This window comes from Hemitrygon akajei, chromosome 11 (assembly GCF_048418815.1).
Source record: "Hemitrygon akajei chromosome 11, sHemAka1.3, whole genome shotgun sequence".
NCBI classification, from domain to species: domain Eukaryota; kingdom Metazoa; phylum Chordata; class Chondrichthyes; order Myliobatiformes; family Dasyatidae; genus Hemitrygon; species Hemitrygon akajei.
The window spans coordinates 5,618,856-5,857,714 of NC_133134.1; the positions used below are offsets into that span (position 1 = coordinate 5,618,856).

At 42.3% G+C, this 238,859-nt stretch overlaps 4 protein-coding genes across 5 annotated transcripts; 2 read left to right on the forward strand and 2 right to left on the reverse strand.

The window, feature by feature from the left end:
- Positions 1-212: 212 nt before the first annotated feature.
- snu13b (SNU13 homolog, small nuclear ribonucleoprotein b (U4/U6.U5)) lies at positions 213-10,930 on the reverse strand. Its single transcript, XM_073060123.1, has 3 exons — positions 10,772-10,930; positions 5,508-5,628; positions 213-631 (listed from the first exon to the last, which is right to left on the reverse strand). The coding sequence occupies exons 1-3, from the start codon at positions 10,772-10,774 to the stop codon at positions 369-371; spliced, it is 387 nt and encodes a 128-aa protein (XP_072916224.1). The 5' UTR covers positions 10,775-10,930; the 3' UTR covers positions 213-368.
- A 66-nt stretch (positions 10,931-10,996) lies between these two features.
- Positions 10,997-74,915, reverse strand: LOC140736321 (PDZ domain-containing protein 9-like). Its single transcript, XM_073062326.1, has 4 exons — positions 74,800-74,915; positions 64,927-65,120; positions 57,901-58,066; positions 10,997-11,038 (listed from the first exon to the last, which is right to left on the reverse strand). The coding sequence occupies exons 1-4, from the start codon at positions 74,913-74,915 to the stop codon at positions 11,011-11,013; spliced, it is 504 nt and encodes a 167-aa protein (XP_072918427.1). The 3' UTR covers positions 10,997-11,010.
- On the forward strand, positions 12,701-36,881 carry uqcrc2b (ubiquinol-cytochrome c reductase core protein 2b). The gene is made up of 14 exons (XM_073060122.1): positions 12,701-12,834; positions 17,737-17,820; positions 20,515-20,664; positions 21,316-21,380; positions 23,009-23,065; positions 23,868-23,992; positions 25,322-25,419; positions 25,509-25,566; positions 27,409-27,504; positions 29,110-29,309; positions 29,412-29,492; positions 30,550-30,626; positions 33,055-33,208; positions 36,723-36,881. The coding sequence occupies exons 1-14, from the start codon at positions 12,793-12,795 to the stop codon at positions 36,804-36,806; spliced, it is 1,371 nt and encodes a 456-aa protein (XP_072916223.1). The 5' UTR covers positions 12,701-12,792; the 3' UTR covers positions 36,807-36,881.
- Positions 74,916-76,488: 1,573 nt separating the features above from the next.
- Positions 76,489-223,857, forward strand: LOC140735269 (uncharacterized protein C16orf52 homolog B). 2 transcript variants are annotated; one of them, XM_073060125.1, is made up of 4 exons: positions 76,489-76,895; positions 194,074-194,286; positions 215,320-215,362; positions 220,680-220,786. In XM_073060125.1, exons 1-4 carry the CDS (start codon positions 76,790-76,792, stop codon positions 220,765-220,767), a joined length of 450 nt encoding a protein of 149 aa, XP_072916226.1. In that variant the 5' UTR covers positions 76,489-76,789; the 3' UTR covers positions 220,768-220,786. The 2 variants fall into 2 exon arrangements, with proteins under 2 accessions (XP_072916226.1, XP_072916225.1); XM_073060124.1 differs by lacking the exon at positions 215,320-215,362 and having other exon boundaries at positions 220,680-223,857.
- Positions 223,858-238,859: the final 15,002 nt, after the last annotated feature.

A 238,859-nucleotide genomic window follows, 5' to 3' on the forward strand; every position in this document is an offset into this window, starting at 1 on the left:
CTCCACTTAACTATTGGGAACTAATGCAACTTTACAGTACTGTAGTGATGATGCTAGTGATTTAATTTGTTCTCCATTTCATTTAAATTCATAATTCATTACTCAGTTAAAGTTCCTTTTTTAATTCCTTTTTAACCATTGCCATGAAAATTGAGTTAATAGGTCTCAATTGGGCCAAAATGTACTGGTCACAAATTAACTAGAACGCACTGTTTTTGAAAGACGATTACAAGTCTTCTGATGAGTACTTTATTTAAGAAAACAAAAGAACATAAAAAATGCATACATTATCTCAGCACTACAATCTAGAGCAGTTTAGAGGCAGACACCACAATCAGTTCAGCTTTGAATACCCCACTTTCAGCAATTCACACCAGGAGTCGTTCCACAGCTTGTTGCACAGACTGAATCTGAGGCTTCAGCTGTGAGCCTTCCTTTATGGTGACTGAAGATGCGATGACGGGCCGACACACTCCGCAAGCTCGCCCCAAAGCCTGCTTGGACCTTACAAAAACGTAAGGCACGTTCTTGTCTTCACAGAGAAGAGGTAAATGAAGGATAATCTCCAGGGGCTCAGCATCCGCCGCCATCACAATAAACTCAGCGATTCCTCTGTTCAGTGTCTTGGTGGCTGCAAAGAAAATGAATCCGTTGCATGCTGGTAAGGGCAGCTCTTCATGTGTGATCTCTGCCCCCCCCCCCACCCCATGCTAACTTCCCCAGTAGCCCATCTCTTCTATCATTGAGTTCACTGATTCCTCCCCTCTCCAGAATCTGCATCCAAATGGGACACAGATTGCACACACCACCCTGTCCCATCTCCCACTGTGGGAGGCACAGCTGCCACACCAAAGTGTCCACTCCCTAGAGAACAGAACCAGAACACCCACCTGACCCACTGACATGGTTCAGACCTATTTGGTTAAATCACCTGCAGTCCACAAACCCCTTGCTTTAGCTTATAGATATTAAGATTGAAATACTTGAGCATATAGTCATTAAGAAAGAGGATGTGCTGGAGCTTTCGGAAAGCATCAAATTGAATAAGTCACCAGGACTGGATGAGACATATCCCAGGCTCCTATGGGAGGCGAGGATCTTTGCATCAGGAGAGATTCCAGAGGATTGGAGGGTTGCATATGTTGTTCCCTTATTCAAGAAAGGGAGTAGAGATAGCCCAGGAAATTATAGACCAGTGAGTCTTACTTCCATGGCTGGTAAGTTGATGGAAAAGATCCTGACAGGCAGGATTTATGAACATTTGGAGAGGCATAATATGATTAGGAATAGTCAGCATGGCTTTGTCAAAGGCAGGTCGTGCCTTATGAGCCTGATTGAATTTTTTGAGGATGTGACTAAACACATTGAAGGTAGAGCAGTAGAGGTAGTGTATATGGATTTCAGCAAGGCATTTGATAGTTATCCCATGCAAGGCTTATTGAGAAAATAAGGAGGCATGGGATCCAAGGGGACATTGCTTTGTGGATCCAGAACTGGCTTGCCCGCAGAAGGCAAAGAGTGGTTGTAGATGGGTTATATTCTGCATGGAGGCTGGTGAACAGTGGAGTGCCTCAGGGATCTGCTCTGCGACCCTTACTCTTCATGATATTTATAAATGTCCTGGATGAGGAAGTGGAGGGATAGGTTAGTAAGTTTGCTGATGACAAAGGTTGGAGGTGTTGTGGATAGTGTGGAGGGTTGTCAGAGGTTACAGTGGGACATTGATAGGATGCAAAACTGGGCTGAGAAGTGGCAGATGGAGTTCAACCCAGTTAAGTGTGAAGTGGTTCATTTTGGTAGGTCAAATATGATGGCAGAATATAGTATTTTTTAAGACAGTAATGGTAAGATTCTTGGCAGTGTAGAGGATCAGAGGGATCTTGGGGTCCGAGTCCACAGGACGCTCAAAGCAGCTACGCAGGTTGACTCTGTGGTTAAGAAGGTGTACGGTGTATTGGCCTTCATCAATTGTGGAATTGAATTTAGGAGCCGAGAGGTAATATTGCAGCTATATAGGACCCTGGTCAGACCCCACTTGGAGTACTGTGCTCAGTTCTGGTTGTCTCACTACAGAAAGGATGTGGAAACCATAGAAAGGGTGTACAGGAGATTTCTAAGGATGTTGCCTGGATTGGGGAGCATGCCTTATGAGAATAGGTTGAGTGAACTCTGCCTTTTCTCCTTGGAGCGACCGAGGATGAGAGATGATCTGATAGATGTATATATGATGATGAGAGGCATTGATCGTGTGGATAGTCAGAGGCTTTTTCCCAGGGCTGAAATGGTTGCCACAAGAGGACACAGGTTTAAGGTGCTGGGGAGTAGGTTCAGAGGAGATGGTGACATTTGTGAGCTGCCCTCAGCACAATCTTTGCTAATTTGATTTGACAATCTATTTCACAGTACATTTCCATGTATTGTACATATGAAAAGTAAAGCTTATCTTTATCTGAGCAAATGTTAAAAGATGTCTTCAGAGACACGAGAGGCTGCAAGGTGCAGGAATCTGGAGCAAAAACAGACAGGTGATGATCTGAGTTACAGGGACAGGACTTTATTCCCTGGAGCGTAGGAGAATGAGGGGAGATTTGATAGAGTTAGACAAAATTATAAAGGGTATTGTTAGGATAAATGCAAGCAGGCATTTTCCACTGAGGCTGGGTGAGACATCTAGAGGTCATGGGTTAAGAGTGAAAGATGAATATTTAAGAGGAACCCAAGGGGGAATTTCTTCACTCAGAAGATGGTGCGTGTAATGAGCTGCCAGATGTTGTGCATGCAGGTTCAATCTCAACATTTCTTTATTTAAGCATACTGGAAGTACAGGGATGGGAGGGGTATGGAGGGCTTTGGTCGATGGGGCTATTTAGAGTTACAGTTTAGCGTGCCCGTGCCTGTTTCTGTTCTGTACTGCTCTATTACTCCAAGCCTCTAGGGGGCACCACGGTGGTGCAGTGGTTAGCACAAAACGATTACAGCTCAGGTTCCCAGAGTTCAATTCCAACATCGTCTGTAGGAGTTTGGACGTTCTTCCCACTGAGTGCGTGAACTTCCTCCCACACTCCAAAACATGCATGGGTTAGCAGGTTAACTGGTTATTGTAAATTGTCCTGTGATTAGGCTAGGGTTATAGGTTGCTGTGTGGTGCACTCTTGGAGCAGAAGGGCCTGTTCCATGCTGTATCCGTATCCAGGCAGCATCCTTGCGGAAAATGACAGTCAACATTTCCAGTGGAGCCCCTTTATTGGCACCCAGACATCTTTACCTGTGTTAAACCCATTTTCCCTCCCAATTACCATTAAACACTGTAGAGAGTAACACCTTAAACTCAGTGGACACTTGCCTCCCCTCCAATCGTAGGGGAACAGCAATGGCAGGTATTCTTGGGAATAATGCACAAGGTGCAAAATCAGTTCATCCCCCGGAGAAGGAAGGATTCAAAGGGGGGAAAGGGGTCACAGTGGTTGACAAAGGAAGTCAGAGATTGCATAGCATTAAAAAAAAAGGAAATATGACAGAGCTAAGGTGAGTGGGAGGACAAATGATTGGGAAGTGTTTAAGGAACAACAGAACTTAACTAAAAAGACAATACGGGGAGAAAAAATGAGGTACGAACGCAAGCTAGCCAGGAATATAAAGGAAGATAGCAAAAGCTTTTTTTAGGTATGTGAAGAGAAAGAAGATAGTTAAGAACAACGTTGGGCCCTTGAAGAATGAATTGGGTGAAATTGTTATGGGAAACAGAGAAATGGCAGAAGAATTTAATGAGTACTTTAGATCTGTTTTCACGAAGGAAGACACAAGCAATCTCCCAGATGTATGGATGGGCCAAGGACATAGGGTAATAGAGGAAATGAAACAGATTGACATTCGGAAGGAAACGGTGATGAGAAGACTGATGGGACTGAAGGCTGACAAATCCCCAGGTCCAGATGGTCTGCACCCTAGGGTACTAAAGGAGGTGGCCCTGGAAATTGCGGATGCATTGGTAATCATTTTCCAATGTTCCTTAGATTCAGGATCAGTCCCTGAGGATTGGAGAATGGCTAATGTTATCCCACTTTTTAAGAAAGGAGGGAGGGAGAAAACAGAGAACTATCGACCTGTCAGCCTGACATCGGTGGTGGGAAAGATGCTAGAGTCCATTATTAAGGATGAAATAGTGGCATATCTAGATAACAGTGATAGGATTGGGCCAAGCCAGCATGGATTTACCAAGGGTAAATCATGCTTGACTAATCTGTTGGGAGTTTTTCGAGGATGTAACCAGGAAGTTAGATGGGGGAGATCCAGTGGATGTAGTGTACCTCGATTTTCAGAAGGCATTTGATAAGGTCCCACATAGGAGATTGGTGGGTAAAATCAAAGCTCAGGGCATCGGCGGGAAGGCATTGACATGGATAGAAAACTGGTTGGCAGATAGAAAGCAAAGGGTAGCGGTGAATGGGTGTTTCTCGGAATGGCAGGTGGTGACTAGTGGGGTGCCACAGGGCTCGGTATTGGGACCACAGCTGTTTACCATTTACGTTAACGATTTGGATGAAGGCATAGAAAATAACATCAGCAAATTTGCTGATGATACTAAGCTGGGTGGCAGTGTGACATGTGATGAGGATGTTAGGAGAATTCAGGGTGACTTGGATAGGCTGGGTGAGTGGGCAGATACTTGGCAGATGGCGTTTAATGTGAATAAGTGTGAGGTTATCCACTTTGGGAGTAAGAACAGGAAGGCAGATTATTATCTGAATGGTGTAGAGTTGGGTAAGGGAGAAATACAAAGAGATCTCGGAGTCCTTGTTCATCAGTCACTGAAGGTGAATGAGCAAGTGCAGCAGGCAGTGAAGAAGGCTAACAGAATGTTGGCCTTTATTACAAAGGGAATTGAGTACAAGAGCAAGGAAATCCTCTTGCATTTGTACAGAGCCCTGGTGAGACCACACCTGGAGTATTGTGTACAGTTTTGGTCTCCAGGGTTAAGGAAGGACATCCTGGCTGTAGAGGAAGTGCAGCGTAGATTCACGAGGTTAATTCCTGGGATGTCTGGACTGTCTTACGCAGAGAGGTTAGAGAGACTGGGCTTGTACACGCTGGAATTAAGGAGATTGAGAGGGGATCTGATTGAAACATATAAGATTATTAAGGGATTGGACAAGATAGAGGCAGGAAATATGGCTGGGAGAGTTCAGTACCAGAGGGCATGGTTTGAGAATAAGGGGTAGGTCATTTAGGACAGAGTTAAGGAAAAACTTCTTCTCCCAGAGAGTTGTGGGGGTCTGGAATGCACTGCCTCGGAAGGTAGTGGAGGCCAATTCTCTGGATGCTTTCAAGAAGGAGCTAGATAGGTATCTTATGGATAGGGGAATCAAGGGATATGGGGACAAGGCAGGAACTGGGTATTGATAGTAATTGATCAGCCATGATCTCAAAATGGCGGTGCAGGCTCGAAGGGCCGAATGGTCTACTTCTGCACCTATTGTCTAATATCACACTCCGGAAAGCAAAAGTACCTTCATTGGCTCCCTTGCGAAGCTGCTTGTAGTTAGTTGCTTGCTGAACAAGATCTAAGATGGTCTTTGTCAGCTGAGCGTCAGCGAGGGGGTAGGCCTTTGGGTTGACGTCCTGTTCTGTCTGCAATAAAGAGAACAGTTTGTATTTGGAAAGCCCAGCATTTAATCATCCTCACAAAAAGGTATTTTAAAAATTTATAACATGACAATTCCATTGGACAGAACCAAGCTAAACTCCATATAACCCCATCCTTAAAATCACAGCAGGTTTTCAAGATTCAAGATTGTTCATCGCGACTTCCGGTAAGATGGCGATTGCTTAGCTGCTCCGAACTTTTGTTCCGTTACTGTCGCTACCTTTGCACTAAATGTCTCCATTTTATAAAGCTTAGATAGGAATTATTTCGGTATCTCTTACTTGCCTGTGAATATATCTAACCTACAATGTCTAGCAAGAGTTCTAAATCCGGGAGAAAAGAAACTACGACTTCGTTGGGCGCTTGCAAATCTCCGAGACGAAATCTTAAAGGAAATTAAAACCGCTTTCAAACAGCTAGAAGACAAACTGGATCGGATCAACGATAAAGTGGACAAACATGCTGAACACTTATCTCGCATCGATTCGACTTCTGAAGCTTTAGAAAGTCGGGTTCGATACTTGGAGACTCTCTGTTCCAGCTTAGAGGAAAAATCTAATAAACTTCTTTCCAAAATGGTGGACCTCAAAAATCGCAGCAGACGCTACAACATCAGAATTCTGGGATTACCAGAGGCAACTGAGAAGGGGTCAACCGTGAAGTTTTTCGCCGAGTTTCTCTGTGAGATATTCGGGAAGGATCTGCTTCCAAACCCGCCCGAGCTCGAACGGGCACACAGAGTTAATGTACCTCCCGGAATTCTGGGCACCCGTCCGCGACCAGTAATCTTGTGTTTCCATCAATACCAGGTAAAACACAGTCTGATTGTGGAGGCACGTCGCAGAGGCTCTTTTTCTTTCCAGGATACAACCATTCGCTTTGTGGAAGATTTTGCACCCCAGACTTTAAAGATGCGCACTGAGTATAAAGGCGTAATGAAAGTGCTTTTTGATCGTGGTTTCAAACCTTCCTTTCGTAATCTTGCTGACCTAAGAATCAAGTTTAATACCGGGGAATTCAAGTGGTTCAAATCAGCGAGGGAAGCCGAAGCGTTTGTGGCAAGTCTTCCGGCTATCCAGTCATCTTCGGAATCTGATCGGACTTCCTAAAATGGTGGATAAGTACTCCTTGTAGTAAAATTACTTTCTCTGGACTCGGAATTCACTTGAATCACTCAGACATTATTCACTGAAACTCTAAAGGCTGTTGACAATCTCTCCCGGGATTTGGTGTGTGTGTAATCTATTTTCACCTCTGTATAACTTTACCTACAGAGTTCTACAACTAAATCTAACTTGTTTTGGAGGTTTGAAGTCTTTAGTGAAGGCCTCCCTGTTTGTCGGTTCACAGTTCAACTGCTGATTTATTTTTCCTCTGTTTTAAATACTTATTTATTTTATCTTTTTCTTTTCTTCACCCCCTTTTTTTTCCATTCTCTGAATGTTTTTTTCTCCCTTCTCGGTAAACGGTTGATAAATACTCGTCTTGAATTTACAATTTTCCCCTTCCTCTTTTTTTTTCCTTCTTACCTTTTTTTCCCTTTCTCTTACTTTATCCTTCTATAATATTTCGCGGGTAGATTAGTTTTGGTTTTCTTCCGATTTTCTCTGTATTAAGTTGTATATCTTGGCAGAAGGTGTTCTAATCTGTAGTTATGTTTCCTAGTGCATAAACTAGTTACTGTTTGTTATAGCATTTATACGGAACTGCTGTCAATGACACAGATCTGGAAGTTGTATTTGGGTTAATTTCTTTGGTAGAGCTAGCTACTTGTTTTGGTAGCCGTCTAGTTTTGGGTTGTGTGAGTGGGGTGGATTTTCCAGTTCCAACATTTCTTTATTATTTAGGACATGTTTATATTTTGACCTTACGAATCTATGTTTACATCTCTGCTCCCAGACTGCTATTGTACCGCTTGATTTTTTATATGCCTGCTGCCTTTTATGCATTAGTAATTGATAATGGCTAGTGCACTTAAATTTGTGAGCTGGAATGTAAAGGGACTGAACCACCCTGTTAAAAGGAGGAAGGTATTCTCACATATTAAACAACTCAAAGCTGACATTGCTTTCCTCCAAGAAACTCATATTCGTTCATTATTCAGTTCTCAATTCGGATTTAAAGTTCCATAAGATCTGGGGGCCTTTTATCGAGTACTTTCATAACCTTCCTCTTGACTAGGGTTTTTTTTTCTTTTCGGTCCCTTGCTTTCAGCTCCCTTTCTTTTCTGGTAGTAGGCATTATTATCCTCTGTTGCTAAGCGTATTCACAGTCTGGGAGTTTGACTGTCCGGACTTATACTCTCTATATTGTGTGGTGGTTGGTCTTAAATCGTTTTTTTTTCTTGTGTTGTGGGGTTTGGGGAGGACACTAAGCTCACTTGTCTTTAATTTAGGTGCTTTTTTGTTAAATTCTCTTCCTCTGTAGCATATTGATATTGTATGCTTAACCTTGCTCTGTATTAATGCTCCTCATTGGGATTTGGGGTTTTTAATTTTGTAAAATGTTTTGAAAAACTAATTAAAAAATATTAAAAAAAAGATTGTTCATCGCCATTCTTCAGTACACGTGTAGAAGAGAATGAAATGAACATTGTCTTCACAGCAGCGATTATTCAGAATTGGATTTGGTTTTCAGTAACAGAAAATGATCCACAATTGAGTAAACTGACTGACAGCCTGCTGTGGAAATACCAATGCCCCCGAACAGAAAATCCTCAGAAGTAGTGGACATAGCCCAGTCCATTACGGGTAAAGTCCTCCCCACCACTGAGCACATCTACATGGAGCGATGTGTCAGGGCAGCAGAATCCATCACCAGGGACCCCCACCACCACCCGGGTCGAACTCCCTTCTTGCTGCTGCCATCAGGAACGTGGTACAAGAGCCTCAGGACCCACACCACCAGGTTCAAGAACAGTTATTACCTCTCAACCACCTTGAACCAAAGGGGATAACTTCACTTAACCTCACTTGCCTTCACTGAAATGCTCCCACAACCAACGGACTCACTGTCAAGCACTCGTCATCTCAAGTTGTTGATATTACTTATTATTTTCTTTCTTTTTGTATTCACACAGTTGTTTTCTGCACTCTGGTTGAGCACCAAGTTGGGCGTTCTTTCATCGATTGTTACGCTATTGATTTATTGAGCTCGCTCACAAGGAAATGAATCTTCGATTTTAGAGCTATTTATGCAATGAGTGAATGAAGTTGTGTGCCAAGTGAAACCCAGGAAGGATTGTCATAGTGAACTCTGTAGGACAGAGGGACCTGCGGGCAGTGGGCTGTAGGTAGACGGTTTTGGGGGCACTGGCCTTCCTCAGTGATTACCGGAGTTGCAGCTGTACTAGGTGATTTATTGACAGTTAGCATCCCTTTTCCAAGATGGAAATGTAATACTAGCAGGCAATTTTAAAGTGAGTGGAGGTAGATTTAAGAGACTTGGGCACATAAATGATAGAAAAATGGAGGGCTACGTGAGAGGGAAGGGTTAGATTAATCTTAGATTATGTGAAAAGATCGGCACAATACTGTACTGTTATATTCTATGTTGGTGAAGTCTGGGAAATTGTGTTCAGCTTTGCAATAGTAAAGATGATACTGAACTGGAAAGAGTGCAGAAAAGATTAACAAATATTGCCAGAACGTGGGGGACTGAATTATAGGACAGGACATTTTCTTTTGACTTTTATAGAGTATAAAAAAGATATAGTATGATTGCATTGGGTTGGCAAATCAAGAACATGAGAGGGAACTTCCTTTTCTTCACACTAAGTAAATGCATTACTAAAGTACGTATATGTCAACCTATGCTACTTTGAGATTCATTTTCTTGCTGGCATTCACAGTAAATAGATAAATACACCAGAGAATCTACGAAAAACTGCACGACAGACGACCAGTGTAGAAAAGACAAACTGTGCAAATACATAAGTAATAATAAATAAAAAACAATAAATATAAAACAAGAGAGGAAGAGTTCTTGAAAGTATGTCAATAGGTTGTGGAAATAGTTCAGTGTCGGGGTGAGTTATCTCCTCTGGTTCAAAAGCCTGTATTGACTGGCTGCATTACAGCCTGGTATGGAAACACAAATACCCTTGAATGGAAATTAGAGGATGCGGCCCAGTACATCACGGGTAAAGCCTTTTCCGCCACTGAGCACATCTACACTAAGCATTGTTGCAGGAAAACAGCATCTATCACCAGAGACCCCCTCCCCCCCTCAGGACACGCTCTTTTCTCGCAGCTGCCATCAGGAAGGAGGTACAGGATCCTGAGGACTCTCACCACCAGGTTCACTCAGTTATTACCCCTCAACCGTCAGCCCGCTGAACCAGTGGGGCTAACTTCACTTGCCCCACAACCTATGGACTCACTTTCAAGGACTCTTCGACTCAGGCTCTTGACATTTATTATTTTCTTTCTCTTTTGTATTTGCAGAGTTTGTTGTCTTTTGAACACTGGTTGTCTGCCCTGTTGGTGTGGTCTTTCATGAAATCTATTATGGTTATTGGATTTATTGAGTATGCCCACGAGAAAATGAATCTCAGGGTATGTACTTTGAACTTCTGTTGGTTGAGGGGTTCCTGAACCTGGTAATATTAATAAGAAAAGTTTATAAGTCTTGAAGCAAACGGATCTTGGACGGCATGGAACAATTGGGCCGAAGGGCCTGTTTCCAGGTTATGAACATACAAGGATGTCACAGCGTGAGCAAGGAGCATCTGCAGGAGGGGCTGCTGCCGTGGGTGGTGGGTTTCGAGGAGGGAAGAGTTTTGCTTCCCCTCCAAGTTGCCACGTGACTGATCTCACTCCCCCACGGACCGGGTAGGGACAACACACCACCCCGCACGCGCGCCTCCGGCCCGACCTGACAGGGACAATTCCTCCGAACCGAACTGACCCGACCCGCAAGGGACAACTCCTCCAGCACAACGCCCCCCCGCCCAAGCCCGAGCAAACCCGGTAGAGTCAGACACTCCCCACTCCATCCCAGGCCGCTGAGGAGGTGCCGGTGCCGGCCCCGGTCGCGGCCGCCCCAACACGCGGCTGCGTCACCGCGAGCCTGCGGCCCTTGATGGCCCCGATTCCCGTGCCCGCCTCAAGGCCTGCTCCCGCTCACCATTGTCTTAGCGATTCGATTCGCTCTGCTGTTATCGCTGCCACCGGATTCCCCACCGTCCCCTCAGCTGGTGCTTCACGGAGGACAAGAGCTGCTCCGCTTCTGATCACGGCCACTGTCCGTCAACGATAGGCACTTCGCATAAGAGGTCACTTCCTGTACGTGAGTGGGCGGCGAGCCACAGCGCCCCCTCCGCTCGGCGGAATCCATTACAGGCAAAGGCTGGTTTATCGGCATGTTCAAGATTGTTCAATGTCATTTCCAGTCCTCAGGTGGAAAAGAGAGCGAAATAATTGTTACTCCGGATCCGATACAGCACAAAACAAACGCAGTCAGATAAAGAACACCAATATAATTAAAAACAATAAATACACAAGATAGCTGATTGTATGCACAAGTACGGTTCTAACTTGTCCAACCTCTCCTCAAAATTCAGTCCTCAAGTTCTGGCATCATCCTTGCCAATCTTTTCTGCACTCTTTCCAGTTTAATGACACCTTTCCTATAGCAGAGCCTAACTGAACGCATCTCAGCAGTGCCTAGTACAACCACATTGTGACCTCCCAACTTTTGTACTCAGTACCCTGACAAATGAAGGTCAGAATTGCCAAAACCCTTCTTTGACTATTTATTCCCCTCCATCAATGATGCCTGATCTCTGAGTTCCTCCAGTATTTTGTATGTTTTGCTCTGGATTTCCTGTATCTGCAAAATCTTCTGTGTTTACCACCATGTCTAGCTAGGACTCCACTCTTAGGGAACCATGTACCTGAAACTCCAAGGCCCATCTGTCTACAACGTTCCATGTCTACAACATGGTGCTGAACATCTTGAAAATAAATCTTGCTGGAAATGTTCAGTAAATGCAACCGCAATAGCAAAGGGAGAAACAAGCTGGTGTTTCAGTCCACCGAGATTTCACTCCACACCTGTCATGTGACATCTAAAGGTCCTATTGTGAACTGATTTCTGCTTTAATGAAACTTTACGGATATAGTGGAGAGGAAATAAGAGTTGATCATTATTCAACAATATAATGGCTGATCTACCTTAAGCTTTATTTTGCAGTCTTATCTGCAAATTAATGCTCAGAAATGTATTGATCTGTTTTGTATGAATTCTGGGACTCTGCAGCCATGTGGAATAGGATTTACCAATATTTACACAATTTGAGTCTTAAGTAGTTCCCACACTCATCCTATGAGACTGCAAGCTCAAATTTTATTGTATATTGCGTCTACCTCAACAAATCTCTGAATAATTAGTATGTCCCATTGCTCTAGTCTTTGGATGATAACTAAGGTGACTTCTGACAAGATATTTGCACCCTGGAGATTCTCCCATGGATTTGCCCTAACCTGATCAGCATTCCCTTTCTGCTCTATATAAATGATTTACTCTCGAACAACTGGTTCCATAAAATTTGTGAAGGATAGTGTGTGTGTGTGTGTGTGTGTGTGTGTGTGTGTGTGTGTGTGTGTGTGTGTGTGTGTGTGTGTGTGTGTGTGTGTGTGTGTGTGTGTGGCAATCCCAAGTTCAGGAGCAGTTATTAACCCCAACCATTAATTTCCTGAACCAGTGGGGATAACTTCACTGAACTGCTCCAACAACCTATGGATTCACTTTCAAGTACTCTTCATCTCATATACTCTATACGTTTTGATCATTTATTTATTTATTATTGCTATTACTTTTTTTTTTCTTTTGTATTTGCAGTTTATTGTCTTTTGCATACTGGCTGTCCGCCTGTGATACGGTTTTTCCACTGATTCTATTATGGTGCTTTGGATTTGTTGAGTATGCAAGCAATAAAATGAATTATAGGGTTGTATATGGTGACATATAAGTACTTAGACAATAGATTTACTTTATACTTTGAACATTTTGTGTGTGTCTTAGCGAGATCGACTGCCATACTGTGCGCGTCTTAGAGGATCACGGCCGCCATACTGTGTGTGTCTTGGAGGATCACGGCCGCCATACTGTGTGTGTCCCGAGCACCAGTGGGCGACACAGGGACGATGATGTCGGTGAGGGTGAATTCTGCGCTCACAAACCTCGCCGTAAGTGAACCTTTGTCAGTCTCTCCTCCCGTGGGCAAGTCACTGTTTGAACAGCCGTGTGGCCTGGGATCTGTGTGGTGCGGCGAGCTAAGAATGAAGCGGTGACCCTGGGCGCTGCGGCCTAGGTCGGTGTCCGCCGGCCTCAGTCTCCCGGGCTCTGAGTCTCAGCATCCCGCCATCGGGGCTCCATCCGCGACTCGGAATTCTTCATTCTGCTGTTAAACACAGCGGAAACCTGGCTGCCGGAGGCTCGGTGTACGGGATGGGCTTGGGCCGCTGGGTGAAGGTCACCGGGCGGCCGGCGGAGCCCAGATCCGTTTGGTGCTTGGGCCGGCTAGGCAGCGGTACCGGCACCCGTCTCGCAGAGGCCGGTACCGCCCGAACCGCCCGGAGTCTGTGAGATTGCAAGGGTTAATGCCGTTCCAGCACCCGGCTTCTTGGGGGAAGGATACCCAAGGTCCTTGATGCGTGAGGAGGTGTAACAGCAATTTCTAATCATTCCATGACTGCTTATGGCCTCCACTCTCACCTGCATACACTGAGACACAAGAGACTGCAGATACTGTAAGGTGATAAGGATATAAGAGCAGAGTTAGGCCATTCGGGCCATCGAGTCTGTCTGACCTTTTTTTAAACGTCATTCTCCCGCCTTCCTCTTTTACCAATGGGGAACCTGTCGATCTCTGGACCCACAAAAAATGGTCTCCCTAGTTTTCCATGGCAATGAATTTCACAGATTCACCATCCTATGGCTGAAAAATTTCCCCATCTCAAGTTTTGAAACAATATGGAGAACTAACTGTGTCCTGAACCCTTAATGGTGAGGCCAGGCACAAGCTGGGTGCCCACTCTCCCCAGCACCCTCACTCCTGCTGTCGTGTCCCTGTGGTCACCCACTTTGATCTCACTGACCACTTCCACACAAACATGCCTGTCTGTGAGCTCCTTGACAGGTTGAGGCTCAACATAAATTAGAGAAAGAACCTCTCATATTACTCAAAAGAAGGATACCAGAAGTATTTTAAGTGTAAAAGAGAGGTGATAATATGCTGGAAAGGTAGTAATGGGGAACAGAGAAATGGGGCACAAACCAAATCAGTATTTTGTGTCAGTCTTCACTGTGGAAGACACTGACAGAATGGCAGAAATGCAAAAGTGTAGGGGACAGAGATGTGTGTTGTTGCTGTGATTAAGGAGAAGGTGCTTGGGAAGCCAAGAAGGCTGAGAAGGTAGAAAAATCACCTGAACCCTGATACCCCAGGGTTCTGAACAAGGTAGCTGAAGAGATTGTGGAGGCATCAGTAATGATCCTACCAGAATCACTAGATTCTGGAGTGGTTCCAAAGGGCTGGACAATTGCAAATGTTAGTCCACTCTTTAAGAAAGGAGCGAGGCATAGAACAGGAAATTATTAGGCCGGTTAGCCTGACTTCAGTGGTGGGGAAGATGTTGGAGCCTATTATTAAGGATGAGGTTTTGGGGTGCTTGGAGGTGGTTGATTAAATGGGCTAAAGTCAGCATTTCCTTAAAGGAAAATATTGCCAGACAAATCTGTTGGAATTCTTTGAGGAAATAAGGAACATATTTGATAGGCCGAATGGTCTAATTCTGCTCCTGTGTTTTATGGTCTGCTTGGGCAGTCTCCAGCCTGACAGCATGAGCACTGTACTTTTGATAACCACCACTCCATTACTGTTTTCCATCAGATCCACATGGCCCGCTTCAGTCTCTCTCTTTCGCCTGCTCATCATCCTCTCTCCCCCTCCCCCACTCTCTCTCCCTTCCCTCCCCTCTCCCTCCCTCCCCTCTTTTCCCTGGCTATCTCCCAGTCCAGATGAAGGCTATTTACCTGAAACTTTGACTGTTAATTTCTCTCCGGAGGTGCTGCCTGACCTGTTGAATTCCTCCAGCATTTTGTGTGTTGCTTGTGATCTGAAATGTCAAGCCAGCTCTCTTCCTTCACAGATGCTTCCTGACCCACTGTGTTCTTCTGACAGTCCTGATTAACGGCCCCTTAACTGTCTTTACTGTGTGTGTCCCTCAGTAGATGCTGCCTGACCCACTGTGTTCCTCTAGCACCCTTGTGTGTTACTCAACATGTAAAAGATATTTGGAGAAGTATTTGACGGCTCTGGACCTGTACTCAGTGGAGTTTAGAAGAATGAAGGGGGTTCTCATTGAAACCCATGAATGTTGAAAGGCCTGGATAGAGTGGATGTGGAGAGGATGTTTTCGATATGGGGGAGTCTAGAACCAGAGGGCACAGCCTCAGAATAGAGGGACGTCCATTTAGAGCAGAGATGAGGAGGATGGTGGTGAATTCATTGCCACAGGTGATGGCAGAGGCCAAGTGATTGTATATGTTTAAGGCAAAAGTTGATAGGTTCTTGATTAGTCAGGGCATTAAATATTATGGGGAGAGGGCAGGCGAATGGAGAGGGAAAATAAATCAGCCAACATTGAATGCAGAACAGACTTGATGGGCTGGATGGTCTAATTCTGCTCTTGCATGTTATGTCTTGCATGGATAGGAGAATTCAGAGGGATATGGGCCAAATGCGGGTGAATGCAAATATTTTGGTGGCTATCACATTCAGCCAGTTGGACTGAATAGCCTGTTTGCATGCTGTATTGCTCTGTGAGCCGGATGTGCATCAGGCCTGGCACGGACACTGTGGGCTGAAGGGGCTGTTCTTGCACTCCATAGTTTTATTCAGCTGAAAATCTGTTTATCCAAGGGATAAGGAATTGTACTGGCTGACACAGTGTACAATTGCACAGCAGTGACCAAACTGTTCAAGATACTCAGCAGGTTGACCAGCATCTGTGTGGCTGAGGAAGTAGAGGGGAGCAGTAAAGAATTACCAAAGATTTGGGTTGAAATCTTCCAGTAGGATCAAGGGTCAACTTTATTTGTTGTTTACACTTCCATGGATTAGGAAGTTACTATGTTGTGTTGGCAGGACAAGCAACAATAAAACAACATTCAACAGACTAGGGCAGACAGGAAGGCTTTATAACTGGTCAACAATGGTCCAATGAGCCATGCCACCCGGCCTGATCCCAGGTCACTTTTCAATGACCTACTAACCTGTACAGCTTTGGAACGTGGGCGGAAACTGGAGCACCCGTAGGAACCTCATGCAGTCATGGGGGGGGGGGGGGGGGAATGTACAGACTTCTTACAGACAGTCTTGGAATTGAACTCCAAACTCTGGAACGGCCCAAGCTGTAATAGCATCCCACTCACTAATGCGTTACTGTGGTGCCTCTTCTTGAGACACTGCAGTCCTTGAGGAGGGGTATGTTTACAGTGGTGGGGAGTGGTTATAATTTACCTCAATGGCCCTTAAGGTTGTTATAATTGGGGGTGGTAATGAGGACAGGCCTCTATTAAATGCTCTCAATGTGCATCTCAAATAACCTCTGACAGCTAAGTCCAGCTCCGGGCCTTCACGTGTGGCTTAGCTATTAGGTCTGGTGAAGGGGCAATGTTCCTACTGAAGGGGCAAAGGCAGGCTACTGGCATCTTAAAACCAGTTGATTTGGGCAGATGGCATTCTTCAGCTGTGACGGGCAACTCACTCTGATCTCAAACCTCCACTGCCTTGCAGCTATATCCATTCACGGGGAAGGCTTCAGGAGTAAACCCCGAGGGAAAAATTCGGAGTTGGAGACTCTAAGGCAGCCCTATGTTGAGTTCAATGCTGACTGGCAACTCCTGTGATGCTGTTGGTGCCAAACTGTATCGGTCTCTGCCATTTCTTTGGATTCATCAGCTGTGTGGAGAGGGGGAGCCTGTTACATGGACAACAGCTCGCTCTCCATATCGTACTGCCCGGGCTTGTGTATCATGTGATCAGCTGGGACACAACATCCATGGTTGACCCCAACCAGCGAAGAGGCTCAATTGGTTTGGGCTCCTTGGCAGATTTTGTTTGATCTCATTCTTGCAAAGTATTTTGGGATGTTATGGATATTTTATAGAGGTGATTGTGTAATCAAGTGTTTAAAATCACCAAGGGCACAGATAGGGTGAAAGGATTCAGACTTTTCCGTGGGGAATCAGAATCAGGTTTATTAGCACTGATATGTCTCATGAAATTTGTTTTGTGGCTGCAGTACAGTGCAATACTTCAAATTACTAAATTATAATATGAATATATAAAATATAAGTAGTGCAAAAAGAGAAGAAAATAGTGAGGTAGTATTTATGGCCTGTTCAAAACTCTGATGGCAAAGAGGGGTAAAGCATTCCTCACAGGATTGGAAAAGGCTGTAGAGGGTTGGAAACTCAGCCAGCTCCATCATGAGCACGAGTCTTCCCAGCATCAAGCACATCTTCAAAATGCAGTGCATCAAGAAGGCGGCATCCATCATCAAGGACACTCCCCCCCCGTCACCCAGGACATGCCCTCTTCTCATTGCTACCATCTGGGAGTAGGCGCAGGAGCCTGAAGACACACACTCAATGCTTCGTACACTCTGCCATTAGATTTCTGAACAGTTCATGAATACCATCTCACTACTTCGCTCTCTTTTTGCACTACTAGTTTATTTTTTATATATTTCTTATTGTAATATATAAATATTTTTGTGTATTGCATTGTACTTCTGCTGCAAAACAAAATTCATGACTTGTCAGTGTGAAAAAAACAGATTCTGATTCTGATGTTCAACTTTGATCTAAGTGGATTGCAGGTCAGACTTGAAGGGCTGAATGGCCTCTTCCTCTTTCTGTTTCCTTTGCTTTCCTAATATTCTCATCCATTTTACCCTCTAATCTCTCTCCTCCAGCAATTTTTGTTTCTTCTGTAAGGTGGTGTTGATCATTCCAGTTGGATGGCTTGCCGTTTGAGAATGCTTCTTTCCACACTGATTCTTGTGAATCTTCAATTTCAGACCAAGAGGTTCTATTCCCTGAAATCTGCAGTCAAGAGTGAGCATGCAGCGGCCGCAGAGAAGCTCCCACCCCAGGTGCCTCAGGTCAGTCAACATCCATCACAACGTATAGTCCAGTAGTGTGATTTCACCAACATTTTGAGGGAGGTGTAGAGACTGTGCCCTCTCCAAGACTGGAGGATCATCCGGGGGTTAAAGGACTGTGAATGTGGGTAGCTGCGAGGGAGGGGAGAACAGATTTTGTTCTTGTTTTGTTGCTTCAGTCCTGAAGAAGGGTCTTGGCCCAGATGGTCGACAGATTATTCATTTTCATTGACACTGTCTGACCTGCTGAGTTCCTCCTGCATTTTGTGTGCATTGCTCTGGATCTCCAGACATTACTGTTTGTGTCTTGTTGCTTGTTGTGTTCTGTGTGAGCGTGCTGTGTTGGTGCCAGAGTATTGGGCTGCCCCCAGCACATCGTTGAGTGTGGTGGTTGTTGACAGAAACAACACATTTGGATGTACGCGTGATAAAGTTGGATCTTTCAGAGGCTGATGTCCGTGGGTAGTGTGCCACACACCTCTGAGGTTGCTCTCACCTCCACTTGCACTGTGATACAGTGTTAGTGTTTGCACAAACTCTTGTTTTTATTGCGTTTTGGGGCTTTGATGTTTTTCTTTGAAGGGCTCCATGGTACTGTTCCTTTGTTTTGTGGCTGTGTGTGGAGAAGACGAATCTCGGGGTTGCACACTGCAAGCATACTTTGGGAATAACTGTACTTTGAATCATTCAACAATCTTTGTGTGGGTGAATGCTCCCACCTTTTTAATTACAACAGACAAGATCTTAACATCACATTGTTAGCTTTATTTATCATATGCACTTGGAAATGTGCAGTGAAATACGTTGTTTAGGTCACTGCCCAATACAGTCTGAGGCTGTGCTGGGGGCGGCCTGCAAGTGTCACCAGTGCAGAATGCCTACAAAGTCCAACCCTAACCGGTACACCTTTGAAATGTGAGAGGAAACTGGACCGGACAAAGTAGGGTTAGTAGGTTAATTGGTCACATAGTTGAAATTGGGTGGCCTGAGTTCATTGGGCCGGAAGAGCCTGTAACTGTGCTGTATCTCTAAATAAAAAAGATCCCACAAACATTGGTGATTGGTCCATCTTGGGAGGTAAATGCTAGTTGGCACTGGAAGCCTCTCTGCTCTTGTTTGTCTTGGTAGACAGGGATACAGTGTAATCTGTAAGGTGGCACCCCCCCCCCCCCCCCTCAGCTTTACAGGATTGTGCCAGTGCTGTTGTGTGGGCCTCAGATACCTGGAGCTGGGTATTTATTTCACCCCACCCCTGGCATCCGGGATTCCTCTGAACAACCACCTGAGTCTCAACATGGACAAGATAAAAGAGTCGATTGTGGATTTCAGGAAGGCTCAGGTTGACCACTCTCCATTGTATATCAATGGCTTTGCCATGGAGAGAGTGAAGAGCACAAAGTTCCTTGGTGTGCACGTAACAGACAATCTAACCTGGACTCACAACACCTCATTAGAAACAGAGAAGAGACGACACAAGAGATTAAGGCATGCAAGGCTCCCCACTCCCATTCTAACAACTTTCTACAGGAGCACCATGAAGAGTGTCTTGTCTGGCTGCATCTGTACAGAAACTGCGAGGCATTGGACTGCAAAACCCTACAGAAGATAGTAAAAATCACTGAGAGAATCACCGGGCTCTCTTCCCCACCCCATTTGTGACATTTACCAGGAGCATTGTAGGCAAAAGGCCTGAAGCATTGTTGAGGATCCCACAGTCTCATTGAGCCACTGCTGTCCAGAAAGAGGTACATATAGAAGCATCAGGAGCAGGACTGCCAGACTGGGTAACAACTCCTTCCCTCAGGCTGTGAGACTAATGAATACCCTGTCACCACCAAGGTCTCGTCACTAGGACAGAGAGCTTACCTGTGCTACACACTACACGCATTTTGAATTATATTTTATTAACTTGTTTGTGGTAAAATTCTGTTTGATGTGCTGTGTGTAATATATGTTTTGTGGGTGCACCGTGGCCCGGAGGAAGGTTGTACAGTCAATGAACTTGAACTCTCTGATTTGGGTGTCAGGTGATCTCCTGGTGGCCTCTGCCTACCAGACACCTCTGTCACATATTGGCTGTTACTTGACCACCAAACAAACGGTGTAACCAAATTGGGACAACGGGAAATACAGTTGTTTCTCAAGAAACAAGTCAGGGTTTAGCATTCGAATCTGAATCAGGTTTATTATCACTGGCATTCCGTATGATATGGAGTTTGGCGGCAGCACCACAGTGCAAGACATAAAGGATAATAGAAATGACAATAAGAAAATATACAGTATATAAAATCTAAAAGATTGTGCAAAAGAGGGCAAAAGATACTGAGGTAGTGCTTATGGATTCATTGTCAATTCAAAGGGAAGATGCTGTTCCTGAAACATTGAGAGTGGGTCTTCAGGCTTATGAGAGGAGAGCATATCTTGGGTGATGGGAGTCCTTCATTATGGATGCTGCCTTCTTGTGGCATTGCTTTTTAACAATATCCTCAATGCTGGGGAGGCTAGTGCCCATTGCAGAGCTGGTTGAGTTTACAATCCTCTGCAGCTTTTTCCGATCCTGTGCAGTGACCCTCTCCATACCAGACAGTGATGCAAACAGTTAGAATGCTCTCCACGGTACATCTGTAGAAATTTGCTAGTCTTTGATGACATGGAGAATAATGCCTTTATATTAATTTATTTCCTCTATTGTAGGTGTCCAAATTGCGAAATGGATTGGTGATAGCCTCCCTGGAGAATTACTCTCCAGCCTCTAAGATTGGAGTATTTATAAAAGCGGGCAGTAGATATGAGAGATCCGGGAACTTGGGCATCACTCATGCTCTCCGACTGGCAGCCAACTTGGTGAGTAAAATTCAACAGAAAAGCCAGTTGATCGGAAATTTATATAAAGCTGTTTCACAATGACTTTCATCTTATTCATTTTAATTAATGGGACATTAACTAGGCTTGTAAAAGTTTGAGTTTTATTAAAGACCATAAGATAAAAGAACCCATTGAGTCTACTCCGCCATGATTGAATTTTTTTTCTCAACTGCACTCTTGTAACCCTTAACTCCTAATCAATCAAGAAGCTATCAATTTCTGTTTTAAGTATACCTTCCGCAGCCATCTGTGGCAATGAATTCCACGGATTCTCCACCCTCTAGCTAAAGAAATTCCTCCTCATCTCTTTTCTAAAGCAACGTCTTGGAATTCTGAGGCTGCAACCTGTTGTACTATTGGAAACATCTTCTCCATATGCGATTCCCCCCCTCATTCTTTAAAACTCCAGCAAGTACAAGCTCAGAGCTATCAAACACTTACACTATCATACATTAACACTGTCATTCCCGGAATCATTCTTGTAAGTGTCCTCTGGACACTCTCCAACACCAGCATGTCCTTTTTTTGATAGGGGCCCAAATCAGTTCTCAATACCTCTTTTTTGAAAAGTTCAGAGCTTCCCTTGAAATTAACTGCAATCACTTATGCAAAACCTGTTTTGATCAACAGACCACCAAGGGAGTATCGTCGTTCAGAATAACCCGTGGCATTGAAGGAATTGGGGGCAGTCTGAGGTAAATTTATTTAATCAGTGCAAGTTTTCTGTACTCGCCAGTAAATCAGTGTTGGGGGCTGTTTCTAGCGCAGTAGAAAGGCACACCATGTAGTTCGACCTCTGAATACAAGTGTCGACTTGATGCAGAAGGTGGTTGGTGGCTTTGTGTTCTATTTCAGAAAGTTCCAGATTTCACTACTCTACCACCAGAGGTATGGTTTTTCAGACACACTGCTAATCTAAAGCTCTTGTCTTCCTGTATGGTTCAAGATGATGCCAGGCTGTGGTCTCTGTTGAGAATTTGACTCAGGCTTGGTTGTGTTTTATTTTGGTTCAGAGGGACAAATTTGGGGATGGAGAAGGGAGTTTAGATTAGATTCAACTTTATTGTCATTGTGCCGAGTACAGATACAAAGCCAATGAAATGCAGTTAGCATCTCACCAGAAGAGCAAAAGAATAGTGTTACTTATAAAATAACTGTGAATAAAAAGTAAGTGCTACAGCACACAAATATAAAAGTACTGAGACAGTACAATATGGATGCAATACTGCTTAGCGCTGTGATGTGAGATTCAGCAGGGTCACAGCCTCAGGGAAGAAGCTCTTCCTGTGCCTGCTGGTGCGGGAGCGGAGGCTCCTGTAGTGCCTACTGGGTTGGAGGAGAGTAAAAAGTTCATGGTTAGGGTGAGATGCATCCTTGATAATGCGAATCACCCTGTCCAGGCAGCGTTTATGGTAGATGTTCTCAATGGCGGACAATTGGGTGCCGATAATCCGCTGGGCAGTTTTCACCACCAGCTGGAGTGCTTTGCGGTCCGATATGGGACAATTGCCATACCACACTGAGATGCAGTTGGTGAGTATGCTCTCAATGGTACAGCAGTAAAAGTCCGTCAGTATCCTAGGTTAGAGGTGAGCTTTCTTGATGCTCCGTAGGAAATAAAGGTGCTATTATGCCTTTTTGATCAGGATGGAGGAGTTCAGGTTAGGGTTTAGAGACAGAAGTGGTGGAGTTGGAGTCTAGGCCTCCTCTCTGTGTTTGAAATTGAGCAACGTGGACATGGACTTGTGACAAAGGATGTCTGTGGATGTCATTGAGAACAAAGGCTGATGGTCCCCTGGTCAGCGGGTATTGGGGTCAGAGGTCTGTGAGGGCAGGACATACGAGGGTCGGTGATCTCCTCCTTCCAAGTATGCGAGTTGGTGAACCCTGAGTTCGAGGCCTGGAGTTCGCAGTCCTGACATTGGCCACTCCTGGGCTTGATAACAAAGACTGAAGCAGGAATCAGGTCAAGGCCGAATGGATGAAGCCATGAGTCTGCAAATGCACTGGGGAACTTGGGCAAGTCTTAGGTTATGTTAATGAATGCAAACAACACATTTTGCTTTACCCTAACCCGTACGTGTTTAGATTGTGAGAGGAGAGCCATGTGGTCACAAGGAAAACGTATAAACTCCCTCCAGACAGAGGTGGAAATTAACCATGTGTGCTGTAAAGTGGTATGCTAACCGCTGTGGTACGCTGCTACCTGTGAGATGGGTTGATTGAAGCCAGGAACATCCAAGCTTGTGTTCGTAGAAACAGCACTGCACTACAGCTGACTACACTGCATCCACGAATGACAGACTCTTCCTGCTCTTTTCAGTGTGACGTCGACCAGGGAAAACATGACCTACACAGTGGAGTGTATGCATGACTATGTGTGAGTATTGGACCACTGCAGTCCTCCTGAAGGTTGGGAAAGTATGCAAACTGTTGATTGTTGGAAATATAATGGCAGGAGGGAACCACTAACTCTATTCCACCTTTCTTTATGGTTAGTAAGACCATAAGATATTGGAGCAGAATTAGGCCATTCAGCCCATCAAGTCTGCTCTGCCATTCCATCATGGATGATCTATTTTCCCTCTTAACCCCATTTTCCTGCCTTCTCCCTGTAACCTTTGACACCCTGACTAATTAAGAATGTATCAACCTCCATCTTAAGTACACTTTGCCTCCACAGCCGTCTGTGGCAATGAATTCCACAGATTCACCACCCTCTGGCTAAAGAAATTCCCCCACATCTCTGTTCTAAAGGGATGTCCTTCTATTATGAGGCTGTGCCCTCTGGTCCTAGACTCCCCCACTATAGGATACATCCTCTCCATATCCACTCTGTTGAGGTCTTCCTGTGCCTTAACCCCTTCTCTTACTCTGTCTCTATATTCTTTTATATTCTATCAGGCAAAAATCTTTAGATCTCAGATTTGGAACTGTTAGTTGGGCTAGTGTCCAGTTTTAACCTTTGTTGCTAGACTACCATTACTTTAATAGGGTGGATTATACTGTGTTGATTTTCCGCTCATTTGTGGACACCATTTGTATGAATCATCTTTTAACTCCTGCATGTGTTTCTAGTTTAATAATTTTATCTTTGCTCTTGTTCTGGTAAACCTGAGGTGCTTCACCATGTTAAATGCAATTGTCCAGGTTTTCTAACCTTTGATTTTCTTCGCCTTCAGTGACACAGTAATGGAGTATCTGATCAACGTTACCACTGCCCAGGAATTCAGGCCATGGGAACTGAAGGAACTCCATCCAAAGCTGGAACTTGACAAGGCCGTTGCCTATCAGAACCCTCAGACAGGTGAGGTTTGATAGGACAGATAACAAAACCATTTTGTAATGTGATCTTCAAAAGGCTGCATCATTGAGGAGTACTCTGAAATTTATCAGTCATTGGTGAAGCCACATGGATTACTGTGTATGGGTTTGGTCCCCCTGTTTTGGGAAAAAAGTGGTTAAACTGTAAAGAGTACAGAAATATATTACGAAGATGTTGCCAGGACTAGAGGGACGAAGTTATTGGGAGAGGTTGGCCATGCTGTGTCTTTTTCCCTTGAAACATAGGAGAATGAGGGGCAACCTTATAGAAATTGCTTTGTGGATCCAGAACTGGCTTGCCCACAGAAGGCAAAGAGTGGTTGTAGATGGATCATGTTCTGCACAGAGGTCGGTCACCAGTGGGATGCCTCGGGGATCTGTTCTGGGACCCTTACTCTTCGTGATTTTTATAAATGACCTGAATGAGAAAGTGGAGGAATGGGTTAGTAAATTTGCTGATGATATAAAGGTTGGGGGTGTTGTGGATAGTGTGGAGGGCTGTAAGAGATTACAGCGGGACATTGATAGGATGCAAAACTGGGCTGAAGGGTGGCAGATGGAGTTCAACCCAGATAAGTGTGAGGTGATTCATTTTGGTAGGTCAAATATGATGGCAGAATATAGCATTAATGGCAAGACTCAAGGTAGTGTGGAGGATCAGAGGGACCTTGGGGTCCAAGTGCATAAGACACTCAAAGCTGCTATGCAGGTTGACTCTATGGTTAAGAAAGCATATGGAGTATTGGCCTTTATCAATCGTGGGATTGAGTTTAAGAGCCGAGAAGTAATGTCACAGCTATATAGGACCCTGGTCATACCCCACTTGGAGTACTGTGCTCAGTTTTGGTTGCCTCACTACAGGAAGGATGTGAAAACCATAGAAAGAGGCCTGGATAAGGTAAATGGTAACATTCTTTTCCCCAGGATTCGTTCATTACGTGCCGTGTTGTATGACGTGGGCGATCATAGTCTTTACCATGGCTGTGATTGTTCTTGGCATATTCTTCTACAGAAGTGGTTTGCTATTGCCTCCTCCTGGGCATTGTCTTTACAAGATGGGTGACCCCAGCCATTACAATACTCTTCAGAATCTCTGCCTGGCATCAGTGGTCATATAACCAGGACTTGTATTATGCACCAGCTGCTCATATGACCATCCATCACCTGCGCCCCGGACTTCACATGATCCTGATCAGGGGGCTAAGCAGGTGCGACACCTTGCCCAAAGGGTATTGATGATGGCTGGGGTCACCTGTCACCCAGCCTACGGTTGGATTGTGGAAAGCAAATGTTATTTTTGTTATGATTGTAGGTGTTCTGGAGAACCTGCATGCTGCTGCTTATCGTAATGCCTTGAGTAATCCCCTCTACTGTCCGTCTTTCATGGTGGGTCAGCACACAACAGAACAGGTAAGAATGAAAGGCTCTCCACAAGAATACCTCAAGGGATAGATGTGGAGGATTGTTCCTAATGTGCCTGTGTGCTCTTCTCTACATAGCTGCACCAATTTGTACAAAGTAATTTCACAACAGGAAGGATGGCTCTTGTTGGGCTGGGTAAGTGTCACATTCTATTTATTTATTTAGAGATACAGCATGGAACAGCCCCTTCTTGCCCAATGATCCACACTGCCCAGCAATCCCCCCCCCCCCCCCCCGATTTAACACAATAACTTACAATGCCTAATTAACCTACTAAATTGGGCGGGACTCCAAGTAGAGGTCATGGGCTAAAAGTGAAAAGTGTAAGGAGAACATGAGGGGAAGCTTCTTCACTCAGAGGGTCATGAGAGTGTGGAATGAGCTGCCAGGGCAAGTGCTGCATGTGAGCTCGATTTCAATGTTTAAGGGAAGTTTGGACAAGTACCTGGATGGGAGGGGTATGGAGGGCCAAGGTCTGGTTGCAGGTCAATGGGACCTGGAAGATTAATGGCTCAGTACGGACTAGATGGGCCAAAGGGCTTGTTTCTGTGTTGTACTTTTTTCTGGCTCTGTGAACTGTTACGTCTTTACAATGTGGGAAGAAATTGAAATACCTGGAGGAAATCCACACACTCACAGGATGGATGTACAAACTTTTTACAGACTACGTCAGAATTGAACTCCGAACTATGAAACGCCCAAAGCTGTAATAGCATCGCGCTGACTGCCACGCTACCACTCAAACAGATTTAAACACTTTTGGTTGTCGTGTGCAATTTGTCAAAAAGAACCATGTCTCTCTCCATACGGGCAGCCTGACCTGCTGAAGGTCCTTCAGCATGTTGTGTGTGGACTCAGTGTGATGTATGTTTTGTGTAGGATACCGTCACAGTGAAGAAGAAATGTCACATGGTATTCTTATTCTAAAGAGTTCAATGTGGAAGTTATGTACACACAGCACTGGAAAGACTCAGCAGGTCAGGCAGCAGCAATGGAGAGGAACATATGGGTGTTTTAGGTTGAGATTTTTCATCAGGACTGGGGAAAGGGAGGGGAGACAGTTGGTATTAAAAGGTGGGAGAGCAAGTGGTGGCAGGTGATAAGGTGGATCTAGTTGAAAGTGGGGGGAGTAGAAACTGTGAGTTGTTAGGTGGAAGTGACTAAGAGAGGAATCTGATAGGACAGTGGACCATGGGGAGAAAAGAAAGGAGGTGGGGAGGGAAACCATTGGGAGGAATGTGTGGGTGATTGGGGCCAACAGAGGAAGAGAGGTGAGTGGTTGAACCTACCAACGTAGATAATTTTTATGTTTAGCCAATAGATTCTCATGTGAAGCACTGACCTTTCTGAATGAAGGGAGAGCATTTGCAATTGTTTAGTTTTCTGGTACTTTATCTGTGGTTAAAAATGTAAAAGGTCTGTCAGAGACCCAGCAATCTCTTCCTTGCTTCTTTTAATGAGCTGGGATAGATTCTATCTGGTTCTGGATATTTGTCTGTTCTCGTGTGCTCCATTAATTCCTCCTCCCTGATATTATCATGTTCCAGATATCAGCAGTACCTTTTCCTAATTCTCCAGCCTCTGTGACCTATTCCCTGGTGAAATCCCTAATTTCTTTAGCCAGACAGTGGTAAAATCTGTGGGATTTATTGCCACAGACAGCTATGGAGGACAAGTCATTGGGTATATTTAAAGGGGAGGTTGATAGGTTCTTGATTAATCAAGCTGTTAAAGGTTACGGGGAGGAGGCAGGAGAGTGGGGTTGTGAGGGATAATAAATCAGCCATGATAGAATGGTGGAGAATATTTGATGGGTCAAATGGCCTAATTCTGCTCTTATGTCTTAAGGTCTTACCTGCAAGGACTATTAAGGGCCTGGTTGGTGGTGAGGGAGGAGGTTGAAGTTGCGTTCCAGGTTCTTAGTGCCCTAGGATTTGTGTCTAGTACATTAATGCTGTTGCTTCCCTGTACCCACAGGTGTAAGCCACGAGGTATTGAAGCAGGTGGGTGAGCACTATTTCAACATGAGGAGCGGTATCGGCACACCAGGCACTGCCACCAAGTTTCGTGGAGGTGAGCTTTGTGATCGGTGTACACAGGTAACTTCGTATTTACAGTAGCAGAACGAAAAGCTGATGAAGGCAAACAACCAGATTTGGGACCTTAACTGTGTCCTTTGTCAACATCTGATCAGCTTTCTTTCTCCAGGAAGCAGAGTTAGTGCCAGGTCCAAGAACACCAGAATCAAATGCAGGAATATGGCTCAAAGCCCAGAGCCCCAACATAGGCTGATCTCAGCCTTGACGTTGTATTCCCTTGAACACTCCTCTCTTTGCGACCCACGGGAGCATTAGAGCTTCTCTTGTAATATGAGCACTTGCCTGTTCCACATTGTTCTGCTTTAACCACAGGGTTCCTTTAGGAGAAACTAACTCCTTTCCCTCTCCTCATGAAAGTGATGTAAATGCCAGGTCTGCATTTCTGGAAAACCCTCCTTAAAAATATTTTTGTCTATGTGTGTGTGTGTGTGTCTCTGTGTCTCTGTGTCAGTCTCTCTTTCTGTCTCAGTCATTCTCTCTCTGTCTTTCTGTCTGTTTCTCCCTCCCCGTCTGCCCATATCTGTCTGTCTGTCTCTCTCCATATATCTTCCTGTGGCCCCATGTCAGTTTCTGCTAATATTCCCTTGAACCAGCTTGAGATATTTTGCTGCTGTATAGGTGCGATATAAATGCAAGTTCTTCTGCTAATGAGTTCCTCAGTTTTTAATTATGTCACAACTAATTTAATTGTAATCAATCTAGTAGAGCCTGAATCAACTCCACACTCTAAATGGGTCAAGTAAGACAGTAATAAAATTAGTTAAGAGTGGAATTTCCATCTACTTATCCTGACAATATTAATGTATGTTCTTACGAAAAGAACTCTGAAAAGAACTCATTTATATATATTTATAATTTATAGTATTTGTATGTTTTGCACTGTAATGCTGCCACAAAACAACATATTTCATGTCAGTGATAATAAATCTGATTCTGTCTTGAATTACCTTTGGTCAAAGTACAGAAAGTTGCCGAAAAAGGGTCAGTAAATTCATAAAGGATACCACCCACCCTGCTCATGGACTGTTTGTCCCACTCCCATCAGGGAGAAGGCTACGTAGCAACCACACCAGGACCACCAGACTCAAAAACAGTTCCTTTCCTCAAGCAGCAAGGCTGATCAACACCTCCATCTGCTAACCCACCTCTCCACACCCCCAACCACCACTACTTCATCATTTCCTGTCGGTCACCTAATGTACAGACACTCCTGTGCTTAGCTTCACTTTATGGACATACAATCAAACCGTGTGTATAGGCTATCCTGTTTAGTTACATTTATTGTGATTTTTGTGCTGCATCAGGTTCAGAGTAACAATTATTTTGTTCTTCTTTGCACTTGCATACTGGAAATGACATTAAACAATCTTCAATTTTAAACAGTTTTGTAGTGTGGCAGATTAAATGAGGAAAAACTTATGTTTACAATAATGAGTTTAATGTTGTTTTTATAATCTATAAAGATACATCACAACTATTTATTAAAATATGAATCATTATATTTGTAAAAGATGGACATGTGACTGGTGAAGATCACTCTTCATACCTATGCTAATATTTTAAACTTGTGTGTCTCCAGGTGAAGTCCGTGAGGAGAACAGTGATTCTCTGGTTCATGCTGCTGTGGTGGCCGAGAGTGTACCTGCGGGCTCACCTGAGGCCCTCTCATTCGGGGTCTTACAACAGGTTCTTGCTGCTGGCCCTTATGTTAAATGGGGCAGTAACACATCCAACAAGTTGTACCAGGCGATTCTAAAGAAAAATACAGGGCCATTCGATGTAAGTTTGGCTTCTATACTAAAAGATTTCTCTCTTTGAGTTTTTATTTAAATTTGTATGTAGTAAGACTGACTTTGCCCTACAATATATTCCCATGAACAGGTTTCAGCATTCAATGCTGGCTACTCTGACTCTGGGCTGTTTGGTATCTACACCATCTCACAGTCTGCTTCTGCAAGTGACGTATGTATATTCCGTGGTGGAGTATAGAACATTACAGTACAGTACAGTCAAAAGTAAATTTATCCGAGTACATATATGTCACCCTGAAATTCATTTTTTGTGACCATTCACAGTAAACATAAAGGAAGAAAAAAACAAGCAAAATAATAATAAGTAAGCAATAAATATCGAGAACATAAGATTAAGGGTCTTTGAAAGTGAGGCCATAGGTTGTTGGAACAGTTCACTGTTGGGGCAAGTGAAGTTGAGTGAGGTTATCTTCCAGATACGATAGGGTCTTTTAAGAGACTCCTGGATAGATACATGGAGCTTAAAAAAAAGAGGGCTATGAGTAATTTCTAAATTAAGTACAAATTTGGCACAGCATTGTGGGTCGAAGGACCTGTCTTGTGCTGTAGGTTTTCTATGTTTCTAGGTTCAAGAGCCTGATGGTTGAGGAGTAATAACTGTTCCTGAACCTGATGGTGTAGGACTTGAGGCTCCTATACCTCCTTTCTGATGGCAGCAGCAAGAAGAGAGCGTGGTCTGGCTGGTGGATGCTTGATGAAGGATGCTCACACCGCCAGGTTCAAGAGCGTTTATTACCTTACAACCATCGAGCTCCTGAACCAAAAAGGATAACTTTACTCACCTCAACTCTGAACTGTTCCCACAACCTATGGACTTACTTTCAAGGACTCTTCATCTCACGTTCTTGGTATTTATTTGTTTATTGATTGATTCATTCATTCGTTTATTTTTTATTTGCATAGTGTGCCTTCTTTTGCACATTGGCTGCTTATCAGTCTTTATTTCTGTGTAGTTTTTCATAGATTCTATCGTATTTCTTTACTTTTCTGTAAATGCCTATATGAAAATGAATCTCAGGATAGCATGTAGTGACGTGTACATATTTCAATAATAAATTTACTTTGAACTTGGTATTTTCAATCTTCTAATCTAATCAAGTATGCAAATCAGAAATTGGGTAAATCAAGGCGGAATTTCATTTTGTAATTATCACTAAAAATTGTTTTTGGTCTTTTTTATTGTAAAATGTGTGAACTTTGAATTCCAGGTGATCAAGACTGCATTGGCTGAAGTCAAGAACATGGCTGAAGGCAATATCACCGAGGATGACCTGGCGCGTGCTAAGTAAGCCTAGTAACTTCACCATCTACTTACTTCAATTGTAAGGAAGGCAAATGGCTTCATTTCAAGAAGACTAGAATATAAAAGCAAGAATGTAGTGCGGAGGCTTTATAAGGCAACGGTCAGACTGCACTGAGTATTGTGACCAGTTTTAGAACAGCACAGGAACACAATGTGGCCCACAATGTTATGCCAGACTGAATAATTTAAACGGACATTTTAGGCCCTAGAAAGGATGTGCCGGCATTGGAGAGGGTCACGAGAATGATCCTGGGAATGAAAGTGTTTACGTACGAGGAGCATTTGATGGCTCTGAGTCTATACTTGGTGGAGTTTAGAAGAATGAGGGGGGGATCTCATTGAAACCTACTGAATATTATAAGGCTTACATAGATTGGACATGCAGAAGATTTTTCCAGTAGTGGGAGAGTCTAGGACCAGAGGGCACAGCCTCAAATTAGAAAATGTTCCCTTAGAATAGAGATGAGGAGGAATTTCTTTAGCCAGAGTGATGAATCTGTGGAATTCATTATCACAGACTGCTGTGGAGGCTAAGTCATTGGATATATTTAAAGCAGAAGTTGATAGGTTCTTGCTTAGTCAAGGCGTCAAAGGTTACGGGGAGAAGGAAGGAGAATGGGGTTGCAAGGGATAATAAATCAGCCATCATGGGATGGCAGAACAGACTAAAGGGCCAAACGGCCAACTTCTGCCTGTGTCCATAAGACCATAAGGAACAGAATTACGCCATTCAGCCTATCCTGTCTGCTCCACCATTCCATCATGTTTGATTTATTTTCCCTCTCAACCTCGTTCCTCTGCCTTCTCCCCCCACCCTTTGATGCCCTCACTAATCAAGAATGTATCAACCTCCACTTTAACTATACCCAATGATTTGGCCTCCACAGCCAAATATTATGGTCCTATTCTGGCCTTCAGCTATTAGAGCCTTTCAAAGAGGGTAAAGTAAAACTCTTTGTAAAGTTCAACAACTTATCCTTTACAGTAGCTTTAAGACTTTGGTGCCAAGACTGCTCATTCTTGACTGCTGGGTGTGAGCACACAGAATGGGTTGATTAAGTTACATTAGACAACACTGAGGATAAATCCTATGGTATGAGCCAGAAATGAAAAAAAAACAGGAAATGTTGGGAATAGTCAACACAAGGGAGAAACAGTTGGTGTTTCAGTTTGGAGATCTCTCGGCAGATGTGTTTATTCTGGAGAACAATCAGTGTCTGTACCCATAAGAATTAATAAATTGGGAAAGGAAGAAAGATCCAGTGTACAGGATGTTCAGGTCACCAATTTGTAGGCTATTCGGCCCAACATTCCTTTACAGGCTCTTTCCGTGAGGCTATGCAGTTTTGTTTTCCTTTGTAATTGTTGGGGTAGAATAACATAGTTAACTGGCTGGGCCTAAAATCTTGATGCAGAGTTTGTATCCTCCTCTATGTGCTGCCCTTCAGTGTTCGCTCGGTGAAAGACTTGCCAGATTGTGTTTGTCTGCGTCTGCACTCGTGCATGAGGAGGAACTGCTGCGTGCTTGTTCTTGCAGGAACATGTCTCCAGGACAATATCCCATGCATCATCGATCTACAGGCCAGGCCACCCAGTGATTTGGGCTATATTTTGTTTCTGTAACTGTGTTTTTCTGCTGTAATAACTATATGTGCCTCGTGCTGTGTTTTGCACCTTGTCCCCAGAATACTATTTCATTTGGCTGTATTCATGTGTATAGTTGAATGACGATTAAACTTGAACCTGAACTTGACTAGCTGGGAATTTCTATTCAGATACATTATTAAATCTGGAGAAGAGATAGTATTGGCTGTCATATCCATCACGTAATTCCCATGGGTTAATCAGTGCAGGAAGTCTGCAGTTCTTCAGCAGGCTGGCCTGTGTATTAGTATTGGTGTATTATTGGAACTTGTACTGAGAAATATTGAAAAAATTTGTGTGTCGTCCGGCAGGTCATTCCATACATAAGTACGGTGAGGCAGTGAAAAGAGAATGTAGGATAGAGTGTTACAGCTACAGAGAAAATAGATGAAGTACAAAGGCCACTGTGAGGTAGGTTAGAAGATCAGGGGCTCATCTTTCAGTCTGTTTGAGGTCTGTCAGGGGGATACAAGCTGTTCTTCAGTTTGGTGTTTTGTGCTTTCAACCCTTTGTATCTTCTCTGACAGAAAGAGGGACTAAGAAGAAAGAACGACCAGGGTTGGAGAGGTCCTTGTGTATGCTGGCTGTTTTCCCAGGGCAGAAGGATGTTAGATGGGCAGAATGGCCTAATTCTGCTTCTGTGTGACATGGTATTTTCTGTGACTGCCAGCCCACCTGCTGGGGAAGATGCAGTGTGACTTTCTGGCACCAGAACTGAAATTCTTCACTGTGACCTCTAACTGAAGGACACTGGTTTGCTTTGCAGAAGCCAGCTCAAAGCCAAGTGCCTGATGGCCGTTGAGACATCAGACGGGCTGCTGGATGAGATCGGCTCTCAGGCCCTGCTGACCGGCACATGCGTGCCCACCCCGGATCTGGTTCAGCGGGTCGACTCTGTGACCGTTACAGATGTGGTGAACGTAAGTAACTGAGTCGTAGTTGGTATCATTCAGATGTGATTTCAGGCCTTTGCGTCTTCTGTGAATGAGAGAGGGGACTAAGAAGCTAGCAGGATGGGAGAGGTCCTGATCATTGAGTCATCCCTGGGTTTCAGTGCTGTTCATTGCATTTAAATGGTGAAACAGACTGCTGGCCAGTACCGTGGTGCGTGTGTGTGCGTGTGTGGTTGCACTGTGTAAGGACTGAGGGGGCCTCTGTCTTTGCCCAGACCCTCTGTGTAGTGGATTGAGCATGGGGACTGAAGTCCTGCCAAAGGCACAGCCAAAATATTTCACTAAATCTTTGGGATGTTTGGATGATAGGGTCTCATAGCATACTGTTTGCTGCAGTGCTTTATAGTGTCAGTAATCACCGTCACTGCCTGCAGAGTTTGTACTTTCTGTGACTTGGATTTTTCCGGATACTCCGGTTTGCTCCCACGCTCCATATTCGTACCGGTTAGAGTTAGGAAGTTGAGGGCATGTGATGTTGGACCCAGAAGCACTGGCAACTCATGTGAACTGCCTCCAGCACATTGTTGGACTGAGTTGGTCATTGATACAAACAGTACTTTTTACTGCAGGTTTCAAAGTACATGTGGCTAATAAAGCTAATCTTAAAGTACAGAGTATTATTCTGTAAAAGCAGAAAGAGCAGCTGAGAACGGGAACAACAGGGTTAACATTGAAGATCAAACAGTACAGCACAGGAACAGGCCCTTTGGCCCACAGTGTTGTACTGAACCAATTACTGATTAAATAGCCAACTAATCTCTTCCGTCTGCACAATGTCATTTTCCTCACATTCATGTGCCTATCTAAACGTCTCTTAAAAGTCCCTAATAGATCTCTTAATTTAGTTTAGAGATACAATATGATAACTTTCCCTTCCGGGCCGTCGAGCCCATGGTGCCCAATTTCACCATGTGATCAATTAATCTAACCCATACCAAAGCACTTGGATGAAACCCAAGAGTCATGGAAAGAATGTACAAACTCCTTACAGACAGTGGCGAGAAATGAATCCCAGGCACCCACTACTGTCCGTTTAATTAAAAACTTGCCCCTTGCATCTCATTTGAGATTACTTCCAGTCCCAGAGTTCAAGGGACTAAATGTCCTTTTGATGATGTTGGGTTGGGCCCAGTGATATTGGAGCAGCCACATTGTACAACTGTTGGCAGCTGTGACCCTCTTGTCTATGAGTCACAATCACCCAGAGTGATTATCAGGGTTTTTGGCTTCACCCTGTACCGTGAGGATGTGAGGTCTCTCTGGGTTGTGTCTGCTGGTGGTGTGATTCTCAGACAGGTTGTGATCAGCTTCCCTACACTGCACGGGTGGTCAGGAAATGAGTTCAAAGTTCGGTAAATTTGTTATCAAAGTACGTACAGTGGTGCTACAAAGTTTGTGAGCCCTCAAATTTTCTCAATTTCTGCATAAATATGACCTAAAATGTGATCAGATCTTCATGCAAGTCCTAAAACTAGATAAAGAGAACCCAATTAAATAAATAACACAAAAACATTATACTTGCTCCTTTACTTTTTGAGAAAAATGATCCAATATTGCATGTATTTGTTAGGAAAAGTATGTGAACCTCTGGGGTAATGCCTTCTACAAATCAGATGAGATTGGAGGTGTGGTTTGTAGAGGTGCCCTGCCCTATAAAAAAGATACACAAGGTCAGGTTACCGACAAAGCCTACTCTGCTCTGCTCTTTTTGTGTCCCATGCTTTGATCTAAACAGCTTTCAGAGGACTGTAAACACAAAATACACTGCAGATGCTGGGGTCAAAGCAACAGGCACAACACACTGGAGGAACTCAGCAGGTCGGGCAGCATCTGTTGAAACAAACAGTCAACGTTTCAGGCCGAGACCCTTCGTCAGGGGGTCTTGGCCTGAAACATTGTTCGTTTCCACAGATGCTGCCCAACTGCTGAGTTCCTCCAGCGTGTTGCTTTCAGAGGACCTTAGAAGAATTGTAGAGATGCTTGAAGCTGGAAAAGGCTACAAAAGCATTTCTAAAGACCTGAGTGTTCATCAGTCCACGGGAAGAGAAATTGTCTACAAATGGAGGAAACTCAGTACAGTTGCTACTCTCCCTAGGAGTGAGCATTCTGCAAAGATCACACCAAGAGCACAACGTTCAGTGCTGAAGGAGGTGAAAAAGAACCCAAGGGTAGCAGCAAAGGACCTGCAGAAATCTCTAGAACTTGGTATTATCTCTGTTCATGTGTCCACTATAAAAAAAAAGCACTGAACTAGAATGGCATTCATGGAAGGACACCATGGAGGAAACCATTGCTCTCAAAAAAAACCACTGCTGAATGTCTCAAGTTTGCAAAAGACCACATGGATGTTCTACAATGCTTCTGGGACAATGTTCTGTGGACAAATGAGACAAAAGTTGAACTTTTTGGCAGAAATGCACACCGCTGTGTTTGGAGGAAAAAGGGCGCTGTACATCAGCACCAAAATCTTACCACAACTGTGAAGCATGGTGGAAGAAACATCATGGTTTGGGGCTGCTTTTCTGCCTCAGGGCCTGGATGGCTTGCAATCATTGAAGGAACAATGAATACAAAGTTGTATCAAGTTATTTTACGGAGAATGTCAGGGTATCAGTCTGTCACCTGAAGCTTAATATAAGTTGGGTAATGCAACAAGACAAAAGTACATCAACAACAGAATGGTTTGAAAAGAAGAACATTTGTGTTTTGGAATTGCCGAGTCAAAATCCTGACCTGAATCTTATAGAAATGTTGTGGAAGGATCTGAAGCAAGCAGTTTATGCAAGGAAGCCTACCAATAGCCCAGATTTGAAGTAGTTTTGAAAAGAGGAATGGTCTAAAATTCCTCCAAGCTGATGTGCAGTACTGATCAACAGTTACTGGAAACGTTTGGTTGAAGTTATTACTAAACAAAGGGATCACACCAGTTACTGAAAGCAAAGGTTCACATTTTTTTCCAACAAATATCTGTAATATTGGATCATTTTTCTCAATAAATAAATGAACATGTATAATGTTTTTTGTTTTTAATTGGGTTCTCTTTACCTAGTTTTAGGACTTGCATGAAGATATGGTCACAGTTCATTGTTGGGATCAGTGAAGTTATCCCCTCTGGTTCAAGAGCCTGATGGTTGAGGGGAAAGTAATTCTTTCTGAACCTGTGAGGTAGGACCTGAGGTTCAGAGTATGGTCTGGATGGTGGGGGACCTTGATGATAGATGCTACCTTCCTACAACAGCACTGGCTGGACATGGGGTAACTGGGCATGTGGGAGCCAAGGTACAATTAATCACTGACCTTTCCAATAGCAATTTGCATTTATGCAGATTGTTAGCCAGTAAAACCAGTTGGGACAGACATCTAGAAATCAGAGTTGATAGTTGCTGCAACTTTTTAAGAATCTGGTTTTGGAGATGGCAGACAGCCTCAGGAGTTAGAGCAACCTCCTGCTTCCTAACACAAACATTGTTCTGTTTTGCAGGCTGCAAAGAAATTTGTATCTGGTAAGAAGTCGATGGCTGCCAGCGGAAATCTGGCCAACACACCGTTTGTTGATGAATTGTAAACTTTTTCCGTCACCTGTCCAACCTGGCCAAGTGGTATTGGCACATTCACTAATAAAATATAGATTATTGTCCCAGTCAGCAGTGTCAGTGTCATTTATTCATGTGTGGTGCATTACTGGAGGACAAATATCCAACATGGAAGTCTGGAGAAACATGATGTATCTCACATCTTTTACTCCACTGCTGCCCAGTTTTATATTGGCACATTGTGAGCTGCTTTCAGTGGTTACATGTAGTTCTTTTTGTAGAAGAGTGCTGCCTTAAACTGGTCCCTGGTCCTACAGGCAGCTGAAAGGGGTGAAGAACATCTTGTGACAGGGTTGTAAAAAGAGCATTTGGTACATTTGACTTCACAAATCAAAGTACTGAGTACAGGAGTGGGGATGTGATATTGGAATTGTATAAGACATTGGTGAGGCCTAATTTAGAATTTTGTGTGCAGTTCTGATCACCTACCGGAAAGATATCAGTAAGACTGAAAGAGTGCAGATAAAATTTACAGGGATGTTTCCAGGACTTGAGGACCTGAGTTATAGGGAAGGATAAAATAGGTTAGGACTTTATTCCCTGGAATATAGGAGGAGGAGGAGAGATTTGATAGAGGTATACAAAATTATCAGGGGTATAGATAGGATAAATATAAGTGGGCTTTTCCATTGAGGTTAAGAGTAGAAGAAGAAATGTTCAAGGGGAACAGAAGGGAACTTCCTACTTGAATGTGGAACAAGCTGCCAGCAGAAGTGGTGGATGCAGGTTCTATTTCAATGTTTTTGAGAGAAATTTGGAGAGGTACATGGATGGGAGGGGTAAAGAGGTCTATGGTCCAGTTGCAGGTCAATGGGACTAGGCAGATCAATAGTCAGCACTGACTAGATGGTCTGAAGGGCCTTTTTCTAGTGTACTATGGCTACTTGCTTGGTATGACTGGGTGCAGTTAGGAACAATGAGCTCAAAAACTGGCAAGTCAGTGGGCAAGAGTCTTAAGACCACAAGACAAAGGAGCAGAATCGGGCCATTCAGTCCATCAAGTCTGCTCCGCCATTCCATCATGGCTGATCCTGGATCCCACTCAACTCTATACACCTGCCTTCTCACCACAACCTTTGATGCCCTGACAGATCAGGAAACTATCACTTTTCGCTTTAAATGTACCCACGGTCTTGCTTCCACAGCTATCTGTGGCAGAGCATTCCACAGATTCACTATTCTTGGGTTAAAAAGAATCCATCCTTTCCTCTGTTCTGAAGAATTGCCCCTCAATTTTGAGATGCCCCACCTTAGGAAACATTCTCTCCACATCCACCCTATCTAGTCCTTTCAACAATTGGTAGGTTTCAATGAGATTATCCCACATTCTTCCAAATTCCAGTGAGTACAGGCCCAAAGCTGCCAAATGCTCATATGTTAACCCCTTCATTCCTGGAATCATCCTTGTGAACCTCCTCTGGACTCTCCAATGACAACACATCCTTTCTGAGATAATTGCACCACAACCAAAACTGCTGACAAATCTCAAGTGCAGCTCAGCCAATATCTTACAAAGCCTCAGCATTATCTCCTTGCTTTTATATTCTATTCCCCTTGAAATGAATGCCAACGTTGCATATGCCTTTTTTTACCACAGACTCAATCTGTAAATTAACCTTCAAGGAGTCTTGCACGAGGACTCCTAAGTCCCTCTGCAATTCTGGTGTTTGAAATTTGCTCCCCATTTAGATAATAGTCTGCAATATTGTTCCGTTTACCGTTACTATATTCCATCTGCCATTGTTCTGCCATTTCTTCCAATTTGTCTTAAGTCCTGCAATTGCATTGCTTTCTCTACCACCTACCCCTCCACCTATTTCCATATCATCTGCATACTGCCTTTTTTACACGGTGAGTGCGTGAAATGAGATGCCAGTGATGGTGGTGGAGGCGGATACGATAGGGTCTTTTAAGACTCCTGGACAGGTACATTGAGCTCAGAAAAATAGAGGGCTATGGGTAACCCTAAGTAATTTCTAAGGTAAGGACATGCTCGGCACAGCTTTGTGGGCCGAAGGGCTTGTATTGTGCTGTAGGTTTTCTATGTTTCTATGCCTCAAAGCCATCAATTCCATTATCTAAAGCATTGACAAACAATATGAAAAGTCCCAATACTGACCCCTGAGGCCACTGGCAGCCAACCAGAAAAGCCCCCTTTATTTCCACTCGCTGCCTCCTGCCTGTCAGCCATTCCTCTATCCGTGTAGTATCCTGCTTTAAATTATTCACTAGTTTTTCCCCATATTTCATCTTTTCCCTTCTTGTGGCTTTTTTAGTTGCCTTTTGTTGGATTTTAATAACTTCCCAATCGTCCAACTTCCCACTCACTTTCAGTACATTATAAGAGAAAAGGCTGTGTGAGCTTAGAGGCTTTCTACTTGGAGTGAAGAGGACTGAGATAGAGATGTACAAGATGATGAGGGGCATAGATCAAGAGGAGAGCCAAAGACGGGAAAGCCAGGGTGGAAATAGCTAAAACAATGGGGCATAATTTTAAGGTAACTGGATGAAATTTTAAGGTGATGTCAGAGGTTGGTTTTTTACACAGTGAGTGCATGGAACACCTTGCCAGGGGTGGTGGCAGTGCCAGATACATTAGGGGCATTTAAGAGACTCTTGGGCGCATGAATAAAAGCAAAATGGTGGGCTATGTGGGGGTGACGAAGTGTTCGATTGATGTTTAGAGTAGGTTAAAAGGTCAACACGTTACAGCTATTTTTGGGATTATTCCATCAGAAACAGGATATATTCCTGCCTCCGCTCAGTGGATGATAGCCTTTTCAACTTTATTGGCTAGGAAAGCCAGTTTACTTAAATGGAAGGACCCTAACACTCCTACCGCCTTTTACTGGCTTTCCATCATGTCCTGTTTAAGTCAGACATTGGATATATCCTTTAAATTTGAAGAAATCTGGCGACCTTTTATTCAATATTTTCATATGATCTGATTTTTGTACTGATTCTCTTCCAGCTATTTTTTAATAACCTTGGATTTGATCAGAGAGTCTCTTTTCTCTTGGTTTTTCTCTCAGGATGGACTGCCCAGTCCCTTTTTTTCTGTTTAGAATAGTGTTTTCTTTTTCTCTTTTATATAAAAGAAAATAATAATAGTCCTTCCTTTCTTCATAACTTGATAGAGGAGAATTATACATTCTATATCAAGTTTATACTTGGTAGATCAACACTATGTGTGATTCTGACATTGTTTATTTTACCTTCTGTATGTACTGCTATTGACATATATCTCAGAGATATTCTCCTGTTTATATACACTTTTTTTAAAAATCAATAAAAAGATTGAAAGAGAAAGGAAGAAGGTCAACATGACAGTGGGCTGAAAGGCCTGTACTGAGCTGTAGTGTTCTATGTGAAATATACAGGCAGTGCCAAACATCATTAGGAGATTCCTTGGAAACAAGAAACTAGTAAATGTTGGATGATTAACAAACCTTAAAATTTCAATCTATGCCCTGGGTTCATTCCAAAGGGACAATGAATTTATTTTGCCCACTTTGACTCTTGGACCATAGTGTGCACAGCTTTTACTGCTGCAGGAAGGCTATAGAAAAAATGTATAAATGTGACACCAGAACAGTTGGAGAAGCCTAAAAAAAGAGATTTTTTTAAACTGCTGATGGGTAACACACACAAAATGCTGGAGGAAATCAGCAGGTCAGGCAATATCTATAGAAGTGAATCAGCAGTCAATGTTTCGGGCCAAAACCCTTTGTCAGGACTGGAAAGGAAGGGGGAAGAAGCCAGTATGAAAAGGTAGAGGGAAGGGAAGGAGGACAAGCCTGAAGGTGATAGGTGAAGCCAGGTGGGTGGGATGAAGTGAGAAGTTGGGAGGTGACAGGTGGAAAAGACAAACGGCTGTAAAAGCAGGAATGTGATAGGAGAGGAGAGTGGACCATGGGAGAAAGGGAAGGAAGGGGGCACCAGTGGGGAGTGGTGTTGGGCAGGTGAGGAGAGGAGGTAAGAAGCCAGAGTTGGGAATAGACATTAGGTTGGAGGCTACCTGGATAGAATATGAGGTACTTCTCCACCCTGAGAGTGGCCTCCAACCAAATCATTAAGAGTGGAAAATGTCCAGAACTTGAGGTTATAGTCACTAAGGGCCTGACCGTATGTGTGGGTGGTGGGAAGGGGCATATTTTGCCGCTGTCTCGTCATTGCTTGTATGTTGGCTGTGTGCTGTTCTGCTGAACATTGTGGACATCAGAATGTGTGGTGACACTTGCGGGCTGCCCCCAGCACATCTTTGGCTTGTGTTGGCTATTAACACATGTAAATGCAATATGTAAATTTGAATCTGAACCTCTATCTACCTCTGCTTTAAATATGCCTAATGACTTGGCCTCCATTATGGATTCTAGTCTTCTCCACAACACTCATTCTCATGTCTTTATCACTAAACGACTGGATTCTGCTGCTAGAGACATATGGAATAGGGTTTGTAAATTGTGGGAATGCAATGTTGCTGCTGAAATATGGTGACACTTGCAGGCTACCCGCAGCACATCCTTATGATGTGTTGGTTGTTAACTCAAATGATGCACATCACTGTATATTTCAAAGTACATGCGATAAATAAATCTGAATCTAAGTTTGCTCTGACTGATGAAGCTCAATGTGGTCTTCGGCCCACTCCTCCTCCTGTATCTTTTTCTGTTCCCCCACTCTCCCACTGATCATAGAAGCATTGAGTACTGGAGATCCTCTGTTGGTTGGGGTCGACCATGGATGCTGAGTCCTAGCTGTCTACATTGTATACAATAGCCAGGACAGTACGACAAGGGGACCAATCTTTTGCCATGCAGCAGGCTCCCCCCCCCCCCCCCCCCCCACACACAACCGATGAATCTAAAAGAATGGCAGAGACTAATACAGTTTGGCATTAGCAAGAGTTGCCAGTCAGCATTGAACTCAATGTAGGACTGTCCTAGGGACTCCAGCTCCAGATTTTTCATCAGGGTTTCCCCCGAAGCCTTTCCCATGAGTGGGTATAGCCGCAAGGCAGCAGAATTTTGAGATCGGCGTTTGCCTTCTCTCAGCTGAGCTGCCAACCACAGCTGCTGAGCTCCATCTGCCCAGAGTGACTGGTTTTAAGGTGCCAGTAACCCACCTTTGCCCCTTCTCCTGTAAGTAGAAACAGTTCCGTTGGGTTTAGTAGCTAAGCCACACGTGAATGCCAGGAGATGAATTTGATTGTCAGAGGTTATTTGAGACACCCTACGTTGGGAGCATTTAATAAGTAGTGGGAGCTTATTCCCCACTACCCTTCCCCCCACCTATGATAACCTATCCTCTGCTAACCCCACTGTCCCCCAGCTATAACAACCTCATAGCGCTGAAAGAGCTGGAAAGAGGCCTGGCAATATGGAGAGAAATGCTTAATTTCAGAAACTTTACCTCAGGACTGCATGTCAAAGCTGCCCTTTATGACAGGCGGAATCTATCTCAAGTGATAAATAAATCTAACCTAAAGAGTGTAAAGGGGAATTCTTTGCTCGGAGAGGGCTTCTGGTGTAGAATCCTCTCAGACTGAATGAAGCAATTGAGATTTGAGTGGAAGCTGGTTCTGTACCCAGGAGGAAACAGGAATAAGGTGGTGTTGGATGAAGATGTACCTGGAGGGGTTTTCTGCTGTGAGTTCAGTGGTTCAGTGCAGCACTCTGCAGGAGACCCCTCGGGTATACAGAGGTCACCTTTGGGATACAGCAGCGAGGATTCCGTGCTAGATGATGTGGGGGAGTCAGTGGAGCAGCCACTCTGCTCTTCTTCCTTGCCTGGTGGGGTTTCTGCTGTGCTGGGCACAGCAGGGGCTGGCTCGTCCACAGTCTTCTCACGCTGGGTGGTGGCTGGGACAAGGGCCAGGTCTGAGGTCTGGAACTGCTTTATCCACGGCAAGTCTACAGACGATGAGGAGGATGAGGTGGAGCTCATGGCATCTGACCAGAGAACATGGGGTGATGTGGCCTCTTCTTTGCTGTCCTCCTCGTGGCTATCCTCAAACTCGCGATGGAGCATGATGTCACATCCAATGTGGGAACCAATGAGCAGTACGCTCCTGTTCTTCTCTGAGCTATGCCACATTCTGGAAATGGGTGGGATGGAGGTGCCAGGATTATGCCAAAATAAGGACAGGGGCCTAAAGTTGTTGAACCTTACCCTAAAAGTTTGATCATTATCACCATCATTGTTATCACTGCTGCTCGATAAGCCAGACTCTCCTTCTTCGCTGCTGAAGTGAAAACAAGACAGAAAGAGAGATATGTCTTTAGAAAGAACCTTTCCTCAACAAATGCATTTATCCAGTCAATTATGGAGTCACCGTCGCAGGAAACACAGCAGCTAAATCTTTCAAAAGAAACACCTTGGGGGCAGCATGGAAGTATGGCGGTTAGCATAACATTATTACCATAAAACCATTAGATATCGGAGCAGAATTAGGCCACTTGACCCATCAAGTCTGCTCCACCATTCCACCATTGCTGATTTATTATCCCTCTCAACCCAGTTCTCCTCCCTTCTTTCCATAACCTCTGAAGCCCCTACTAATGAGGAATGTAACAACCCCTGCTTTAAGTATGCCCAATGACTTGGCTTCCACCTCCACTCTGTCTAGGCTTTTCAATATCTGATCAATTTCAATGAGATTCCAACACCTCCCCCCCCCCCCCCCCCCAACCAACCCATTCTTCTTACAGTGCCTGCCGGGTTCAATTAGCAGATACTTAGATATTTAGCCAGGTAATTCAATATGCAGGTATTATGTATTCAGTCCTAAGCACAACAGCTACTGCAGATGCTGGAGATAAAGGAAAACACTCACAGTGCTGGAAGAACTCAGCAGGTCAGCAGCACCTATCATGAATAACAGTAATAATAGTCAATGTTTTGGGCCGAGACCCTTTGTCACGACTGGAAACAAAGGGGGACAGAAGCTTGAATAAAAAGGCGGGGAAAGGGAGGTGTTGTGTATTTAATATTTGAGTAATATTGCAAATATGTATTGTTTAATTATGCATTCTTTGTTAGTTTACTTAATTCATTATGGGTAATAGGTAAGAAGTACATTCTGTGAATGGCATACACCACATCATAAGTGCACATCTCACTAAAGCAAAAATGAAGCAGACACGTTTTAACAGTGGTGATGAGTAAGTTTTAAAATGAGCCTGAGATGACTGCATGCCTATTGTAGTACAGCACATGTTTTCTTCTGAGGAGCAAGAGATGTTTGAGTTTTTAAAAAAACACAGCATGTGTTTCTTCAGAAGTGGGCAGAAATGATCGAGTTAAAAAGGCAGAAAATAGATGTAATTCATGGTATCAGGTAATAATTATAATAAATTTTCTAAAAAAACAGAAATGGCTGGCTACATCGGAAAGGTAGATGCATTTGATTGCACAACAGATAACTGGGTGATGTATACTGAGTAAACTGAGCAGTATTTTGAAGCAAATGAGATAGCCAATGAACAGTGAGTGCCAGTTCTGCTGACTGCATTGGGTGGAAAAGCATACAATTTGCTCAGAAGTTTGACTGCTCCAACCAAGCCAATCAGAATGAGCTTTGCTGATATTGTGAAATAAATGCAGGAATGTTTAGATCTGAAATCATTGTTGATTGCAGAACGGTTTAGGTTTTATAAACAGAATCATAAGTATATGTAGCTGAATTGAAGAAATTGTCTGAGCATTGTCAGTTCAGTGATGGGCTTAATGATAGATAGATAGATAGATACTTTATTCATCCCCATGGGGAAATTCAACTTTTTTCCAATGTCCCATACACTTGTTGTAGCAAAACTAATTACATACAATACTTAACTCAGTAAAAAATATGATATGCATCTAGATCACTATCTCAAAAAGCATTAATAATAGCTTTTAAAAAGTTCTTAAGTCCTGGCGGTAGAATTGTAAAGCCTAATGGCATTGGGGAGTATTGACCTCTTCATCCTGTCTGAGGAGCATTGCATCGATAGTAACCTGTCGCTGAAACTGCTTCTCTGTCTCTGGATGGTGCTATGTAGAGGATGTTCAGAGTTTTCCATAATTGACCGTAGCCTACTCAGCGCCCTTCGCTCAGCTACCGATGTTAAACTCTCCAGTACTTTGCCCACGACAGAGCCCGCCTTCCTTACCAGCTTATTAAGACGTGAGGCGTCCCTCTTCTTAATGCTTCCTCCCCAACACGCCACCACAAAGAAGAGGGCGCTCTCCACAACTGACCTATAGAACATCTTCAGCATCTCACTACAGACATTGAATGACGCCAACCTTCTAAGGAAGTACAGTCGACTCTGTGCCTTCCTGCACAAGGCATCTGTGTTGGCAGTCCAGTCTAGCTTCTCGTCTAACTGTACTCCCAGATACTTGTAGGTCTTAACCTGCTCCACACATTCTCCATTAATGATCACTGGCTCCATATGAGGCCTACATCTCCTAAAGTCCACCACCATCTCCTTGGTCTTGGTGATATTGAGACGCAGGTAGTTTGAGTTGCACCATATCACAAAGTCCTGTATCAGTTTCCTATACTCCTCCTCCTGTCCATTCCTGACACACTCCACTATGGCCGTGTCATCAGCGAACTTCTGCACATGGCAGGACTCCGAGTTATATTGGAAGTCTGATGTGTACAGGGTGAACAGGACCGGAGAGAGTACGGTTCCCTGCGGCGCTCCTGTGCTGCTGACCACCGTGTCAGACCTACAGTCTCCCAACCGCACATATTGAGGTCTATCTGTCAAGTAGTCCACTATCCAATCCACCATGTGAGAGTCTACTCCCATCTCCGTTAGTTTGTGCCTTAAGATCTTGGGCTGGATGGTGTTAAAGGCACTAGAGAAGTCAAGGAATGTAATCCTCACAGCACAACTGACCCCATCTAGGTGAGAGAGTGATTTGTGCAGCAAATACGTGATAGCATCCTCCACTCCCACCTTCTCCTTATACGCAAACTGAAGAGGATCCTGGGCGTGCCTGGTTTGTGGCCTCAGATTCTGTATTATCAGCCGCTCCATGGTCTTCATCACGTGCGACGTCAAGGCAACAGGTCTGAAGTCATTCAACTCCTTTGGTTGTGGTTTCTTCGGTACCGGGACAATACAGGATGTTTTCCACTGTCTGGGTACTCTTCTCTGCTCCAGGCTCATGTTGAAGATGCACTAGGAGATCATTTAGTTGGTGTAATATTACAAGAAAGCATTCAAAAACAGCTCCTAACTGAAGCACAATTTACAGTTAAAAGAGCAGTTGAAATTGCTGGAACAATGGAAACAGCAGACAGAGACGCAATTGAGTTACAGACATGAATGAAAGCGAGCATGAACAAAATTACAATGTCTAAACAGAAACTGGCCTGGCCAAACAAATTGTTACCGTGTGGCAGGGGCTCACATACCCCAGACCAATGCAGATTTAAAAGCAAAACTTACAGAAAGTACAACAAAGTAGGATACATACAAAGAGCATGTCAGACAGACAAAACAAATGAAAAAGATAAAAAGTCAAGTTGCCAGTTTTAAAAAGAGTTCTAATCTACATGCTGTTGATGAAAGTTATGATAGTGATGAGAGTGACACAGGACCGAGTAGCTTTGAGATTTACAATGTGAAAACTAACAATAGACAAATAAGTGTGTGTGCAATAGACAAGTAATATGGCTTACACCAGAAATGAACAGCAAATTAATTAAGATGGAATGGGACACTGGCTCAGCTGTTTCAGTCATTCAAAAAAATGAGTTTGATCAGTATTTCAAAGATATTAAACTGAAGCCTGCAGATATTCAACTAAGAACTTATCCTGAATAGATAACTCCTCTCGGAATGACATTTGTAACAGCAAGCCCCATTGCATTTGTATGTGGTAAAAACAGGAGGGCCCACATTGTGGTAACAATGCATGAGAGAGGAGCTTCCCAGGTGGATTGGGGGAGGATACTGGCGTGGATGACGGCAGAACAGAGATGCCTGAAGTTTCTGGAAATAGGACACAAGGCACAGGATAGATACATCCTACAGAAGAAGTTGTTCTCAAATGGCAGGGGTAGGAAACCATGGCTGACAAGGGAAGTTAAGGACTACATAAAAATCAAGAAAAGGGCATATAATATCACAAAAGTGAGTGGGAAGTTGGATGATTGGGAAGCTTTTAAAATCCAACAAAAGGCAACTAAATAAGCTATAAGAAGGGAAAAGATGAATTATGAGGGCAAACTAGCCAATAATATAAAGCAAGATACACAAAGTTTTTTCAGTTATATAAAGAGTAAAAGGGAGGTGGGAGTTGATATTGGACCATTGGAAAATGATGCTGGTGAGGTAGTAATGGGGGACAAAGAACTGGCAGATGGGTATTTTGCAACTGTCTTCACTCTGGAAGACACCAGAGGTCCATGAGTGCCATTGCTATTACAATGAAAAAAGTGCTGGGCAAATTCAAAGGTCTTAAGGGCGATGTCACCTGGGCCAGATGGACTACATCCCAGAGTTCCAAGAGAGGTTGCTGAAGAGATAACAGATGCATTTGTCATGATCTTTAAAACATCACTTGATTCTGGCATGGTCCTAAAGGACTGGAATGTTGCAAATATCTCTCCACTCTTTAAGAAGGGAGGAAGGCAAAAGAAATGAAATTTTAGGCCAGTTAGCATGACCTCAGTGGTTGGGAAAGTGTTGGAGTCTATTATTAATTATGAGGTTTCAGGAGACTAATGATAATATAAGTCAGCATGGTTTCTGTAAAGGGAAATCTTGCCTGACAAATCTGTTAGAGTTCTTCAAGGAAGTAACAAACAGGATGGACAAAGGAGAAGCCGTGGATGTCATTTACATAGATTTTCAGAAGGCGTTTGATAAGGTGCTACACATGAGGCTGCTTAAAAGGATAAAATCCTATGATATTACGCTCTATGATAGTACACTCTTAAAGATAAGTCCAAAAAAGTAGCAAGAATCTTTTGGTGTAGGTAAAAATAAGTTAAATAAGGGTGATCATAGGTTAAAAAAGTAAAGGTTATGGAGTGAATCTGAAACAGTGCTCACTCCATGAACGTCTCCTGGTGACGATGAGGAAGTAAAGTACAGGAGACCCCAGGGGATGTACCTCTCGTAAACAGGTTCACCCTCTTGGAAGCTGTCAGGACAGAAGATACTGCCAGTCTGACAGGCGGACAGGTCTGCGAGCCAAAAATTGGTGCAGAAGCAGAGCCGAGGAGTCAGACATCAGGAAGAGCCGTGGTAGTAGGGGACTCCATAGTAAGAGGTACGGAAAGGGGTTTCTGCGGCAACAGGCGAGATTTAAGGATAGTGTGTTGCCTCCCTGGTGCTAGGATCCAGGACATCACGGACCGATTGCAGGGAATCCTCAAGGGTGAAGGTGAACAGCCGGAAGTGGTAGTGCATGTCGGCACAAATGACATCGGGAAGAAGAGGAAGGACATTCCGCAGCGGGACTTCAGAGAACTCGGAAGAAGGCTGAAAAGCAGGACTTCCAGGGTGGTTATCTCTGGTTTGCTTCCAGTTCCTCGTGCTGGAGAGGGCAGGAACAGGGAGATAATGGATCTGAATGTGTGGCTGAGGAACTGGTGCAGGAAGCAAGGATTTACATTCTTGGACCACTGGGATCTGTTTTGAGGTAGGGATGAATTGTACAAAAGGGACGGGTTGCACCTTAATAGGTGGGGGACCAGCATTCTGGCAGACAGGTTTGCCACTGCAACACGGATGTGTTTAAACTAAGTAGTGGGGGGGAGGGGATGAACTGGAAATATAAGGATGGAGTTAAAGGGAAAGTGAAAATAAGAAAAGTTAAAAAGGACAACAGAATCAATAGAGTAGAAAGCTCAAGAAGAGATCATACAGTATGGCCAAGTGAAATAGGAATTGATATGAAAGGAGAGGGGAGTACCGAATTAAAAGTATTATATATGAATGCACAAAGTATAAGGAATAAAGTAGATGAGCTTGAGGCTCAGTTGGAAATTGGCAAGTACGATGTTGTGGGAACAACAGAGACATGGCTTCAAGCGGACAGGGCCTGGGAAATGAATATTCAAGGATATACATCTTATCGAAAGGACAGACTGACTGGCAGAGGGGGTGGAGTGGCTCTGTTGGTGAGGAATTATATTCAGCCCCTTGTGAGGGGGGACATAGAATCAGGGGATGTAGAGTCAGTATGGATAGAACTGAGAAATTCTAAGGGTAGAAGGTCCCTAATGGGAGTTATCTACAGGCTGCCAAACAGCAGTCTGAATGTAGGGTGTAAGTTGAATGAAGAGTTAAAATTGGCATGTCGCAAAGGTAATGATACAGTTGTCATGGGGGATTTCAACATGCAGGTAGACTGGGAGAATCAGAATGGTACTGGACCCCAAGAAAGGGAGTTTGTGGAGTGCCTCCGAGATGGATTCTTAGAACAGCTTGTACTGGAGCCTACCAGGGAGAAGGCAATTCTAGATTTAGTGTTGTGCAATGAACCAGATTTGATCAGGGACCTCGAGGTAAAGGAACCATTAGGAGATAATGACCATAATATGATATGTTTTAACCTACAATTTGAGAAGGAGAAGGGAAAATCGGATGTGTCAGTATTACAGTTGAACAAAGGGAACTATGGAGCTAAGAGGGAGGAGCTGGCCAAAGTTCAATGGAACAATACCCTAGCAGGGAAGACAGTGGAACAACAATGGCAGGTATTTCTGGGAATAATGCAAAAGGTGCAGGATCGGTTCATTCCAAAGAGGAAGAAAGATCCTAAGGGGAGTAAGGGGCAGCCGTGGCTGACGAGGGAAATAAAGGGCAGTATAAAAATAAAAGAGAAGAAGTATAACATAGCAAAGATGAGTGGGAAACCGGAGGAATGGGAAGCTTTTAAAGAGCAACAGAAGATAACAAAAAAGGCAATACGCCAAGAAAAAATGAGGTACGAAGGTAAACTAGCCAAGAATATAAAGGAGGATAGTAAAAGCTTCTTTAGGTATGTAAATAGCAAAAAAATAGTTAAGACCAAAATTGGGCCATTGAAGACAGAAACGGGTGAATTTATTATGGGGAACAAGGAAATGGCAGATGAGTTGAACAGGTACTTTGGATCTGTCTTCACTAGGGAAGACACAAACAATCTCCCAGATGTAATAGTGGCCAAAGGAACTAGGGTAAAGGATGAACTGAAGGAAATTTATATTAGGCAAGAAACGGTGTTGGATAGACTGTTGAGTCTGAAGGCTGATAAGTCCCTGGGACCTGATGGTCTGCATCCCAGGGTACTTAAAGAGGTGGCTCTAGAAATTGTGGACGCATTGGTATCATTTTCCAATGTTCTATAGATTCAGGCACAGTTCCTGCTGATTGGAGGGTGGCTAATGTTGTCCCACTTTTCAAGAAAGGAGGGAGAGAGAAAACAGGGAATTATAGACCAGTTAGCCTGACGTCAGTGGTGGGAAAGATGTTGGAGTGAATTATAAAAGAGGAAATTACGACACATTTGGATAGCAGTAGAAGGATCAGTCCGAGTCAGCATGGATTTATGAAGGGAAAATCATGCTTGACTAACTATGAAAATGGACAAGGGAGAGCCAGTGGATGTAGTGTACCTGGACTTCCAGAAAGCTTTTGATAAAGTCCCACATAGGAGGTTAGTGGGCAAAATTAGGGCACATGGTATTGGGGGTAGAGTACTGACATGGATTGAAAATTGGCTGGCTGACAGGAAACGAAGAGTAGCGATTAACGGGTCCCTTTCGGAATGGCAGGCTGTGACCAGTGGGGTACCGCAAGGTTCGGTGCTGGGACCGCAGCTGTTTACGATATACATTAATGATTTAGATGAAGGGATTAACAGTAACATTAGCAAATTTGCCAATGACACAAAGCTGGGTGGCAGTGTGAAATGTCAGGAGGATGTTATGAGAATGCAGGGTGACTTGGACAGGTTGGGTGAGTGGGCAGATGCATGGCAGATGCAGTTTAATGTGGATAAATGTGAGGTTATCCACTTTGGTGGCAAGAACAGGAAGGTAGATTACTATCTAAATGGAGTCAAGTTAGGAAAAGGGGAAGTACAATGAGATCTAGGTGTTCTTGTACATCAGTCAATGAAAGCAAGCATGCAGGTACAGCAGGCAGTGAAGAAAGCTAATGGCATGCTGGCCTTTATAACAAGAGGAATTGAGTATAGGAGTAAAGAGGTCCTTCTGCAGCTGTACAGGGCCCTGGTGAGACCCCACCTGGAGTATTGTGTGAAGTTTTGGTCTCCAAATTTAAGGAAGGACATTCTTGCTATTGAGGGAGTGCAGCATAGGTTCACAAGGTTAATTTCCGGAATGGTGGGACTGTCATATGTTGAAAGATTGGAGCGACTGGGCTTGTATACACTGGAATTTAGAAGGATGAGAGGGGATCTGATTGAAACATATAAGGTTATTAAGGGATTGGACACGCTGGAGGCAGGAAGCATGTTCCCGCTGATGGGTGAGTCCAGAACTAGAGGCCACAGTTTAAGAATAAGGGGTAGGCCATTTAGAACAGAGATACGGAAAAAAATTTTCACCCAGAGAGTGGTGGATATGTGGAATGCTCTGCCCCAGAAGGCAGTGGAGGCCAAGTCTCTGGATGCATTCAAGAGAGAGTTAGATAGAGCTCTTATAGATAGCGGGGTCAAGGGATATGGGGAGAGGGGAGGAACGGGGTACTGATTGTGTATGATCAGCCATGATCACAGTGAATAGCGGTGCTGGCTAGAAGGGCCGAATGGCCTACTCCTGCACCTACTGTCTATTGTCTATTGAATAGAATATAAAAGCAAGGAGATAATGCAAAGACTTTATAAAACACTAGTAAGACCACATTTGAGGTATTGCCAATAGTTTTGAGCCCTTTAGCTCAGCTAGGATGTGTTGTCATTGGAGAGAGTCCAGAGGAGGTTCACGAGGATGATTCCAGGAATAAATAGATTAACATATGAAGAGCATTTGGCAGCTTTGGGCCTGTACTCACTGGAATTTAGAAGAATGTGTGGGGATCTCATTGAAACCTGAATGCTGAAAGGACTAGATAAGGTGGATGTGGAGAGGATGTTTCCTATGGTGGGGGTTTCCAGAACTGGAGGGCTCAGCCTCAAAAAAGCAGGGTGACCTTTTAGAACAGAGGTAAGGAGGAATTCTTTTAGCCAGAGAGAAGTGAATCTGTGGCATGTTCTGCCACAGACTGTGGTGGAGGCCAAGTCAGTGGGTATTTTTAAGGCAGAAGTTGATGGTTTCCTGATTGGTCATGGCATCAGAGGATATGGCAGGAAGGTGGGTGCATGGGGTTGAGTGAGATCCAGGATGAAATGGCGGAGCAGACTTGATGGGCTGAATGGCCTAATTTGCTCCTATGTCTATGGTTTTATGGACATGAGTGGCTGAGACAACTACAACTTGATTGGAGATCCATCCACCATTTGCATGCCGCATTCCCTGCTATAGAGTCAACTGAAGGTGAATTAAGAAAGGCACTGGATGATGCCACAGCAGTGTTCAAGGATGGCACTGAAAAGCTCAAAACATATCAAGGGTAAAATAGTGTTAAATGAAAATATCACATCAAAATTTTACAAAGCCCATCAGATTCCTCATACCATCCATGATAAAGTAGCCAGTGAGTTAGATTGCATGGAAGCTGAATTCTTTCCAAAGTTGAATAGAGCTCATGGGCAACGCCAGTGGTCCCAGCAGCCAAGAAGAATGGTCTATCAGGATCTGTGGTGATTTTAAGGTCACCATTAACCCAGTGCTGAAAGTAGATCAATACCCTCTACTGAGGAAAGAAGAGGGTATCTTTGCAATCCTTTTCAGTGGGAAGCACTTCAGCAAAGTGGACTACTGTGCTCCACCCACTTGAACTCATTATTATAGATCAGGAAGAAATGGCAGCGGATGAAGCAGAGTGAGGTGGCTTTCAAAGAGGTAAAGGAAATGGTGATGTCAGACACTGTACTCACACATTATGATCTACATTGTTCAATGAAGTTGGTCTGTGATGCAGTCATGTGATATGTTATGAGTGATGGAAGTGGACACCCCATAGCCTTTGCATCACATTCCCTTACCACTGCAGAGAACAATTATACACAGATTGAATGAGAGGCCTTGAGTCCGGTTTGGGTGTAAAACATTTCTGACCATCAATTACAAATGTCCATTTTCAGTTCACAGAAGGGTGTTCCACTAACAACAGCAGTACAAGTGCAGAAGTGGGCTCTGCTCCTTCGAGGACACAATTACAAGATTGAATTCAAGAGGATGACTAATCACAGAAATGCTGGCGGATTGTCCTGTTTACTCTTCTAAAATGAAATACTTAAAAAAATTTACAAAGATGACATTCCTCTTGACATATTCTCCCTATTGCAAAACAAAAGTCTTGATAATCTTGGAGACTCCACACTGTCTCAGTTCCACATGGCAACCCAAACTGGCTGGAATGTGCAGCAGAAATTCCAGTTCCTCCATTTTTACCAGCACTGAGATAAACATGCCCTTCATGGGGGTTGCCTTACGTGGGGATTTAGAGTTGTGCGATCTAAGCTGAAAGCTAAAGTGTTGGGAGAGCTACATGCTGGTCGTCTAGGTGTGGACAAAATGAAAGCGTTGGCTCAAAGCTTTGTCTGGTGGCCTGGGATAGATCAGCAGATAGAGCAGTTTGCCATGCACAGTTTGGGATGCCAACATGTCCAGAAGATGCCAAGAACAGCAGTTCTCCATCCCTGGGAATGATCTGCATTGCCCTATCAGAGGATTCATATGGAAATTCCTTGGTAGTAGTAAATGCAGCTACAAAATGGCCAGAAGTGTTCCTAATAGACTCTGTTACAGCTTCACACATTGTTTATGTATTGAGAAGCCTGTTCTCAAGGGCTGATGTTCCAGAACACTTAGTAACAGTGGACCACTATTTGTTGTAGGACTTCCATTTATTCCTGAAAATGAATGAAATAAGACATATTACACCTGCACCCTACCACCCAGCTACAAATGGCTTGGCAGCAAGGTATGTTCCGTGTCTAAAGAACGCACTGTGAACAATGTCAGCAGAACACACTACACTGACATTGAAACAGAAGCTCGCTATTTTCCTACATACATATTGCAATGCATCACACTCTACAACCAACAACTCACCAGCTGTGCAGATACTGGGTTGTTCCTTGTGGTCACACTTGGATCTCCTCAAACCCAGTCTCAAAAGGGGTATGCAAGATAAAACAGCTGAGTCAAATTGAGGGCTCCTCAAACAAGGAGGTTTGATGTTTCACTCCTTGACAAGCAGTCAAGGTGAGGGACTACAGAGGTAATAAAAAGTGGGTACTTGAAAGATTAAGGGCAGAACTGGACCATTCTCCTACACAGTGCAGATTGTGTCTGATGTCATTTGGAGATGACACATCAATCTATTGATGAAAGCAGAGTCAGTTGTTAGAGAAGAAAGGTGTCCAGGAAGGAGTAAGGAGGGTTAGTTAGTGAAGCTAGGGCATAGGCTGCTGACAGCAGTTTGTCAGAGTGCTCTGTCCTGGGCCAGTCTTTCAAGCTGTCCCAGGCTTCTTCTAGGTGAAGATCCTTCCTCTCCCAGGGATGAGGCCCTAGGAGTTTCTGTAGCTCTGGATTTTTATGAGATGGGGCTCCATGCCTAACCCTCCTCCATTTGCATTTGGGCCTGGGACTATCCATGGCGGATTGATGAAGGGGGGCGGGGAGAAATGACTGGAAATCAGAGAAATCAGTAGCTGTGTTCTTTCCACACTCTTGTGCAGGTCAGAATGCTGGTGCGTGACAGAGAATGACCTTGCTATGGTGTCGTCATTTCACACCATAAGCCTCTGGAAGATCATCCGTATTTTCTGGCCAAGAAAGATCTCCAACTACGCCCTACTCCTTCAGTGTTATTAAGAGGACATGGCCACAATCATCATGAGCAAACATTCGATATGGATTGGACATGTGATGGGAAGAGAGGCCAGCTCCATCATCAAGACAGCACTTCATTGGACTGCTGAATGGCAGAGGAAGCACAAGAGACTAAAGGCAACTTGGTGCCGTACAGTACAGCCAGAAATGAGGACCCTGAAACACACCTGAGACACAATAGAGAAGATGGCAAAGGACAAACAGAGATGGAGGACCTTCATTGCTGCCCCAACCACCAGCAGCATTACGGGCAGTAAGTAAGAGAAATCAATGTTCATGGTATCAGGTTGTTAGCTACCCAGATGGAAGACGAGATGTTGCTCCTCCAACCTGAGTTTGGCCTCATGGTTGTAATAGAAGAGGTGATGCACCATCAATAACTCTCGGAGACGGGAGGCGAACGATAGGCTTTTAGTAGCTGCAAGAGACCACGATTAGCAGCAAGAGACCACCACACAACATCCTGGAGACTGAGGGAGGAGCAGTGCCTCCAATCGCCTTTATACAGGGGTCTGTGGGAGGAGTCACAGGAGCAGTCAGCAGAGGGGTGTGTCCAGACAGGTATATGTAGTTCACCACAGGAGGATGCATTCCTAGTGTGGGCAAATGGAATTAGTGTAGCAGGTTGAAAAAGCCAGCATGAATGTGGTGGGTCTAAGGGCCTGTGTCCGTGCTGTACTGGGGAGTCTCTTCCTGTGTCTCCTAACTGTGAGTGTTTAGTGCATCACTGGCATCAGCCTACCCACCATCAAGGATGTATATGCAGAAAGGTGCCAGAAAAGGGCCAGTAACATTATAAAGGATCCCACCCACTCACCCAGCTCACAGACTGTTTGTCCCACTCCCATGAGGATGGAGGCTATAGCATTCACGCCAGGACCACCAGACTCAAAAACAGTTACTTTCCCCAAGCAGTAAGGCTGATCAACATGTCTGTCCACTAACCCATCCCTCCCCACCCCCAACCACCACTACTTTACTATTTCCTGTCAGTTACCTATGCACAGACACCCCTGTTCCTAGTGTTACTTTATGGACATATGATCAATCCCTGTATATAAGCTATCTTATGTGTTTACAGTTTATTTACTTGAATTTAAAAAAAAAATATTGTGTTCTTTATCTTACTGTGTTTTGTTTTGCTGCATCGGGTTCAGAGTAACAATTATTTCATCCTCTTTTACACTTGTGTACTGGAAATTACATTAAACACTCTTGAATCTTGAAACTTGAGGACTGAAGTTCAAAATTTCACTCTGATCTCTCCTTGCTCACTCTGTAGTGGTTCTGGATGATTGCACTCATGTGCAATTTAATAAATTAGGGGAGGCACATATAAACAGTTGTGGTCAGTAAACATAAACACAAAAAATTCTGCAGACACTGAAGGCCCGCTTTAGTTTTCAACCTGCTCTGGATCTTTTTATCTCTAACTGCCGACGAGACAGCAAAGATCTCAAATTCAGCACTCCTCTTCCTCTTCGAACCTCACCCCCTCTGAACACGCTGCCCTCCATTCTCTCTGCACCAATTGCAATCCTCCCCTCTCACCTGAATCTATCCATTGCCTGCTGGACTATGGACAAACATATTCACGTCATTCTACAGATGCACAGCAGAGCATCCTAGCAAGCTGCATCACTGCATGGTACAGAAACTGTACTGCGGCAGACAAGGAGGCTCTGTAATGTGTACCAGAAACTGCCCAACGCATCATTGGCACCAGCCTACCCACCATCAATAACATCTATTCAGAAAGGCCAGTAACATCATGAAGGATCCCACCCACCCTGCTCATGGACTGTTTGTCCCACTCCCGTCAGGGTGGAGGCTATGTAGCGTCCACCCCAAAACCAGCAGACTCCAAAACAGTTACTTTCCTCAACCAGTAAGGCTGATCAACACTTCAACCCATTAACCCATCCCATCACATCCCCAACCACCACCACTTTATCATTTCCTGTCAGTCACCTTACATACAGACACACCTGTGCCTACTGTCACTTTATGGACACATAATCACTCTCTGCACATAAGCTAGCTTGTGTATTTCTATTTATTGTGTTTTTATTAGGGTGGTCTTTATCTTATTGTGTTTTTTGTGGGCTGCATCAGGTCTGGAGTAACAATTATTTCATTCTCCTTTACACTTGCATACTGGATATGACATTAAACAATTCTGAATTTTGAATCCATCTCTGCCTTTCCCATCATCTTATACCATCTATGTCCCCTCTTAATTCCAGTCCTGATGAAGTGTCTTGACCTGAAACACCGACTGTCCCATTTCTCTCCGGAGATGCTGCCTGACTTGCTGAGTTCCTCCAGTGTTTTGTGTGTTGCCCCACTCCGTTTCCTCTGCAATCTTTGTCTCGCATGATGATTGTTAGATAAAGCAATTATTTAATGCACTTCCAGTTTGTGGCACTGGGGCTCAAATGCTGGGAGTGAGACCACCATCAAACCCTCTGTATTAATCATCTAGCTCCAAAATCTGGGCCTCTGTATCTCCCTCTGTCACAGGATCCTTGACTTCCTCATTGGGAGACTGCAGAGAGAGCATACTGGAAATAACACAGATGTACCATGAGCATTCTGACAGGTTGTATCACTGATATGGAGGGGCCACTGCACAGGAGCAGAAAAAGTGCGATGCTTAAAAAGGCAGCATCCATCATTAAGGACCAGGTCTGCCAGGACATACCTTATTCTCATTGCGACCATCAGGGAGGAGGTACAAAAGCCTAAAGGCACACACTCAGTGTTTTAGGAACAGCTTCTTCTCCTCCACCATCCGATTTCTGAACGGACAATGAACACTACCTCACTATTTTTTTTCCTTTTCTTTCAACGCTCTTTTTGCACTACTTACATTATTTAATTATATATATATAGTAATTTGTAGTTTTTGTTTTATTATTATGTATTGCAATATACTGCTGCTGCAAAACAACAAATTTCATGAAATACGCCAGTGATATTAAAACTGATTCTGATCTCCTGACTGGAGGTCAGAGTGCTACCCATAAAACCATTGCCTAGAGGAATCTCTTTTGCCTTCTCCACATAATTAGTAACATCTAACGTCAGTTTTCCAGCAGTACCTGTCAGCTCCTGCCTCGGATTTCCAGTTGTCTGGGATCTCCTTGTAATTCCTGTACACGACCACTTGCAATTGAGTTCCGATTGGAATTTTTCCCACCAGCTGACGTAGTTCACGCAGTTTGTGACCCAGCACGTTCGTGTTACCGATTTTAACCAAGATGTCCCCTGTCAATGGAAAAACACAGGAGTCAGGCTGACTGACAGCAACCTGATCATGGCCAGCTCTGTTTATGCAAGTGTCACTCAACGTTTTAAGAACAGCTTCTACCCCCCGCTGTCAGATTTCTGAACAGTCCATGAACCACTAACACTGCTTTTTCCCCATAACCTTTGATGTCCTTACTAATCCAGAGCCCCTGAGGATTATAAAGAAGCCAGAAACAAACTCAAGAAGGAAATTAGAAAGGCCAGAAGGGCCATTGACAGGAGACATCTTGGTTAAAGTCCTTGGCAAGTAGGATTAAAGAGAATCTTAAGGCATTTTATACATACATCAGGAGCAAGAGAATAACTAGGGAGCAGGTAGGAGCACTCACAGATAAAGGGGGGAACATCTGCTTAGATGTGGAGGATGTGGGTGAGGTCCTTAATGAGTACATTAACATCAGTATTTACCAAGGAGAAGGACATGGAGGATAAGGAGATCAGTGCTGAGAGTATTGATATGCTAGGGCATTTCGAGGTAAAGGAGGAGGTAGTGTTGGGTCTTTTAAAGAGTATTAAGCTGGATAAGTTTCCAGGACCTGATGGCTTAATTAGGCAGAGCCACCATGGCTTTGTGTGGGGCAAGTTGTGTCTCACTATCTTGATTGAGTATTTTGATGAGGTGATGAGGGTGATTGATGAAGGTAGAGCTTTGGATATTGTCTACTATAATTTTAGTTAGGCATTTGACAAGTTCCCTCATGGGAGGCTCATTCAAAAGATTGGGATGCACAGGATCAATGGTGAATTGGCTGAATTCAGAACTGGCTTGTCCACAGAAGATAGAAGATAGTAGTTGAAGGAACTTATTTGAGCTGGAGGTCTGTGATTCGCGGTGTTCTGCAAGGATCAATACTAGGACTTCTGCTGTTTGTAATGTATATAATTTCTTGAATAAAAACGTAGATGAGTGGGTTAGTAAGTTTGCTGAGCATACAGAGATTGCTGGTTTACATAGAAGACCGGCAAAGAATACAATGGGATATAGATCAGTTTCATATATAGGCAGAGAAATGGCAGATGGAGTTTAACCCAACCAAATGTGAAGTGTTGCACCTTGGTTGGTCAAATACAAAGAGACAGTATGCTGTTAAGGGCAAGACCCTTAATTGTGATGATGAACAGAGGGATCACTAGGTCCAAGTTCACAGCTCCCTGAAAGTGACTATGGGGATGATAGGATGGTTAAGAAGGCATGTAGCATGCTTGCTTTTATTAGTCAAGGCATTGAGTTCAAAAGTCAGGAAGTTACATTGCAGCTTTATATAACTCTGGCTAGACCACATGTGGAGTATTACACACAGTTCTGGCCGCCCCATTACAGGAAGGATGCCGAGACTTCAGGGAGGGTGCTAAAGAGGTTTACCAGGATGCTGCCTTGACGAGAAGCATAAATGGAGTAGACAGACAGTATCTTTTTCCAAGCATTGAAATCTTTAATACCAGAGGGCATGTGTTTAAGGTGTGAAGGGGTAATTTCGAAGGAGATGTCGGGCAAGTTTTTTTTACACGGAGAGTGGTGGGTGCCTGGAATGTGCTGCCTGGGGCAGTGGTAGAGGCAGTTACATTAGGGACTTCTAAGAGCTGTTTAGATAGACACATGAATGTTGGGAAAGTGGAAGAATATGGACATTGTGTAGACAGAAGGGATTAGTTTATTTGGCCATTTGATTATTAATTTATTTGGTTCAGCACAACAATGTGGGCCGAAGGGCCTGCTCCTGTGCTGTAATGTTCCATAAGTGCCTGTCAAAATCCACTTTAAATATACCCAATGCCCTCTGGTCCTAGACTCTCTCACTGCTGGCAACACCTCCATTCTGTCTAAGCCTTTCAATATTCCATAAGTTTCATTGAGATCCCCCCCCCCCCCCCATTCTTTTAAACTCCAGCGAGTACAGGCCCAGAGTCATCAGACACTCCTCATACATTTTAATTTCCAGGATAATTCTTGCAAACCTCCTCTGGACCCTCTCCAATGCCAGCACATTTTTTCTTAGATAAGGGGCTTAAAACTGCTCACAATACTCCAAGTGTAGTCTGATCAATGCCTTGCTTTCATATTCTAGTCCCCTTATAGACCTGATGCAGCCAAATGGATTCATATAAATGGGCAAACAGGCTGGCATGGTCACAGTGGGCCGAAAGGCCTGTTTCTGTGAATATTTAGGAGTAACTAACCAATGGTAAGATTTTCATCTCACAGGAGCCGGGTAATGTTCAAGAGTGAATATAACCATCTGTCCTTGAGTGTTAAGCACAGCCATCGCTGAGTCCCAGCATCAACAGCTTAGGGAGGGGCAGTGCGGAGAGCAAAAGAGGGCTTCACATTGACCAGAATCTCAACTGCACCAGTAGGTCTAAAGATGGATAACTGGTAGAGCACCACAGTAGCATCACGGTTAGCTCGATGCTATTACAGCTTGGGACATTGGAGTTCAGAGTTCAATTTTGGTGCCATCTGTAATAAGTTTGTACGTCCTTCCTGTAAGCATGAGGGTTCCCTCTGGATGCTCCAGTTAGTAGGTTAATTGTTGATTGTAAATCATCCTATGGTTAGCCTAAGGTTAGATAGATTGCTGGGTGATGCAACTCATTGGGCTGGAGGGTCCTGTTCCATTCTACATCTCTAAATAAATAAACGCTGAGGTCATCTCCTGATGTCCCAGAGCACCTACCTTGCCTACAAGTGGCAGGTCAGGTATGTGATGAATAACTCTCCACCAGCCAGAGATGTTGAAAGGTGTTAGTACAGGGTATTTAGGAATCATTAAATGTCACATTAAAGTTGTATCATCATCATCAGCAATCACTCGTGGTTGAGTACGATTCTTCTCCTGTTCGTTGAGCTGGTCACTTGTGGGTCTGGGGATGACTGAAGAGGCCAGTCCGTGATCCACAAGTCCTATTGCAGTGTTGGCAGTGTAGGTCATTGAGGTGGTGGTGGATGTAGCTGGTTGGACCTTTCCCAGTCTGTCCTTACATAGAAACTGCTTAGTCTCAGCGGCAGCTTGGAGGTATTCTTCGAGCTGTGCAAACCGTCATAGACAGTCCTTCTCCAGCTTTCCCTATCCAGTGCTAATTTCTCCCATCCATTCAGGTTGATGTGGCACTTCCTCAGCTGGGTCCTGATATTGTCCTCGAACTGCTTTTTCTGCCCTCACAAGTACATTTTGCATCCTTGAGTTGGCTGAACAGGAGTTGTTTAGGGAGGCGGGAGTCAGGCATACTGATGATGTGGCCAACCCACATCATGTATAAGATGTTGGTGAGACCAAACTTGGAATATTGTATTTTGTTCTGATCACCTACCTACAGGAAATATATCAATAAGATTGAAAGAGTGCAGAGAAAATTTACAAGAATGTTTCCACGTGTTGAGGGCCTGAGTTATAGGGAAAGGTTTAGCAGATTATGTCTTTATTCCCTGGAGTGTAGGAGAATGAGGGGAGATTTGATAGAGGAATACAAAATTATGAAGGGTATAGATAGGGTGAACGCAAGCAGGCTTTTTACACTGAGGTTGGGTGAGTCTACAACTACAGGTCATAGGTTAAGAGTGAAAGATGAAACGTTTAAGAGAAACTTTTTCACTCAGAGGGTGGTGCAAGTGTGGAATGAGCTGCCAGCAACGTGGTGGATGCAGGTTTGACGGCAACATTCAAGAGAAGTTTGAATAAGGTACATGGATGGGAGTGCTGTGGTCCAGGTGTGGGTCAATGGGGCTAGACAGAATAAAAATTGGGCATGGGACTGGAAGTGTTCAAGGGCCTGTTTCTACGCTGTTGTGTTCTGTGGTTAACAAGCTACTTGAAATGCAAGTATTATTATCTGCCTTTCAGTAAGAGGAATGGAGTACAGAAGGAAGTAAAAAAAATCTATTTCAAGTTGAGGATTGTTACAGTGTTTCAACCTGAAACACTAACACTGCTTCTCTCTCCACATGCTGCCTGGCCTGCTGAGTATTTCGAACATTCTCTGCTTTTATATCAAAATCCTTGGAATATATATTTTCCTGATCACAGATATTATTGGTGTAATTTGTGTGACAAAAAAATCTTCCGATCTTTTATAACGAATCTCCCCTTTGAATTGAAATAATTAGAGCTCCCTGTTTTTTTTTAAATTTTAACAGCAATTTACATTTTCAATTATACATGCATGGCAGGTATTAGCATAAGTAAATCATATTATCAGAACTAGCACATTAATTTTGCCCACTGTTAAAGATAGATCTTGGGACATTAAATACGAAGCTAAATATAGCAAAATAATAATTTCAATTTATTCCAACCTGGTTAGTAAGTTTCTTGTTCCACAGGGAATGAATATGATTGCTAGCCTTCCAGAAATCAGCGCAATCCCACTGCAGACTCACTCAGAGCAGTTCTCTCATCGATCAGAGTCACCCAGCTTACAAATAGGCTCTTCAGCCCTGCACCTAAACTGACCATCAAGCACCGATTTACACTGATCCCACCTCATTCTTCCCACCTTCTCATTTACTCCCCCTTTGTTCTTCCACTTACCCACACATTCTAAGAGCTAACCCCCCCCCCCCCAATGGAATTCGGATTGCTAACTCCATGTGGACAGCACCCAAGACAAGGATTCAACTTCTTGAGCACTGTCATTTGAAGATGTCCTCAGTTTTGGGGAGGGATGTGCGTCTGATGGAGCTGGATGAGTTTGCAACCCTCTGCAGCCTCCATACCAGGTTGTAGGAATTTGCAAGAGCTGTTTGGTGACATACCAAATCTCCTCAAACTAATTCTGACCATTCAGAGATGAGGCAACTTTTTTCCCTCTTGGGTGGGGGGGGGGCATGATATTTTTAGAACATTTCTTTAAAGGACAAAATCTTTGAGTATTTTGAAGACAGATACCCGATAAACAATGGAAAATAAGAAATGTCACAGAGAATTTTTTTTGTGTTTTGTTAAAGAAAGTAACATATTAGGTAATAGACCACTTTTCCAATAAAAACTGGTGCATGACAGAGAAAGACCTTGCCAAGTTGTCATCAATCCACACCATTAGCCTTGGAAGGTCCTCCATATTTTCGAGCCAAGGAAGATCTCTAACCATGCCCTGCTCTTTCAGTGTTATCAAGAGGACATGGCCACAATCATGAGAAAATGTTGGAGGTGGATTGGACATCTGATGAAAAGAGAGGCCAACCCTATCATCAAGACAGCACTTCATTGGATCCCTGAATGGCAGAGGAAACACAGGAGACCAAAGACAACTTGACACCAAACCGCAGAGGCAGAAATGAGGAATCTGTACTACAAAGGGCAAAATAGAGAAAATGGCTAAGAACAGACAGAGATGGAGGACCTTGATTGCTGCCCTAAATGCCAGCGGCACAACAGGGGAATAGAGTAATTGAGGGAAAGGGAAGAATTTTGTTCACTAGAAGGAGAAATCAATATTCATACTATCAAGTTGGAGACTGCCCAGACAGAGTGTAATGTGTTGCTCATCCATCCTGAGGATGGCCTCATCTAGGCACAAGAGGAGGCCACAGACAGACGTATTGGAATGGGAATGGGAACCAGAATTAAAATGTTTGGCCACTAAGTTCCGCTTGTGGTGGAAGGAGCAGAGATTGGGAGTACTGGCACAATAGATGATCCCAACAGATTTGCTGGTGAACTGTTGTCTCACCTGGAAGGACTGTTTGGGACCCTGAACGAGGTGAGGGAGGAGGTGTATGGGTATAGTAGCTGAAGCACTTGGGCCACTTTGAGGATAAGTGCCTGGAGGGAAATTATTGGGGTGGGACAAATGGACAAGGAAATCACGGAGGGAGCTATCCCTGTGGAAAGCCGAGGGAGAGGGAGGTAAAGGTAATATGTTTAGAGGTAGGGTCTCTTTGGAGATAGCAGAAGTTGTGGGAGGATAATTTGCTGAATGTGGAGGCTGATGGGGTGGTATGTAAGGACAAGAGGGACTCTATCATTACTACGATGGCGGGATGATGGGATGAGTGCAGCTATAAGGGAAATAGAGGAGATGCAGATGAAGGCAGCATCAATAGTAGAGTGAGGGAAACCCCATTCTTTAAAGAAGGAGGGTAACTCTGATGTCCTGAAATGGAAAGCCACATCCTGAGAACAGATGTGGTGAAGAAACTGAGAAAAGGGAAAAGTATTTTTACAGGAGATAGAGTGGCAAGATGTAGAGTCGAGTTATCTATGGGGATCAGTAGGTTTATAAAAGATGTCGGTTGACTGTTCATCTCCAGAGATGGAGACAAGAGGGAAAGGCATCCTTCTGTCACCCTCACTCTGTTTCAGAAACGGCTTCCTCCCCTCCGCCATCAGATTTCAGAATGGACCATGAACCCATGAACACTACCTCACTATTTTGTTTCTCTTTCTCTTTTTTTTGCTCTACTTTTGCCATACTTACTTAATTTAACTTTATACATAGTTATTTTGTAATTTATATAATTCTTATTATGTATTGTAAAGTACTGCTGCCGCAAAAAAACAAATTTCACAACATACAGTGAAATTAAACCTGATTCTGATTCAAATTGCAAACATGAGGAAATCTGCAGATGCTGGAAATTCAAACAACACACACAAAATGCTGGTGGAACACAGCAGACCAGGCAGCATCTATAAGGAGAAGCACTGTCGACATTTTGGGCCGAGACCCTTCATCAGGACTTGGCCCGAAATGTCGACAGTGCTTCTCCTTATAGATGCTGCCTGGCCTGCTGAGTTCCACCAGCATTTTGTGACTGATTCAAATTGCTGTAATGTGGGCTAGTCTGTGTGATTATTGGACAATGTAAATAAATACTGTACCTGGTTTCAGGTTTGACTCTGAGTCTCCAGGACCACTCTCAATAACTCTCAAGATCTGTAGAAAGGATCCATTTTCGATTAGCACCAGACCCAGCCCTTTAGTTCCCCTCTTAATGAACGTTTTATAGCTGCTACCCAAGTTATGGTCTGGATTCTCTTTCACATCTGTCACTGGATCTGCAAAACACAACAGTCTTGTTTAAACCCTGGGTTTGGACCCCTTGGTTAATGGGGTGGGTCCACAGCACAATAAAGGTTGGGAACTACTGGTTTACAGTGAGAGGGGAAGGGTTTAAAAGGGACCTGAGGGGGTAACTTCTTCATGCAGAGGGTGGGTATATGGAACAAGCTTTCTGAATAAGTGGTAGAGGCATGTGTCATAACAACATGTAAAAGACAGGTACATATTGTAGATAGGAAAAACTTAGAGTGATATAAGACCATAAGATGTAGGAGCAGAATGAGGCCATTTGGCGCATCAAGTCTGCTCTGCCATCATGGCTGATCCATTTCCCCTCTCAGCCCCAATCTCCTGCCTTCTCCCCGTATCCCTTCATGCCCTGCCCAATTAAGAATCTATCAACCTCTGCCATAAATATACATAAAGACTTGGCCTCCACAACTGTTTGTGGCAAAGAATTCCACAGATTCACCACTCTTTGGCTAAAGAAATTCCTCCTCATCTCCATTTTTAAAGGATGCCCCTCTATTCTAAGGTGTATCCTCTAGTACTTTATAAAGTTTCAACATTACATCCTTGCTTTTATATTCCGATCCTCTTAGGCTAACATTGTATTTGCCTTCCTTACCACAGACTCAACCTGCAAATTAACATTTAAGGAATCCTGCACAAGGACTCCCAAGTCCCTTTGCACCTCAGTATTTTTGTATTTTCTTTCCATTTAGAAATTTCATCTTTTCTACCAAAGTGCATGACCAGACACTTCCTGACACTGTATTCCATCTGCTGTTTCTTTGCCCATTCTCCTAATTTAAGTCCTTCTGTAGCCTCTCTACTTCCTCAAAACTACCTGCCCCTCCACCTATCTTCATATCATCTGCAAACTTTGCAACAAAGCCATCACTTCCCTCATCCAAATCATTGACAGATAATGTAAAAAGAATTAGTCCCAACACCACCGGCAGTCAGTCAGAAAAGGCTTTCTTTATTCCCACTCTTTGCCTCCTGCCAATCAGCCACTGCTTTATCCATGCTAGAATCTTTCCTGTAATACCAAAGACTTGTAGCTTGTTAAGGAGCCTCTTGTGTGGCACCTTGTCAAAGGCCTTCTGAAAATCCAAGTACACAACATCAACCGATTTTCCAACAGATTTGTCAGGCAAGATTTTCCTTTAAGGATACCATGATGACTATGGCCTAATTTATCATGTACCCTGAGATCTCACCCTTAATAATTGACTCCAACATTCCAGAAGCTAGGGATTCTTGAAAGATCATTACTATTGCCTCCACAATCTCTTAGCCACCTCTTTCAGAACCCTGGGGAATACACCATCCGGTCCAGGTGACTTATCTACCTTCAGACCTTTCAGTTTCCTAAGAATCTTCTCTCTAAGTATGGTAACTTCACACATTTCATGACCCCTTACATCTGGAACTTCCACCATTCTGCTAGTGTCTTCTGCAGTGAAGAATGATGCAAAATACTTAAACAGTTTATCCACTATTTCCTTGTCCCCCATTACTACCTCTCGAGCATTATTTTCCAGCAGTCTGATATCCACTCTTGCCTCTCTTTATGTATCTAAATAAACTTCTGGTATCCTCATTAATATTATTGGCTAGCTTACTTTCGTATTGCATCTTTACCTTCTTAATGACTTTAGTTATCTTCTATTGGTTTTAAAAGCTTCCCACTCCTCTAGTTTCCCACTAATTTTTGTTCTATTATATGCCCTCTCTTTGGCTTTTATGTTGGTTTTGATTTCTCTTGCTAGCCACGGTTGTGTCATATGGGCCAAATGGACTAGTTTAGATGGACATTTTGGTCAGCATGGACTAGTTAGGCCGAAGATAATTTTTGACTGTATAACTTTATGAATATATGAAGAAATTTCAATGGTAAGAGTGTCTTGTAGATATTTTGGTGAGTAATGGATAAACTAAATGATTACAACAGTCCGGGAGGGTCCATAAGACATAGGAGCAGACTTCAGCCATTCTGCCTGTCGAGTCTGCTATGCCTTTCCATCATGGTTGATTTATTATCCCTCTCAGTCCCATTCACCTGCCTTCTCCCTGAAACAGTTAACACCCTGTTTAATAAAAAACCTATCATTCTCTGTTTTAAATATTCCCAATGACTTGGCCTCCACAGCCATCTGTGGCAATGAATTTCACAGATTCATTGCTCTCTGACTGAAGAAATTTCCCCTCAGCTCTGTTCTGAAGGGGTGTTCTTCTATTCTGAGGCTGTGTCTGCTGGTCCTAGACTCTCTCACTATTGGAAATTTCCTCTCCATATCCACTCTATCTATGATTTTCAAGATTAATAGGTGTCAATGAGATCCCCTCTCATTCTTCTGAACTCTGATGAGTACAGACCCAGAGTTATTAAACACTCTTCATATGTTAACCCTTTCATTCCCAGGATAATCCCTGTTCCCCACTTACACTGAGACTACCCCGCTGAGCCTTCCCCAGGCCCTGTAACTGCCCATGGGCACTGACTGCCTTGGTGCACAGTTGACAGTAATGGGAAACTCCTTCTGTCCTCCCTCTGGTCTCACCTCTCTCTGGCCGTACATTCCAGTCCCTGCGTTCCATAGGTTGTGGAGGTGAAGACAGGCTTTGCAATCTGTTGGTACGCAAGGGAGCCGGCTCCCTGCCTGCTGGGGGGACTCATTCAAATTACAATCCCCAGATCTCCCGGGGCAACGGAGAGTGGGTGGCTGAGGATTCTGGAATGTTACAGATGTCAAGGGAAGAGGGCGTTATAACCCCATTGTTTATTGCTTTTTAACTCTCTGGTTGCTGAGATTCACTGCTGCACTCCATAGAAAGAACTTATTTTAGTGCTGCATTTAAATTAATGTTAATTCCAACACGTTGGTCCAGGTTGAAGGAGCAACACCTCATATTCCACCTGGGTAGCTTTCAACCTGAATGTTCTGGTTCTTATCCTCTGGGAACCCTTTTTTTCTCCCCACTTACCCAACACCTCCCTCTGGTTTCCCTTACTTCATGGACCACTGCCCTCTCATCAGATTCTTTCTTTTTTCATCTCTTTACCTCTCCCAACTTCTAATTTCAAACCTCCGTTCCCTCACTCACCCACCCTCCCCCTCACCTGGTCTCATCACAGAATGACAGGTCCTCTAGCTGTAGCAGGACAGATCACAAAGCACTTAGGACGGCTCAGCACATCATTTGGACTCAACTACTGGACCTGGAGTGTCCTATTGTGGGGGAGTCAAGGACCAGAGTGCACAGTCTCAGAATACAAAAATGTCCCTATAGAACAGTGTTATGGAGGAATTGCTTTAGCCAGTAGGTGGTGAATCTGTGGAATTCATTGCAACAGATGGCTGTGGAGGTCAAGAGACTTGGAGGCCAAGCAGAGGTTGATGGTTCTTGATTAGTAAGGAATCAAAGATTATGGGGAGAAGGCAGGAGAGTGGGGTTGAGTGGAATAATAAATCAGCCATGATGGAATGGTGGAGCAGACTCAATGGGCCAAAAGGCCTAAAACTGCTCCTATATCTTATGGCCTTATCAGTTGTCTCAGCTCTCTGTGTTCACTTCAGAGTCATTGGTAAAATCTCTTCTGAAAATGTGCAGGGCTTTGATATAGAGGCTTTTGTTCCAGGTCAATGTAGTTTTGATCTTTGTATTTATATTGGAGTCAATACAGGTTGACCAGCTAGTGTTGCTGTAAACCCAATAGCAGATCCTTTTCTCTCTCATAAACACCAGAGATTCTGCAGATACTGGAAATCCAGAGCAACACACACAAAATGCTGGAGGAACTCAGCAGATCAGGTAGCATCTATGGAGAGGAATAAACAGTCAAGGCATCAGGCTGAGACCCTTCATTCAGCCTCTCTCTCTCTCCCTCTCCATCTCTGTCTCTCTCATCCCCTCCACTCTTCCTCCTCCCTGCTTGATCTCCTTCCTTCTCTACCTTATCTCTTCCCCGTCTCGCCTCTTTCCCTACATCTTTCTCCATCTGCATCCCCTCCGTTTCTCTCCCCCACCATCTTTTTACTTTTCTCCTCTTGAATATTCTTGTCCTTACCTTCATCTCTCCCTCTCATCCTAGAATGCTCCTTTCTTCCCTTTTCTCTCATTAAGCACCTTTTTGCTACATCCTAGAACAAACAACAAATAACTCAGAGTGGATCAATTATAATTATGTTTATTTTACTTGCTAGACCATCACTGTACAAGTGCCATTGACAGCTTCTGAAAAACAGATAGCATAGTCACTCCTTTATACACAAGTGCAGCTACCCATGCCTCACTTCAAGCAAAGGGTGCATTCTGTCCTTCTACTTAATCAGTGTATTTAGTATTCTTTCAGTAAAGCATCTGCTGGTCTGCAGTTTTTCAAGGACTCAGGTTCCATCAGCATAATGTTGCATGAACATTACTAGCAGAGCACTCTGGTACAATACAGACTCCATTTTGCTACAGACAAAAAATGTCATTTTGTACAAGTACACTTCTACAATCTCTCAGCTTCAAGGTAGGGACCTGTGAGAAAGTAACGTTCAGTTATTATTAATTGAGAAACTATTAAGAGTTTCCTTTAAGCCTTTTCATATGGAAGGGGTAGCATTAAATACCTGATGGCTCTGAGAGGTCTACAGAAAGTGGTGGATACAGCCTTGTGCATTATTGACATAGCTCTCCCCACCATTCAGGACATCTACAAGGAGTGCTGCCACAAGAAAGAAGCATCCATACTCGAGGTCCCCATCATCCAGGCCATGCTCTCTTCTCACTAGTACTATCAAGCAGGAGGTACAGGAATCTTAGGTTCCACACCACCAAGTTCAGAAACATTATTATCCAACCATCAGGCTCCTGAACCGCCATGGATGACTTCACTCATCTCAACTATGAACTGATTCCACAACCTGCAGACTCACTTTTCAGGACTCTACAATTGATGTTCTCAGTATTATTTATTTTTTTTATTTTCACATTAGTTGTTTCTCAGTTGTTTATGTATTTTTGTTCTTAGCATCTATCATATTTCTTTATTTTCCTGTATATGCCTGCAAGAAAATGAATCTCAAGGCAGTATATACTGGCATATACATACTTTGACAATAAATTTACTTTTCTAGTTGTGAGCTGTAATGATTTTTCAATTACTTATTTTTTAGATTCTGGCCTTTATTGACAAGGCTAGCTTTTATCACCGAACCCTGCCTTGAGGAGGTGGGGGTGAGTCACCTGCTTGTCTACTGCACTCCTTTAGTGAAGCTGCTCCCACAGTGCTGTGTAAGGCAATTCCAGGAATTAGATTCAGTGAGGTCTTTAAATTCACTACTGCGATTTCCTCGTGTTTGCTCTTTAAATTCACTACTGCGAAGCCTCTGCCAGTGATGCCTACACTGAAGAAGTTTAAATCTTCTCTTCGATGGGAGTTCAGTGAAACCCACTCTCGCTGCTCCCCATCTATAATTCCTTCGGCCCTTCAACTTTTCGCATTTCGCATTTCCCCCTCCCCCCACTACTTTCAAATCTCTTACTATCTTTCCTTTCAGTTAGTCCTGACGAAGGGTCTCGGCCTGAAACGTCGACAGCGCTTCTCCCTATAGATGCTGCTTGGCCTGCTGTGTTCCACCAGCATTTTGTGTGTGTTGAAGGAGTGTTGATGTATTTCCAATATGTGCAATTTAGAGGAGAACCTGCAGGGGGCGATATTCCCATATACAGTACCTGAAAACTTTGCTCTTCTGGCTGGTTTGAGGGTTTGAAAGTTGGCGTCAGAATAGCTCAGACAAACAAATGCAGTGTATTTTGTAGCTGGTTCACACTACAGCCACTATGCACAACTGAGAAAATGAATTCATGTTTAGGTTGGGGTTTGGGATCCTAGTCAAGCAGCCTGCTTTCTGGATATCTTGTACTATCCTGAAATATCACAGTCCTGATGAAGAATCTTGCCTTGAAACATCAGTTTGTGTGTGTTACTCTGGATTTCCAGCACCTGCAAAATCTCTTGTGTTTCTGGATAGCTTTGAGCTGCACTCATCCGGGTTGTTGCCAACATGCTTCTCAGAATTGGATTTATTATCACTGGCACATATCATGAAATTTGTTATTTTGCAGCAGCAGTACAGTGCAATACATAAAGAATTACTATAAGAATATATCAAAAATAAAAAGAGCAAAATATTGAGGTGGTGTTTGTGGTTTTACGGACCATTCAGAAATCTGATGTCGGAGGGAATGAAGCTGTTCCAAATGTAACACTTACCCAACATGCTGGTATATGTCTAGGGGAAAAGGAGATCCAGCCACTCACCAACCCCACCTCTCGTACATGCAGGTGCTGTGAGAATCAAGTTTATGTCGTGCGTACACACACAGTATCAAACTCACACCAGATACCATTATGAAATACACTTTAAAGATTTTACTAAAACTAAAAGAGTACTATGCAATACAGTATAAATGAAAGAAAAGAAAAAGAAAAAAGATGCCAACTTATCAAAGTTCAGTCAATTTAGTGCACATCGTTGGAGCTCAACCATCGAACCATTCGACCCCTCGTCACTTTCCTCCGACCTCCACGTCCTCGCACCTGGGACCACCCGGGTGGTTGACCGAGCAGTGCAGCGCACGTCCACCTTCCTCGGCGTCTTCTTCCCGACTCCCCTGAAAAAAACCGCGAAAACCCCCAAGCTCCCAACCTCACAAGACAAAATAACATTCCCCATTGGTTAACAAATGAATACAATCCCCATATCAGCAAGTCTAAAGCTAAACAACTGTGAGAGAAAACACTTATCAGACAAAGAAGCATTCCTACTCTTAACAAACCAAAGAAGCCATTTTGAGTAACATAGACAGGACATTGTACATTCTCCCCCCACCAGCAAATGTCATGCCGTCATGACATTACCAGAGTTCCCCAAAGCTTCTTGCAACACCCAAAACCCAACCCAGGTGCAGAAAGCAGCGACATAACTACCCAGAGCAGTAGAAATCACACTTGGTTCTCCTGGCACCACAAATGTCAACCGCTCCGGGGGGCGCCTACTTCTCTGAGATCTCCGTACCCCTTCTGCCGACCTCACTGGGCTCCCTTTTCACCTGCGAACCCTCTGCCTCGGACACCCCAGGTCTACCTGTCAGACCCTCACCCCCTCCCTCACGGGGTTCCCCCCTCACCTGAGAACCCTCTGGCTCACGCTCGGGTTCCACCCTCTCTCCCCCCCAATGCTGGCTGCCTCTCCATCTGACCATCAACACCTTCCCTCCTCCCACCCAACTCAGTATGGGAAGGGCCAGGAGCCTCCTCTTCTGGTACTGGAGCGCCAGCGAATGGGAACAGGGGCCACTCATCTGAGTTGTCATCTCCCGAATCGGTATCCATTCTCGGGTTAAGGACCCATCCCCGCTCTTCAGCAGCGGCCTCTTCCCTCGCTCCGCGCCCTCGCAGAGTTCTTGTACTAGGCACAACCTCCCACTCTGGCTCCTTGTCCACCTGCACTGCTTGACCCAGGGGCAGCAGGTGATTCTGATGGAGTACTTTGATAGGCCCATTCCCATCCTCAGGTTTCACCCGGTAAACTGGTAGATTCGGCACCTGGCTCTCTATTACATAGGGGCTGGCCGCCCATTGATCTGCCAACTTGTGCTTACCAGGGAGTCCCAAATTCCGTAAAAGGACCCGGTCGCCCGGCAATAATTGGGCAAACTTCACCTTTTGGTCATATCTCATCTTATTCCTCTGATTTTGTTTGGTAGCCGCTGCCTCGGCCAACTCGTACGCCCTCTGTAACTCCCTCTTCATGTCGGACACATACTTTAGATAGGGCTTCCCGGGTAAGTCACCCACTTCAGCCCCAAAACACAAGTCAATGGGCAACCTTGCTTCCTGCCCAAACATCAGATAATAAGGCGAGTACCCTGTAGCATCATTGCGAGTACAATTGTAACAGTGAACCAATTGTCCAATATGACAACTCCACTTACTTTTCTGCTCAATCTCCAGCGTCCCGAGCATGTCCAACAGGGTCCTGTTGAACCTCTCTGGCTGAGGATCACCCTGTGGGTGATAAGGGGTAGTCCTGGATTTCTCAACCCCAAGCATAGTCAGTAATTCATGGATAATCCGGCTCTCAAAGTCCCACCCCTGGTCACTATGGATTCGCCTGGGAAGGCCATAATGAACAAAATACTTCTCCCATAACACCTTTGCCACTGTCGTCGCCTTCTGATCCTTAGTGGGAAATGCCTGAGCATAACGAGTGTAATGATCAATGATAACTAAGACATTCGCAGTGTTGCTGGTGTCAGGCTCGATCAACAGAAAATCCAGAGGTCCCGCACTCTGCAAGTGCGACAGTGGTGAAGGTGTACACTGTACATTGTACACAAAAACATTCAGCGTGTATCTTCAAACTCCTGTACCTCTTCTCTGATGGTAGCAATGAGAAGGAGGCCTGGATAGTGAGGGTCCTTGATGACAGATGTCACCTACTTGAGATATGGCCTTTTGAAGATGTCCTCAATGCTGGGGAAGTTAGTACCCATGATGGAGCTGGCTGAATTTACAACTTTCTGCAGTGTTCTCTGTTCCTGTGCAATGGCCCCTCCTGTACTAGAAAATGTACAGACAAAATGCTCTCCACAATATATCTGCTATGTGTCTTTTAGATGGTGCAAAGGCTTTGTCCATCAGGAGATAGGTCAGTTACTACAGGACATTAAGCCTCTAACCTCCTCTTGTAGCTCTGGTATATACATAAGTGACTAGTTCAGTTTGATGTCTGGTCAATGGTGTCTCTTAGGGTATTGAGGATGATAGAATGTCGAGCAGTTTGTAAAACTCTCTCTCATTAGCGATGATCACTAGCGATGTGTGAAGACTGTAAGAAATAGGAACAGAATTAAGCCATTTGGTCCATTGAATCTGCTCTGCCATTCCATCACAGCTTCTTTATTTTCCCTCTCAACCTCCATTCTCCTACCTTCTCCCCATAACCTTTGATGCCCTTACTAATCGAGAACCTTTCAGCTTCTGCTTCAAATATACCTAATGACTTTGCCACTACATGCTGATTGTGTCAATGAATTTCATAGGTTCATCCCTCTCTGACTAAAGAAATTCCTTATCATCTCTCTTCTAAGTGGATGTCCTTCTCTTCTGAGGTTGTCTCCTCCAGTCCTAGACTCTCCCTATTGGAAATCTTCTCCACGTCCACTCTATCTTGACCTTTCAATATTCAATAGGTTTCAATGAGATCCCCCTCATTCTTTTAAACTTTATTGAGTACAGGCCTAGAGCCATTCAATGGTCTTCATACATTAACCCTTTCATTTCTGGAATAATTCTCATGAACCTCTTCTGGACCCTCTGTCATCTCAGTACATTCTCGTTTAGATAAGGCCCCAAAACTACTCACAATAGTCCAAGTGCGGTCTGCCTAAGGCCTTATAAATTGTAAAGATATTTGTGATTTATTAATCCATGGCAGAATGTTGAATCCAGACCTTGCTTTGTGCAGTCAGGATCTGCTTCCTTTGCTGAGTTGTGACTGGAATTGAACATTGTGTGATCTTCAGCAAGCATCCCCATTTCTGACCTGATACTGTTGTGAGTGTTCATATCTTCATGCCCACTGAGTCCTGGAATTATACTGCTCAGAGCCCACCACTGCACTCACCTATACTTATCCGCATTTGGTCCATAGCCTTCCGTGCACTGATGACTGAAAAACTTGTCTGGGTGTTTCTTATATATTGTGAGAGTATCTGCCTCCACCACCTCTTCAGGCAGCATGTTCCAGCTTGCAGCCACTCTGAATGTGAAAAAAAATCCTCCCTCAGATCCCTGCTATGCTCAGTGCATCAGGGGAACCAGCCCCCACTACACCCCTCGTCGCCTCAGTAAAGCAGCCAACATAACCAAAGACCTCACCCAACCTGGACATTTTCTCTTCTCCCCACTCCCATTGGGCAGAAGATAAAAAAAGCCTGAAATGGTCCTATAAGACAATAAGGTGGACTCCTGACCTCACAATCTACCTAAATATGATCTTGCACTTTATTGTCTGTCTGCACTGCACTCTCTCTGTAACTGACACTTTATTCTGCATTCTGTTATTGTTTTACCTTGTTCTACCTTAATGCACTGTGTAATGATCTGATCTGTGTGGTGTGCAAGACAAGCTTTTCACTGTATCTCCGTACATGTGACAAGAATAAACCAATTTCAATTCCATGTTAAACCTATGCTCTCTTGTCATATAGACAGACTGACATACTTTATTGATCCCGAGGGAAATTGGGTTTGTTACAGCCGCACCAACCAAGAATAGTGAAGAAATATAGCAATATAAAACCATAAATAATTAAATAATAATAAGTTAATCATGCCGAGTGGAAATAAGTCCAGGACCAGCCTATTGGCTCAGGGTGTCTGACACTCCGAGGGAGGAGTTGTAAAGTTTGATGGCCACAGGCAGGAATGACTTCCTATGACGCTCAGTGTTACATCTCGGTGGAATGAGTCTCTGGCTGAATGTACTCCTGTGCCTAACCAGTACATTGTGGAGTGGATGGGAGTCATTGTCCAAGATGGCATGCAAGTTGGACAGCATCCTCTTTTCAGACACCACCGTCAGAGTCCAGTTCAACCTCCACAACATCACTGGCCTTACGAATGAGTTTATTGATTCTGTTGGTGTCTGCTACCCTCAGCCTGCTGCAATCCCAATGTGAGAGTATCTGCCAATATACAATCCCAATGTGGAAGAAGAAGGTGCAGGAGCCTCAGGACTCACACCACCAGGTTCAGGAACAGTTGTCAACCCTCAACATCAGGCTCCAAAACCAAAGAGGAAAATTTCACTCACCTCACACTGAACTGTTCCCACAATCTATGGACTCACTTTCAATGATTCTTCATCTCATGCTCTTGATATTTATTGCTTGCTTATTTATTTATTTATTCTTTTTGTATTTGCACAGTTTATTGTCTTTTGCACAGGTTGGTGCACTCTTTCATGGATTCTATTATGGATTTATTGAATATGGTGACGTATATGGATTTTGATAATAAATTTACTCTGAACCTTTTGAACCTATGTATCTTACATGTGAGAATAAATCAGTTTAATTTTTATATTTTTAAAATTCCCTTTGAGTTACCTGACTGATTTGAAGCTCAACGGATGAGAGGGAGGCCGGTACGGCCAATCACCGGCCGCGCCTATCCGTGGGATCTTGCTGTGCGCCGCCTCGCGGGTTTCGGGCGACGAGACAGGTGGCAGCTGCCGCGTAGGAGGGCGAGCACGTGCCGCCCGCCCTCGAGCGCGCGCGCCCCGCTCCCGGCCTGGTCAGACCGCGCCGCGACGGCGCGCACGCAACCGCTGCGGTTGCCGCCCGCCGAGCGAATGGCCGCCGTGCGTGAGTGAGGCGCTGCCGGGCCCGAGCGGCTGATACGCGGATCGGTGTCGCCTCTTTCCTCCCTCCCCTTCCGTAGCACAGATGGAGACCGGCAACTAAAGGCAGAGGCAATCGAGCGAGTCTCCCCCGCAGGCGCCGCCGACGGCCGAGCCCGGGGGTCGGCTGAGGCGATGCTCCGCGGCATGGGCCGGGCGGTCGGCAGCCGCCGCTCTTTGGCTGCGGAGTGAAGGCGGTCGCCCTCCCGCCATGGATAAGCTGACCATAATCTCAGGATGCCTCTTCCTGGCCGCCGACATCTTCGCCATTGCCAGCCTGGCCAACCCGGACTGGATCAATACCGGGGAGTCCGCAGGTTGGTGCAGTTAACTTCCCCCCCCCCCCTCCCGGCAGGGTTCATGTCCCCTCATCCCCCTCCTTCCGGCAGAGTTTACGTCCCATCACCCACCCCTCACTCCGACAGTTCACGTCCCCTCATTCCTTCTCTCCCTCCGGTAGTTCACATCCTCTAATCCCTTCGCTCCCTCCGGCAGTTCATGTATCCTCATCCGCCCTCCGGCAGGGCTATGTCCCCTCAACCCTCTCACACCCCTCATCCCTCCCTTTGGCAGTTCATGTCCCATCACTCCAGCTACCCCCTTCTCCTTTCCTTCCTCCCATACCTCATCTGCTCTCCCACTCTTCAGACTCTCCCATCGTCCCTCCTTCTTCTCTTCCTGTACCCACTCTGGCTGCCCAATTTCCCCAACAACCTCAACCCTCTCCATTCTCTCCCTCTCCTGCCCCCTCCACTGCTGTACACCCCTCAGCCAGTTCCCTCCTGCCTGTGGGCATCACCCTCGTCCCCTTTCTTTTACTCCCTGACCACCCTTCTGTGTTCCCCAATCCCTCCATCATCTGTTCGAACACTACCAGTTTATTTCCCCCATGTGCCTGATTTGGGAATTGTATGTTGAGGTGATCAGTGCAAATTATTGTTCCAGAAATGTATTTTGTTTGTTGAAAGCTCTGAAGGTGGGTGATTTCCAACATTTTGGGTAGAAAATTGAAGGAAATTCTGCTGTTGTTTACGAATTGGCAAGAAACATTCGCTGGCTGGTGACAGGGCGATGTAGAGTCGTTTGGTTTCAAATGTTCTGATGCCTGCTCCAATTTCAGGTTGAAAAAAGGTATTGCTTTTGGAGTGATGCATTGCCTATTTGTGCAGTGTAGCTGTTCAGAATATATCTGACAACAGTTTCATTGTTTGCATTTTAAAGTCCATCTTGTCACACCTACAGATGAGCACCTCTATTGATGTGTTGTAAAATATTTCTTCTCGTATAAAAGGAAGCTTTGTAGTCGATTACAGTTAAAGATGTGTTAGCTACCACAAGTTAAAATCAATGTGCTTTGTTTGCTGAATTTTTAAAATATCGCAATATGTCGTAGTCTGAAGGAAGGCAGGAGCAATTTAATTAGGTTTTCGGTGTGACTGGGATGTAATCTTACACTTGGAAGGAACCCCACCAAGTCCAAATACTGCAAAATCTGCTGGATATATTTGATACTTGTGAATAGTTTTACCAAGTATTTGAAAGGTCAGTGCATTTGTGATTCGAAGGATGAAATGCTAGCGTTGCTTCCTGTCTCCTGAGGATTTGGCAGTTAAATTGTTGGTAAATTTATTTGAGGAACTAGAATTAACAGTAACTTAGAACAGATGGTGGCCACTGATCTGCAATTCTGTGGCCTTTGGTTCAAATAGGCCCAAGATCTTGTGGCAGCTCCATGTCTGCGGACTTGCTCATTACCTGCTCTGGTCTGAGCAAAATTTGTTTGGCATCTAGTCTTTCTGTGTTCATTTATTTACAGCAGTGTGTTAGTGTCGGCATTCTTGAGTCCAAATACTGATGTCTAAATTCCAGAAGCTTAAGCACATAATAGAACATAGAACAGTACAACATGGTACTACAGGCCCTTCAGCCCACAGTGTTGTGCTATCCCTTGGGACTGACTATTGAGATTCCTGATTACATTCTAATTGCTGTTAACCATTTTTGTAGATGTTTAAGTGATGCATTTTAATGTAATTTAAAATATTGCATATTTTTTTACAAGTAAATTTCAATAAACCTATGTAAAACTTTAAAAACATACGCTATGGATTTATTGAATTTGTTTAAATTCATCAGTTTCATGAAGTGTCACTTGTTTTATTAAGTTCAGTTTTCTGGCTACTGTGGTTCAGGTTGGAGATGTACTGAATCTACAAGTATACAAATAAACTTGAGATCACCAGCAAACACTCTCTCTCGGTTATTTGTATGCATCTACAGGACATCGCCGGGTAACACAAGAGCTCGGTTTTTAATATAAGTTGGAAAATACACAGAAATCACTCGATATGCCAACTGTACTCTATAGTATTGTGGTGAATGGCATCAAAACCACAGAACACTGATAAGAATGAACAATTACTAGAAGGAGAGAGAGAAAAAAAAGTAGCTGTTCGTACAAACAAATGTATGTACATGTCAGACTTTGAAATGTTTAAATTTAAAATGATTGTAATTCTGCTTATCCTGGTAATTTCCTCTGTTAGATATGCATGAAAAATTAAGGATCCCCATAAGGCTAAGTACATTTCTGATTGCTGCCCTTTGATTTATTACTAGTCACTGTAATGGGTCATGTGATCTCAGAATTCAAATTCACCTAGCATGAGCATGAAGACCTTAATTTTTAAGTGTGCAACATGGTGGTATGAAAAGAAGGGTGAGGTTTTTAGGTCCCTGTTGAAGGATCTCAGCCCGAAACATCGACTGTTTACTCTTTTCCTTTGATGTTGCCTGGCCAGCTGAGTTCCTCCAACATTTTGTGTTTGTTGGAGGTTTTTGTGCTTTTGTGTTCATCCATCTGCATTGATCAAGGGCTGGGATTTCCAACCTTTTTTGTGCCATGGACTCCTCCTGTTATGAGGGGTCAGTAGACTCCGGGTTGGGAACTCTTGATCTAGATTTTTTTAGTGTTTTCCATGTTTATTCCAGTTTTCCAGTATCTACCTTTTTTTTTTGCTTTTCAATTTCTGTAGAAACTTGGATTTTTCTCCCCAGAGAGCTCTGATTAAAATGTTCAAGGTTAAGATTATAGGTACTTGTTTGGCGAGAGTATTGAGGAATATGAAACAATGGAGTGAAAGTCTCGATCATTGACTGGGAAGACAGTTGCAAGTAGTGATTAGTTGCCTCATGCAATGAAATTGATGAGGAATTATGTAATTCTTTCTGAGATGTCTTTCTATAACAGTGTAAGCAGATATCTGTGCAATGTGGCAAATATGTCTTGAGCTAGTCTCTTTTTTTTTCCAATTTCCCTTTGCCTCCACAGATGCTGCTCATGCTTTGTTCCTCCAGAAGTTTGTTTTTGACTGCAGATTCCAGAATTGCAGTCAATCGCATTTTTAGTAATTTTTTTTCACATCACCTAAATGCTTGAGGATGTCACTATCATACATTTTTTAACTTAAATGTCCCTGTTTCATGCAGACGTGCCACTTGTTCAAAGTAAACAGTCAACGTTTCAGGCTGAGACCACCTTCAGTCCTGAAGAAAGGTCTCAGTCCAAAATGTTGACTGTTTGCTCCTGACTTGCTGAGTTCCTCCAGCATTTTGTGTGTGTTGTTTTGGATTTCCAGCATCTGCCGAATTTCTTGTGTTTAGTACCTTTTGGGCAGTGCTGTATAAGTACCCTTGTATGTAACACAGCAATGTCATGTTAGCTGTGCTCCTCTGGATTTTCAGAGCTAAGCACTAAAACAAAAGGCTTATTCAATATCTATTTGAAGTATCCTGTTTGTTATTGTGTGGCTCATGGTGATGCAAAGCCATTAATTGTGGGAGCGGCAGGAATTTTAATTAGTAGTATTGTGTACCAACATAACGATCATTGACTTTCTGAGCTTGTTACAAATCTAAGTAGAGAGATTAGTTTTATTTGTCATATGTACATCGAAACGTATGGTGAAATGCTTTGTTGTCAGCGATCAACACTGTTCAAAGATGTAGTTGTGGGGCAGCCCGCAAGTGTCGCCATGCTTCTGGCGCCAACAAGACTGACCTACAATTTACTAACCCTGACCTATATGTCTTTGGAATGTGGGAGGAAACTCACGTGGTCACAAGGCGAATGTTTAAAATGTTTACCAGCAGTGGCAGGAATCAAACCCTGATGGCTGCTAAAGCATATGTATGCAAATTTTAAGCTAATTGAGGATGTTGAGCATCTCTGGTCCATCCACCAATAGTGGAATTTCCTTGTGGCCAATCATTTTAATTCCAATCCCCATTTACGTTCTGACATGTCCTTCTCTTTTGCCACAATGAGGCCACTCAGAGTGGAGAAGCAACACCTCCCATTTTGTCTAGGTAGCCTCCAACCTGATGGCAAGAATATCAATTTCTCCTCCTGGTTTAAAAAAAATCCCTCCCCGTTCTCTCTTCTATTTCCCACACTGGCCTCTTATCTCTTCTCCTCATCTGCCTATCACCTCCCCATGGTGCTGCTCCTTCTTCCCTTCCTCCCATGGTCCACTCTTCTCTCCTCTTAATTCCTCTTTCTCCAGCACCTTTATTTTTCCTATTTTCCTGGCTTCACCTATCACCTTCTAGCTAATCCTCCTTCCCCTCCCCTTCTCTTTTTATTCTATGTCTTCCCCCTTCCTTTCCAGTCCTAATGAAGGGTCTTGGCCTGAAAAGTCAACTGTTTATTCATTTCTGTAGATGCTGCCTGACCTGCTGAGTTCCTCCAGCATCGTGTGTGTTGCTCTGGATTTTATTGTACTGACACTCATAATTTACTAATAATGTAACAGCTGTTTCGTGTTTATCCTCTTTATCTGAATCCTTATTCTCGAGAAGTACAAATTACAGCCAACAAAACAATAGTTTTGTTTTGAGTTAAATCTTCAATCAGTTTTATGCCATGTTTTTCGCCCAGTGGTATTTGTGTCTTCCGATTTCCATTGGTTTTGTTTTCCTTTGTGCTTTTCAGCATCCTTGTGTGTGTAATGTGTTCCTACTTTGTTGTAATATAGTGTTTTCTAACAGCACACCCAGTGATCTCTAATATGCTAAGAGTCATCATGTTTTCTAACAAATTGTATTCCAGTGTCAGATGTAAACTGCACTTCACTTCAGATTTTTAAAATTCAGTCTCCCTTTTAATTTCTGGAGACTGAATTGGCAATTTGGTAATATTTGACTAATTGCAAAATCATTCTGCATGTAATAAACACGAGATTGTGCAGATGCTGGAAATCCAAAGAAAAACACATGAAATGCTGGAGGAACTCAGAAGATCAGTCAGCTCCTATGAAAATGAATAAACAGTCGATGCTTTAGGCCGAGACCCTTTAACAGGACTGGGTGATCTCGGCCTGAAATGAGATGAATTTGGGAGGTACATTGACCCTGGTTCAAGGTGACCTTTCTGTGAAGCTGCCTGACTTCTCTTTAGGTTTTTGCCATGATGAATGATTGATACTGATGTAATTGGGGATCTGAGACCTGAACTAGACCATCCCATTGTCACTCTTGATCCCTTGATTGAGGATGTCCTCCTTCACAGATTTTTTTGAGTTTTTGATGTAATTCATGAATTCATTCCTTTAACTACAAACTTAACCTGCCACATCCAAAGATATTTCCTTACAGATTAACTGCCATCTGGCAACAGGTTGTTCAACCCATTTCTTTCCCTTTTCTCTTCCCTGTTTGCTAGAACTAACAGTTAGCTGTTATGGAGCTGAGAGCTGAATCCATACATTGCTGGTTCTGGAGGAAGGTGGATGTTTCATGTTCACTTTACTGCAGTCAATTTTTAACTATCAATTAGATGTTTGTTTTGATCTAATTTAGATTAATCTCTGTATAATACACCAAATTATATTCAGTAGAACACCAGGATTTTATTTATTTATTTAGAGATACAGCACGGTACCAGGGCGCCTTGGTTTACTGAGCTTCTGCAGCCTGATTGCACCCATGTGACCAATTAACCTACTATGTTGGAATGTAGGAGGAAACTGGAGCCCCCGGAGGAAACCCGCGCAGTCACAGGGAGAATGTGCAAACTCCTTTCAGACAGAGGCAGAACTGAACTAGGGTTGCTAACACTCATGCTGCTACACAACTTTGCCACCCTAAACTACCATGGTGTCTGAATCTTTAAGATGATTAAGTCTGCACAATTTCTCCATGACCTTGGATAAAGTGAATCAAATGTTATTTTGTTGTCCCTTATTTTAATGCTTCTGAAGGACTAGATGTGAATTCCATTGAGTCATGTGGCAAATTGAAAAGAGATTTCAGCTGCATGGTTTAAAAATTGGGGCTGAGCGGAAAATTGGATCAGCCATGATGAAATGGCGGAGCAGATTCAAGGGCCAAATGACCTAATTCTGCTCCGATATCTTATGGTTGTAGAACTGAAGTACATTGTGAAAGATTTTGGAAGAGAATCCAATACCTTCCCATTTCCACTGACTGGAAACTGAAATTGATATTTATGAGCAGTGGAATGATTTGAAAAATTCATCCACTAGTCACCTCTGATCTCCCAGGCTTTCAAACAATAAAAACAACTGAGGAATTATTTCAAGGCAGAGCATTGCTCAATAACTTGCCCCCCCCCCACACCTGTGTGATATGAGGTGAAGTTTTTCCTCATTATTCACTTATCACCAATAATAAAAAATCTCAAGGCCATTTTTGCCTTTCCATCCATGTTCAGATTCGTATGTTAATATTTAAAAAAAATCTTTGGACTAATTGTGAGGAAGCAGAACACTTTCATGTTGGTGAGCAGTGGTCTTTTTCCTCCAAAGTGGTGTGCATTTCTGCAAAAAGTTCAACTTTTGTCTCATCTGTCCACAGAAGATCGTCTCAGAAATGTTGTGGAACATCCAGATGTCTTTTACAAACTTGAGACCCACAGCCATGATTTTTTTTTTTGGAGAGCATTAGTTTCCTCTGGTGTCCTTCCATGAGCACCATTTTTCTTGCAGTGGACACATGGACAGAGACTTTAGTAAGTTTTAGAAATTTCTTCAGGTCATTTGGTGTAACCCTTAGGTTCTTTTTCACCGTCAAGTGACAGTACTGAGTTTCCTCCATTTGCAGACATTTTCTTTTACTGTGGACTGATGAACACTTGAGTCTTTAGAAATGCTTTTGTAGCCTTTTCCAGCTTCATGCATCTCTACAGTTCTTCTAAGGTCCTCTAGAAGTTGTTCTGATCGCGGCATGGTAGACAAGTACAATTGCTTGTGTTATTAGTATAGGCAGATTGTGTTTGTCAATTATTGTGACAGATGTGAGGAAGCAGACCACTTCCTTGGGTCCTTAGTGATGAATGCTGCCTTCTTGAGGTACTGCCTCTTGAAGGTATCCTCATTATGGAGATTTGTGCTTGCGATGGAGCTGGATCAGTCTGCAATCAACCCTCTGCATGCTCTGGTGATCTTGAACATTGCAGTCTCCATACCAGGCGGTGATGCAACCAGTCAGAATGCTCTTGACCTTTCATCTTTCGAATTTTTTAATGAGTATTTTGGTAACATACTAAATTTCAAACTCTTAATGAAGCAGAGCCGGTGTAGTCTTGCTTCACTTGGACATAGAGCCAGCTGCCCTGACTTTCAGTTTGATTATATTTTCCCACAGTAGTGAATGTGGAAAAGGTTACTTTTCATCTAAAATACTATTGGAGAACTTTTTGTTCATTTTTATTAGAGCAGAGTTGTACAAAAGAGTACAAATTGTGCCTTTGGAAATTCATTGTCAGAATTCAGTATTGAAATAGAAAATTAGTTTTATTACTTGCGGGATCACTGCTTTTTAGGAAAAGAACCAGCCGCTGATTTCAGGATTTGAATTATGTCAGAGAAAAGAAATGCATCTTTGTACTGTTTTTTGGTTTAAAGTTCCTAATTACTGACTGCATGCCTGTTTGCATAAATCATGGATTTGGGCAATTTGTAGGGATCCTAATTTGTAATATAGCTAAATAGCAGTGTCTGTCCCAGAATGGGGTTTCAGTTCACAGAAAGATGTGTGCTTCATCTGGCTGGTTATGTTGGAATCGTGATTTATTTCCCTTTCATACTCTTGTGCCCAATTTGCCGACTTCCTACTAATTCTCTCTGCTGCATAAAATAAAATCTCAGCCATTATCATTTATCACTGTTGCCAACTGGATCCTCAGTATGAAAGCACCTATCCCAAGGGAACAGTGCTTGTGCTTTTCTTGCATGTTAGTAGTATCCGTAAAAATTAATGAGCTGTGTTTATGAAAGTAGGGCTCAGTGATGCTGCTTTGCGGAGTTGGCAATGTGATGGTCATTCTGAGAGATTTGAGGGGTTCCAGGTACAATGTGATGGTGCCACAGTCTCTTTTGCACTCCTGAAAGCCTGGAATTGCACATCTAGATCTTCTGTCTTTGTTAACAAGAACACCTAGTGAGATTGTGACGTGGGTAACTGCACAGTCTGTTCCAATGCAATCAAGTATAAATGGTTTGGCTATCTCGGCTTCATTTATTTAGAAATATAGTGCGGAACAGGCCCTTCTGGCCCAATGAGCCATGCCCTCCAGCAACCCACCCATTCATTAGCCTAATCACAGGACTCTTTACAATGACCAATTCACATATTAACCGTTGTGTCTTTGGAATGTGGGAGGACGCCGGAGCACCTGGAGGAAATCCACATTCGTGGAGAGAACTCCATACAGACATCAATACGAAATGAGCCCAGGTCTCTGACGCTGTAAAGTGTAATGATAACCACTACGCTACTGTGCTGCCAACTGTTTCCTCCTGTGTCAGATGTCTTTAACACTTGTTCTGAGTGTTGTGCTTTTCTTTAATTCTCTATGGAAAAATATGAAACACTGTCAAGCCTCCATAGTATTGTATGGTGCTTTGGCTAATCTGGGGCATGAAGATGTTCAGATTCTCTATGGTACCCACTGGGTTTCTCGGTTTCTACAGAAGCCTTGTTATTTTGTTTTATACCTAGATCCAGTACCTGTAGCATTAGGTTTTCCCTACTCCTGACTGTAGTGATATTTTGAGCCTAGTTTAAGAAGGATATTCCTGTACAGCTCTACACACACACACTCGACTGTAAATACATTGCAGACCACTTAAGAGTGATTTTAACATTACCGGTAATTTCCAGATGTATTGGAGCTTCAGGTTATTCCAGAAAGCTTTCTTATTAATTAGGGTTTTAGTGATCTTGCTTTTCTGACCAGTCAATTTCATCAAAAAGTAAAAGATGGCATTACTTGTTAAAGCTGGGGCTTGGAACTGTCCATAACAGAATTGTGGTGACATAGATTACTGCTACAGTACTGTGATAAACTCTTAGATGCATGCAGTTACAAGAAAAAGTTTGTAAACCCTTTGCAGTTACCTGGTTTTCTGTGTTTATTACTTACAAAATGTGGTCTAATCTTCATCTAAGTCACAATAAGAGACAAATGCAACCTGCCAAAGCTAATAACACACAAACAATTGTATTTTTCATGTCTTTATTGAACACATTGTTTAATCATTTGCAGTCCAGGCAATGTGTGAACTGTTGTATTTAACAACTAGTAGAACCTCCTTTGCCTTTAGCAGCAATAACCTCCACCAAGCATTTCCTGTAGCTGCTGATAAGACTTGCACAACAGTGAGGAGGTATTTTAGACCATTCCTTCATACAAAAATCTTTCTGTTCACCAATATTTCTGGGATACCTTGCATGAACAGCACTTTTTAGGTCACACCCAAGCATCTCAATTGGGTGAAGGTCTAGACTCTGACTTGGCCATTCCAAAACATGAATTTTCTTCTTTTTAAACCATTCTGTTGTTGATTTACTCATAGTTCAGTTCATTGTCTTGTTGCATCACCCAACTTCTATTAAGCTTTTGGAGACGGGACATTCTCCTTCAAACATTTCTTGATAGAATTTTGAATTCATTGTTCCCTCAATGACTGCAAGCTGTCCAGGTCCTGGGGCAGCAAAGCAACCCCAAACCGTGATGCTCCTTCCACTATGCTTCATGGTTGGGATGAGGTGTTGGTGAGCAGTGGTCTTTTTCTTCCAAACAAAGTGGTGTGCATTTCTGCAAAAAGTTCAACTTTTGTCTCATCTGTCCACAGAACATCGTCTCAGAAATGTTGTGGAACATCCAGGTGGTCTTTTACAAACTCACATCCAGGTGGTCTTTTACAAACCCACAGCCATATCCTCTGGTGTCCTTTCATGAGCACCATTTTTCGATGTTTTTCTAACAGTGGACACATGGACAGAGACTTTAAGTTTTAGAAATTTTTTCAGGTCATTTGGTGTAACCCTTGGGTTCTTGGTGTGATCTTTGCAGGATGGCCACTCCTTAGAGTAACGACAGTACTGAGTTTCCTCCATTTGCAGACATTTTCTTTTACTGTGGACTGATGAACACTGGAGTCTTTAGAAATGCTTTTGTAGCCTTTTCCAGCTTCATGCATCTCTACAGTTCTTCTAAGGTCCTCTAGAAGTTGTTTTGATCACGGCATGGTAGACAAGTACAATTGCTTGTGTTATTAGTATAGGCAGATTGTGTTTGCCGATTATTTTGACATGAAAAATCAGACTACATTTTTTGAGTAATTAATAATGCAGAAAACCAGGTAATTGCAAAGGGGTCACAAACTTTATCTTGCAACTGTGTATATAGTGAGGGGGCCGAAGAAATACTGATTTGGAAATTTAATGGAAGAAGCTGTTCCTGAAACATTGAGTGTGTGTCTTCAGACTCCTGTACCATTACCTTGGTGGTAGCAGTGAGAAGAGGGCATGAGCCTGGGCGATGGGGGTCCTTAATGATGGATGCTGACATTTTGAGGCATCACCTTTTGAAGGTGTCCTGGATGCTGGGAAGAGTAGTACCCATGATGGAGCTGGCTGAGTTTACAACTTTCTACAGCTTTTTGCAATCCTGTGTAGTGGCTCCTCCATTCTAGACAGTGATGCAACCAGTCAGAATGCTCTCCATGGTAAATCTGTAGAAATTCCTCTCTGCATGAAACAGCTGGCCATTCTCCTCTGACTTCTCATTAACAAGGTATTTTCACCTACAGACCTGCCGTTCACTGGATGTTTTTTGTTTGCCACATCATTCTCTGTAAACTCTAGAGACTTGTGTGAAAATCCCAGGAGTTCAGCAGTTTCAGAAATTTCAAACCACCATAGCTGGCACCAATAATCATTCTACAGATAAAATCGCTTAGATCACATTTCTTCCGCATTTGATGTTTGGTCTGAACAATAACTGAATCTCCTGACCATGTCTGCATACTTTTATGTATTAGCTGGTTAGATATTTGCATTAAAGAGCATATATACCTAATAAAGTGGCCACCGAGTGTAAGTTCCTGTGAATGGCAAAATTCTAGTGTTGCTGGTTGTGTTTTAATTGTTTAGTTGTGGTTTTCATTAAAATAAAGTCTGTTTGAGTAAAGCATATCCGCAATCTGCTGAGTGCTAGCTCAGAGGCATTCAAGTGTGGTGACCAAGCAAGTTACAAGAGGGCCAATTTCCAGAAAGCCATATCATGGATGAAATGACTATTCTGGACTAAACTCAAATCAAAGAAGGATACTCAACTGCAGTGATGGAGCTTGAATACTGTCATCTCTTACAAAGTGAAATCAAATGACATAAGTAACATCAGGTCTTTGCTTGAAGATGAGCTCAATGCCTTCTAAGCTCGCTTCAAGCAGGCTTCAATTATACCTGTCCTAAGAAGAACATGGTAATCTGCCTCAATTACTATCATCTAGTAGCACTTGAATCTACAGTGATGAAATGTTTAGAGAGGTTGATGAAACGTATCAACTCCTGCCTGAAAAGTGACTTGGAATTGCTTCAATTTGCCTACCGTCGCAACAGGTCCAAAACAGATGCTATTTCATTGGCTCTTCACTCAATCCTGGAACATCTGGACATTCTGAAGTCTATACATCTGAATGCTCTTCATCAACTACAGTTCAGCATTCAGTACTATCATCCCCTCAAAACTAATCAATAAGCTTGAAGACCTTGGCCTCAATACTTCCTTGTGCAATAGGACCCTCCATTTCCTCACTTGCAGACCCCAGTCAGTTCAGATTGGCAACAACATCTCCTCCACAATCTCCATCAGCATATGGGTACCACAAGGCTGTGCACTTAGGACGATAGCTAAGCACAGCTCCAATGCTATATGGAAGTTTGCTGACAACACTGACACTGATCAAATCAAAGGTAGTGACGAATTAGCATTTAGTAGTGAGATTGAAAATGTGGCTGAATGGTGCCACATTATTTATTGTTATTTCCTTCTCCTATCTTCTATTTGCACTTTTTTTTTTGTCTTTTGCACACTGGTTGCCTGTACTGATTGTGCGGACAGTAACCAAGGAATTTAAGGTTCCTCAACCTCTCCACCTCTGAATCCCCAATGAGGATTGGCTCATGGATCTCCTGTTTCCTCCTCCTGAAGTCAATATTTAGCCATCAGGCTCTTGATCAAGAGGAGATAACTTTACTCAACATCACTTGTCCTATCATTGACTGTTCCCACAACCTATGGATTCACTTTCAAGGACTCTATCTTATGGTCTCTATTTATTGCGTGTTTGTTATTATTATTTCTTTATGTATTTTGTGCATTTTGTCTTTTGTACACTAGTTGTCCATCTAGTTAGTGTGGTCTTTTATTGATTCTATTATGGTTATTGGATTTATTGAGTATGCCTGAAGGAAAATGTATCTCAAGGTTGTATGTGGTGGGGTATCTATGTCTATAGCTCATACAGGCTGAATAGGTTAGGACTTTATTCCCTGGTGCGTAGGAGAATGAGGGGAGATTTGATAGAGATAAACAAAATTATGAGGGCTATAAATAGGGTAAATGTAGGCTTTTTCAACTGAGGGTGGGACTAGAATGAGGTCATGGGTTAAGGGTGAAAGGGGAACAGGAAGGGGAACATCTTTAATCAGAGGGTGGTGAGAGTGTGGAACAAGCTGCCAGTGGAAGTGGTGAATACAGGCTTGATTTCAACATTCAAGAGAAATGAAGATAGGTACATGGATGGGAAGGGTATGGAGGGCTATGGTGCAGGTCGGTGAGACTAGGCAGATTAATAGTTTGGCAGAGACTAGATGGACCAAAGGCCCTGTACTGTGCTGTAGTATATTATGTTGTATAACTTGAGAATTGTTTTTAACTCTCCCATTACATTTCATAACTATTTCAATGTGAATGTAGGAGAGTTAAAACGACTGGGGGTTGAGATGCTGAGAGATCAACACTGGCCCGAGCCATATTCATTTAACAAGTAGTAACAAATGTAAGACTGATGCCCTTATCAAGTTGCTGTTAGTGCGATACTGGCGTGGAGAAAGGGGATTTAATTGACATAAATGTCCTAGGATTCATTAAATGAAGTTTCCTGTCCTTTTACTGCACAGTACATCTGTAGCAGCAAATTATATGTCAGTCTTAGGGTTTTGGGTTGGAAGTTGACAGGCTAATTATGACATTAAGTACTTCATATTCCTATTCCTAGCACAGTGGAGAAAGGTGTTCTACTTAGATCTCAAAGAAAACAAAAGGAAGCATGAAGCTACTTCTACTTCCAGAAGAAGTGGTAGAGGCAGGTTCAATATTGTTATTCAAAATAAAATTGGATAGGTATATGAAAAAGAATGGAGGGTTATGGGCTGACTGCAGGTCGGTGGGACTAGGTGAGAGTAAGCGTTCGGCATGGACTAGAAGGACCAAAATGGCCTGCTGTAATTGTTATATAACAACTAAGGTATGATCTCCGTAGCCTGGTGTCGTTTACATTTGGCATGTTCCTCATTCCGTTGTTTCCAGCTCTTGCGGAGGCATTAAGTTTAGATGTTTTCTCTGCCTCCTGTAATTTTAGAACATAGAACAGTACAGGCCCTTATGTTGACCTTTGATCTACTCCAAAATCAAATTAACCATTTCTTTCCACATAACTCCTCTCCTTTCTTTCATCTATGCGCCTATCTAAGAGTCTTGAATGTCTGTAGTATATCTGCCTCTGCCACTACCCCTGGCAGTCTGTTCCATGCACTCACCACTCTGTGTAAAAACAAACTTTTCTCCAATCACCTTAAAGATATGCACCCTTTTATTAGCTATTTCTGCTTGAGGGAAAAGGTGCTGGCTATCCACTTTGTCTCTTATCATCTTATACACATAGTTAATTTTAGAGGTCTTTCTTCCAGAGGAAGGATACATGTGCTACAGAAAAATGCAGCAAAGATCATTCAGGCTGGTTCCTGGATGGCAGGGTTCTCATGAAAACGTGACACGGATGAATTCCTCCATCTGTGGGTATTAGGAAATAATTCAGTTTTATAGTACTGCAGTAGTATTCGCTGTGTTCTAATTTGTTCTGTATTTCATTTAAATACACTTTGTTATTCAATTTGTCTTTTTCATACCCTTTTTAACTATTTCCATGAAACTTTGACTAATTGGGGCAGCCGCTTTATAGGGCCAAAATGTACTAGTCGTGATGTGTCTAAGTGAACCTGATTCTGCTATATAGGGGGAATGTCAGAGGTAGTTTTTAAAAAAATAAATAATGTTGAGTACACCTGCCAGGGGTGGTGATAGAGGCAGCTTCATTTAGGGGCATTTAAAAAAAAAAAATCCAGATGGGTACATGAATGATAAAATAGTGTTATGTAGGAGTAGGTTAAAAAGGTCAGCACAACATTGAGGGCTGAAGGCCCTGTACTAAATTGTAATGTTCTCTGTTCCTCCTGCTTCCAGCATCTGCCATCTTCGGACATTTCCCTTGTCTGAGAAAACTAGAACAATATCAAAATATTTGGATATTTTGGATTGGGGTTAAAACCTGAGGACAGAGGGTCTTTTGGATATCTGTATCCAAGAGAGCTGTTGAGGCTCAGCTATTCAAGGTGGCATGATAGGTTTTCGATGTTAAAGAAATCTAGGAAGGATAGGATAGGAAGAAGGTGTTAAGGTGGACGGTCAACCATGTTGAATGGCCTACATCCATTCCTTTTATTCCTGCATGTGATATAAAAACCCCATAGACAGGTATGTAAATTAGTTGCTTGTTACAAATCCACTCAGGGTTTTGTGCTTTTTCTCCATTTAGATGTATATAGGGGTTCAGATGCACAAATCCAACAAGATAAATTTTTCTATTAGACCATATGACATGAGAGCAGAATTAGGCCATTTGGCTCATTGAGTCTGCTCATGGCTGATCCTTTTTTTCTATCTTGTCCTCAACCCCATTTTCCAGCCTTCTCCCCATAACTTTTGATGCCATGTCCAATCAAGAATCCATCAATACACCCAACAACCTGGCCTCCACAGCTGCATGTGGCAACAAATTCCACAAATTCACCACTCTTTGGCTAAAGAAATTTCTCTGCATCTCTGTTTTGAAAGGGTGCCCCTTTTTCATGAAGCTTGCCCTCTTGTCCTAGACTCTCCCACCATGGAAAACATCCTTTCCACATTTACTCTGTCTAGGCCTTTCAACATTCAAAAGGTTTCAATGAGATCCCCCCTCATCCTTCTGAATTCCAGTGAGTATAGACCCAGAGCCATCAAACGTTCCTCGTATGATAACCCTTCCATTCCAGGCATCATCCTTGTGAACCTCCTCTGGACCGTCTCCAATGCCAGCACATCTTTTCTAAGATGAGGGGCCCAAAACTGTTCGCAATACTCAAGGTGAGGCCTCACCAGTGCCTTATAAAGTGTCAGCATCACATCCTTGCTCTTGTATTCTAGATCTCTTGAAATGAATGCTAATATTGCATTTGCCTTTCTCACCACTGACTCAACCTGCAAGTTAGCCTTTAGGATATTCTGCACAAGGACTCCCAAGTCCCCCTGCATCTCAGATTCCTGGATTTTCTCCCCATTTAGAAAATAGTCTACACATTTATTTCTATTACCAAGGTGCATGACCATGCATTTTCCAACATTGTATTTCATTTGCCACTTTCTTGCCCATTCTCCTAATCTGTCCAAGTCCTTCTGCAGCCTACCTGTTTCCTCAACACTAGCTGCCCCTCCACCAATTTTCATATCATCTGCAAACTTAGCAACAAAGCCATCTATTCTATCATCTAAATCATTTATTTACAGCATAAAAAGAAGTGTTCCCAATACCGACCCCTGTGGAACACCACTGGTCACTGGCAGCCAACCAGAAAAGGATCCTTTTATTCGTACTCACTATCTCCTACCAATCAGCCAATGCTCTAACCATGTTAGTAACTTTCCTGTAATACCTTGGGCTGTTATCTTGGTAAGCAGCCTCATGTGTGGCACATTGTCAGAGGCCTTCTGAAAGTCCAAATATACAACATTCACTGCATCCCATTTATCTATCCGACTTGTAAACTTCTCAAAGAATTCCAACAGGTTCGTCAGGCAAGATTTTCCCTGAATGTAACTGTGCTGACTTTGTACTATCTTGTCCTGTGTCGCCAAGTACTCCATCACCTTAGCCTTAACAATTGACTCTTAACCTCTTCCCGATCACTGAGGTCAGGTAAACTGGTCTATAATTTCCTTTCTGCTGCCTTCCTCCTTTCTTAGAGTGAAGTGACATTTGCAATCTTCCAGTCCTCTGGCACCATGCCAGAGTCCAATGATTTCTGAAAGATTTCTAATGCCACCATAATCTCTAAAGAATCTCTTTCAGAATCCTAGGGTGCAGTTCCTCTGGTCCGGGTGAGTAATGTACCTTTTAGGTCTTTAAGTTTTTTGAGCACCTTCTCTCTTGTAACAGTAACTGCACCCACTTCTCTTCCTTCACACACTATAACATCAGGGATACTGCTAGTGTCTTCCACAGTGAAGACTGATGCAAAATACTCATTTAATTCATCAGCCATCTCTTTGCTATTATTTCTCCTGCCTCATTTTCTAGCAGTTCTATATCCACTCTCATTTCTTTTATTTTTAACATACTTGAAAAATCTTCTACTATCCACTTTGTTATTATTTGCTCGCTTGCTTCCATATTTCATCTTTTCCCTTCTAATGATGCTTTTTAGTTGCTCTCTGAAGGTTTTTGAAAACTTCCCAATCCTCTTTCTTTCCACTAATTTTTGCGTTGTTGTATGCTGTTTCGTTTGCTTTTACAATAGCTTTGACTTCCCTTGTCAGCTGCAGTTGTAATGTTTTATCATTTAAGTGTTTCTTCATTTTTGGAATACCTATGTCTTGCACCTTCCTCATTTTCCCAGGAGCTCACATCATTGCTGCTCTGCTGACATTCCTGCCAGCCGCTCCTTCCAATTTACTTTGGCCAACTCCTCTCTCATACCATTGTAATTTCCTTTACTCCACTGAAATACTGCTACATCAGACTTTACTCTTGCCCTATCAGATTCCAAGTTGAACTCAATCATATTGTGATCACTGGTTCCTAAGAGTTCTTTTATCTTAAGCTCCCTAATCGCCTCTGGTTCATTACATAACACCTAATCCAGTATAGCTGATTCCCTAGCAGTTCAACAAACTGCTCTAAAAAGCCATCTCTTAGGCATTCAACAACTCACTCTCTTGAGATCCATTACCAACCTGATTTTCCCAATCGACCTGCATGTTAAAATCTCCCATGACTATCATAACATTGCCCTTTTGACTTGCTTTTTCTATTTCCTGTTATAACCTGTGGTTCACCACCCAGCTACTGTTGGGAGGCCTATATATAACTGCCATCAATGTCCTTTTACCTTTGCAGTTTAAATCAACCCACAAGGATTCAACATCTTCCAATCCTATGTCACATCTTTCTACTGATTTGATGCCATTCTTTACCAGCAGAGTCATACCACCCCCACCCCCCCACCTACCTTGAACATTCAGTTCCTAACTACAGTTATCCTTCAGCCACGATTCAGTGATGGCCACAACATCATACCTGCCAATCTGTAATATTGCAACAAAATCATCCACCTTATTTCTTATACTACGTGCATTTGGATACAGCACCTTGAATACTGTATTTGCTATTCTTTCTGATTCTGCATCCCTAATGATTCTGCAGCTAAGTCCCATCACTTGCCTGCCCTTCCTGACAGTCTGACTACACACTATCTTTACTTTTTACCATCTGTCCTTTCCTGAGTCCCTTCACTCCGGTTCCCACCACCCTGCTGAGTTAGTTTAAACTCTCCCCAAAAGCTGTAACAAACCTGCCCATGAGAATATTGCTCCCCCTTGGGTTCAGGTGCAACCCGTCACTTTTGAACAGGTCATATCTCACCCAGAAGAGATCCCAGTTATCTAATATTCTTCTCCTTTCATGATTGGCAGCACTCTATAAGGAGTTTGTATGTTCTTCCTGTTGACTACATGGCTTTCCTCTGTGTGTTCCTGTTTTCTCACACATTCAAAGAGTTATGAATTAGGGTTAGTAAGTTGTGGGCATGCAGTATTGGTGCCAGAAGTGTGGTGACACTTGCGTGTAGGCTGCCCCGGCATAACCTCGGACTGTGTTGGTTGTTGCACTTCACAAATGATGCACTTCACTATCTTTCAATGTATATGTGACAAATAAGGCTAATTTTTTTCTTTTGGAAGAATAAATAGGTGTCTGGAGTTAATTTAATAAACTAGTCTCCTAATCTGTCTATACAATGTCATTTTATTGGATTTCCTGAACTTTGACATGTTGTAGGTGGATCTGACCAGAATTGCAGTCCACAAAATCCTCAACTGTCTGAAATGTTGCTTATTGTATAGTGAATAAGAATAAGGAACCTTGGTTCTCAAGGGATATTACAGCTCTGATAAAGGAGAGAGATGTATGACATGTATAGGAAACGGAGCAAATAAAGTGCTTGAGGAGTATAAAAAGTGCAAAAAAATACTTAAGAAAGAAATCAGGAGGGCTAAAAGAAGACATGAGGTAGCTTTGGCACTCAAGCTGAAGGAAAATCCAAAGAGCTTCTACAGGTATATTAAGAGCAAAACGATAAAATTGGTCCTCTTGAAGATCAGCGTGGTTGGCTATGTATGGAACCAAAAGAAATGGGGGAGATCTTAAATGGGTTTTTTGCATCTGTATTTACTAAGGAAACTGGCATGGAGTCAATGGAAATAAGGCAAACAGATAGTGAGGTCATGGAACCTATACAGATTAAAGAGGAGGAGGTGCTTGCTATCTTCAGGCAAATCAGAGTAGATAAATCCCCAAGACCTGACAGGGTATTCCCTCGAACCTTGAAGGAGACCAGTGTTGAAATTGCAGGGGCCCTGGCAGATATATTTAAAATGTCGATATCTATGGGTGAGGTGCCGGAAGATTGGAGGATAGCTCATGTTGTTCCATTGTTTAAAAAAGGCTCTAAAAGTAATCTGGGAAATTATAGGCTGGTAAATTTGAAGTCGGTAGTAGGTAAATTATTGGAAGGAGTACTAAGGGATAGGATCTACAAGTATTTGGATAGACAAAGACTTATTAGGGAGAATCAACATGGCTTTGTGCGTGGTAGGTCATGTTTACAAATCTGTTAGTGTTTTTCGAGGAGTTTACCAGGAAAGTGGATGAAGGGAAGGCAGTGGATGTTGTCTACATGGACTTCAGTAAAGCCTTTGACAAGGTCCCACATGGGAGGTTAGTTAGGAAGATTCAGTCACTAGGTATACATGGTGAGGTAGTAAATTGGATTAGACATTGGCTCAATGGGAGAAGTCAGAGAGTGGTAGTGGAGGATTGCTTCTCTGAGTGGAGGCCTGTGACTAGTGGTGTGCCACAGGGATCAATGCTGGGTCCGTTGTTATTTGTTACCTATATCAATGATCTGGATGATAATGTGTAATGTGGTAAATTGGATCAGCAAATTTGCTGATGATACAAAGATTGGAGGTGTACTGGATAGTGAGGAAGGTTTTCAAAGCTTGTAGAGGGATTTGGACCAGCTGAAAAATGTGTGAGGTTTTGCACTTTGGAAGGACAAACCAAGGTAGAACATATAAGGTAAATGGTAGGGCATGAGGAGTGCAGTAGGATAAAAGTATCTGGGAATACAGATACAAAATTCCCTAAAAGTGTCACAAGAGCTTTTGTTACATTGGCCTTTATAAATCAAAGTATTGAGTATAAGAGTTGAAATGTTATGGTGAGGTTGTATAAGGCATTGGTAAGGCCGAATTTGGAGTGTTGTGTGCAGTTGTGGTCACCAAATTACAGGAAGGATATTAATAAGGTTGAAAGAGTGCAGAGAAGGTTTACAAGGATGTTGCCGGGACTTGAGAAACTGAGTTACTGAGAAAGGTTGAATAGGTTAGGACTTATTCCCTGGAGCATAGAAGAATGAGTGGAGATTTGATAGAGGAATATAAAATTATGATGAGTATAGATAGAGTAAATGCAAGCAGGCTTTTCCCACTGAGGCTAGGGGAGAAAAAACCCAGAGGACATGGGTTAAGGGTGAAGGGGAAAAAGTTTAAAGGGAACATTAGAGGAGGCTTCTTCACACAGTGGTGGGAGTGTGGAATGAGCTGCCAGATGAAGTGGTAAATGCAGGCTTATTTTTAATATTTAAGAAAAACTTGACAGGTACATGGATGATAGGGGTATGGAGGGATATGGTCCAGGTGCAGGTCAGTGGGACTAGGCAGAAAAATGGTTCGGCACAGCCAAGAAGGGCCAAAAGGCCTGTTTCTGTGCTGTAATGTTCTGTGGTTCTATAGTATACATACTGATCACGAAATTATGGCATTTTAAATTAGAGGTGTAGAGTTTATTTATTTATGATACAAAAGGTTTTTCAGATTTTGTGAACATTAGTAACTTTAGTAAATAATGTTTTGATCAGCAGTCAAAGTTTCGATATGTAGATCAATATGGGAGTGCACACTGGAATGATAAACCTACCTGTATTGTGGTTTTAGACACCATTCTGTGGAAGTATGATGTTAAAACCATAATCAAAATAGATACATCATTCTGATTTAAAACCCAACCAGTTTTGTAGTCAGAGGCTGCCATCCAAACAGTTGACCTACTTGCAGAGTCTTCACATTGGGCAAAGTATCAACATCAAAGATAGTTATTAAATGCTGCCTACAGCCATTTCACCATTATTTCATCTGAAGTATAATCCACGTGATTTGCAGTGGTACTGGGAGATGGCTTTGGAACTGTACTTCAGAGCTTGCTGTTGGTCAATTAGAGCCTCAACTCAAGGCTCAGCCTCATTACTGTATACTGAATGGTTTCACATTCATTTTGGAGCAGAGTTACTGTGGTGAAAAATCATCAGAAATGCCATCAATTCCTCTTGCAGCAAGAGGACAAGAGGAATCGAGGCAGGTCCTGTAAGAGGTTCAAAGACTGTGTGAAAGCTAGCATTACATATGCTGAACTTGTACCAAAATGGCTGGAAAGAGTGCAGAACTGGAGTGGCTGGTGAGCCTTGGTTAGAACCGTTCACAACAAACTGGAGGAGAGATGCCAAACAGTACTAATCGTTGCTCAACATGAAAGCTGAAGCAGTGGCTCCACTTCCAGATCCAGCACAGTTTTCATACAGGTTGAGTACCCCTTCTCCAAAATCCAAAAACCTCCAAAGTACAACATTTTTTTGAGTGCTGTCATGGTGTCACAAATGGAAAATTCCACAAGACACTGGGAAGGTTCCCAGACAATGAGCAAGTCTCTGTGCATCACACAGTTCTGAGAGATGACCTCGCATGTGTAATAAACACTCTATGAAAAATAGAAAAACACTGCAGAAAGAGAAAAATGAAGATCTCAATTGTTTACTGAAAGTTGATTTATCAGTGTCAGAGTGAACGTGTGCAGCTTACGGTAGGCTGATCATGAAACAAGCAAAGATCTATCACGACAAACTGAAAATTGAAGATAGTTGTGAATATTCAGTAGCTAGTTGCAGAAATTTAAGAAAAGATACAGTATTAATTTTAAGATTTAAACATTTTTAAAGATAAAGCGTCTGCTGATCACAGAGCAGCAGAGAAACTCATTGAGTTTGCAAAGATCGTTGCAATTTAACACTGGAACAAGTCTACAATGCTGATTGATTTAATACCTTACATAAAATCTAAAATAAAGTCAAATACAGATGCAGTGTACTGTACCCTGTTAATCAAACACTGTATCGTAGGTAGAGACTGAAAGCCTGCTATTGTTCAACAGCTGGTTCAGGTATTCTCCCGCTGCTGCTGTGCTGCACACATTAGATTTTCATTATATTAATGGTATGTCATCATTTTTACTGTTACGTATATATGTGTGATGGGCAAGTATAAGACAAAGACGAATAAATTTGATCTCATTATGTATTCCAAAATCTGAAAGACTTCAGGCCCCAAGCATTTTAGATAAGGGCTACTCAACCTTTAGTATTGGAAGTCCCTCTGTGTTACGCCAGGCAGTTATGATCTCCCAGTAGAGACAACAGAAGAGTTAAGTTTATTGTCCTGTGCCCAAGTGCATGTGTGCACAGATGCAACGAAAAACTTGCTTGCAGCAGCATTGCAGGTACAGAGAATCAGACAAGCAGCATTCACAAAAAAAACAAATTATATATATTAGACCAAAAAAAAGCAAAACCCATTTTAGAACAGCGTGGTCATAGTGTTACTAAACTTTAGTGATTAAGGCTGTGTTGGTTGTTTCAAGAACCAGATGTTTGAAAAGAAGTAGCTATTCTTGAATCTCGTGGTGTGGGACTTCAGATGTCCATATCTTGTCCGCAATGGGAGTTGTTGGAAGGTAGCTGGATATTGACCTGACGAAGGGTCTCGGCCCGAAACATTGAATGCTGCCCAACCTGCTGAGTTCATCCAGCTTGTTTGTACGTGTTTAGCTGGATATTGAGGTGTTCGGATGTTGCCTTCTTGAGGTAGTGCCTCCTGTACATAAGAGCATAAGATATAGGAGCAGGAGTTGGCCATCTGGCCGCCATTCAATAAGATCATGGCTGATTTGATCATGGACTTACCTCCACCTACCTGCCTTTCCCCCATAACCCTTCATTTCCATACTGTGCAAAAATCTATCCAACCTTGTCTTAAATATATTTACTGAGGTAGCCTCCACTGATTCATTGGGCAGAGAATTCCACAGATTCACCACTCGCTGGGAAAAGCAGTACCTCCTCATCTCTGTCCTAAATCTACAACCCCATATCTTCAGTCTGTGTCCCCTAGTTCTAGTCTCGCCTACCAGTGGAAACAGTTTTTTTGCCTCTGTCTTATCAATCCCTTTCATAATTTTATGTTTTTCTATAAGATCTCATCTCATTCTTCTGAATTCCAGTGAGTACAGTCCCATGACACTCGATCTCTCCTCATAGTTAAACCCCCTCATCTCTGGAATCAACTTGGTGAACCTCCTCTGCATTGCCTCCAAAGCTAGTATATCCTTCCTCAAGTAAGGAGACCAGAACTGCACGCAATACTTCAGATGTGGCCTCATAGTACCCTGTACAATTGCAACATAACCACCCTGTTCTTAAATTTAATCCCTTTAGGAATGAAGGACAACATTCCATTTCCCTTCTTGATAGCCTGTTGCATCAACAAACCAACCTTTTGCAATTCATGCACAAGCACTCCCAAGACCCTCTGCACAGCAGCATACTACGATCTTTTGCCATTTAAATATTAATGTGATCTTCCATTTTTCCTTCCAAAGTGGATGACCTTGCATTTACCAACATTGTACTCCATCTGCCAGACCCTTGCCCACTCACTTAACCTATCTATATCTCTCTGCAGACTCTCCATATCCAATTTAGTGTAATCAGTAAACTTAGATATACCACACTCAGTCCCCTCTTCTGGATTGTCAATGTACGTTGTGAATTGTTGCAGGCCCAGCACCAACCCTTGCGGCACATCGATCACTGCTAATTGCCAACCAGAAAAACACCCATGTGTCCCAACTCTCTGCTTTCTATTGGTTAATCAATCCTCTATCCATGCTGATACATCACCCCCAGCTCTATGCATCCTTATGGATAAACCTTTTATGTGGCACCTTATCAAACGCCACATAAAAGATTTGGAAATCCAAGTAAATAACGTCGAATTGTTCCCCTCTATTCCCCGCTTGTTATATCCTCCAAGAACTCCAGTGAGTTTGTCAAATGGGACCTGTCTTTGCTGAATCCACGCTGCGTCTACCTGATGGATTCATTTCTTTCCAGATGCCTTGCTATTTCTTCTTTCATGATAGCTTCAAGCATTTTCCCAACTACAGATGTTAAACCAACTGGCCTACAGTTATCTACCTTTTGCCTACAACCTTTTTGAACAGTGATGTAACATTCGCCTTCTTCCAATCTGCCAGGACTTGGCCAGAGTCCAGAGAATTTTGGTAAATTATCACTAAAGCCTCTGCTATAACCTCTGCCATTTTTTTTCAGTACCCTGGGATACATTCCATCGGGACTAAGGGACTTGTCTATCTTTAGGCCCACAGGTTTGTTCAGTACTACCTCTTTAGTGATAGCTACTGTAGATACTACAGACAGTGGGGAGAGTTGTGCACATGATGGATTGGGCATTAGCTGCAGGCGTTCAGTAGTTGAACTCAGTGTGCAAATGGACAAAGTGCTGTATGTATCCCATTCTACTATTGTAAACTTCTTTCAATCTACCCGGATGCAAAGACACCACGTACTATGGTGAAAGTAACTTTAACTCTTTATTAGCAAGTTACTCGAGAGAACCCTCCTTTATCACTCTCTCTCGGAGGCTGCTTCGAGGATCTCTCCCTCCTGAAGCAAATACAGTTCTTTTTATATAATGTAGTCACGTACACAGATACATGTGGGTTCACCCCGTTATTTTCTGTACAGATGAGTATTGTTAACTTTATCAGTCATAAATTGTTTGTATAACAGTTTTAATTGCTACTATGCCTGGATACAGACAGGCACAGGCTTACCATCCAAAGCCTCCTGCTCTTGAAAATAGCCGCTCCTTTTTATGCTTATCTTGCAGGTGCCATAAGGAATACAAGGCAAAATAGGTTTTTCACAGCAATTAATCAAGCAATGATACAAGTTACTCTAAGCAAAACTGAAGTTAAGCACAGATTGCATACCAAGGATGATGTCACCCGCTCAGCTTGTCTTATGAGAAAGCATTTGTGCGTCTGTACTCTTTTTCTCAAGCTCAGCTTATCTTATGAGAAAGCATTTGGGATTCTTAGCTTTTCTCAAGCTCTTAGCTGCTATGACCCTTACAAAAAAAATAGCCAAGGTCACAAGCGGCCTACGAGATGCTAACTTAATATTACATTCCCTCCTTTTATCATTCTATGATAATACATTCAGATTGGGGCCGAAAATGAATTTCTTAGCTCATACAGACACAACGTGCAACACGTATTAATACAAACTAATAACATACATATAGCAATAAGAGCGATCATGATTGTAATAAGCCCATGTAGCAAATAGGAACCCCAGCAACCTCCTAGTAGCCAACCTAACTACTGATCCCCTGATTTTGGACCTTGCCTGAAATCATCCAATTGTTTCTTGATAGACTGAATAGTGTGTGTTATATGATTCGTCTGCGATGTGGGTGATACACTTGTCCCCTACTAAGGCACATACGCCTCCTTGCTGAGCCAACTGGTAGTCTACAGCATACCGGGTCTGTTGAGCACACAGTCGCAACTCTGCCAGCTCTTTATTTATGGCCTCCAGTCCTTCCATAGTACTGTTTCCCAGCACAGTCAGCCCACAAATAAGGTAGTTCCGATTTTTTGCGGCTATGGTCCCTGCCGAACCCCCTAGAGAGAGAGAGAGAGAGAGAGAGTACTCAGAAACCCATAGCCTAAAGAGGAGCCCAGTGTGAACGGATCCTTCCAGTCCGCACAGAACTCCTTACTTACTGACCGGGCCACGAGTCTTCGTCGGACAGGGGACTGTGACTGGCCCAATTGTTCCCAACACAAACAAGGCTGGCAGAATGGATGTGGCAGTGGTAAAATTCCCATTAAGAAGGAAAACAGACCCCTCCTTAGCCCGGTAGCATTTTATGGTAGACTTCCCTGCTCCCGTCATCTGTTTTTTGTGCCAGTTACTGATTCCTGCATATGGATTAAAATCTGAAGTGTGATATGGGTATATCAGGGAACCTGTAGTAACATGTGTCCTGTTACACTTCCCACAGACCCTCTGTGGTCCCATGGTCATATTAACACACTGTTGTTCTGTACATGTGCAACTATGCCATCCTCCTTGTATTCTGCATCTACGGCATATGCAATGAGTGATTGCATGAGAGAGATTGTTAGGAACTAGACCTATTACACGGCCCCAGCCTTCTCCTCCAAAACAGTAGGGGTAACTCTGTGGGTCAGAACAGTTAGCCTTTGTTCTTTTAACGGGAGTTGGGTCTTGGGGATTTCCTCCTATCATTGTATACAAGTTCTACACATTGCCCTATTGTCCCCTACCAGAACCTGCCTCTCCTTCCTATGCAGGGGACGTCTGAGGTATCAATGGTGTACAGACTCTTAGGGTTCCATCTCGGGGTGGCTACAAACAGGGCTTCTACTGATTTGACAAGTGGATAACATACAGTACGATTACCATGCAGCTGCATATGGGTTTTATAGAACAGATTTTCCTCTAGAGCGGTCACCATAAAGGCGGCGGCAATGATAAAGTCCAAGTCCAACAATAATCATTTCTCTTCCGGCGGCCATCGCTTGGAATCACTCAGGTGAACCCAACGGTCGTGACCTTGTACCTTTACTGCCATGGGTGTCTGGAGAAGTATCTGGAGGAGTCCCTTCCACTAAGGTCCAAGCTTGGGGTGCTCCCAGTCCCTTATCAGTACCGCGTCTCCAATCTTTAAGTCAGGCCACTCTGCTTCCAGTCCTCTTTGTGGCATGAACGCCTCCTGTACCTGTGAATGAAGAAACTTTAAAGAGGATATTAATTGTCTGAAATACCTTTGTAACTTGTCCCCCACAATGTTGAGATCAACTTGGGTGGGGGGGTTGGGTATTGGCATCCCATGGGGTTCTTCCCGGGCACCCATAAACGACCTCAGTGGCTGACACCCCAGTAGTCGAATGGGGAGTGCTCCTCATGTCGTACAGCGCCAATGGGAGAACCTTTAGCCAATTTAGTCCAGTTTCAGACATCAGTTTGGCCAATTTGTTTTTCAAGGTGCCGTTAGCTCTTTCCACTATGCCCACCGCCCTGTGGTGTCAGGTACAGTGGAACTTATGCTCGATATGCAGCACCTCACACAACTCCTTATTTATCCTTCCTACAAAGTGAGGACCATTATCTGAGTTTATCTGTCGGGGTACCCCAAATGTTGGTATAATCTCAGTGAGTAACAGTCTCACTCCCGTTGAGGGTTCGTTGTTGGTGGTTGGATAGGCTTCAATCCATCTACTGAACACATCTACAACTGTTAAACAATACTTATAACATTGTACACGTGGTAATTCAATAAAATCAAGCTGGATGCATTCAAATGGATCACCTGGCAAGGGGGTTTTTCCTGAGGCGCACTTTACCCCTTTTCCCGCATTCATTTTTTTGACATATTAAACATGACCATATTTTTTTGTGTGCCGCCTCGTTCAACCTCGGGTGCCACCAGGTGCGTAGCAAAATGTTACTCATTCCCTCCTTGCCAAGGTGCGTATCAGTATGTTAGCAGTCAATGAGCATTGGTAATAAAGCATCAGGTATACACACTTGGCCGACTGGTGTAAGCCAGAGGCCTGCTGACGCAGAGTGCGAGCACTCATGCGTTTCCATAATTGTTTTTCTGAGTCAAGAACACTCACCCGGATTTGATGCACAGCGATCATGTCTGGGATGTTGTTGTATTCGGCTTGCAGGCCAAGACCAATTTCTCAGCCGTGGAGACAATGTTAATGGCTGTTTGTGCCGCTAATTTGGCTTCCCCGTCTGCCCGGTTGTTGCCCTGGGTGACTGCAGAGGAATTGGAGAGGTGTGCTGAGCACTTAACAATGGCCAATTGTTTTGGGAGCAGGATAGCTACTGTAGATACTACAGACAGTGGGGAGAGTTGTGCCCATGATGGATTGTGCATTAGCTGCAGATGTTCAGTAGTTGAACTCTGTGTGCAAACGGGCAAAGTGCTGTATATATCCCATTCTACCATTAGGGTGGTCTCAGAACCATGGTTGAAATATTTTATAAAGATAAACTCAGATTATGCAGAAAGTAATTTTTCTGTGATCAGAGCAACATACAGGGAGTTTTTTTCCCAGTTTAAATTGTCTGGAATGTAGTTGAGTACTAATAGCAAGCCTTAAGCAGTGAATAAAGTCATGTAATTGATTTGTTGGGTAGTTATAGAAAATGTGCATATTGGGTTAGTAGCCAGGAAACAAAATGACAGTATATTGTTGCACCACACCAGTAGCTGAGACTGATTCTGCACAGTCAGTAATGAGGTGTTGTGCAATGCTTTTAATGTTAATACATTGGGATTGAATGTTGGAAAATGACTGAAGCATAGGAACAAAGAAGACCATTCAGAATCTGAGCTTGTTCCATCACTGAATTAGGTCATGTTTGATCTGTATCTCGGATCCATGTATTTGCTTTTGTTTCATGCTCCTTGATTCATTTGCCAAAAGTTTCTTTATTGAAGGTTTCAGTTGACGCACAGTGTCCATGTATTTTGGGAGCTGGAACTCCAGCTGGTCACGCCAGCCTCTAACTGCTCCTTAACCACAGGGCACCTCACTGAAATAGATCTTACTGGGCTTTGTTTCCACCTGCCCTAGTACAGTCATAGCATCTTCACTCAGTCTGCCTTTGCTTTCTTGCACTGTGGAGTCCACAGTCCTTCCGTGTAAAGATTGCATTAACTGCTATGCTACCGTGCACAGGACACTCCAAAACAGTCTTCTGCTTGTGTTCTTGCCAAACCTTTGTACTATTTCAATGTCTTTTTGTTCTCCAGTCTTTTTTCATTACGACCAATATGCTACTGACCTCCTGAACCCGAAACTATACCTGCATGTTTGCTTTCTGTATCTTCTGAGCCAGCACATTAAGATTATACAGTTATTCTCACTTTAAAAAGTGAAGGAATTGTTTAGACATTTTTGAATGTCTATATTTCTAGTTTTAATACATTTTTATAAGCTTTGTGTAATTTCTTTTGAGACAAGCCCATTGAATCTGGTAGTACAGTGAAAAATGTGTTTAGATGGTTTAAATACAATTTATCAGTTGCCTTACTGACTGATTATGTTTCTCAGTATTGTTTTTGAAGTCTGGTTTTGATCAAGGTTAGTGTGAAAATTCCATTTTACAGCAGGCTCTTTTGAAATTCAGCGGTTGATAAATATTTTAACATATATTTCTTCTAGAGGATATCCCTTTTAAATTATTTACTGTTTTTATATTGCACCGCGTACTTTGTGTATGAAGGACAGGAACCTTGACTTCCCTGGTATCTCATTGAAGATTGTTTAATGTCTTTTTGAGTACACAGATGTAAAGGAGAACAAAATAATTGTTAATGCTGATCTAATGCAGCACCAAAAAACATGGGTGGCACAGTAGCATAGTGGTTAGCACAATGCTTTACAGCACCAGCAACCTGGGTTCAATTCCCACTGCTATCTTTAAGGAGTTTGTATGTTTTCCCTGTGACCATGTGGGTTTCTTTCCTGTGTGCTCCAGTGTCCACCCACAGACCAAAGACATACAGGTTGTAGGTTAATTGGTCATTGTAAATTGTCCTGTGATTAAGCAAGGGTTGAATTGGTGTTTGCTGCGTAGCGTGGCTCGAAGGGCTGTTAGAGCTTGTTCTACGATGTATCTGAATAAACAAATGAAGGACATAATAAAAAATCACAATAAAGATAAATACATAAGATAGCTTATATTGATTATATGGGCATAAAATGACACTAGGCTTTTAATCTTTGCTGGAATTTTGGATATTCAGGCTTGCTGTGGATGGTACTTAAGCTGTAAACATCAACTGTTGAAGTATTTTCGTGATTATCCATCTCTGTGGTATTGCCTTTGGAATAGAAAATTGCAGCTGCTCTGATCTTGAGCCACATGTGATTATACTGTGAACTGATAGTAATGGAACCACAACACTTTGCTGTTTGCTTTCCAGCCACAACAATTCTGTTGGATTATAATGTATAATTGTTATTTTCTTTGTAGTTTAGCTTTCTTGTGCTTGTTTGTATTCTTATATAATTACCTATGTATAATTGTTCAGTCTTCTCTATTTTTCTGAAAGCTTCTTGGGTAGTGTATTATTTGAATAGGGACTATCTGATTGGTTAACTGAATGGTATTCATTGCTGTTAATCAATTGGTATAAGAAAACGAAACCACATTGCCCTGGATTCTTCTTTGCCCACTATTGCTTTCTCATGCTATTACCTGTGCTCTCACTACTCTCCTTTTTCAATGCCTTTATTCTCTGAGTGCTTAATAAATGACTGTGAAGTAACAGGTTTTATGCCTCATTCTTGGCTTCTGACGAATCTCTGATCAGAAACATCAGCAACCAACGGTTCTGAGGTTGAGGCTTAAAGGTACCTGACATTTGAATATTGATTGGTCCATGACAATTTGACTGTGCTTTGTGGCATGTTCCCCTATGGTGTTAAGGGAAATTAAATATTTCGGACATAGCAATTTGTAATAGTCCGGGAAGCACTGTCTGAGAAGGTGGTGGAGGTAGTTTCAATGGGATTATCAACAGGACATCAAGTGTATGGTTAAAAAGGGGGAAAAACTGATGCCGCTCGAATAATATAACATCATATGCAATCTGTGATTTCCTGTCTCCAACCCATAACCTTCCTTAAAAATCAATCTTGGAAGTTTTAAAACTGACCCAAATGACAAGTACAGACAGAATCCAGTTGACGATAAGGTTCTGTTCCTGTGAACCTAGAACATTACAGCACATTACAGGCCATTTGGCCCAATGTGTTGTGCTGACCATTTAAGCTATTCCAAGATTAATCCAAACCTTCCCATGTTGCTGTCCATTTTTCTGTCTTCCACATGCCTAAGAATTTCTTAAATATCCCTAATAATTCTGGTTGTACCACCTCCTCTGGTAGGAAATTTCAAGCACCCACCACTCTGCTTAAAATTAACTCTACCTCTGACATTCTCCTGCCAAGTTTTCCTCCAGTCGCCTTAAAATTTTGTCCCTTAGTATTCGCTATTTCTGCCCTGGGTAAAGGTCTCTGGCTATCCATTCAATTTATGCCTCTTATCATCTTAGACCATAAGATAGAGGAGCAGAATTAGGCCATTTGGCCCATCTAGTCTGCTCCATCATTTCATCATGGCTGTTCCAATTTTCGTCTCAGCTCAATCTTCTGCTTTCTCCCTGTATCCCTTCATGCCTGACCAATCAAGAATCTTATCAACCTCTGTCTTAAGTATACATGTAAACTTGGCCTCCACAGCTGCCTGTGGCAAAGAATTCCACAGATTCACCACTCTGTGCACTTCTAAACAGCTTTGATAGTTGTACCAAAGAGTCAGCATAGGGACTATCGCATATCCTGTGTGTGTATGCTACTGTGATGGATGAAGGAGGATGTGAAATGTACAACCCCTTGCAGGAGTGAAGGCTCCTCAGAGGTCAGGGCACTGCACAACTTGAGCAATCAGCAAGCGGTTAAAAATTGGTGCAGCTGAAATTCATATGGCCATCAGTGTATTTTGTAATGTCTTAACGATTATTTAATGCATCTTGGCAATTCAGTTTGGCACTTAGTGGTCAGATATTATATGAAAGTTTCTTCCTTAAGGCAGTTCATCATGTGGATGCTTTAAGCTCCCAGTTTTAAATGCAAATTGGAGCACGGCACTGGGTGTTATTTTAATCACATCCAGTGAAATGCATCAATAATTATTTCCATTCAATGGGGCATTTATTAAAAGTTAAATTTTAAAATTACTGTAACTTATCCTTCAGTTGTTCTAAGTATTTAAACACTACTTTCTGTCTTATTTTTGACTTTTAAAAGTGACCAGATATTTTAAATCTGGCTCATAACAGATGCATTTTATTGTTTCCCTTCTAATTATGTGTTCAGATTAATGATTAAAACTTGAAAGACACAAATCTGTCATTGTCTTACTGTTTGATCTTTGTGCAAAAGCACAACCATTAAATCATAGTCTCCACTAATTCCTATTCATTCCATGTCACTGTGAATGCAGTGCCCCTGAATCAAATGTCAGACCTCCAGAATTTCCACAATCCAGACTCTTTAAGCAAATTATTATTCTGATTTTTTTTGAAAGCTGTAGCATTCCTTCTCTCACTATCTCTGTAGGCTGCTCTGGCCATACAGGCACCTAAAATTGCAGAATCATGTTACGGTTACATCGTGGCTAATAAGACTCCATCAGCACTGTGCAAGATTGGTTCTGCTCTCCCCATAGCCCTGAACTTATCCAATTTCCTTTTTGGATGCTGCTATTTAATCTTTTATTATCCTTCCTGGCATTACAATTCAGATCCGAAGCATTTGCCGTCTTGGGAGGCTTTTCCTTCAATTATTTTTAGTTCTTTAGCCAAATATCTTGTGTGTTCTTTTGTTCTTGATCCTTCTGCCACTTTGCCTCTGTTTTGTCTTACTCCTCCATAATACATACTGCCATTTGATACTCACTTGGTTTCTCTTGTTCCAAGAAGAGCAACCCCAATTTTCTCATTTCTCCACATAAATGGAGCCCCCTGGGCCTGTAAATCTCTGTGAGGGCCAATGCTTGAGTCTGCTGGGGCCTGAAGAAGACAGTCTGTCTTGTAGTTAGAGGACTGTGAATGTACATGGGTGGGAGGGAGGAACACGGCTTGTTTTGCTGCTTTGTTATGGTCTGTGTTCTGCCAAGCATTCTGGGTATTTTGGTGCCGGAATATATGGCGACACTTTGTGTGCTGCCCCTAGCACACCCTTGGGTGTGTTGGTTGTTAATGCAAATAATATATTTCACTGTATTTTTCAAACTACTAGTGATAAATTTGAATCTTGAACAAAGTCGCTTCTCCCTGGAATTATTCTACAAAATACCGTCTCTGCCTTCAGATTCTCTAATGTTCATTACTGTTTCCACTGTTGTGGCTGTGGCTAAAGTGGTATTTTATAAATTTCTTTGTAACTTCTTTGCTTTTGTACCCTATTGCTCCATTAATGACACCCACCATCTGCTTTATAATCTGTTGCAGCTTTATAAAGCTCTAGTTGGGCTACATATGGAGTATTTCACACAGTTCTAGTTGCCCCACTATATGGAGGATGTTGGGGCTTTGGAGAGGGTGCAGGATGGCATGTGTTAAAAATGAGAGGTTGGACAAACTTTCTCCATTTTCTCTGGAGCTGAGGGGAGATCTGATAGAGATTTATAAGATCATGAGAGGCATAGAGTAGACAGACAGTATCTTTTTCCTAGGGCTAAAATGCCTAATACTAGAGGGCATGCATTTAAGGTGAGAGGGGGTAAATGTAAAGATGTGAATGGTGGGTGTCAGGAATGCGCTGCCTGGGGTGACGGCAGAGACAGACACATCAGGACTTCCGCACTCTGGCTGAATGCTCCAGTTGGGCAATCTTTCATTGATTCTGATCATTCTATATATTTATTATTTCCACAAGGAAATGAATCTGAGTTGTATATGGTCTCTCTCTCTCTCACACAGAGACACACACACACACACACACACACACACACACAATAAAATTACTTTAAACTTGAACTTTAGGTACATGAATGTGAGGAAAATGGAAGGATGTGGATATTGTGTAGGCCAAATAGGTTAGTACAGTTGGCCATTTGATTTTGAATTTAATTGGATTGGCACCATATTGTGGGCTGAAAAGCCTGTTCCTGTGCTGTACTGTTCTTTGTTCTTAATCCTTCAATGATTTCTACACCAATGTTCTCTGATATCCCTGCTCTTATCCCATTTTAGCCTTGTACCCACAGTTTTATATTTTCTCTGCTTGTACTTGTTAAAGAAATGTAATGCCACATATCTATCCATTTAACCAGCCTTTCTATATCTGATTTCTGTTACAATCCTCACCATTCACTCTGCTTTCACATTTGTGTCATGTGCAGATTTGGAAGTTGTGCCCTATGTAACCTAATCAAAGTAATTAGGAAAAACAAGGTTCCCTTGCATCAATCTCTAGGGACTTTGTACATTTCCATCTAGTCTGTAAAAGCACCCTTGACTACCATGCTTGGCTTCCTGTCACTTAGTCAGTTTTATTGTTCCTTTTATTCCATGGGCATCAATCTTTCTGCCAAACTAATGTAGAATTATACCAAAAGGCACACATGGGGACTGGGGGGTGGGGGTACTGGAGCATTGCAGTTAGTGCATTGCTTTCCAGTGCCTGTGATACTGATCAGCTTCAGTTCCCGCTGCTGCCTGTAAGGAGTTTGTATATTCTCCCTGTGTGGGCTTCCTCTCGGTGCTTCGGTTTCCTCCCACACTTGAAAAATGTAGTTAGAGTTGTGAGTTGTGGATATGCTCTGTTGACATTGGAAGTGTGGCAACACTTGTGAGCTTCCCACCCTAATTCTCACAGATTTTGAAGTGTGTTGATGCTTGCAGGCTGTGCTCAGCACGTCCTTAGGTTGTGTTGGGTGTTAATGCAAATGACACATCGCTGTATATTATGATATGCATGTGATCAATAAATTAATGTGAGTCTGCTGCGGTGTTCTATGTTCTAAACTGTATCTGGTGTAAATGTTGTCAGTATTGTTTTCAAACTGCAAGGAGGCTTGCTGGTGCAAAGGTAGTCAATATGGGTAGAATTTAAAAGCGCACACTTTAGCCTCTGAGTTTGCTACCGAGTCAAGCTGACTGACCATGTGTTTTAGACAGAGGCCCACAAAACAGCTTGTGGGCTGTGCAATCAGATTGCAGCACTCCCTGTACTGTTGGTACTGCATATTGCAAATGGCATGTTCTAACTGCTAAGCAAATAGTAGGCCTGTAATCTTCAATTGCACACTATTTTTGTTATCTTGCTTAATATGTTTGCTAAGACATGCATTAAAAGGTTGTAAAGCAATTTTCAATTAGGGCTGTAAAACACTTAAACCTTTTCTGTCCTGATTAAACATTGTTTGGCTTCCTGTGAAGAACATGCCTAATCTGCAGTTTAAATTCAAGAGAATCAGAATCAGGATTATTATCATGGGCATGTATCGTGAAATTGGTCATTATATAGAAGAAGAGAAAAAAATAAGTAAATCTATTACAGTGTACATATATTGAATAGATTAAAAATCGTGCAAAAAGCAGAAATAATATAAATTAAAAAGTGAGGTTCTGCAGTTGCTGGAAATCCAGAGCAACACATACAAAATGTTGGAGGAACTTAACAGGTCTGGTAGTGTCTATGGAGGGGAAGGAGTGCAAGTTGGGCAATTGGGTTTAATATCACCAGCATATGTCGTGAAATTTGTTGTCTTTGCAGCAGCATTACAATGCAACACATGATAATATAGAAAGGAAAATAATAAGTAAATCGATTAGAGTAAATATAAACCCCATTTCCAGAAAAGTTGCGATATTTTCCAAAATGCAATAAAAACAAAAATCTGTGATATGTTAATTCACGTGAACCTTTATTTAACTGACAAAAGTACAAAGAAAATATTTTCAATAGTTTTACTGACCAACTTAATTGTATTTTGTAAATATACACAAATTTAGAATTTGATGGCTGCAACACACTCAACAAAAGTTGGAACAGAGTTAAAATAAGATTGAAAAGTGCACAGAATATTCAAGTAACACCGGTTTGGAAGACTCCACATTAAGCAGGCTAATTGGTAGCAGGTGAGGTATCATGACTGGGTATAAAAGTAGCATCCATCAAAGGCTCAGTCTTTGCAAGCAAGGATGGGTTGTGGCTCACCCCTTTGTGCCAAAATTCGTGAGAGAATTGTTAGTCAGTTCAAAAGGAACATTTCTCAATGCAAGATTGCAGAGAATTTAGGTCTTTCAACATCTACAGTACAAAATATTGTGAAAAGATTCAGAGAATTCAGAGACATCTTCGTGCGTAAAGGGCAAGGTCGGAAACCACTGTTGAATGCGCGTGATCTTTGAGCCCTCAGGTGGCACTGCCTAAGAAACCATCATGCTACTGTGACAATTATAGCCACCTGGGCTCGGGAATACTTCGGAAAACCATTGTCACTTAACACAGTCCGTCGCTGCATCCAGAAATGCAACTTGAAACTGTATACGCAAGGAGGAAGCCATACATCAACTCTATGCAGAAACGCCAGCGAGTTCTCTGGGCCCGAGCTCATCTCAGATGGACTGAAAGACTGTGGAACCGTGTGCTGTGGTCAGATGAGTCCACATTTCAGCCAGTTTTCGGAAAAAACGGGCGTCGAGTTCTCCATGCCAAAGATGAAAACGACCATCCTGATTGTTATCAGCGAAAAGTGCAAAAGCCAGCATCTGTGATGGTATGGGGGTGCATCAGTGCCCACAGCATGGGTGAGTTGCATGTATGTGAAGGTACCATTGACTCTGAGGCGTATATTAGGATTTTGGAGAAATCGCTGATCTTTCGCTGATACTGTAATCTAGAGATGATTAAAAGTATTACTCGTTGTTTGAGCATTGTTTGCCTCACATCTCGTTCGTTAACTAGTGTTGTGAGCGAGAGGAAGGAGTTTAAAGGTAGTAAGGGATGGCTGGCTAGCTATGTAAAGTGCTACAGTCTCAAGAACTTAAAGATCACAGGAGAATGGGGATCGGCTGATGCTGAGGTAGCATCAGTGTTCCCAGAAGAGCTACGATGGTTGCGTCTGTACTGAACATGTACAGACTTTTTTCTTTTCAATATAGTATAACAAATATTTACATATCATTTACATTGTATTAGGTATTATAAGTAATCTAGAGATGATTTAAAGTATACGGAAGGATGTGTGTAGGTTATATGCAAATACTACGCCATTTTATATAAGGGACTTGAGCATCTGCGTTCTTTTGGTATCCTATCCGTGGGGGTTCCCAGAACCAATCCCTCATGGATAAGGAGGGTCGACTATACTAATGATTATGAAATTAGCACAGTCAGTATATTATGTATATGATGCACCATCAATAACTCTTTGAGACATGAGGCAAGATATAGGCTTTTATTCACTGGAAGAGAGCAGTCATCAGCAAGAGATCCCCATACGACATCCTGGAGACTGAGGGAGGAGCCATGCCTCCAATCGCCTTTATACAGGGGTCTGTGGGAGGAACCACAGGAGCAGTCAGCAGTGGGGAGTGTGTCCAGACAGGTATATGTAGTTCACCACAGTATATGTTAGTGAAAATTATTCTTTGACTGACCCAGTCCTGGTATATCATATCTGTAGGTGGAGCAGTATCATCTGGTCACAACAAAAATGTGGGTTCACTTTAAATATTTAAGAGAAATTTGGATAGGTAGGTGGATGGGAGGGAAATGGAGGATTATCGTCTGGGTGTAGGTGGATGGAACTGGGCAGATTAATAGGTTGGTATGCACTAGGTGGGCTGAAGAGCCTGTTTCTGTGACTCTTGACAAAAGTAGAATATGGATGAAGTAAATTTTGTTGTTCATTCACTTCATTAATGTGAATCGCTGATTGTTTCATCTATGGATTTCACTGACTTCCAGCTCTGCACTTTTTATTTTCACCCACATTTTTGATTTTTGTGAGTTGCATTTCTATTTAATTTTGAAGTGATTTGGAAGTTTACAATTTATCATTATCACGTGTTTTCCACTGACTCATACTTCCCACCATTGAGCACATCTACACAACGCTGCCATGAGAAAGCTGCATCCATTATCGTGGACCTCCCACCATTCAAGCTATGCTCTCTTCTCACTGCTGGCATCAGGCATGAGGTGCAAGAACCTTAGGACCCACAACACCAGGATCATGAACAGTTATTACCCTTCAGCCATCAGGCTCCTGAACCAGTGTGGATAACTTCAGTTACAATACTGACCTGATTCCAGCAGGACTGGCAATATCTGGAAAGGAATAAAGAGTTGTTGTTTCAGGTTGAGACTGTTCATCAGGACTCAGTCTTGGCCTGAAATGTCGACTGCTTATTACTTATCATATTTGCTACCTGACCTGCTGAGTTCCTTCAGCATTTTGTGCATGTAGCTCTGTATTTCCAGCAACCACAGAATCTCTTGCGTTTCTGAACTGATTCTATTGGTTGTCAGTCTTTGGTTGTGTAGTTTTTCATTGATTCTACCGTTTTTCTCTGTTCTACTGTGAATGCCTGCAAAAAACTCTGTAGTATGTGGTGACATACATACTTTGACAATAAGTTTACTTTTTGAACTTTGTAGTTTGATCGTCATAGAACACTACAGCACAGAAACAGACCCTTTGGCCCATCTAGTTTGTGCCAAACTATTAATCTGCTTAGTCCCACTGACCTGCACACGGCCCATAGCCCTCCATACACCTGTCATCCATATACCTATCAAAATTAATCTTAACTGTTGAAATCGAACTCTCACCACCCTCATGTACCTCTTAAATATTTCACCTTTCACCCTGAATCCATGACCTCTGGTTGTTGACTCATCCAACCTCAGTGGAAAATGGCTGCTTGTATTTACCCTGTCTATACCCCTCAGTTTTATCTGCCTGTATCAAATTTTCCCTCATTCTCCTACGGTCCAGGGGATAAAGTCTTAACCTATTCAACTTTCCCCTATAACTCATGTCCTCATGTAGGTAGGAGTTTGAAGAGCACTGTTTGTTGCAACGCAGCTTCCTTCTAGTGTTAATTGTCACCACTGTCTTCAAATTAAATGTAAAATTTTAGAATGAATGTTCATTTTTATAGCAGCTTAAGTGGCCTCAGGATTACCAAAGTGCTGTACAATCAATGAAAAACTTATGAAATTGGAGTCTGTACTAATGTAGGAATTATGTCAGGGACAGCGAGCTTGAACACGCAGCAATAGGATATTGACTAGATATTTTTGAAGTGTTGGTTGAAGAATGGTTGTTAGCCAGAACCCTTGGGAGAACTTTTGTGCTCTTCAAAGTGACAGGTAATCTTTTATGTCCACCGCAGAGGTCAGAACAGGTTTTCTTCTAATGCTTCATATGAAATGTCATGCTGCTAGCACAGCAACTGTCCCTTACTGTTTGTTTTCTAGGAGCGTCTTAAAGTAACAAAGCACACTAGCTTATAGTTAATCAAAAATAATGATTTGGAAAAATGTTTTTTCCATTTAACTAAATAGGTGCAGGGTGATTTTGTGGCTCTGGAGGATAGGAGTAGGTCACTACAGTTTGATTTTCACTGTATTCTTTAAGGTTATTTCATTTGCATTGTCTTATTTTGCCCACTTCCTGGAACACTTTTTCACATTCTGCTATTCCAGAACATAGAACATTACTGCACAGTACACGCTCTTCATCCCACAATGTTGTGCCAACCTTTTAACCTATCCTGACCAGCGACCAATCCGGACATCAGAAGTTTGTGAGGAGGGGATTTCACTCAGGTCCACTGCCCAAGTAGAAAAGGCAGCAGTGGATCGCGGCAGTGTAATTGAGCTCTGACCATGCAAGCAATCCGCATTTGGGATTGATTAGCAAGAGCCAATTAAAGAAAGGCAGGGACAAACAAAGCAACTATAGATTGAGTGGACAGAGTCAGAGAGGTGACCTTGAGGCTTTTGCTCTTTGAGGCTTCAGTCGGAGAAAACAAAAAAAAAGCTCCAGGTAAAGTTTTTTTTTTACTTTTTATCTGCTCAGTCAAGACAGTAGTGATGCTTGGCAAGATAGTTGAATGCTCCTCTTGTGGGATGTGGGAAGTAGGAAGACCTCCAGTGACCCTGATGACTACAACTGTGAGAAGTGCATCCAGCTGCAGCTTCTAACAATCTGCCTTAAGGAGTTGGAGCTGGAACTGGATGAACTCCAGATCATTTGGGAGGCTGCAAATCACTTTGGATACTGCTGTGGATGGTGGGGGGGTGGGGGGGGGGGCGGCGGGGATTGACCTAGCAGAGAAAAGTCACAGTAGTTAAGTCTCTGGCACTGAGACTGCCGCTGTGACTCAGAAGGGAAAAGGAGAGAAGAGGTATACTATGGTGAGAGTGGATTTGTTAGGGGAACAGACAGGGTGTGAATGATATTCCTGAATGATATGTTGCCTCTTGGGTGCCAAGGTCTGGGACATCTTGGATTGAGTCTTCAGTATTCTTCAGTGAAAGGGTGAACAACCAGACGTCATAGTCCTTGTAGGTAACAATGACATGGGTAGGACGAGTGATGAGGGTGTTAGGTTCTAAGTTAAAGAGAAGGACCTCCAGGTTATGATCTCAAGATTACTGCCCATGCCATGTGCTAGTGAGGCCAGAGCTAGGAAGATTATACATTTTAATATGTGGCTAAAGAGTTGATGTAGGAGGGAGGGCATAAGATTTTTGGATCATTGGACTGTCTTCCAGGGAAGGTGGAGCCTGTACCAAAGGGACAGTTTGCACCTGAACTGGAGGGGGTACTAATATCCTAGCAGGACGGTTTGTTAATGCTACACAGTGCGGTTTAAACTAGAGTTGCAAGAGGGGGATGGGAACTAGAGTGCCTAAACAGTTAATGGGTGGGTAAGGATAACAAATGTAGGGAACCTTGGTTTTCAAGAGATATTGAGGCCCTGGTTAAGAGAAAAAAGGAAGTGTATAGCAGGTATAGGCATGTAGAAACAAATGAGGTCCTTATGGAGTACAAGAAATGCAAGAGAACACTTAAGACAGAAATCAGGAAGGCCAAAAGAAGGCATGAAATTGCTCTAGCAGACAAAGTGAATTAGAATGCTGAAGGATTCTACATATATGTTAAGAGCTATGATGTGCTGTGCTGCTTTGTAAAATAAGAATAAATAATAATAAAAATTTGAATTACAAAGAAAGAGCAAAAGGATTGCAAGGGATAAAATTGGTCCTCTGGAAGACCAGAATGGTTATCCATGCGTGCAGCTAAAACAGATGAGGGAGATCTTAAATGAATTCTTTGCATCTGTGTTTACTTGGGAGATGGGTACAGAGTCAGTAGAAGTGAAGCAAAGTGGCATCGACTTCATGGACCCAGTACAGATTACAGAGGAGGAGGTATTTGCTACCCTGAGGCAAATCAGGGTTGATAAATCCCCAGGGCCTGACAAGATATAATTGTCGGGGCCCTAGGAGAGGTATTTAAAATATCTTTAGTGAGAGGAGACATACCAGAGGATTGCCAGTGTTGTTCTACTGTTCAAGAAAGGGTCTAAACTGAAACCAGGAAGTTATAGGCTGCTGAGTTTGAAATCAGTTCTGGAAATGATATTGGAAGATATTCTAAGGGACCAGATACTTAGTTAGTATTTGGATAGATAAAGACTGATTAAGGATAGTCTGCATGGCTTCGTGCATGATAGGTCATGTCTAACCAATAATAGTTTTTCGAGGAAGGTGGATGGAGTCAGGGCTGTGTCTCCGTGGGTTTTAGTAAGGCACTTGACAAGGACCCGCATAGGAGATTGGTCAAGATGGTTCAGTTGCACGGCTTTCAGGAGGTAGTAAATTGGATTAGGCATTGGCTTTGTAGGAGAAGCCAGAGTGGTATTAGAGGTTTGCCCCCTGACTTGAGTCCTGTGAGTAGTGGTGTGCTGCAAGGATAGGTCCTTCATTGTTTGTCATCAATATCAATGATCTGGATGATAATATGATTAACTGCATAAGCTAATTTGCAGATGACATCAAGATTGGGGGTGTAGTGGACTATGGCTTGCAGAGGGATCTTCAACAGCTGGAAAAATGGGCTGAAAATGGCAGATCAAATTTAATACAGTCAGGTGTGAGGTTTTGCTCTTTGGTAAGAACAACCAGGGTATGTAGGGCACTGAGAAATGTAGAACAAAGGGATCTGTGAATACAGGTCCATAATTTGTTGAAAGTGATGTCATGGGCAGATAGGGTCGTAATGAAAGCTCTTGGATCATTGGCCTTCGTAAATCAAAGTGTTGAGTACAGAAGATGGGGTGTTATGTTGAGGTTGTATAAGATATTGGTGAAGCCTAATTTGGAGTACTGTGCAGTTTGGTCACCTTCCTACAAGAAAGATGTAAACAAGGTTGAAAAAGTGCAGTGAAATTTTACAAGGACGTTGCTGGGTCTGGAGGACCTGAGTCATAAGGAAATATTCATTAGCTTAGAACTGTAGTCCTTAGAATGTAGAAGATTAAAAGGAGACTTGATAGAGATACAGGCAGTCCCTGAGTTACGAATGTCTGACTTACGAACAACTCATACTTACGAACGGAGGGAGAGGAACGCCGTCCACCATTTAAAGTCGGATCACAATGCTATCTACCATTTTAAGTTATTGCAGTTAACACCGTGTGGAGTGTGTAACTTTGTATTTGGCTTAAATATTTCTTGGCAAGATTCACCTTGAACCCCACCCCCACACTTTTCCAGTCAGCACCGCTCCCACTTGTCCCATTTAACCTGTCTCAGTGCGGGTGGATTTTAGGACCCGGGGCAGCAGAAGAACCGCGGCTGCTGCTGAATCTGCAGTTTTCTGTTCCGTTGATGAAAAATGATCGCGATTGAAAATGAAGTGGAAATAATAAAGCAATCGGAAAGAGGTGAAATGCCATCAGTCATTGGAAAAGCATTAGGCTACAGTCGGTCGACGATCGGAACAATTTTAAAGGATACAGGTAAGAATAATGGAGGATAAAGTGAGAATAATGGAGCATGTGAAAGGCCCTGCCCCGTTGAAAGCTACAATTATTACTAAACAACGCAGTGGTTTAATTATTGAAATACATACGTTTCTTAAGTGCTCTATAGGCATAGAAAGGTAAAATGTATGCTATATGTTAAGACAAACGTTTGACTAACTGACACTAAATAGTACCGGATGTGCCTGTTCTGACTTGTGTACAAATCTGACTTAAAGACGGGCTCAGGAATGGAACTCGTTCGTAAACCGGGGACTGCCGGTATACAACATTATGAAGTGTACAGATAGGGTAAATGCAAGCTGATATCAGGTGATATCAGAGGTATTTTTATATTTATTTATTTAACACCCCCCCCCCCCCCCTCCCCGAGTGGAGGGTGTGTGGAACACATTGTTGGGGGTGGTAGTTATGGCAAATACATTAGGGACATTAGCTGACTTTTTTCCACTGAGGTTGAGTTGGACTACAACCAGAGGTCATGGCTTAAAGATGAAAGGTGAAGAGTTTAAGGGGAACATGAGGGGAAATCTCTTCACTCAGAAGGTCGTGAGTATGGAATGAGTTGCCAGCACAAGTGCTGCATGCAAGCTTGATTTCAACATTTAAGCAAAGTTTGGATAGGTACCTGGATAGCAGGGCTATGGTCCCAGTGGGGGTTGATGGGAGTAGGCAGTTTAAATAGTTTCAGGGTCGACTAAATGGGCCATAGGGCACGTTTCTGTGCTGTACTTCTATGACTCGACTCCAAGATCAATCTAACCCTTCCCTCCCACATAGTCCTCCATTTTAAAAAAAATCATCCATGTGAGTATCTAAGAGTCACTTAAATGTCCCTAATGTATCTGCCATAACTACCACCCCCAACAATGTGTTCCACACACCCTCCACGTGGGGGGGGGGGGGGGGGGTGTGTGTGTGTGTGTGTGTGTGTGTGTGTGTGTGTGTGTTAGTTAAATAAATAAATATAAAAATACATCTGATATCACTCTCCCCCCCACCCCCCCATACTTCTAACTCCCAAAACAAGTTCTGTAATGGGGAGAGATTAACAGGTAGGCAAAGGAAAAGATCCAACTATGTGTCCAAAGCCTCTTTAGTTGAGGGGGGAGCACAAACAGTATTGTCACTGGGTCTTGGGGATCTTTGACCCATGACTGCTCCAAGTGGAGAAGAAAATGTTGGGTATTACTGAGTCAATTTGTTGGGTGCACAGAAGCCTTGCATTAAATGGTAGGAGAGTGCCACATCGTAAATTGCTGTCTGTACTCCCACATTGGCCTTATCAGTCATCTCAAAATCCACAGAATCACCAGAAGGTTCACTAAAGATAGAAAACTACCTATCTTTACTAGAGGCAAATGGGTGATATGGTGATATTCCTTATTTTTTTAATCTATTAATCATTGACTTTTTAAAGATGTATTTTTATGCTGAACCAATCTATGAAAGTAGAGCTTTATAACAATATTGTAATGACTATTGAACTAGATTTGTGAAAATATCAATATTCGACAGATTGGAATGTAAAATGATAGGAATTTGTATTAGTGGAGCTATTCAGTTAATCACCTTTTCCTTGTAATTGGTTCTCCAGTTTCCTCTTGAAAGTGTTTCTCATTGCAGGGATTCACTGTGGAGTTTCCTCATCTCCCCTCTGGTCCTTTTGTCCTGTTTCCTCATTGCTGACTCTTTCTCTCGAAGTGGTCTTCATTTACTGTATCAAAATGATTCATTTCAATGTTTCTGCTATAATTGAAGTCCCTCAGCTGTGGTTCCATTCAGGTTAAGGTTCTTTTCTGCATTTTGTACAAGGCATTTCCATCCTTTCTGAAGTGTGATGTCTAGAATTGAACTGTAATTATTGATATTCCTTGGTTGAATGAGGATTTGTGTTACTGTCCATTTCTGCTGTAATAAAGCCAAATATCTCATTTAACCCCAGGTTTGATTCCGGCCATTGTCTATAAGGAGTTTCTTCCCAAGAGTCTCGTGCTTAGGTTTTACTGTCCTCATGGGTTCCCCCTTTTCTGAGATCAGCACCATCTGTACATGGTAAAACTGCTCTAAACTATTTATCCAAATCTATAACTTCAGTATGTATTAATTAGAATTTGCTCTCATTCCCTGGAGGACCATCTCTGTATGTCTGCAGATTAGCAGTCTCAGGATAGCTTAATTTGCACAGATGTTTAGATCAAAACCTGATTTAATTGCATAATGAGGAATATCTTGAGAGGTTTAATTCTACAATTACATGGTAAGTATTGCTACTGTACACTGACACTGAATTCTTGCTTGAAGTTGGCCTTACACAGCTTGGAGCAAAGAAAAAGATGTTTTTTAATATTTCAGGTATGTAACTATTTATGGTAGTTTGAAAACTGCCTTGGAATTTTGACTGTTTACCAAAACCATCTGGAATTGATTTAAGTTGGTTTGAAGAATGTTTTGTGTGTCATTAGTTCAGCTTTAATGGAAGAATGCTTACGGACATGTTCTGCTGTGTGCTGGAAATGTTTTCTCTAAGCCACAGAACACAGGAAAAATGTGGCTTGGCTGAAAACGTACAATTTTCAGTGTGCTTCATTATCTCTCCACAGATGCTACCTGACCAGCTGTGCTTTCCCCAGCATTTTTTGTGCCTGTTTCAGAATAAATAATTAAATGGATTGTCCTGTGTATTTCTACTCACCATCAAGGACACACACTCAGCGGCTACATTTTTAGTCTTCTGCTACTGTAGCCAATCCACTTCAAAGGCAACACGAGTGAATCTGCAGATGCTGGAAATAAGTAAAAAACACAGAATGCTGGCAGGTATCTGTCCTTTTTTCTTGCGTTATATCGACGACTGCATCGGTGCTGCTTCCTGCACACATGCTGAGCTCGTCGACTCCATTAACTTCGCCTCCAACTTTCACCCCGCCCTCAAATTCACCTGGTCTATTTCCATCACCTTTCTAGATCTTTCTGTTTCTATCTCTGGAGACAGCCTATCCACCGACATCTACTACAAACCTCCTAACTCCCACAGCTACCTAGACTATTCCTCCTCCCACCCTGTCTCCTGCAAAAATGCTATCCCTTTTTCTCAATTCCTCCGCCTCCGCCGCATCTGCTCTCAGGATGAGGCCTTTCATTCTAGGACAAAGGAGATGTCTTCCTTTTTTAAAGAAAGGGGCTTCCCTTCATCCACTATCAACTCTGCCCTCCATCGCACCTCCCGTAATTCACGCATCTCTGCCCTCACCCCATCCCCCCCGCCAGCCCACCAGGGATAGAGTCCCCCTGGTACTCACCTATCACCCTACCAGCCTACAGATCCAACGTATAATCCTCCGTAACTTTCGCCACCTCCTACGTGATCCCACCACCAACCACATCTTCCCCTTCCCCCCACTCTTGGCTTTCCGCAGGGATCGCTCCCTACGTGACTCCCTTGTCCATTCATCCCCCACCATCCCTCCTCACGAACCTCCCTCCAGGCACTCATCCCTGCAAATGGAAGAAGTGCTACACCTGCCCCCACACTTCTTCCCTCACCACCATCCCAGGCCCCAGACAGTCCTTTCAGGTGAGGCACCACTTCACCTGCGACTCAGCTGGGGTGATATACTGTATCCGGTGCTCCCGATGTGGCTATTTATACATTGGGGAGACCCACCGCAGACTGGGAGACCGTTTCACCGAACACCGGCGCTCGGTCCTCCAGCAGTGGCGGGATCTCCCTGTGGCCACACACTTCAATTCCACAGACCACTCCCACTCTGACATGTCTGTCCATGGCCTCCTCTACCGTCAAGATGAGGCCACACGCAGGTCGATGGAGCAATACCTTATCTCCCGCCTAGGTAGTCTCCTTCCTGCCGGCATGAACATCCAATTCACTGACCTCCATTGATACCCCTGCCCTCCACCCTTACCCCCATCCCTATCTATTATTTCAGTCTGGTCCTCTTTCTCTTTTCCCCCCTCACTATAATCTCTCCCCCCCCCCCCCCCAGCCCTACCTTTCTTTCTCTTTTATGTCCCATAATTCTCCACCTTCCCCCTAACCCATTTCCCTCCAGCCTATCACTTCCCAGCTCTCTACTTTATCCTTCCCCCCACTTCTTATCTCTCCTCGACCATCCCATGTTACTTCACTCCTGATGAAGGGTTTCGGCCCGAAACATCGTTATTACCTCCTACCATAGATGCTGTCTGGCCTGCTGAGTTCTGCCAGCATTTTGTGTTTTTTATCCAATCCACTTCAAGGTTTGATATGTTTGTTATGTTTTGCAACTCCAAAACAAACTAATTGAAAGGAAAACAATGGACCCTGGTGCTTATAATAACAAGTTTTAAAGTTCAGAGCTGCAATCGGTCTCTTTCCTGGATGGGACTTCCACCCAAAGTGAGCCGGGAGTTCCCTGGGCCAACCCAGTTCCTTCAACATATCCAACCCTGCAAAACGGAGCGACCCAGATCCATAGCAACTTACTGCATAAATCAACATGGTCAAGAGGTTCAGTTGTTCAGACCAAACATCAAAATGGGGAAGAAATGTGAGTGACTTTAACTGTGGAATGATTGTTGGTGCCAGCTATGATGGTTTGAGTATCTCTGAAACTGCTAATCTTGGATTTTGACACATAATAGTCTCTAGAATTTACAGAGAATGGTGTGTGAATAACAAAAAAAATCCAGTGAGCAGCAGTTCTGAATGAAAACATTTTGTTGATGAGAGAGGTCAGAGGAGAATGGCCAGACATGCCTCTCCAATTTATAACTCTGCCCTCTATAACTAATTATTAGCATTTCCCAGTAATTTTGTAAGTCTCAAGTTGTATTTGTCTTGTAAGAGGCTTGATTTTGCTTTGAGTAGTAATTCCATAGTGCTGATTACATTCTGCCATTGCTTATGGGGGTGATGGGTGCAGGGAGTGCAAATGAATGAAACTTTTATTTGGCATCTTTTGTTTAAGTGGCAGGTGGACATCCGATTTACAGTCTTGTTTTTGCAGCACTGAGTTGTGATTGAGCCAATGATTCATTAGAACAAAAGAAGAAAGCTGTGTACAAAAGTCAAAGTCAAGTTTATTGTCATACAGATGCAATAAAAGCTTTCCTTATAACAGCATCAGATTAACAGCATTCACAAGATAAAGATAAATTAACATACACAAATTGCTGGAGGAAATCTGCAGGTCAGGCAGCTTCCATGGAAAGGAATAAACAGTTGTTGTTTGGAGCTGAGACTCTGGGAGGGTTCTGATGAAGGGTCTCAGCCCAAAATGTTGACACTATTCCTTTCCATGGATCTGCCTGACCTGAGTTCTTCCAGCATTTTGTGTGTTATTCCAACATTTCCAACATTTGCAGAATCCCTTGTATTTAAAACAAACATTTTAAATTAACAGAATGCAGCTAGACCAAAAAAAAAGGTCACTTTTAGTGTGAAGTGGTCATAGTGTTGCTACATTCTAGTCATTAGGGTTGTGCTGTTTGGTTCAAGAACTAAATGGTTGAAGGGAAGTGGTTAATCTTGAAACTGGTGGCGTGGTAGCAAGATGTTCAGAAGTCTCGCACCTTTCTGGGGGAAGGAGCTATTACCCAGCCCAATAGTCCTCCTCATATTGTGGTACCTTCTGCCTGACGGAAGTACAAGAGATTGTGGGACGGATGGGGCAGGGGGTCTGTTGTGATGGAAAATAACTGGTTCTTTGAGTCACAACAGTAGAGGCCTGGACACACACAGTTTTAATAATAAGGAATTTATTTACAAGGGGAAGTCGGGTCAACACAAGCAACTACAATACACAGGAAGCGGTGTGGGGACAGGGTACGGTTACACAAACAAAGAACAAGGGAAGAGCACTACAACAGCTATCCCCCTTGACCTTGGATAGCTGCGGCTCCCTTACCAGGACAAACGATAGACCTTCCCAAGCATAAATCAATGCACTTACCTCCAATGTGGTGGTCTGTAAGAGAGGGCTAGCCAAGGGCAAGTCTCACCTTTTAAAGCATGGGGCTGGGCGAGATAATCCAATTAAGGTGACCAATAATTTAGGTGTGCATTGATTAGTTGGGATGTGATTGGCATGTGGTGTGTCCTCCGACCAGCCAGGTGGCAGTGCATCTGTCACGTGGCCGGTATCTCTGGATACAGGGTCCTTCCTGTGATTTTAATTATATTTTAGTCCATATTAATACCTATGTAATATAATGGGCTCGTCCAAAATGATGTTAAGAACTGAAGGCAAACTAGCTCACACAACAGTAGATGGAGTAAGAATGAACCATTCATTTAGTTGGAAAGGAAGGAATTAGCGATTTGAACAATAATAGCAAACAAGACTCTGGGACTGAAGGTGGATTGTAGCGTCCATGTTTTTCCATGTGCAGCTTTCAAGGTTACTTCCAGGATATTGATCAATTGTCCACCTCTTTTTCCGTGACTTTGAAGTAAGTTTCTGCTGCCTTGACTGAGAACAGCTACCAAGACTGTTTCATATGCTGCTCACAATGAACTCTCTTGCCATCTTCCAGATGTGGTGTTACCATTATATTGTAATTTTCAATCATCCAGACCTCACTAATAAGTTAAAACAATATATGTGCCCCTGGGGTGACATTTATTTATTCAGAGATGCAGCATAGCATGGTGGGAAGTTACTTTGGCCCAATGAGCCCGTGCTGCTCAATTAGTCATGTGACCAATTGACCCACTAACTTGCACATCTTTGGAATGTGGGAGGAAATCAGAGCACCCGGAGGAAACTGTATGGCTTCATCCCATTCCTTCTCTGAAATCACCTCACCTGTATATCTATGTTTAGCTCTTTGTTGAATGAGTAATAGAATTCTGAAGGGCATAGATGAGATCGATAATGAGTCCTACTCCTTTAGCAAAGATGTCTCTCACTAGAGAGCACAGATTTCAGATGAGGGGAGAAATTTGAAGGAGATTGGAGGAGTGAGTTTTTCCCACACAGGCTGTTGTTTATTGGAAACAAGCTAATATTTCTTATGTTATGTAATAGACAAGATGTTAGAGGCAGATACAATTAACAGTTTAAAATTCATTTGGACAGGAACTTTGAAAAGGGAAAGGTACAGACAATTTGGATGAGCATATAATGTTGTCACAGTCAGACATATAATTATGTATATCATTTTCTTGTCTTTCCTTTGTGTATCCTCCCCCTCATCATAAACATCCAGTGACAACTGAATCTTCATTGACTCTTCTCTTGAAAGGGTCCCCTTGTTTGCATGGTTTGAGGTCATGTGAATATATTTCTCCATTCTAATAAAGTGAATGAAGACAAAATCTGCAGGCCCTGTGAAATCACCATTTCAAATATATGAACTGAGAGCCAGACCTCCGGGCCTGAAAATGAATTTATTAGTTTATACCACAGCCTTGTGTAATAATAATATTTAAAAGAAGACAGCCTCATGACAGCTGTTACTTTTTTCCTGCATACTCTGGTGAATAAGAAAGTGAACTTATTCAGGTTGTGTGTGTCCCAGTACATAATTGAACAGAGAACATTAAACATTACAGACCAGAATGAGGCTCTTCAGCTCACCATGTGGTGCTGAAATACTATGCCTAACTAAACTATTCTAAATGCTTGTGGTGTGACTGGAATGGCCAGAGGGAATATTCTGCACTGTATCTCTAAATAAATAAAAATAAATTCCCTGTCTACACAATGTCTGTAAGCTGACAAGTTTTGCATGTTCACCTGCTTATCTAAAAGCCTCTTAAACATCTCTACCATATTTTCCTCCACTGCCACCACAGCTGTGCTTTCTAAGCATCCACCACCACTCTTTGGGGAAGAATTTGAATTACCATCTCTTTGGAACTTGCTTCCACCCCTACTCACTTGAAATACATGGCTTTTTGTGTTAGACGTTTCAATGCTGGGAAAAAAGTTGTTTGCTGTTTACTCACAGGATTCTACAGAGAGTGGTGTGGACAACCCAGCACAACTGTACATGTGAATTTCCCATGATTCAGAACATTTACAAAGACAGGTGTGTAAGAAGGGCGCGAAGGATCACTGGGGACTCAAGTCACCCCAACCACAATCTATTCCATCTACCATGCTACCATCTGGGAAACAGTACTGCAGCTTAAAAGCAAGAACCAACAACTACGGGACAGCTTCTTCAACCCAGGCCATCAGACTGAATAACTCATGCTGATTTGAGTGTATTTCTATGTTACATTGACTGTTCTATTTATTATAAATTGTTAAATACTATGATTGCACATTTAGATGGAGATGTAAAGATTTTTACTCATGTATCTGAAGGATGCAAGAAATAAAGTCAATTCAATTCTTATCTATGCCTCCCTTAATCTTATAAACCTCTTTCAGGTCTCCCCCTCAGCTTCCATTAGATAAAACAACCAGGTTTGTCCCTCTCCTTATAGTAAAATTGTGGTGAACCTCAACCCTCTCCATATCCTTTGTATAATTGTGCAATCAGAATTACTGTAGATATTGCCAAACATGAGTTTTATAAAGCTGCAACATAACTTCCCAGCTCTTGAAACCAGTGCCTCAACTATTAGGACAAGCATGCAGTATGCTGCCTTTTCCACTGGTATAGCCTCTTTCAGGGAGTAATGGGTTTAGGCCTAAAGACCTCTCTTTCTGCGTTAACAATACACTACCCCTTTACTATTGGTTGATACACTAAATCAAATGTGCAACACCTCACATTTGGCCGGATTAAACCTCAGAGTCCTAGAGCACTATGCCACTGAAATAGGCCCTTCAGCCCATCTAGTCCATGCTGAACTGTTAATTTCCCTAGTACCATGAACCTTCACCTGGGCCAAAGCCCTTTGTACCCCTCCCATCCCGTTCCCCCACCTGTGTGCTATTTCCCCACCCATGTCTGCAACTCATCTATATTCCACTGTATCCTTTGGCAATCTTCTTCACTATCCACAACACAATCAATCTTTGTATTGTGTAATATTGAAATAGTTTTATCAGGGAATGGTAGCACATTAACTATGATGCTCTAAGGATATGTTTTATTTGTGTTTTCCACATTAACTTCGTGATCTGAAATGATTACATCATAATCATAAAAAATGCAGGTATTTAAATAGTTCATTTAAAAATACATTCTTAAAGACTTGGGTAATGTTGAATGTGTGGCATTTCTGATATTTTCTTTGAGGTGGCATATTATTTTGTGCCCTGGGCCATTAACCACAAAGCACATTATTGCAACTGTTTCAGACTAGTTAGTGATTTGTTCTTTCTCAAAGTGCTTTGGTACACGAGATGATTACACTGATTCAATTTCCATTCATATCAAATTCCGAAACAAAATAAAGGGTTTTGAAATGGACTTTATATCGCATTGATTTCTTGAAACCTGTTCTAGTTTTACAGCCAGGCTTCAGATTCTCACTGCGTTCATGTTGTTGATGGTAAGCCTGGAACATGTTTAGCTGGATAATAGGAGGAAATGCTTTTTGGAGGAATGTGGCTGCTTAGCAATCACTGAAAGTTAGTCCCAGTTCAGTTTGTTTTGCATTACAATTAGTGATATAAAAGATAGAGAAAGTGTAATGGCAAGAAAATAAGTGAAAATATGCCATACCTCTGCAATGGACGCCATAGTAGTGTAGTGGTTAGTGCAACACTATTACAGCCTCGGGCATTGGAGATTGAAGATCAATTCCACTGCTGTGTGTAAGGAATTCATGCATTCGCCCCGTGATATGTAGGTTACATCCAGGTGCTCTGGTTTCCTCCCACATTTTAAAGATGCTAGGTTAAGTGGTCATTGTAAATTGTCTCATGATTAGGCTAGGGTTAAGTAGGTGAATTGCTGGGCAGTGTGGCTCATTGGGACGGTAACGAGTTGTATCTCTAAATTTAAAAAATGTGAAATTCACTAAATCTACTGATGACATAAAACATTCCAATGCAAAAAATCTGTAGTTATACTATCCAATGCTTACCACACATTCAAATACAACTTTGTTATGTCAACCATGTATATTGACATAACCCTAATGAAATAACATTCCTCTGTGGCCAAGGTGCAAAACACAGCACATATAGTCACCACTGCACATAGTTACAATCCGACACATACAGTCAAACATTGCACGTATAGTTATGATCCAGCACATAGTCCCTGAGTGACATGGTCTGAAGTTTGACAGGTTGACATAAAGTGCGAGGTTCATGATTATGTAAGGCAATCAAGTCAGGTCATTTTTTTAATTGTCATTTCAATCATTTAATTGTCATTTCGGCCACCGTTCAGATAATAATCTGTTTTCCTGTTCTTGCAACCAAAGTGGATAACCTCACATTTATCCACATTAAATTGCATCTGCCATGAATTTGCCCACTCACCTAACATATCCAAATCACCCTGCATCCTCTTAGCATCCTCCTCACAGCTAACACCGCCGCCCAGCTTCGTGTCATCCGCAAACTTGGAGATGCTGCATTTAATTCCCTCGTCTAAATCATTAATATATATTGTAAACAACTGGGGTCCCAGCACTGAGCCTTGTGGTACCCCCCAGTCACTGCCTGCCATTCTGAAAAGGTCCCGTTTACTCCCACTCTTTGCTTCCTGTCTGCCAACCAATTCTCTATTCACATCAATACCATACCCCCAATACCGTGTGCTTTAAGTTTGCACACTAATTTCTTGTGTGGGACCTTGTCAATAGCCTTTTGAAAATCTAAATATACCACATCCACTGGCTGTCCCCTATCCACTCTACTAGTTACATCTTCAAAAAATTCTATAAGATTCGTTAGACATGATTTTCCTTTCACAAATCCATGCTGACATTGTCCGATGATTTCACCTCTTTCCAAATGTGCTGTTATCACATCTTTGATAACCGACTCTAGCATTTTCCCCACCACCGATGTCAGACTAACTGGTCTGTAGTTCCCTGGTTTCTCTCTTCCTCCTTTTTTAAAAAGTGGGGTTACATTAGCCACCCTCCAATCCTCAGGAACTAATCCAGAATCTAAGGAGTTTTGAAAAATTATCAGTAATACATCCACTATTTCTTGGGCTACTTCCTTAAGCACTCTGGGATGCAGACCATCTGGCCCTGGGGATTTATCTGCCTTTAATCCCTTCAATTTACCTAACACCACTTCCCTACTAACATGTATTTCCCTCAGTCCCTCCATCTCACTAGACCCTCGGTCCCTTACTATTTCCGGAAGATTATTTATGTCCTCCTTAGTGAAGACAGAACCAAAGTAGTTATTCAATTGGTCTGCCATGTCTTTGTTCCCTATGATCAATTCACCTGTTTCTGACTGTAAAGGACCTACATTTGTGTTGACCAATCTTTTTCTTTTCACATATCTATAAAAGCTTTTACAGTCAGTTTTTATGTTCCCTGCCACCTTTCTCTCATAATCTTTTTTCCCTTTCCTAATTAAGCCCTTTGTCCTCCTCTGCTGGTTTCTGAATTTCTCCCAGTCCTCAGGTGTGCCGCTTTTTTTTTTGCTAATTTATATGTTTCTTCTTTGGACTTGATACTATCCCTAATTTCCCTTGTCAGCCACGGGTGCACTACCTTCCCTGGTTTATTCTTTTGCCAAACTGGGATGAACAATTGTTGTTGTTCATCCAAGCGATCTTTAAATGCTTGCCATTGCATATCCACCGTCAACCCTTTAAGTATCATTTGCCAGTCTATCTTAACTAATTCACATCTCATACCTTCCAAGTTACCCTGCTTTAAGTTCAGAACCTTTGCTTCTGAATTAACTATGTCACTCTCCATCTTAATGAAGAATTCCACCATATTATGGTCACTCTTACCTAAGGGGCCTTGCACGACAAGATTGCTAACTAACCCTTCTTCATTGCTCAATACCCAATCTAGAATGGCCTGCTCTCTAGTTGGTTCCTCGACATGTTGGTTCAGAAAACCATCCCGCATACATTGCAAGAAATCCTCTTCCTCAGCCTTACCAATTTGGTTCACCCAATCTATATGTAGATTGAAATCACCCATTATAACTACTGTTCCTTAATTGCACGCATTTCTAATTTCCTGTTTAATGCCATCCCCAACCTTACTACTACTGTTAGGTGGCCTGTACACAACTCCCACCAGCGTTTTCTGCCCCTTAGTGTTATGCAGCTCCACCCATATTGATTACACATCCTCCAGGCTAATGTCCTTCCTTTCTATTGCGTTAATCTCCTCTCTAACCAGCAATGCTACCCTACCTCCTTTTCTTTCCTGTCTATTCCTCCTGAATATTGAATATCCCTGGATGTTGAACTCCCATCCTTGGTCACCCTGGAGCCATGTCTCTGTGATCCCAACTATATCATATTCATTAATAACTATCTGCACATTCAATTCATCCACCTTGTTACGAACGCTCCTGGCATTGACACACAAAGCCTTCAGGCTTGTTTTTACAACACTCTTAGCCCTTATACAGTTATGTTGAAAAGTGGCTCTTTTTGCTTTTTGCCCTGGATTTGCCTGCCTGCTACTTTTACTTTTCACCTTACCATAAAGTGCACAAAACAGTGCAGGCATTACAATAAATAATAGACAAGACAATAGGCACAGTAGAGGGCAGTAAGCTGGTGTCAGTCCAGTCTCTGGGTATTGAGGAGTCTGATAGCTTGGGGGAAGAAACTGTTACATAGTCTGATTGTGAGAGCCCGACTACTCCGGTGCCTTTTCCCAGATGGCAGGAGGGAGAAGAGTTTGTATGAGGGGTGCGTGGGGTCCTTTGCCTTGTGGATGCAGCGTGTAGTGTAAATGTCCTTAATAGGGGGAAGAGAGACCAGCTGATCTCACTATCCGCTGCAGGGTCTTGTGATCCGAGATGATGCAATTTCCGTACCAGGCAGTGATGCAGCTGCTCAGGATGCTCTCAATACAACCCCTGTAGAATGTGATGAGGATGGAGGGGTGGGAGATGGACTTTCCTCAGCCTTTGTAGAAAGTAGAGACGCTGCTGGGCTTCCTTTGCTATGGAGCTGGTGTTGAGGGACCAGGTGAGATTCTCCGCCAGGTGAACACCAAGAAATTTGGTGCTCTTAACGATCTCTACTGAGGAGCTGTCAATGTTCAGCAGGGAGTGGTCACTCCGTGCTCTCTTGAAGTCAACAACCATCTCTTTTGTTCACATTCAGAGACCGGTTATTGGCATTGCACCAGTCTGTTAGCCGTTGCGCCTCCTCGCTGTAAGCTGACGCATCATTCTTGCTGATGAGACCCACCATGGTCATGTCATCAGCAAACTTAATGATGTGGTTCGAACTGTGTGTTGTAGCACAGTAATGGGTCAGCAGAGTGAACAGCTGTGGTCTGAGCACGCAGCTCTGGGGAGCCCCCGTGCTCAGTGTGATGATATTGGAGATGCTGCTCCCGATCCGGACTGACTGATGTCTCCCAGTCAGGAAGTCTAGGATCCAGTTGCAGAGGGAGGTGTTCAGGCCCAGTAGGCTCAGCTTTCCAATCAGTTTCTGAGGAATGATTGTGTTGAATGCTGAACTGAAGTCTATGAACAGCATTCCAACATATGTGTCTTTTTTGTCCAGGTGGGTTAGGGCCAGGTGGAGGGTGATGGCCATGGCGTCGTCTGTTGAGCGGTTGGGATGGTGTGCAAACTGCAGGGGGTCCAGTGAGGGGGGGCAGCAGGGTCTTGATGTGCCTCATGATGAGTCTCTTGAAACACTTAATGATGATGGATGTGAGTGCAACGGGATGGTAGTCATTAAGGCAGGATACTGAAGACTTCTTCGGCACGGGGACGATGGTGGCGGCCTTGAAGCACGTTGGAACAGTGGCATTGCTCAGGGAGATGTTGAAGATGTCAGTGAGAACATTTGCTAGCTGGTCTTCACATCCTCTAAGCACTCTACCAGGAATATTGTCTGGTCCAGCAGCCTTCCGTGGGTTGACCCTGCACAGGGTTCTTCTCACATCGGCCACGGTGAGACACAGCACCCGGTCATTTGGAGGAGGGGTGGACTTCCTTGCCGCCACGTCGTTTTCTGCCTCAAAATGAGCGTAGAAGTTATTCAGCACATCTGGGAGGGAGGCACAGTCAGGTGATGTTGTCCTGTAATTGGTGATGTCCTGAATGCCCTTCCACATGCGCTGGGTGTCGCCACTGTCTTGGAAGTGGCTGTGGATTTGCTGGGCGTGTGCACACTTTGCCCCTCTGATGGCCCAGGATAGTTTGGCCCTTGCTGTTGTTAGGGCTGCCTTGTCGCCTGCTCTGAAGGCGGAGTCACGGGTCCTCAGCAGCGCACGTACTTCCACTGTCATCCATGGCTTCTGGTTAGAGTGTGTAGTGATGTTCTTGGACGCAGTGATGTCGTCGATGCTAGCTAGTCACTGATACCCTGTACTCTAAGTTGGTATCAGTTGCAGCCTTCCTGAACATGTGCCAGTCAGTGTGCTCAAAGCAGTCTTGAAGAGTAGAGATGGCTCCTACTGGCCAAGTTTTCACCTACTTCTGAACTGGTCTGGAGTGCCTGACGAGCGGTCTCAATAAACAATATTTGTTTATTGAGATACAGCGCAGAATAGGCCTTTCTGTCCCTTTGAGACACACTGCCCAGCCATCTCTCAATTTAATCGTAGCCTAATCATGGGACAATTTACCATTTAACCTAGAAACCAGTATGTCTTTGGACTGTGGGAGAAAACCAGAGCACCTGGAGGAAACCCATGTTGTCATGAGAAGAACATGTAAACTTACAAGTGGGGGCGGGAATTGAACCTGGGCTGCCTGTACTGTAAAGCATTGTGTGAACAGCTATGCTATAATGTTACTGGCCCCATTATATTAAAACAAGCGTTTGTATAAATATGTGAAACAGTAGTAATAAAAGATGAAAAGTGACCAGTGGCAAGATGAGTGTCAGTGGGTTGGGGAGTGTTGGGGGGGGGGGGTGAGAACGGCAGGGTAGACCTGTGTGCTGGGTGGTAATAGTATTATGCTATCCCATCATTACACTTGACGTGCAAACTGATCAGAAAACAATAGCAGGCATTCAATTGCTGTACATCAAATATCTTGAACAGTAACGATTACAACATTACATATTTTTACAGGAACTGAAATAGATAATGTTCTCTCTGTGCTGTGGTATGGCTCAGGTGGGGTGGATCAAAGAATAAACAACACTACTTTGTTATGGTCTAATGGCCCTAAGACACCATTGGCAATCCTGATTCTTTGAAAAGCCTTTTGTAAGGTGTATCCTCAAGGTGTAATTGTGAACAATGGTGTATTGTGCTAATGGAAATGTTACTGCTGCTTAATGGGGTTGGGTGGGGTGGTGGTGGAGAACAGGACCTGGATATTTCACTGGTAAAGGAGACCATCACTGTTTACAATCTTTTTTAACACAACCTTTGGACTCTCATTCAAGGATTCCACAACTCATGTTCTCAGTGTTATTTACTTATTTATTATTTACTTGTTTCTTTTTGTATTTGCATACTTTGTCAGTCTTTGTAGCTTTTCATTAATTCTATTGTACTGAGTTCTACTGAGAATACCTGTAAGAAAATGAATTTCAGGGTAGTATTTGGTGACAAATACGTACTTTGATAATAAAATTTACTTTGCACTTTGTTAAAGTCAAAATGAAATAAATTTCACATTAATTAACTGCAGCAGTTCAAGAAGGCAGCTCATCACCACCTTCCCAAGGGCAATTAGGGATAGGCAATAAATGCTGGCTTAGCTGGCGATGCCCACATCCCGTAAATGAATGAATAAAAAATTAGATTGTAACAGTTTTAAATACATCCTTGCTGTTTCTTACTCTGACATTCATAGTACCTTTCATGGTACCTCTTTCATGAGGTCTGTACTGCATCATAGTACCTTTCATGGTACCTCTTTCATGAGGTCTGTACTGCAGGGGAAGAACTGAGAGTCCTTCCCACCCCTGTCCTGTGCTTGTCCCAAAAATGCTGAGACTGAAAGCTGCAGGTGTTTTGATCTACGTTACTGGGATTGGAGAGCAGTCAAGCACAGCACTATTCCCTTCTCGGCAGCATTGTAGTGGTCTCGGGCTTGTGGTTTGCTTTAGCTCTTGGGAGCTGCTTAGTACCTGCATCACTGAAATCATTGTAGACACTGATGTGAAGAGACTGATGCAGTACTGGTGTCCTTTTTCATTCTTGTCTCTAAAGATGAGAGTGCTGAGAACAGCAGTCTATAGCGCATTCTGATCCTGAGCTGTCAACACTTAGGGCATGAGTCAACATTTAATAAAGAAATTCAACCAGTAGACATAGCGTCAGTTCTATTAGCGTGTTTTAAGTTATGAATTTGGAGTAATCAATATTTCCTATTATATGACCTAGTCCTTTAAAGTTTTGAGGTTCAACTTACAACAACAGTTATATCTGCAGAGCTGCTAAAGTGCAGTAAAACACTGCAAGATGTGATGATGAGCTGCAAAAGGTGTCATAAAGGAAATTAACACAATTTTGCTTAAACAGGTGGTTTTTAGAAATGTCTGAGAGGCGAGAGAGTTAGAAGAGTGGAGTGATTTCTGGAGGTTAAGGCATGGCAGTTAAATGCAGTGAAGTGCAAGACATCAGAAATGGGGGACCACTTCGATTTCTCAAGCTTGAGTTGTACTTAGTACAAGACTAAAGACAAGGAACTTTAAAATTGAGATATTCCTCACTCTGAATTAGTGTAGTAGTGAATGGGACCTGCTAAGAGTTAGGACATAGCAAATTCAAATTCATATTTATTTATTTATCTATCACGTGTGCAGAACATTGAAACATATAGGTGTAACAACCAACACACCCAAGGATGCCACGCATTCCAGCACTAACAATCTTCAGTAGAACAGCACAAACAACAGCAATACAAAACAAGGCAATAGCAAAACAAACCCTTTCCCACCCATTCTCACATACAGAGAAGCCTCCAACCTCGGAACATCTCTGGTCCTCTAGTCCATGGCCCAGATTCAGACATTGGGCCTTTGACCTCTAGACAAGGTGATCCAGTGCTTTTGTCCTTCGAGCTTTGGACTTTTATCTTTGGCTCTGCCCTCCAGTCTTTGACAACCTCTGGGTGTCAACCCCAGCACTCTGATCACAGGTTTGACCGTTGGGCCTCAATTTGCAGACACACACAGACCTCTGTCTCTGTGTCATTAGGGTTTTGAATGAACTGAGATGCACAGTGTTGGGCAGCAGGTTGCATGCTTTTAAACCTTTGCTTTCAGTTTGCAACTCTCAAGTTAGCTAAAGCTTAAAAATATCCCAGCAACACAAATCAAAGATACACTTTAACAGTTGGAAAAATTCAGATTCACTTAATCTTGTACAGTAGCTGTCTTTAATAGTTTTTTGGTATTTTGTAATTGTAACCTTGAAGGGATACCTCTATAGGCAATTTTTGCCCTTTTAAAGTATTGGACATTTCACACAACATGAGCTATCGTTTTCATAAGATGGATTCATTATTTTACCAATACATTTCCTAGTTTTTTTTCTTACATAATGGCCTTGGGAGTCATGCACTGAAATCCAATATTCAGATTGGTTTGCAAAGTGCCTGAATGAATATGTCTTGGAACTGTCTGTCACAACCAGTACACAGAATTACACTGAGTAACATGGTACAGAATTGCATTTACCTAGTTTTTAAGGCAGGAGATTGGGGTGGAGAGGGATAATAACTCAGCCATGATGGAATGGTAGAGCGGAGGTTGTGGACCGAATGGTCTATTTCTGCTCCTAACTGTTTCACTCTTTACAGATGCTGTTTGGCCAATGAGTATTTTGCACATTCTTGATTTTGTTGTTGATGATACCAAGCATGCAGTGAGTTAATTAACATTGTTCTGCATTCAGCAATAGTAATCCATTCAAAGCCATCATAGTTAGTATAGGGCATTACAGTGGATAAAACTTAATTAAGTTTTAATATATCAGAATTAGTTGGATTTTACATCAGTATATTTTTGGGAGTTCTCTTCAGTTAATCTCAAGTTTTCCAGTTATTGTACTTGGGTCTTTTGTGATGTGTAAACAAATCATACAATCTTGTTAATACACAGGTCTCTCTCTCTTTGTGATCACTCTAGTTGAGTACAATGATCTCCTAAGGGAATATCTATTGGTGGGTCCTCAGGTGACTGTAGAGGCCGATCCAGGATCCATGCATTCTGGTGCAGTGTGGGCAAGAGTAGCGGTGGCTGTGGTTACTGGTTGGGTTTTTTGGTTGTTCATTCTCTTCTTTTGCAACTGTGGCGTGTTCTCTGCGGCACAATGGAGGTCGCTCTCATGTCGCACAGCTATCTCTTGTACAGATTTCCACCAGGTGTATCTGTTGAGTAAAGTGTCTTCCCAGTTTTTAGACGTAATTTTGAATTTCTTTAGGCTGATTTTGATAATATACATGCAGGTTTGATCATATCATGTCTTAAATCAAAGTCTTTCCCAATTGCATCTTAATTTTGGCCAACTAATTTTGCATGACTGGTATCTTTATTGTAGGACAGTTATCTTCATCTGTAGATTTGGGTACTTTAACTATTTACAAAGCTGGATTAGGCTGCATCCCATTTAGTTGATACTTAACTGTGGTAGTGCAGTGCCTAAATTACCAAGCAAATTATTCGGAAACCTGGACTAGTAATCCAGAAATCCCACAAAAGCAGCTATAGAATTTAAGGGGTGCCACAGTAGTAGCGTGAACGCTATTACAGTTCAGCGTGTTAGAGTTTGGAATTCAATTTCAGTGTCCTCTGTAAGCAAAGGTTGTTTGTCCTTCCCACAAGTGCATGGGTTTCCTTTGGCTGCTCCAGTTCCCTCCCACAGTTCAAAGCCTTGCCAGTTAGTAAGTTGGGTCATTGTAAGTTGTCCTGTGGTTAGACTAGGGTTAAATCAGTGGGTTGCTGGGTGGGATGGCATGTTCTGTGCTGTACCTCTAAAATAAATTTAACATTTAATCCTCCAGTGTTTGTTTCGCTTCATAAGTTCTTTATAACAGCTTTCCTGGAGATCTGGATTAGGGAAATGCAAAGAATTGTCTAATTTTATTTTTTAGTAATTTGCTTCCACTTAAGAAACAAGATCATAACTATTCAGTGAAGATAATTAAATTTTTCACACACATTCCATACAAGGTGTCATGTAACTGTAATATGTCACAAGATGGAATCAGTGGATGTCTTTTGGTGAAGAGTGCAGCTCCAGTGTGAGTTTATACTGCTTGCCTCTTTTTTTTTCCAAGGGCTTTGATGACTGAGGTACTGAGGATGTAATATGAATTGCTTTCCAAAACCGCCCTGCCCCTTTGTAATAGGCTTGTTTTTCTTGTATGATTCTGATTAACTTTTCTCCCCTTAGACTAATCTGTCTGTGACATAATGTAAAAAGCACCATTGCTTCCAACAGTAATTGAGGTCTTTGCTGGCCTTCAAAATAAAGATGCAAAGCAAACACGCACAGATGTAACAGTGTCAGCTGTGGTTTATGAATAATTTATTTAACCTTAGCTTTAAAAGCAAGCACTAAAATACACTGAGATGTGATCTGTCTTTAAGAATTCAATATGCCTGAGCATTAAGAAATCAGCTTATTCTGACAGTATGATTGAACTTGAAATGTGCATTCAATTTTCTGCTCTATTCTGACTTTTTCTCGTCAGTTATCTAGCCTTTCCTTTTGATTGTCGTGCTGCAGAGACTGCAGGCATTTCTGATCAAAATAACTGTCCTTGGTACACCCTATCCTTGTTATATGCGGATTCACCATTATGTGAGGAACCTATTTCTACCAATGTCTCCTTATATGCGTCCAAAACTCTCAGTTATGCGAGGAGCACTGCTTTCCCACCTATACAAGTCATGCGTGCACGCCTCACAGTCTCACTGTTGGGATGAGAAGCACCGCTTTTCCGCCAGTACAAGTCAGGTGCGCTCCTGCCAGTCTCGCATTGGTTTTGGCAAGGTGTGGATGTGCAAAAGTTGCGCTCTTAAACTTTTGTTGGTTTTACCTACGGTGCAGTGATTTTGTTCTTGAAATATTTAACTATGCCTCCTAAGCCTCCGATGTCATGTCCTGGGCCATCAGCCGAGTGGCAGAGAACCGCTTTAACATTTGAAAAAAAAGTTGGAAATTATAAACAGCGTGGCATCAGCTGAAGGTAACACAACTCTGGGACACTCCTGCCGGGAGCAGAATCTTGCCTTTAAAGTTCTGTTGTTGCTTGACAATGTGCCAGCCCATCCTAAATATTTGGACAGCATTCATCCTAACATAACAGTGCATTTCCTGTCACCTAACGCAACATCGCTGATTCAACCACTCGACCAAGGTGTGATCCACATTGAAGGTGTATTTTTTTTACGGCGAACTATCTCTCAGATGCTGCAAACAACAGACAACTTTGAAAATCCCGGGAGTTTACCAACGGTGAGGGAACAGTGGAAGTCGGAACACTTGGCACAAATGGTGATGGACATGGATCCAAGTTTAGAGTGGAGTCAGCATTTCAGTTGTTCCCTCCATCAACCCTTCTTCCCTGCAAGCAAATTTATGCTGAAAAACAAAATGCTGCCAAGCAAACAACCTTCACCACTTCCTTCAAACCGGTGTCATCATCTGCTGCTGGCAGTTCTAAGAGTTCTGTGAGTCTTCCTTCACCCCTTGCTGTGCTTGATATGATCCTGACGACCACAACCATCCACCTTATCGATGTAATGCTGCCTGACACCACAACAACCACTCATCTCCCAGAGCAAACGCACCTGCCACTGTTGGTGAGTACTGTACACCCTAGTAAGTTAACTATGTATGATTTATTACATAGAATATTATCTTAAATTGATGAAATGTAATACGAATGTTGCCTTGTGGTACTGCTTTTGTGTCGTATTGGTATGAAAATGTAAATAAATTACAGATAAAACACATTTAGGAAGCCCTCTGGAACGCATCCCTATTTTCTCCAATTAAATAATTATTCACATTATGCGATTTCACATCATGCGCCAACTGCGAGGAATGTATCCCCCGGTTATAACAAGGATAGTGTGTATCATCCTATTTGACAATGTCAGTTTAGTTATTAACAGAAAAGTAGACAATTCTGCCCATTTTCCAAGATCATGATGGCCATGTATCTATCTCTGCCATCTCCTGCCATCTTAATGTCCCATGTCCTATATCCCTTAGAATAGCACAGTCCAGGCACTTTGGCCCACAATGTTGTGCCGACCTTTTAATCTACTCAAAGATCAGTTTAACCCTTCCCTCCCAGATAGACTTCCATTTTTCTTTCATCCATGTGCCTATCTAAGATGTCCGTAATGTATCTGACTGTACTATCACCCCTGGTAGCGCCTTGCACGCATCCACCACTCTCTGTATTTAAGAAAACACCTACTTCTGTCATTGTCTTAAGCACACGCGCGCACACACACGCAGACAGACACCCCCCACCCTCAGTTCTCTGGCTATCCACTCAATCTGTGCCTCTTATCATTTGTTCATCTCTATCAAGTCACCTCTCATCCTCTGCTCCAAAGCAAAAAAGCCCTTGCTCACTAAATCTTTCCTCAGACAGGATGAAGAGGTCAATACTCCCCAATGCCATTAGGCTTTATAATTCTACCGCCAGGACTTAAGAACTTTTTTAAAGCTATTATTAATGCTTTTTGAGATAGTGATTTAGATGCATATCATATTTTTTACTGAGTTAAGTAATGTATGTAATTAGTTTTTGCTACAACAAGTGTATGGGACATTGGGAAAAAGTTGAATTTCCCCATGGGGATGAATAAAGTATCTATCTATCTATCTATCTATCTATCTATCTATGTATCTATCTATCTATCATAAAACATGCTCTATGATCCAGGCAGCATCCTGATAATCTTCTCTGTACACACACAAAAAAAACAATCTTGACTTTTGATTACAGTATTTCTGTTTCAGGGTTTCATGTTCCACAACCACCTTAGTGAAAAAACTTCTCTTCTCAGCTCCAAATATTCAACGTCTTACTCTGAAACTAGAACTGTGTCCTTTGTTCTGGATAGCCTAGCCAGGGTAAACATCCTAGAAGCCTCTACTTTTGTGGGTTCACTGACCTGTAGTTCCTTGGCAACATAAAAGCCAGAGAGGGCATATAATAGAGCAAAAAATAGTGGTAAGTTAGAGGATTGGGAAGCTTTTAAAAACAAATAGAAGGCAACTTAAAAAAGTCATTAAGAAGGTAAAGATTGAATACAAAAGTAAGCTAGCCATAATATTAAAGAGGATACCAAAAGTTTTTTCAGATACATAGTGTAAAAGAGAGGTGAGAGTAGATATCTGACCACTGAAAAACGATGCTGGGGAAGTAGTAACGGGAGACAAGGAAATACTGGACAAACTGAATAAATATTTTGTAACAGTCTTCACTGTGGAAGACACTAGCATTATGGTGGAAGTTCCAGGTATCAGGAGAAATGAAGTGTGTGAAGTTACCATAACTGGAGAGAAGGTTCTTGGGAAACTGAAGGCATACAAGTCCCCTGGACCAAATGGCATACACCTCAGAGTACTGAAAAGGATCGTGGAAGAATTAGCAATGATCTTTCAAGAAATACTAGATTCCAGAATGGTTCTGGAAGATTGGAAAATTGCGCATGTCAGTCCATTCTTCAAGAAGGGAGAGAGGCAGAAGAAAGGAAACTCTTTTAATCTTTTTATTAGTATTAAAAATATTATGAACAAAATACAATTAAAATATTAATAATGGATTACAAACATATAAACTCCCATTACACATGAAGGAATACATAAACAATGAATACAGTATAAGTAAGCTTTCCCAAACATAAACCATATAGTGTATATATGAACAAGGTAAGTCTAGATATTCCATAATATATAATATAAAAAAAGAGAAAAAAAAATATAAATCTATATATGAAAGTTAACTAATCTACTAATCTAATATCTAAGAAAAAAAACAAAAAAGGAAGAAAAAACTAAAAAAAAACTAAAAAATAGAAAAAAAAAAGGGCTGTTCATAATATCTCACAAGCATACATAAACATCAATGTCGTCAACTCCGATCCTCTCAACATACATACGATTAAAGCTGAAAAAACCAATAAGCCTGGCACAGGGCCATTACATCATATGAAAATATTGAATAAATGGTCTCCATATCTTTTCAAATTTAATAGAAGTATCAAATACAGCACTTCTAATTTTTTCTAAATTTAGACATAACATAGTTTGAGAAAGCCAATGAAATACCGTGGGAGGATTAATTTCCTTCCAGTTCAACAAAATAGATCTTCTAGCCATCAAAGTGAGAAAAGCAATCATTCGACAGGCGGAAGGAGATAAGTGAAGTGAGCCCATCATCGGTAAACCAAAAATTGCGGTAATAGGATGGGGTTGTAAATCAATGTTCAGTACCGCCGAAATAATATCAAAAATATCTTTCCAATATTTTTCCAAAATCAGACATGACCAAAACATATGAGTTAAAGACGCGATTTCTGATTGACATGAAGAAAGGAAACTATAGTCTAATTAGTCTGACCTCATGGTTGGGAAGATGTTGGAGTTGATTGTTTAGGATGTAATTTTGGGGTATTTGGAGGCACAGGGTAAAATGGGCTGTAGTCAGCATGGTTTCCTCAAGGGAAAATCTTGTCTGACTTATTTGTTGCAATTCTTAGGAAAAAATAACAAGCAGGATAGACAAGGAGAATTGGTTGATTTTGTGTACTTGGATTTTCAGAAAGCCTTTGACAAGGTGCCATACTGGGACTGCTTAACAAGCTATAAGCCCTTGGTATTACAGCAAAGATTCTAGCATGGATAAAGCAATGGATGTTTGGCAGGAGGCAATGAGTGTGAATAAAGGGAGCCTTTTCTGGCTGGCTGCCGATGACGGGTCCATGTTGGGACTGATTCTTTTTATGTAATATGTCAATGATTTGAATGATGGAATTGATGGCTTTGTTGCAAAGTTTGCAGATGATATGAAGGTAGGTGGAGGGGCAGGTAGTTTTGAGGAACTGGAGGCTACAGAATGACTTGAATTAGGAGAATGGACAGAGAAATAAATGGAATGCAGCACTGGGAAGTGTATGGTCATGCACATTGGTAGAAGAAATGAAAGGGTTGACTATTTTCTAAATGGAGAGAAAACAAAAAACAACTGAGGTGCAAAGGGACTTCTTAAAGGTTAATTTGCAGATTGAGTCTGTGGTAAGGAAGGTAAATGCAACATTGGCTTTCATTTCAAGAGGATTAGAATATAAAAGCAAGGATGTAATGAAACTTTGTAAAGCACTAGTAAGGCCTCATTTGGAGTATTGTGGGTAGTTTTGGGCCCCTTATCTTAGAAAGGATGTGCTGAAACTAGAGAAGGTTCAAAGAAGATTCATGAAAATGATTTCAGGATTGAATGGCTTGTCATATGAAGAGTGTTTGATAGCTCCGGGCCTGTATTCACTGGAATTCAGAAGAATGAGGGGTGACCTCATTGAAGCATGTTGAATAGTGAAAGGCCTTGATAGAGTGGATGTGGAGAGGATGTTTCCTATGGTGGGAGAGTCTAAGACCAGAGGACACAGCCTCAGAGTAGAGGGGCGTCCTGTTAGGATGGAGATGGGATATTCTCTTTAGCCAGAGAGGTTGTGGAGACTGTCCTTATGTGTATTTAAGGCAGAGGTTGATTGATCAGGGCATGAAGGGATACGGGGCGAAGGCAAGAGATTGGGGCTGAGAGGAAAATTAGCCTGCAGTTCTTTACTGCTCTTTCATATCAGCACAGCATGAGCCAGCCTTTGGTGACAAAGGGACCAATACTGTATGTGGAACTTCTAGGTATCAAGCCAAATATGCCACATAGTAGCATAATGGTTAGAGTAACACTTTACAGCACCAGCTGTAAGATTGGGATTCAGTTCCTTTCACTGCTTGTAAAAAGATTGTACATTCTCCTTCTGACCCCTTGGGTTTTCCCTGAGTGCTCTAGTTTCCCCCTGCAATCCAGAAACGTATGGGTTAGGGTTAGTAAGTTGTGTTCATGCTATGTTGGCGCCAGAGGCATAGTGACACTAGTGGGCTTCCCCCAGTGCATCCTCAGACTGTGTTGGTTATTGAAGCAAACGACAAATATCACAGTATATTTTGATGTACATGTGACAAATAAGGATAATCTTCATATAATGTGTTGGCTTGTGGCCTAATGGATAAGGCATCGGTCTAATGATCTGAAGGTCACTGGTTCGAGCCTCAGCTGAGGCAGTGTGTTTTGTCCTTGAGCAAGGCACTTAACAACACATTGCTCTGCGATGACACCGGTGCCAAGCTGCTTGGGTCCTAGTGCCCTTCCCTTGGACAACATCGGTGGTGTGGAGAGGGGAAGGCTTGCAGCTTGGGCAACTGCCGGTCTCCGATACAACACTGCCCAGGCCTGTGCCCTGGAAACCTTCTAAGGTGCAAATCCATGGTCTCAAGAGACTAACGGATGCCTATTATTTTGTAATGCAAGTTGAACATGTGTGTCTTTTGAATTGCATGTTAACAGTAGGACCAGCTTACAAGGATGCTTGGGTCCCTCCCTAACATCAGTAGTTCCGAGTCTCTTAACTTTTAAAACACTTGTCTTTATAATTTTTTTCTCTATTATTGTGAAACATAGAAAACCTACAACACAATACAGGGCCTTCAGCCCAGAAAGTTGTGCCGAACATTCCCTACCTTAGAAATTACTAAACTTACCCATAGCCCTCTATTTTTCTAAGCTCCATGTACCTATCCAGAAGTCTCTTAAAAGACCCTATTGTATCCGCCTCCACCACTGTTGTCAGCGGCCCATTCCACCATCACTCTCTGAGTAAAAAACTTACTCCGACATCTCTTCAGTACCTACCGTACTCCCCAGCACTTGTGTCTTCTTGTGGCAACCATTTCAGCCCTGGGAAAAAGCCTCTGACTATCCACACGATCAATGCCTCTGATCATCCTATATACATCTATCAGGTCATCTCTCATACTCCGTCACTCCAAGGAGAAAAGGCCAAGTTCGCTCAATCTATTCTCATAAGGTATGCTCCCCCAGTCCAGGCAATATCCTTGTAATTCTCTGCACCCTTTCTAAAGCTTCCACATCCTTCCTGTAGTGAGGCAACCAGAACTGAGCACAGTACTCCAAGTGGGGTCTGACCAGGGTCCTATATAGCTGCAACATTACCTTCCAGCTGCTAAATTCAATTCCATGATTGATGAAGGCCAATACACCATACACCTTCTTAACCACAGAGTCAACCTGTACAGCAGCTTTGAGTTTCCTATGGACTTGGACCCCAGGATCCCTCTGATCCTCCACACTGCCAAAAGTCTGACCATTAATACTATATTCTGCCATCATATTTGTGGATGGTTTTCTCTTTCTTCACATTATTTGTCACCTTCAACTACTTCAAAGTGAAAGTCAGTAAGTGCATGCCCACTTACTTGTCAATACCCTGTTATAGCTCTTCTTCCTAATTAGCTGCCTTCAAGATTTTTGTTAAATTTACTACCATTTATCACAGGCTTAGCTGTCTGTCATATCTAGCAGAAATCTTGGTAAGACTTTGTGGGGGAAATTACTTTTGGTTTAATGAATTAGATTGAAGCAAAGTAATGGAAGAACTGAGGAGTAAGCAAAGATGTCCCTGTGATAAGTAGTTAAAACAATCTAGCTTCAGCTCAGGCTTTTCGCTGTAACTTTGCTTTATGTGATGGTTTTGAAATTTCTTAAACTACTTAGGCACTCTGGTTGACTTGCCCTGGATAACTAAACACATAACTTACTAAAGACTCTTTGGGGGGAGAAAAGATTTATGCTTTTAACTTTGAAGCTGTTCCATTGGTATTATGTTTGGTTACATGTCTGCTTTACTTATACAAGCTAAAATACTTGTATCCTGTATGTTTGTAATTTCCATATCTTTTCACCAAACTGATAATTTAAGAGTTTAGAATCTGAGGAAGGTCATTGCTGGCCTGTGCCCGAATTTTGAACTATGTCTCTGAACCAAAGTGTGTTTCTTCCATGTATAACATTGCTCTAATTGCTTCTGAACATCGTCTATTTTGATATTTTCTCATTTTATTCAATATGAAATAAATAATTTTAATAAAAGATGCAACTAGTCACGTGAAGTCTGGTGTGAAATGTTTTCTATTTGCTGTACTTGCACATGCATGGTGACCAAAATCCACCTCCCACCTTATCCCCAAGGCTTCTATTACCCTGTGTTAAATGGAGGTTGCATGGGAAGAAAGGGCTAGATTGATCTTAGACGCTGTTCCCTCTAAGATGAGCAGGTGCGCCGCTGTGCAATAACTGAAGTGCTCCTGCACACATAGGCTTTGTTGCTGCGCAGCTAGAATTTGCTTTTATATAATGTTTTATTAAAGAGCTGTGTAGTTTTCAGGCCCATGCAAAAGTTTCCTGCTCAGAGCACCAGTGGGGCGGGGGGGGGGGGGGGGGGTGAGGAACGTTGATCTTAGATTAAAACGTCAGCAAAACATTATGGGCGAAAGGCCTGTACTGTGCTATACTGTTCTATGGAGTACATAGTGTATAATGATTTAACAAAGACTGAATGGTGAAAATGCATAAAGCTAGAAAAATATCTTAGACCTATTAGAAATGAATTTCATTATTGACCAGCTAATAGAAAAAGAAGCAGTAATCATTCCCCTTAATTGCCTCTCTTGTCAAATGAGACTATTTGCTAGATGTCTGAATATTTTTCACTGTACTGATGGTAAAATTTTCCCTACTGATTATGTTGTGACTTTACATTCTCTTGAATACTCTGTGAATTAAGATTGCTAATGCTGCAGTGAAGCACCTTGGTACATTTGACATGGTACTACTACACGCTGCATCTGCAAAGGAAACAACATTATGAAGGACCCCATGCACCCCTCATACAATCTCTTCTCCCTCCAGCCGTCTGGGAAAAGGCTCCAAAGCATTCGGGCTCTCACGACCAGACTATGTAACAGTTTCTTCCCCCAAGCTATCAGACTCCTCAATCCCCGAAGCCTGGACTGACACCTTGCCCTATCGTACTGTTTATTATTTATTGTAATGCCTGCACTGTTTTTGTGCACTTTATGCAGTCCAGTGTAGGTCTGTAGTCTAGTGTAGCTTTCTCCGTGTTGTTTTTTTTTACGTAGTTCAGTCTAGCTTTTGTACTGTGTCATGTAACACCATGGTCCTGAAAAATGTTGTCTCATTTTTACTAAGTACTGTACAAGCAGTTATGGTCAAAATGACAATAAAAGTGACTTGACTTGATCTGACAGTTGAGCTATGTTTTGAAAGGTTGGTCATGGCTAGAATCAACTGCTGCCTCAGCAAGGACCTGGACCCACTGCAATTTGCTTATCACCGTAATAGGTCTACAGTGGACATGATCTCATTTGCTCTTCATACAGCCTTGGATCACCTGGACAATACAAATATCTATGTCAGCATTCTGTTTATTGACTGCAGCTCAGTGTTTAATAGCATCACTCCTACAGTCCTGATCGAAAAGCTCCAGAATCTGGGCTTCTGTACACTCTCTGCAACTGGATCCTTAACTTCCTAACCAAAAGACCACAATCTGAGCAGAAATAACATCTCCACCTCGCTGACAATCAACACTGGTGCACCTCAGGAATGTATGTTTAGCCCACTGCTCTAATCTTGGTACTCTCATTACTGTGTGATGGCACAGCTCAAATGCCATTTCTATAAATTGCTGATAATCCAACCATTGTTAGCAGTATCTCAGATGGTGTCAAGAGGGCGTAAAGTAGTGAGATATACTAGGTAGTTGAGTGGTGTCGCAGCAACAACCTTGCATTCAATGTCAGTAAGACCAAAGCTGATTGTGGACTTCAGAAAGGCTAAGACGAAAGAACACAAACCAATCCTCATCAAGGGATCAGAAGTGGAGAGTGAGCAATTTCAAGTTCCTGGTTGTTAATATCTCTGAGAACCTAATCTGGTCCCACCATAGAAGAAGCCGTTCCTGTATCATTGAGTGTGTGCCTTCAGGCTTCTTCCCCTCTGCCATCTGATTTCTGAATGGACATTGAACTCATGAACACCACCTCACTTTTATTTGTATTTTTGCAATAATTTAATTTTAACCATTTAATATATATGGATGTACCTACTGTAATTCAGTTTTTTCTATATTATGTATTGCTTTGTACTGCTGCTGCAAAGTTAATACATTTCATAACATATGCTGGTGATACTAAACCTGATTCTGATTCTGTTCATTGACTTACTGGGCTTCCCAGCTCCTGTTGTTCTGTGACCCTCCTCCTATGACTTTATTGAATAAGACTATTTGAAACTTGACCCTGACTAGTCTTTTCGTCAGTTTTTATTTGGAATCCTAATTTAGTTTTTCAAATATTAATATTTCCACATTTCAATCTTTTTGACTTTGTTGCTTTCTATTCTTCATAGAATGTGACAGTATTTTTGACATCAGTTTAACCACAAGTACAGTATAACTGCAAGTGAACAGTTTTTAACCAGATTTGATTTAAAATTTAATCTGGGTTGTGCTTGGGAAAAAGATTTGCAACTCACTTTGAGGTTGTTATTCAACTTTATCTACTGACAATGAATTCTGAGGTGGAGTGTACTTCTAGTGGGTAAATTACCAAAAAAAAAACCAAAACTGCAGGTCCCCACCCTATCAACTTAATGTTTCAAGATTGTTTAATGTCATTTTTGGTACCCAAGTGTAAAGGAGAACAAAATAATGATCAGAATCAGGTTTATTATCACTGGCATGTGATGTGAAATTTGTTAACTTAGCAGCAGCAGTTCAATGAAATACATAATCTAACAGAGAAAAAATAATAATAAAAAAGTAAATCAATTACGTATATTAAATAGATTTTAAAAACGTGCAAAAACAGAAATACTGTATACTTTAAATAAAAGTGAGGTAGTGTCCAAAGATTCAATGTCCATTTAAGAATCAGATGGCAGAGGGGAAGAAACTGTTCCTGAATCACTGAGTGTGTGCCTGCAGGCTTCTGTACTTTCTGCCTGATGGTAACAGTGAGAAAAGGGCATGCCCTGGGTGCTGGAGGTCCTTAATAATGGATGCTGCCTTTCTGAGACACCGCTCCCTAAAGATGTCCTGGGTACTTCATAGGCTAGTACCCAAGATGGAGTTGACTAGATCCCTCTGCAGCTTCTTTTGGTCCTGTGCAGTAGCCCCTCCATACCAGACAGTGATGCAGCCTGTCAGAATGCTCTCCATGGTACAACTATAAAAGTTTTTGAGTGTATTTGTTGACATGCCAAATCTCTTCAACCTCCTAATGAAGTATAGCCGCTGTCTTGCCTTCTTTATAACTACAGCGCATCATTGGGACCAGGTTAGATATAGATCCAACGCATCACAATAAAAAAGAAAATTAAAATAAAAACAATAAAAAATGCAATAAATATAAATACATAAGCTAGCCTATATATAGAGAGTGATTGTATGTCCATGAAATGATGCTAGCCACAAGAGTGTCTGTACATAAAGTGACTGAGAGGAAATGATAAAGTGGTGGTGGTTGGGGGTGTGGAGGGGTGGGTTAGTGAGTGGAGGTGTTGATCAGCCTTACTGCTTGGAGAAAGTAACTGTTTTTGAGTCTGCTGGTCTTGGTGTGGATGCTCTGTTGCTTCCTCCTTGTTGGGAGTGGGACAAACAGTCCATGCAACAGGGTGGGTGGGACCCTTCATGATGTTACTGGCCCATTTCCAGTACCTTACTGAATAGATGTCCTTGACGGTAGGTGGGCTGGTGCCAGGATGTGTTGGGCAGTTTTGACTGCCTATTGTAGAACCGTCTTGCCCACCAGAGTGCAGTTTCTGTACCGTGCAGTAATGCAGATTGTTAGGATGCTCTCTACTGCACATCCGTAGAATGACACGATTATGAATGTTTTACAGTTTGCTGTCTTCCAGAAATCCTGTGGGAAGCAGATGATGTGAGCAATTATGGAGAAAGTGAAATCCGTTTTGCACCCAATAACTGGTCAAGCTAAACTTTCACCCAAAGCATGAAGCTTTGCTGAATATTTGACTATTCTGTTTGGCAAGGGTTCACGTGGAATAATCCCCACATCTTCACTAAGCATTGTATATTTGTGTTATTGCAGTCATTGACAACTTTGGCACGCCTGCTGCTGTATTTCACGAACAGTTTGAGGAGATTTGGTATGTTAGCAAAGACTAGCCGGTTTCTATCATGAAGAGCATACTGACTGGTTGCATCATAATCTGGTGTGGTGGGGGCACTGTACAGGATTAGAAAAAGCTGCAGAGGGTTGTAAACTCTTGTCAGGTCCAACTGAAGAAGAATCATGCTTAATGTCACCAGCATGACATGAAATATGTTATGCAGCAGCAGTACAATGCAATACCTAACGTTAAGTGTGCGTGTAATATATAGTTAAATTAAATAGTGCAAAAAGAGAAAAGAAAAATAACAGTAATGAGATGGTGTATCTGCTTTCAATAACCATTCAGAAATCTACGGCAGAAGGGAAGAAACTGTTCCTAAATCGTTAAAAGCTCTCCATGGTACATATGTAGAAACCTGTAGAATCTTGGAGCAGTAGCTTCCCCATCTTAGAGGACATCTTCAAAAGGCGATGCTTCAGAAAGACTGCATCCATCTTTGAGGACCCCCATCCACCCAGGATATTCCCTCTTCTTACTACCATCAGAGAGGAGGTACTAGTGCCTGAAGACAGACTCAATGTTTTAGAAACAACTTCTTCCCCTCCATCAGAATTGAACGGCCCATGAGCCTTTGAACAATACGTCAGTACTGTATTTTGCTCCCTTTTTGCATTATATTTTTGATATATTCTTACTGTAACTTGTAATTATATGCATTGCACTATACTGCTATCACAGAACAAAAAATTTCCCAACATACAATTAGCCCTCCTTATCCGTGGGGGATTGGTTCCAGGACCCCCCAAAGATACCAAAAAATGTGGATGCTCAAGTCGGTGGACTGGTGGACAGGTGGACCTGGTGGAGCACCAGAGCTTATTTAACCTGTCTCAGTCTGGTGGACTTTAGGACCCAGCGGAGCTCGGGACCCACCGCCCGCAGTGTTTCTGTACTGTTGACAGAAAACGATCATGATTGAAAATAAAGTGGAAATAATAAAGTGATTGGAAAGAGGTGAAATGCCATCGGTCATTGGAAAAGCGTTAGGCTACAATCAGTCAACGATCGGAGCAATTTTAAAGGATAAGGTGAGAATAATGGAGCATGTGAAGGCCCTGCCCCGATGAAAGCTACAATTATTACTAAGCAATGCAGTGGTTTAATTATTGAAATACATACATTTCTTAAGTGTTTTATATGCATAAAAAGGTAAAATATATACTATATACTAAGACAAACATTTGACTTACTGACGCTAAATAATACTGGATGTACCTGTTCCGACTTAGAGAACTTCAGTTTGTTTTTTCGATTCCGATCTGCAGTAACCTATGCACATCCTTCCATATACTTTAAATCATGCGCAACCCACGTGTCTTTTAAGAGACTTTTAGATAGGTAAAATAGAGGGCTATAGGTAAGCCTAGTAATTTCTACGGTAGGGACATGTTCGGCACAACTTTGTGGGCCTAAAGGCCTGTATTCTAGGTTTTTATAAGGAGGGCCGACTGTATGTCAGTGATAATAAACCTGATTCTCATTCTTTGGCAAATGTAACTTGGCATCTGATGTTTTGGCTTTAAAATATGACTTATCTGCTTTATTCTGTGCTGTTACAGTAGTGTACAAAGGATGCTGCACCTTAAAGGACTATGGCATTTGTGTCTAAACACCTACTTTTGGCTGTGAGGCACAAGTCAGGTACTCCATTTGTCACATGAGTGCAGGGCAGCAATTCTTCAGAAGTTCAGTAGGATCAAACTTCCTGAACACTCTACTGCCTCTGTACATTTCCCAAGATTCAAGATTGTTTACATACACTATTGTAAAGGAGAACAAATTGTTACTTCATACATATATATAGTGATGCTAGGTATGGGAGTGTCTGTACATAAGGTGACTGACAAGAAATGATAAAGTAACAATGGATGGGTGGGTTAGTGGGCGGAGGTGTGATCAGTCTTGCTGCTTGGGGAAATGGTTTTGAGTTTGGTGGTTCTGCCGTAGATGCTATGTAGCTTTCTCTTTGGATATGGGACAAGCGGTCCATGAGCAGGGTGGAACCTTTAATGTTACTGGCCCTTTTCTGACACCTTTCTGTATATATGTCAAAGAAGTACAGTGACTTTAAAAGGTAGTTCACTGCCATCTTTTCAGATGACAATGGGTAATGCTGGCTTTTTTGGTGACAACTGGATCATGAAAATGAATTTACAAAGGTCCATTTCTTGCATCATGCCATTCTTTAAATATTGGTTGAGCTTGTGTTAACACTCAGTGTGTAATCCTTTGAACTGTGAACAAAACTATTGGTTGGATAATGGTGTTTAATTTCAGACATTTCTGTATAGTACAGTTCCTTCAGTAGTTTTAGTAGTTGTCAGAGTTCAGTTTTGCTGTGACTTTATTCTCAATATATTTGTCGCTCATTTATTTATTATTATTATTTTGTTTTTTTATTGTATTTGCAATTTGTTGTCTTTTGCACACTGGATATTTGTCCAGCTGTGTATGGTTTTCATTGATTCTGTCTTTTTATTTACTGTGAATTCCTGCAAGAAAATGAATCTCAGGTGACATGTATGTACTTTGCTAATTTACTCTGAGCTCACTGCCATTGTGATTCTTCATAATGTAAATAGTGGATCCTAGTTAATTTTTGGCTCACAGTACATTTTGGCTCAATTAAGCGGCTGTCCAAGTTAGGCGAAGTTTAATGGAAGTAGTTAAAAAGCTATAAACTAGACAATTACTGTTTAACTGGGTAACAAATTATGTATTTAAATGAAATACAGAACAAATTAGAACACTACCTGTACTGCTGGTGTTGTCCATTGTATCAGAGGATGACGGAATCCTGTGCTGGTAAATGTTTAGAGTGGAAGAACTATTGCACTAGAGTGGTTCCAGTTTCTTGACCTCAGAAGTCCAGGTTCAGTTGTAAGAATAGTTATCACAACTCGGGTCTTCCTTGGTTGCAGTGGCTGACCATAGCTTCCATGCCATGCCTTGGAGAGCCCTTTGCTCTCCACATAGCGTTGCAGATCTGTCTTCCTGGCTGTTGAATCTCATCTGCCCTGTCTGCCAGAGCTAACATTGCTTGCTGGCACAGGCATGTTCCAGTCTAACTGGGATATGAGGCTTGCTGACTACCCTCAACTGGCTAAGCCCACCTGTCAAAATGGTGTACCAGGGTCTGGCGGCTATCGCAAGCAAACAGCTACTTGGAGCCACAGGTGAGAGCTGAGTGTCTGGTGGGGACCAAACGTAACATTCAAGCAGATTGCTGATACATTCAGATTCTTTGTATGAAGTGCTGTCATTTCATTTTCACTCCCAGACATTTCTGGCTTTTCTAAGTCTGAATGCTTGAAGCCACAGTGAGCAGAACAGTTCTGAATTGTCTTGCGTCAACGGTCTGACAAAAATCACTGCTTTTTGAAATGAAATGCACACAACTGACGCTATTTAAAAACTGTTCACTCTAAGCACAGTGTAGAGTCTAATGGCCACATGAAGTGCATGCTACTGGCTCTAGTTAGAAAATGTTCAAGGACAGTCTTTTGCCCCAATTAAGTGACATATTGTCCCAAATAAATGAAGGGAATCCGGGCTATTTTCTCAATTTTAATTTGAAGAGTTGTCCCAAATAAGCAGCTGCCCTGACGAAATTAACCAGAATCCACTTTATTATTGAAGTATTTTCTGTTCCATTTAGCTTCAGTACTTTGGCTGCTCTATAGAATTTTATTTATATCATTGTTTATTGTTGCCTTAAGATGACTCGTTACTATCTTTAGCTGGTTTGGATTTTGCCCTTGCTGGAAACTTTCTAACTAACATTCCTTCTGCTGTCTCTAAGAAGTTTTTACGCTTTCCCCATGACTGAGTGGGTTTCCTCCGAGTGCTGTGGTTTCCTCCCACGTTTCAAAGATCTAATGTACGCATTAATGGGTTAATTGGTCACATGGGTATAATTGGCCAGCATGGGCTCATTGGGTTAGATGAACCTGTTACCATGTTGTATTTCTCTTTTTTTAAAAAAAAGCCATTTATCTCTGGCTAAAGTAAATGTCTCCTTTAGCTGCATCGTAATAGTGTTCTCTGACCCTGAGCTGACCTCTTCATTCACAAAAGGTTGGAGTAACTCAGCAGGTCAGGCATCATCTATGGGGAAAAAAAGTGTAGTTGACATTTCAGTCCGAGACACTTCGGCAGAACTCCGGGAGTCCTGCCAAAGGGTCTCAGCCCAAAACGTCAAATGTACTTTTTTCATAGATGCCACCTGGCCTGCTGAGTTTCTCCAGCACTGTGTGTGTGTGTGTGTGTGTGTATTAGTATTAAATTAGTATTACTATTACTTGGATTTCCAGCATCTGCAGATTTCCTTTTGTTTGTGAACTCTTCATTCATTCTGTTTGCAGAATAAATTTGTGCTCATGCAAAGCCCTGCGGCCCAACTCCTTCACACAAACTCTCTATTCCTCTCTACATCCCCAACTTCACTTTCAGAAGTTCAATGTACATATATGTCACCATATACAGCTCTGAGATTCATTTTTCTTGTGGGCATTCACATTAAATACAAAGAAACATTATTGAATCAGTGAAAAACCACACACAAGATGGACAACCAATATGCAAAAGACAACAAACTACAAATACCAAGAAAAATCACAAAATAATAAATAAATAAGCAATAAAATAAAATAAGATAAGAAATAAGATAAAAAGTCCTGGAAAGTGAGTCCATAGGTTGTGGGAAGGTGATGGGGTGAGTGAAGTTCAGATTCAGATTCAGTTTATTGTCATTTAGAAACCACAAATGCAATGCAGTTAAAAAATGAGACAACGTTCCTCCAGAATGATATCACAAAAGCATATGACAAAACAGACTACACCAGAAAATCCACGTAACATTTGGCAATCCCCAATCCAGAGATGGGAGAGGCTGCTGAGTATTAATATCGCGTTACCGTCTAGCACGTTCCCCGGAAAGGAGCTCCAAATCCACCAGACAAAGACAAGACCAAAAACTAAAGCTACAAGACCTGCACAAAACCACATAATTACAACATATAGTTACAACAGTGCAAACAATAGCATAATTGATAAAAAAAAAACAGACTTTGGGCACAGTAAAAATAGGCCAAGATGTTAAAGGACTGTAAGTTCAAAAGAAATCACCACAGTTTCCACAAGTCCCCAGGGTCACGACAGACTCGCCATCCCACGCCGGCGGCAGAAGGGAGTACCCCCGCGATGGACTTCCAAGGCGCCGCACAACTCAGCCTCGCAGACGCAGCACACAATGGAAGCTCCGTCGAAACCAGCCTCGCAGACGCAGCACACAATGGAAGCTCCGTCGAAACCAGCCTCGCAGACGCAGCAAACACTGAAAACGACCCGAGTCCGTCGAACCTCCGAGCCGACGACCATCCCCTCCGGCACAGCTTCTCCGAGCACCATCCTCTGCCGAGCGTATTAAGACGGCCCCGCCAACGGCCATCGGCAACGCGACCCCGAGGACTGGGGGCCTGTTCTTCCCAGCAGAGTCCTGGACCTCACAGCAGCAGCAGCAACGAAGAAGGTCTTCCTGGAATTTCCCGATGTTTCTCCGTGGTTCCACGCCCGTTTTCAATCAATTATGATTGCACACGGCACCCCACTTTACAAATAGCAGATAATCAGTTCCGGAGTGGCTGCTGCAAGCTACATTGCACTGCCATCTTGGAGAGAAGTTATCCCCTCTGGTTCAAGAGTTTGACGATTGAGGGGTAATAACTATTCCTGAACATGGTGATGTGAGTCCTGAAGCTCCTGTACCACCTTCCTGCTGGCAGCAGTGAGAAGAGAACCTGGCCTTGGATGGTGGGGATCTTTGATTATGTTTTGATTCTTTCCTGCAATAGGCAAAATCAGAGCCTGGTAGCTGAAGAGTAATAACTCCTTCAGAATAACACATTCGCTCAGCAGTAGAATCAGTGTTTCCTGATCTCTTTGGTCTCTTGTGGGCATAATTACTTTAATCTCTAAGCAAGCCTGTCTATAGTTAGGTAGAAAGAGTTGAGTGTTGTCGTCTGGCTCTTGCTTTGTTGACATCTCATGATTCATTGTCAATTTTAGCCATGTGCAGAAACCTAATTTAATCTTGCTTCAACTTGTCAGTGCTCTCTATTTTGAATGCCTAGTCACCATCCGGTTCCTTAAAGTTGTCATAGGTGGGGGTGGTATGGGGATAAGCTCTTACTACCTCTTAAATGCGTCCAATGGTGTGCATCTCAAATAGCCTTTGACAGCCAAGTCCAGCTCCTGGACTTCACATGTGGCTTAGCTACTAAGTCTATTACCAACAGTTTTTTCTGATGTGAGAAGAGGCAGAGGCCAGTTACTGATGTCTTGAAACCAGTTGCTTTGGGCATATGGGGCTTGTCAGCATGGTTGGCAGCTCTCCTAGGAGAAGGAAAACTCTGATCTCTAACCTCCATTGCTATGCGGCAATACCCATTCATGGGGAAGGGAGTAAACCCCAAAGAAAAATACAGAGCTGGAATCCAAAGGCAGTCCTACGTTGAGTTCAGCACTACTGGCAACTCTGTGACACCGCTGGTGCCAAACTGTATTCGTCTCTGCCATTCCTTTGGATTCATCAGCTGTGTGGAGAAAAGAGAGCCTGCTACATGGGCAATAGCTTACTCCCCATATTATACTACACTTGCGTATCACATAGACAACTGGGACACAACATCCATGGCTGACCGTGACCATCGGAAGGCCTCAGTCACCACCGATTCTTGAATCAGGCAATTGGCACAGTCTGAAAATCTAGAGTAACACAGAATAAATGCTACAGGAACTCTGAAGGTCAGGAAGCATCTGTGGAGGGGAATCAGCAGTGAATGATTCAGGCCAAGATCCTTCCTCAGGACTGGCACAGTCAGAGTCTGATTCTAGATTTCATAGCTATAGCTTACATGATGAAGTTGATTGGTCTGTGTAAACTTTTTTAAAAGTGTTTTGACGTGCTACAGCAATTGGTGCAAAGGTCTTAAAAACCAGAGTGAGAAGGCTGAAGATCAATTGAATTGTGGCTTTCAGTACAAATCTACAGTGATACAATGGGTAATAACAAGACAAAAGTTCATATCTCACCACAGCAGCTGGGGAATTTATATTCAATTGAGTCAAACTATAATTACTTTAAAATGCTAGTATAAGTAATAGTGATCATGAAATGACTAGATTATTGCAGTACACAGTAACATAGTGGTTAGTACAATTGCTGTACAGCGCCAGCGGTTGGTGTTCAATTGCTGCTGCTGTCTGTAAGGAGTTTGTATATTTTTCCCGTGACTGAGTGGGTTTCCTCTGGTTTCCTCCCAAATTCCAAAGACAGGGTTAGGATTAATAAATTGTAGGTATGCTACGTTGACACCAGAAGCATGATGATACTTGCAGGCTGCCCCCAGCGCATCCTCAGACTGTGCTGACTGTTGATGCTAAATGATACATTTCACTGTATGTTTTGATATACATGTGACAAATAAAGAAACTTTGATCTTGAAAAATACTTTTTGTTCACTAATATTAATCCTAAACATAACCTAAATTAGACTGCTATATGTGTCCTGATGAAGGGTCTCGGCCTGAAATGTTGACTGTTTATTTGTTTCCATAGATGCTGCCTGACCCCCTGAGCTCCTCTAGCCTTCTGTGTGTCTACTCGTACATTCTCAGTATTTTTGTTTTTCAGCTATCTTGGTTCGGGAAAGATTAAGGATGGACCATAAATTATGATACCCACAATTTTGAATAAAACAGTATCCCGAAGAGTGGTGTATAATGTAATAACACATTTTGCTGACATATTTCTTCAACTTGTTCGTAAATGTTCACATTGTTGATTTCCCCCTTCCCAGGCTTTCCTTTAACTGCAGCTGTACAGTAAAACTTGTTTGAGCAAAGAACTGTGCAGAGTGCACATGCAGTCTGGGTTCGGAGAGCAGTGCAGGATGCCTAGCTCAGCAGCTGGGGGTATTATTGCTGACCAGGGAGTATTAACTGATGACAGTGTGCAAGTGTTTTAACTTCCCTTCTGGTAATGAGTAAAAACATAATTTTAATAAGTAAATGGTATGCCATTATATAATTATGAGATGCTGACAGTACTTTGGCCATTAGCTTTGAAACTAAATCTTTTAAAAGCAAGCTGAATGCAGATCTTTATTTACATGCATGACCCATCAATGTAGTTTAAATATATCCTCCAGATGAATGAACGAGAATATCATAATTATACATTTTACAGACTCAGTTGACATGTAAACGCCAGCTCAAAATCTATTTTTTGAACCTTGCTCTTAGCTAACATATTTTTGTCTTTTTCATGTTTATTTTTATCTTCTTTACTTTATTTTCATGTTTGCACTTTATCCCATTGTAAAGCACTTTGAACTACATCACCTGTATAAAATATGTTCTATAAATGAGTTATTGTCATTATTATTATTTTATCAAAAAAGACAGAGGAAAAGCTAGAAATAAAATTTCTGGATAAATATATTCTGACCGTAAGAACATAAATAGAAACAGGAAGGATCATTTGATATCTCATGCTTGCTGTGCCATTCAATAGGGTCATGGCTTATCTGTTAGCTGTTGAAATCCTGTTCATTAGGTAATCTGGAACGGAATTGAATTCCTGTAATTTAAATCTTTTAAATCTGAGGAACTGCTGCCTTTTATTCACACTGTGATTCTTCCCACTAGGAAGAAAAATAATTTAAAACAGTTGAGCTGGAAGGGCCTGTTCCGTGCTGTATCTCAAAATAAGTGAAATATTTCTTTGGTCATACCAATGGTTGGGGTCGACCAGGGATGTTGAGTTCTAGCTGTTGAAGTCATAAGCCAGGGCAATATGATATGGAGAACAAGCTGTTGCCCATACAGCAGGCTTCACTTCTCCCTGTAGCTGATAAATCCAAAGAAACGGCGGAGACCGATACTGTTTGGCATCAGCTGGAGTTGCCAGTTAGCGTTGAGCTCAACGCAAGACTGCCTTAAGGACTTCAGCTCTGGGTTTTTCCCTTGCAAAATCTTCCCCATGAGTGGGTATAGCTGCAAGGCAACGAAAGTTTGAAATCAGTATTTTCTTTCTAGATGGCAACCATCTATCTGCCCAGGGTTACTAGTATAACTGAACTATAATGGTGTGAGGATACAAAGAAATTATTTAGTTTGTGCTTGTGTGACTGCTGTTGAGCTTTCTGGTTTGAACAAGTAAAAAGCTGTTCCAAGAAATAAAATGTAAATCAGCAATGTTCATATGTTGACTATGGCTACCCATCTAAGGCCATGATACCGAACAGAGCGCATACATGACTGTTACTAAAGTTGGCTATCAGAAAAATTATATCAGCCAAAGGTTAACTCCAGCTGTCACCATCTGGCGTTTAGTTTGCAATTTGATAGTAAAGGAAGATGGATCAGAACAGTTGTGGGATAAATGGAGCACCCCATCAAATTTTATATTGTTTTATTTGGCAGTTTTTTAATTGAGGAATAAATTATCCTTAGCTGGTATAGAGGCTTAGTGCCAAAAAATAATTTGTTTAAAAATGTGAGTGACAGACTTCTAGGATTGCTGATAAAAGATTCAGATTCATTTACCACATGTACATTGAAATTTACAGTGAAATGTGTTTGCATTTTAAAAACTAACACAACCTAAGAACCCCAGACAAGAAAAAATTTGCAGATACTGGAAATCCAAGTAATACACACAAACTGCTGGAGGAACGTAGAGGGCCAGGCAGCATCTATGGAAAAGAGTGAATAGTGGATGTTTCGGGTCGAGACTCTTTATCAGGACTACATGAGGGTGTTGGCCCAAAACTTCGACTGTTTAATCTTTTCCGTAGATCAGGGGTGTCAAACTCATTTTAGGTCACAGGCCGGATTGAGCAAAATGCAGCTTCATGCGGGCCGGATCAGTCGGACGCGTGCGAATGCAGCTTTCGTTGCCTCCGTTTTTTCAGCCTGCTCTCATGTGTCTCAGTCTCTGCTATAACTACAAAGTGTTTCACTTTACAAATTCCGTTTCTTATGAAGAAGACTGCCGAGCAAGACTGCCGAATAAACACTAAAAACCCTGAAAACCTGGTACCTGAATAAACTCAGCATTAGCCATATCATACGCCATAGGCGCTTCGATTACTGGGGCCAGCTTTAATAGTAATTAGATATTATCTTGCGGGCCAAAGATAATTCCACTGCGGGCCGGCTTGAGTTTGACATATATGCTGTAGATGCTGCCTAGCCTGCTGAGCTCTCCAGTAGTTTGTTTGTATAACACCTTAAAGATGGGGGCTCCTCACATTCTGGCGCCAATATATCATACCCACCATGCACGGCAAAACAACACAAACACAACAAATCAAGCAACAAGAAAGCAAGCCCTGTACCTCCCTCTCTGCCACTCACATACATGGACAGTTCTCCAGCTTCAACCATGGGGCATTAGGGTTTCCGATTGGCCTATGGGCTAAAAACCGACATTAGCATTCTAACAACACACACAAAATGCTGGTGGAACACAGCAGGCCAGTCAGCATCTATAAGGAGAAGCGCTGTTGATGTTTCGGGCCGAGACCCTTCGTCAGGACTAACTGAAAGGAAAGATAGTAAGAGATTTGAAAGTAGTGGGGGGAGGGGGAAATGCGAAATGATAGGAGAAGACCAGAGGGGGTGGGATGAAGATAAGAGCTGGAAAGGTGATTGGCGAAGTGATACCGAGCTGGAGAAGGGAAAGGATCATGGGACGGGAGGCCGTTCTAAACGGGCTTGAGGAACTTGATGGTCTTTTGCTGCTCATATGCTGAGTAATTGCCTTGTTTGGTGCACTTTGCGTTGATGTCATGTTGACAATAAAGTTGTCAATAAAAGTTGATGAGCAAGACCCTAATAAAGCAGTGGAAATGGTTCGAAATAGAGGTCAAATCTTGTTTCAATGTTTATAGTACAAAGAATTTAGCTTTTGCCAAGATACAAAGAATATTCATTTATGCTTATTTATTAATTTTCTGTCTTTTTGTATTTGTCTTTTGCACACTGGTTGATTGTCCATCCAGATGGGTGTGATCTTTCATTGATACTATTGTATTTCTTGGATTTACTGTGTATGCCTGCAAGAAACTGTATCTCAGCATTGTATATGGTGACATATATGTTCTTTGATAATAAATTTACTTTGAAAGCGGTGCAGAAAATGAATGGTATATTGACCATTACAGATAAATTAAAACTTGTGAAAATTAGCTGAGGCAGTAGGAATTAATTGGTCCTTATAAAAATCTAGAGGTCAGGTGTAGAGTTTTTAGTTCACAAGGCTATGACAGCATTGTATGCAGAAGGCTGGGCCATTGATCCAGAACCACGAGTTCAAATCCCACCTCAGCATTTGGAAAGAAATTCAGTTAATTAGGTTAGTCTGGTTGCATCAGTAAGGTTGGCCATAAAATTATCAGATTGACTTCATTAATATCTTTAAAGGAAGAAAGTCTGTTGTCCTTGCCTAATATGATCTGTGTAACACCTGAACAACAGCCACTAGTGCATAAGAGCTCTAGAGCTCATAAGAGCTAGTCTGCCAGCAAAACCCACATCCTGTGAGCAAACAAAACCTTGGGTATTTTGACAGACTGTGAGTACGAACAAAAATCACTCTGCTTTTCCTTGCCCAGATGATTTTAAGTCGCAGTCCCTTGATGGAATGTCGTGTTCTCACTCAAGACAGCAGCATGATTTTTCTCATCAGCTACTTTTTCAAGTTTTTTAAAAAAAAATTTTTATTAGTTTTTCAAAACATTTTACAAATTAAAAACCCCAAATCCCAATGAGGAGCATTAATACAGTGCAAAATTAAGCATACAATAACAATATGCTACAAAGGAAGAGAATTTAACAAAAAAGCACCTAAATTAAAGACAAGTAAGCTTAGTGTCCTCCCCAAGCCCCACAACACAAGAAAAAAAACAACAACTCCAGACCGACCACAGCACAATATAAAGAGTATAGGTCAGGACAGTCAAACTCCCAGACTGTGAATACACTTAGCAACAGAGGATAATAATGCCTACTACCAGAAAAAAAAAAGGAGCTGAAAGCAAGGGACCGAAAAGAAGAAAAAAAAAGAAAAAAAAACCCTAATCAAGAGGAAGGTTATGAAAGTACTCGATAAAAGGTCCCCAGACCTTATGGAACTTTAGATCTGAATTAAGAACTGAATAATGAATTTTTTCGAGGTCCAAGCAGGCCATAATGTCGTTAAGCCATTGCGCATGAGTGGGCGGGGCAACATCTCTCCATCTAAGGAAGATCAAGCGTCTAGCCAGGAGAGAGGCAAAGGATAGTATTCGGCATTTGGTCGGACCCAGACATAAATCTGTCTCACCCCAAAAACCGAACAGAGCAATTAAGTGGTTTGGTTCTAGGTGCTGATTCAGAATACCCAATAATGTAGTGAAGACATCTTTCCAGAATTTCTCCAAGCTAGGACAGAACCAGTACATATGGATGAGAGAGGCCTCGCCCCTCTTGCATTTATCACAGAGCGGACTAATGCCAGGGTAGAATCGAGATAGTTTAGATTTAGACATATGGGCTCTATGAACAATCTTAAACTGTAAAAGGCAATGGCGAGCACAAAGAGAGGTTGAGTTAACCGATTTGAGAACTGAGTCCCAGCTCTCCTCAGATAAGGAGATATTTAAATCCTGCTCCCAGGCCATTTTAATTTTATCCACAGGGGCCCGTTGTAAGGCTGCTAGTTTATCTCGGATAATTGATATTAAACCTTTACCTTGTGGATTAATGGAAAGAAATAGGTCCATAGCATTTTTCGCAGGCATTTCAGGAAAGTTAGGAATTAAAGGAGCAATAAAGTGTCTGATTTGGAGATATCTGAAAAAGTGAGCGTTAGGCAGATTGAACTTAACAGAGAGCTGCTGAAAAGAAGTGAAGTGATTATCAATGAAGAGGTCTTCAAAATGTCTAATGCCCTTCCTATACCAAACATGGAATGCTAAATTGTACGTAGTAGGTAAAAAAAGGTGATTATGTGCGACAGGGCTAGAAACGGAAAACCCCTGGAAACCATAGCATTTCCTGAACTGAGCCCATATACGCAAAGTGTGTCTAACAAGAGGATTAGCTATTGATCTGGGCAGACTACTAGGGAGTGCAGAGCCAAGAAGTGCAGATATAGATAATTCTTTAGTGGAGCTCAACTCCATTGCCACCCAGTTAGGGCACTCGGGTTGGCCGTGGAAGAAAGACCAGAAGGTAGCACAACGTATATTAGCTGCCCAATAATATAAGCAAAAGTTAGGTAAAGCCATGCCACCCTCTTTTTTAGATTTTTGGAGGTGGATTTTATTAATTCTAGAGCGCGTATTCTGCCACAGATATGACAAAATAATAGAGTCTAAGGAATCAAAAAAAAGATTTAGGAATAAAAATTGGGATAGATTGAAATAAGTATAAAAATTTGGGGAGAACATACATTTTAACAACATTAATACGACCTACCAAAGACATAGATAGAGGTGACCATTGTACCAGACTCTGTTTTATAGCATATGAAAGATTGACAAAGTTTTCACGAAAGAGATCTTTAAACTTCCTTGTGACTGTAATTCCAAGATACGTAAATAGATTATGGACTACTTTAAAAGGGAGATCACGAAATGTTAGTTCTTGTGCTTCTTTATTAATTGGGAAAAGTTCACTCTTATGTAAATTACCGTAAGTTTATAGCCAGAGATCTGGCTAAACCGGTCAAGAAGTGAAAACATTAGAGGTAAGGATATAGACGCATTTGAGAGAAAGAGTAGTAAGTCATCAGCATAGAGAGAAACTTTATGCTCAACACCCCCTCTCCAAATCCCGGTCAATTCAGGACAGTTTCGAAATGCTATTGCCAGAGGTTCTATAGCCAAATCAAAGAGAAAGGGACTTAAGGGGCATCCCTGACGGGTGCCATGTTTGAGATTAAATACTTGGGATTTCTGAAAATTAGTTAAAACAGAAGCAGTAGGACACAGGTACAGCAATTGGATCCAAGAGATGAAACTTTGGCCGAGGCCAAATTTTTCTAAGACTGCAAAAAGGTAGTTCCACTCTATACGATCAAATGCTTTCTCCGCATCGAGGGAAATAACACATTCAGGAGTCCCAGTTGGAGGTGAGTATAAAATATTAAATAGACGCCGAATGTTAAAAAAAGGGAGACGGTTTTTAATAAAGCCTGTTTGGTCATCAGAGATAATGGAGGGAATAACGGTTTCTAATCTATGAGCCAGCACTTTAGCTAAGATCTTTACATCAACATTGAGCAGAGAGATCGGCCTGTACGAGGAACACTCTGTTGGGTCTTTGCCCTTTTTTAAAAGAAGAATAATAGATGCCTCATTGAAAGAGGGTGGCAATTTGCCGTAATTAAACGAGTCAGATAATATTGAAAGTAACTGAGGAGAAAGAAGTGAAGAGAATGATTTATAAAATTCTACAGGGAACCCATCAGGTCCAGGAGATTTCCCTGAGGACAGTGCAGAAATTGCAAAAGATATTTCTTCTGCTGATACAGGCGCATTGAGTTTGGCTTTGAAATCAGATGAAAGTGAGGGGATATTCAGATTCTGTAAAAATTGATCAACAGAGATATTGTCATTCAGAGATTCAGAGGAATAAAGCCGAGAATAAAAAATTTTAAATGCGTCATTAATTTCTAAATGATCCGATGTAAAGTCTCTGTTCTCCTTCCGGATCTTTGTAATATGTTGTTTGGCTTTGGAACGCCTCAGCTGATTGGCTAGGAATTTACCAGACTTATCCCCATGAATGTAAAAGCGACTCTTGCTTTCGAGAAGTTGGCGTTCGACAGGTTGAGTGGACAGAAGGTTAAATTTAGTTTGGAGTTCAACGCGCTTCTTGTATAATTCAGGGTTCTTAGTTTGGGCATATATTTGATCCAAATCTTTAATCTGGTTAATGAGGTCTGATCGATCTGCACGGGATCTTCTGTTGAGATTTGCTGTGTAAGAGATTATTTGACCCCTCAGATATGCTTTCATGGCATCCCAGACAATCTGGGATGGCACTTCAGGTGATGTATTAGTGTTAAAATAAAAGGTTATCTGATCCTTAATAAATTTTACAAAATCATCATCCGATAATAAAGTTGAATCAAACCGCCAGTGTTTATTCCTCTGAGGGAGACCAGGAAAGTTCAGAGAGAGGGTAATTGGGGCATGGTCAGAAATCAGTATACTCTGATAGTCACAAGAGTGGGCAAATGGGATAAGTTGGTTATCGAGTAACAAATAGTCAATTCTAGTGAAGGTATGGTGAACATGTGAGAAAAAAGAATAATCTCTCTCCGTAGGATGGAGGAAACACCATATATCAGAGATACCAAAATTAGAGAGAAACGATTGGATAGCTAAGGCAGATTTAGTAGGTGATCTGGTAACAGAGGACGATCGATCCAGTTTAGGATCCAACCAACAGTTGAAGTCACCACCCAGTATAAGAGTATGAGTTTAAGTCTGGTAGTGAGGAAAAAAACTGTTCAAAAAAGTTAACGTCATCAAAGTTGGGGACATACAGGTTTGCTAGTGCAACTTTAGTGTTATATAGTTTACCAGAAACAATAATAAAACGGCCATTTGTATCAGATATTTTATTATGGAGTTCAAAAGGAATATTTGAGTTAATAAGAATGGAGACTCCCCAAGCTTTAGCGGCAAAGGATGAATGAAAATGCTGACCCACCCACTTTGACAGAAGCCGGGAGTTATCAAAACAACGAATATGAGTTTCTTGAAGGAAAGCAATGTCAGCTTTGAGTTGTTTGATATGTGAGAATACCTTCCTCCTTTTAACAGGGTGATTCAATCCCTTTACATTCCAGCTCACGAATTTAAGTGCACTAGCCATTATCAATTACTAATGCATAAAAGGCAGCAGGCATATAAAAAGTCAAGCAGTACAATAGCAGTCTGGGAGCAGAGATGTAAACATAGATTCGTAAAATCAAAACATATACATGTCCTGAGCAATAAAGAGAAACAATAAATACAGTGAGTGATGTTGGAACTGGAAAACAAACCCCATCCACACAACCCAAAACTAGACGGCTACCAAAACAAGTAGCTAGCTCTACCAAAAAAATTAACCCAAATACAACTTCCAGATCTGTTCCGTATAAATACTATAGCAAATAGTAACTAGTTTATGCACTAGAAAACATAACTACAGATTAGAACACCTTCTGCAGAAATATAAAACTTAATACAGAGAAAATCAGAAGAAAACCAAAACTAACCTGCCCGCGAAAAATTATAGAAGAATAAAGTAAGAGAAGGGGAAAAAAAGGTAAAAAAAAAAGGGAGAGGAAGGGGAAAATTATAAATTCAAGACGAGTATTTATCAACCATTTACAGAGAGGAGAGAAAAAAATTCAGAGATTAGAAAAAAGGGGTGAAGAAAAGAAAAAAAGATAAAATAAATAAATATAAAAAAAGGAAAAATAAATCAGCAATTAAACTGTGAACCAGCAAACAGGGAGGCCTTCACTAAAGACTTCGAACCTCCAAAACAAGTTAGAGTCAGTTGTAGAACTCTGTAGATAAAGTTATACAAGAATAAAAATAGATTACACACACACCAAATCCCGGGAGAGATTGTCAACAGCCCTTAGAGTTTCAATGAATAATGTCTGAGTGATTCAAGTGAAGTCTGAGTCCAGAAAAAGTAATTTTACTACGAGGAGTACTTATCCACCATTTTAGGAGGTCCGATCAGATTCCGAAGATGACTGGATAGCCGGAAGACTTGCCACAAATGCTTCAGCTTCCTTCACTGATTTGAACCACTTGTATTTTCCAGTGTTAAGCTTGATTCGTAGATCGGCAGGATTATGAAGAGAGGGTTTAAAACCACGATCAAAAAGCACTTGCATTGCGCCTTTAAACTCAGCGCGCATCTTTAAGGTCTGGGGTGCAAAATCTTCCACAAAGCAAATGGTTGTATCCTGGAAAGGAAAAGACCCCCTGCGACGTGCCTCTACAATCAGACTGTGTTTTACCTGGTATTGATGGAAGCACAAGATTACTGGTCGCGGACGGGAGCCCAGAATTCCGGGGGGAACGTAAACTCTGTGTGCCCGTTCGAGCTCGGGCGGGTTCGGAAGCAAATCTTTCCCGAATATCTCACAGAGAAACTTAGCGAAAAACTTCACGGTTGATCCCTGTTCGGTCGCCTCTGGCAATCCAAGAATCCTGAGATTGCAGCGTCTGCTGCGATTTTCGAGATCCACCATTTTGGAAAGAAGTTTGTTAGATTTTTCCTCTAAGCTGGAACAGAGAGTCACCAAGTATCGAACACGACTTTCTAAATCTTTAGAAGTCGAATCGATGCGAGATAGATGTTCGGCATGCTTGTCCACTTTATTGTTGATCCGATCCAGTTTGTCTTCCAACTGTTTGAAAGCAGTTTTAAATTCCTTTAAAATTTCGTCTCGGAGCTTTCCGAGCGCAACCAGAGTCTCGTCTGAAGGAGCCATTGCTTCCTTTCTCCCGGATTTAGAACTCTTGCTAGACATTGTAAGTTAGATATGTTCACAGGCAAGTAAGAGATACTGAAAAAATTCCTAACTAAGGTTTAAAAAATGGAGGCATTTAGTGCAAAGATAGCGACAGTAACGGAACAAAAGTTCGGAGCAGCTAAACAATCGCCATCTTACCGGAAGTCCCTACTTTTTCAAGTTTTGATTCATCATTGCATTTGATTAACATGTAGGCGGCTGATGACCTTGTGCGTTTTCAACAGTGGGCGTGACAGGGAATGAGGAAAGGTGCAGCTGACTCATATCATTTCATATCGCCAAATCATATCGTTTCCTTGCAGCCACCCGGTGCTTAGGGACCACTGAAGTACACTGTGTAGTGCTTGGCGGGGGAGCTACATACACGTGCACTGGGCAGAAAGAACGGAACTAAAACCCCACAACCTGGAAACAATCTCTCAACAGTATTTGTGTATTTATTTTTCTTTTTTTTTTGGGATCTACTGGGAAAGTCTCAAAGATCAACCAGTCGATCGCAATTGACAGGTTGGCGACCACTACTTTACAGTGTCGGTGATCACCAAAGTTCAATTCCCACTGCTGTCTGTAAGGGGATTTTCAAGTACTCCCTGTGATCACATGGGTCTCCCCTGGGTGCTGTGGTTTCCTCCCGTATTCCAAAGATGTATGGGTTAGGGTGAGTAAGTTGTGGACGTGCCATGTTGACGTTGCAGGCTGCCCCCAGGACAATTCTTGGACTGTTGGTCATTGACACAAACAACACATTATACTATTTTTTGATTTTTCAATGTACATGTGACAAAGTTGATCTTTGAGTCTTCAAGTTTGTTGTTATCTGACTGTACATGTATACAAACAAATGAAGCAATACCCCTCCAGACCATGGTGACTAGACCTCGGTGGTGACAGGGTATTCATTAGTCTCACAGCCGGAGCGAAGAAGCTGTTACCCAGTTTAGCAGTCCTAGTTCTGATGCACCTGTACCTCTTTCCTGACTGTAGTGGGTCAAAGAGATTATAGGATGGGTGGTATGGATCCTTAACAATGATCAGATTTTCCCTATGTCAGTGGTTTCATTGCTGCTGATTACTGTAATTCAGTATAAGGCAGGGGTTGCCAACCTGGAGTCCACATACTGCTTGCTTGATAGTATTGGTCCATGGCATAAACAAGGTTGGGGGGGATCCCTGGTTTAAGGGCACATTGAAGGTTTATTGGTACTGAGGATAATTGTTAGATGGTCTCTTTTGTCAAATAGAATAATTGACTTTGGTTCCTTTAATGAGCTAAACCTTGGTAAATGTGGATTGTCCGTGAAGCTTTAATTGCAGTTGTCACTGTCAGTGGTTTTTTTTTTCTTTTCACCTTTTAGTTGGAAAGATTTTGTGGGGGGAGGGAGAGGGTGTCAATAGATGTAAAGTGACTCTTTGTTAATTTATTCCAAGTCATAAGTATTCTTCAGAACTTTCTAATTTAAAAAGAGGACAGGACAAGAAGAGTATGTCTGATGGGAAGGTTGTTCAAATTTGTAACAAAAGATTTGAAAGCAATCATGACGTGATTGATTGTGTGTGAATTTATGGAAGGTAAGTTGTGTTTGGAAGTTCCCAGAATCAGATTTACTATCAATGACTTATGGCATGAAATTTGTTTTGTGGCAGCTATATAGTTCAAGACATCAGACTGCTATAAATTACAAAAATAAATAGTGCAGAAAAAAGGAATAATGAAGTGGTGTTCATGAGTTCATGAACTGTTCAGAAATCTGATGGCTGAGGGAAAGAAGCTGTTTCTAAATCACTGAGTGTAGGTCTTCAGGTCCTGTACCTCCTTTCTGAAGGTAGTAACAAGAGGAATGTCCCAGATGGTGAGGATCGTTAATGATAGACACTGCATTGGAGTCTCCATACCAGGCAGCGATACAACCATATGGAATACTTTCTGCACTGCATCTGTCGAAATTTGCAAATGTTGTTGGTGACATACTGAATTTCTTCAAACTCCGAATGAAGTAGAGCCACTGGTGTGCCTTCATGATGGATCGTTATCCTTTCCACTGCTGACCCCTCAATGAGGGCTCATGCATTCTTCCGACTTCCTCTCAATTCCTTGGTCTTGTTAACGTTAAGTGTGAGGTGGCTGTTGCGATACAACTCAACCAGCAGTTATTGTTTCACTTCTCTCCACTCTGAGATTCTGCCAACAACAGCGAATTTATAGATGTCATTTGAGCTGTGCCTAACCATACAGTCATGAGTATGGCAAGAATTGGCCCTCAAGCCTGCCCTGCCATTGAGTATCATGTCTGTTGCAATTCAGCTCTGTGCCAGAGCACCACAGCTCAGTCCCCAATCTTGTGAAATGTATCTTCCTCCCCTTTAAACACTTCCAATGAGCTAACATCCACAGCTCTCTACAGTAGAGAACTCCAGAGATTCACCACTCATTTCAAGCTCTAATTTAAAGCTTACACACACAATCTGGGCACTGCATAGAGTACAAAAAAATAAACAGTGCAGATTTTAAGTTGCATAATAGGCAAAATATTAGATTGTCTCTGTAACGCACAATACCAGAGGAAATCAGCCCAGGCAGAATCTATGGATGGGAATAAAGAGCCAATGTTTTGGGCTAGGACCCTTCATCAGAGTTGTCTCTGTGATATTAGAGCAGGAGCAGTGCAAGAGCGTTTTTAAACTGGGTTGACCCAAAGCACCAGGTACCTACATTTGATTCTGACTCCAGGTGAAGTTTGTGTGGCGTTTTCATGTTCTTCCCATGACTCTGCAGGCTTCTTGTGGGTGCTCTGTTTTTCTGTTCACCAGGGATTGGAGGCTGGAGGTCCATCACCTGCAAGCCCGAGGCCAAAGACTGGAGGCCCTGAGGTAGCCTTACCTGAGGTTGGAGGCCTTTCTGTGAGTGGGTGGCTAGATTGAAGTGTCGGAAAGGAGCTTGAATTGTTGTTGTCACTGCTTGAGCTCTGAGCACTCTGGGGACTACTCTGTTGGCACTGGAATGTGCCTTCAGCACATCCAGCACGTTTCACTGTATGTTTCGATGTACATGTGACAAAAATCTGAATCTAAGTTTGGTTCTCTCCCATTCAAAGGGTGTGTTAATTAACCTCTCAGCGTGAGTAGGTGCCAGAAGAATCCATGGAATTGATGAGCATGTGAGTAAGTCTGTAGTAAAGTTATGAGTGAAAAGGGAAGGGGAATCAGGCTGATAGGAATTGGAAACCAGCATGAATCCATTGGATGAATGATCACCACCTCTGCTGACATATTGAAGGACATTATGTGAGGTTAACAGTGCAAAGGTTTTGAGCTGCTAACTCTCCAGAATGTTTCCTACACAATTTTAATATCAAACTGGAAAAAAAACTGCAGTTGCTAAAAATCTAAATTACTTTTCATATATATGCTTATTTTTGCTGAGTCAATTTTAGCAGGCTGTGTGGACTGCAACCCTTCATCACATCTTGATCCTTGTAGCAACTATGACTGGAAAATGGTGATTTTGTAAATATATTTTTGTGTGTTTAGGTTTCTGGACAGATACTAGCCTCATGATAACTATTAATAAAGTTGTCTTCTTGTTGCCTCAGTAGTCAGCATAGTCAAAGACCCCACCAACCAAAGACATTCTCTCCTATCAGACACACAGAAGATACAAAAGCCTGAAAGCACATGCCACTAGGAGGACAGCTTCTAACCCACTGTTATGCAACTATGAAGGGTTCCCGAATATGATAAGATGGACGAGTGACCACACAATCTCCCTATGATCTTACACCTTATCGTTTACCAGCGCTGCACTTCCTCTGTTGCTGTTGGGCTTCGTTCTGCATTATTTTATTGTTCTCCTTGTTCTACTTCCATGCACTGTATAATGATCTGATCTGTATGAACAGTATGCAAGATGAGCGCTTCACTGTATCTCGACACGTGACAATAATAAACCAATATCTCTGGTATTCCTCAAGGAATGTTTTCCCTGGCTAAGCCTTTATTGAAGTGATTAAAGAAGATAAAGACAAACTTTATCTGTCATCAAAACATACAGTGCAACGTGCTAATTATGTCAAATCAAGTCAGTAAGGATTGTGTTGGGGTAGCCCACAAGTGTCACCACACTTCCAGCACCAATATATCAGGCCCACAACTGACTAATCCTAATCCATATGTCTTTGAACTGTGGGGGGAAACTGGAGCACTTGGAGAAAATCCATACGGTCACAGGGAGAATGAAGAAACACCTTACAGTTGCGGGAATTGAATCTGGATCACCGACACTGTAAAGCGTTATGCTAACCGCTATGTTAGATAGATAGATAGATAGATACTTTATTCATCCCCATGGGGAAATTCAACTTTTTTTCCAATGTCCCATACACTTGTTGTAGCAAAACTAATTACATACAATACTTAACTCAGTAAAAAATATGATATGCATCTAAATCACTATCTCAAAAAGCATTAATAATAGCTTTTAAAAAGTTCTTAAGTCCTGGCAGTTGAATTGTAAAGCCTAATGGCATTGGGGAGTATTGACCTCTTCATCCTGTCTGAGGAGCATTATGTTATTATGTTATTATGCTGTCTGATATGTAAGAGAAGCTTTTCACTCTCAGTAAGATAATAAACTAATTCCAAATCCAGTATCTCTGGTAATCCCCCAAGGAATGTATACCTTGCTTGGTATTCATCAAGTTCTGGCTGTTTGCATACAGCATCAACCCAGAACATCATTGTTGGAGATTCTTCTTTCCAAATGCTGGGCAATGAATGCTATACTTCCCGCTGACTCCGGATCCCAGGAAATGAATAAGTTAAAGCAGCTGTTGGATTGACTTAATGTGGGTGACCGGGCCCAGGTTGAATGATTAGAACAGTATTTGCCCCAGAGTCACCAGACAGAAACATTGCCTAGGATTGTGCAGTCAGTGGTGAGCACTGTTGCCTCAAGTTCAAGTTTATAGTCATCTGACTGTACATATATATAACCCAACTAAACAACTTTCCTCCAGGGGTGCCCACAAACATATCTCACACACAGCACATCAAACAAAATATTACCATAAATAAGTTAATAAAAATATAATTTAAAATGCATATAGTACATTGCAGAGGTAAGCAGTAAACAGCTCTCTGTCCTAGTGACGACCTCGGCGGTGGCATTCATTAGTCTCACAGCCTGAGGGAAGAAGCTGTCACCCAGTCTGACAGTCCTAGTCCTAATACTCCTGTCCCTCCTTCCTGATGGTAGTGGGTCAAAGAGATTGTGGGATGGGTGGTAGGGATCTTCAACGATGCTTTGGGCCCTTCGTCTACAACTCTCCTGGTAAGTGTCACAAATGGGGGAGGTGGGGGGAGACCCCCTATGATCTTCTCAGTGGCTTTTACTATCCTTGAAAGGTTTTGCGGTCCGATGATGCAGTCAGACAGGACACTCTTGATGGTGCTCCTGTAGGAAGTTGTTAGAATGGGAGTGGAGAGCCTCACTACTGAACCATAAATTAATTTACAGATCCTGCAATTTGGAGCTTCCAAGGAGTTGTTGGATGGAATCCTTCACTGTGAGTAACAGCAAAAACAGGGTCTGATAAACACTCCATGCGCTCACATCAAAGCCTTGACTACTCACTGTTTCTTTCATTATCCCACACACTCTGCTGATCTGACACTTAAGGCCATTCAGGTGCCACCAGGGAGAAAAGAGGGGACAGCAAGCAATGTAGTCTGTGTTTTGGACTGGATTATGCTTAAACCTCTGTAGTCCACGTAGGTCAAATGAAACCCTGCCTTGTTACTCCTGAAGTAGAGCTGTGGGCTGTCACCTGGCTTTGTGAGGCAGATCCCAAGTTTCTGCCTGTGTTTACCCCTTTTTCAAGGGCCTTTTTACATGTTTCTAAACTACTCTGATCATAACCAACAGTTAAAACAGATTTAAATATTTTAGAAAAACAAATTTATTTAAAAATTATTTTAAATAAATTATGTGTAGTAAATTCATTTCCCTCCTTCCCCTTCTCCCATGGCCCACTGTCCTTTCCAGTCAGTTTCCTTTCTGATTTTACCTCTTCCACCTATCATCTTCTTACTTACCACCCCTACTTCCCCCACCCCCCCACTCACCCACATTCCCCTTTGTCTGGTCTCTCCTATCACCAGCCAGCTTGTACTCCTTTCCCTCCACCCATCTTATTCTGGCTTCTTCCCCTTTTCCAGTCCTGATGAAGGGTTTTGACCTGAAAATGTCGACTGTTTATTTTGCTCCTTAGATGCTGTCAGACTTGCTGAGTTCCTCCAGTATTTTGTGCATGTTACTCAAGATTTCTAGCATCTGCAAATGTCGAGATTTTGGAGAGGGTGCAGAAGAGCTTCAGCAGAATGTTGCAAATACTAAACTGACAGAACAATAAGCAGCATCTGTAGGGGTGTGAGGGAGGGTGGGAAGAGACTGGAGTGGATGCAGGAATTCAACTCAAAAGTGACAATTCCTTTCCCCCTACAGATTCTGCTGAACCCATGAATTCCCCCAGCAGATTGTTGATTGCTCCTGTCCAGCTGCATGGTGTCCCTTGTAGGTTCACAGATTGCTTTGCCATCATTCGGCATCAACGAGAATTTGGAATAGACAGCAGCGTGATATGGAATTTTTCTTTATAAATGTAGGTTCAGCTTTGCTGACATTTCTTGTCTTCTGTCAATAAATTGCATGCAGCATTAAGAATGGTGATGATGGGAGAACTGGAGTTGTACACTCTGGCTACTTTATTAGGTACCTCCTGCTACTAAGTGTATGTTCATGTTCTGCTGCTGCAGCCCATCCACTTAAAGGTTCGATGTGTTGTGCATTCAGAGATGCTCTTCTGCACATCACTGTTGCAACGTGTGGTTATTTCAGTTACTGTCGACCTCCTGACAGCTTGAATCAGTCTGGTCATTCTCCTCTGACCTCTCATTAATAAGGCATTTTCACCCACGGAACTGCTGCTTACTGGCTGATTTTTGTTTTTGCACTATTCTCTGTAAACTCTAGAGACTGTTGTGCATAAAATCCCCAGGAGATCAGCAGTTTCTGAGATATTCAAGCCACCCTATCTGGCACCAACAATCATTCTACAATCAAAGTCACTTAGATCACATTCTTCCTCCATTCTGATGTTTGGTCTGAACAGCAACTGAACGTCCCCTTGACCATGCCTGCGTGCTTTGATGCATTGAGTTGCTGCCTCATGATTGGCTGGTTAGATCTTTGCACTAACAAGCAGGTGTACCTAATAAAGTGGCCACTGAATATAGAACATGGAATATTTACAGCACAGTGTAGGTTCTTCGGCCCACAATATTGTGCCAATCTTTTAGCCTATGTTGGTGCAATTTCATGAGCCAAAGGGCCTGCACTGTGCTGTAGTCTTCTATGTTCTATAACTCTAGTTCTCCCATCACCACCAATAGTGGTGTCAGATCAATAAACAAAGAAATTTGCATCACATTGTCCAGTTCTGCTTTTTGCATTGAAATGAATCGTAGAAACAAGCATTGTGATAGCTCTGTGCTACTTAATAAAAGCATAGAAGCTTGAATAACTGAACAGCAGAACGAAGTGGAAAATGTGCAAAGGTCAGATTTCAAAAATGGCAAGAAACTGAGCAAGGCAGCACAAACTGCTTCACCCAGAATAATAATAACTTTGTAAATGTTCTTCACAATCATGGTATTTGTCAACAGAATAAATTAGTTTTATCTTGCATCGTTTGCATGGAAACCTTTGTATTGGAGAGGTTATAACTCCATGTAGAGAATCTTGGATATTGGAAGGAAATGGTTTGCATTTTGTTTAGCAATGGGGGGGTGTAGTTATGAGGAAGTGGTTGTGGAGGGAAATCCTTATTTTAAATTCCATGAATATATTGCTTCTGTAGTTCATCCTCCCTCAGGGATTGAACTGGTAATTGCACAATTAGCCAAACTATGAAGCCTTGTTATTTGTGAAATCAATGGTTTGCTGAGAGCCCCTTAGTAGCAAGTTTTAGGAAAGTTGGAAACTGATTAAAATTTCTGGAAAAACCAGTCAATGTCAGTTATCTCCCACTATGGTCTTAAAATTACTACTTTAAAAACAAAAACTCCAGGTTTGAAAGCTAATTTGGAAATCTGCATGTATATTTTACAGCTGGGATTCATTTTATCTTGGATGCTGAAGAAACCCCCCCAAAAAATTGCATTTGGCTTAGCAGTGTAGCATCTTAGAGTCTTAGAACACCGCAGCACAGAAACACTACAGCTTTCTGCCCATTTAGTCCATGCCAAACTGTTTATTCTGTGTAGTCCCATTGACCTCACCTGGACCTTAGCCCACCATACACCTCCCATTCATGTACAGTGGCATGCAAAAGTTTGGGCACCCCTCATCAAAATTTGTTATTGTGAATAGTTAAGTGAGTAGAAGATGAACTGATCTCCAAAAGTCATAAAGTTAAAGATGAAACATTCAACATTTTAAGCAAGATTAGTATTATTTTTGTTTTGTACAATTTTAGAGTTTAAAAAAGAAGGAAAGGAGCACCATGCAGAAGTTTGGGCACCCGAAGAGATTTGAGTTCTCAGATAACTTTTACCAAGGTCTCAGACCTTAATTAGCTTGTTAGGGCTATGGCTTGATCACGGTCATTGTTAGGAAAATTTCAAAGCTTTATAAATATCCTGACTCCTCAAACCTTGTCCCAAGAATCAGCAGCCATGGGCTCCTCTAAGCAGCTGCCTAGCACTCTGAAAATTAAAATAAATGATGCCCACAAAGCAGGAGAAGGCTATTAGAAGATAGCAAAGCGTTTTCAGGTAGCCATTTCCTCAGTTCGTAATGTAATTAAGAAATGGCAGTTAACAGGAATGGTGGAGGTCAAGTTGAGGTCTGGAAGACCAAGAAAACTTTCCGAAAGAACTGCTCGTAGGATTGCTAGAAAGGCAAATCAGAACCCCCGTCTGACTGCAAAAGACCTTCAGGAAGATTTAGCAGACTCTGGAGTGGTGGTGCACTGTTCTACTATGCAGCGACATCTGCACAAATATGACCTTCATGGAAGAGTCATCAGTAGAAAATGTTTCCTGCATCCTCACCACAAAATTCAGTGTCAGAAGTTTGCAAAGGAACATCTAAACAAGCCTGATACATTTTGGAAACAAGTCCTGTGAACTGATGAAGTAAAAATAGAACCTTTTGGCCGCAATGAGCAAAGGTATGTTTGGAGAAAAAAGGGTGCAGAATTTCATGAAAAGAACACCTCTCCAACTGTTAAGCACGTGGGTGGATCAATCATGCTTTGGGCTTGAGTTGCAGCCAGCGGCACGGGAACATTTCACTGGTAGAAGGAAGAATGAATTCAATTAAATACCAGCAAATTCTGGAAGCAAACATCACACCATCTGTAAAAAAGCTGAAGATGAAAAGAGGATGGCTTCTACAACAGGATAATGATCCAAAACACACCTCAAAATCCACAATAGACTACCTCAAGAGGGGCAGGCTGAAGTTTTTGCCATGGCCCTCACAGTTCCCCAACCTAAACATCATCAAAAATCTGGATAGACCTCAAAAGAGCAGTGCATGCAAGACGGCCCAAGAATCTCACAGAACTAGAAGCCTTTTGTAAGGAAGAATGGGTGAAAATTCCCCAAACAAGAATGGAAAGACTCTTAGCTGGGGAGATATTGCAATTCTTAAATGGTGTGCATATGACTTGGATTTTACACCAAATAAAATGGATGCTAGATTTAAGGACTGGACAGCTAAAGGAATAACAGTTCTTTGCAATATAATGAAAGAAGGAACACTGTTCCGTTTTGAAATGCTAAAAGAGAAACACTTATTAGAAAAACAAGACTTTTATCAGTATTTACAGATGTGACAATATGTTAATAGGATGGTTAAAAATGTAACCAAGGCAAGTACATGTTTGATAGAGTTACTTAGAAAAGCATATAATTCAGATAACGGTAGTAGACTCATTTCAAGTGTGTATAAGGGTTTGTCAAATCTTAAAACATATTTGACTTCATACATTAAAACAAAATGGGAGAAGGAAGGAGGGATAATTATATCTGAAGAAGAATGGACAATGATATGGAGGTATCAATGGAAGTGTACCTGTTCACAGAAATGGAGGGAGTTTTGATGGAAAAACTTGATAAGATATTTTATTACACCCTCTCAGAAATCCCATTATGATAGTAACCTCCCTGTTTGCTGGAGAAATTGTGGAAATCAAAATGCAAACCATTATCATATTTTCAGGGAATGCCCCGTTATCAAAGACTATTGGAGTGGGATACACAATTCCCTACAAGACATCTTTAAATGTGAAATACCCTTAGAAAGTAAGACCATATGTTTTGAGTATATACCTCAAGAACGGTTGAAAAGAGATAAATATTTAATGAAAATATTGTTGGTGGCTGGTAAAAAGACTGTTACTAGGAAATGGTTATCACAGGAAAGCCCAACCTTAAATGCATGGGGTGGACATTACAATTAACATTTACAAAATGGAGAAGATAACAGCATCTGTTAATCATAAGTTGGAACAATTTGATTCATACTGGGAAAAATGGTTTAACTACATAATGCCTCATAGGCCTGATTTTATTCTCACAAATCAATGAATATGTTGTAAAAGGAAATCACTCCTTACTTGTACAGTTTTCTCCTTTCGCTTGTTCTTTCTTTCCTCTCTTTTCTATAAGTGTATACCTCAGATAAATATTATGTGGAGATTTGTGGCATGTATGACTACGTGATATCTGACACAATATCTGAAATACATCTTATGGAAATGTTTGATGATTAACTTCAATAAAAAATAAACTACAAAAAAAAAAAGAAAGACTCTTAGCTGGCTACAAAAAGCATTTACAAGCTGTGATACTTGCCAAAGGGGATGTTACTAAGTATTGACCATGCAGGGTGCCCAAACTTTTGCTTTGGGCACTTTTCCTTTTTTGTTATTTTGAAACTGTAAAAGATGGAAATAAAAGATCAATCTTGCTTAAAATATTAAAGAGATGTGTCATCTTTACCTTTATGCCTTTTGGAAATCAGGTCATCTTTTACTCACTTAGCTATTCACAGTAACAGAAATTTTGACCAGGGGTGCTCAAACTTTTGCATGCCACTGTATATCTCCAAACTTCTCTTAAATATTGCAATTGAACCCACATCCACCACTTCTGTTGGCAGCTTGTTCCACACTCCCAGCACCCTCTGAGTGGAGAAGCTGCCGTTTGTATTCCCCTTAAATATTTCACCTTTCACCCTTAAACCATGACCTCTAGTGGTGGTCTCACCTAACCTCAGTGGTACAATTCTATTTGCATTTACCCCATCTATACCCCTCATAATTTTGTATACCTCTATCAAATCTCCCCTCATTCTCCTGCGCTCCAGTTAATAAAGTCTTGACCTATTTAACCTTTCCCTATATTGAGTTTCTCAAGTGTTGGCAACATTCTTGTAAATTTTCTCTTACTCTTTCGCTAATCCTGGGTGCTTCATTATATGGCTGTTTACCTTGAGCAGTTGATTGGTTTACATTTTAGGGATCGGCTTGTCCCTAAGTTTATATTACCTCATTATGCCATCTAGTTGAATGTAACCAGTTGGCCCAATGATGTTGCTTAAGAAAGATGTCCTCCTGAAGTTTACTGCACAAGTTATAACAGACTTGTGCAGTGAACTTATTAAAGTTAAAGTTATTATACACTTTTGGGCCCCTTTTTTTCTTCTGTGTCTCCCAGAGGTTGTTTAGCATTTTTTTAATATAGTGATCTTTATTCAGTTTATTCCTACAATTAAAACTGTTGTACTTGATTTGTCAGTTTATTTCCACTAATTAACACTGTGAGACTTAATTTGTCATGCTATATCAAACTATTGCAATCACAACTGTTTAAGTATTCTCAATTGGTAGCTATTGTACTTCAGTTTTGACCTTTCTAAGAATAGAGAGGAATTTTTGCTGTAACTATTGCACTGCCTTACAGAGGTGTAATTGCTCTCTTTCAGTAAAGCTTAATGGGTGTGAAATTGTCATGAGCTATTAAAATGGCCCACTATATCTATGTTGATCATGATGCCAACCTAGCTCAGCACGGTAGCATATCATGTTGCATAATGCTTTCCAGCTCCAGCAATCCGGGTTCAATTCCTGCTGCTCTCTATAACGTGTTTGCACATTTTCCTCACTGCCGTAATTGCATGGGTTTCCTCCGGGTGCTCTGGTTTTCTCCCGCGTTCCAAAAACATATAGATTAGGGTTACTAAATTGTAGGCAATGATGTGTTGGCACTAGAAGCAATGAAATACTGATGGACTATCCCCAGCACATTCATGGATGGTGGTCATCTGACAGATAAAGCTAATCTATCAAAGCCATTTATTTTCATTACAATATATAATTTAAGTTCAAAGTGTGGCGACCCAATTACTAGCACACTCGAACTGGCTGACAATTAGCCAGAGTGCAGAGACAAAGGAAGAAAGCCTGAGGGGGTTTCAGTAGGGCCTCTCAAGGTATCTGGTGGGAGAGACAGGCTTAAAAGCAAGACTGTGGAGTTGAAATAAACTTACTGTAGATTCCGGATTTTAAGCCGCTACTTTTTTCCCACATTTTGAACAGCTTTGAACTCTGCGACCTTTAATACAGAGCGGCTAATACATGTTTTTTTTTCATGCCGCCAAAAACATTTTGCCTCGTAACAGTAGACCAATAAAATTGATGAGTAGTTCACAGAGGTCCAATGAAATTGTACGATAAATCAAGCGCACTTTCACAATTAAATTATTGTAAATCAGTCATTTGTACTCACCCTCATCAACATGGAAAACACTCGAAGAAAAGCATTGTGCTGCCTTTATGGCAGTTATTTAGTTTATAATATTTTCGCTTAGTAATTCATTTTCTAGTTAAAGTTAGAAGAGTTTTAACTATATTTGTTTTCTGTACTACATCGCGGGATACTATGACGTCACACCCGGTTTCGCTGCGTCTTGTGGGATACCGGTTTGCGATAAACGGGACGGCGGGGGGGAGCGGCGGAGCGAAAACGCTGTTTTTAAGTTAAAGGCGATCAATAACTTTTCCTGGTAGGCTGCAGTATATATATTTTTTACCAGTCGTTAGGAGATATTGGAATGTTGTTCAGTAAAGAAGTATACGCAACGTATATTTAAAAGTAGCCGCGTTACAGGCACGGTTCGAAAAAAAGCATTTGCAATATGTATTTGTTTTTGTTACCATATGGATTTAATTAAAAGTTAAAAAATCCTCACGTGTAATATCTTTCTGTGTAAATATCTCATATTACAACGTGGGACACCTGCGGCCTAAAATCCGGTGCGGCCTTTACAAGTAAAAAATTGATTTTATTTCTAAAATTAGAGCCAGCAGCTTTTAATCAGGTGCGCTCTGTAGTCCGGAATCTACGGTAGTCTTTGGCTGCAGTTTACCGACTCCGTGTTGTTATTTTAGCGCTGCGTGTAGCACACTGCTACAAAAGTATATTTAGTATCAAAGAACTTCCATGTCAACATATACAACCCTGAAATGAATTTTCTTGACATACACAATAAATACAAAGAAACATGATAGAATTGATGGGGAAAAAAATACACACAACAAAGATGGACAAACAACCAACGTGCAAAAGATATAAAACTGCAAATACAAAAAAAATTATAAATATAGAGTATGTGAGTTGTAGTGTTCTTAAAAGTGAGTCAGTTGGTTACATAATCAGTTTAGTGTTGGGGTAAGAGAAGTTACCTACCCTGAAGTTCTTTGTGTTAGAGTAGTTTCTTTCTCCTGTGGTTGACTAATCGTATGTGATGCAATACACACAATGTGCTGGAGGAGCTCAGCAGATTAGGCAGCAACTATGGATGTGAATAAACAGTCAACGTTTCAGATTGAGACCCTTCATAAGACTGGACAGGAATTCTGGTCGCCTCACTATAGGAAGGATGTGGAAACCATAGAAAAGGTGCAGAGGAGATTTACAAGGATATTGCCTGAATTGGGGAGCATGCCTTATGAGAATAGGTTGCGTGAACTCGACCTTTTCTCCTTGGAGCAACAGAGGATGAGAGGTGACTTGATAGAGGCGTATAAGATAAAGAGAGGCATTGATCATGTGGATAGACAGAGGCTTTTTCCCAGGACTGAAATGGCTAGCATGAGAGGGCATAGTTTTAAGGTGCTTGGAAGTAGGTACAGAGGAGATATCAGGGTAAGTTTTTTATGCAGAGAGCGGTGAGTGCATGGAATGGGCTGCCAGTGGTGTGGGTGGAAGATAGGGTCTTTTAAGAGACTCCTGGATGGCTACATAAAGCTTTGAAGAATAGAGAGCTGTGAGTAAAGCCTAGGTAGTTCTAAGGTAGAGACATGTTTGGCACAGCTTTGTGGGCTGAAGGGCCTGTATTGTGCTGTAGGTTTTCTGTGTTTCTAATTATAACTGGTATAGATAGGGTAAATGCAAGCAGGCTTTTTCTACTGAGGTTTGCTGAGATTACAACTAGTAGTCAAATGGGTGAAAGGTGAAAAGTTTAAGGGAACATGAGGGGAAATTTCTTCACTCAAATGGTCATGAGAATGAACTGCCAACACAAGTGGTGCATGTGAGCTCGATTTCAATGTTTAAGTTAAGTTTGTTGAGGTATGGGAGGGCCATGGTCCCAGTGCAGGTGGGCGTAAGCAGTTTAAATGGCTTGACACGGACTAGATAGGCCAAAGGGTCTTTTTCTGTGCTGTGCTTTTCTGTGACTCTAAACGCCAGTGGCATAGGGTGTGGTAAGTAGTAAATAGGGCCTGTTCCGTGCTGTATCTCTAAATAAATAGAGAAATAAAATAGTAGCGATTTCACCAGCATGCTTATCAGCCTAATCACCACTACAGTTTACCAGCACCATGGCCACTCTCACTACTTCAGACTTCATCTGTTTCCTTGCTAAAAATTGCATAATTCATTTTAATTTGTTTTTCCTGTGCGTACATGATCATGCTAAAAAGAATTCTGTAAAACAATGACACTTTTAAAAATGAGAATTTCTAAATATCAAAAAATTTGCTAGAAAAAGCAGTAAGCAGTAAACAAATCGAACTTATATTTAGTGTGACTACCCTTTGCCTTTAAAATTGCATCAATTCTCTTAGTTCTCATGCAGTTTTATAAGAAAATTGGCTGGTAGGTTGTTCCATGCATCTTGGAGAATTTGCCACAGTTCTTCCCCAGACAGCCTCAATGATGTTGAGATCAGGCCTCTTGTGGAGTCCATACCACCTGTTGCAGAATTCCTTGTTCTTTTCACTAAAAGAAGTTCTTTATAATCTTTGCCGCGTGTTTGGGGTCATTGTCTTGCTGCAGAATGAAGTTGGGACTGATCAGACACCTCCCTGCTGATACTGTGTGATGGATGAGAATCTGCCTGTACTTCTCAGCAATAAGGATTCCATTAATTCTGACCGGATCACCAACTCCGTTTGCAGAAATGTAGCACCAAACCTGCAAGGAACTTCCGCCATGCTTCATTGGTGGCTGCAGACACTCCTCCACATAGCGCTCTTCAGCTTTTCTACAGACAAACTGCCTCCTGTTTGAGACAAAAATGTCAAATTCTGACTCATCAGTCCAGAGCCTTGCTGCCATTGTTCGGCACCCTAGTCCTTGTGTTTTTGTGCCTAGGAGAGTCTCTTGGCTTTGTTTCCACCTCAGAGGAACGCTTTTTTGCAGCAGTTCTTCCATGAAGGCCACTTTATCAAGACTTCTCCAGACTGTACTGGGGTATACTTGGGTTCCAGTGTTTTCTGTGAGTTCAGAGCTGATAGTACTGGACTTCTTCCGATTTAGTGGGAGGGTGTCAGTTTGATTTATCTTTTGTCTGCTGCACTCAGTTTCCGTGGCCAACCACTGTTTCTGTTCCTCAACCTTACCTGATTCTCCGTGCTGCTTCAGAAGAGCACATCTTGGACAGCACATCTTGAAACTCCTGTCTGCTGCAAAATTTCTGCTTGGGAGACACAAGGATAACTACCGTAGATTCCGGACTACAGAGCGCACCTGATTAAAAGCCGCTGGCTCTAATTTTAGAAATAAAATCAATTTTTTACTTGTACAGGCCACACCGGATTTTCGGCCGCAGTTGTCCCACGTTGTAATATGAGATATTTACACAGAAAGATATTACACGTGAGGATTTTTTAACTTTTAATTAAATCCATATGGTAACATAAACAAATACATATTGCAAATGCTTTTTTTCGAACCGTGCCTGTAACGCGGCTACTTTTAAATATACGTTGCGTATACTTCTTTACTGAACAACATTCTAATATCTCCTAACGACTGGTAAAAAATATATATACTGCAGCCTACCAGGAAAAGTTATTGATCGCCTTTAACTTAAAAGCAGCGTTTTCGCTCCGCCGCTCCCCCCCGCCGTCCCGTTTATCGCAAACCGGTATCCCACAAGACGCGGCGAAACCGGGTGTGACGTCATAGCATCCCGCGATGTAGTACAGAAAACAAATATAGTTAAAACTCTTCTAACTTTAACTAGAAAATGAATTACTAAGCGAAAATATTATAAACTAAATAACTGCCATAAAGGCAGCACAATGCTTTTCTTCGAGTGTTTTCCATGTTGATGAGGGTGAGTACAAATGACTGATTTACAATAATTTAATTGTGAAAGTGCGCTTGATTTATCGTACAATTTCATTGGACCTCTGTGAACTACTCATCAATTTTATTGGTCTACTGTTACGAGGCAAAATGTTTTTGGCGGCATGAAAAAAAACCATGTATTAGCCGCTCTGTATTAAAGACCGCAGAGTTCAAAGCTGTTCAAAATGTGGGGAAAAAGTAGCGGCTTAAAATCCGGAATCTACGGTACTTTGTGACCGGTTCCTGTGCTCACTCTTGGCATGGTGTAAGAATTGATGATTTGAAGGTTAAACTCACATCTGCCTGACCCTCACCTTTTAGTTTGGTTGTCCTTCACCCGGTTTGATTCCTTCTACACCTGTTTCTGTTTCAGCTAATCAGATTACGTAGTTCATTCAATGCGGTCTGTCATTAATCATTAGCACCTGTTCGTTATCTTTGTTTAATCATGCACTGGGCTGTATACTTACAAAGTACAGTAATCAAGTTTTTATTGAAAAGTGGTTTATCACTTAATGTTACTTTCTTGAAATGCAAAAACATTCCCTAACGTTTAATGTTTTGGAAAGTGAATGTTTGGAATCTAAAATTTGCTCTTTTCTACTGAAACATTAATGCAGAAGACAAATAATAAACATCTATGATAAAATATATAAAAATCTTGGGTGCCTAAGACTTTCACAGTACTGTGTGTGCATATGGCAATAAACACGACTTTGTGTTTTACAATGACTGATCCCTGTGGCTTGAGCTTTTTCAGCAAATCAGTGCTTAATTGGCGTGGGTTTGGTTCAATGTATGTAGGAGTAACTTAAGGCCCGTGAGAATTGTTCAGAATTTTCTTCTTGCCGACACACCATATGCTACATTTTATAGCCATTAACTTTGAAGATGGCCACAACTGAAGCAGAGAATAGATGTGTGAAGGTAGGTGGCTTCAGTGTTTGAGGCTCATGAATTCTCTTCTGTGCTTGCCTCTGGCTGTATTTTCCAACTCGGGAGCTCCTGTATAGAATACGGCAACAACATATGTTGGCAATTTCAGCGTATATATACTGCCTTATCACATTTATCTGTTGCTGAACTGACATTTTTTAAATGTACAATTTACTTCTGTTTTTTTTTGTCTCAGGGAAAAAAATAGATTTGCATTTGCGTAGTACTTTTAAATACCCCAAAATACTTTTTAACATGTGAACCAATTCTGCTTTTAGTTTAGTATGCTGTCTTCTTGAGCCCATCACCCCCACTGGACATAGGTGTAGACAGCAACTCTCTGTCCTGGGCCGAAAGTTTCACTTTCACCAGGCGATTTCATATGTCTTCTAGGCAAAGATCCTTCCTTTTCCAAGGATGAGTTCTTCAGAGTTTCTGTTGCTGTTTTTCCAGTTCGAGGTTTTTATGGAATGGGGTTGTTAGCCCCACACCCAGCCCTCCTTTCACAGCTGGGCTTGGGACCATCCATGGTGGAGTTCACTGTACCTCTGTTAATTGTACAGTGCTAGATTAAAGGATGTCTACTGATGGGAAATGTTAAGGGTGACATGTCCACAAAAGGACAGTACAGCAGCATAGAGGTTAGTGTAACACTTTACACCGCCAGCTTCCTGTGTCCACATAGCATGCTCAAATCTTACAGTCCTAACCTGTACGGGTTTGGAAAGTGGCAGGAGTGTGGAGCACTTGGGAAAAACCCTACACAGTTGGGGGAAAACATACAAACTCTCTACAGACAGTGGTGGGAAGTGAACTCCAATCTTGAAGCTGGTGCTCATTGTGCACATCCTCGTAAAGTGTTCGTTGATATAAATGACGCTTTTCATTGTATCTTTTGGTGTACATGTGTCAAGTAAAGCTAATCTTTATTTCAAAATTAGAATATTATTTTTCAAGGTTCAAAGTAAATTTATTATCAAAGTACAATACATATCACCATATACTACCTTGAGATTCATTTTCTTACAGGTATTCATAATAAAATACAAAGAAACAATAGAATCAATTAAAAAAAACACATAATAGAGGTGGACGAACAACCAATGTGCAGAAGATAACACTGTACATACAGATTAAAAGAAGAGGGATAATAATTGTTTCTGAACTTAGTAGTGGGGACTTGAGGCTCCTGTGTTTCCTTCCTGATGGCAGCAACAAGAAGAGAGCTTGTTAACATCTCTGGACATTATTCATTCATAAATTGTGGGCACACCTTTTTGAGAGCGTATAGCCAAATTAGTGATAATCATCTAAAAAAAATGATCCCACGTGCCATGGCTCATCTCATTTTCATTTTTTCCCAACTTCTAATTTCCATTTTGTTTATCAGAGGACCATCTTCATTCCCAGAAACATATTTCGCAATTTGCAGTGGAAATCCAATCCAACCACTTCCATTAGCTTCTTTCTATCTTGGCCATTGTGTATGGGAACCCTTTTGAATGAGCTGGGCAATAAAGCTGGACACTGATTTGATTTTGATTTATTTAGAGATACAGCATGAAATGGGCCTTTCTGGCCCAACAAGAAGCACTACCTAGCTTAATCACAGGACAATTTACAATAACCAATTAACCTACGAAGCGGTGCATCTTTGGACTGTGAGAGGAAACCAGAGCACCAGCAGAAATCTGTGCGCTGAAGGGGGGAACGTACAAACTCCTTACAGACCGTGCCTAATTGAGCTTCAAGCTGTAATAGTGTCGCGCTAACCACTACATTACTGTGGTGCTCTTATACCAGTTGTAAATGTAGAGCTCAGGGGAGTGCGGAGAAATAGCTGATATTCGCTGTACAGCTTCTCTGCTTTGAAATGTCTGTTTGCCTGTCTCTAGGGCATGCTGTTGAAGACTGTGTGGCCAAAAGAAAGGGAAGGAGGGTGGCAGATTCCCTGAAAGATCTCTTCATGTTAAATCCTTGAATAAGAATGCTGTTTTTCGTTTTAATTTCCCCCTTTACTCTTCCGGATGATGTAGAATGCCGCATGTTTTCAGCTGTAGTGTTCAAATGCTACTGTGCCACTAAGTGCCAGAATAAACAATTTGCTGCAGTAAATTTTCCTACGTGGCACTCTACCTCCATTGATTCAAGAGGAGGCTGAATGCTGCCACACTGGGCGTACTTGCACTCCTTCAACTTCCCCTGTAGTTTCATTTCTATTTAATGAATTCACAAGTTACACGATTTGTAAGCGGCAGGAAAATTTTTTGCTTGCTTTTAATGAAATTTTCTAGAGACACCGTGGCCGTTATAGTTGACATAAAAGGGACCCAGTGTGGCTTTTCAAACTTTCATTCCCCCAACTGCAGCTCGCATTGCAAGGCTTTACCACAGAATTTGATGAATAAATAAAGACTTGCCCAGTTCAGCCGTTTGTTTTAATAGTTCCCTAAACATGTAAGACATTAATAAATCATGTACATACAGTGGATGTTTCAGTGATCCTGTGACTAACGGCTGTTTCTCCTTCACCTCCCACCATATTTATTTATTTCTTGTTCCATTTTCTCCATCTTTTTCTGTTCGCCATTGGTGTGAGATTTTGTTCACAATTTTCGGTGAGACTCTCCAACTGTGGAGGGTGTTGCAGCCCCCAAGTTCCAAATCAAAGCAGCCTTTGTTTTTGTAAACACAAGAGTCTTAGAAAGGGCAGCATGGTAGCACATCGCTTTATAAGTGGTTCCATTTATTATCAGAGAATGTATACTCTATTCAACCTCAAAATCCTACTCTTCACAGTCATTTATGAAAAAAACTCAAAAGAACGAACAGAAAAATGTTAGAACCCCAAACCCCTCCCTTCTCCCCTGCACAAGCAGCAGCAAAGCATCACCATTCCCCTCTCCACCCCCACCCCCACATTTCAGCAGAAAGCATCAGCACCCACCACCCACCAAGCACCCAAAAGAGACCATGATCTGCAGTAAACAAAAAAACTATGTTTACCTGACAGTTCAACATGCCACAGGTGCTCTCACTAACAAGGGACAGAGATGTCACCCATTTCACAGCAAAAGGGGAGACCAACAAACAGTCGCTGTTACGGTTTTACAATCTGCCGCATTGCTTTTCCTTCCAAGATTCTCTGACTTAAGAATCAGCAGCAAGCTCTCCCCACCATAGAGAGAGAGAGAGAGAGAGAGAGAGAGAGAGAGTGGGAGCAATCACTTGAGTACAGAGACCAGCATCTGCCACCACAAAATCCTGATGTTCCTTCTTCTGTGATGCCTCAGTTGGTGGCACTGGCCTGCAATTGGTTGTCCATAGGGCTGCGCAGGCAGCACCCTGGCATCTTCTATGCCGTGCCTGGAGAATGTCAGAAAACGGCCGATCAGTGAGCCCCAAGAACGGGAACTCATTGCCATGCAAAACCACAGTTTGAGTGTTATTGTACATCAGGGACCTCAGTAGAGCCCCAGCCATCTTGAGAAGGCAAAAAAGAGACATTAAAGAGAGGAATTTAAGCTACTTCTGCAGATGAACTTGAAGAGGCAGCCATTTGGCACTATCTTAGCTCTGCCAGTGACCACAATTCAATTCCCACCGCTGTCCCTAAGGAGTTTGTCCATTCTCCTTGTGACTGCAAGGGTTTCCTCAGGATGCTCCAGTTCCCTCCCGCATTCCAAAGACGTGCAGGTTAGTAGGCTAATTGGTCACATGGGTGTGATTAAGCGGCATGGGCTGGAAGGATCTGTTACTGTGTTGTATCTCTTGAGTTTTTTTTAAAAAATTAAAAGATTCTGCAGATCTAGTAGGTGCTGGAGATCCAAAGCAACACACGCACAATGCTGGAGGAACTCAGCAGGTCAGGCAGCGTCTATGGGAAGGAATAAAGAGTTAGTGTCTCAGCCGAAACGTCTTTCCCCGTCAATGCTGCTTGACCTGCAGAGTTCCTCCAGCATTTTCTGTGTATTAGCCTTTCTTCTCACATTTGTCATTGGCTAGCTATCCAGAATGCCCTCTAATTGAGAACAACCTCATTCCTCTCTTTACCTCCGGGTACTGCTGCCAATGTCACTCCAGCTGAGATCCAGATACCTCAGGGTGGCACCGCCAGTGTCTCTCTAGCTGAGATCCAGACAAAACACAAATGGGTCTTCATTTGCTCCGTTTCCTGCTGAGCAATATCATGCCTTGAAGTGCAGTTTTTCACCTGTCACTTTGACAAGAGAAAAGGTATAAGAATACTTTATATCTAATGGGAGAGGGGTCTCCCTCCCACCCCCATTTGTGACATTTACCAGGAACATTGCAGACAAAAGGCCTGAAGTATTGATATGGATCCCACCCATCCCACAATCTCTCTTACCCACCACTGCCAGGAATGTGATATAGGAGCATCAGGACTAGGACTGCTGGACTGGGTAACAGCTTCTTCCCTCATACTAATGAATAAACATGAGAGATTGTGCAGACGCTGGAAATCCAAAGCAACACTCAAAAATGCTGGAGGAATTCAGCAGGTCAGGCAGCATCTATGGAAATGAAGACCCTGCCACCACTGAGGTGTCGTCACTAGGACAGCAAGCTGTACGTGCACTTTGAATTGTATTTTATTAACGTGGAATATTTTGGTTCTTTTGCACTTTGTGTGCTATGTTTTGTGAGTACACTGTGGTCTGGAGGTATGTTGTTTTGTTTAGTTGACAATAAACTTGAGCTTGAACTTGAAAAGAACAGTGAAATGAATTGTTTGCACCAACAGACAACCAAGTCTAAAGATGTGCTAGGCAGTCTGCAAGTGTCACCACGCTTCCAGCACTGTAATAGCATGCCCACAGTTTACTATCTGTATGTCTTTAACGGCTGTTGAGGCCAAGTCATTGGGTGTATTTAAGGCAGAGATGGATAGGTTATTGATTAGCCAGGGCATCAAAGGATATGGGGTGAAAGCAGGGGAGTGGGGATGACTGGAAGAATTGGATCAGCCCATGATTGAATGGTGGAGCGGACTCAATGGGCCGAATGGCCTACTTCTGCTCCTATATTTTATGGTCTTATGGTCTTTGGAATGCAGGAGGAAACTGAAATAAGAGGAAACTTGCAAGGTTATGGGGATCACCTAAAAACTCCTTATAGGCAGTGGCAGGAATTGAACACTGTAAAGCATTACACTAACTGCTATGCTACTGCTCTTGACAGAAAGAGTCCATGGATCTGGGTCTGCCGATCAGAAATTGCACTGACTGCACCTGTCTGCCTATGTCACTTACACCTCCGTGTGAGTCTCCATAACAATTAAACTGCTGGATGATCTGGAAGTACCGGTAGTTATTTTGAACATTTTTTTCCTCTCTACACAAGATTTCAAAAAGATGCTCGCTTCACATTACTATCATCAGGGAAGAGGTATAGGAGCTTGAAGACACACATTCAACGTTTTAGGAACAGCTTCTTGCCCTCCATCAGATTTCTGAACTGTTTATGAAAACAACCTCACTATTTGCTCTCCTTTTGAACTTTTTTTAATATATTCTTATTGTAATTTATAGTACTTTTTAATTACTGTACTGCTGCCGCAAAACAACAAATTTCAACTTGTGTCAGTGATAATAAACCTAATTCTGACAATTTACCTGTGGCCTCGTACCGTACTGTCTACCTGCACTGCACTCCCTCTGTAACTGTAACACTTCATTCTGCATTCTGTTATTGTTTTCCCTTGTACTACCTCAATGGACACCTCGTGTGGATAGCATACAAAACCAGGTATTATAGAACTGTAGTATTTAGGAGGCATCTGATGTCCTGTGAGCAATGTGCACAATTAGTTGAAGTCTAATTTTAAGTATTGTGTAGGGAGTAAAACTGTCCATGTCTAATAGATAATCAATCATTCGTTTGTTTATTATGTGCCATCCCGTATGATGTGTGCGTTCGTGGTCTTTCCATGGCCATGATTGTTCTTGGCAAATTTTTCTGCAGAATTGGTTTGCCATTGCAGCTTTCTGGGCAGTGTCTTTACAAAACTGGTGATCCCAACCATTATCAATACTCTTCAGAGATCGTCTACCTGGTGTCAGCAGTCACATAACCAGGACTGGTGATCTGCACCGGCTGCTCATTCGACCACCCACCACCTGCTCCCATGGCTTTCTGTGACCCTGATCAGGGGTGGGGGGGGGGGGTTGCTAAACCGGGGCTAGACCTTGCCCCCAAGGTCTGTAGGCTAGCAGAGGGCAGGAACAACTTACACCTTTGATAGAGACATAGCTCCACCCTGCCACTCAATAGATAATCTCCTGTTATTCAGGTTTGTAAATTGTTTTCATTATCATCATATGTACCAAGGTACAGAGAAAAACTGTATGCCATTTATACAGAACATTTTATTACAACGGTGCGTTGATGTAATACAATGGAAAACAATAACAAAATGCAGAATAAAATGTAACAGTTACACAAAGTGCAACGCAGGCAGACAATAAGATGCAAGGTCATGATGAGGTAAATTGTCAGAATCAGGTTCATTATCCAAAATGCTGAAAGAATTCAAATCAGGCGGCACCTCTGGAAAAGAATAAACAGTTGACATTTCAGGCTGCAAACCTCTGTTAGGATAGTTCATTCATTTCCATTGATGCTGCCTGACCTGAGCTCCTCCAACGTTTTGTCTGTTGCTCTGAATTTACAGAGTCCCTTGTTTATTGTGTTTTGCAACAGCAATACAGTGCAATAAATTAAAATACTATAAATTACAATAAGAACTATATTTTTAAAACTAAATTAAGTAGTGCAAAAAGAGATCAAAAGTAATAAGGTAGTGTTCATAGGTTAGTTCATTGTCCTTTCAGAAATCTGATGGCAGAAAGAAGTTGTTCCTAAAATGGTGAGTATGTGTCTTCAAACTCCTGTATCCCCTCCGAGGAAGTAATAACAGAGACCATGTCCTCACTGATGCAGGATCTTAATGATAGATGCCATTTTTTTTGAGGGATTGCCTTCTGAAGATGTTCTCAGTGCCAGGGAGGCTGGTGCCCATGATGGAGGTGGCTGTGTTTACAACCCTCTGCAGCTTTTTCCAATCCTGTGCTGTATCCTAACCATACCAGATGTGATGGAGTTAGAAAGCACTTCACGGTGCATCTATAGAAATTTGCTCGTCTCTCCCAATGGTGGTTTTCTTGCCCACAACAAGTAGAGAGACTCTGGAAGAAAAAACATGCCTTTGACCCACTGAAATACTTTTGAACCCGAACTGTTCACAGGTTGGTAGTGAGACCCCAGGTGACAGATGATGTGTGAAGCCCCACAAGAGCCACAACCCCGTCCCTCTGGTCTTGGAAACACCTGTTCATAGTACAGGCTGTGCATAAATTGGAGCTTTTTAAGCTGGTGAGGACCAGTACTGTAATGATTGAAACAGCTGTTATTTTCTCCAAACACTACACTAGCTTAGCGTGACCTTACAATCTACCTCCTCTTTGCTTTACAGCTTATTGTTTGCCTGCTCTGCACTTTCTCTGTAACTGTAGCACTAGATTTTACATTCTATTATTGATTTCCTTTGTATTTGTGTTTTGAAATTGTAAGTACGGGTGGCTTTCACTGTATCTCAGTACTCATGATCGTAATAAAATGCTTCCATTTGTCAGGTGACAAGCTATCAGTAACTTAGTTATTTATCTATCCCTCCATCCAGGTTAGGTGGTGATACAGTACGGTAACAGGCCCTTCTGGCCCAACAGGTCTGGGCCACCCAATTACACCCATGTGACTGGTTAACCTACTAACCCCATACACCTTTGAGTTGTGGGAGGAAGCTGGAGCATCCAGAGAAAACTGGCACGGACACAGTGAGAACGTACAAAATGCTAATGGACAGCAGTGGAATTGAACCTGCGTTGATGGTGCTGTAATAATGTGCTAACTGCAACACTACCATGTCGCCTCTAACTTGGTTAGGGGCCTCCAGAGGATTTGTGTGTTTCTCTCTGTAAGTGCACAGTGTTGAGTGCTGCATGCTGTATAAAACTGAAGGATAATTTGCTTTGTCTGTTCTGCTCCTGCAGGTGCACTGACAGTTGGCCTTGTTCGCCAGTGTCAAACGATCCATGGCCGTGACCGAACATGTGTCCCTCCTCGTCTTCCACCCGAATGGGTCACAACACTCTTTTTCATCATCATGGGTATCATTTCATTAACGGTAACGTGTGGTTTGCTGGTGGCATCGCACTGGAGAAGAGAAACCACCAAATATGCCCGTTGGATAGCCTTTGCTGGAAGTAAGTTAATTTCATAGAGCATGGAACACTATAAGCCCTTCAGCCCAGAATGTTGTGAAAACCCTTTAACCTACTCTAAGCATAATCTAACCATTCCCTCCCACATAACCCTCCAGTTTTCTATCATCCATGTGCTTATCTAAGAGTCTCTTAAATGTCCCTAATGTATCTGCTTCTGCCACTGCTCCAGCAGTGCATTCCATGCACCCACCACTCTGTGGTTTTACAAAAAACTACCTCTGACATTCCCCCATACTTTCCTTCAATCACCTTAAATCCACAAAAAAACCCATGCGACAAATACTGTCAAACATCCAATATGCAAAAAAAAAGAATAAATCATGCAAACAGTTTTTTAAAAGTATACATATAATACACAGGATGTGTCCTGCTGAGTCCCCAAAAGTTGATCGGCAGCCACAGGTGGCTGCAGGCCACAGTTGCAAAGTCAGTTCAGTGCTGGAGCGAGTAAAGCCTCACGGAGCAGTGAACTGAATATTGGTTTGTCTTTTGCCCTTGGCCTTGACACCTTAATCTTTTTAATCTGGCTGGCTCTGAATGCTGACTTGCAGCCAAACTAAACTGATTATCATGTTATTTGGGAGCTGTGAGGTGGCCCAGAAATGCCTGACAAAACATTGATATAAGTAGCTATCCTGTCTTTCTTTTATCTACAAGCAAATATTAATTTGTTGAGCTGCATGTTTAATGTTTTAACTACATTTTCTGTGTACAAATTATAATACAAGCCTGTATTTTAATCTTCAATTTGGGTTGTCATTTAGAAATTGCTGATCTTGGCCTGGCAAGACCATCTTTGACTAAATTATTACTTTGGAGAGCTACAGTATAATTTTACAGTGCACAGCACATCAGCTTGATTCTGCAGTGTTTTCTTAACACCACCACCAAGCCTGCTGTGATGTCCTTATTTCATCTAAGGATCAGAATTCAGTTTAACATCACTGGCATATATGGTGACATTTGTTGTTTGATGGCAGTGGGTACATTGTAATATGTAATAAGAAACACTATAAATTACAATAAGAAATATACATGTACTGTGAATTCCAGTTCATTGGGACAGTTCATTTTGGCCCAATTAAATGGCTGTCCCAATTAACCAAATTTTCATGAAAAATTTTAAAAAGGTGTAAAAAAGATAAATAACAGTTCAACTGAGAACCAAATTTTGTACTTAAGTGAAATACAGATCAAACTAGAACACTACCAATGCTACTTCAGTACTATAAAACTGTATTAGTCCCCAGTGGTTTTTGACTGAGGAATCCATCCAGTGTATGTACACAGCTGTGTTCTTTTGATTGACTGCAAATGAACAGAATCAGGGTAGACTCCTTGTGCAGATAATGGACTGCCTTTATACAGTTTTATCCTCCAAATCTATTTTTTCATTGTAGCATTCAAACTGATTGTCTATACTTTCAAATTCTCTGTAGTTCCTAACTTGCTGAAGCAATGAAATAATTTTATTTTCAATCCTGGCCATTTCTTGCAACTCCAACCTGACTGCTTGAAACTGCAGTGAGCAAAACAATTCTGGATTGTCTTGTTGCTTATTTCTCACCACTATCAGGGACAAAAATCTGTTTTTTAAAAATAGGTACACATTTAAGTTTCAAGTTTTAATTGTCATTCAACCAAACGTAAAGACAGCCGAACTCCAGGACCAAAGTACGAAACACGGTATCAACAGTCATAGACAACACAAGACACATATAGCACATATAAGGTATCAATAAAATAGTCTCACAAAAAATATAGCCCGACCCTGAGTCCATGAACGTTGCAGTAATCTGCATCAAACACAATAATAGCTTGTCTTTTGCCAAGTGAATGCACTGACTCCAGCTTAGATGCCATGCCACACCGCCCCCACCCCAATGGAGCACAGCGACTCCAATGCCTCTCACCTGGGCAGCTGTAAACAGGCAATGCCACGGCCTTGAGGCCTAGTCCTTCCTTCGACTGAGGCTATGCAGCTCCTTCACCATCTGCCAATAAATCGGACTTGCAGCATTCCACATTAACTGTATCTAACAGGGTCTTGTGATCACAAGGAAAGCAACTAAAACATCACTCGCTGTTAGACTGCACACTGACTCCTCCAACACCTCTCTGATGCAGGCAGCTGCATGGTCTGCACCAAGTCCAGCTCCTTAAGTTTCTCCACCAATGAGCAACTCGCTGACAGGGTACCCCTGTAGTACTTTAATTTCTTAATGTCCAGCAGAGTCTTGAGATAGTAGAAAAGACATATAAAAAAGATAATAACACTTTTAGTCCCACAGAAGCCACTGCAACTGAGCATCTTACTGGAAACATCCAACTGCACTATTAAAAAACTGCTTGCTCTAAGTATATATGGTGTAGTGTCTAATGGGCACACAAGTACATGCAACTGATGCTAGTTAGAAACTGTCTGGCAACATGCTGGGGAGGTAGTAATGGGGGGCAATGAAATAGCAGACAAACTGAATAAGTATTTGCATCAGTCTTCACTTTGGAAGACACTAGCAGTATGGTGGAAGTTCTAGGTGCCAGGGGTCAGAAAAGTTACCATAACCAGAGAGAAGCTTCTTGAGAAACCAAAAGCTCTGAAGGTCGATCAGTCATCTGAGCCAGATGGTGTATACCCCAGAGTTCTAAAAGAGATAGCTGACGAGATCGTGGCAGTATTAATAATTCTCTTTCAAGAATCACGAGATTCTGGAATGAAAGATTGGAAGAATGCAAATGTCACTCCACTCTTCAAGAAGGGAGAGAGACAGAAGAAAGGAAACCATAGATCAGTTAGTCTGACCTCAGAGGTTGGAAAGATGTTGGCATTGATAATTAAGGATGAGGTCTCAGGTACTTGGAGGCACATGATAAACTAGGCATGGTTTCCTAGGGAAAATCTTGCCTGACAAATCTGTTAGAAATCTTTAAAGAAATAGCAATCAAGATAGACAAAGGAGAATTGGTTGATGTTGTGTACTTGGATTTTCAGAAGGCCTTTGACAAAATGCCAAACATGAGGCTGCTTAACAAGCTCTGTGGGTCTGTGTTGGGATTGATTCTTCTAACATTATATATCAGTGATTGAGATCATGGAATTGATGGCTTTGTTGCAAAGTTTGCAGATAGGTGGAGGGGCAGGTAGTTTTGAGAAAGTAGAGACATTACAGAAGGACTTAGATGAGGAGAATGGGCAAAGAAATGGCAGAAGGAATACAGTTTCGGGAAGTGTATGATCATGCACTTTGGTAGAAGAAATGAAAGAGTTGACTATTTTCTAAATGGAGAGAAAGTACAAAAAAACTGAGGTGCAAAGGGACTTGGGAGGCCTTGTGCAGGATTCCTTAAAGATTAATTTGCAGGTTGAGTCTTTGGTGAGGAAGGCAAATTCAATGTTAGCATTCATTTCAAGAGGACTAGAATATAAATGCAAGGATGAAATATTGAAACTTTATAAAGCACTGGTGAGCCCTCACTTGGAGTATTGTGAGCAGGTTTGGGCCCCTTAGAAAGGATGTGCTGAAACTGGAGGGGGTTCAAAGGAGAGTCACGAAAATGATTCCAGCATTGAATGGCTTACCATATGAAGAACGTTTGATTGCTCTGGGCCTGTATTCACTGGAATTTAGAAGAATGAGACGTGACCTCATTGGAACCTATTGAATGGTGAAAGCCTTTATAGAGTGGATGGAGAGAGGATATGTCCTGTGGTGGGAGAGTCTCAGACCAGAGGACACAGCCTGAGAATAGAAGGAATTCTTTTTAGAATGGAAATGAGGAGGAATGGGCCAAATGGCCTTCTACTGCTCCTATACCTTAGGGTCTTATGGTCTAATTTATTTAGCCAGAGATTGGTGAATCTGGATTTTTTTTTTGCCACAGGCTGCTGTGGAGGCCAAGTCTGTTGTATATTTAAGGCAGAGGTTGATAGATTGTTGATTGGTCAGGGCATGAAGTAAAATGGGGAGAAGGCAGGAAATTGGAGCTGAGAGGAAAGTTGGATCAGCCATGATGAAATGGCGCAGCAGACTCAATGGGCCAAAATGGCCAGATTCAGCTCCTATATTGTCTAACATCTTCCTGTCTCAATTGAGTGATATAGGGTCCCAAATAAGTAGCTGCCCTGATTAACCTGTGGCCCAATTATCCAGAATCTGCTGAATATAAAAATTAAATTAACTAGTGCAAAAAGAGAGGGGGAAATACAGAGGTAATATACATGAGTTTGTTGTCCATCCAGAAATCTTATAGTGGAAGGGAAGAAGCTGTTTCTGAAGTGCTGTGTATCTGTTTTCAGGCTTCTGTACCACCTCCTTGATGATAGCACTGAGGAGGCATACCTTGGGTGATGGGAGTCCTTAATAACAGATGCTGCATTTTTGAAGCATCGCCTTTTGAAGATGTTTTAGATGTGGGGAGGTTAGTGCCCATGATGGAGCTGGCTGAACTTACAACCCTCAACAGCTTTTTCTGATCCTATGCAATGATCCCTCCATACCAGTTTATGATGCAACCAGTCAGAATGTTCTCCATGGTACATCTGTAGAAATTTGCTAGTCTTTGGTGACATATCAAATCTCCTCAAACTGCTAATGAGATGTAGCTACTGCAGTGCCGCATTAGTAATTCCCATCAATATGTTGGTGATATCCACAATATAATGGGCAGATATATGTCTGACAGTATTTACTTTTTGGATTTAATTTAGACATAACAGTGTTGCAAAACTGACTAGTTGTTCATTCTTGACGTCTTAATTGCTTTGTTAAAATTTTATTGACTTTGTCCTGATCCACTTGCCATATTTTTTAAAAAGCCGAGCAGTTAGAACAATTATCTTGAGCCCCTGTTCTCTGCAAGTCTGCTGGAGAAGTCAAAGGTCCAATGTCTGCAAATCCGAGTCTGCTGGAGGCCTAAGATGTCCTGTCCTTAGGTTGGAAGACTGCATGTGTGTGTGTGGGTGGGAGGGAGGAACGAGGCTTTGCTGTTGATTTGTCGCATGTTATGGCTCTTTAGAGCTGCTTGTTGTTGAGCCCACTAGGGGATTCGCTGTGCTGGATTGGGTGTTGTGCAATGATCTGGAGCTGATAAGAGAGCTTAAAGTTAAGGAGCCCTTGGGAACAGTGATCACAATATGATCAAGTTCACTTTGAAATCTGAGAAAGAGAAACTAAATTCCAATGTCCAATGTGTTCCAAGAATGTCAGGGAAGTGAAATCTGTGCAGTGAAAATTACAACTGAGAATTTGCTCAGGAAGCTTAATGGTCTGAGGGTGGATAAATCTCCTGGACCTGATGAATGCACCCTCGGGTTCTGAAGGAAGTAGCTGGAGAGATTGCAGAGGAATTAACAATGATCTTTCAAGAATCGATAGATTCTGGCATTGTACCGGAGGACTGGAAAATTGCAAGTGTTACTCTGCTGTTTAAGAAAGATGGGAGACAGCAGAAAGGAATCTATAGACCTGTTAGCCTGACATCAGTGGTTGGGAAGTTGTTGGAATCGACTGTTAGGGATGAGATTACAGAATACCTGGAGGCACTTGGCAAGATAGGCCAAAGCCAGCATGGTTTCCTAAAAAGAAAATCCTGCCTGACTAACCTACTGCAATTTTTTGAGGAAATTACAGGCAAGGTAGACAAAGGAGATGCAGTAAATGTGGTGTACTTGGATTTTCAGAAGGCCTTTAACAAGGTGCTGCATGTGAGGCTGCTTAGCAAGGTAAGAGCCCATGGAATTACAGGGGAGTTACTAGCATGGGTGGAGCATTGGCTGGTCAGCAGAAAACAGAGAGTGGGAATAAAGGAATCCTATTCTGGCTGCTGGTTACCAGTGGAATTCCACAGGGGTTAGTGTTGGGACCGCTGCTTTTTACGATGTATGTCAATGGTTTGGACTATGGGGGTTAATGGATTTGTGGCTAAATTTGCCAATGATACAAAGATAGGTGGAAGAGCAGGTAGTGTTGAGAAAACAGAGAGCCTGCAGAGAGACTTGGATTGTTTAGGGGAATGGGCAAAGAAGTAGCAAATGAAACACAATGTTGAAAAGCGTATGGTCATGCACTTTGGTGGAAGAAAGAAACAGGCAGACTATTATTTAGATGGGGAGAAAATTCAAAATGCAGAGATGCAAAGGGACTTGGGAGTACTTGTGCAGGATACCCTAAAGGTTAACCTCCAGGTTGAGTCGGTGATGAAGAAGGCCAATGCAATGTTGGCATTCATTTCTGGAGTTATGGAATATAAGAACAGGGATATGATGTTGAGGCTCTATATGGCATTCATGAGACCACACTTGGAGTACTGTGTGCAGTTTTGGGCTCCATATTTTAGAAAGGATATACTGACATTGGAGAGAGTTCAGAGAAGATTTACGAGAGTGATTTCAGGCATGAAAGGCTTACCGTATGAGTAACATCTGGCAGCTCTCAGGCTTTATTCTCTGGAGTTCAGGAGAATGAGGTGGGGATCTCATAGAAACATTCCAATCGTTAAAAGGCCTGAACAGATTAGATATGGTAAAGTCATTTCCCATGGTAGAGGAGTCTAGGACAAGAGGGCACGACTTCAGGATTGAAGGACGTCCATTTAGAACAGAGATGCAGAGAAATTACTTTAGTCAGAGGGTGGTAAATCTGTGGAATTTGTTGCCATAAGTGGCTGTGGAGGCCAAGTCATTGGGTGTGTTTAAGGCAGAGATAGATAGGTTCTTGATTAGCCAGGGCATCAAAGGGTATGGAGTGAAGGCAGGGGAGTGGGGATGACTGGAAGAATTGGATCAATCCATGATTGAATGGCGGAGCAGACTCAGTGGGCTGAATGGCCTACTTCTGCTCCTATCTCTTGTGGTCTTATGGTTATGTTCTGTGTTGTTCTGCTAAACATTGTGGACATGCTATGCTGGTGCTAGAATGTGTGGCAACACGTCCTCGGGTGTGTAGGTTGTTCCGCCGCTGTCTGTAAGGAGTTTGTACGTTCTCCCCATGATCATGTGGGTTTCTTCCGGGTGCTCCAATTTCCTCCCACATCCCGAAGGCATACTAGTTGGTAGGTTAATTGGTCATTGCAAATTGTCCCATGCTTAGGCTTGGATTAAATCAGGAGATTGCTGGGCCACACGGCTCAAAGGGCCTATTTGCATTGTATCTCAATAAAGAAATAAATTGACACAAACGTTGCATTTCACAGTATGTTCAATATGCATGTGATAGATAAATCTGAATTTTGAGTCTTGTTTATTTGATTTCCACTAAATTCTGCCACGCTGTATTACAAACTCTTTTTCCAGAACCTCATTACTTGGAGAAGTATTGGAGTGGAATTTAAAAGGATGAGAGGGGATCTGATTGAAACATATAAGGTTATTAAGGGATTGGACATGCTAGAGGCAGGAAACATGTTCCCGATGTTGGGGGAGTCCAGAACCAGAGGCCACAGTTTAAGAATAAGGGGTAGGCCATTTAGAACGGAGTTCAGGAAAAACTTTTTCACTCAGAGAGTTTTGGATCTATGGAATGCTCTGCCTCAGAAGGCAGTGGAGGCCAATTCTCTGGATGCTTTCAAGAAAGAGTTAGATAGAGCTCTTAAAGATAGCGGAGTCAAGGGATATGGGGAGAAGGCAGGAACAGGGTACTGATTGTGGATGATCAGCCATGATCACATTGAATGGCAGTGCTGGCTCAAGGGGCCAAATGGCCTACTCCTGCACCTATTGTCTATTTAAGTATTTTCAGATTGTCTGAAATGATAAATCCTTAATCATGCTCACATTGTTACTACTTAATACTACTCTGCATTTATTTTTTTAAAGAGATAGCAAGATAACCTTTGTATTTATGAGGTCTTGTCATCACTCATTCCAAATGCTGTTCACAACACGTCAAATAACCTTTCCCAGTACTGTCCTGGTACAGTCCAGGCACTGCATTTGGAACCACTTCTGCTAACCAAGCTCAGCTGGAAAACAAGAGGCAGAACAAAAGGTCAATGTCCCTCCTTTGCACTCACTTCCTCAGTTTATCCCAGTCTCTTCACTTCCTCTCTTGTTATTACATCCCGTGTTTAGTTACTTCAACGTTTCAGCAGAAGTTTGGCTGCAAGAAGTGAAGGCAGGCCCGTGAGCCCCCAAGGCTAGGAACTATCAGCCTGCTGGAATTCGGACAATGAACGTTGTTTAATAGTTCTACAGACTAAGTTTAAGCTGTGAGTTTTGTAAGGGGGGTAATGAAATCCCACCCCTAACCCTCCCAACTTCATCAAACTTGAGCAGTTGAAACTCCCATATCGGGCCTTACAGCATTGGTGGTTAATACTAACAGAATGTCAAAGTAGGTGAGAGGCAGATGGAAGATATTTCCATAATATCAAAGAAATTTATGGAATTATGGGGTTTGATGGCATTGCTGATTCATATGGCGACAGCACAATAGTGTAGCAGTTAGCATAATGTCGCTGTCTGTATGGAGTTTTATGTTCTCCTCATGACCGTGTGGGTTTCCACTCAGTGCTCCAGTTTCCTCCCATGTTCTGAAGACGCATAGGTTGGGGTTAGTGAATTTTGGTACGTTATGTTGGCGTTGAAAGCTTGGCGACACTTGCCAGCTGTACCCAACACAATCCTCACTCATTTGATGCAAACAGCTCATTTCACTCTGTTTCAATGTAATTGTGACAAATGAAGCTAATCTTTAACATTTTTAGATAAGGGTAGAAAAAGGGTAGTCGGTGTTCTCTGAGTGCAGACCACTATGAGCTACCTCTTACTAGCCTAAGAGCAAGCATTTGTGGTATCATTACACTGCAAGGTAATTCAGTTCCTCGTTGAGTCTCCTGTTATGTATTTATATTTCAAACCAGGTGATCCATGTAAACAAATCCTCCTGTGAGAATTCATCCCATTCACTTGCCGGCTGAATATTGGATATTGAAGGTTGAGTCAATTGGAGCCCTCGCTGACTTGAATAATGTTCATTTGCGATTGCGTTACGTTTCCAACACTGATGCCAGTTTTCTGTCTGTTTAACTGTAATCTCTCCAAATTCTATGGCCTTTTCTCACTTAGTTCCTCATGAGCAATTCTAAAGGTCCTTAGTAGTTCCGCACTGTTCGGTAGCCCATACCTTTAACATCCTCTGTATTCGTGCTTGTCCTAGGTTCCTTTGGGAATGGGGCGGTTCAGTAAATTTATTATTTAAGTACATTGTATATCTCCATGTACAATCCTGACATTCAGTTTCATGTGGGTATTCACAGTTGATAAAAAGAAACAACAAAAAATACAAGCAAAATAATAATAATTCAATAAGCAATTAATATTGGGAACACGAGATACAGAGTCCTTGAAAGTGAGTCCATAGGTTGTGGGAACAGTTCGGTGTTGAGGTGAGTGAAGTTATCACCTCTGGTACAGGGTCCTATTGTTTGACTGATCGTAACTGTTCCTGAATCTAGTGGCTCCTGTACTTCCTTCCTGATTGAGGCAGTGAAAAGAGGAATATGGGTGAGAAAAATGTACATTTCCTTGTGAGATTTAAGGTGGAATGGGTAAGTGAGCTACAGCCAGGCAGTATCTGGGGCAACAAAGTAGCATTGTTGTTAGCACATTGCTTTAACAACACCATTGATCACTGACCGGCTTTCAGTTCCTGCCACTGCCTGGAAGGGGCTTGTAGATTTTCTTCATAACCGCGTATGTTCCCTTGAGGAACTCCAGTTTCCTCTCGCATTCCAAAGACATATGGATTTGTGTAAGTAAGTAGCTGGCACATTGTGGTGGTGCTGTAGGTGTGGTGACATTTGCAGGCTGCCCAGTACAATCTTCACTCACTTGATTTGATGCAAATAACACATTTCACCACGTGTTGTGATGTATTTGTGATGAGGTACCATGGTAGTTTAGTAGTTGGTGTGATGCTATTACACCTCAGAGCATTGGAGTTTGGAGTACAATTCCAGCACTGTCTGTAAGGAGTTTGTACATTCTCCCCATGACTGCTGGGTGCTCCAGTTTCCTCCCACAGTCCAAAGACGTACTGGTTACTAGGTTAATTGATCATTGTAGATTGTCCTGTGGTTAGGCTAGGGTTAAATAGTTGGGTTGTTGGGCAGTGTGGCTTGTTGGGCCAGAAGGATCTGTCCTGCACAGTATCTCTAGATCAGGGGTTTCCAACCTGTGGTCCACGGACTTCTCAGTTCATGGTAAGGGTCCATGGCCAAAAGGTTGAGTACTGCTGCTCTAGATAGACAGAAAGAAGGATAGATGGATAAAGCTCATTTTCATTGAGCATCTGTACTTCGGCAGCTGAAGAGCTATGTGATCTGAGATTACAAAATACTGCAAATACTCACCAAGTCAGGCAGTATCTGTGGAGTGGGAAACAGAGTTATCATTTCAGTTTAATGACCTGTCGTTGGAATTGGGAGTAGTTAGGAAACGGACATGATTTCAGTTGAAGATGAAGAGTAAGGTTGTGGAGAATGAAAGGAATGTCTCTAACAAGATGAAGACCAAGAGACTAAATAACACGTGTGATGGTGGTACTGGCTGAGAGAGTGTGGTGAAGGCTTATTAACCTGGGGATGTTTCAACTCAATGGGTTATAATGTGTCTCAAGAAAAGATAAGATTGTCTTCTTCAAGATTTTGTTGGGACAGTGTTAGAAGCCGGTGACATAGACTTAGGAATGAAGTTTGGATTGGGAATTGAAGCTCATGCACTTTGAAGCACTTGTGGCCTAATTTTTTATTTAGCGATACAGTGCGGAACAAGTCCTTCCAGCCCAACGCACCATACCGTCCAACAACCCATCTTTTTAACCTATTAACCAGTACGTCTTTGAAATGTGGGAGACAACTGAGAGGACATACAAACTCCTTACAGGCGGTGCCAGAGCTGAACTCTGAATACTACCCCAAGCTGTAACAGCATTGCACTAATCCCTACACTACTGTGGTGCCTTATGGAGGTCTGTGCAAACCCACCCTGTGATGTAGAGGAGACCTGCTGAAGTTTAGAAGAATGGGGCGTTGGGGGCGAAGAGCTCATTGAAACCTGTCAAGCATTAAAAGGCCCAGATAGAATGAATACATAGAGGATGTGTCTTATATAGTGGGGGTGTCTAGGGCAAGAAGGCACAGCCTCAGAATACAAGGGTGTCCATTAGAGCAGAGATGAGGAATTTCTTTAGCCAGAGGGTGGTGAATCTGTGGAATTCATTACCACAGACGGCTCTGGAGGACAAGTCATTGGGTATACTTAACACGGAAATTGATAGTTAATTGATTAGTCAGATCATCAAAAGTTGCAGGGAAAAGTCAGGAGAATGGGGTTGAGAGGGATAATAAATCAGCCATTATGGTATAGTGGAACAGACTAGATAGGCAGAATGGCCTAATTCTGCTCCTATGTCTTATGGTCTTGTTTACTCACCTCACACTCTTACTGTGCTTTTCAGACCCAGATTCTTTGATACTAAGCTCAAGGTAGAGAGTTGTGGGAACTTCCCCACCTACAAGTAGCTATCCCATTTATTGCCGTTCTATCATTACCTAGTCTAAATCCTAGAACTTCCCAGCAACATTGTAGAGTCCTGAAGGAGGGTCTAAGCCCAAAACATCAACTATTTAATCTTTTCCATAGATGCTGCCTGACCTGCTGAGTTCCTCCAGGATTATGTGTATTGAATTTCCAGCATCTGCCAAATCTTTTGTGTTTACTGTGGGTTGATCTTCCCCAGGCAATTTAAGAACGAGCTTCTCAGTCATCTTTGACTGGGCATTCAGATGACGCAGGTGAAGGAGTGATCCATCAAGCCTGTCCTTCAGATACACTCCCTGTTCAAGGTCTCTGACTGCATGGTTCAGCATGCATGTGTGGAATAGGTTAAAGAGCACAGGCCAACACACACTCTTGTTTCACACCGTTTGAAATGTTGAATGGCGCTGAAGCTTCTCAGTTTAACAGACGAGGCCAGTCATTTTGTTGTGAAAGAGACAAATGAAGTTGACAAATCTGTAACGGCACCCAGGCTTTGACAATAGCATCCACCGTGCTTCTCTGTTGACTGTGTCAAATGCTTTGGTTAGATCTATGAAAATAGTATGAAAGTTTAAATTTTGTTCTGTGCACTTTTTCTGAGTCTCATGAATACTGAAGACCAGGTCAGTAATGCTGCAGTCCAAGTGAAAGCCACAGTGTCTCTTTTTATTTGATGGTGACTGTGAATGAAGTCACCAGGAGACACTGAAGCTGGTGATATAGAAGTCCTTATTCAGCACAATAAACCTACTCGAGACACTCTTGGAAGAAGAGGCCTACCTGATCCAATATTACATAACATTTTTATATACTTACAGATCAAAGGTAACAGCCAGAAAATTCTGTAGTTACAATATATCCATAATGCTTTCTTTGAATTACATAAATTTTCAAACACCTCCATCTTCACACCCACACTCCAGACACCAAAAATGAATTTTAATCCTGATAGTCTCTCTCACTGCATTCATGCATATACAGACATTTCAGGAGATCAACACCAGTCTGCAGTTCCAGGAAGACTCATGCTGTTGAAATTTATTTTTGCTGTATACCCTGACTCCAGAATACACCCTAACAGCTAGAACCTTGAGCTGCATGAGAACAATCATCAACATCGGGCATGATTGACGACCATCATCTTCACCAAGGTGGTTCAAGAAAGCAGTTCATCACCACCAGTATCCAACTACCTTTGGTTAACCTACTAAAGATTGAGTGGTGCAGTGGCATAGTGGTTAGCGCTAGCAATCAGGGTTAAATTCTGCCTCTAAGGATTCCTCCCACATTCCAAAGACATACCAATTAATAGGTTAATCAATCACATGGGTGTATTTCAAGAAAATAAATCTCTAGGAGGTCTATGGTGACATATCTGTATTTCAAAAATAAATTTACAGTCGGCCCTCCTTATCTGCGGGGGATTGGTTCCGGGACCCCCCTCAGATACCAAAAAAACACGGATGCTCAAGTCCCTTATATAAAATGGCATGGTATTTCATATAACCTACGCAAATCCTCCCGTATACTTTAAATCATCTCTAGATTACCTATAATGCCTAATACAATGTAAATGCTATGTAAATAGTTGTTATACTCTATAGTTTAGGGAATAATGACAAGAAAAAAATGTCTGTACATGTTCAGTACAGACTCAACCATCGTAGCTCTTCTGGGAACGCTGGTGCCACCTCAGCATCAGCTGATGCCGATTCTCCCGTGATCTTTAAGTTCTTGAGGCTGTAGCTCTTTACAGAGCCAGCCAGCCATCCCTTACTAGCCTTAAACTCCTTCCTCTCGTTCACAACACACGACGCGAGGCGAACAATGCTCAAAACAGCAAGTGCTGGAGAGAGAACTTCCTGGTTTTCCCGATCCACGGTTGGTTAAATCTGCGCATGAGGAACCCGCGGAAAAAGGAGGGCTGACTGTACTTTGAACTTTCAAATTTTGAATTGGGTCGGCTGGAAGGGACTATTACTGTGCTGTATCTCTAAATAAAAACTCATCTTCGGAGTGTTCCTATATTAAAAGTGATGTATATTATGGTTGTTGCTGATCTTCGGCTGAGTATATTTAAGAGGTGATGCTGAGGGTGATTGGACGAGGCAGAATACATGATGTACCTGTTTCCAAACCTTTGAAGTTTGGCACCTCCCCTTTCCAAGGTTTGGCCAGATCGTCTGTAACTGAAACTCAGCTTTGTTTTGTGCTTTTGTTTACTTCCACATTCAGGCCCTTGCTGGTGCAATTCAAGTTCCACGAGAGAACTCGATATGACAGAAAGGATCTGGCTGTAAGCCCTCATAGATGAAAAGGAGCTTTGTCTCACTATCACAAGACCTTGCTGCCTTGAGATGTGATACTCTGATTCTGTGTGCTCCTTTCAGGTGCTCTGGGACTCTGCTAGGCTGTGGGGTCTGTCAGTGGATCTTGAAACAAGTGTCAGAAGCAAGACTGGCACCCCACCCCCTAGTCGCTGACTTCAACCTATTTTAACTTTGATGAAAAGACATTTTTCAGAACCTGCTTCTCCACCCATTCATTCTTCGTCATACTGATGACTGCAGCACCTTGCAACACCCTCTGGTTATTAGAAGGGCCATATAAATGAATGACTCTTCCTCATTTTGAAGGCCATAAAATATACTAGGAGCAGAATTAGGTTATTTGGCCCACAGATCTGCTATCCCATTTAATCATGGTTGAACTATTATCCCTCTCAACCCCCATTCTTCTGCCTTCCTCTCTTCCCCCTAAAAGCTCTAATTCTTTCTGCCCTATCTGACAACAGGAGACTGATGGGATGAGCTGGAATATAAGTGGAACAAAGCCACTTAGAGTGCAGAAGCAGACCTTTTGGCCCATCTACCTGTGCCAAACTTTTATTTTGCCTATTTCCATCGACCCACACATGAATCATACCCCTTTCATCCATACAGTTATCCAAACATCTCTTAACTGTTGAAACCGAACACGCATCTACCGCTTCTGGCAGCTCAATCCACACTTCTGCTACCATCTCAATGAAGATGTTCCCCCTCAGTTTCCTCTTAATTATTTCACATTTCATCCTTAACCCATGAGTTCTAGTTCCAGCCTTTGACCAGCACTAACTGGCACCCTGAGTTCAGACTCTTATTTGGTTACCTGCTTGGATTGAACCTTTGATTTGGAGCTGTGGCATTCTGTCCTTCACTCAGACTGTTAGCTGCTGCCTCACCTTGCACTGGTTGCCATCTCTATCACAGCCTTGATGCCTTTCACTCCCGGTTCAACTCCCACTGCTGTCTCCCTGTGACTGTGTGTTTCCTCCAGGGGCCAGTTTTAGTAAGGGTTATAAGTTATGGGCATGCCATCTTGGTGCCATAAGCATGGTGGCACTCGCAGGCTGTTCCCAGCACATCCTTGAACTGTGTTGGTCGTTGTCGCAAACAACGCATTTCACTGTAAGTTTCAACATACTTATGACAAATAAAGCTAATCTTTAATGACTGGAGGAACTCTGAGAGTCAGGCAGTAGCTGTAGACGCAGACAGATGGTCAACATTTTAATTTTGTGTCAAGACCCCACTTCAGGGTCTGAGAGCTTGGGGTAAGGGGGATTAGCCAGCATAAAGAGGTGAGAGGGAGGGGTGAGATGCACTGGCAGGTGATGGATGGAACCAGGTTGGTGGGGTGTGATGTTGTGCGGACGGAGTCCGGAGTACGAAGTACAAAGTAAATAAATTTTCACCTAAGATTTGCTTTCTTACGGGCATACATGGTAAATAAAAGAAACACAATTGAATCAATGAAAGACCAACAGGACGGGCATATACCCAATGTGCAAAAAAAACTGCAAATACAAAATGCAAAACAATAATAATAAATAAATCAGCAATAAATCTTGAGAACATGAGATGAAGAGTCCTAGAAAGTAAGTCCATAGGTTGTGGGAACTGTTCAAGTGAAGCTGAGTGAAGTTATCCTGTCTGGTTCTGGAGCCTGATGGTTGAGGGGTAATAACTGTTCCCGAACCTGGTGGTGTGGATCCTGAGATTCCTGTATCACCTTCCAGATGACAGTAACAAGAACAGAGCATGGCCTGGGTGGTGGGAGATAAAACATAGAAAACCTACAGCACAATATAGGCCCTTCAGCCCATAAAGTTGTGCCGAACATGTCCCTTTGCTAGACTTACCCATAGCCCTCTATTTTTCTAAGCTCCATGTACCTATCCAGGAGTCTCTTAAAAGACCCTATCGTATCCGCCTCCACCACTGTTGCCAGCAGCCCAGTCCACGCACTCACCACTCTCTGCGTAAAAAAACTTACCCCGACATTTCCTCTGTAACTACTCCCCAGCACCTTAAACCTGTGTCCTCTTGTGGCAACCATTTCATCCATGGGAAAAAGCCTCTGACTATCAACACACTCAATGACTCTCATCATCTTATACACCTCTATCAGGTCACCTCTCATCATCCGTCGCTCCAAGGAGAAAAGGCCAAGTTCACTCAACCTGTCTTCATAAGGCATGCTCCCCAATCCAGGCAACATCCTTGTAAATCTCCACTGCACCCTGTCTATGGCTTCCACATCCTTCCTGTAGTGAGGCGAGCAGAACTGAGCACAGTACTCCAAGCGGGGTCTGACCTGGGTCCTTTATAGCTGCAACATTATCTCTCGGTCCCTAAATTCAGTTCCACGATTCAATTCCAGATGGTGAGTGACAGATTGATGAAGAGGGAAAAGGGCAGGTGGGAGAGCACGGAGTGAACGTAGGGACAGAGACCTGGTAGATGATAAATAGAAATGAGGCTATGGGTGCAGCATCTAATATCTCTGGAAGGTGATAAGTGGAAGTGGATGAGTGAAGGATGATGGACGGGTGGAATCAGTTGTAGGAGGGGGCAATGAAACTACGGATGGGGCACATGGGAAAGAAGCATGGCAGTGTAGGGTCACTTGGAAAATTCGTGTTCATGTTATTGGGTTGTCGACAGAATACAAGGTGCCACTCTTATAGCTTGGCCTTGGCGGGGATCACCTACAACCTCTCGCCTACCAATCCCTGCTTCACCTCTCCCTCTCACTGCTTTTTACTGGTTGTCTCCCATTACACTCACAGCGTTCCTTTCTCTACCCCAGTTTCAAGGTCAAGTTTATTGTCATTCAACTGCACACATGTATACAGCTAAACGAAACATCATTCCTCTGGGACCAAGGTGTAAAACACAGTACATATATCATATAGAATAATATTAACAGATTAAAAACTGTGTCGATGTAGTGCCTATGCAACATATAGTTAACTATACAACAGTATAATACTACTGCCATTGTCATATACTGTATAAACGTGTACTGGGTGTTGGCAGGGTGTTCAGGAGTCTCTCAGCCTAGGGGAGGAACCTGTTACCCAGCCTACAGTGCTTGTTCTTATATTGTGGTACCTTCTGCCTGATGGTAGAGCTCAAAGAGATTGTGGGATGGATGGGAGGTGTCCTCAACGCTGCTGAGGGCTCTGTGAATGCAGTGCTTTGTTCACAAAATGCTAGACTTCTGCAGGACTTGAAGAAGGGTCTCAGTAGAATCTTGTGATTGTGATTTGCAGCCCTTCATTCCCCTGACATGATTGATTCACATCCGAGAGCATTGACCATCTATTTACTAGACAACTGGCACCTGACCCTCCAGCAGTTTGGTTTTAGCTCCAGATTCTGGCATTTGCAGTTCCTTGTCCCTCTGTAAATTAGCATTTACTGGATTAGCTTCTAAAACAAAAGCTGCTGGCAAAACCTGACTGCAATGTTGTTTGGTCATTGTAATTTTTCCTGTGATTAGGCTAGGGTTAAATAGCTGGGTTGCTGGGCGGCACAGCTCAAAGGGCCGGAAGGGCCTGTTCTGCGCTGTATCAATAAATAAGTAAATAAAAATAAGTAACTCAGCAGGTCAAGCAGCACCAATGGAGAGGAAGAAATAGTTAATGTTTTGAGCAAAGGCCCTTCATGCGGTTAATAATTGAAACAATTATTGTCTCGATCATTAGCCAGAAGTGTAAACTGTCCATCTCTCACATCCAGGGAGATATTGCTAAGTATCTTTAGTACTTTTTTTTAAATTTCAGATTTCCAGCATCTGTAGCACTTTGCCGTATTTCATTTAGAATCGAAGATTTTCATTGTAAAATCCCAGAAGAATCTACGTGGGTTTAGTAACAATGATTCCTTCAGCCTAACTTGGCTGTGGTTTCCACTGCAGTCTTTGGAACTAACTTTGGTCTAAATAGGTGCTTTGTGTCGATGCGTGCTACAGCCTCCACTTCCTCTGTATGTGGGGAGGGAGGATAGTTAAACAGGATCAAGCAGATACAACACTGGACAGAACAAAAAATGTATTTATTATCCAAAAGCAAAATAGAGCAGACGCTGGAATTGGAAATAAACACAGGAAAATGAGGAAAGTACTTGACATGTTAGGCAGAGGTTGGGGAGAAATAAGAGCACGGTAGCGTAGCAGTTAAATAGAGAACATAGAACAATACAGGCCCTTCAGCTCACAACCTATAACCTATTCCAAGATCAATTAACACTTCCCACCTACATAACTCTCAATTTTTCTGTCATCCATGTGCCTATCTGAGAGTCTCTTATATCTCCCTAATAAATCTGCCTCTATAACCACCCTTAGTAGCACATTCCACGCAACCACCATTCAAACTGAAGTCAGACACTGCCCCCCCACCCCCATACATCGCTCCAATCACCTTAAAATTATGCCTGCTCCTATTAGGGCAACGTTTCAATTCGTAGTTCAATTCCCGCCGCTTTCTGTTAGGGGTTTGTATGTGCCTCCTGTGACAGTGAGTTCTCTCTGGCTGCTCCACTTTCCTCCCACATTTCAAAGACATATGGGTTAGGATTAGTAAATCATGTTCATGCTATGTTGCTGCCAGAAGCATAGTGACACTCGTGGGCTGACCCCCAGGCACACCTTCAGACTATGTTGGTCGTTAACGCAAAATGACACATTTCATTGTGTATTCATGTACATGTGACTAATAAACTAATTTTGAACATTTCAAGTTATCAACTTTAACTGGGAAATATGAAAATGTATGCAGTATTAAGGCAGAGCAGTCAGTTCTATCAGCATCTGAAAGAAAAGAACCACTACCATTAAACTGTCCCTTCTGAGCATAGAGCACTCTCTACTTGCCACAGTTATCATCAAACCTGCTGACAAGACCGTGCTGCTGTGTTTTGGCAAACTGGCCAATACCTTGCAGTGGTTAAACAGCAGCTCTCTGATACCTCAAATCTCCCTCTGGACCACATTCTACCATCAGTCCATTATCTCTCAAAGAGACAACAGTCATTTGCCCTGGTTTTCAGCATTCAGATTCTACCCTCCAAGCATCCAGGGATGGCATCTTTCCTCCAATCATCCAGGGTCAGCATTAGGATTCCGCCCTCCAAGCATCTAAGGCCATCTATAAATTTACTGATGATAGAATTGTTGGTAGAATCTCAGGTGGTGAAGAGAGGGCGTACAGGAGTGAGATATGCCAATTAGTGGAGTGGTGTCGCAGCAACAACCTGGCACTCAGTGTCAGTAAGACGACAGAGCTGATTGTGGACTTCAGGAAGGATAAGACAAAGGAACACGTACCAGTCCTCAGAGGGATCAGAAGTGGAGAGGGTGAGAACTTTCAAGTTCCTGGGTGTTAAGATCTCTGAGGATCTAACCTGGTCCCAATGTATCAATGTAGTTACAAATAAGGCAAGACAACGGCTATACTTTATTAGGAGTTTGAAGAGATTTGGCACTGCACAGAACTGAAAGAAGCTGCAGAAGGTTGTAAGTGAAATCAAGTCACTTTTTATTGTCATTTCGACGATAACTGCTGGTACAGTACACAGTAAAAACGAGACAATGTTTTTCAGGACCATGGTGCTACATGAAACAGTACAAAAACTACACTGAACTATGTAAAAACTACTCAACACAACAGACCTACCTAAGTTGGTGTCAGTCCAGGCTCTGGGTATTGAGGAGTCTGATGGCCTGGGGGAAGAAACTGTTGCACAGTCTGGTTGTAAGAGCCCGAATGCTTCGGTGCCTTTTCCCAGATGGCAGGAGGGAGAGGAGTTTGTATGAAGGGTGTGTGGGGTCCTTCATAATGCTGTTTGCTTTGCGGATGCAGCATGTAGTGTAAATGTCTGTCATGGCGGGAAGAGAGACCCCGATGATCTTCTTAGCTGACCTCACTATCCGCTGCAGGGTCTTGCGATCCGAGATGGTGCAGTTTCCGAACCGGGCAGTGATGCAGCTGCTCAGGATGCTCTCAATACAACCTCTGTAGAATGTGATGAGGGTGGGGGGTAGGAGATGGAATTTCCTCAGGCTTCGCAGAAAGTAGAGATGCTGCTGGGCTTTCTTTGCTCTGGAGCTGCTGGTGTGAGACCAGGTGAGATTCTCAGCCAGGTGAACACCAAGAAATTTAGTGCTCTTAACGATCTCTACTACCGAGGAGTCGTCGATGTTCAGCGGAGAGTGATCGTTCCGTGCCCTCCTGAAGTCAACAACCATCTCTTTTGTTTTGTTCACATTCAGAGACAGGTTGTTGGCTCTGCACCAGTCTGTTAACCACTGACTAAATCTAGTTAGGTCCATCTTGGGTACTACCCTACAAAAGTAACCAGGGCATCTTCAGGGAGCAGTGTCTCAGAAAGGCAGTGTCCATTATTAAGGACCTCCAGCACCCAGGGCATGCCCTTTTAGAAACATAGAAAACCTACAGCACAATACAGGCCCTTTGGCCCACAAAGCTGTGCCAAACATGTCCTTACCCTAAAAATTGCCAGGGGTTACCCATAGCTCTCTATTTTTCTAAGATCCATGTACCTATCCAGGAGTCTCTTAAAAGACCCTATCGTATCTGCCTCCACCACCGTCGCCGGCAGCCCATTCCACGCACTCACCACTCTCTACGTTTAAAAAAAACTTACCCTGACATCTCCTCTGTACCTGCTTCCAAGTACCTTAAAACTGTGCCCTCTCATGCTAACCATTTCAGTCCTGGGAAAAAGCCTCTGACTATCCACACAATCAATGCCTCTCATCATCTTGTACACCTTTTCTCACTGTTACCATCAGGTAGGAGGTACAGAAGTCTGAAGGCACACACTCAGCGATTCAGAAACAGCTTCTTCCCCTCTGCTATCTGATTCCTAAATGGACATCGAATCTTTGGACACTACCTCACTTTTTTAAAAATATACAGTATTTCTATTTTTGCATGTTTTTTAAAAAATCTATTCAATATACATAATTGATTTATTTGTTTATTTATTATTATTTTTATTTTATTATTTTTTTCTCTACTTGATTATGTATTGCATTGAACTGCTACTGTTAACAAATTTCACGTCATGTGCCGGTGATAATAAACCTGATTCTAATTCTGATTCTTTCAATTTTACAAGGTCCATCTTCAATGCTTGCTTTGACCATAAGACTCTGGAGTTGGTCAGTATCCCCCTAAAGCCTGTTTCACTATTCATTGAAATGTTTAGCTCAATGCCACTTCCTTACTCTTTTCTCATAACCCTAATTCCCCTTTGGTTTTAATACGTTAATCTGCATCTTGAGCATATTCACTATCTCTGCCTATACAGGAACAGGGAATTCCAAGCATTCAGGGCTATATGAGGAGAATTTCCCTGTAGCTCCATCTATAATGTGTGAGCTTTTGAAACTATTCTTAAGAAATAGGAACAGAATTAATGCTGTTCATACCATTGAGTCTGCTCTGTCATTCCATCACAGATGATGTGCTATCCCACTCAACTCCATTCTTCTACCTTCTTGCTGTAACCTTCAATGCCATGACTAATCAAGAATTTATCAACCTCCACTTTAAATATACCCAATGACTTGGCCTCCACAGCCATGTGTGGCAATGAATTCCACAGATTCACCATTCTGGCTGAAGAAATTCCTCCTAATCTGTGTTTTAAAGGGGTATCCTTCTGTTCTGAGGCCCTAGACACTCCCATTATTGGAAACATTTCTGCGTCCCCTTTACCTACACCTTTCAATATTGTATAGGTTTCAGTGAGATTCTCTCCACCCCCATTCATTTAAACTCCAGCTAGTACAGGCTCAGATATATCAACCCTTTCATTCCGGGGTTCATTGTCGTAAATATCCTCTGGACCCTTTCCAATGCCAGCACATAGCTTTTCAGATAAGGGACCCAAAACTGCTTACAATACTCCAGATGCAGTCTGATCAACACCCTACAGAGCCTCAGCATTACATTCATGCTTTTATATTCTAGTCCCCTTAAAACAAATGCTAACATTGCATTTGCCTTCCTCACCATTGACTCAACCTGCAAGTTAATCTTTACCAAATCCTGCAAGTCCCTTTACACCTCTGATTTCTGAATTCACTCCCCATTTAGAAATAAGTCTATGCTTTTATTCTTTGTACCAAGGTGCATGACCTTACCCTTCTGCCACTTTACCGTTTCTCCTAACCTCCCTCTTCCTCAGCATTACTTGCCCCGCTGCCTAGCTTTGTATCATCCGTAATCTTACAACCTGTTTTAGTTTCTAACTTTTTCAAGTTCTGAAATGTTGTTTTTCACAGATACAGTTTGATTCTTTCCATACCCTCATTATTTTCTAGTTTTTTTTTTTGCTTTGCCTTTTATTCTAACGTGCAACTTACTGAGAGACCTAATGTACACTTTTCGAATTTCTCCAACACATGCTTTTTAGTTTTCAAGGCTTCATTCCCCGCATGTAACATCAGAGTCTGATAGTTTTTAAAGTAATTGTGTTCCTGTAGCTGTTGTCCATAGTCCGGTAACAGTGTTTTCTCCAAAGTCTGTGGAATCTTAAATTCCTGATTTGCAATACCAGAACTTGGGAATTCTTTTGATGTCGTCACAGCAAAGCCAGTAAACTTCCTTTAGAATACTGAATGTACACTGTAAAGAGGGCAGTGTTAATATCACTGGTGGTACATTGCAATGTGTCTGTTATGTCAAAGTCAATTGATTATCAAAGGACTTGTATATCAGCTTGTATGCATTCACAGGAAAATAAAAAACAAATACAATGCAATTTACAAAAAACTATACATAAAACATACATAACCAATTTGCAAAATAAAACAATTGGTACAAATAATAAAAAATAATACTGAGAACATGATTTGTAGAATCCTTGAAAATGCATCTGTAGGGGGTGGAGTCAGTTCCACATTGAGGTGAGAAGTTGTCTGTCACTGATCGTTGAGGGGTAATAACTGTCCCTGAACCTGCTGGTAGCAAGAAGAGGTCATGGTCTGGATGGTGAGGGTCTTTAATGGATTCTGCTTTCTTGTGGCAGTGCTCCATTTAAATGTGCTCGCTGTTGAGGGCTTTGCCTGTGATGGACGGGGCTGTATCCACCATTTTGTTCCCTTTTCCATACCTGGGCATCGGTGATTCCATACCAGGCTGTGATGCAACCAGTCAGGATACTCTGCACTGTGCATCTAGAGAAATATGTCAGAGTTTGAGATGACTTGCTGATATGTGTGGAAAATCTGGTGTTTGGTATGGTGCGGACATCTGGTTCAGCAGATCCCAGGCAGGGGAGGGTGGGACGATGGAGTGTGAAAACTACCGAGACTTCTGTCACCTGTAGTACCCTGGAGAATTTGAGACCCAACACTAGCATTTTCAGGGGTTTCTATAATGATGGAACAGTAGATGTGCAAGAGAAATAAAAAGAGAGAATGTTGCATACAAAATTAGGAGGTGTAGAGATAGGGTAAGTGCACGCAGGGTTTTCAGATTCACGTGAATTGTGTTAACAACCAACACTCCTAATGATGTGCTGAGGGCAGCCCACAAGTGTCGGCAGACATTCCAGCACCAACATAGCTTGTGATTTAACTCTCGTCTAATCACAGCACAATTAACCTAATTGGCCCCAATATATCTGTTTCTACCAACACCCCTGGCAGCAAGTTCCACACACCCACCATTCTCTGTGTGAAAAGAAAACCTATCTCTGACATCTCCACCATGCTTTTCTCCAATTGACTTTAAGTTATGCCTCTATTAGCCAATTTCACCTTTGGACAAGGTCTCTGGCTGTCCACTTGATCTATGCCTCTTACAATCTTGTACTCCTCTGTTAAGTCACCCCTTATTTTCCTTCGCTCCAAAGAGAAAAGCCCTATCTCACTCAACCTATTCTCATGAGACATGCTCTTTAATCCAGATAGCATCCTGGTAAATCTCCTCTGTACCCAATCTAAAGCCTCCACATCCTTCCTGTAAAGAGGCAACCAGAACTGAATAAAATATTCCAAGTATGGTCTGACCAGAGTTATATAGAGCTGTATCATTAACTTGTGGAGGTAGCTTGTTCTAAAAACTGTTAGCACTTCTTGGCCTAAAGTAGTAATCATTGACCTTTCTTTTGCCACTGGTGCTGCCCAAGCAGGTGAAGTATTTCCAGTCTTGTACGTTTCTGTCCAGAGTTCCAGCATCAGCTCTGTTTGCTTCAGTACCAGATCACATGCATCTTGGCACAGTGGGCTTGTATAAATAAGGCAACATCTGTGGGCCATGTGTGTTCCCTTTAAACGCAAACAGAGCTGACCAAATGCACCATGCATCACTTCAAATTGGGTTGAGCAGAATTTGCTACGTAGAGTTTTTAAAAAATGCAGCCTTTGTATAACTTTGGGCTGTAAAATGGGATCATGTGTAAGAGCTGTGCTGGGACCCAGAATGGTTCTGATTTGATCCTCCTCATTCACTTATCACAATACAATGTCACGCCTGTACATCTCCTTTTAATGAACCAGACTTAATTATGTGGGAGATGGAAAAATTTCCATTCAGATCTTGTTGGCTTAAATCCTAACCACAATGAAATCTTTGGGCACTTTTGCAGGCATGGTGTTTAACCTGTGGTGTGCCTTCACCAAAAGTGCAATTTGGTTGTGCAAACTCTTGGCAAGTCAGGCAGCATCTGTGGAAAGTGAGTGCTCAGGTGGAGGGAAAGTAAGAGGGAAAGATTAGGGCGAAACCAAATACCTGATTATCGATTACAGAAGAAAGAAGCCAAAGGTCCATGAGCCAGTCCTCCATTAGAGAATCAGAGGTGAAGAGGATCAGTAACTTTAAATTCCTTGGTGTCATATTAGAGGATCTGTCCTAGGTCCAGCACATTAGTGTCATCACAAAAAAGGCACGACAGTCCCCCTATTTTCTTAGAAAGTTTGCATAGATTTGGTATATCACCAAAACCTTTTGCAAACTTCTATAGATGCACAGTTGAGAGTATCCTATCTGGTTGCAATATGGCCTGATACGGAAAACCAATGTCCAGAAATGGAAAAGACTACACAAAATAGTGTATACAGCCTGGTCGTTTGCAAGCAAAGCCCTCCCCACTATTGAATACATTTACATGGAGCGCTGCCACAAGAAAGCAGCATCCTTCATCAAGAACCCCCACCATCCAGGCCATGTTCTCTTCTTGCTACTACCATCTGGCAGGAGGTACAGAAGCCTTGGGTCCCACACCACCAGATTCAGGAACAGTTTTTACTCTACAACGTTCGTGCTCCTGAATCAGTGTGGATAACTTCACTCACCTCAACTCTGAACGGGTTCCACAACTTACAGGCTCACTTTCAATGTTCTCAGTATTGTTTTATTTACACACTTCTTATGCACATTGGTTGTTTTCATAATTTCTATTGTATTTTTTCTCTGTAAACACTTGCAAGAAAATGAATCTCAAGGTAGCATATGGTGATATATGTTCTTTGATAATTACTTGGATGGAAAAGAGGGCAGAAGGTAAGAGAACAAGATGGACAGAGCATGGAAAGGTCAAAGAATTACTTGCATTCTATAATTCAGAATAGTTTCCAACCTGAAACTTTAAAATCTGCTTCTCTCTACACAGATGATGTGTTTCCAGCATTTTCTGATTTTATTTCAGATTTCAAGCATCTGCATTTATTGTTTATATTTCCATTTACTTGTGAAAACATCATGTTGGGTTATAATAAGCCAATCTGATTTTTTAAATCCAATTTTTTGAAAAACATGATTAAATATAACCTGGTTAAATTTGGCTCTCAGTAGCGTTCTGGGGAATAATGCGTGCCTTCATAGAGAATGGATGCATTCTTGGCCTTTATACAAACATTCAGGCACCATTGTGCAGAATTTCCAGGTGCATAATGTTTTTGTCAAGATAGAGCCTGGCTCCAAAGTTCAAAGTAAATCTATTAACAAAGCACATATATGTCACCATGTACATCCCTAAGATTTATTTTCTTGCGGCCAATCACAGTAAATACAAAGAAACACTATGGAATCAATGAAAAAAAACACACAAAAAGACTGACAAACAACCAATGTGCAAAAGGCAACTAACTGCAAATACAAAAAGGAAGAAAAACACAAAATAATAATAATAAGCAATAAATATCTAGAACAGGAGTTTAAAAGTCCTTGAAAGTGAGTCTGTAAGTTGTAGGAACAGTTCAGTGTTGGGGTGAGTGAGGTTGAGTGACATTAACCCCTCTGGTTCAAGAGCGTGATGCAGTATCCAGTCCATTATCCATTGTTAAATCTGAGGTATAGCAAGCAATGGGCCAAGTGTTGGTATGTGGGACTAGTACTGTTGTTTACTTGATAGTGGGCCAAAAGGCCTGTTTCGATACTGTATAACTAACTATAAGTTGCATTGGAATGAACGTCAGTGTATTTGATACATCTTTCTAATTTGTGTTCTCTCTTCTCGCCCTCTGACAGTGATCCTATTCTGCATGGCAGCCCTCATCTTTCCGATTGGATTTTACATCAACGAAGTTGGTGGCCAGCCATACAAGCTACCCAATAACACCCAGGTTGGGTCATCGTACGTGCTTTTTGTCTTGTCCATCTTCTTCACAATCGTGGGACTCCTGTTCGCTGGGAAGGTTTGTCTCCCTGGTTGAGGAATTGGGAAATGCCCTGCCTGGTTTTTCATCATTTGAGAAGACCCGGTTATCATACCCATGTTGCTTTCTGCAGCCAGGGACTGTTCAAGCAACTCCCGCCGTCGAGGGTGGATTAGTTCTTGTCACTATGCACTTTGGAGACAAAGAAGAACGTTTCCTCTCCCGTGAGACTCGGAAACTAGCCAGCAAACTGCTGCTTTGTGGAGAAGGATGGGGTTCTTCTGGGAAAAAGCATTTGTGGGAACTGCTTCACTGAGGAGTGATAAAGGCCCAGCTCTCTCCCCGCCCCGCCATTAACACTACACCCATCACCGTTTTGCATTGATTCCAGATGTTGGAATCCATTATCTCTCATTTTTGCTCTTTGGAAAGAGACTCCGTTTGCGCTGGCGGTGAGGAGGTAGACTCAGTGGGGCAGGCCTCACTGGTGAGACGCAAAACACTGCATTTCATGGATGAGAAACCATTCAGTCGACGGGGTTTGGGGGGGGGAGGGCTGGGGAAACGCTACACTACTTAAAGCGATACCAAAATGGATTTGACCCCAGGGTCTGGACTCTCTGGAGCACCAGTCTGACCGGGGCCCGGTGTTATGAAGCCTATAGATCAAAGGTTGCATTCTAGTCTGTATAAAACAAACTTGGAAAATTATCCCTGCTGGATATTAAAGCCAAATATATTATTTTTTTTAATAATATTTAGAAGAAACTCCTTTTCCCTATTTCTGTTGGCTGATGCATTACATCGTGGACGCAACTCTGGCCAGTTGGTTGCTTTACTGGAAGACACTATTATGTGAAAGTAGAAATGATTAGAGTCGCTGTTACTTTGAGGTGGAAAGCCCTCAGTTACCTCATTCTTTCTGCTTTGTCCTGTTAATTATTTGTAGCATCCGACCCTAACATCGTGCTTTTACACAATACCACCACGTCAAAACTTAGCTGGGTGCAATTGTTTTTTAAAGGTTGACTAAGCTTAACTAATAGGAAAAAAATCTTTATTAAGTTATTTGTATACAGTATGAGGAGAAAAATAAGATTGTGACATGTCCCTTTAAACACTCCACCACTTAAAACTTGATAATTTTGTTTGCAAAATCTTAGTTTGTGTTCTGGCTGTGACTGTCTTAAGTTCCCCATTAATACTGATGTAGCTTCACCTGCTGTGTCTGTGTGAGTGAGTGTGAGAAAGAGAGACCCTTGTCCATTCTGCACCTTCAGGTCCTTAATATTAGAAGATTCCACTGTGTCTCACGGGGCAGGCTGGTCAAAGTAAGAGGCAACAAGGTGTACGTTGCTTTAAACTAATCGCAAGAGGATGTCCTGACTCAGTGAGTGTAGAGTTCACTGATGTTGAGTTAACTCAGTGCTGTCTGACTTAAACAGGCAGAGGAATGTATACAATCATCTTTGCAGTAAATATACATCATAGAACAGTAGTTAATCACAGTGTTACCATGCACTGTTAATCTGACCCCAATATTAAACTTAAGCAACAGGCCTTTACTGATTTGTGTGTCATGAGTAGGAAGCTTGCTCTTCCCAGTGACACAGAGTGTTTCTTTCTCCAACACTAGAGTGTCACATTAGGAGTTGTGCTGTGTGCCTTTCCACACTAATCAGGAGAGTTGGTCAAGGCTGAGCTATCCCTGGGCACACCCCTCCAGTAGTCCGTCTGTCCCCACAGGTGGCTGACAGAAAGATGGTGACCTGGTGTTAGCTAACATGTCAATTGAGGTATCTGAACACTGAGTGAACAGAGTAGAGAGTGAATCAGGTGGGACATCAGGGGCATGGCTGCAGGGAGTTAAATCATTAGCAATTTCCACAGGTCTGTGTGCACTGCCTTTTACAGTATGGATGTAGGAAAAATTAGTGCATTAAGAAATGATTGTGTTTAAAAGCAATCTTATACCTCAGCATTTTCCTTAATTTCACTGGGCAGGGCACAGGCTGCTGGGTCCTCTGGACTGTGGGGTAGTGTTCCAACAGAGGGAAGCAGTGAACCAAGGGGACTATTCTTTGAAAGCTGGATGGGTATACAGAATGGCAGTTAGAATTGCAGCTGGATTTTCCACCATCATGCACCAAAAGTTTGAGATTTCTGCTAAAGTTAAAGAAGATTATTGCACTGTGACAGGAGTTTGTTCTATTGAACCTGTACTGTTATCGGCATGCTGTAACACTTCAGGTTTTCTTGAATGTAAAGCAGGTTTGTTTGTCTCATAGAAGTCATAGAACATTGCAGCACAGAAACAGGTCATTCAGCCCATCTAGTCCATACCAAACTGTTAATCTGCGCAGTCTCGTCAACCTACATTTGGATCCAAGCCTTCCATACCCCTCCCATCCATGTAGTTATCCAAATTTGTTGTAACTGCTGAAATTGAACCCACATCCATCATTCTACACTCTCGTGCTCTTGTGTTAGCTCCAGTTTACTCAGCCTCTAAGCCCACTGGGGACTGCAGTATCCTTGTGGTCAAATGTACTCATTCTCTGTACTTATTTCTTGAGCTTCATCCTCCTGTCTATCTTTCAGCATATTTCTCCCACCTGCCCTCATCCCTCCCTTCTGTTCATGATGTACTCTCTCAGTCACCTGGATCTTACGCTCAGTCAGGTAGAAATATCCTTGGAATGGTTACTCCTCACACCTTGCTCCCCAATTCACACTCTACACATCAGACACAAATAACACCCCAACGGTACTGCTCATTCCCTTCCACCCACTTCACAAACAGGATCTCTCCCCCCCCCATACCCCACCCAAAATCTGGATCCAGCTGCCATGCACCTCACCCCTAATGTTCCCATTCTCATCTGTCTATTGGAATGCAGCTCTGCGAAGCTTTGTGTTCTTGCTTATCTCCTCCCAGCAGTTGTCTCCCATCTTCACACTCTTCTCCCCTCACCTCAATCCATCTGCACTTCCCCCTTCTCTCTCTCTCTCTCTCTCTCTCTCTCTCTCTCTCTCTCTCTCTCTCTCTCTCTCTCTCTCTCTCTCTCCTCTCTCTCTCTCCTCTCTCCCTCTCTCCTCTCTCCCTCTCTCCTCTCTCTCTCTCCTCTCTCTCTCTCCTCTCTCTCTCTCCTCTCTCTCTCTCTCTCTCTCTCCTCTCTCTCTCCCCCCCCCCCCTTCATCTATCATTCACTTGCCACACTCCCATAAGGCATTAGGCCATTTGGCCCAACAAATCTGTTCCACCATTTATTATATGATTATTGGATGATTTATTATCCCTCTCAACATTCTTCTGCCTTCTTCCCATAAAGTCAGGTTTCCAACTCCACCCTGTTTGGCACTGCTTGCCTGTCATCTTACACCTCTCCTCAGTCCACCAATCTGCCCAGAATTCTTTCTTACTGCTCCTTTCTCCTTTATACACCAGCATCTCCCCTCTCCAGACTCAGTCCTGATGCAAGGTTTCAACTGAATGTCAACAATTCCTTTCTTCCCACAGACAGTGCTCAACCCGCTGAGTTCCTCTGGCAGATTGTTAGTGTAGAATAAAACTTCCAGTAATTATGGCTGGGCTTGACTGGTTTGAACAACAGGATGTTTAAGTGGAAAATCTGTGCACAGTTATATCTAGACAATGCTTGGGATAAATAATAATAAAATAGTTTAATGTCTGGGCACTTGGATCATCAAGAAACAATCTTTAAAGCTAATAACTTGAACTAAAGACTATTACAAACTTGGAACCCAGTTCTTCTGTAATACAGTTCTTCAAAACAGCAGTAAATTCTGTTACAAGCCTTTGGAGTGTGAATTTACAGTCATAAGTCTCATTATTTTTCTGTGGCCTCTGCAATAACACATGCTCTGTGAGCTGAAATGCTTTCATTTCCCTAAATAGAGCGATTTGTGGAGGACAGTCAACAAGAAAGCCAGTGTTCTGGGTGGAGTGAGTAGATTCATCCATTCTGCATAGTGACCCCTTGTCTTGTGGCATTCTGCAGCGCCCCCCCCCCCCCCCCCACCTACACCAGTGAGCATAGTTGCAGCAGGGTCACTTTCTGATGTCCTGTGCTGGGCTCATTTCCTTCTGTCCTATGAAAGTGTTATGGAGCTAATGAAGGCTATAAATATTGTCACCACAGTATCACCACAACACTCCTGGGAAAACACCATAAAACATTCGGCCCACCAAGTCTGTTCCGCCATTTGATATGGCTGATTTATTATCCCTCTCAACCCCATTCTCCTGCCTTTTGCCCATGACCTATTGAGCTGCCTGTGGCAATGAATTCCATAGATTCACTACCCTCTGGCTAAAGAAATTCCGCTTCATCTTTCTCCTTCTGAGGCTGTGTCCTCTGGTCCTAGACTCTCCCACTGTCCGCTCCACACCCACTCTATCTAGACCTTTTAATATTTGATAAATGTCATTCTTCTAAACTCCAGCAAGTTCAGCACTCAGAGCTATCAAACGCTTACCTGTCCATCTCACCCTTCCTGCCAACATACTCATCTTCAAATGAACACAGTATCGCCAGAAGAAGAAATGAAAACTTAGCTGCTTTTAGACTGAATTTTGTTTTATAAAATTCATCTAGATTACACTATGGTGCAGTTACAAACCCACTCCACTCTCGCCTGTTACTTCTGCTGGAGCTGGTGCGTTTTGTTTTAGGGCAGATTGCTAATTTTGTCCACATAATTCATAAATTCAAATGTCTTTCCTAATTTTTGTAAAGTGAATGTTACCGGAGTCAGTTTTCTACCTGCTGGAAACACTGAAATAATGGCATTTGTTCCTCCGACATTTCACCCAATAATTGAGTTGTATTATTTCTCAGTCTGTGTATGATTGTTTACATATATTTTGTCCCTGGCTTCCAGACCCCATCGGATGCTGCCTAAAGCACATGGCAATGAAGGATGACAGAAAGGCCTCGGTGCTTGCAACTACCCGAGAAACCCAGTAGTTTTCTTATTGTATAGAATCACAAGGGATGTTTGGGATCCGTGCATAGCCTGCACAATATCCTGTTATATATCAATGTGTTTTATAATTGGTTTCGGCAGTTTTTAAATTCAATAATTTCAGAGGAAGCATTGTTAATATGTCTGTACAAAGAGAACATAATTTTCCCTCACTTGTATTTTTGTTATTGAGCAAGTTTATCCAAATAAATGATTGTCTACTAAAGGAACTGGTGATTGTCTCGGTGCAATACACAGATCAGTTACACACACAAACTGCTGGAGGAACTCGGCAACTCAAGCAGCACCTATGGAGAGGAATAAAGAGCCGACATTTTGGGCCAAGACCCTTCATTGGGTCAGTCCTGCTGAAGAAGTGTGAACTCTTTATTCCTCTTCATCTGAGATTCTGGCAGTTTTGGCAGTTGGACTGCGCAATCTAGTCAATCAAGATTTGAATAGCTCAGCAGAAAGCCGTTGATTAGATAATCAAGATTTGAGTAGCTCAGACTCTGCAGAAAGCTGCTGATTGGGCAATCAAGGTCAGGTGACCAAGCAGTTTGAAAAGCTCAAACAAATAAATAGAGGGTTACCTCAAGCGGAGCGGCCAGTGAAGGAGTGGAGATTTGAGGCTTTGACGAGAAGAGGCTGAGGACGAGCTTCACTCCAAGTGAGGTAAGGCCGGGTAAGTTCCTTTCAAAGGAGAAAGTTTCAAAAGTTGAGGCAAGTATTGGGTAGGTCATGGCAGCTGAGATCGGCCCCGTGGTTTGTTCATCCTGCAGCATGTGGGAAATCAGGGATACTTCCAGTGTCCCTGACGACTATGTGTGCAGGAAGTGTGTCCAACTGCAGCTTCTGGCAGACCGCATTGAGCGTCTGGAGCTGTGATTGGATTCATACCGGAGCATCCGCGATACTGAGAAAGTCGTGAATAGCACGTTTGGTGAGTTGGCCACACCGCAGGTAAAGGCTACACAGGCAGAAAGGGAAGGGGTGGCCACTAGACAGCATAGCAGTAGGCAGGTAGTGCAGGAGTCCCCTGGGGTGATCTCCCTCCTAAACAGATATACTGTTTTGGATACTGTTGGGGGAGATGTCTCATCAGGGGAAGGCAGCAGCAGCCGAGTTCATTGCACCATGGGTGGCTCTGCGGCACAGGAGGGAAGGAAAAGGAGTGGGAGAGCTATAGTGGTAGGGGATTCGATTGTAAGGGGAATAGATAGGTGTTTTCTGTGGCCACAAATGAGACTCCAGGATGGTATGTTGCCTCCCTGGTGCAAGGGTCAAGGATGTCTCTGAGCGGCTGCAGGACATTCTGGAATGGGAGGGTGAACAGCCAGTGGTCGTGGTGCACATAGCTACCAACGATATAGGTAAAAAATGGGATGAGGTCCTACAAGGTGAATTTAGGGAGTTAGGAGACAAACTAAAAAGTAGGACCACAAAGGTAATAATCTCTGGATTATTACCAGTGCCACGTGCTAGTCAGAGTAGAAATAGGAGGATATTTCAGATGAATACGTGGCTTGAAAAATGGTGCAAGGGGGAGGGATTCAAATTTCTGGGGCATTGGAACCAGTTCTGGGGGAGGTGGGACCGGTATAAACAGGACGGTCTGCACCTGGGCTGATTGGAACCAGTGTCCTAGGGGGAGCGTTTGCTACTGCTGTTCAGGAGGCTTTAAACTAATGTAGCAGGGGGATGGGAACAAGTGCAGAGAGACAGAGGGGTGTAAAATGAGGGTAGAAGCAAAAAGTAGTAAGGTGAAAAGTAAAAGTGGCAGGCAGGCAAATCCAGGGCAAAAAGCAAAAAGAGCCACTTTTCAACATAACTGTATAAGGGCTAAGAGTGTTGTAAAAACAAGCCTGAAGGCTTTGTGTGTCAATGCCAGGAGTGTTCGTAACAAGGTGGATGAATTGAATGTGCAGATAGTTATTAATGAATATGATATAGTTGGGATCACAGAGACATGGCTCCAGGGTGACCAAGGATGGGAGCTCAACATCCAGGGATATTCAATATTCAGGAGGGATAGACAGGAAAGAAAAGGAGGTGGGGTAGCATTGCTGGTTAGAGAGGAGATTAATGCAATAGAAAGGAAGGACATTAGCCTGGAGGATGTGTAATCAATATGGGTGGAGCTGCATAACACTAAGGGGCAGAAAACGCTGGTGGGAGTTGTGTACAGGCCACCTAACAGTAGTGGTGAGGTTGGGGATAGTATTAAACAGGAAATTAGAAATGCGTGCAATAAAGGAACAGTAGTTATAATGGGTGATTTCAATCTACATATAGATTGGGTGAACCAAATTGGTAAGGGTGCTGAGGAAGAGGATTTCTTGCAATGTATGTGGGATGGTTTTCTGAACCAACATGTCGAGGAACCAACTAGAGAGCAGGCCATTCTAGATTGGGTATTGAGCAATGAGGAAGGGTTAGTTAGCAATCTTGTCGTGCAAGGCTCCTTGGGTAAGAGTGACCATGATATGGTGGAATTCTTCATTAAGCTGGAGAGTGACATAGTTAATTCAGAAGCAAAGGTTCTGAACTTAAAGAAGGGTAACTTTGAAGGTATGAGACGTGAATTAGTTAAGATGACTGGCAAATGATACTTAAAGGGTTGACAGTGGATATGCAATGGCAAGCATTTAAAGATCGCATGGATGAACTACAACAATTGTTCATCCCAGTTTGGCAAAAGAATAAACCAGGGAAGGTAGTGCACCCGTGGCTGACAAGGGAAATTAGGGATAGTATCAAGTCCAAAGAAGAAACATATAAATTAGCAAAAAAAAGCAGCACACCTGAGGACTGGGAGAAATTCAGAAACCAGCAGAGGAGGACAAAGGGCTTAATTAGGAAAGGGAAAAAAGATTATGAGAGAAAGCTGGCAGGGAACATAAAAACTGACTGTAAAAGCTTTTATAGATATGTGAAAAGAAAAAGATTGGTCAAGACAAATGTAGGTCCTTTACAGTCAGAAACAGGTGAATTGATCATAGGGAACAAAGACATGGCAGACCAATTGAATAACTACTATGGTTCTGTCTTCACTAAGGAGGACATAAATAATCTTCCGGAAATAGTAAGGGACCGAGGGTCTAGTGAGATGGAGGGACTGAGGGAAATACATGTTAGTAGGTAAGTGGTGTTAGGTAAATTGAAGGGATTAAAGGCAGATAAATCCCCAGGGCCAGATGGTCTGCATCCCAGAGTGCTTAAGGAAGTAGCCCAAGAAATAGTGGATGCATTAGTGATAATTTTTCAAAACTCCTTAGATTCTGGGTTAGTTCCTGAGGATTGGAGGGTGGCTAATGTAACCCCACTTTTTAAAAAAGGAGGGAGAGAGAAACCGGGGAATTATAGACCGGTTAGTCTGACATCGGTGGTGCGGAAAATGCTAGAGTCGGTTATCAAAGATGTGATAACAGCACATTTGGAAAGAGGTGAAATCATCGGACAAAGTCGGCATGGATTTGTGAAAGGAAAATCATGTCTGACGAATCTTATAGAATTTTTTGAAGATGTAACTAGTAGAGTGGATAGGGGAGAGCCAGTGGATGTGGTATATTTAGATTTTCAAAAGGCTTTTGACAAGGTCCCACACAGGAGATTAGTGTGCAAACTTAAAGCACGCGGTATTGGGGGTATGGTATTGATGTGAATAGAGAATTGGTTGGCAGACAGGAAGCAAAGAGTGGGAGTAAACGGGACCTTTTCAGAATGGCGGGCAGTGACCAGTGGGGTACCGCAAGGCTCAGTGCTGGGACCCCAGTTGTTTACAATATATATTAATGATTTAGACGAGGGAATTAAATGCAGCATCTCCAAGTTTGCGGATGACACGAAACTGGGCAGCGGTGTTAGCTGTGAGGAGGATGCTAAGAGGATGCAGGGTGACTTGGATAGGTTAGGTGAGTGGGCAAATTCATGGCAGATGCAATTTAATGTGGATAAATGTGAGGTTATCCACTTTGGTTGCAAGAACAGGAAAACAGATTATTATCTGAACGGTGGCCGATTAGGAAAAGGGGAGATGCAACGAGATCTGGGTGTCATTGTACACCAGTCATTGAAGGTGGGCATGCAGGTACAGCAGGCTGTGAAAAAGGCAAATGGTATGTTGGCATTTATAGCAAAAGGATTTGAGTACAGGAGCAGGGAGGTTCTACTGCAGTTGTACAAGGCCTTGGTGAGACCGCACCTAGAATATTGTGTGCAGTTTTGGTCCCTAATCTGAGGAAAGACATTCTTGCCATAGAGGGAGTACAGAGAAGGTTCACCAGATTGATTCCTGGGATGGCAGGACTTTTATATGAAGAAAGACTGGATTGACTAGGCTTATACTCACTGGAATTTAGAAGATTGAGGGGGGATCTTATTGAAACGTATAAAATTCTAAAGGGATTGGACAGGCTAGATGCAGGAAGATTGTTACCGATGTTGGGGGAGTCCAGAACGAGGGGGTCACAGTTTAAGGATAAAGGGGAAGCCTTTTAGGACCGAGATGAGGAAAAACTTCTTCACACAGAGAGTGGTGAATCTGTGGAATTCTCTGCCACAGGAAACAGTTGAGGCCGGTTCATTGGCTATATTTAAGAGGAAGTTAGATATGGCCCTTGTGGCTAAAGGGATCAGGGGGTATGGAGAGAAAGCAGGTACAGGGTTCTGAGTTGGATGATCAGCCATGATCATACTGAATGGCGGTGCAGGCTCGAAGGGCCGAATGGCCTACTCCTGCACCTATTTTCTATGTTTCCATGTTTCCATCGATGCTGCTTGACCTGCTGAGTTTCTCCAGCGTTTTGTGTGTGTGTATTAACTCAGGATTTCCAGTTTCTGCAGAATTTCTTGTGTTCATGAGACCATAAGATATGGTAGCAGTATTAGGCCATTTGGCCCATCAAGTTTGTTCTGCCATTTCATCATGGCTGATCCATTTTCCTCTCAGCCCCAGTCCCTTGCTTTCTCCCCATATCCCTTCCTGCCCTTACCAATCAGCCTCTGCCTCAAATATACATAAAGACTTCGCTTCCATAGCCATCTGTGGCAATAAACTGCACATATTCACCACTCTCAAACTAAAGAAATACCTCTTCATCTTTTTAAAAGGATGCCCCTCTATTCTGAGGCTGTGTCCTCTGGTTCTAAACTCTCCCACCATAGAAATCATCTTCACACCCACTCTATTGAGGCCTTTCAACATACACTTGGTTTCAATGAGGTCACCCCTCATTCTTCTGAATTCCAGTGAGTACAGGCCCAAATCATTTTATGTAAAAAATAATCTTGCTGTGTCGCAATGCACCTACTAAAATTTTAACAGTTCAAATTCTTTTTAAAGTTGAGGATTTTTTTAGTGAGAGGGATTTAAGAAGATTTGCTTGTTACATTTACATTTTGTGTCAAGGACCAACACAGTCCAATGATATTCTGGGGGCAGTGTAAAAGTGTTGTCGGGCTTCTGGCACCAACACAGAATGTCCACAACTTACTAACCCTAACTCAAATGTCCCTGGAATGTGGGAGTAAACCGGCGCACCCTGAGGAATCTCACACGGCCACAGAGAGAACATACGAACTCTTTACAGACAGCATTGGAATTGAATCTTGATTGCTTGCACTGTAAGGGATTATTCTAACCCTACGATACCCTGTCACCCATTGCACACTGCACATTGTAAGATCCCACTTCCACAGGACATGAGGAACTCAGCAGGTTAGGCAGCATCTACGGAGAGGAGTAAGCTGTAGAAGCAGTTGACATTTCGGGTTAAGACCCTTCAACAGGACTTCCAACAGTACTTTTGGTGTGTTGGTCAAGATTTCTAACATCTGCAGGATCTCATGTGTGCAAGATGCAATGTAATAAATAGTGTGGTCATAATTAAACAATGTTCTCTGGAGGCCTGGGGGGTGAACTAATCCTTCTTTCTAATATTGCAGTGAAAATCCTCACATTGCTGTCTGAATGGTCATGCCGTACAATGTGTTTATAATACAGAGAACATGAGTTGTAAAGAGTCCTTCTCAGAGTACATATGTGTCACCATATACAACCCTGAGATTCATTTTCCTTGGGTATACTCAGCAAGTCTACAGAATTGTAGCTATAATGGTGCTAGAAAGTTTGTGAAACCTGTAAATTTTTCTCTCTTTCTGAAAAAATATGACCTAAAATGTGATCAGATCTTCATGCAAGTCCTAAAACTAGATAGAGAGAACTGAATTAAATAAATAATTTTAAAAACATTATACTTGTTCCTTATCGAGAAAAATGATCCAATCTTGCATGTTTTTGTTGGAAAAAGTATGTGAACCTCTGGGGTAATGCCTTCTACAAAAGCTATTTGGAGTCAGGTGTTCCAGGCAATGAGATGAGATTGGAGGTGCCCTGCCCTATAAAAAAAGATGCACAGAGACAGGTTACTCAAGAAGGATCTGTTTATGTACACCATGCCTCTATCAAAACAATGTTCAAAGGACCTTAGAAGAATTGTAGAGATGCATGAAGCTAGAAAAGGCTACTGATATATTTCTAAAGACCTAAGTGTTCATCAGTCCACAGTAAGAGAAATTGTCTATAAATGTTGGAAACTAAGTACAGTCGCTGCTTTCCCAAGGAGTGGCCATCCTGCAAAGATCACACCAAGAGCACAATGTGCAATGCTGAAGGAGGTGAATAAAACCCAAAGGTTACAGCAAAAGACCGGCAGAAATCTCTAGAACTTGCTGTTATCTCTGTTCATGTGTCCACTATAAGAAAAACACTGAACAAGAATGGAAGTTCAGACTAATTCATGGAAGGACACCACAGAGGAAACCACTGCTCTCCAAAAAAAAATCATTGCTACGTGCCTTAATTTTGCATAAGATTACCTGGATGTTCTCCAATGCTTCTGGGACGATGTTCAGTGGACAGATGAGACAAGAGCTGAACTTTTTGGCAGAAATGCACACTGCTGTGTTTGGAGGGAAAGGGGCACTGCACACCAACATCAAAACCTCATTCCAACTGTGAAGCATGGTGGAAAAGTTTGAAGCTGCTTTGCTGCTTCAGGGCCTGGACAGCTTCCAATCATTGAGGGAACAATGAATTCCAAATTGTTTCAAGACATTTTACAGGAGAATGTCAGGGTTGCAGTCCATCACCTGAAGCTTAATAGAAGACAATGATCAAAAGATGAGTCATTCAAAAACAGAATAGTTTAAAAAGAAGAAAATCTGTGTTTTGGATGGCTGAGTCAAAGTCCTGACCTTAATCTTATAGAAATGTTGTGGAAGGACCTGAAGCAAGCAGTTCATGCAAGGAAGCCCACAAGTTGTGAGGAGGAATGGTCTAAAATGCCTCCAAGCTGATCAACAGTTACCGGGAACGTTTGGTTGAAGTTATTGCTGTACAAGGAGGTCACACCAGTTACCGAAACCAAAGGTTCACATACTTTTTCCAACAAATACATGTAATATTGGATCATTTTTCTCAATAAATAAATGAACAAGTAGAATGTTTTTTGTGTTATTTATTTAATTGTGTTCTCTTCATCTAGTTTTAGGACTTTTGTGAAGATCTGATCACATTTTAGGTCATATTTATGCAGAAATAGAGAATATTTTACAGAGTTCGCAAACTTCTTAGCACCACTACCACAGGATCGATGAAAGACCGATTAGAGTGCAGAAGACAACAAACTGTGCAAATACAAATATAAATAAATAACAAGAAGATGAAATAATCAAGATAAAGAGTCCTAAAGTATGTAGGAACATCTCAATGGATGGGCAAGTGAGTGCAGTTACCCCCTTTGTTTACAAGCCTGCTGGGTGAGGGGCAGTTTTGAGCCCGGTGTGAGTCCTGAGGCTCTTGTACCTTCCACCTGATGGCAGCAGCGAGAAAGAGCATGGCCTGGGTAGTGAGGATCTGTGATGATGGGTGCTACTTTCCTATAAAAGCGTTTCATGTAGATGTGCTCAGTGGTTGGAAGGTTTTACCCATAATGTACTAGGCCAAATCAACTACTTTTTGTAGGGTTTTTCGTTCAAGTACCAAGGTGCAGAGTGAAAATCTTCCATGGTTCAACAGCTGATACAGGTATTCTCCCGATACTGCTGAGCTGCTTTTATCACCCTGCACGTATTGTATTTATGGTATGCGATCATTTTTATTGTTAAGTATTTATGTGTGATGAACAAGTGTAAGACAAAGACTGCTTACCAATATCACATAAATTCAGAGTCAGGAATGGTGGCGATGCCAAACAGCCACTGACTGTCCACTTGGGCGGCCAGGGTAGTGATAGCTTACCTTTCTGATGGTAAATGTACACATTATTGTTTCATGAACAAAACTATTAAAATATTATATAAACTACTGTCCCTTCAGGGTATATTTTAAGCTGTTTATGTAATGTAAATGGATTTCATGTTTAGACCTGGGTCCCATCCACAAAGTATCTCATTATATGGATGAAAATATTCCAAAATCCAAAAACCGAAACACTTCCAGCCCCAAACATTTCAGATAAGGGGTGATCAACCTGTGATAACATCATGATGTCTCAATTAAAAATAGTGAGATAGAAACTCGTGTAATTCCAGGGTCTCAAGTTAAACGTTGGCTCATGGCTCCCCCTGCTGTGTGGTTCGAGTAAATTATCGCATGCGTCCTGCCTCACTCAAAATGTTAATAAGCCTTCAACTAATTACTGTATTCCTCAAGGAATTTTCCTTGATTGGTTTTAATGAGTTGATCCATTGAGTATTTTAATTCCCCAACCAAAACAATTCTGAATACTACAAATCCTAGTAGGGCGAGGATTCAATTCCCACCACTATCTGTAAGGAGTTCATTTCTAACCATTATCTGTAATGTGTGTCTCATACATTACATCGATCGGGGTTCAATCCACCACTGTCTATAACGTTCCCTCTGGGACTACATGGGTTTTCTCCAGCTGCTCTAGGTTCCTCCCACATTCCAAAGACGTACGAGTTAGGGTTTGTAAATTGGCATGGTGTTGGCACTGGGAGCATGGCAGCACTTGTGGGCTGCCCCAGCATCTCCTTGGACTGTGTTAATGCAAATGAGACATTTTACTGTATGTTTCCATGTACACGTAACAAATAAAGCTAATCTTTAAAATCTTTACAAAGGACCTGGAAAATTGAATATGAAAAGTCTATTGCAATTTAAATATCACCTACATTTTGATATTGACAATCAAAATGATTGGTTAACAATCATTAAATAAATTAGCAGTGGGGAAAGCAGGCAGAGAGAGCCATTTGACCCATTGTCAGATCCCATTCTATCCATGACTTAGCATTGCAAATTTGTTCCTTTCACCACTCACCTAAATCTCTTCCAGTCTCAACTATTCTGGTGTGATTGGAATATGGTGAGCAGCTTTGGGCCCCTTGTCTGAGAAAGGTTGGGCTGGTATTGGAGAGGCTCCAGAGGAGGTTCACGAGAGTGAACCCAGGAATGAAAGGGTTAACGTATGAGGAGTGTTTGATGGCTCTGGGCCTGTACTCACTGGAGTTTAGAAGAATAAGGGGGATCTCACTGAAAACTATGGATATTAAAAGGCCTAGACAGAGTGGATGTGGAGAGGATGTTTCCTACAGTGAAGTCTAGGACCTGAAGACACATCCTCAGAACTGAAGGACATCTCATTACAACAGTGATGAAGAGGAATTGCCAGAGGGTGGTAAATCTGTGGAATTCATTGTCACAGTCAGCTGTGGAGGCCAAGTCATTGGATATATTTAAAGGCAGGGCATTCCAACCTGCAGTCCGTGGACCCCTCACTTCATGGTATTGGTCCATGGCATAAAGGGTTTGGGAACCCCTGTTTGAAGTGTAGGTCGATAGATTCTTAATTAGAAAGGATGTCAGAATGGTAGGAGAATCAGGTTGAGAAGGAAACTAAATCAGCAATGATGGAATGGTGGAGCAGACTCAATGGGTCGAATGCCTAATTCTGCTCCTATACCTTACGATCTTATTAAATCCTTTCTAGTTGCCATTCCAAGTACAATCCTGGCTACTCTGATCCATCCACAGAACTGAAAACTGGCTTCCCTGCTCATGAGGGGGTCTCCACCCTCACCCAGGCAGCAAAGCCTTAAAGAAGTGTAACTGATCCAAGCATTTATAAAAGAACAAATACAAATACCGAACTCAGCAGACGTCGGCGAGTACAGGGCCACGGTCTGAAGATCAGAAACCCAGAGCGGCCTGTTGGGGTTGGAGGACCATCTGTGTGGGTTGGTGGGAAAGGCGTTTGTTTTGTGGTTGGTGCTTGTGTTGTTCTGTTGAACATCGTGGACATGCGATATGTTGTGCTGGAATGTGTGGTGACACATGCGGTGCTGCCCCCAGCACATCTTTGTCCTGTGTTGTTGTTAATGCAACGATGCATTTGCATTTCACTGCATGGTTCAATGTACATGCAACAAACAAATAAAAATCTAAGCAGCACCTGTTGAGGGAAAATGACAGTCAACAGAGAATAGAACAGTACAGGCCCTTTGGCCCAAAATACTGTGCTGACCGTTTAACCTACTCCCAAAATCGATCTAACCCTTCCCTCCCACGTAGACCTCCATTCTTCTCTCATCCATAGAGCATTAATAGAGGACCCTCATTATTCCTGTGTCCAAAACATCAGCCATCCCTGTGCCTGCAGTGATATTGCCTTGACCTGGTTGCATCACTGTCTGGTACAGAGAGGCCACAGCACAGGATTGGAAAAAGCTGCAGAGTGATATAAACTCAGCCAGCTCCATCACGGACACTAGCCTCCCCAGCATCAAGAACATCTTCATAACATGATGCCTCAAACAGGCGACATTCCTCAATAATGACCCCCGTCACCTGGGACATGTCCTCTTCTCATTGCTACCATTGAGGAGGAGGTACAGGAGCCGGAAGACACACACTCAACATTTCAGGAACAGCTTCTTCCCTCTGCCATCAGATTTCTGAATGGACATTGAATCCACATACACTACCCCAATATTTTTTATTTTTCTCTCTCTTTTTTCCCTACTTACTTAATTATTTATATATATATAATTAAATAAGTAGTTTTAAAAAAAGAGAGATATATCTGAAATTTATAGTTTAAAAAATTATTTTGCATTGCATAAAACAAATGTCACGACGTATGCCAGTGATATCGATTTATTTATTTTATTTAACAATAGAACATGGAGTGGGCTCTTCCAGCCACCCCAGCAACTGCACGACCCCAATTAATCCTAACCTAATCATGGCACAATTTACAATAACCAATCCAGTGCAAATTTGGACCGTAGGAGGAAACGGCAGCACCCGAGGTAAACCCACACATTGCACAGGGAGGACGTACAGAGACTCCTTACAGATGGCGAGAATTGAACTCCAATGCCCCAAGCTATAATAGTGTAGCACTAACCATTATGCTACCGTGGCGTCCTGTATAAATAAATCTTTAGAGCATGGGAGGCACCCAGAGGAAACAAATGTAGTCACTGGGAGAACATACAAACTCCTTATGGATGGGAGCAGGACTTGAACCCAGGTCCTGGTACTGTGACAGCATTACAATAACTGCTACACTACTGTGTATGTATGGTGTTAAACTGGATTCTGATTCTGATCCTGTCTCCTGTGAAGATGACAACAGTGCCTCCAAATTCCTCATTTTCCACTGCATCTATTCTCCAGATGAGACATTTCACTCCAGAACTTCTGAAACAGCCTCCTTCGAGGGACATGATGTCCCCTCTGCTATTGTTGATGAGGCTTTAAAAGAAAATTCTAAAAACGAGTTTGTCTTTCTTTCCCCCAACAGTTTCTAGCACCGCCTGAGCCTCCATTTTGTAAAGGCTCATCAGGCTTTCTTCAGTCTGTACTCCGTGTTTTGATTTGGAATGCATCAAGTTGACATCAAGCTGTGGTCTCCATCAAGGTTGTGGCTCAGACTTGGTTGCTTTTGAGGTTCGTAAGGGTTTGGGGACAGTGCAGGGAGTCAGGGGTCAGGTTAGGGTATAGGAAAGGGATGAGGGGGAGTTTAGGGGTCAGAGCAGCAAATGATGAGTCTGGGACAGGAAACAGGCTCTCTGTGGTTGCAGACAGCAATCTCCATTGTTGATGATGGAGGTCGCTGGGCCCCGTGGACGAGGGCTGGTGACCCACCTTGGTTGGCGGACAAGTCCCTCCACGTCCGTGGGTCCTGGGATCAGAGGTCCATGTGGGCAGGAGGCATGAGGTATGGTGACCCCCATCCCCAGGTTGGTGAGTCTGGAGTTCGGGGTCCTGTCATCAATCCCAAAGATCAAAGCCTGAAGTTTGAAGACCAAAGTCAAAATATCTGCAAATCTGGGTCCACTGGAGGCTGTTGGAGATGGCCTACCTGTGTGTGTGGATAAGTGAAGGAAGGAAAGGGACTTGTTTTATGTGTTGTTCTGTTGAACATGTAGATACGCTGTGTTGGTGCTGGAATGTAGGGTGACACTTGCGGGCTGCCCCCAGCACATCCTTAGGTTGTGTTGATTTATTTTTATTTATGAGATACAGTGCGGATTAACCCCTCCTTCCACCCAGCACCCTCCAATTAACAGAGCAACACACACAAAATGCTGGAGGAACTCAGCAGGCCAGGCAGCATCGATGGAAAAGAGTACAGTTGGAAGATGTGCGTAGATGCTGCCTGGCCAAGCGGAGTTCCTCCAGTATTTTGTGTGTGTCGCTCGGATTTCCAGCATCTGCAGATTTTCTCTTGTTGGTGGTTTGACCCTCCAATTGACCCTAGCCTAATCATGGAGCAACTTACAATGACCAATTAACTATTTGTCTTTTGAACTGTGGGAGGAAACCAGAGTGCCCGGGGAAACCTACGCATTCCATGGGGAAGACAGAGAGAGACTCCTTACAGAGGACGCCAGGACTGAACTCTGACGCCCCAAGCTGTAATAGTATCACGCTAACCATGCCGTCCATTTCATTGTGTGTTTCGATGTACGTGGGATAAATGAATCTGAATTTGAAGCCCAAAACCTCGTTTGCTTTTACAACCAC

Excerpts from the sequence above, each read along its gene's own strand:
- snu13b (XM_073060123.1), bottom strand. Across the intron at positions 632-5,507 it reads TCGCAAGGGAGCCAATGAAG|CCACCAAGACACTGAACAGA; the intron begins GTACTTTTGCTT and ends TTTTCTTTGCAG.
- uqcrc2b (XM_073060122.1), top strand. The coding sequence starts at position 12,793 with ATGATGTCGGTGAGGGTGAATTCTGCGCTCACAAACCTCGCC. Across the intron at positions 20,665-21,315 it reads TCCGACTGGCAGCCAACTTG|ACCACCAAGGGAGTATCGTC; the intron begins GTGAGTAAAATT and ends TTTGATCAACAG. Across the intron at positions 30,627-33,054 it reads GATGACCTGGCGCGTGCTAA|AAGCCAGCTCAAAGCCAAGT; the intron begins GTAAGCCTAGTA and ends TTTGCTTTGCAG.
- LOC140736321 (XM_073062326.1), bottom strand. The coding sequence starts at position 74,915 with ATGCTGCCTGAAGAGGTGGTGGAGGCAGATACTCTCACAATATATAAG. Across the intron at positions 65,121-74,799 it reads CCAAATGCGGATAAGTATAG|ACTGTTGTGTTTTGCAGATC; the intron begins GTGAGTGCAGTG and ends GGTTTAAACAAG. Across the intron at positions 58,067-64,926 it reads AGAGTCAAACCTGAAACCAG|GGGACATCTTGGTTAAAATC; the intron begins GTACAGTATTTA and ends TTCCATTGACAG.
- LOC140735269 (XM_073060124.1), top strand. The coding sequence starts at position 76,790 with ATGGATAAGCTGACCATAATCTCAGGATGCCTCTTCCTGGCCGCCGAC. Across the intron at positions 76,896-194,073 it reads CAATACCGGGGAGTCCGCAG|GTGCACTGACAGTTGGCCTT; the intron begins GTTGGTGCAGTT and ends CTGCTCCTGCAG. Across the intron at positions 194,287-220,679 it reads TTGGATAGCCTTTGCTGGAA|TGATCCTATTCTGCATGGCA; the intron begins GTAAGTTAATTT and ends GCCCTCTGACAG.